General features: G+C 29.4%; 5 protein-coding genes and 1 long non-coding RNA gene across 7 annotated transcripts; 2 read left to right on the plus strand and 4 right to left on the minus strand.

Annotated features, from left to right (window-relative positions):
• Positions 1-42,690: 42,690 nt before the first annotated feature.
• LOC122502238 lies at positions 42,691-166,860 on the minus strand. Its single transcript, XM_043612183.1, has 17 exons — positions 166,354-166,860; positions 106,092-106,243; positions 82,613-82,784; positions 82,398-82,534; positions 66,518-66,618; positions 65,670-65,907; positions 64,378-64,563; positions 64,209-64,311; positions 63,653-63,967; positions 63,129-63,224; positions 62,648-62,765; positions 62,406-62,453; positions 57,572-61,406; positions 50,530-50,716; positions 48,735-48,855; positions 43,594-43,709; positions 42,691-43,351 (listed from the first exon to the last, which is right to left on the minus strand). Exons 1-17 carry the CDS (start codon positions 166,456-166,458, stop codon positions 43,274-43,276), a joined length of 6,108 nt encoding a protein of 2,035 aa, XP_043468118.1. The 5' UTR covers positions 166,459-166,860; the 3' UTR covers positions 42,691-43,273.
• Positions 74,834-76,362, minus strand: LOC122502231. 2 transcript variants are annotated; one of them, XM_043612175.1, is made up of 2 exons: positions 75,810-76,362; positions 74,834-75,729 (listed from the first exon to the last, which is right to left on the minus strand). In XM_043612175.1, exons 1-2 carry the CDS (start codon positions 76,045-76,047, stop codon positions 74,837-74,839), a joined length of 1,131 nt encoding a protein of 376 aa, XP_043468110.1. In that variant the 5' UTR covers positions 76,048-76,362; the 3' UTR covers positions 74,834-74,836. The 2 variants fall into 2 exon arrangements, with proteins under 2 accessions (XP_043468110.1, XP_043468109.1); XM_043612174.1 differs by having other exon boundaries at positions 74,834-75,732; positions 75,810-76,361.
• Positions 166,861-211,715: 44,855 nt separating the features above from the next.
• On the plus strand, positions 211,716-212,570 carry LOC122502239. The gene has a single exon (XM_043612185.1). It carries the CDS (start codon positions 211,716-211,718, stop codon positions 212,568-212,570), a length of 855 nt encoding a protein of 284 aa, XP_043468120.1.
• A 3,211-nt stretch (positions 212,571-215,781) lies between these two features.
• Positions 215,782-216,648, plus strand: LOC122502240. The gene has a single exon (XM_043612186.1). The coding sequence runs from the start codon at positions 215,782-215,784 to the stop codon at positions 216,646-216,648; it is 867 nt and encodes a 288-aa protein (XP_043468121.1).
• A 2,222-nt stretch (positions 216,649-218,870) lies between these two features.
• LOC122502241 lies at positions 218,871-228,517 on the minus strand. The gene is made up of 6 exons (XM_043612187.1): positions 228,508-228,517; positions 227,180-228,106; positions 225,655-225,848; positions 223,677-225,375; positions 219,144-219,416; positions 218,871-219,070 (listed from the first exon to the last, which is right to left on the minus strand). Exons 1-6 carry the CDS (start codon positions 228,515-228,517, stop codon positions 218,994-218,996), a joined length of 3,180 nt encoding a protein of 1,059 aa, XP_043468122.1. The 3' UTR covers positions 218,871-218,993.
• An 84-nt stretch (positions 228,518-228,601) lies between these two features.
• Positions 228,602-229,196, minus strand: LOC122502232. The gene is made up of 2 exons (XR_006301623.1): positions 228,771-229,196; positions 228,602-228,697 (listed from the first exon to the last, which is right to left on the minus strand). It is a non-coding gene; the product is annotated as an uncharacterized LOC122502232 (long non-coding RNA).
• Between the last annotated feature and the right edge of the window lie 59,162 nt (positions 229,197-288,358).

Below are 288,358 nucleotides of genomic sequence, written 5' to 3' on the forward strand. Positions count from 1 at the left end.
CGTACAGGTGCAAAATTACATCACAGTGTACCCTATTTTTCGACATTTTCAAAAATGGTCGACTTTGGTACAAGATTTTACACGGAAGCGATTATTCAAAAAATTCGAAAAAAGGACTATTTATTAAATGAATCTGTCCAAACGAATTTGCTTTATAATTATTAAAAAATCTTAATTATTATTGTATTTATTAACAATAATAGGAGACAATGTTATCTCTGGTTCTAATAGTCTAATTGAAATAAATCAAATTTGAAGTTGTAAATAATTAATCTTTTTATTATCTTAGCTGATTAAGAAAAACGAAATTCTTCTATTAATTACATTTTTCAACATTTATTTGGACAGTTTTTTTTTCTTGAGAACAAGTGTAAAACGGTTGCAAAAACCCAATTTTTTTCGACGAAATCTTAACCCTGTCATAAATAAAAATCTGGCATGCACTGTATAGCCTATGTGAAAAAAATTCTAAGCTTTATTCTGAGTCCACATTTTGGAGAAGTTCGTAGTATTATTTATGACAGGGTTAAGATTTCGTCGAAAAAAATTTGGTTTTTGCAACCGTTTTACACTTGTTCTCAAGAAAAAAAACTGTCCAAATAAATGTTGAAAAATGTAATTAATAGAAGAATTTCGTTTTTCTTAATCAGCTAAAATAATAAAAAGATTAATTATTTACAACTTCCAATTTGATTTATTTCAATTAGACTATTAGAACCAGAGATAACATTGTCTCCTATTATTGTTAATAAATACAATAATACACTGTAAAAAAATCTGGTGTAAAATAACACGAAACTTGTAATTTCACACATCAAAATTATAGGTTGTACGTAGTAAATTTATTTCGTTCCAAAAGTAGTTTTACTATTTTTAATAATTTTACATTATACGACTATGTAATTTAATAGTTTCGTGTAAATTTACTACGTCCGACGTAGGAAAATTTGATCACTATGTCCGACGTGGTATTTTTACATTGCGTGTATTTCTACACTTTGACGTAATATTACGTCGCACGATCTGTACAATTACATGGCGAATGTAATTTTCTTATTCCTTTAAAATTTTCAAAAAATTTTCAAGTATTTATAAATAACTCTAAAAAAGTGTATATAATGTACATTTATAGAAAGTTTATGCTAATTTATAAGTAAATAATAATATTACAAAAAGTTTGGGCTATATTTCATAAATACAAAAAGTTACGACTGAAAATATTATTTCAAAAAATATTTGCAGGTTATGTAGATTACAGTCGGCGTGTAAAATACCACGTCGGACATAGTGACCAAACTTTCCAACGTCGGACATAGTAAATTTACACCAGATTTTTTTACAGTGTAATTAAGATTTTTTAATAATTATAAAGCAAATTCGTTTGGACAGATTCAGTTAATAAATAGTCCTTTTTTCGAATTTTTTGAATAATCGCTTCCGTGTAAAATCTTGTACCAAAGTCGACCATTTTTGAAAATGTCGAAAAATAGGGTACACTGTGATGTAATTTTGCACCTGTACGGTGCAAAAATTTTTTTCCAATATTGGCCTTTCGTATACAAACATATAAGATTCCACGCTTTCCAAAAATATTTCTCATTTTTTTCAAACAATTTTTTTAACAGAGATATTTCAAGTCAAATTCGAACATTTTTCAGGGGCCTATCATTTTCTCGCGGATAGTAGTGTCATTCACAGAAAAATTGTTTCCCCTGACTTACGTGACTAGAGCAACGTAAGAAATTAATATAAGTTACCAGAGTAAATAACGTAACTACAGTAACTTACGTAAGTTACGTAAATAGAATAACTTATGTTATTAACTTATTTATTAACTTATTTATTTAGTTTGATTAATTGCGTAAGTTATTCTAGTTACGTAACTTACGTACGTTTGATTAATTGCGTAACTTACGTAAGTTTGATTAATTGCGTAAGTTATTCTAGTTACGTAAATTATGTAAGTTTGATAATTGCGTAAGTTATTCTAGTTACGTAACTTACTCTGGTTACGTAAGTTACTGCAGTTACGTTATTTACTCTGGTTACGTAACTTACATTAATTACTTACGTTGCTCTAGTTACGTAAGCCAGGGGAACAATTTTTCTGTGATTGACACTAAATCCATGGGTCCTTTCTTAAAAAAGGCATGGAGTGGAAAGGTCGAATGTATCGAAAAGTATCGAAGTAAAGAATGGGCAATGAGAATGTAAAATCTTAATAGAAGGGTGTTTTTAAAATTGTTTGTACATGTGAAGGTGGCGCTGCAGTCGTATGTTATTTAAAAAGAGCGCGAATATATAAATTTTATTTTTGTTAAGAGAAAGTACTTATAATAAATCTTATTTTGCATTGTCAAAAAAACGTCAACATTTCAAATATAAATAAGCAAATTATTAACTGAAAAAATTTGAATATTATTATTAATGAAATAATGGACTTGGACAATAGACATATAAAAACTAGCACCGTAGACGGCCGCTTGCGGCCGTCGGAGGAGCTAGTGTTACGAAAAAAAACACTATTCACCTTTGTGAATTTTTGCGACAAAATGTCCTTTGCGACATTTTTGAAAAAATTGAGTTTTTGGTATCATTGGATTGATAAAAAAAGCTGCATTTAACTGTGTAAAAAAGAATTAAGAAATTTAATTATTTATTGTAAAAAAAGATTGTTTAAAAATGACGAAAATGGAAAAAGTGACGAAATACAGAGTTAAAAGATACATAAAACACTTTGTGGGTTCATATTTCGGTAAACGACGCTGCATACGTCACCAACTTACTGGACAAAATGATACACAAAGTCGCTTATGTATCTTCTTACTCGGTAAAGGAGCCTGAGAGTGAGCTGACTTTACAGACTAAAAGAAGCGACTGTTTTTCGACTGTCTTTATGTATTTTTCTCCTCTGTAAAATGGTCTGACAGTGAGTCGAGTTTACAGAAGAAGAAAAGCGATAATGTTACTACACAGGCTTAGTTCTTTTACATTATGTCGCTTATGTATCTTTTTCCTCTGGACGGCACCGCTCAGCTCGAGCAAGTTTACCGAGAAATAAACATAAGCGACTTTGTGCTTTTATTCGTCTGTATTTATCACTACTAGAAACCCGTATGTCCATTTTACAATAGAAATTGTTTAAAAAATTAATTTTTTCTTACATAATGAGAAGCAGAATATTTTTTTATTAAATATTGATCAAAAATTTTTTTAAAAAAGTTAATTTCAATTATAGTTCCGGAGGCAAAAAGTTTTCTTTGATTTTCTCGGATTGATGGTAATGTCGCTTATGTATCTTTTTCTTTTGGAGGGCAGTACTAACCATTGAGACACAACGAAGGCAATTAAAACGCAAAGATCAAGAAAGAAAAAATGTACAAAAACGAATACCAAATCCTGAATCTTGGAAGGACAACAAAGCTAAGAAAGCTCGCACTAATGGTACTGAAGGAATCGGAAGAAAAAATACTGTCATTAAAGCTAGAGAAATGAAAGAAGGATGTAACAACATGAAATGTTGGAGGAAATGTCATAGTAAGCTCTCAACTGATGAACGAAAAAATGCTTTTGATTTGTTCTGGAAGGCAGACCATAATTATTTTTTTAAAAGTATGACTATACATATTTAAAAAAGAGAACAAACCCGGCCACTATTGCATTTATGGTGGAAGTCAATAACCATGTATTTTGTTTCGAATAAACATAATTGATTTTTTAAATCAATTATTGGGAAAAAGACAATACTCATTGTTACATATAAGTATACTTTTAATTATATAAATTAATAAACATTGATAAATAACATTTTCTAAAATTTTCATTAGATCTAGAAAAAAACCTGTTTGATACTTTTCTCATTTTACATTATATTTTAAAGACTTACCCACTTCAGACAAAAGCGGTTAATTTTTCAAAACTAAGTCGTAAAATTCTTTGCAGTCCAAATTTTTAAAATTAAACGTGTCTGAATTCTCATTGTTGCATATAAGTATACTTTTTATTATATAAATTATAAAACATTGATAAATAATATTTTCTAAAATTTTTATTAAATCTATAAAAAAACTGTTCAATACTTTTCTCATTTTACATTATATTTTAAAGACTTATAATTTTTAAATTATTATATTTGCAAAAACCCGGACAAAACCCGGACATATTAAAAAACCCGGTAGGACAAAAGTAGCCTACTGTAAAAAGAGGACATGTCCGGGAAAACCCGGACGTATGGTCACCCTAGAAATTATAAGCTCCCAAAAAATAATGTCACTGAATTTGTTACCGTATGTCGCAAAATGTTCTTGGATACACTTAGTACGTTAAACTTTTTAATATAAACTTTCCTCCTTTTTCATAATTTTAATTCATTTGTCAGTACTTATTTAGGGTTGCCACAAAAATTTAACTTTGTTTTTCCCTGATTTCCAGACAGAATTTTGACCTATTCCCTGACACTAAAGAATATTCTGATTCACTCTAAAAATGATTGGAAGCTCAAGAAAATGTTCGAATATTTGTGAATTTCTTTAATTATTGTAAAATTGTTCAAAAACAATTATTGTTTTATTTATCATTATTATTTTTCATTAGGAATTAAAATTCTTCAAAACATTCAAATTCAAACCTTCTTGAAATTAAACAACTCATAAAAATATTATTATAAACATGAAGAAGTCAATCACTCCGAGTCTTCGACTGGGAGTAATCGATTTTTAAATAATTTTTTATTAGAAAATTCTACGAGAATTTTGTTATTTAACAAGATAATTGAATTCTTATGCAGAATTACTTTAAAAATTTTTAAAAATAATTGATTTCCGGAGACGATTTAAAAGATATTTATGAAAAACTTGAATAATTGCAACGAATTTTATTATTTTATTGGATTATTGAATGTTTCTCAAATTTGAATTCTCTCGTTAAGTTCCAATAGAATTTTTAAGAATATATAACTGCATTAATCGAGGAATTTATTTAAAATTGTATTAAAAATATTTAAAATTCTGTCGAGAAAATAATTGAATTCCTAAATGAAATTTTATTATTTATAAAAAATAATAGAACACTTTTGCGAAAAAAAGTTAAATTTTATTAAATTTTTTTTAATTATTGAATTCTTGTGAAGAATTTTATAAAAATTTTTTTTTAATAATTGAATTTCAGTAATAATTTTTTAAATATAACAATACCGTCAACCGGGGCTATTTTGTGCACCAAATAGCTTTTTTTTGATTCAAAGATTTATTTAAATTCAGAATTAAGAGAATAAAGAAAATCAACTTTTGATATATGTTGTGGACATCCTTCTGAAGCTTTCCTATAAATTTGGCAAAGAAAAAAATTTTTTTGTCTTAGTTATAGTCATTGAAAGTCGTGCACACAATTACTCCCGGGATGGGGCTATTTTGTGCATCGAACTTTGTTTTCCTATAATGTTGCGTAAACATTTTTTTAATCGTTTCTGCTTCATGAAATCTTTTGTGTATATATTTGAGAGTAAGTTAAAAAAAGAATGACCTAGTAAAATTTCTTTTTGTAAATATATATTATAATACAAAAAATGTAAAATAAAGCACTAAAATTTTTCTAAAATCTGAATTTACTAAAAATTAACAATCTTTCTTTAAATTGTATATTACGCAGATAGTAAATAATATTTTTTTCTTTTTTAATATATATTTTATAATAATATACTAATATAATTATAAAATGATCGTTTAAACACTTATAAATAACTTTAAAACATCATTTCAATAGGAGCTTTTTTAATAGTTTTGAATGATATTTTTAAAAAACTTGAAATAAATATTTTTAAGGTTAAATAGATAACAATTTAATATCTAATATGCTTTTCAAGTTATTTTAGGAGAAACGAGAAAATAGTTTTAAAACTAATTTGAAAAACTTATAAATATTAATTAATGTTTATTTTTTGAGGTTACGTTGTGCACCGGTTGAGCTTTTAATCGTTTTAATGATTTTAATTAACGTATTTACAGTTTTTTGACAGAAAAGTAAGACAAAAATGTATTAAAATGATAAACAGAATCTTCTTTACTTACTAAATAAAACATTTATGAAAAATATTTGATTTTTTTAAGTGCACAAAATAGCCCCATGGAATCCTGGTTTTTCAGTTTTTTCCACTTTTCTCTTAAAATAATGAATAAAAAATTAGCGCATTACGTATGTATCATCACAACACAATTGACAACAAATATCTAACTCAGTTTATGAGACACATTAAAACTCTAGAAGATCTGGTATAATTTTTCCGAACTTTCAAAATTTTTTAAACAAATTTTCCGTTTTTAGGAATTTTTTTCTCTTAATTGACAAAGAATTAAATAATAACATTTAGTGCTCTCTATTGTCATGTAATCAAACTTTCATTTTACAAAATAGCAGATTAAAATAATTCATTTTAATAATTTTTTTCATTAAAAAACTCGCGTGCACAAAATAGCCCCCGGATGCTCAAAATAGCCCCAGTTGACGGTAATTGAAATTTTGCAAAAAAATTTATTTAAATTTTTTGAAAATAATTGAATTTTTGGAGAAAAATTTTGCTATTTACAAAGAGACGCATGCTTATTCCCAAAATCTTTTTTAACTAAATAGTTATTTGATATAAAACTACTTAACTTAAAATTCACATAATATGCACATTATTTGACATAAATTTAATTGCACACAAAAACCATTTAACATAAATATAATTTGTCATAGAATTCATTAAACAGAAATATTATGTTACATAAAACTCAGATAACTTAATTCCCATTTGACATAAAAATTATGTAACATAAATTTCTATTCACATAAAAATCATTTAACATAAATTTCTTTTGACATAAAACTCATTTAACGTAAATTTTATTTGTTATAAAGTTCATTTGACATTAATTTCATTTGACATAAATGTCATTAAACGTAATTCTCATTTGACATAAATATCATTAGACATAAAATTAGCTTGACATAAATTTCATTTGACGTGAATATCATTTAACATAATTATTATTTAACGTAAAATTAAATTTATATAAATTTCATTTAGCATAAATTTTATTTAACATAATTCTTATTTGACATAAAATATACTTGACATAAATTTCATTTGGTATAAATCCCATTTAACATAATTTTCATTTGACATAAAGTTAACTTGATATTAATTTCATTTGACGGATAAGTCATTACACATAATTCTCATTTGACATAAAATTCAGATGTCATAGATTTCATTTTACATAAAGATCATTTGACATAGAAATATAGGCGCGAATTTCAAAATTGGCGAATTACAATGTTGTTGATAATATCTAATTGGTTACTTTTAAAATAGGCGCCGATATTTTTATGTAAAATGTAATTTGTGTAAAATGATTTTATGTCAAATGAGAATTTTGTTGAATGACTTTTATGACAAATGAGAATTGTGTTAAATATCTTTTATGTCAAATGAACTTTATATCAAATGAAAATTATGTTAAATGGGATTTATACCAAATGAAATTTATGTCCAGTAAATTTTATGTCAAATGAGAATTATGTTAAATGGCATTTATGCTAAATGAAATTTATATAAATTTAATTTTACGTTAAATAATAATTATGTTACGTGAATATCAATTCACGTCAAATGAAATTTATGTCAAGCTAATTTTATGTCTAATGATATCGATTCCAGATGACTTCAATCGAGGCTGTCAACAGTTTAAAATAGCTTCGACTTTTTTGGTATTTTTCAATTTTACGTTTAATCATATTCTCAAAGATTATCATATTAATTTTTTTTAAATTAGTTTTTCTAATTATATTTTCATATCACTTATTACTGTGTTACTTTTCATTTTTCAGCAATGCTGTTTCTATTGCTTTTTTAGCTTTTCTAAAATTAAATTACCTAAAAAATGTTTCTCTCTTTCCGATTTTTCTTTAATTATATCATTTGTTTCACATACGCTTCATATTAGTTTGTTTATTGGTTCTACTTATTTTGTAGATTTCTTTAATTTAGACAAAATAAAGACAAAATATTATTATTATTTTTATGTTTGTGAACAATTTTTTAAGTTCATATTATTTTTCTTTTTTTCTGTTTTATTTTTTAGCATTCTTTCATTTTTTTTGGAATCGTATTGATTCATGTTACTTATTTGATTCTTTTTGCGTTGAATTTTTTGAAATTTTATTTTATTTCCTTGTATTTTACATTTATGAAGTTTTTTGTACAAACTCTATGTCTGGGCTTGATTAATGGTATTTTGATTTTGTGTATGTTGTTTCTTTGGTTAAAATTATTATTTTTATACATATTTCATTGCTTAAAGTGGTTAAAAGCTGTAAAAAGTTGTCGTTACTATTATTAATTTTCAATTATAACGGAGACCTTAAATTTGTGCCACGTTAATGCACAATCTTTGCGTGCTTATTTTCTAGAATTTAGAGATTTTTTTAATACTGGTTTTTATGATGTCATTGCTGTTTCTGAAACATGGCTGTCAGTTAATACTTTAGCTAATCTTGTAGAATTGGATGATTATAATTTGTTTCGTAAGGACAGAGAAATACGTAGGGGTGGTGGAGTTTGTTTGTATATACGTAAAACGTTTAGATGCTCTATGGTTGCAATTAGTTCCGAAAACTTATACCCTTCTGCAGAATTTTTATTTCTTAATTTGCAATCTTCATGTGACAATACATTGGTTGGAGTGGTTTACAAACCGCCGAACGCTTCCTTCGGAACCGAATTGGAGAACTTAATTTTTTCTTCTGTTCAGTTTTTTAATAATATTATAATAATGGGTGATTTTAATTGTAATCTTAATGCTACTGCTCCTATCACTAAGTATTTCACCTCAATGATTTATTCTGCTGGTTTGTCGATAGTTCCTCACAATTCTACACATCATTCTAATAATACTAGTTCTAGAATAGACGTAATGATTGTTGACAATTTGGATAAAATATACTCATATAATCAACATTCCCCTACTAAAAATAAAATCAGGAATGGTCAGACAAATGGTCAGGCCGCCTGACCACTTTAATCCAGTTTTCTTACGATTCTGGATGGATCTCGTCAGAAATCTATCACAACTGATCAGGAGGAAGTTTAAAGTGGTCACAAGTTTGCTACTATCCCCTCCTCTTTGTTGACCCCGCCCATAATTGGTGACTATTTGAGACCATTTGTATCTCATTTTTGACCATATTTTTAAGCCACTTCTGTTTTATTTATTTAAACAATATGCAAAAAGTTGCAACAAATTAATTTTAAAAAATATATTTTATTAATTAATATCAGTTTGTTTACATACGGAACAACTTGAAACTAATTCCCGGAATTAAATTAAAATTTGGGCCCTACGGGGATCGAACCCCGACGCATGACCTAACCTAGTGCCTAAACTAACTGCCCTAACGACTGCGACTACCGAACCGACTTACATATTTCTGGATTCAACTGTAAAGAGCAACTGTAAAATAGTAAAATTCAATTACCAATATTATCAATAAATCAGAATAAACTGTTAAATAATTTTTATTAATTAATTATATTTCAATTTAGTCATAATAGGTTATGTGAATTAATAAAAATTAACATTATTAATTGAATCAATAATAAATTAAGTCTTAACTTTACAATTTGGAATGTTTCATAAACTATAATACGAATACAGATTAATAATAATTATTATTATATCTGCATTTAAAATGAATTTAGTATTTAATATTAATTTAATTTAACATTATAATTTATAATAATAATGAATTATTAATGCAATATTGAAATTTTTATAAATTTTAAATTTAAATTATTAATAATCATTATAGTAAGAAATTATTCTATTAATGATTAATAATAATTTAAATATAACTGTATTTCAATTATAATGCAAATACTTCTCATAATAAGTACTGACTGGTATAGTAAATTACTAATATTATGAAACAAAATTTATTATTAATTAACTATATTAAATAACTACAAGTAAATAAATAAATATACATATATATATATATATATTAAATTAATATATTATAAATATACATTAAATAAATATATTAAATAATGTTAAAAGAATGGTCCGAATGTTTTAAATTATTTACCTACTTTTGCTGTATAATTAATTCAATAATTATACCAATTTGAAAAATGAGAACTTTTGTTAAGTTAAAAGAACAATTTTTATAATAGAATAATGTATTCTGAAATGTAAAAAATAAATTTGAAAAATTTTATATGTATATATAAATTTTCATGAGACTTTACCAAAATTAGAAAGATGTACCAAAATTTTTATAGGTTATGTGTTCACACATTTCAGAAATAGTCAAGAATTTCAGAAATGGTCAGGAATTTCAGAAATGGTCACAGCTTCGAAAATGGTGGGAGTAAAGTGGGAGGAGCTTGGAAAGTATTTGGTTAGGAATGGTGAGAAACGTTCGAAAACGTCAGAAGTGGTGAGACTGTTCAGGAATGTTCAGAAATTCTGACCATTCATGACGATTCCTGATTTTATTTTTAGTACCCTACTGAAAAAGAACGACTGTAAATACGAGCGTAAATATGACTGTGAATTCGACCCTAAATACGGGCCTTAGAAAGGTAGTGTAATTGAAACAGCAAATACAGCCGTATTTATGCCCGTATTTAGGGTCGTATTTACGGTCATATATGAATACCATTTTTAAAAAATATATATATATTATGAAACATCATTAATTATTATTAATTTAATATATTAAATATAATATTGCAACTAAAATAAATAATATTTAAGGTAAGTATTGAAATACGATTTATTCTTATAATAAATGCATAACAAACAAATATATAAATGTCACTTTATTTTAATCACAAACACACATATACACATGGTACAATTATTTATTAAAAATTGTAATTTTTATTATTTTCATTATAAGAGAAAAAATACTTGTACGCACAATAAAAACACTTGTACATTTTTCAACAGCTAAATAAAAACCACAAATGACGCGAATCACATGTAAGTAAGCACTGTTGTAAAAAAGGTTGGGTCTATAGGGATGGGTAGTTGCACGTAACTTTAAATATTAATAATAAATGTAATAATAATAATAATAATACTAACAGAAATAATAATAGTATATTTATGAATTAAATGTAATTAAAAAGTTTAATCACTATTTTAAGAACAAACAAATTTAGTATTAATATTTCAAGTTATGTGCAACTACCCATCCCAATAGACCCAACCTTTTTACAACAGTGCTTACTTACATGTGATTCGCGTCATTTGTGGTTTTATTTAGCTGTTGAAAAATGTACAAGTGTTTTTATTGTACCCCTACTAAAAATAAAATCAGGAATGGTCAGACAAATGGTCAGGCCGCCTGACCACTTTAATCCAGTTTTCTTACGATTCTGGATGGATCTCGTCAGAAATCTATCACAACTGATCAGGAGGAAGTTTAAAGTGGTCACAAGTTTGCTACTATCCCCTCCTCTTTGTTGACCCCGCCCATAATTGGTGACTATTTGAGACCATTTGTATCTCATTTTTGACCATATTTTTAAGCCACTTCTGTTTTATTTATTTAAACAATATGCAAAAAGTTGCAACAAATTAATTTTAAAAAATATATTTTATTAATTAATATCAGTTTGTTTACATACGGAACAACTTGAAACTAATTCCCGGAATTAAATTAAAATTTGGACCCTACGGGGATCGAACCCCGACGCATGACCTAACCTAGTGCCTAAACTAACTGCCCTAACGACTGCGACTACCGAACCGACTTACATATTTCTGGATTCAACTGTAAAGAGCAACTGTAAAATAGTAAAATTCAATTACCAATATTATCAATAAATCAGAATAAACTGTTAAATAATTTTTATTAATTAATTATATTTCAATTTAGTCATAATAGGTTATGTGAATTAATAAAAATTAACATTATTAATTGAATCAATAATAAATTAAGTCTTAACTTTACAATTTGGAATGTTTCATAAACTATAATACGAATACAGATTAATAATAATTATTATTATATCTGCATTTAAAATGAATTTAGTATTTAATATTAATTTAATTTAACATTATAATTTATAATAATAATGAATTATTAATGCAATATTGAAATTTTTATAAATTTTAAATTTAAATTATTAATAATCATTATAGTAAGAAATTATTCTATTAATGATTAATAATAATTTAAATATAACTGTATTTCAATTATAATGCAAATACTTCTCATAATAAGTACTGACTGGTATAGTAAATTACTAATAGTATGAAACAAAATTTATTATTAATTAACTATATTAAATAACTACAAGTAAATAAATAAATATACATATATATATATATATATATATATATATATATATATATATATATATATATATATATTAAATTAATATATTATAAATATACATTAAATAAATATATTATATAATTTTAAAAGATTGGTCCGAATGTTTTAAATTATTTACCTACTTTTGCTGTATAATTAATTCAATAATTATACCAATTTGAAAAATGAGAACTTTTGTTAAGTTAAAAGAACAATTTTTATAATAGAATAATGTATTCTGAAATGTAAAAAATAAATTTGAAAGATTTTATATGTATATATAAATTTTCATGAGACTTTACCAAAATTAGAAAGATGTACCAAAATTTTTATAGGTTATGTGTTCACACATTTCAGAAATAGTCAAGAATTTCAGAAATGGTCAGGAATTTCAGAAATGGTCACAGCTTCGAAAATGGTGGGAGTAAAGTGGGAGGAGCTTGGAAAGTATTTGGTTAGGAATGGTGAGAAACGTTCGAAAACGTCAGAAGTGGTGAGACTGTTCAGGAATGTTCAGAAATTCTGACCATTCATGACGATTCCTGATTTTATTTTTAGTAGGGACGTACAAGTATTTTTTCTCTTATAATAAAAATAATAAAAATTACAATTTGTATTAAATAATTGTACCATGTGTATATGTGTGTTTGTGATTAAAATGAAGTGACATTTATATATTTGTTTGTTATGCATTTATTATAAGAATAAATCGTATTTCAATACTTACCCTAAATAATATTTATTTTAGTTGCAATATTATATTTAATATATTAAATTAATAATAATTAATGATGTTTCATTATATATATATATATATATATATATATATATATACCCCCACAGCACCGAAACTTTCCTCAAAAATTTATTAAATATTTACTTGCAATGTTCGGAATATGTAATTGCAATGTTTATTAAAAGTTGTGTAAAATACAATTTTCACTAAACATTTCAGTTAAATATGCCGAATATTACAAGTAAATATTCAATAAATTTTTAGGAAAGTTTCGGTGCTGTGGGGGTATATATATATATATTTTTTAAAAAAATGGAATTCACATATGACCGTAAATACGACCCTAAATACGGGCATAAAAACGGCTGTATTTGCTGTTTCAATTACACTACCCTTCTAAGGCCCGTATTTAGGGTCGTATTCACAGTCATATTTACGCTCGTATTTACAGTCGTTCTTTTTCAGTAGGGTAGGGTCAGTTAGTTTCTTATCCAATTATGATTTGATAGGTGCTACAATTAAATTTGATGGTAATTTGATCAAAATAAATAACAGATCTACTTTTGTTCGTATAGTTTGAATCAAATCCCTGAAACCGATTTCATTTCGCACTTGTCTAACTTTGATTGGAATAGTATATACTCTTCATCTGACATTAATCTTAAAGTTTATAAATTATCTCTTTACTTAACTTCGGCCTTTGATTATTTTGCTCCTCTTCATTCAATTAATATAAAAAAAAGTCTTCTCCTTGGATGTCAGATGAAATAAAAGCGTTGATCAAAGAAAGAAATAGACTTCGTAGAATATCTAAAAGAACTAAAAATATTGCAGATCATTTGAATTTTAGAAAGAGTCGGAATTTGGTTTATACTAAGATTAGAGATGCGTATAACAAATATAATTTTAATTTCATAAAAAATAAGAGTAAATCTGAAAATATTTGGAATATATTAAAAAAACTTAATCTTATACCGCAGAGGACCAGCTCGGAGGCATGCAATTTCCGCTCAAGTGATTATTTATCATTTTTTTGTCACAATTCTCCTCCAGCTCCTGCTTCTACATATACGAATTTCCCAGTTAATTCTGATATTTTTGATGAAAATGAATTTTTCTTTTCAGATATTTCTCCAGAGTTACTTCTTAAAACTATAAATGGTATTAAAACTAATGCAGTGGGTCCTGATTTTATTACTGTTAAAATGTTAAAGCTAGCTCTGCCTATTATATTCCCAATACTTTTGCATATATACAACTTCTCTTTTCAGACAGGTTCTTTTCCTGAAATTTGAAAAACTACACGGAGAAAAAAATGCTGTTGAATCAATGACATATGGGTTTGATTCATTGAATAGTGTCATAACGGGCTGCCTAACGTATATGCTGTTGTTTTGAAAGCACCGATTCTAATGATTCGATAGTATCACTTTCTTTGAAACAAAAGCATATTTCTCAAATTGACAGCATACTATGTTAATTCGAAGGTGAATCCTTTTGAATCAATAAACAAAATTTTTTAATTTAACAGTATATGCTTTTGAGTCAATGACTATAACTTTTAAATTTAAAAGCATCATTTTTATGATTCAAAAATTTGTACTCTTAATTTTTTTAGTTGTTGCTATCGATTGAATAACACCATACTGTTAATTCAATTCTTTTATGTGGTTAAATATATACCAACGATAAATTGAAAAAAGGGAATTTTTGTTCACATGTTTTTTATATACTATAATTAATTCTCACACCTTTAACACAACACTTTTTATACACATCTTTTTTTCAATTTTTCACACTAACATATACATCTTTATTATTTTTTCATTTTTTCCAACGGCTAAACACACACACACATACACATTCAAATACACTTATCTTTTTTAGTCAGAAAAATACGGCTATTCCCAAGCGGTCACCCATCCATTTAGTAACCGCGACCAACGACGCTTAACTTCCGTGATAGACGAGAACCGCCACGCTGCAATGTAATACATCCGCTTCTCAACGTTGGGCACTTACTTTGTGGTTAAATACCGTGCTCGAGATTTTTCGCGTATATAAGGGAATTTATATAGGGAATTTATATTTAACTAGTCATTAATTAATTAAAAGAATTTAAATAATACTTTTTTATATTGGAATCTCAAAAACGACAGGTTTAATAAACATATAAATATATGTGGGTAAGTATTTCAATAAATTTAGTACCTGTCAATGTCTCAAAACATAGTGTTCTTAATTTTATAGCATATGCTATAGGCAGTCCGCAATAGCACCACTCATTGAAACGAAAGCATATGCTTTCGTTTTCAGAGCGCGCTTCTTTAGAGCAAACAATTTTTCATTTGATTTAAATTTACACGCATTTTCTTCAAATTTACCTATTAGATGCTTCAAATGAATAATGTCAAAGAAAACAATAAATTATTCTGTTGCTATATATAGATGAACTATAGAAACAATTTGCACAATATCATTAATTCTACAGTACCGTACTTTTAATTTAAACAGTTTCATTTTTTCATTTTAAGCAATATACTTTTCGATTAATAAATGTGTCATTGAATCAATGACGGGGAATTCAATAGCATGGAGATATTTGATTCAACAGCACTTTTTTTTCAGTGTAGTAATATACGTCCTATCCCTAAGGTTTCGTGCCCTAAAAGAGTTAAAGATTTCAGACCAATCTCTATTATATGTACACTGGCTAAACATTTGGAAAAAATTGCCAATCAACAGTTAACTACATTCTTAATTAATGAAAATTTATTGGAAACTTTGCAATCTGGTTTTCGTTGTAAACATAGTACGAGTACTGCAGCTTTAAAGTTTAGTTCTGATGTTAAGCTTGCAATGGACAAAAATTTTATTACTTTAGTTGTATTTTTCGATTTTTCAAAAGCATTTCCTTCTGTTGACCATGAGTTACTACTACGCAAGCTTCGTTCCTTTAATATTTCGAGATCAGTTTGTGATTGGTTTCGATCGTATTTAAATTTCAGGTTTCAGAGAGTGGTTGATGGTAACAATGAACTATCTGAATGGGAGAGATTGAGGTGTGGTGTGCCCCAAGGTGCATCTCTCTCCTCTTTGCTCTTTAACTTATTTGTTGCAGATTTGGGTGCTGGATTAAAGTTCTGTAAATATCACAAGTATGCCGATGATTTTAAATTTTATTTATCTGGTCCATTGTCGTCATTGTTGGACATGCTTAAAATGGTACAATCTGATATTGATTATGTTGAACAATGGTCAGTTAATAATGGGCTAACTCTCAATTTTGGTAAAACTCAGGCTATGGTGATCTCATCTTCTGGAGGACCTTCTATTAGTTTTTTAGAGACTCTTCTTTCTCTTTTACTTGGAGGTACTCCCATATTGTATAAGGAAACAGTGAAAGATCTCGGTTTGATAGTTGATCGATCACTGTCATGGAGAGAGCACGTATACGGGATTTCACGTAAAGTTTTCATAATATTACAGCAACTAAATCCAAATAGAAATTTTCTTCCAACCTATACGAGATTATTATTGGTTAAATCACTTATTTTTCCTTTTTTTGATTATTGTTGCATTGTTTATGATATCAGCAGTGACTTAAATGATAAATTGAAAAGATCTCTGAATGCGTGTATTCGGTTTGTTTACGATTTACCTAAATTTGAGCATATTTCTCAATACAGAATCAAATCTAGTTTGCTGAATGTAGCAGCTAGAAGACAATTTTTTATGGGCAATCTAATTTATTCTATTTTTAATACTAAAGTTCCACTTTATTTATATAATCTTTTTGAATTTAGGGATCCTAATGAATCATCCCTTGTCAAGCTCAGAAATAAAAAGGCTATTATAAAAATTCCGCCGCATAGAACTTGTAGAGTACAAAAATCTTTTATTATCAGAGGTGCTAGATTGTGGAATAAATTATCATTAAATATTAGAAATGCACCTACTCTACCTTCTTTTAAGAGATTATTTTTTGAGTTTCTTTTTAAAAATAATAATAGTGTTTTTGAGATAACTTATTGGTAATTCTTTTTCTTTGGTTTATATTCATTATATACATAAATTTAACTCGACAACTTTAACCAAAAAAATTACAGATTATTAATCATAGATATATACACATAAAACCATGAAATCGACACGAATTCATTTGTTTTATTTTAAATCGATTACTTTTCAGAAAAATGTTGTAACTAAAAATATTATATTTTCTAAAATAATAGAAAATTACACTTTTTTATTATTCAAATAAAATCTTAAAAGTATTTTCTCTATTTGATTATTAAAAAAAAAACATTTTAAAGATGGAGAACACAATTTTTTAACCCTAAAAAATAAAAAGTCAATTTATTTAAACAAATTATAATTTTTATTTAAAATTTTGATAATTTATCTAAAGAACAATTCCTCAGGTAAACTCTTCGCCAATTTTTATTAGTATCGGTTGATCCGATCGCGAGTAATTAGTTATTTACTAAAACGCTATAAATAACTTTGACCTTTAATAACTTTTGCAAATAGTCGAATTTTAGAAAACAATTTACAGGTCTTTATTATACCCTCGTGGATCATCGAAACATATAAGAATGATATTTTTTAACATTTATGGTTAATTTGAATAGTATTTTGAATATATATTTAGTTAAAAATAATGAGATTTACTTCAAGGCTAGCGCTAATCGAAGCCTTGTTGGCAACGGTTCTCTGAGACTAAATTTCTTTAATCGTGGACCAACAATCGCATGCAATACTTCGAAGTCCTCTGGAGTCATCCTCGTCATTCGGAAAAATTCTTCGTGGTCCTCTTGCATAAAATAAATAAACAAATTATGGTAAGCACCAACTGCACGTCGCACTTGTCTTTGAATATGTGGTTTAACCCACCATCGTCTAAACGATCGTTTCCGATTTTTTAACCGTATATAAATCCTTATAGTATTCATCCATTGCATGGTTAAAAGAATAATTATCATACAAAGATTCATTTTGTATGATATAGCATGATATTGCAAACAAAATTCTATACACGCGCCTGACAGAAATTGGAGGTTATGCGAAAGTAAACAAATTCAAAACAGGCGGAACGAACCAACAAGTATTTTACTTTCAGTGGTTGGCATGATATATAGCATGATATTGCAAACAATATTCTATACACGCGCCTGACAGAAATTGGAGGTTATGCGAAAGTAAACAAATTCAAAACAGGCGGAACGAACCAACAAGTATTTTACTTTCAGTGGTTGCATGCAACCTGCGCACAGTTGCATGCAACCTGCGCGTTGTTGTTCACTAAAACTTCTGTTGTGGACACGGCCTCACACACTAAGATTGGAACGTGTGCAAAATCGTTTCTTGCGTTTTGCTGCAAAGCAATTAAATTTACCTTTTGATTTCTATTTACACGATTATGACACTTTATGAGCACAAATTAACTTACCTAAAATTGAGAATAGATTTTTATATAATGACCTTTTGTTTTTGTTCAAAATTATTAATAATATTATTCAATGTCCGTCTGTTCTTTCAAAAATTAATTTCTCTGAGGCTCCCAATAGGTTATTAAGATATCATTCCCCTTTTGTTGTTAATTTCCATAGAACTAATTATGGATATTATTCAGTTTTCAAAAGACATCATAGAGAGGCAAATGCGTATAATGATAGAATTGATCTTTTTGGTATCTCTTTTTGAGCTTTTAGAGCCTTATTGCGCGGATTGTTATTGTCTATGGACAGCACTACTATCGGCTCAAAAGTATAGGTCCCTGTGTTTGAAAGCTCATAACTCAGGTAAAAAAATTCACACGTTAATAGGATAACTTGGATTTAGAAGAGACACTATTTCTACGTTAGTATACGGAAATGTAAGAAATAAAAATTTTTTTTTCGTTATTTATGGATTTTCGAAAGTAAAAAATACATGGTTTTTTGAAGAATTTTGACAGGGGCCTACTTTGAAAGCTTGTAGCTTATTTAATAAGTATCGCATTGTTATGCTGAATTTTTTCTATGAAGTTTAAACCCTACTAAAACAATATATATAAAAATTTTTGAATTATTGCATTAACTTTTTGTTATTATTTGAAACAAAAATAAAAAGTCATCACCTTTGCAAATAATAATACAGATTTGAGTCAAACTGTAAATTACGTACAATATGGTATTGAAAATAATGCAATAAAAATAAATTGTTTAAAAATTTTTTTAATGAATTATTTAGAAAAAAGTTTCCAGTTTTTTGCTTTATTACCCCATTAAAGCAAGGTGCAGGCAGTCTTGCCGACACCTTTAGTACAGATCACTCGACGAAGGTTTTAAAGTTGTAAATAACTCGCTATAATAGAAAAATCTTTAAAAAAATGTACAGTAGTGGACCGTTTGGGACCGCTGCTATTGAATTTCCTGTCGCTGACAAAAGGGTTCATGACCGCCTGCACCTTGCTTTAACCCCTTAACTGTTTGAGGAAAATACAACATGATTGTCCCAAAATGCCCAGCGGAATCTAATACTTTTTCAAATAGTATAATATATTTAAATTATAACTAATTATTCAATTATTTTCTAAAATATCATTAATGACCCTTATAATATTATAATATTGATGTAAAGAAAAATATCTATCAATTTATAAACAAATTATATTTATTTTGAGTGATAGTGAACACGACCCACCCGTGGGTCGGAAACAGGCAACGGGTTAATGGGGTAATAAAGCAAAAAACTAAAAACTTTTTTCTAAATAAATCATCAAAAAAATTTTTAAACAATTTATTTTTATTGCATTATTTTCAATACCATATTGTGTACGCAATTTACAGTTTGTCTCAAACCTGTATCATTATTTGCAAAGGCGATGACTTTTTATCTTTGTTTCAAATAATAACAAAAAGTTGATGCAATAATTCAAAAATTTTTATATATATTGTTTTAGTAGGGTTTAAACTTCATAGAAGAATTCAGCATAACAATGCGATACTTATTAAATAAGCTACAAGCTTTCAAAGTAGGCTCCTGTCAAAATTCTTCAAAAAACCATGTATTTTTACTTTCGAAAATCCGTAAATAGCGAAAAAAAATTTTTTATTTCTTGCATTTCCGTATACTAACGTAGAAATAGTGTCTCTTCTAAATCCAAGTTGTCCTATTAACGTGTGAATTTTTTTACCTGAGTTATGAGCTTTCAAACACAGGGACCTATACTTTTGAGCCGATAGTAGATAGGTGTGTTGTTGGTGCGCAGCATGCTGTGTGTGAGCGTTTAGGAGTGCGTTTAGGATTAAGTCAATATTATATTCTTTTTTATATATTACTCTTTAAAGGGCCTTTGAGCCCGTATATACAATAAATAAAAATAAAATCAAATTCCGCCAAGTAAAAGTTTTTGTAATTGTCCAAACAATTACTGAAATAAAATTTTACCAAGTAAAATTTATAACTAAAGCTTTTATATTGGTTTATTGTATTAATTTTGCTAATTAGATTTACGAATTACGTCAATGTTTCACAATATATTTTGGATTGTAACAAATAATATAAAATTTAATTTCATGTTTAACATAAGCAAAAAATAAAATCTAATTATTCGTCTTTATAAAAAATTTCTATTTAATGTAATTTTTAAATTACCTTAAATAGAAATTTTTTATAAAGACGAATAATTAGATTTTATTTTTTACTTAATTGAGGTAAGAATTCAGGTCAATTTTCGAAGAACTGCATTCTTCTCAAAATCAAACTATAAATAGGTCTAAGATGAGCAAATGTAAATTCCAAGAAAGTAACACACTTTATCCCCATAATTGTCTATAAACTCTCCCACTTTTTAATAATTTTAGAGTATATAAATCAAACCTTTTTCATCAAAGCTGTCAAATGTTCCGGTGCGGTTTTATAGACTAGTAGTCATTGTAGAGCGACCCTTTAGTTATACAAAATTTATTGTATTCTTTCTTTAATCGGCAATTCAGTCCGCGTTGTACTCGATTATTGTGCAAGTTGCTTTTCTCACACTTAGAAACAAGTTTCTTTCCGTAATAGGTGCAAGTGACGATAAGTAACACTTAGAAGCAGTACTAGCTCTTGAAACAAACGCAAAAACCCTAAAGTTGTGAAAGTTACATAAGTGTAACATAACAAACTTTCTTAGTTTCATTCAATTAAAACAACATCTTGAAAATCAAACTTATACCGACCAGCGCTATAACCTGTATCCTACGAATAATCTGTAATAAAAGTAAGTAACATTTATGTAACAACTTTGTAAACATTACATTTGAATATTGAATAAAATTGTTAAAAGGGAATATTTATTGTGTTGTTAACGCAAAACCCGTAGTTTTGACAAGTACAAACGATTCTACTTGAAAATAAAGATCAAGCTTTACCAACTTGACCATAATCAGCCTACCATTCCTCAAAAATTCTATAACCTAACCTATAAAATTGACTTCTGCTCGGGATGTAACAGCTGATTTGGTGGCAGCGGTTGTTACATCCCGAGCAGAAGGCAATTTTATAGGTTAGGTTATAGAATTTTGGAGGAATGGTAGGCTGATTATGGTCAAGTTGGTAAAGCTTGACCTTTATTTTTAAGTAGGATCGTTTGTACTTGTCAAAACTACGGGTTTTGCGTTAACAACACAATAAATATTCCCTTTTAACAATTTTATTCAATATTCAAATGTAATGTTTACTAAGTTGTTACATAAATGTTACTTACTTTTATTACAGATTAGTCGTAGGATACAGGTTATAGCGCTGGTCGGTATAAGTTTGGTTTTCAAGATGTTGTTTCAATTGAATGAAACTAAGAAAGTTTGTTATGTTACACTTATATGTAACTTTCACAACTTTAGGGTTTTTGCGTTTGTTTCAAGAGCTAGTACTGCTTCTAAGTGTTACTTATCGTCACTTGCACCTATTACGGAAAGAAACTTGTTTCTAAGTGTGAGAAAAGCAACTTGCACAATAATCAAGTACAACGCGGACTGAATTGCCGATTAAAAAAAGAATTAGTGAAAAGCTACAATTAATGAAACTTGACACGCAAAATACGACAGTTAATACATTTAAAATTATTGATTCTAAGTGTCAATTTGCTTTTCTTGCACCTTTTAAGGAAAGAAACTTGCTTCTAAGTGTTTGATTTTGAGAAGAATGCAGTTCTTCGAAAATTGACCTGAATTCTTACCTCAATTATGGAAAAAGTGAAGCTAGAGTTACAAGCAGTGATTCACGCAGCTCGGGTTACAAAAGTAGGTCATAGCAAGCGCGCTCGAGCTTACGTGAGTCACTCTTTGACTTAACGCATTGTTTCCTATTTTTGTCAATTTCTATCTCTGGTTTTGTTTTTTAATCATTATTATAATATGTAGGACGAAGTATAGAATTTCATTTATAACTTCTATCTCAATTATTGTATTTTTACGCCTTTTAACACGGGTATTATGTGTTGAATATAAGATAGTGAAGTTGCATTACAGATATTCCTTTACAATCTAAACAAAATGTATCTGGGATGTAACACACCTATCTGAAATTTTCAAGGATTTTTAAGGACATTTTAAGTTTTCATTTTAATATTTTTTGGAGAAAATTTTTTTGGTACTTTTGGTAAAAAAAATTATTTTAAATTTATTGTTTAAATAAATTAATTAAAACAATTAAATATTTATTTTCCAATAAAATATTATTAATATTCAATAGATTCCCTACAATTTTCATATTAAACATTTTTTTGTAACTATAATAGATTTAGAAATAAAAATTGTTGAAAAAAGTGACTTAAAAGTTTAAATAACAATATCTTGAAAAATAATCAAAATTTTGCAAAACTATTTTTACAACTTATGTATGTCCCCTAAGACAACAAAATGGCAAATTATGAAGAAAATCTGTGCATGGAACGCCCCACGTATTAACCCTTTCAGTCCCATAATTAGGGGAATTGAAAAATATCTACAATAGGTATAGTACCTATGGTTTTCGGAGTCGCTGATTACGAAGCTGGAATCAGAATTTCAAAATTTTGAAAACTCAAAATATCGGAATTCAATATGGCGGACTATAAAATTAATAATTCTTTAATTTGACTTGAAAGTTGTCACTCGGGGGTTTTTGGGGTCCCTGATTACAAATCTGGAGTCAGGTTTTTAAAATTCAAAATGGCGGATGTAATATGTAGGACGAAGAAATAAAAAATCCATCAAATTTGTTTGAAAATTACCGTTTAGGTTTTTTCTAGATCACTGATTACTAATCAGAACACAGAAAAAAACTATACTCAAAATGAGTATCATATGATACTCATTTTGAAGTGCAACAAAAATGATACCCCTTCGACTCATTCTGAGTTTCTGGAGAAAAGACTCAAAATGAGTAAAAAGCGGTATAATTTTGGGTTTATGATAAAATTACAATAACATTGGAATAACTGGGAATAATTCATAAAAATATGAATTAAAATGATTGTTTATAATGAATAAACACTTTGCACTTGTCAAAACATTAATACTTGAAGTCGATTTATCGCATTTATAAGAAATGAAAAACGATTTTTTAGGTTAGACATTTGTGAATTGCCTGACAGGGATGGCAACCATGTAACATAAAACCCCCGAGACAATTTTCAAGCAAATTTCTTGAGTTTAATTTTTAATTTTTGTCCGCCATATTGAATTTTTAAAAACTGACTTTAGATTCGTAATCAGCGACCCCAAAAACCCCCGAGAGACTATTTTCAAGCAAATTTGTTAAATTTTTAATTTTTGTCCGACATATTGGATCCACCATTTTGAATTTGCATATCTGATTTTAGATTAATATTCAGAAAATCTTAAGAACTTAGAAATAAACCATAATTTAAAGTATATGTAACTTATTTAATTTTATTACAGTCAAGTTTAACCAGAAATAATGCGTTGCCGTGTATAAGTTTGTTAATAACAAAAAAAAATGGTAAAGTCATAGGCAAATACTCTGTAATTAATTTAAAAATACCACGTCAAAGTTTGCGATTGTCATGAAAACCCTTACACCTGCTCCCGGGGGTTGGAATTTCAGTTTTAAAAAAAGTGGAGTAGGGTGTCTATTCTTATGTTTTTTGGGTCGCTTAAACCAAAAAAGACTACCAAAAACAAATTCTTCCCTCCCTTGACCCCCTACAACTCCCTTAACAACCCTGGGGTGAGGGGTCGAAATTTGAATTTTCACGAAAAGTCGATTACGGTGTCTAAACCTACGTTTTTTGGGTCGCTGAAACCAAAAAAGACTACCAAAATCAAATCCTTTCCACCTCCGACTCCCTACAACCCCCTGCAATAATTTTTTTCAAATAAAACGAACCGATTTTTGGGAAATTGAAAATTAAATATTAATTATCAAAAATTATTGCAGGGGGTTGTAGGGGGTCGAGGGTGGAAAGGATTTGATTTTGGTAGTCTTTTTTAGTTTCAGCGACCCAAAAAACGTAGGTTTAGACACCGTAATCGACTTTTCGTGAAAATTCGAATTTCGACCCCCCACCTTTCGGGTGTTAAGGGGATTGTAAGGGATTAAGGGAGGGAAGAATTTGTTTTTGGTAGTCTTTTTTGGTTTTAGCGACCCAAAAAACATAGGAATAGACACCCTACTCCACTTCTTTTTAAACTGAAATTCCAACCCCCGGGAGCAGGTGTAAGGGGGTGGTAGCGGGAAAATGGCCGATGAGAAAAATTTTTCATGGTCATATTGGGTTTCAGCGACCCCAAAAACATGGGGATAGGGGGGTGTGACCTCTGGGTTTTGACTTTTTTATTTTTTTGTGTGCCTGTGTGAATTATTGGATGACAACAAATCCTTTTTTGCTGGAAGTACAACTTCAAGGATTCAGTTGTTGCTCCTCCTGAAAAGGTTGATCCTTTACCAATTACGATCAATGACATTCCTACTTTCCAAAAGGCTATGGAGGAATTAGAAGTAGACCTGTGTGGTATTAAAAATCCATAACCGGTTTTCGGTTTTTGAAAAAACCGGTTCTTCAGTCGGTTTTCGGTATTAAAAAAAATACCGATATTTTTTTTAAACCGGTTTTTAAAGAAATACCTGTATTTTTTTTTAAACCGGTATTTTTTTCTAAACCGGTTTTTTTTAAATACCGGTATTTTTTAAAAAACTGTTTTTTTTTAATACCGGTATTTTTAAAAAACCGTTTTTTGAATACGAGTATTTAAAAAATGGTTTTTCAAATACCATTTTATTTAAAAAGAAAACTGGTTTAACAAAATTTGGTTTATTACAAAAATCAGGTTGTTTTTCAAAAACAACATTTTTTAATTGATCTATTAAGTAAAAAAAAATCACTGTATGTCTAATAAAAATAAAAAAGATTAATCTTTCTCAATCATCTGTTTCTATTCTGGCGTTATGTCACTTTTGCGCAGGCATAATGCGCAAGTCGGTTAGATTCGGTATTTCTTGAAAAACCGGTTTAAAAAATAAAACCGGTATTTCTTGAAAAACCGGTTTTAGAAAATAAAACCGGTATTTCTTGAAAAACCGGTTTAAAAAAGAAAACCGGTATTTCTTGAAAAACCGGTTTAAAAAAGAAAATCGGTTTTTCGAGAAAAACCGGTTTAAAAAATAAAACCGGTTAAAAAAACAAAACCTTAAACCGGGAATTCATAACCGGAAACCGGTTTCCAGTAATACGGAAAAAAAACCGGTATACCGGTTTACCGCACAGGCCTAAATTTTTAGGAGTATCAAGTATGATTGATAAGGAGAATAAATCTCATCCACACTACATAGTGGATTACAGAATCCTGTCGAAAAAGCTACTGAAAGGATTGATCACAAAAAGGGCTGAGATCTTCCTTAAAAAGATGGATTCGGAGAAAATAGATCGAAGCACTCAGACATTTGTTTCCGTAACCGGCAAACAACGATCTGCGGTACGTGTGAATTGTAAATCACGGGATCATCATTTTGTAGACTGCAAGCTGCCGATGAGACCAGGAATTTGTTTGATCTGTGGTACGGAGGGATTCGAGACAAAGGACTGTGTATACCCTCATGGAATTGAACAGAATTGGCTTTGAAGAAATGTGTTGGTTGTTCAAATGATCTGAGCATTTATTGTCCTGAATGCCCAGATTGCAAAGTTCGCTAGGCGGGATTGGTCGATTGGCCACGTTTAAGTTACGCTACTTTGACAACTTGGGCAATACCGCTTGATCATCGCTATCTGGTGAACGAGCATGAGGTCGAGGAACTTCGCCGGAGAACCAAGGCAATCTTTGGTAACGAGATCGATTTCCCTAGTATGAGATCATTTATAAGCAGGGAAAATGCCCTATCAACTGTAGAGAGACTAGCGAATCAGGCGGAGCCCTCTAAAAATGAATTATCGGATGAGAAACGGTTGTTGGCGATAAAGTCATTGACAGCAAAATTTGCGAATCTGAGTCTTGATGAGGTGATGGCATTGAGACCAGAATTTTCGGATGGAGTCGTATACAAGGTCATCGTGCCGACTATATACAAGAAGTCAGCGAAATAGATCTGCAGATTTGTCTAATGATTAAGGTTGATCTCGATTAGGGAAGATGATTAAAATTCATAAATAAATGAGTTTTCTAATTGAACTGTCGATCGTCAAGAAACTTCCAAGAATGCTAAATTAACTTTTAACTTAGAATCAAGCATGATACTAATAAAAGTGATTGATGTCTGCAGACATTAATTACTTTTATTTTGTATTGAATATAAAAAATATTATTAATTTAATTCTTTTCAGACTAATTATTTGCTGTTTTCGTTTTGGAAAGCTTATTTTTCTTAAACTAACGTCATCTCTGAAGGGGCAGAATGTGACGAGAAAGTCATTCTGACGTTATTTCAAGTATTAAATTGATCAAATGTCTTTCTATAAAGGTAAGAGTTGTAAGGTCAATAGTTCGCCCCTGCGACCTTGCATCGATAGAAAAGCTAATAATTCGATAAATTGACGCATAACCAAATTTTCAAAAAAAGCACGTTAACATTTGTTCGACCGTTGTTGTGCGTAACTGCTTTTATCCCTATTGAAAATCCCCATATAAGAAACCACATGGGAAACCACATGGGATCCTATGTTGTAACGATCCAAAATCGTTTTCTTACTTTTCTTTAAATATGCCATTCTCTGATTGTTTCCCCAATTCACAACTTATCGCGCTAGGTGTTAGCCTAATAGCTACTGCGACCACCGGTCGTTAAAAGAATTATAAATTCGGGTGTCATCGGACCAAAGACGAATGGTCTTATGGTTACGATGACGATTACGTGAAAATTCTCATCAGAGAGAAGCGTGCCTTCGTACACCGAAGAGATCTACGAGATCTCTTTTTGTAAACGTAGAATAACGCGTGTATGTGTGTGTGTGTGTGCATATTGTGCTTCGACGCATAGTTGTAACGCGCTTTACAGTTAATTAAATATCTTCTTTTTAATTATTTTGGTATTATTGTGTTTATCCCATCATTAGGAATATTATTTATGGGATAACCTTTGCGCTGCATCATTTGGTAAGTTCGCTCAATCTTCTCTATCTCGTCTATTGGTCTCGTCTTCCATTAATGTTGCAATTGCTCATTTAATTAATACTATTGGTAAAGTCTACTTTTGATGTGTGAAGATTTCGTTCATTAACCCTTGTGTCGACTGTCGTGAGCCGAACCCTTATCCTCATTCATTTAATTTTCAAAAATACTCAAGTCTCGCGAAGTTTCGCCAAATTTTTGGCGCGCGAACAGGGACAGGTTTTTTCGTTTTGAAATTATCTGTTCCTTTATTTAAATAATTGTAATTTTATCGTAATTTAACTATTTAAAGTAAACTCACTTCAATACTAAAAATTAAAGTAAAATTTATCAATGCTTTCTTATCGAAGTTTCCATTACAACCGCATAAAAATGGCGCGTTACATGGAATTTTCCATATAGAAAAGCAATTTATTGTGTTTCTGACGTAATAAAATATTGATATGATTGCGCATTAAATTTTCTTTTCAAGATTTTTGACGAAATTTAATCAATTTTTCTACGCCAATATAAACACAAATTTTTGAACGAGATTTGCACAAGTCATATGCGACAAATTTTCAAATATTAAATTATTTTGCGCAACACGCTCTCGCTTCTCTCTCACATTACCGATTTATAAAAAGCGTCAATAATTTTTCAAAAATTTATCATTGTATTCTGTGTAATGATTCTTAAAATTCTTAATATTTTATTTTGATTTGTTAATCACCATAAGGGATTTCTAGGCCTAAATTCTAAAAATTTTCCATTCGAAAATAATATTTCAAATATTGTATATTACTTTTAAAGTGTTCTGTTGAAGCATTATCTCTTATTCAATCGTTCGATGTAAACACAGAGAACCTTTCAAAAACGTAAACACGTACTTTGTTCAATATCAGCTCGCTTAATTTTACAAATATCCAAAATTAAAAACTTTAGAAATTAAAATTATTTCAAAGTTTCTTTTTCTTTAAAATGGAACAAGCACTTGCTCAAGTAATAAATAAATTTAATGAACAAAATGAATTCTTATGGGAATTGAAAAATTCCTTAGAATCAAAAATTTTTGAAATAAATAATTCCAATCGCGAATTAATAGCAGATTTAAAGGAAAATTTTACTCGTAAATTTTCAACCTTGAAAGAAGAAATTGCGCAATTAAAAATGCGAAACTTGGAAAAGGATTCCTCGAGTTGCTCGGTGAACAGCGATAGTCTTAGCCATAACACCGACAAGTTCGTACCCCTCCCTCCCACCCTTTCTTCAGATTCGGTAGCGATAACCACCTCCAATATCCCACTAAGCATAGGGACTGCTACAAACATGCACAAATCGTTTACACAGTCAACCTTAATGGTAAAAACTAAATGCAAAACGGTGAAAAATGTTAAATCAAAGAATAATAAATTGCAAAAAAGCGAAACTGATAAACTTTCAATTTACAAGCGCCAGTGCGCTTCTTTGCAACAAAAAATTGAATTGTTAGAAATACAGAATAATGGCGCGAAATTATCTGAATCTACAACCTGCGCTGATTCAGATAGCATTTTTGAGTCTTTCACTCCCAGTTTGCATTGTCGATCTAGTCAAGATCTTTCTTGCTCTCTCAGTTCTACTTCATCGCAGAAGGGGGGAGAGAGACACCAATCGTCAACGCAAACAAATCGCGAAGATGTCAATAGACAGCACCAAGACTACCGTTCTAAGCGACGAACGCCAAGTAATGGGCGTCGTAATCGTCCACGGTATCCGAGCTGTAAAGAAAGTCGGTATAAAAATAAAAAATCTGTAAATCACGAAAATTACATTTGCCCACAAAATAACAATTTTCAGCGGAATACCTGCACCAGTAAATTAAATCAAACGAAATTTAACAACTGCGCAAATTCTTATCAACAATGGCAACCAAACTATCCTCAACAAAATTATTGTTATCAAAGTTATTCGCCATATGTTCCGTCAAATTATCCGCTAGAATGTCATTCTCCATTTGTACCACAATGTTCGTACACAAATGCGCGTAACGCATCCGGCAAATATAATAACGCTCAGTTATCGAGAAAGGAGCGTAACATAAGAAAATAGTAATTTCTTTTACTATTGACAAGTCCAAAAAGTATTTTGCGAATTTCATGAAGAAACAACGTGCAACGTTGATAAACAATCCGTTTCCACTAGTGTTTCGAAAATTGAAAAAAATATCGCATTACTTTTCTCTCGCATATTTATTAACAATAAATCTTATTCGTATAAGATTATGTTTAATAAATTATATATATTAGTGCTTTAATAAGCAACACAAAGAGATTTACTTCCTTTGTAAGGAAACAACGTGTTTTCATCACAACTCATGATGAATACACTAGTGTTTTCTTAACTCGAAGGAAACAACGTGTTTTCATTACAAGTCATGATGAATACACTAGTGTTTCCTTAACTCGCGAGGACTTTGTCAAATATTAAAAAAAAAAATTAATTAAGAGAGTAAACAAATCTCAATGACAAAAAATATTAACAATCAAGAAAATAATCGACCCATCGATAAGATTCAACGCGCCTCCCAGCTGATTCATCGACACAGTCAGAATCCCTGTGAACAATGCTAGTGTATCGTTAAATATCGGTTGTCAATTATCAAAATAATAAAAAAAAAAAAAATATTGTATAGTACATTCTTAAAAAAAAAGGAAATGTAAATACCGCGCTAAAATTAATAAACGTGCAATTCTTCATGGCAATCGTTCGGACTGAAGGTGTCTTTCTCAAAATACTGTAATTCCTAATCAAACGTTTAGTTAGTAGAGATTTCACGAGTAACTCCAAAATGCGAAATATTGCTTTTGTCGAATCTGAGACGCAACACTTAGACATTAGCAGAATCTCCCCACCATCACCCCTTTGCTTATGGTAGGATCGAGTATACTTTTGCCTAGTTCATTGCCTATAGCAAAGCCGACTGCTTGCTTATCAACAACAGCTGGCGAGTCTTTACGCAAAGTCAAAATCATAGCACGATTATTACACGCGAAAATTTAAAATAAAATGAAACAAAGAATATTATAATATAAAATGACAAATTCTTGTATATTGGTTCAATACTGTATCCGCGCTTATAGTAATGCATCAACTATCCGCATTCAGTAATTTGGACCTCTAGTACAAATATTTTGCTATCATTTATTAAATAAATAAAAGGAAAATTTGATAATAATTAAATCACAATAAATACTAAAAAGAAACTATAAATGATATATTATGTTTCAACGCGAAAATTATTAAAGGCTGATATAAAGCAAAGATACTTAATTTACTTTATTTAAAAAAAAAAATTTATTATTTCAGTTATAAGAGATAACGTTTTTCATTACAATAAAACGCTTAAGAGCGCAACGTATGATTGTGACGTGATTCGACATTTAATTCTCAGCTATAGAGCTAAATTATTATTTTATATTTTAACAAAAAAAAATGTAAATAAGAACTCTAAAAAATTTTACGTTCGCGTTAATGAAATTGTAATTTAAGAAAAACGGAAGATTCCTTCAAAGCAAAAAAAAAAATTGTAGATTAGTTTGCAAGAGACAAAGCGAGAAACAGCTTCTTCTCATCTGTACCAGCGCACGCGTCATGGTTAGCAACTGCTAACAACCATCACCACCGCTTAGAGAATATTAGCTATCTCAGTTGTAATGGCTATAAAATGTTATTTTTGAGATTTCTCAAAGCAAGGACATTATCCATTGGTTATGTTTTCTCCGAACTTAGCTTCTTTAGAAACCTTGGTCATGCGCGTTTTCTCATCACCTGGATCCAAGAGCCTACAAAAAATTTATCCTCTACTTCGCATCACGATATCGCAATTTGAAGAAGATGTCCGACCAGTTACAACACTCGGCCGAAAATCATTGCTATCAGCGAAAGGAAAATTAATTTCTTATATTGATGTTTTTTTATGCAACCCTTGCACGTGCTATCATAGTAAGCACCAGTTTATTATGTGAGACAATCCACAGTTTCTCACACTAGAAAACGAAAATAATTTCCTCAAACACATTCGAGCAAATTATCATTTCAAAGTTGTTATGATGTGTCATCATCGGTGTCATCGACAGTCACCTGTTTTTCTTGATGTTTACAACTTTGTTTTAACTACCAAGATGCCTACCCATTGTGTACCAGAAAGTCAAACCTTCGTACTGCGGGAGCATCAGTCTAACAATACGTGATCATCAGAGAGATGGAGCTAAAGCGCATGATCTGGTTGACAAAAAGCGATTTAAATCCACGGATAAAATTCATCTGTTAAAACGCAATGGACCGTCCCGGACAACAAACCCACAACGACTTCGAATTCTCGTTCTCTCTTGTTTCGACAAATTTTTACATATTATTTATAAATTGTAAGCCAACATCGATCTTTAATTTAGAAAATTTATATACAGCGAAATTGTTTTTCAACATTTTCAAAACAATTATTTGGCGCGTGATTTGAATATTATTGCGAATATTACTTAGAATTATCACTCCAAAATGAGCAATTGCAAATTATTATTGGTTAAAAATTTTTGGTTAATAATTTATAAATTATCAATTTTTATTCTATTTCATGACACAATTAAATAATCATTTATGTTTTCTTATGCATTTAATTTAGCACAACTCTATGATTTGAGACGAGTAATCAAAGATGAGATTATAATTCAAAAACGATTGATCGAGCTTGGACAAACAATCTGTAACAGCAATTTAGAAGGGGGGAATTGTAACGATCCAAAATCGTTTTCTTACTTTTCTTTAAATATGCCATTCTCTGATTGTTTTCCCAATTCACAACTTATCGCGCTAGGTGTTAGCCTAATAGCTACTGCGACCACCGGTCGTTAAAAGAATTATAAATTCGGGTGTCATCGGACCAAAGACGAATGGTCTTATGGTTACGATGACGATTACGTGAAAATTCTCATCAGAGAGAAGCGTGCCTTCGTACACCGAAGAGATCTACGAGATCTCTTTTTGTAAACGTAGAATAACGCGTGTATGTGTGTGTGTGTGTGCATATTGTGCTTCGACGCATAGTTGTAACGCGCTTTACAGTTAATTAAATATCTTCTTTTTAATTATTTTGGTATTATTGTGTTTATCCCATCATTAGGAATATTATTTATGGGATAACCTTTGCGCTGCATCATTTGGTAAGTTCGCTCAATCTTCTCTATCTCGTCTATTGGTCTCGTCTTCCATTAATGTTGCAATTGCTCATTTAATTAATACTATTGGTAAAGTCTACTTTTGATGTGTGAAGATTTCGTTCATTAACCCTTGTGTCGACTGTCGTGAGCCGAACCCTTATCCTCATTCATTTAATTTTCAAAAATACTCAAGTCTCGCGAAGTTTCGCCACAATGTCAAAAACCATGTAAAACCCTACTTCCATGAAGGAAACCACGTGGTTTACCATGTGGTTTCCCATGTCAAACCATATGGGAAATTGAGACAGGATTTTAGTTAGGAATAGACATGGGGAATTTGAACAGTTCATCTATGCATAAAACCATATCAAATCCCACATGTTTTTCCCAGTCAAATCCTAAACCGAATCCCATGTGAAAAACAGTATCATTTATTTATAATTATTTTCCCAAGTCAATCCCCAAGTGAAGAACAGTATCATTTATTTATAATGATTTTCCCATGTCAAATCCTAAACCAAATCCCATGTGAAAAACATTATCCGCCTTATTGAATATCCCTACATGGGAATCCACTTGGAATTTTACAAGGGATTTCACATAGGATTTTATATGGGAATTGACATAGGATTTCATGCAAGATTTCACCTAGGATTTAATGAGATATCACATAGTATTTTATTAAAGATCCAATAAAGAAATTTTCAAAGGATTAAAAATTATTTAATAAAAAATTAAATAATAAATAGTATTCAATTCAATATACTTTTATTCTTAAAATTATCAATATAAAAATTCTATTCGTTTCAAAACTGTAACAACCTGCCCCAAGGTGAAAATTTTTATGTTAATTATGTTTTTTAATAATATGTGTCATTATCAGTAAAATCTAATACGGTTTTGTTAAGGAAGTAGTCTCTTTTAGAAGTCGAAAAAAGCGTTTTTCAGCAATTTTTTTGAAAGGTAAGGAAATAATTGAGGCTCCCAATTCAAGAACCGGTCGGACGCTCGGACGACACGCGCAACTGCCAGTCAGTGAGCAGTGAGCGCCTCTGGGCCACTCACTGCTACCCGACTGGTACTAGCGCGTGTCGTCCGAGCGTCCGACCGGTTCTTGAATTGGGAGCTTCAATTACGGTACACGACATTTTTAGGTGATATTCTACTATATTTCAGCTTTAAAAAACAATTTTTACTATTAAAAAATATTGAAATTCTTCTAAGTTATAACAATTTTTGTAAAGCGTCTTCAGTCTGCACTTGCAAATCGGTGCCGGTGATGGAGGTCGTGCGATGCATCTGAAACAGTCAAACCAAATTTTTTTTAAATTTTTATAAGTTTCTTTTCTATTTGAACTAAAAAATACCGAAAAAGTTATAAAATTCCAAATTTTTTCGAAGTTTGAAAATAAAATTCACTTTTTGAAAAAAAATTCATTTTAAGTTGCAAAAGAAGTAGTTTAAATAATACTTTTGTCTAACTATTATAGTTCAAATCGAAGATAATTTAATACTAAAGCTAGATCACTTTGATTTTTGTCGATCGGACAAATATTTTTTTTGCTATCGACGGCACCGTTTTCTATGACGTGTGAAAATGAAAATTCGAGAAAACGCGCTTTAAAGTTTTCGGTCCAAAAAATATAAGTTTTTGGATACTGACACTAGACCTGTGCGGTATTAAAAATCCATAACCGGTTTTCGGTTTTTGAAAAAACCGGTTCTTCAGTCGGTTTTCGGTATTAAAAAAAATACCGATATTTTTTTTAAACCGGTTTTTTAAGAAATACCAGTATTTTTTTTAAACCGGTATTTTTTTCTAAACCGGTTTTTTTTTAAATACCGGTATTTTTAAAAAACCGTTTTTTGAATACGAGTATTTAAAAAATGGTTTTTCAAATACCATTTTATTTAAAAAGAAAACTGGTTTAAGAAAATTTGGTTTATTGCAAAAATCAGGTTGTTTTTCAAAAACAACATTTTTTAATTGAACTGTTAAGTAAAAAAAATCACTGTATGTCTAATAAAAATAAAAAAGATTAATCTTTCTCAATCATCTGTTTCTATTCTGGCGTTATGTCACTTTTGCGCAGGCATAATGCGCAAGACGGTTAGATTCGGTATTTCTTGAAAAACCGGTTTAAAAAATAAAACCGGTATTTCTTGAAAAACCGGTTTAAAAAAGAAAATCAGTTTTTCGAGAAAAACCGGTTTAAAAAATAAAACCGGTTAAAAAAACAAAACCTTAAACCGGGAATTCATAACCGGAAACCGGTTTCCAGTAATACGGAAAAAAAACCGGTATACCGGTTTACCGCACAGGCCTAAATTCTGACACTAATTAAATGTTAATCAGCTATTCCTGGGCCATACAGCAATCTTTCCTCTTCTTCGAAGAACTCATTTTGGCGGAGGCTTTCTGATAGTCGAGCTGCGCGAGCCTCCTTGCTCGAAAATCTCGGAAATGATGCGCGCCGGTTCTCCCGCGTTATGCGCTCAGCTTCGATGTTGTCTGCAAAATTCTTGCATTGCTGCCCAATGACAATATCGAGGAGCCTGGCGGACAAACCCTAGTCAAGGCCAACGCAAAATAAATACGGATACGGGAACAGGTCATGAGAAACAAAAAGGACACAGGCAGCTGTGTTATATGACAAAATAGCGGCGGTAAATTTCATATTTAAAATCCACTATTTTTTACGAACGGAAAGGTTTTTTGAAAATTTTAAGTCCTAGAACAAAAAACAAAGAAATTTTATAAACTATTATTTAAAACTTTGGAAGTACATATAGATTTTTTAATTGGATGTAAACTTTATTTTTTACAAACAATTTACTGTTTATTTTTTAGCAAAAAATCGATTATTTTACTCAAAAAGTGCGCCATTTTTACAAAAATTGATATAAAAAAATTCCACATATACTTCCAAAGTATATGTATTTGATTGGTATAAGTTTGAGAAAATTTGTCTCTTACATAAAAAGAAAAAAAGCTTGGCTTAATTCAAATAATGAAAAGGGCTTGTTTTACTTCTTTATTTTAATAGCAACAAAATAAAAGACACGTGCAAATACAGTGAGATTTGTAAATTATTAAAATCTCTTTTCATGCTTTGTCTGTGCGTGTCGAAATCAAAAACTTTCTCTATAGAAGCAAGTTTATGAACTTCATTATTGATAAATATTATCTTGTACATATAGTATCACATATTTCTGACATTTATTAACTTTCTCATTCTGCTAACGTCTATTTCTGCCACACCTTATATTATTATCTCCAATATTATTGAATTATTACTTTTCATATAAGTATTTTTTTATCTAATAAACTATTTCAGAATAATTTTACAAAATCTTTTAAAATGGCAAAATTGAACCAAAAAGCTTTATATCGTAACTGTGTACCTTAGAAAAAGCTCGACAATGGCACAAACTTCGGTAACCTTACCTTACAAAACCAAACCTACGGTCAGAAAACCTTCATTGATTAGATTATTTATAGATTGCATTTACAATATTTTTATGCAATATTCGTAAATTCAAGTCAGCTGGACAATTTAAGTAAAATGGGTATTTAATAAACATTAATCAATATTTTAATATTAAAGTCATAAGTCACTTTTAAAAGTGCATATCATTATTCCTCTATCGATTAATCGATATAAAATATCCATATATGTTAAATGTTTATACATGGGTGATTCTCCGCGTAGCGCATGATTTGGTTTATGAAATTTAAAAAAATTTTTTTTTATCGTTATGGTTATTATCAATATATTTTTTTGAAGATAAAGGCTTTAAAAAGAAAAATCCATAGCGGGCCGGAAAAATTATTTATAATTTTTGTTGTAAACAAGTGTAGTAATTAACTAATTCACTGTTTGGACACATTCTGTCAAAAAAAATTTGGCGGTAATTTAAACAATATTATAGCGTAAATCTCATTTAAAAATTATTATTTTGGTAATTTATGGAAATTTTTGGAAATTTATGGAAATTTTCGCGATAATTCATAAAAATATGTAATATTTAAATTATTATTAAAAATTTGGATTTTGGTAATTTATGGAAATTTTCGCGGTAATTTATGGCAATTTGTAAGGGGCCGTCCATAAACCACGTGGACAATTTTTCACCAATTTTTGACCCCCCCGCCCCCCGTTGTGGACAGTCGTGAACATTTGTCAAACCCCCTCCCCCCTATACAATTGTCCACGTGGATATTGCAAATTAAAAAAATAAGTTTTTTTTACTCCTGTATGTTAAAAAATAAAAAAGATTATTTTTGAACATATTTCAAAGCAAGAATGTCAGTAAAGTAAGGGAAATGTCTGGAAAAAATTTTGTCGGGGAAATTAAGAAAATTGTGACTTTTTTCGACTCATTTAAAATAATTGCGACAAAATACCACAATTTTTAGTAAAAAAAAGTACAAGTTATTTTGATTTTTATAATGTGAAAAATAACTATAAATTATAGCTGGACCGGGAAACCGGGAAAACCGGGATTTGACAATGAATTTTGAACTTGACCGGGATTTTGGATTTTTTTTTAAAAACACACATTATTTTGTGAGAAAAAATAAAAATATTTATTTTAAGACTTAGGTATTAACTATATTTCATTAAAAAAGATTGAACGATCTTCTATAAAATCTATTTATATTTTGTCAGAGAATTTTATAAAAAGTACTATAAAAATATTCAATTTCTAGAATTTATAAGAAAATTATGAATTTTGCTGTCCAACGTAACAGATTTAGAAAAAGAAAATATTAAATTTAATTTTAAATTCTTTCTATTTTTAACAATAATTAAACAAAATATAATTTTAATTAAACTTGTCAAAAAAATTTCAATGAGAAAAAATTTCACATCGTATAGAATAGTGAAAAATAAATCAATTTAAAAATTTGTTTGCAATAATATTATAACAAAACAAATAAGAATTATTAAAAATTTGAACTAATTAGAACAAAAGTGATACGAAATTTATAAAAATTAATTTTAGAATAATAAATAATGTATATAAAAATAAATAAAATTTCTTTCTTTAGAAAATAAATTTTTAAAAAATCGTATTTTGCATTAATATCAATTAGTTTTTTTGCAATTATTGATAAGCAAACTTTTCTGTATTTTAAAATGTTAAATTAATATTTATTATAGATTGAATTTTAAAAAATTTCAAATTTAAGTTTTAGAAAAGTTGAATTTTAAAAGATTTTAATTAAAAATTCTGAATAAGTCAGTTTTTAAAAATATTTTTATTCACATTTTTTTCAAATTAGTTATGTTTTTAAATATGTACCTAATATTTAATTGAAAAATTTTTAAATTATTCAAAATTTCATGAAATTGTCTTGTAAACAAGTGGATTTTAGAAATATTTTAGTTATTTCTAGAATATAATTGAATTGAAATTTTGAAAATAATTGTTAATAAGTTACAGTAGCAATTCTTAAAAATTATTCAAATTTAAAGGATTTAAAATTTGAATTTTTTTAAAATTTGAATACCTACTATATGGAAAAATAATGGATAATAATTAAATATTTATTTCAAAAAATCTATTTAAGTTCAAAATTATTTTTAGAGTAAACTAAAATATTTTTAGGTTTTAGGAAAAAGTCAAAGTTTTGTCTAAAAATCAGGAAATTCTTTCAATCTTTCATGGAATAATTTATTTTCAGAGTTATTATTTATGACCGGGAAAATAATTTATGACCGGGAAATGACCGTGAATTTTTTTTTACAAAAAAATGGCCACCCTGTATAGACAAATCTTTTTGAATAGTTGAAATTTTGTAAAATTTAATTGAAAATAATTAATTTATTTTAAGTCTTTCGTTACAATTTTTGTAGAATAAAAAATCTTTAAAGGTAAATTTAAAAATGAAAATTAATGAAAATTAGCTTCTAATTTTTTAAAATTCAATATTCTCAATTACATATTTTCAAAAATTCAAATATATACAAAATAACATTTTAAAATTATTTTTAACATTTTAGAGGAAACAATCATGTTAAAAATTTTTAATTAAAATTTATCAATCAAATTCAAAAATAATTTTAAAATATAACAGAATTTTAGAAGAACTTTCGGAAAATTATTTAAATTAATTGATTCAAAGACGAAGGTTTAGTTGCCCAGTAAAAAAAAGTATTGGAAGAGAGCGAATAGTATTGGCGGTGAGTTTCTGCCAATATGTTTTCGCGTGAAAACCGTATTGGCAGAAACTCACCGACAATACTATTCGCTCTCTTCCAATACTTTTTTTTTACTGGGTGGAAATTGTAGAAAATAATTGAATTCAGGAAGGGTTATAATTGTCATTTTAAAAAATAATTAAAATTATAAATTTTACTCATTTTCCGTAAACATTCATATTTTCCTGTAAAAAGAATTTTGTCAGGGAAATTAATTTTAATATCAGTAAATTGTCAGGGAAATTGATTAACTGAAACTTATGATCATTCTGATTAAGCTTAAGATATCTTTTTTGGAAATATCTTTGATTATGTGTCCACGTTGACATTTGCTTTAACACCCCCCCCTCCCCTTCGTGGACTTTTGATTCACCCCCCCCCCCCCCGCCTCCCACATGTGTCCACGTGGTTTATGGACGGCCCCTAAGGTAATTTAAAGAAATTTTGTCGGTAATTTTTAAAAATATGCAAAGTAGAAATCACAATTGAAAATTTTTAGTTCGGTAATTTATGGAAATTTTTGCGGTAATTTATAAAAATTTTCGTGGTGATTTATGGAAATTTATTTAAGTAATTTATGGTAAACTTTCCTGAGCTATAGGTTTTTTTTATTCCTTATATATGTGGCACCATAACACTACATTTGCACTAGGCTCTTCGTAATACGAAGGTCGGTGGAAATTCTGAGGTCGGTGGAAACTCAGGCTGTTGGGAACTTTTTCAACCGACTTTGGATATTTTAATTTTTTGAAAAAAGTATCATTAATTTTCAATCGGTTTATTTAACCTTTTTTATAAGTAATTGTTTAATTTGTGGTAAAATATTTAAGGGTCGGTGGAGATTATTTTGTGATTCCCTTATCAAATTTCCAACTTAAAATGAGTGAAAAATGAATAAATCAATTGGAACATTGATTCTTTTTCCTGAATTAACTTAAGGAAGTTATTTTTTGTGTTTACAAAAGTAATTTTAAGTTGACATTTGATTTTCATTTAAATAATTTACTGTTTGTTAATAAAATAATGAATAGCATCAAAATTTGCTGTCAAGCATAAACTGAAAAAAAACATATATGAAATGAATTTTTTTTAAAATTTTTTTATTCAACTGTACTAAAGTAGACGATACTAAAATGTCAATAATAATTGTATTTATTATTGCATATTACTAAAATTATTAACTTTTTTTCTAAACTTCCTGTGGGGACAGGTAAAATTTTGACGTTTTTAGCCTTAAAACCGCTTATTTATGAAAAATTATAATATTAGATACAAAAGTAATTATTGGTTTTTGTTTCTAAACATATGTGACGCTCCACGAGAAAAGGGACCTTATGACAAGAGTAAATAAGGTCCCTTTTCTCGTGGAGCGTCACATATATATAACCTTTTCACGTAGGAATTGTAAAAATATATGAAAATTATTTATTATTTTTCCATTACAACATGAAAAAAAACAAGTTCTGCGCTACGCGGAGAATCACCCACGTATATAAAATTATTACTGATTAATCGACACTTAATAACAGTACCTGAATACATGAAAAGAACAAAATAGTCTATTTTTGTTTTTTTTCTCATTAACTGTTAACGAAAAAACTGCATATGGTATATATTTTGATATGTAAATGTTGAACAAAAATTTTAATTTGACATTTTTTAAAACTTTAAAAAATGTTCTGCGACCTTTACATGTTTTTCTTTCATTTTTATAGCTCGTTTTGAGACGCATCTTTTGATCTCTTGCCAAGGTTATTAATATTTTTTAAGAAATTGACGTTCATAAGAAAGTGACATTTTGTAGTTTTGTTGATGTTGAATTAGAATAATGTTTGATAATAATGTTAATTAAATAAAAATGTTCATGATGAAGCAAAACGTTCATGAAATGAAAACAAAACTTTTAGCTTCAAGTTTGTATCAGCTTTTGATATTGGTATCAAACATCAATAAGCAATATGAAAGTATCAATGTTTATTATTGATTAACATATTTATGTCCGCTTAATACTAATACACTGGATACACGATGTCATATATTAATATTAATTCTATATATAAGTATTTATTGAATTAATATTGATATAAATGTGATTCAATATATCTATGTAAATTATTTATCGATTAAGTTTGTAGATATGCTTAAATTTCTTTAAAAAGTATATAGTACTTTATTTATTTTTTTGACTTTTCATGAATGTACAAAGGTTACCGTTATTGCTCGAAAATAACAATTACTGAAATTTTATTAACAGGTTAAAGATGTGCATAACGATAACCCTTGCTAAATTCATTGCTTTTTTATCATATTTACATATAATAGTAATTAAGATGTTTTCTGAAACCAATTGACCGAATATTTATAATATGCAATATCATAGGACTCGTTAGTATCCTAAAAGCATCCATTATTAAGTAATAATTGCATAACCCTTTCTTATAATTTTATAAATAATTTTTTAATATACTTTGGAGAAATGATTTAAAAACACTGCAATGTTAATAATCATTTTGAATGTCAAACATTTAATCCTCATGTGCAGTAGTTTCCTTAATCCTCAATCTCCAAATTTTTTACACGATTTTAATTTTCATTTTTCACATCGAATAAATTAAAGAATTTCACATAATTTCAAGAATCTTATTAGTTTTGAGATCGATTGTAATATTGTTGTAATTTTGAGTGTGAAAATCAAACTGAAGACAAAAATTCTAAATACTGTAGTAAAATAATTTAAATAATTATAATGCCCTTGAATTAAAAGAATTAGTTTTTTCTATCAAAAACTTAAATATTAATAAAATAATAATCTTCAGTCCTGTCGGTTTGACGTTTATTTTAGTAGTGCATTCGAGTCGAGTTTTCTCGGTAAACTCGCTCGACTTCTTGCTCGATCGTCTAATTTTTGAGAAACGATTTTCTCTGTCTGTGTTTTGTTTTATTCGTATAAATTTATTTATTTATGTTAAATTTATAAATTATATATAATTTAAAAAGTATTAAAAATAGCGTTCGAAAAAACATTGAAAATCTCAAAATCTGACATTTTTATTGTGATATTCTTATCTCTTGATGTCTAAAATATAGAAATATTGCTCTTATTTTGGGTGAACGTTTCTCCCAATTAGGCGACTTTGGTTGAGCAAATTTGGGCTTACAGGTGGCAGTTACCTGTTTACTCAATATCGTAGGAGAACATCTCATCCAAATTGGGCGACTCGTTCACCTAATTTGGGTTTGTTGGTGTGAATTGATGTTTTTTTATTATCTCGTGTAAATATAATTAAACGAAAAGAACCTGAGCAAGTACTTCTAATCATTTAACCAAGTCTACTTGTCAATATGAAAAAGGAAAAAATTAAGATAAACTTCTGAATATTTATTTTCAATACTTTCTTCAAAATGAAATACAATTTGGAAAAAGCTTAATTTGTGAACATAAACAAAAGGAAGAAATCATTAAAATGCAAGATTGGATTACGTCTGTATTGAAACATCATTTAGATCGACACCATTCAAAAAAGTATGAGAAGAAACATACCCTCTAAAAAATGAATTTTTCAAAGTAAGCCTAAAAAATATATGGAATAACATTATGAAATAATAGCAAGTAATAAATAAAATAATACCTATAATATTAACGTTATTAATTTATTAGTTATAAATTCTCATATGTCGCCATTGTTATAGAAAAAAAATTAATAAATAAATATTGTTTTTGTTGTTCTCTTATCATATTAATACTTGTTTTGTAACGAGACGAAACGAGAGGATAATAAGAATTTCATGAATTAAAACTCGAACTCGTTTGACATTTCTTGTATCGACTCTCTCGAATGCAACACTAATTTATGTCTAAGAACACAACGATTTTAAGAGGAACATTAACATGTTTCTAAATCGTTTTCCAATAATTCTTAAATTATTTAAATATTATAAAAAGTAATCATACAGTTACTTCTCAGTAATCGCTGACATTAGATTTAACGTTAAAAAGAGCAAAATCTTCAAGACAATCAATTATTATTAAATTACAATTTCATTTATTTTTTATTAATAATTTTAGTATTACTATTATTATCGTTATTAGAGCTTGCTAGTAAAGATATTTACGCTTAAAATATTTATTGCATTATCATAATTAATTTACAGTTTTATTATGGATTTGTTTGTTTTTTTGGTTTCGTTAAAATTATAATTCAATGACTATGCCTATTAATGCGCGTGATTTTTGCAGAATGGACGTCCACCTTTCGCGTAGAAGCTTTGGCCCTCGAGATTTTTCCTGCACATCTAAAAAATGGTAAATTAATTTTATTATTAGATAGTTTTTATAATATTTTACATTTTAGTTTTTTCAAATCTAAAATTTTATTTAGGCAAAAGAGAACTGACACTGGTTGTCAAAGTTTTCTAAATGATTAAATTGTATATTTTTAAAGCTTTCGGAAGTACCTACATTTTTTTAATATAACCAGATAAGAGACTATTTATTTTTGAAATTTTTTTAAAAATTTTAATTGTGGGAAAATTACCGTGCAGTTGAAGCATTGACTGTGATAATTATTATTAAGGGCCTCGACCCAACGGTCTCCTGCTTCCACTGGAAATCCACAGGCATAGCATTTAGTAGTGAATAAATTATTCCAGTCTGAAACAAAATGAAAAAAAAACAAATTGATCAATACCTATATGTTCTAAGTTTCAATATTAAGGTAAACTTGCTTGCACTTTTATAAGTATTATAATATAATATTAAGTTTACTCCTTAAATGTGGAAAATATATATTAATACATTGAATTTGTCAAACAATTAATTTACAAAAAAATCAATCAATAAGGAAGATGACACACTGAACCTTTGTAGCTGTTATACTCATTTTCTTAAGGGGGGTAAGGTCTAAACGGTGAAAAAAGCATGTTTTTAAGAATTTTTTTGGCGATATGCAGAAAGTTAATTTATTTTATCGCTTTGCATATAATATTGCAATATTTGAACAATATTTCTCCAAATTTTAATTAAAAAATATTAAGAATTAAGCGAGATAATGAGATTTTTCTCAGACGTCTAAAAAAAATTGATTTGCGGTGTATACTTTGATTTTTTTGATTTTGATGATTCTGTTGCGAGTTAGAGTGTAATTAAAATTTAGAGAAATATTGTTCAAATGTTGCAATAATATGCAAAGCGATAAAATAATAGTTATTTATGATACAAGTGCGTAAAATCGTTGATTATACGAGTTTGACGTTTGCAGCTCGAGCCGAAGGCGAGTGCTGCTAGTCACACAAGTATATAATCTGATTTACGCACGAGTGCCATACGAAATTTTTTGCAACACTACAACAACTAAACTTGCAGCAATATAGCCAATATAACTAATTTTAACTGCGGTTTTTTTACATTATAGCTAGTTTTGACTACATTTTAACCTTGAGAATATGATTTTAAGTCCTAAAACTATAGCTGAATCAATTTTTAAGCTTAAAAATAGTTTAAATAAAAAAACATTTTTCAATTAATTTGCTTTTTAGTTATGAATAATTTCAGACTTTTTTCTGTGATGTATTGGAACTACATAGATTGTATTTAAATACAAAATACACTTGGAAAAATTTAAAAATACCAAGAAATTTTTAACAAAAATTAAGAATTAAATTGCAAATTAGGTTCGAATTACTTGCAAGTACAATAATCAATTTACTATTTTTTAAAAATAAATAGAAAGGACTGTGTATTAAAATTATACATGAGAGCTACGTATAATAAATAACCCAGGTAGAAATTTGTCAATTATTACTTGTTTCCTTCCAGTAGCTGTAGAGTCAAGAGAGAGTTTTACTTGCCAAGACAATCTGGCCAGTCCTGAATAAGTGACTGGCCAGTTTCACTGGATAAAAACAATTCCTCTTTGTGAACAGTACTTTTGTCAAGTCACTGACCAGAAAATCTGATCATAATCATGATAAGAATTTCTTTACAGACACTGGCCAGTCACAGATTTGAAGAATTATTTAAGATTCCTCCTAGAAAAAGTGGTCCACCACTGATCCGAAAAACTTGCCGAATCCTATTAAAAGAATTATTCTAGATTTTTTCATATCTCTAGCCAGAAAATCTTGACACTATCAAAAAAAGAAACTGCGGACACAGAAACTGACCAGTTACTAAGGAAAAAAACAAAGTACCTGTCCCATAAAAATACATAATCATTTATAATTAGATATTAAAAATAATTTTTATGTTGCATACGGTCAAAAACAGAAAAGTCTAAAGTAATTTTTTTTTAAAGTTACGATCGTTTCACTGTCACATTACCAAAGTTTAAATTTTTATAAATTTTGACAAGATAAGCCGTCAAGTCTCTGACAAGTGACTTAACAGTTTATCTGGTCATGATTTCTGATCATTACTTCTGACAAGTCACTGGCCAGAAATTCTGGTCACAATCGGAATAGAACTTCAGTTCTTAAACTTGTAGTTATGATAAGTTACTATCTAGTCACCGTGGCCGGGCCGCGTGGTAACGCACATGCGTTGTGTCTCCAGGATGTAGGGTTCGTTCCCCCATGCGTGCGAATTTTTCATTCTTAGATTTAAGTGTTATTGGTAAAGTAATTGTTCATTAGTCTTAAATATTTAAATAAACACAAAAATATAAATAAATATGTAATTATAAACAAATAAAAAGAGCCAGGAAAACTTATATTTTATTCTAGATTTTGAGCAGAAAACTGTCCAGTTACTGGTCAGTCACTGGCCAGATAATCTAACCAGTGACTGCTAAAGCAGTGCGTTACATTTCTAATCAATCACTTGCCAGATTTTCTGGTCAATCACTGGCCAGAATCTTGAAAAACTTCCCAGTTACTGGTCATTACAGAGTTGAAATTGCTACCTGGGAAGTTTTAAATAAAATTTTCTGCTTTGTACAGTCAAATATTTTCATTTTAAACTGAAAATATTTTCTCGTTTTGTAGGCGTTTGTGTCACATCTGGTTTGTCTTATTGTTAGGACAGTCAGCTAAGGGTTTCGCCTTGCAAGACTTTCTGTTTTATGACTTTTCAAATACCCGTTTTTTTATTATAGGTTAATTTAGACAGAAAGTTTGTGAAATTTCTCGGATAAAAGGAAATAAGAGAAACTATTTCGGAAATTTTCCATAATTCCTTAGAAATTAGTTATTATGCTCTTCAGCATTCGGCAAAGAACCTAAGTCCGCGTGTAGAAGCCTTCTTGTGTATTTAAACAGTGTTTTCAATGAAAAGTGTGGTTTTTAATTAAAAATAAATATTTGTATAATGTTATTTTTATATAACAGTAGACAATAGTGAATTTTTTTAATTAATTAATCTGTTTATGTGTAATTTTCGTCGATAGCCCACTTCCCGGGATAAATAATTTAATTATAAATGTGGAATATAGTTGAGCGGATAGGAAGAAGAACTCGCCGAGCGCGCGATTGTAAGGGATAGTTCCAGTCAGGTAGCAGTGTGTGGCCCAGAGGCGCTAACTGCTACCTGACTGATATTATCCCTTTCAACCGCACGCTCGGCGAGTTCTTCTTCCCATCCGCTCAGTTAATCTTCTTTAATCTGGTATATAATTATATTATTTTTATTACTGTTTATTATTATTATTTGTAAAATAAATAGTTTTGTAAAAAAACATGTTTTGTGAAATAAAAAGAATATAGGAAAACTAATTAAAAATTAGTTACCAAATACTTTTAAATTGCGGGAGAAAAATTGAGGGCGTGGAACGGATAACTGCCTGTAGCGTATGGCCGAAAGGAACTATACCAGTGAGAGGCCTAGAGGCGCTCACTATTGTCTGACTGGTATAGTCCCTTTCGTCCATGCGCTACAGGCAGTTATCCGTTCCACGCCCACTATTAAGTATCTAACTAAGTTAGAAAATTTCTAATTAAAATAGAAAATATTGACAATAAATTTGAAAAAAATTCTGAATGTGATTAAGGAATAATTCGCTGTAAAATTATAGTAAATACTGTTGTAAATTTACAGTACTTCAGTTAAGTAAAATTACATTATTATTTTGATAGATAATTGTTTCCTGTACTTTTGCTGTAAAATCACAACAGAATTTTCTAACAGTGAACTTATTAATATCACAATAAAGTAAAGTATGATTTCATTGTATGCCGTTTCGGGCCTTTACAATCTCCTCAACATCACTACTAAACCTTTCTAACTCACAAACTCTTTGGGGTCCCTACTTTTGCGGCTGCAGCCAACTTATGTTAGGAGTACTCGCATTCGCCTGGACATTTATCCAGGGGAGAGGAAAACTGCAGAAAACCCACTTCCCGAGTACAACACCGGTTTATTGACGTCGAGTCATGAATGTACATTTGGATAGCCATCACAAATGCACAAACATAACCTCGGCGTCAAACCTCCCGTTTTATATATCTCGATCAGCGAAAAAACCGAGACTGTAGCGATTCACAGAGGGTCACCCATCCAAGCACTAACCGCGCTCAAATGTGCTTAACCTCCGCTCCGTGATCGCAAGCCACGAGATTCCGCCAACCGAGCTATACCATCGGTACATTAATATCACAATATATACATGAAAAATATATAGCGATACATTACCCAAAATAATCAGTTTTGATATTTTTAGAAAAAAAAATTGTAGCTATTTACAAAACATTTTAGAGGAAATCAAACCTGTGAGAGGAAGTTATTTTTTTCATCTTGTAACCACAATACAATTTTCAGAAAAATAAAAAAACTGGGCAAGTGCGAGTTACACTCGCACTAAAATGATGGGTTCCGTACAATAATATTCAGATCATTAAAAATCAACACAAACAAAATTTTTCTGAAAAAAAGTTATTCTAAAATTTGTTTTCAAAAATTTTCTTAAATAAATTTTTTGTGATCAGACTGTAAAAATACACTAGTATAGGGGAGAAAAGGCTACATTGAACCAGCGTCAACAGTGAACCACTTTAATTTTCTGAGAAATGACTGAGTGAAATTTTTTCTTATTCAATATATAAGTTAGTTTTACCGAAACAGACTATGTCCAAAAATTTCCGGCACGTAGGTTTATTATTTATAAGGCTAGGGGGGGGGGGCACGATATTGGCTACGGACGCAGGAGTCTCACCAATTGGGTTCCGTCAGTACACCCACGGTGTACGGAACCCTAAAATTGATGTTAAATAAAATAAATTAAAGTTTTTCATAAATAAAAGATTATGAATGGACACCATTTTTATAATTTTCAAAAGAATTTCAATTTTGTTAAGAAAAAGCATTGAAAACAATACAGTCAGGTCTCGCTAAGTGTCTTCACTGAGAATTTTTTAAGGCCGTCGTCTCAGTGAGTCTCATTGGCGTTTAGCTTTAAAATCACTATTTGTCAAAAAATTTTCAAGTCCTCATAACTTAGCCAAAAAATAATTTTTCACCAAATAAAAGAAGACGCGTTTATTTATTTGTCCTAAAGAACTAAAAAAATCGTATTAAACTTAATTTAGAATTTTCAACGTATTCGCCCAGCATGAATTATTTACTAGTATTATTTTTATTTTTGAACGTCTTTAAAACTTATTTTTATTTTAGAATTCACGAAATTAAAAAATTTTATTTTTTATTTTTAATTATATATTATATATCCATATTTAATTATAATCTTACCGTTTTCACAGTATGGTAAACCTTCTTCAAGAAAGAAGGGACTGTTTCCAAACAACTTGCCACAATGAGAGCAATTGAAACATTCAGGATGGAAATGTTTTCCAACTGCATTCAAGCAATCCTGAAAGCAAGATTAAAGGAATATAAATATATTTTATTTTGCCAATAAATTACAATCAACCTACACATAAAAAGGTTATCAACTTTGTAAATAAGGGGCCATACTTAAATTACGTAACGCTTTTTTTGCAATTTTAGACACCCCCCCTTCCCCATGTAACAAACTTTTACATACATTAGCGCCGTTTTCTTGCTGAGTGTATCAAATATCTTGACCCCCCCCCTACCCCCTGAAGCTTTACGTAATTTAAGTATGGCCTCTAATTGAAAACCTAAACAGACATTAATGATATTGAGAACTGACAAAATGCAAAATTTTAAGTATTGATTGCTTTAAACACAATAATGGTGGTAAAAATTTTTATTAAAAAATAATGGTGGTATATTATGAATCCTTGGACCGTAAATAAACCAAATTTAAATGATTCAAAACTGTATCTGATCCTCCTGCACTATTTTTCATAGTTTGAATGTTCATTTAATGCATTACAATGATAACATTATTTTTTGATGAGTATTAGCCAATTAGCCTAATAGTGCACAGTACATGAAGAGTTCTTAAGTTGTTTTCACTGTGGAGCATCACATAAATTATATGTCAATTTAGTAATTAAAAAAAAACTGCACTAATAACTTGAATTAATTTGAATATCGTAATAAAGCATTTTTTCATTTTAATGAATTAAGTAACATTCAACCCATAAAAATAGTGCAGGAGGATCAGATATGATTTTGTATTATCCAAGTTTTGTTTACTTGAGGTCCAAAGATTCATAATATACCATACAATATTTTTAGTCATCGGGGACGAACTTTTTTTTTCATTTAAGACAGGTGTGTGTGAACGCTCCCTAACTTAGAATGAGTATATGTTCACAACACAAGACAAATGTTTCTATCATATGTAGAAATACTCTATATAACGTTTTGGCAGGTAATAAAGACTTTTTTAATGTTTTGTGTATGAAATTAAACATTTAAACAAAAACAGTACGATATATAATTATTCTATTTACTACTGTTTTGATAAAGACGAATACACATTATAAAACTTCACCATTTTTAATAAACTCACCCATTGAAAAAATTTACATCAGGATAATCAGTTAATCCTATTTCCCTTTTTTATAAAGTTGTTTTTAATATTTATTCAAATAAGTTTAAATAGAGTTTATAAGGATTCATCAGATTCGTTGGTCTGTCTAATAACTATTATTTTAGTTATTAAAATATTATTTCTATAATTAGAACTTTACTTAATAATTACTAACCACCTAGTTATGCTATTTATAACATTATATGTAATACATCTATTATTAATTTTTATTTATTCTTTTTGATTTTGCTATTATAAATTAGGATATTTAAAAATTTACTGGAAAAATTCTAATGTAAGGGAACGTAATGCTACAACAAAAAATAAAAAGCAATTAAAAATTGAAGAAAAGTATATAATTGAAAAAGACCACCAGAATCGATTCAAATGTATTAATTGTGTAGTCCCATGTGAGTGGAAGACATAAAACCAAAAGCACAATTTCATGGTTGCAAGAGCGACAGGTATATAGCAGTATCCTTTCCACTCCTGTAAAATTTTGCTTTCGGTTTTATGCTTTCTATTTACATAGAACTGCAATTTGAAAAAACTCTGGGGCGTAATATAATGCAGACTTACGCCTTTGATTTTGCCTCCACATTTGTCACAAGGTGGTGCAATGTATTTCTCGAAACAGTATTCGCAATAAAGTTGTCCCTTTTCTTCTACAAAGCCTATGTCTTGCAGTCCACGGTTGCATTGAGCATTTCCACAAACGAAATGTTCAGGACACCAAATTTGCCCCAAAGCCGTAATAAATGGTCCCCTGAAAAATAGTGGTAAATTTGTAAGTAAATCAAAAATTAAGATAAGTAACTTTTTCCACAAGCATATTATAAATTCCAGTTCATATTTTCTGATGCAGTATTTCCACTAAAAGAATACGTTTATTCTTACCCTTACAGCAACTAATTTTTCAAAATGATCAACGAAATTTTTAAGGTTATCTATTGTCTTATTAAAAATACACATGTAATTTTACAACTGTAACATACATGTGAATTTGAAACAGGAATTACACAGGTATACAAAATAAAACTTTTTTCTTCTTTTTAGATGTCGGAGAGGTTTCCACTGTATTTTTGAATATTAAAATTAAAAAAAATAGTATATTAAGCATCAAGGGCATAAAGGCAGCCATTTTTTTACGGTGATTTTTGTGACACGAGTGGAGGTCGAGGGCGCCCTCGACCTCCACTCGTGTCACAAAAATCATCGTAAACAAATTGGCTGCCTTTATTCCCATGTTACTTACGATATTTTTTATTCCTAATGTACAAAAGTGTCGATTTCAGATAGCAGACGACAGGGAGAAAAAGTCATTCACTTGTTCGACTTATATGAAAATGGCGGCCGTTTTCTCCCTTGGGCAAAAATAACGCATGGGATCAGCGGTTATGTTTGCACATGGAAGAAAATGGACGCCATTTTCATATGGTCGAACAAATGAGTGACTTTACTCCCTGTCGTCAGCTATCTAAAAGCGCCATTTTTGTGCATGTGGGATAAAAAAAATTTTATTTAAAATGGGGTTAAAACTAATATTTAGGGGTTTTCGGGGACGCTATTTACGAATCTGATGTCAGACCCAATTGGCCTAAAACTTCGAAATATTGCGACATCAAGACCTAAGCATTTCTAATATAAACCGTACTTTAAAAATTTCAATATGGTGGTTTAAAAATAGTGGTGGATGAAATTAAGAATTAAGAAAAATTTTTTTGCCACGCGACATCCAAATATTTTAGAATCGCAGAATACAAATCTGATGTCGGGATTTCAAAATTTAAAATAGGAGATGGCTCTTGTTGGCCGACGAATTTTTCGAAAATTTGTCGAAAATTGTATAATTTACATAAAACTCGTTACTCGGTAATTTTTGGGATTGCTAATTACGAATCCAATGTCCGGTTTCGAAATTCAAAATGACGGATGGAATTTTTTAAATTTATCAGATTTGAAAAAAATTGATTACTTAGGAATTTTTTAAATAGGTGATTACGAATCTGATGTCGGTTTTTAAAAATTCAAAATGGTGGTTCCAATATGAAGAACATATAAAAGTGTGGTAAGCTTATACGTAAATCTTGTGGGAAACATGTATGGTAATGTTTTGGTAAGCTTACATGGTAAGTTTGTTGTAAATCTTAAATGGTAAAGCTGTAGAAGGTTATTATTAAGTGGTAAGGTTGTGGTAAGTTTATTAGGTAAGTTTAGTAGGTAAAAAAAATTTAATAGGTAAGGTCTATGTGACGAACCAACTTTGTCACAATTTATTCTTGTAGGGATAAAACATAAAATACACTAGACAAATGTACCCTAGCATAAGATGTTTATAAATAAAGCCAATTCGAACCTTACTTCGGTTGAATTAACAAAAGGGAAAAAATTAAATATAACGTAAGTCCACATTTGATGTCATTAACTTCCTTGGCATTCGTGTTTCACAATATTTATGAAGACACTCAAAGGATAAAGTGTCCGAGCTCAATGAACTCGGATCACACCATTCTCAAAAATGCAAACACTGCAAAATGCACTGGTCAATGTCCAAGTCTTATTAAAAAATGTCGATTTCCCCACCCGATCTTCAGTGTATGAAACAGATCAAACGGTGGAAATCGAGGAGTTGGTTTTAGACTTTCTTTAGGGAAGTTCGTCAGAAAGGTTATTCAGTTAGAAACCTGAAATAAATAGGTTGTTTGTTTGATAGAAAAGAGATTCCTTATAAGTAGTAAAGTGGAAACTAAAGTTAAAGTTGAGTCAAAGTAGATCAAGATATATGTAAAGTCAAGGCAATTAAGGAAAATTCTGGAAGTTAAAGTGGAGTGTAATATTCTAAACAGAGAGAAAAATATAAGTGGAATTTAAGAAAATATTAAGGATTAAGGGGCACACCTAGTGTGAGTGACTAAAAAAAACGTCGATTTTTAGAAATTTTTTTAAGGGAAATTATTGCATCTAATTTTTTTTAAAGTTTTGTACATGTATATTTGTATAAATAGTGAACATTTTGTAATTTTTGCAAAGAAAAATATCTTTTTTTTAAAGAGTTATTCGCTATATCCAAAAAAACCAGTTTCTCCACTACTGCAGTTATTGCGGCCTTCTGAGTGACTGAAATCAAAAAAACCAAAAAGATTATTAAACTAGAAAATATTTGCCATACTATGAGGCTCCAGATTTTTTTTGGATAAAAAATAAAATTTTGGGATGCCAAAAACTATCGGATTTTTTAGGCGAAATTTATAAGCTTTTTTCAAAACTCCGCCATTTTGTTGCAATTCAATATTTTTTTTCGTCCGAGGGTCATTGTACGGCAAATATCTTCTAGTTTAATAATCTTTTTGGTTTTTTTGATTTAGGTCACTGAGAAGGCCGCAATCACTGCGGCAGTGGGAGAACTTTTTTTTCGGATACTCAGGAGATAGCGAATAACTTTTTAAAAAAAAGATATTTTTCTTTAAAAAAATTACAAAATGTTCACTATTTATACAAATATACATGTACAAAACTTTAAAAAAAAATTAGATGCAATAATTTCCCTAAAAAAAATTCCTAAAAATCACCGTTTTTTTCAGTCACTCGCACTAGGTGTGCCCCTTAAATTGAGGAGCAACCATAGTAAGTCGAATTGTATTTTATGTCATATAAGACTACAACACGCTACACTAAACACATAATTCTTGTAAGATAAATTGCGTCAGAATTGACTCAAAATAAAGTTTGTTATTGTTTGAATAAAGAGTAAAGTAAAATTTGGGAGACGCCTCCTTTTATGCACGGGAAACTTTGAATTAATACAATTATATATTTTGTTCATTAGCATAACTTTTGTTTTAGTTATTTAACAAACCTTTATTTCCTAAATTGACACTCCGCCTTAGAAATAGGGATTCTCACCCCACAGGCTGAATTAATAGTCTGTTAGGAGGGGGGGATCCGTTACCAAACGGGTTTAAGGGTTTCAGATTTTTATCCGTGTAACATCCCTTTAAATTCTTTTATTGTAACGGTTAAATTATTGTTAATAATTAATTCGTTTATTACAATTAGTGGCATTTCTCTTCGGAGGCGTGGGTTCGAATCCCACCGCTGTCACCAATTGTGATAAACGAATTAATTATTGACAATAAATTAATCGTTACAATAAAATAATTTAAAGGAATTTTACACGGATAAAAATCTGAAATCCTTAAACCCGTTTGGTAAAGGATCCCCCTCCTAACAGATATTAATTCAGCTTGTGGGTTGAGAATCCCTATTTCTAAGGCGGAGTGTCAATTTAGGAAATAAAGGATTGTTAAATAAATACAAATTACTATATAACAATATTATATTTATTATATATTATTATTATTATTATTTATTATTATTTATTATTATATTATTATATTATTATTATTATATTATTTATTATTATTTTATTATATTTTTGCTTCCTCATAAAGGAAGCCTTATAGTGATGTCGATTTCCGAATTTTTTAGAACCAATTATTTTTACAAATTTTCAAGTGTAGTATACATAATTCGTCGAGAGGAACAAATGTCCGGATGTATGTGTGTATGTATGTGTGTGTGTGTGTGTGTATGTCACCGATTCTTGTGGACAAATTTTCTCTTACACGTCTTGACGGATTTTCATAAAATTTTGTAGGTGTATTACGGTCACGAATACCAAAAATCAGACAAAAGGATTTTCAAAAATATCTAAAAAAAAATTTTTTTCAACAATTTTTTAATTTTTGAAAAAATTAATTTTTGGATTTTTTGAAATAACTTTTTTCTATATTAAAATTTTTATTAATTCTTGTCAAAATTGCATTCCTGACATAAAAACGAATCGATTCATGTATATAAAGTATATATTTTATCAAAATTTATAGAATTAATAAATATTTTAAATTTTTACAAAAAATTGAAATTTTGTATTTTTTGACATTTTATCTTAACACTTTAAAATAATTATTCTAAAATAAAAAATTAAACAATTGGTATATATTATATTGAGAAAGCTTAATGATCATGAAATGAACAACTTGTTTTATTATATTTTAAGTTAAATCGTGTTACATAAAAATATATTTTCCCCAAATTTATCTATGTCCTTTAAAACGATCTTTATCAATTAGTATTAAATCTTTGTTTACTCAAATATTATCTTTATTTGTATTTTATTTAATATTACTCTTAGTGGAAGTGTATTGTGTGTGTTGTGTTTTTATTACATGTGTTTATTCTTAGTAAGTTCAACTTACTCCGGTTTTTTTATTCCTTTTTTTAGAACCAATTTAATTTCCACTAGTATATCCTTTAATATCACTAAACAGCTTGACTTTGTGTTTCACTTTTTATAAATTCCGACTTTGCCTTCTCTACAAAACAAACGACCTATTTATTCAGGTCTCAAACTAAACGATACTTTTCTATGGTCGTTCCTTTAAAAAAGTCCAAAACCAACTCCTCGATTTCCAGCGTTTGATCTGTTTCGTACACCGAAGATCGGGTGGGGAAATCGACATTTTTTAATAACACTTGGTCATTGACCAGTGCATTTTGCAGTGTTTGCATTTTTGAGAATGGCGTGATCCGAGTTCATTGAGGTCGGACACTTTATCTTTTGAGTGTCTTCATAAATATTGTGAAACACGAATGCCAAGGAAGTTAATGACATTAAATGTGGACTTACGTTATATTTAATTTTTACCCTTTTGTTAATTCAACCGAAGTAAGGTTCGAATTGGCCTTATTTATAAACATCTTATGTTAGGGTACATTTGTCTAGAGTATTTTATGTTTTATCCCCACAAGGATAAATTGTGACGAAGTTGGTTCGTCACAGTCTATGAAAATAAAATAATTTATATTATTAATAATAAATAAATATTAAAGTTTAAAGACTTTTCCCTACTCCATTTTAAAAAGCTAACTTTTCGCACAAAATTTCGAAAACAAATTCGAAAAGATTATGTTTGAACCCACGATCGACTCTCATACAACTAGAATCCTAATCAACTAACCAAGGTTAAATAAAGAACTGAAAAAGAAAAAATTAATGTTGCTCTTAAAGTGGAGACAATAAGGCCACCTACTTTTTAAGGAGGTAAATTTTCTCTCTGATTGTTCCTTATTTAGCTCAGTATCACAGCAAACTTACCACAACCTTACTTCAACCTTACCACATAATAATAAAGTTACCAAAGCTTTACCAATCGAGCTTACAACAAACTTACCGTGTAAGTTTAACAGAAGCTTTATATATAAGCTTTCCAAATGGCGGACTGTTGTGTCTTACCTTTGCGAGTTTACAATATATTGTGCTAGGTTGGCATTGAAATTAAAACATAAACATAAATTTAAAACAGACATTCTCAAGCAGTATCCATGGTCTTTTGTGCAAAATAAGAGGAGTACTACTGCTATATTTGTTTTGATACTACGTATACAACATGAGTATCGTTATTTTTAATTTATATTTAAGGTTTTCTTTCACTAAATCATTTAAGGGGTGACCCCACTTTTATTATGACACCTTTAAAATGAAATTATTAAATGAGGTAATCTTTTTTTCTTGCATCATTTTTAACCTGAAAACATATAAGATGGTCAAAAGTATTTAATTTTAATTTTGGAAGAGGTTAGAATTTTTTTCTTTTGACCTATTGCATATTATTGCAAATCCATGCGAGAAGTTGTTTATAATTGTAAAATAAGTATGGAAAAAAAATTTTCGTTGAAAAATATTAAAAACTGTAACAGAAGATCGATTTTTAATTTACCCACTAGAATCCTCCTAATATCCCCGGGAAGGGGTTGAAATTTCAATTTTCACGAAAAGTCGAATACGGTGTCTATTCTTATGTTTTTTGGGGTGCTAAAACCGAAAAAGACCACCAAAAATAAATTCGCCCCCTTCTTTGCTCCCTAGCACTGCCTTACTACCCATAGAGGCGATTGATATTTTCGGTTTTACCATAATTCATGAGGGGTGTTATTTATCCGAAATTTCATTTGTTCACATTTTTGTTTTTATATTTATAAAATATCCGACATTCTACTTGAACAAAATTTTATTTGTCTGAATATTGAGTTATTTTATTTTTGCAATTATCATTTGATAATTGAATATTTTGTCACTTAATGACTATTTTGTCCGAATTTTTTTATCAAAAATGTCAGTTTATACGAAATTATCTAATACTAAAAACTTCTTTTAGACAAAGTTCATATAGATAAAAATGCTATTTTTTCCCGATATTTTAAAAATACAAACCTTCTTATCTGTATTTTACAATGGCAACACACCGGTATTAAAGCCTGTCCATTCGTTTGTAGATTAGTATTATCTTCAATAGCTGCAAACATCATGCAACAAAACAAATTGTTAGTAAAATCATACATATGTTTCATTAAGGAAACAATACATGAAAAACATTAAGGTCAAAACATAAAATCTAATTTTCAAGCTTTCTATTTATAGTTGTCCAAATAGTAGCTAGTATAATTAAGAACCAAGCATTATGAATGTAAATTGTATTAATAATTTTGCTTATAACAGTTACAAAGTTATGGCAAGTTCACGAGGTCACAGCAATTCCACAACTCAAGACTGGTCCAGTACCTGACGTAGTTATTGCAGCGAGCACATTGTGGGACACGAGATCCACTTCCTCCAGCTTGATTTAGAATTCCCTTTCCGCGTTTAGGAGCACTGCTTCCAGCAAAAGATCCACTCTTATTGCTGCAAATTCCACCGACTCCAGCACCTAAATTCGGTTGGGATGACATTTTTGGTGGGTCTACTAAATTTTGGGGTTTTCCAATTGGGCAACGGGGTGCGGATTGGTAAGAAGACTGAGTTTTGGATTGACACAAGGATTGAGTTTGGATCGACTGGGATTTGATTGTACAGATTTGAGCTTGTGGTTTGTACAACTGAACAGTGGGGGGTTTTATTCTGTTCAGGGTAAGTTGCGTAAGCTGATTGCTTAGATTAGTGCGAGGCTTAGGTTTAGATTCAAAGCTGCTGCAAGCATCAGGCTTCTCAGTTTGTGAAAAAGGACAACTACTGCAGAAACTTGGAGCCTCTTCGTTGGGTAAAGGAATCTGTGGAAAAGGAATATTTTTGTCACATTGACTTTTTAGAATTGACTTCGTACATTGAGAAGCAGACATTCCTGAGACGCTGCATGGTGCCACGCAAAAGGATCCATCCCCGCAAGGAGTTACACAAACTCCTGATCCACTGCATGTACCTGCATCAATGCTACAACCACCGGAACGCACTCCACAGACACCAGAGGGTTGTTTGCAACTTGTATCAGAATTATGTGCAGCCGGAGATACGCAGACTCCTTGTCTGTCCATGGTAGGCGTTACACAGACTCCGGATCTGTCGCATGATGATGATTGCGAACCGTCACAGGAAAGAACAACCACTCCGGTCTTTGAACCGCTTTCAGAAACTGTTCTGCAAGGTACAACAGTGACACCAGTATTTGGACATAATTTAGGAGGAGTTTCGACAATTTCGTGACGAATTCGACGAACTTCGGTTGATGATGATGTCGTGTTACAAGGAGGTAGCACTCTAACTCCTTGTCTTTGAATTCTTTCAGAGACGCTTTCGCGATTAGACGGACAGGGCAGGGAAGGGGAAACACTACTGTTTCGGCTGACACAACATACTGGAGAAGCTGGACTTTCCGTTATTTTTTGAACTTTCCGTTCACGTATATGAGTATGTGTACCTTCTTCGTCTTCTGAATAGCTAACACATTTAGTGCATTGAATATCTTTATGTGTATGTCCTGAGGGGGTATCTTCTTCGTAGTGGTAACAAACACATTCTTGTTCCGTTTTTGGCGCAGGAGATTTAGATCTTGAACATGGAGTTGGAGTTCTGCTGGGATCGAACATGTTACCTTCTACCGGTCCATTTTTCATAGCAACTAAATGTTTCTGATACAGAGGGATAGTATCCGGTTTTTTAAGGCCCGTCATCATTGAGCGATTCCCTGGGGTTCCTGGTCTAGATCTGGAAGGTGATCTTGAAGAATCTCTTAAACGATAGTCCGATGGAGGAATTGGCAAAGGTTGTGGTCCTTGCGGCTTTTTTCGCTCTTGAACTATTTCTTTATTTTCACTGAATAGAAGTTGAGCAGGTGCACAGTAACCGTCATTAGCAGAAGGAGCAGTAGGGGTTTGTGATCGGCGACAGCAAGTTTTGCAAGGATTGACATTTCCACCTAGTGGTGAGTATGCTCTTTCTGGTGCAGTTGTTAAGGCAGACTGAAATGGGGAAACAGGTCTATATGGACAAGGAGCTGGTGGTAATGAAGGTTCGCAATTACACTGAGAAGTTTCTTTGTATGTAACTTGGGAAGTATAAATTTCCTTACTGACATTGTTATCGTTACCAAGTGAACAAAAAGACTGATCTGGTGCTGTAGTTAAAGCTTTCACCATTTCAGATTTCCATTCTTTGGGGATAGTATTTTGAACATTGCAAGATGGAATTGGTCCTGGTCCGCTTTCAGTTTGACTGATAAACTGTACTTGTTTCCTGCAAGATTCTACAGTACTTTGCGATTCTTGCGTCTTCGGACCATACTTGGTACAAAGACGTCGTTCTTGAAGAGTTTGGTGTTTTTCTGGAGCTTGTTGATCTCTCAAACTCTTATGAACTTGTACTTGTTCACGCAAACTTCTTCGTCTTTGTGCCTCTAGATCTTGTTGTTCAAAATTTTTTTGAATGTTGATTTCCTCTCTTAACTCTTTAAAACGTTCCTCCCGACATTGACAGCAGGGTTCATCCTGCTCAAGTTTAACATCTATAATGTGTTCCTTAGGTCGTCCTTCTACATCAATATCAATTATGTGTTCCTTTGGACCTTCTAATTGAATATCAATTATTCGTTCCTTAGGACAGCAAGTATGTTCACAAATAAACTCACGCTCTTCACTGAAGCAAACTCTTTTCTGTCGTTTCTCTCCCTCTTCTTGGCGAGAACGTTCTGCCTCTTGTCTCTGCTGTTCTAGACGTCTCTCTTCATCTTGCCTCCGCTTACGTTCCTGAGCTGCCATTTGTTTCCTTTCTTCTTCTTCGCGTTGTTTTCTTTCCCTCTCTTCTTTTTCATTTCTCTCATATTCCTCTTTTCTCCTTTGTGCTTCTTCCTCATCTCTTTTAGCTTGCTCCATCATTTGTTGCATGTCAATTGTAGATGTCAACATTTCCGTCGATTCCTCTATATTTCGATGACATGAAATATTTTCCACTTCCCGATCGACAGTTGATGATCTTTGACAAGTTTGTTCCCAATGTCTTTTCTCCACTTGAGGCTTAGGTTCTGGCTCTGCACTAGATTTTATTTCTCTATCTGGGGAAACTAATTCCACTGTCTTTTCATAAGTTGTCGTCTTTTTAATATGTAGGTTACCAACATCCTCTTCCTCCATTTCTGTATAAAGATCATGCTCACCATCTATTCCCTTTGGACATACGGCCACATCTGGTGGAACAAGTTTCGATAAATCTCTAATTTCCGAATCTGAATTAATATCCTTTGTTCGAGAATGAGAATTCGGCAAACGGACACATGCGTGCACTTCCACATCTGGTTTTGGAGTCTCAACTCTTTCTTCTGGTTGACAAATTTGCTCTTGATAGTCGCGTCTTTCCTCATAGGTCGTCTGCGTTCCGCTTTCTCCATCGCAAACACATTCCCGTCGACATATTTGACGTCTGCAAACAGTTCGACTACAAACTGGTTTCGGTGGTTCAGGCGGATTAACTGGATATGCCTGTTGGTATAAATTTGCACCTGTAGTGACAGTGGCTGTCCATGGTCGAGGAATAGGCTGAGTGATACGTGTTGGCGTCAAAGATCTTCGAACACCATCAGTTGAACCTTCCCTCGAATCGCAACGTGTTTGTCGACAATCTTTTCGTGCTTCTTTAAATAATTCCACTCGTCGATAAACTGGTCCAGGACAACTAACCTGGTCCATCTTCGTCTCAAACTGACAGAAAACTCTGGACTCCTCAAAATTTTCTGCAAAACTGTTTCTTCTACTCTGATCTCTACTACTATCTTCAATACTTGATCGTCTCTCGTGAAGGTTTTGTTTTGCACGTCGATCAAGTGCAGGATTGGGATCAATATATAAAGGACTCGCAGTCGGATAAGTTATTTCCTCAATTGGCCGTTGTGGCGGCCAGACGTGTGATTTTGGTTTTGGAGTTGGCGGTTTTTCGATAACAAATTGTGTCACCTCCTCAGAGAATTCGTATGAGTCCTCTTCGTAAGCTTCTGTACAGTCTCGAAGGAAATAGATTGGGAACAAGGAAGTTAAATTAACATACACACATGTCATGCATTTTGTAAGCAAGAAAAGAGATGTTAGACGAATTACAAAGAACAAAGAAAAACAGAGAAAATTCGTGTCAGTAGAAGCATGTTAATCGATAATCACTCATGGACACTATATGTATTTTAAAAAGTTTTAGTGGCCATGGGTGATTTGCAGAAAACTATAATTAGCAAAAAAATTTATAAAATTATTTCCAAAAAAATCTTATAACCTAAATTTAAAACTTAGTGGTTTATGATAAATTTCATTATAAGAGGAATTACACTCCTTCGAATTATTTGCATTGTTGAATCAAAAAACTGCAAACTGCATGATTAGAAAAAGTTTAAGCGCGAACAATTTGCGATAATAAATATGCATTGGTAGCTGCAATGTGCCGTGAAGGAAATGAGCATTGAAAGAATTGATAAAAAATGTATGTCGTCTTTTTTATTTTAAATTCAAATATTTATTTTGGTCCTTGCAAAAATGAGTCTGAATAATTTTTAAGAATTACAAATCTAATTCGTATAATTCGGAGAAAACAGTTGAGAGCTACCATGCTCACGCGAAGGAGAGGGAAAAGGGTCTTGGTTTTGGGTTGAAAGATGAAGGAGCTGAAAAAAGAGATTAAGAAATACGAATTATAGAGTGAATTTGTAAGTATGATTGAAAGAAAATGTCACGAATTTCAAATCAAAGAAAATTGAAAATAGTTTATTAGGTCATGTTTAACCTAAAATTCAGAAATTACATGAGAACTTGTTCTAGTAGTGATCTTAAAAGAAATAAATAATGGTATTAGAAATTAATATAAGGTAGATTGATTGGAATTTAAATTCGAAGAAGTTTATTTGAGTCGAGACCATCGCGGCTGGCAGCTCTCAACGTACCAATTGCGAATCGTCACCGACATTTTTGAATTAAGAAATGATAATAAAAAAGGAAAACCAAACCGACTCTAACAGATAAAATAAAAAAGCTAGGAATTAATGTAATCAATCGCACTTGCGATAACAAAAATGAGACTGACGTTTATAGGACAAGTGAAAAAAAGCCAAAGCGATTTGGCACGGTCAATTAGCTCCAATCTATCAGCATACCTTTGAAGGAGGAACTTTTTGGCTTTGGCAAGGTGGTGTATAACCGACCTATTCACAAGAATCGGATTCAAGGTTAAGTTTATTTTAGTTTGAAATATGAATAAAAGTCGTAAAAATACATAATTTTAAAGAATAATAGATGAAGTATTTCGCCATTCTTAAAAGTTTTAAAATACTCAACTTAAACCACTGTCATAAAAAATAAGAGGTTCATAATATTGCTTATATAATACTTGACTCACCAGTCACGTTATGACTCTGTTGTCGTGGAAGAGTGCAACTTGCGGAATTGTACGTTGGTGTGTTAATGCTGGACCCTCCGTAAAGTTTTGCGCCTCCGATGTTGTTAGATGTTGGAGCCTGATGAAAAGATCACTGAATTAGTAATATTTTATGGTATATTAAATTTCGTTCAACTTCGCACATTAAATAAGTCAATTTTCCGCTTAGAAAGTAAAAGGAATAAAATTCTTCTTCGTCTGAATTTGAAAAACATTTGTCTTCTGTTCCAGATTATTTTAATTCACGACTATGATACATTGCACTAGTTTCACAACATTTCAAGCTAAATGCACACAAACTCAATGAGTTTCTTTAAATTGGATGAAGGAAAATCTAGTTGAGATCACACTATTAACTATCTTTTGATAATTGCGTACCGAAGTTGAACTGCGTGTCCGAAGACGGATTAGATGAATGGTATTGATCGAACGAAGACGTTACCTGGACTGGACGTAAGCTAGGCGAATCAACGGTTGTTGTGCCAAGATGGGTGGGCTGCAAAACAGATGATACACAATGGTCACGTGCCACGCATAACTATAATTTCGACAGAGGAATGCAAGCAAAATGTAATTAGTCATGCATTAAACAAATGTTCTTTCTAGGGATTAACAACTGTGATGATTAAAGTTAAACCGATGAATAGTCTGCCTTAAAATGGAAAGAATGAGGAAATTGAATATGATTTAAAAATTCATTTTATAGAAGTACTATGAGTAATGTTAAAAATGTACGACGAGTTTTCTGTTTAGACGAAAACCGTGACTATAAAAGAAATTAAAGGTAGAAGAAGTAAGACAGTAAAACTGTATTTGGGGATTAGAAAATGGAGTATATTTTGAGAATGAAGATAAATATTTCCTGGAAGTTTCTAAATATTAGAAAATGTGCAAATTCTAAAACATTTAATGAGAAAAGAATTCAAGGTTTGACCTTAGTGAAGTTATATCTACTATGTTATTCACCTTGTCCAAGTGGGAATAACTGGACTTCTGAGTATTGTATGAATCATTTTTGAAACTTTTGTCCTCTGAAATGAAAGGGTCAAACTGGAATTCATCGACTTGGTCTGATTTCAGGCGTGCTTTAGAGTTAGTAGGATTACGATTATAGTCGAGCTCGCCGTCGACATTGCAGACCTCATTGACACCAGTCTGGATGGTTATGGTGCTCGTGTAAGTTGTCGATGTTCCATTGCTCTCGTTATGTCCTGAGTAGCCATTACTCTTTGACTCGACTTGGTATGATAGCCTTGGGTCGGAGTTGAGTTGATAGCATGTCTGTAAAAGCGATTAGTAGCGCACAAAACACACAGTGTTAATATTAATAAACAGACTTGATTTCTAGAATCTTTCATTTTTACTTTTTAAATTTTTATCTGAATTCTTTCTGACACTCATGTGGCAAAAATAAAGAATTGAAGCGAGCCTTTCAATATGTTAAAGTTCAATAAAAGTTACAAAGTAGCCATACTTCTACTCTTGTATCAAGATTTAAAAAATCACTTTAAAAAAAACTAACCGGGTAAAGTTGTGGTGATGATCCATGATTGCTGAGAGATGGTGAAAGAGGCCCAATGTTAGAGAGTGCTGCTGATATGGTTCCTGCTGGTGCTTTGTTGACCCTATATGTTACTAATTTAGTAATTTATTATAGTCACTTAAAAATATTAAAAAATTTATTTACTTACGAAGATACAGTGACTGGTGAAAGTCCAGATGGTGCTTGTTGCCTAGCTACCATTTTCGCATGTATATCGCAATAGAGTTTCTCATTAATATTGTAGTACCCAACATTTTTCAGTGATGTGCCGCAAGTTGAACACTTAAAACAGTCCACGTGTAAATTCTTGTCCTTAATTCTGACGAAGACACCTCTGTAAAATAAACAAAATTAAGAAGTGTCCAGTGCTTAAAAAACAAAGAAAGCCATTAATTATTTTTAATTAATGGAAATTTTCGAAACAGTCAACAAAAAATAAATACAGGGTTCCTACAAAAAACTTAATTCAAAATTCCATGCTTCACAGGTCATTTTTTAAATAATTCCAGTTAAATTTTGAATATAATTTTCATGGAATTTAAATTAATTTAAAATTTGAATGCAGTAAAAACTTTATAAAATTTCATGCCTTTTCCAATATTTGAATGAAAAAGGTTCTGTAGGAACCCTGAAATAATATAGATAGAAAGCGATTTAAAACTCCTGTAGCCAAGAACAACGCCTTATACATCGAGAAAAGAATTTCATATAATAAAATTTCTAAGAAACGACAAGGAGGAAGAATGAAGTAAGAAAAACTGTAGTTGACACTTATTATAAGTAAATCGAAACAATTCAGTGTATTTTTCCAGAAAGCAAAATCAAAGATTTTGAGTTTACGAGAAAAAGTGTGAGAAAAATTAGTTTCCAACATCAATAGCCGGAAAATTAAAAACAGGGATTTAGAGCAAAGAAAAATAATTCAAGGATGTATTTACAGACAAGGTTATTATCCATTGTTTATGTTGCTAAAATTGACAGGTGCATCGATAAAAATTTTCGATTCCACTTCCTTTTGGCTGAAGAACAATATCCGTTCTAAGCCAAGAATGCAACATCCTTGAGTCATTTTGGCAATTTAATTGACAGTGTGATTTGAACTAATAATTACACTATTGAATGGATTTAATTTCGATTAAAAATAATGTTCTAAAAGATAATTTTACTGTACTGTAAAATAACTATAAAATTCTCCTAGTTTGTGCAAAATGCAAGAGAATTAGACACATATCTTCAGAATCTTTTTTCTTCAATCTGATGTCCTGTTTATTCAGATAATGATGCGAATACTACTTTTGAAAAATTCATTTAATCGATCATTTTGAAGGAACATCTTGAATTTTTATTGAAAATTTTTAGATGTTATGTGTAATTAAAAGTAACTAAAAATATAGAAGAAATTAAAAGACGATTATTTGTTTCATTTAGCTATATAGTTACACAATCCCATTGTCACAGTTGTAACAAGTAGGTGAATCAGAAGAAGTAAACGAAGAGGATGAATATTCTTGTTGTCGCTCTTTCTTCTGAATTTCTTGAAGTGAAAAGCTTTTGTGGTAATTTAAAATTGTCTGACGCAGACCCAGTGATTGATTTAGAGATGTCGCTGAATTCGGTATAGTTGCTTCTCCGCCAACCGCGTGGCTCGCCGAGGAGTAAATCTTCGTCCGTGAATGAACTAAAGTAACGAAAGAAATGTTGAACTTCGATCTATTATAACTAATATTTAAAACTTGAGAGGAATTTACTAAATTCCCATAAAATATTATCTAATTCCACCTAATTCTCAGAAAAAAGTAATTTTTAGACTTTTCTTGGTCTTCAAATGAAATTAGCTATTATCTCAGTCTATTACTTAAGATAATTTAAAATTTTGTATGTCTTTGTTGATGTTGTAGACGTTGTTCAGAGCCAGGAACTTCACTTGCTTGGCTCACTCAATGATGGACTTACACAATAAGTCTCTCACAGTCGGCACATATGTTCTGTCCTGGAGGCAAACTTGACTGAGGAGTTGTTGGTTGTAGTTTTGTTTCTGGCGCCGTGACTGGTCTTAAACCCGCTATTGCTGGACATGGGGGTGATACTGCTCCGCTTTGTACTGGTAGGTCAACTATATTTTCAAAAGAGGCCATCGACGTGCTTGCGATTACTTACGAAAGAGTTTTCACACCAATTTAGTTAAAGTTTACAAATGTTTAATTATGAAAGACTAGGAGGCTAAATGAAAAAAATAATTAAAATATCCTATAAAATAAAAATTTGTTATTGGAAAATTTGTAACTAACCAGGTTCAGGTGATTTTGGTTCCTTATCCGCCTCTTGGACCATCTTAAAGACTTCACTATTCTCAGCATTATAATTCTTTTCGTTTTTCTTAAAATTGACCCTAGAATGAGATAATGCAGTAAATATTACCTTATATTATTATATTACTTAAGTCTACATTGGTTAATATGTTTTACAATTTTTGTGTTTTTCGATATATTTTTATGCGTTGACTATGACTAAAATCTAGAATTGACTATCATTTCAGAAATTTAAAAACATTAGGTGAAAATAAACAAAAATAAAAATAAGCAAACAAATATTTTGTAATCTAGAGTTTCCATATTTTTTGTTTATGTCCAAGTTGTGAAATTGTAAACAAACAGTAAATATGTTTTGGAAGGTAACAAGTCTGATTGTATAACTTGATATTTGGATTCAGGTATTTCTGAACACATGGTGAGCAAAGATGATTTTTTAATTAATATTAGAATGTTGAATGAATCAGTTAAAATTAAAGTAGCAAAAACCGGACAAATTCTTGAATCAACAATAACTAGAGATATTAGATTTTCATCAATTGTTGATAATGTTAAGAGACAATAAATATTTATTAAAAATGTTTTGTTAGTTCCGGAGTTAAAAAATTTGTTGTCTATTTGAAAATTAGACATGAATGGTTTTAAAAGTCTTTTTGTAGATGGTAAGGGTTTAAGTCTTACGGTAAATAAAATCGTTGCTGTTGCTCATCGAAAATATGACAGAAAGCAAATATCAAATTGTTTTCATCACTTGGAAACGCTGAAATGTGGCATAGATGTTTGGGTATCTCTAAAATCTGTCAAGAATGCATTGAAGGAAAACAGACACAGCAAGCTCATCAGCAGGAAAGAACTAAGACTCATAGTCTTTTGCAAAGAGTACACAGTGATTTAAATAATTAAAAAAAAATAGAACTAAATTAATTAATTAATTAATTAACTAAATTACTTGGTTCAATTAATGTTGAATAGCATTACAGCAATAGAAATGTGCTGACATTTATTGATGACTATACTCATTTTACAGTTGCATATATTTAACTTGTCAAGTCTGAAGTGTTTCGATATTTCAAAATGTATGAACACAGAAAAAAATCGGACTCATTTTTGTTGCAACTCAAAATGAGTCTATGTTAAATGACATAGAACGTGGCGCCATCTGCGAGGTTCATTTTTGATGCAGCTCATAATGAGTCACTTTTACGACTCATTTTGAGTTCAGTTTTTCTCTGTGAAGCTGTGGTAACATCTCATTTCAACTTAAAGATTAGTCGTTTTAGATGTGACAATGGCGGTGAGTATGTCTCAAATGAAATAAAACATCACTTTGAGGAACATGAAATTTAATTCGCACTCACGATTCGGTACACCCCTTAGCAAAACGCTGTTCCTGAGAGCATGAACAGAACGATTATCAAGAAAGCTCGGTGAATGCTGTTAAATTCAAAATTGATCAAAATGTTTTGGTCGGAGTCGGCGCGGTCTCATCAATCGAAGTCCTACTAGTGCGTTGAACAATAAAGTACCACCAGCGGAAATGTGGTATGGAGAGAAGCCTAATTTCGGAAAACTCAAAGTATTTGAATGAAGTAGCATTTTTGCATTTTCCAAAGGAAATAAATTCTGGGAAATTCGATACTCAGACTAAGCAATGTTTTATGCATGGATACTGTCCTAATAGATATCGTCTCTGGTGTTCGGACGTATGGAAAGTGTTAACTGGAAGAGATGTTGTATTTGATGAGTTGCGTTTTTCATTCGAATGATCTGGGAGAGCTTCACTACTTTCTTGAAATCAAAATTCAGAAGAGCAAGGAAGGAATTTTTCTAAATCAGGAAACAAACTACGGTAGTTTTGTTCTCACCGGGGCGGAGTACGTAGCTCTTGTCAGTGCTTAGATGGAATTAGAGTGGTTAAAAACTTGTTTGGTGACTTTAAGATAAAGCCAATTGTGTTCTCAAAGCCAATTGTGATTCATTAGCTTCACAATTGGGAACATCGTATATTAAAGCATATAAACGTTAAATACAATTTTTTGTTAGGGACATATTAACGAAAGGTTTGCCTGCAAGTCAATATTTTTTGACCAGACCACTCTAGTTTTCTTCAGAAATATTCAATAAAAAACAAGCAATAATATTTCTAAAAATTTCTTATTGTTAACTATTTTTCATAAGACCTCAAATACCCTCTAAATAAAAAAACAATGTAATACATTGAAAAATTGCTTATTATTTATCTGTTCTTGATTTCTTTAGTAGAATTTGCTCTTCTTAGCTAAAAAAGTATTTTTATTTGTATTTACATAACTATTCAAAATTCTTTAAACAAATTATAATTGTTAATTTTCAACTATTTTAACACTTATTGAACAATAAGAAAACCATTCTTAAAGTAAATGCTAAATTGCTCAAAATTTTTATGAACAAATATTAATTGTGATACAATTTTGTAAATAACTTATTAAACAAAATATCATAATTTCATATTAATATTCTTAGTAGATATCTAGGCAGCTGCATAAATAAATTAATTTCATTATAAAGGGGAGAGTCTCCAGTTGTGAGACGGGTTTCATTTTTGACCCGTAAATTGTAAACGGGTAAACGAAATTGTAAATAAAATACACCGTTCGAAAGGTAACAGAAATACGCAACTTTTATTAAAAGAAAGTACAGTGTTTCGATGAACTCAAAAAATTTTACGATACATTTTCCGAGCACATCGCTTTTGTCAAAAAAAAAATGTCTCCAGTTGTGAGACACTCATTAAAAATTGCTAAAATTTAATAAGTTTGACATAAAACGTTATGTTTAGTAGAAATAATTAAATATATTAATAATATATATTATTATATACTATATAATAATATTTATTCGCCAAAATATGACTATGAAATAAACACAATTTAATAGCTTCAACAAGAGCATTAAAATTGATTTCTTCTGAATCAATTGACTTTTTTCCACTTGACATGCCCAAAATACTAGACAAAAAATCAAAACAACATTTAAATAGTATGCCTGCAAAGTCGTATTTTTTATGCTGCCCAGATGGGTGTTGACACCGTCTCACAACTGGTGATATGCTGTGTCTCACACCCAGAAATTAGCGCTATTTTGAAAAAGGAAAATTAAATTATTTTCAACCGTAGATTGGAACAATGCAATATTGCATCACAAAATATAAGGAAAACACTAACAGAAAATGCATTACATTTACCTTTTCCAATTAATTAACTTGGAAAAAAAGTACTTTGCATTTATTGAAAAAACGCTTTTTAGTCGATTATCACACACAGTGTTGGTATTTAACAAAAACAGTTTATATATCCGCTTCGGCGTACACGAAAAAGTTGGCTTATATAAAAAGAAATGTTTTTATATAAACCAATCGTCTTTTTAATATTGCATGTTAAAAAAAATTGACTGTCTCACAACTGGAGGTGTCTCACAACTGGAGACTCTCTCCTATAAAAATTTTACCAATTAATATTAAAGGCTAGCTATCGAATATATGTAATGATTTTAATAATTACTTAAACAAAATATTGTTTTTTGTAAACAATTTTCGAAATGTTCTAAGAGATACAACATGCTCTTATAATTTTACAAATTTACATTGTCAAAATAACTAAAAGATTAACTGGTTTTAATTTAATGTGAAATATTTTTTCACAATTGGTTGAATTATTTATATTCAAGGCTTACATAAGCTGAATAATTTATTGAATACTAAAAATATTATCTGTTATTGTTGTTATTTTTTTTCTTTGTTTTGTTTAAATTTCTAATCTTTCAAAGCTGACTTATTGTAACTGGGAAACCTTTTTCGATATTTCTGGACAACCTGAAAACGAATTTTGTACCAAGAATTTAAAAAGAAATAAATATAACTGTATAATAGTTCTCCTTTCTAATAGGGGAGAGTAGGCTACATTGAACCAGGTTTTTTATAAAGTCCAAGAACTGATTAAATTTTACAAATTTTGATCAGGTTTTTGTATAAAAATAAAACTGAAGTACTCCTTTAGTTAATACTCAAATTATTATGATTAAATAATGAAATTTAATTTTTTTCTAACCAGTTACACTTTTCTTATTTTGAAGGATGTGTGTCTACATTGAACCACCTCTAATAAAACACTACAATTTACTTCAAAAATAATATTTCCACTTGCACATTGTAAAAAAATCTTGTTTTCCACTCAAAAAAATAGAAAATTGTTATTTAATTGTTATTACTTGTTAATATAGGAGATTAATATATTTCGATGTCAGGTTAGGTAGCAAAAGTGACAGTTTAAATTTATCTCGTTCACAATTGAGTGCTTGGATACAACAAGGGGACGTACGCTCGGCGAGCCGCTTTAAAGTCAGTTAAAGGTACCGTAAAGTGTAAAAAATGAAAATTCAAAATTTTGAATTTTGAAAACTGCCATCTTATAGGAAATAAAAATGCGCATCTTTTTTTTCTTTGAAATTTCTTTGAATAATTAATATTTTTATATGATAATGGAAAAAATGTGATTAATTTTCAATGTTAAATTTCATTGAATTTTAAAATATAAATCGTTGTATCTCCGACAAAAATGAATGAATTCTTTTGATTTTTGGTATACAAATGCATTTGGACCTATAGAAGACGACAATATCACGAAAATGTTAAAAGCAATTAATTGTTTATTGATTTTTAATTGTTAATACTGACCGGTCAAAAATAATTTTTTCTTATCTTTGGCTGCAAAAAGTATGCGGGGAACTTTAAAATTCAAACAACTTCCAGTGAGACATTTGTTTATTACGATGTGAAGAAGTTTTCTGTAAAATTGCAGAAAGATTAGTTTTATATTTACAGAAATACAATAGTTTTAAGAAAAATGCTCGCGCCGCCAACGATCCCTACCGCACAGATTTTAAGGTTAGTTGCACGGTAAAGTTTTATTTATGTATAAATATATGTGTGTAATATTTGCATTGAATTATTTATTAACTATTACATACTATACAACATAGGTATACACTTTTTTAATAATTTTGTAAAATATTATGTGTATGAATAAAAATATTACAAATAATTCTAGCAATATTTAATTAAATTAAGATTATTTCTGATATTTATTTTTGTTAGTATATCGTTTATTTACAACTCAATTTTTATCGACTCTATAATGTATTAAAACTATTACTCAATATGCTGCAACAACACTTAATGTCCTTTTTAATTACATACTATGTTGAATCTAGTATAATCTAATAATATCTATTAAAATATAATAGTTCAAAATATCACAATTGTCAAAAATTGTTTAAAATAAAAATTTTTCCTAGTTTTTAAACAATAATATTAACATCTAAAAACGTTTTATAAATTTAATAATGTTTAAAATAAAAACATTTCTTTTAACACAGATATTAATCTTAATTTAATTAAATACTGCTAGAATTATTTGTAATATTTATATTCATACACATAATGTTTTACAAAATTATTAAAAAAGTTTATACCTATGTTGTATACATAGTATGTAATAGTTAATAAATAATTCAATGCAAATATTACACATATATATTTATATATAAATAAAACTTTACTGTGCAACTAACCTTAAAATCTGTGCGGTAGGGATCGTTGGCGGCGCGAGCATTTTTCTTAAAACTATTGTATTTCTGTAAATATAAAACTAATCTTTCTGCAATTTTACAGAAAACTTCTTCACATCGTAATAAACAAATGTCTCACTGGAAGTTGTTTGAATTTTAAAGTTCCCCGCATACTTTTTGCAGCCAAAGATAAGAAAAAATTATTTTTGACCGGTCAGTATTAACAATTAAAAATCAATAAACAATTAATTGCTTTTAACATTTTCGTGATATTGTCGTCTTCTATAGGTCCAAATGCATTTGTATACCAAAAATCAAAAGAATTCATTCATTTTTGTCGGAGATACGACGATTTATATTTTAAAATTCAATGAAATTTAACATTGAAAATTAATCACATTTTTTCCATTATCATATAAAAATATTAATTATTCAAAGAAATTTCAAAGAAAAAAAAGATGCGCATTTTTATTTCCTATAAGATGGCAGTTTTCAAAATTCAAAATTTTGAATTTTCATTTTTTACACTTTACGGTACCTTTGACTGACTTTAAAGCGGCTCGCCGAGCGTACGTCTCCTTGTTGTATCCAAGCACTCAATTGTAATGAAAGCATGTCTTCCAGTATTTTTCTTACTAATTAGTAGAGCAGACAACTTAACCACTCTTAAAATTGAAAATTCTTTGCTTTTTCGGGTGGTTTAATCATGTTGCACTCACTGTATACACATGACATTCACAACAAAAATGGTTTATAATAAATTTATGTAAAGTTTAAAATTCTTTATCACATCGAAATATTGAAGTTGACACCCTAAGCGAAATAAATCACAAGTTAACTAATTTTTAAAACTTCCTATTTCAATAAAAAAACTTCATTATAATTCCACAAAATTTTTTGTTTTGTACGTGAAAAACAGTTTTTTTTAGTTTTCCTTTGTAAATAATAAACCTACGTGCCGGAAATTTTTGGACATAGTCTGCTTTGGTAAAACTAACTTATATATTGAATAGGAAAAAATTTTACTCAGTCATTTCTCAGAAAATTGAAGTGGTTCACTGTTGACGCTGGTTCAATGTAGCCTACTCTCCCCTATATAATGCACAGAAGTACAGTTAATATAGTGAATTAATATTAAATATATTATAATTCAGATAAGTAAATACCTGTAGTAAATACTGTTTTTGATCTTCATTTTTAGTAAAATTGCTATTAAAATCTTCTATGAGTTTTACACCACGCTCTGCTACATCATTTACTACTTTCAGACATGCGAAAATTCTACGTCCTTTCAAATAGCTTTCGTGATTTTTCCATAACGAAGGATCTTGATATAAAAAATCTGTGGGAATGTTAAATCTCTGAAACAGCTGTTTTGATCCACTTGTAATTAGATTTTCTGGAAAATCTGACTTAAGAAATAAATCAAGTTCTTTGAATGACAACATTTTCTTTTTTTGAATTTCGATATTACAGTCTTCATCAGTTTCGTTTTCTATGATTTTATTAGCAATGCATTTTCTTTTCTGATTATCAAGTCTGTCATCAAACAAGCACATTGCAGCACATTCTTCGTTTAAATACCACAAATGATTTAAAAATTTCTTTTGTACTTTCTCGGCAATTATTTTGTTATGTTTCTTATACATTTCTAAGCTTTGCAAAAATTTGAAATCAGTCAATGGAGCTTCAATAGCATTTGTTGTACAAAACCATGCTTGAATGTAACATGTAATCACAAAGCAACAAATTTCATTTATCGCTTTTTTTCATGTTTATTTATCTGGAACTGTTCCCTAAATAAAAATATTTTCAAGCAATAAATAGCCTTCGCCATCCATCTTGCTCTGTGATAAGCTCCAGGACATTTAAATCGAATACCATTTGGTGGGATTTCTCCTAAGAAAATGATAACTACCCGGTAAGAAGCGTAGAATAGAAAAGAATTCAATTTTCAGAATATATGCTTGAAAACGAGAATTTTGAATTATTCTGAATACGCGAATTTACCTCGAAGCTCTATTCCTCGGGAACCATCAAAATTTTAGAAAAATCAATTCTTCTCTATTGCTCTCGTCGATCGGGAGATAGAAAAGAATTCAAATTTTCTATTTTTCCTAATGCGCAAAGTTTTATGGTATTGCAAGTTCTTGAAAAAAATATGAAGTTCTATTCTTTTGAATTGACTGCTAACGATTCTAGGTAGTCAATTCAAAAGAATAGAATGTTCGACGAGTAAATCTGAAATATTTATTCTTCTCAAAAGACTGCTTCGAATTTCAGAAGCGCATTAAAATGAATACAACTTTTGACAAACAATTTGGAAAAGCCTAATATTTCCAATTGTCTGTAGGAGCTCCTCTAATTATTGTCTTAAAATAAAACGCAGTGACAGTTATGTTTCGCGTCGTGTGAATTTCATTGTAATTTCAGTGCTAAACTATTAAAATTAAATATTAAAACTAGTGAAAATATGGTTAAAAAACACAAAGTGCTTACGATAAAATATAAAATGCTCTTACTGAAAGGAATTTTAATGTGTTCAATGTTTAACGTCAAATTTTGAAACCTAACCTCACTTTCTTGTGGAATCTTGAGTGGTAGTGAGTCAATTCAGTGGAATAGAAATTTCTACTGATTTGCTGTAGATTCTGATTCTTTTGAATGCGCGTTTCATATTTTTGTGAAGTCAATTCAGAATAATAGATTTTTTTGAAATTTTGGTGGTTCCTGTGGCAAAGGAGAGAACATCTTCTTTAACGTCACGTAATGTTTGACATACATCATTGTCTGAATTCCAAGTAGAATATTTAGTTTTATCGATTTTTGTCCAATTTTTTGAAATTTTTTAAAAATTTGAATGTCTGGGCCAGTCTGAAAAGAAAGTTTTGGTTCTTCGAAAACACTCGCAAGCATGATTTCGTAGATGTGATGTCTATAAGCTAAAAAGAGAATATCTCTATTTAGTTTTTGCTCTAGAAGAACACAAGCACCATTTAAACGACCAGAATTAGAAGCCGTCGTATCAAAAACTAATGCTTGGATTTTATTCTCTAACGACCATTGCATTAATATTTCATAAACAGCACAAGCTACTTCTTCTCCTGTTGCAGAAGATAATTTAGGCACTCCAAGCAATTGTTCTTTATCCTGAGACATTACAATTACAGGAAGGCGGTCTACAGATTCTTTTCCACTTAAATCGGGTAAAATCTTGGAATCCCAGTGAACAACAACAAACTCTGTATTTGAATTCATAAATTCATTCTGTGTTTTGATTGCACTTTCTTTACGAAATTCTTCTCTTTTTCTTTTAATTGATGATCGATTTATAATAAATTCACTCGGATCTAAATCAAGAGCAATTACGCAAGCCATTAAAATGTGAGCAACATCTCTGTCACTAACTTTACACTTGTCGAATGCAGCACAAAGTCTTTCAGTTAAAATATGTCGCGTTCCTCTTTTCGGTTTGAATGAAAGTGAAAAAGTTGATGTTGCATCCGATTCAAGACTCGAATTGCTCTTGTCCAAAAGCTCATCCTCATTTAAATTAATCGATTTCAAAGTAGAAACTATTTCTTGATCTTCTAACAAAGAAAAATTTATATCAAACTCTAATTTGCAAAATCATAAAATTATTAATTTATTTCGTTTATTAACTTACCTGTAAGATCTTCTTCATCTCTTGAAATCTCTTTCTTGTCCTCAACTTCACTTTTTCTTTCTTGGTAATTAAAATTTTTGTTTTCAATGACAAGAGCGGCACTATCACGCTGGTTCATTTGAGAAACTCTCATGTTGTAAAATAAAACACTTAGACAATTTCGCTTTGATGGCAATTTACTACCTATAATTTGATTGTCGATAACTCCAACCAGAAAAACTTCTTCACTTGACATCATGGATCAAAAATGCTAACTCAAATTAACTTCGCTCTACATTTAAATAATAACATAAATTCTTTTAACCACAAAAAACGCAGACTCATTTATACCAAAAGTCATTTAAGAATGAAATAAGTAAGACAATAGAACGTATATGAGATATATTATTAGAACTATATTCATAACGTAGACCTGTTCATAATAAGCAATTTTTTAATATATTACATTGTTTTGCATTTATGGAGTATTTGAGGTTTTATTAAATATAGTAAACAAGAACAATTTTTTAAATAATTAATTACATGTTCTTTCTTGAATATATCTGAAGAAAAGTAAAGTAGTCCGGTCAAAAAATATTGGTGTTCGAATATTTTATAAAAAATTTCCAAAAAAGGGTTTTTTGTAAAATTTGACGTACATTGAGGCACCATTAAATATTTATTAAAATTATAATAAAAAAATACGTATCTCTTTTTTTTATTTACAACAAATTAAATGTATAAGTTAAAACAAGGGACAAGAACTTTTCACTGGTCAATTAATTATTTCTTTCTATATTTATTACAATTGAAAAGTTATTATTTTATTGTAATTCAGTTCTGAAAAGAACTGATTGAAAAAAGCTGCAGGATTTTAAAAGAATTAAACAAATGAGATAAAAAAGTTTTGAAAAGAACTGATTAAACAAAAGCTGAAGGAATTACGTTAAAAGAATTAAACAAATGAGATAAAAAAGTTCTGAAAAAAACTGATTAAAAATAGCTGCAGGAATTGCGTTAAAAGAATTGAACACAAAATTTGTTTATAGGAAAATGCACTTAGGGGAGATTTGTGTATCCCCGGACACTTAAGCTTCTAGGTAAATAATAATTTATTTCCATATTTTTTGGTTGTTAATAAAAATATTTGTATGTCAAACAGAATGCTTCTTTCAATCTGTAGCATAAATTCATTTGTAAAATAAACAAACCTTTGAGGAAAGAAATAAGGAAAATTATGAGTATTAAAATCCCAACCTTCAACAATTTGTCGGGTAGCCCCGAACATGCGTGAAAATATTTTATATTTTAATTATTGGACTTGATAAACTAACATCAAATTATATCTACAACAATGAAAATAGACCATGTAATACACGGAGAGAAAGGAACAGTTGACACATCCAGATACATGGATATCACAGCCATATTATATTGAAAAATACGGGATATCCATAGTTAAGGTTGCTGCATTCATATTCTATGGCTGGCTCTATATTGTTGGAGCAGCAAAAGATCTATGGTTGGGTGATTCATAGTAATGGAAATGGGAAACAAAAAAATTGGAATCACTCAATTAATTAAATTCCATGTCACTTAAGATATTTTATACACATTTTTTGTATTTAATACACATCACTTATTTAATAACCGCATATTAAAGAAATAACCTTGCAACCCTCTAGGACATGGTTTTCTAAGGCTTGCAATTGAGTCCACAGTCAGATCTTGCCAACAATCGATCATGCCTTGTGGTTCGAAAAAAGAAACTCTCAACCGAGTGAAGCAGTTAAACCGCACTGAAAGACTTTGAGTTTCAAAAGTTAGTATGATCATTTCAAACAGGGACAAACAATGTTTTTATGTTACTTAATCGTACACGGAGAAAAAGGAATAGTTGACACATCCAGATACATGGATATCACAGCCATATTATATTGAAAAATACGGGATATCCATAGTTAAGGTTGCTGCATCCATATTCTATGGCTGGCTGTATATTGCTGGAGCAGCAAAACATCTATGGTTGGGTGATCCATAGTAATGGGAATGGGAAACAAAAAATTGGAATCACTCAATTAATTAAATTCAATGTCACTTGAGATATTTTATACACATTTTTGTTAATTAATACACACCACTTATTGAATAACCGCATATTAACGAAATAAATTATTAACCGATGGGGGGAGACACGAACCCTAGACCTAACGCATACTAAACACTAACGCTATCCACTACACTATACACACAACTACAATATTTGAGCTCATAATATTCCTTATATACTCTACACATATTTCATGAAAATGAATTTACATAAAAACTAATAGACAATAACGATAATAAATAATAAACAATTATAACACTATTTATACACAATAAACTCACAACGTGATTATATAGACGTGACAGGAAACCGAAGCGACGGACAAATTGAGACGACCATTTTTAAATGGATGCCATGATAATGAATTGCGCGCAACATGTATCGAAATTTTGAACTAACTATGGATCTCCCAACCAAAGTTTATATGGATGAGACAGCCATATGTGAAAATCCATAGCATGAATTGTAAGCCCAACTATGCCTATGGATGTCACATCCATATTTGATTCAACAATATAATATGGCTCCCTCATCCATTGAATATGGAATGTGCTTCCATTCTGAAAGTTGTCTCTTCCATTGAATTGGATAACACAACAATATTCTGCTCAACAATATTTTTATGGATATCTCTTCCAGACCTTTTTTTTCCGTGTATGAACGTATCAACGTATTAATCAACGTATTAATATGGTTCATACTAAAGATTGGCAAGGAACATATACATACATTATATTAAATTTTGAAACGAAAAGTCTTTCGGTGCGATATTCCGATACATCGATAGAGCTCTAAGTCTTTCGAAACACGGTCTGGGGTATCTAGAACTGTTCATGCGAGAGATCCTTACACGGAAAGAAAAGGTCTGGAAGAGATATCCATAAAAATATTGTTGAGCAGAATATTGTTGTGTTATCCAATTCAATGGAAGAGACAACTTTCAGAATGGAAGCACATTCCATATTCAATGGATGAGGGAGCCATATTATATTGTTGAATCAAATATGGATGTGACATCCATAGGCATGGTTGGGCTTCGGTTTCCTGTCACGTCTATATAATCACGTTGTGAGTTTATTGTGTATAAATAGTGTTATAATTGTTTATTATTTATTATCGTTATTGTCTATTAGTTTTTATGTAAATTCATTTTCATGAAATATGTGTAGAGTATATAAGGAATATTATATGCTCAAATATTGTAGTTGTGTGTATAGTGTAGTGGATAGCGTTAGTGTTTAGTATGCGTTAGGTCTAGGGTTCGTGTCTCCCCCCATCGGTTAATAATTTATTTCGTTAATATGCGGTTATTCAATAAGTGGTGTGTATTAATTAACAAAAATGTGTATAAAATATCTCAAGTGACATTGAATTTAACTAATTGAGTGATTCAAATTTTTCGTTTCCCATTTCCATTACTATGGATCACCCAACCATAGATCTTTTGCTATTCCAACAATATATAGCCAGCCATAGAATATGGACGCAGCAACCTTAACTATGGATATCCTGTATTTTTCAATATAATATAGCTGTGATATCCATGTATCTGGATGTGTCAACTATTCCTTTTTCTCCGTGTACACTGAAAAAAATTCTTAGTAGATTTGACTACTTTTTAACTACTTTCCTTAGTTCAATAAGTCCCCAAAGATAATTTTGAACTTACATTAATTATCAGATATGTAGTTGAATGAAGTGATAATACAGTTGCATTAACTACTTTTCTTAGTTAAATAGGAACCAATGACAGTTTTGCAGTAGAATTAACTGCTGATATGTACACGGAGAAACTTTTAATACCACTAATTCTTAAAACTGGTGAGACATTTTAGTATGTTAGGTTAGATTCAAGGGAAAAACGACATAGGTTATAGAAATTGCTATTGAGACTATCAAAAACACTCATTCAGTATATATTTTACAGTTCTTCATAAGGAAACTAACGAAAATTAGTATGTTGTTTTAGAAAGAAAATAATAATTTTTGCAAAGTTGGGAAAGCCATGAATTAAAAAGAAACACAACAAATTAATTGTCTATAGATACTCATAGAGATGATAGTGATACTTGGATCTGATGGTAGATGGCATTAGTGTATGTCACTGTAACTGTAGGTAAATATATTTAACACGACGTAAGAACCTAACCTATATTATTAACGCACACACGCACACGCAAGTAAAGACACGACGATTGGTCACGGAAACCGAAAGATCGCACGATTCGTTAGAAGTACACAGCTGAATCGTCCTTATATATTAAACGAGTGGAAAAATATGTGCCTTCGAGAGAGAGCATTTTTTAAAATAACTTACTAATCAAATTATGTAAATAAGTAAAAGTCGTGAAAAAAATTATGTTATATTGAGGAACAGTTCTTGAATTTAATTTGGCATGAGGAGACATTCACGTTTATTAATAAAAGGTTTTTTTCTTTCATACACGTGTGAATTTCAACTTCGAAAACATTAGGGTTAGTTCGCGACGTCAGGTGATGGACTCGGTGATGCTCGGGCGAAATCGGTTAAGTCCGCCCGCAGTCCTTCCAAAATTGGTATGTTACGTTAGAATGTCTGTTATATATTCTATCTATATGTGGAAAAAAGGTTAGAATTACCGTATTATTTCACAAACAAAAACTAGCATTTTATTCTTTTCTAAAGAAAAATAAGACTATTTCTAATGCAGATAGTAATTTTTGTACACCGAAGGTTGCTTAATATATAACGAACTTATCATATTTTCGTATTAATGTTGAAATTATTAGCACAACGCACGAAAAATCCTCACATTCTAACGTACTTTTAGAATAAAGATAACCAAATATATTTAATATTAGAAGAAAAAGTTTCTCCGTGTAGTTAAAGTTACTAAGATAACTCAGTAATAAAGTAACTACTGAAAATGGTAAAATAAAATTATTTATAATTTATTATAAATATTATCGAGTTGTATTTTTTTATATTTCCCCCTACCCACTTTTGTTTACCTATACCTTATTTATTTAATGTCTATATACCTAACGGAGAAAAATCTCTAAACGTCGGGAGTTGAACGCTCGACCCAAACATTCGTAAACCGATAACCTAACCACCTAACCACGCTCGCCCGCTTCGATGAGTTGCTTAATACTTATAGGCATTCCAGACACAGTTCAACTGATAACTGTAGTTAATTTTACTACTTAAAGTAGTTGCATTTACAACTTTTCACAGTTGATAATCTTCTATAAAAATCTATAACATAAATTACATGGAAAATAATTCAACTCCTAGAAGAAGTAAAAACTACTACAAAATTAGTCTATCGAACTACTTTAAGTAGTAGAATCTACTACTTTCTGTAGTCATTTCTATAACATACCTGCAGTTACAAAGTTAACTGTAAAATTACATTAATTTAATTAATAATTTTTAAGTACATAAAACAGTTAAAATAAGTATAAAAAGTAGCCAGACTAACTAAAAAAGTAGTTCGTTTTATTACTTTTTACTCTACTAAGGGGATGTAGTTGAAAATGTCTCATGTATTTTTTTCAGTGTAGGATCCAGTTTAGAGTGTATTTCAAGACCTTATGCTCAAGTTGAAGTGGTCGAAGAGCTCCCATCTCAAGTCTAACCGCCCAATTAGGTATGTTCATTGGTAAGGACAGAACTCTTTTTAAAAAAAATCAGTCAGAGAAGTAGGCGCAATGCGCCTACATCATAGGGTTTCGTGGCCTAAAATGACAAAAAAACCGTTGCCATGGCAGCGGTTGTTATGGCAATCTATACTATATCAACGGTTGCCACGACAACGGTTGTTATGTCAATATAACCATTAACATAACAACGGTTGTTATAGCAACCATTAACATAGCAACGGATGCCATGACAACGGTTGTTATGTTGTCTTAAGACATAAGACATAAGACTTAAGACATAAGACTTAATACATAAGACTTAAAACTTAAAACTTAAGAACTACGGACGGACACCGAAGTCTCGCTATAAGGGTTTTGGCCCTTGGCCACGAAACCCTAAAAAGAAGTTTGAACTTTTTATGGGCCATATCGACTTATTAGAAAAAGTTCAAACTTCTTTTCCAAGATTGATCAATTGATTCAAGATTTATTAATTCAATTCATGTAATCTTATTCTTAATTTTACATGTATATTATTTATACCTATACATAAGTTAAAAAATATAATTAGACCAGTTAAAAGTTCTTTTCCCACGTTTTGACCTATACATTTTTTTAGAAATATGCCAGGTAAGACAAAAAGTTTAAACTATGTATGACCACCTCTAGTTTTTACATTTGTTATAAATGAATAATATTTGGTGTTTTCAATGGCATCCAAAAGGACTACTGTTTGTGCAAACTTATGTCCTGATCCCAAGCATTTCAAATTTGAACCCGGATCACTACACGTAGAATGCCACATAAGCATAGTAATTAAGAAAAGAAATTTTTTATAGAAATTATCTGCTAAAATTACTTTTCAAAGAACTCACCCTAAAACACCTCCAGCTAAAACTTCGGCTTGTGCAGAAAGAGTTTCAGCGATAGTTTCTTCGCTATAAATGCCCACGGGACTGTTGTACTGTTTATTGACTATGGACTTTATTGAACCTTCACCAGTACCGTTCAACTAGAATCCGAAGGGAGAAGGTTTTTTGAGATTATTGCTCTTTGTTAAAAATTTTTTGTGTAATACCTCGATACTTACAAAAGGCTTGGGACTGAAATTGTGACCGCTTCCGATAAGTGGTTCATCGATTTTCTTCGATACTAAAGAAGTCTTTGTTACTGGAGAAACGTTAGTTGCTGGTATAGATGGCGTTGGAGAAGGAAGAGTGGAGCCAATGGGTGTAACAGTAGGTTTCCACGTGCTGCCACCTCTTGAAACAAAAATACCATCAATTGTTTTGAAGTTTTCTTTATAACAAAATTATCTTCCACCGAGGTATCTTATACTATCAGTAGAATTAAATACAGTACATCCTTGAAACAGTCCACTTACATGGAGAAAAAACGTGTCTTTGTAGCACGGCAGTGCGATGCTAAAAATCTACCTTAACAAAATTTAGGAATTTTTTAGACTTTGGCTGGAGTCACATAAGGGGCCGTCCATAAACCACGTGGACAATTTTTCACCAATTTTTGACCCCCCCGCCCCCCGTTGTGGACAGTCGTGGACATTTGTCAAACCCCCTCCCCCCTATACAATTGTCCACGTGGATATTGCAAATTAAAAAAATAAGTTTTTTTTACTCCTGTATGTTAAAAAATAAAAAAGATTATTTTTGAACATATTTCAAAGCAAGAATGTCAGTAAAGTAAGGGAAATGTCAGGAAAAAATTTTGTCGGGGAAATTAAGAAAATTGTGACTTTTTTCGACTCATTTAAAATAATTGCGACAAAATACCACAATTTTTAGTAAAAAAAAAGTACAAGTTATTTTGATTTTTATAATGTGAAAAATAACTATAAATTATAGCTGGACCGGGAAACCGGGAAAACCGGGATTTGACAATGAATTTTGAACTTGACCGGGATTTTGGATTTTTTTTTAAAAACACACATTATTTTGTGAGAAAAAATAAAAATATTTATTTCAAGACTTAGGTATTAACTATATTTCATTAAAAAAGATTGAACGATCTTCTATAAAATCTATTTATATTTTGTCAGAGAATTTTATAAAAAGTACTATAAAAATATTCAATTTCTAGAATTTATAAGAAAATTATGAATTTTGCTGTCCAACGTAACAGATTTAGAAAAAGAAAATATTAAATTTAATTTTAAATTCTTTCTATTTCTAACAATAATTAAACAAAATATAATTTTAATTAAACTTGTCAAAAAAATTTCAATGAGAAAAAATTTCACATCGTATAGAATAGTGAAAAATAAATCAATTTAAAAATTTGTTTGCAATAATATTATAACAAAACAAATAAGAATTATTAAAAATTTGAACTAATTAGAACAAAAGTGATACGAAATTTATAAAAATTAATTTTAGAATAATAAATAATGTATATAAAAATAAATAAAATTTCTTTCTTTAGAAAATAAATTTTTAAAAAATCGTATTTTGCATTAATATCAATTAGTTTTTTTTGCAATTATTGATAAGCAAACTTTTCTGTATTTTAGAATGTTAAATTAATAATTATTATAGATTGAATTTTAAAAAATTTCAAATTTAAGTTTTAGAAAAGTTGAATTTTAAAAGATTTTAATTAAAAATTCTGAATAAGTCAGTTTTTAAAAATATTTTTATTCACATTTTTTTCAAATTAGTTATGTTTTTAAATATGTACCTAATATTTAATTGAAAAATTTTTAAATTATTCAAAATTTCATGAAATTGTCTTGTAAACAAGTGGATTTTAGAAATATTTTAGTTATTTCTAGAATATAATTGAATTGAAATTTTGAAAATAATTGTTAATAAGTTACAGTAGCAATTCTTAAAAATTATTCAAATTTAAAGGATTTAAAATTTGAATTTTTTTTAAATTTGAATACCTACTATATGGAAAAATAATGGATAATAATTAAATATTTATTTCAAAAAATCTATTTAAGTTCAAAATTATTTTTAGAGTAAACTAAAATATTTTTAGGTTTTAGGAAAAAGTCAAAGTTTTGTCTAAAAATCAGGAAATTCTTTCAATCTTTCATGGAATAATTTATTTTCAGAGTTATTATTTATGACCGGGAAAATAATTTATGACCAGGAAATGACCGTGAATTTTTTTTTACAAAAAAATGGCCACCCTGTATAAACAAATCTTTTTGAATAGTTGAAATTTTGTAAAATTTAATTGAAAATAATTAATTTATTTTAAGTCTTTCGTTACAATTTTTGTAGAATAAAAAATCTTTAAAGGTAAATTTAAAAATGAAAATTAATGAAAATTAGCTTCTAATTTTTTAAAATTCAATATTCTCAATTACATATTTTCAAAAATTCAAATATATACAAAAAAATAACATTTTAAAATTATTTTTAACATTTTAGAGGAAACAATCATGTTAAAAATTTTTAATTAAAATTTATCAATCAAATTCAAAAATAATTTTAAAATATAACAGAATTTTAGAAGAACTTTCGGAAAATTATTTAAATTAATTGATTTAAAGACGAAGGTTTAGTTGCCCAGTAAAAAAAAGTATTGGAAGAGAGCGAATAGTATTGGCGGTGAGTTTCTGCCAATATGTTTTCGCGTGAAAACCGTATTGGCAGAAACTCACCGACAATACTATTCGCTCTCTTCCAATACTTTTTTTTTACTGGGTGGGAATTGTAGAAAATAATTGAATTCAGGAAGGGTTATAATTGTCATTTTAAAAAATAATTAAAATTATAAATTTTACTCATTTTCCGTAAACATTCATATTTTCCTGTAAAAAGAATTTTGTCAGGGAAATTAATTTTAATATCAGTAAATTGTCAGGGAAATTGATTAACTGAAACTTATGATCATTCTGATTAAGCTTAAGATATCTTTTTTGGAAATATCTTTGATTATATGTCCACGTTGACATTTGCTTTAACACCCCCCCTCCCCTTCGTGGACAAACGTGGACTTTTGATTCACCCCCCCGCCCCCCCAAATGTGTCCACGTGGTTTATGGACGGCCCCTAACAGTGTTTTGTGTTGTATTTTGTAACTAGGTAATAAGCGTAAGAGAGATGGAGATATGAAGCTCCGGATCTTAAAAGGGCACTTTCAGCATTGATTTTAAATAGTAAAAGTGCACTTTTAAGATCCGGAGTCTCATATATCCCAGTAAAAAAAATTCGATACACGGACCGCGGAGTTCGTATACGAGCTCGGTAGCTCGTATGAGAAATATGAGAAAACTCTCATACGAGCCTTTTCCGTAATGAGAAGTGTATAGATGCTTGTATACGAGGTGACTTTTAAAGCTTTTTTCTTAATATAACACTATTTTAAAGTAAATGTAGATAATAAAAATGAATTTTCAAAGTAAAACAAAGCTAAATTTATAAAGGAAATGAAGTTTTAAGAAAAAAAGGATAATTTTGTTCAAAAAATTTATTCACACTGAAAAAAGGTTAGAATTTGATAATTCCTTGTTTCTCTAACTAACCGACATTAGATATTTCTCGTATACGGTAAGCAGATTTTGTATTAAATTTAATTATTTTATATAAGAACATTTATATAATAAATAAATAGTAATATATTATTAATTAGTAATGAAAAAAACTTATTTATTCTACCGCCAATACAAAATCGTGCTTACCGCATCCGAGAAATATCTAATGTCGGTAAGTTAGAGTAACAATTATCAAATTCTAACCTTTTTTCAGTGTGAATAAATTCTTTGAACAAAATTATCCTTTTTTTCTTAAAACTTCATTTCCTTTATAAATTTAGCTTCGTTTTACTTTGAAAATTCATTTCTATTATCTACATTTACTTTAAAATAGTGTTATATTAAGAAAAATGCTTTAAAAGTCACCTCGTATACAAGCATCTATATACACTTCTCATTACGGAAAAGGCTCGTATGAGAGTTTTCTCATATTTCTCATACGAGCTACCGAGCTTGTATACGAACTCCGCGGTCCGTGTATCGAATTTTTTTTACTGGGATGTATGTTCGCTATATTTGCACTTATGACCTAGTTACAAAGCGCAAAACGCTGCCACCCTTAGGTTTCTAATAGTTTTCAAGAGGGATTGTAGCAGGGATTTGTTCTATTTTTTATAAGGTTCGTACAGGTTTTACAATATTTTCTTAAAATGTTTTAACAAGGTTTTACAAGGTATTATGAGAGTCAAAAATTTAAATACATTTAATTTTCGATGTAATATTTTCTACCAGAGTGGTTTCCAATTCTTTTTCTACAAAGTTCTGTAGTAGGTGTCAAAACCATTTTTTTCAATGTACATTTAAAACATAGAAATTATAAATTTATAGTAATATATTACTATAAAAGTTACTGCAGTTAAAATTAAAGGGGGGTAAGGTTAATTGGGTGAAGAGAATGCATATTTTTATGATTTTTTTTGGCGATACAGAGAGAGTTAATTTATTTTATCAATTTTCATACAATATTGCACAAATTGAACAATATTTTTCCAAATTTTCATGGCAAAATATTGAGAATTAACGAATGAATGAGAATCTTATCAGGCTCCTCCAAAAAAGTTGTTTTGCTGTGTACGCTGTAATTCTCAACAAAATCTTTTTAAACAAACAAATTAAAATGTATTTGTTAAATCTGATCCAGGTAACCCTGGAAGATTTTTATTTCTTCTTATTTTTCAATTTCTCGTAATACTTGGAAGTCAAAAGACTTTTTTTAAATAAAAAATTAACTAATTCGTTATTGTAAAATTAGTAATTTTTTAAATAAAAAAAAGCTCCCAGGGATACCTGAAGAATTATGTCAAATAGTATTGTACAAAATTTCAGAACGATTGGTCCAGTAGATTTTGAGTTATGACGTACACGGACTTCAAAAACAACAAGTTTCAGAAAAACGCTTCAAACTTCAAGGATAAGATGGACAATACTTGAAGTTCGATATTATTTTTACACGTTAAAATGCATTTTAAAAAATTTGTCAATGGACATTTCTTATTGCTCAGGCATCGCTCTTTCACATGGTGTTTAGAAAAATATTGCAAATTTAAAAAGAAACAGTTCAAGTAACTTTCACATTAATTAAAAAAATTTTCAATTTTATCAAAAATCCAATTAGAATTAAAGACAAAAGACAAATAATAATTTCTTAAATAATATAAATAAATAAAACAATTATAATAATTTTTGAAAATAAGTAAAATTTAAGAACAAACAAAATTTCCCTTTATTAATTATTTTTACACATTAAAATGAAGAATAAATTAAAAATTACACGTTAATATTAAATTGTATCGAAAGATATCATGTTGACTAGATATGTACGTATAACAATTCTTTGTTAAGGGGGAATCCTACTTAAGGGGTAAGGCCACTGTAAACGCCAAAAAAAAGACCAGTTTTCAAGAATTTTTTTTTGTTGGAAGAAAAGCGAATACAATTATAATAATGTAGTATGTTATTAGTCATATATTGAACTAAAAAAATGTAAATTTTCAACAACAAAAAATACAAAATAGCGGAGTTACGGAAATTTAATAAGATGCTTTTTTTTAAAGAGCTCCGCGGCACGCATCACATAGGGTGCAAAATTTAATCTGGAACAAAATAAAAAAAATTTTCTTTATCTACATGACAATAGCTAAAAAATGACGTAGGGGATTTAACAAATATTGATTTTTGTGAAATTGGCAAGCATTTGAAAAAAAGATTCATTTTTCGACCAAAAAAAACGGCACTAAATTGTTCATAACAAATGTATAAATTAAGTTATTGAAAATCCCGTACGTCATTCTCTTTGAAATGTTATTATAAAGATGTAAGAAAAAATCCGATTAAAAATATTGGAAATTGTTTGAGTTATGCTGCGTGCCGATTTCAAAAAGCGTGTTTTGAGAAATACGCGTTTAAAGTTTTGAGATATATACAACATACCTATGAAAAAATGAAAAATGTTACTTTTAAAAATTTGTTACCATTAATCTGTAATTAAAGCATCACATAGACATCCTTCTGTATTTGTATCATCATTATCTGAGCAGTTTCTGCCCAACAGGTAGCCATCAAACGCAGGTAGTCGTTGCGGAACGGCCCAGCGTGCTCGGTAAAAGAGCTCGAAATTTCAATTAAATCGATTTCAGACACGTATAAAACCTTTTGCACTATATTCTACAAGGTTCAAAGAATTTTTTTCGCTAATAAAAAAAAATTTATGTTTTGAAAATTCTACAGTGGCCTTACCCCTTAACATGGTCAAAAAATCGATGATTTTTTTTGGTTATATCTGCAAGAAATACATCCAAGAATATATACCTAAAGTTTTAAAGTCCAATCTTAAATGTTTTTTAAGTTTTCCATTGATTTTTGGCGAGTGCAAAACATTTACCGTGGGTGTTTGACAAGATTACCGGTAGTTCTCCCGACTGTAGTTTTCCGACAGCTATTCTCCCGACAACTATATTTCCGCGGAAATATAGTTTGTTTTAACATTTGTCGCGACAAATGTTTTTCCCGAAAGCAATTTCCCGACACGTATTTCCCGACAAATAATTTTAAAATAATATCATGTGAAGATAAAGTTTAAGGGGACATTCCAGTTCAAAATGTCAAAAAATATCGATTTTTTTGTTTTTATTTTCGGGGTGTTGGTAATTTGCAACCAAATGCAACAAAGGGGGTGGGGGGGGGTCAAAAAACCTGAAAGTCAGTGTAACGTTATTTATGGATGATCCCTAACCATTTTTAAGCAAATCCGATGATTTTTTAAAAAAAATTCGAAACTTATGAACAAAAACTTTAAATGCATTTTTCTTAAAATGTCTTTTTTTGATCTGGTAAAAGTGATATCTTGAGTTCTTCTAAAGCGATTATAAAAAGTCAAACGGCTTTTGATTTAGCGTCATCATGCCTATAAGTGGAACCTTAAAAACTGGAAAATTTCCAACTCCCTTTTTTTTAAAAGATAAATTCTGAATAAAAACACCTTTTTTTGCATATTTTGGGGAAAAAGTACTCTAAGAAAAGGGGGGGAAGAAAATTCCACTTTTTTGAGGTTCCACACCTAAAGAAATATCTAACGAAGAGAATGTCACTTCGTTTTTGGTTTTATCTGTTTTAGAAAGTTTGGAATCGATCTTACCATCAAAAATGGGCATTTTCGAAAATGGCGTATATCGCCGCCATTTTGAAATAAAAATGAAAAAAAATGTTTTTACAAATTCTTAAATAAATTATTTATTATATGTAAAAGAAATTTTTTAATAAATGTCATAGTTATTTTAATAATATATACTAAAAAATCCTTCTTTTTGCCTGTTTTGAACTGGAATGTCCCCTTAAATTTTTAGAGGAGAGCAAGGCATAAACGAAAGGAAATGCAACATATTCATATGTAGCTGTAAAGATTTCGTCGATTTTTCTTAACCAATTCCAAGATGGTAAACAATTGTGTAAAAATAGTTGGAGCGACCTTTTTAAGAAATAATAAAATTAAATTAATAATTAAATTAAAATTATTAAAAATTAAATTAACTGTAAAATTGAATAAATTAAAGAATTAGGATCAGTTGGGGTAAATAGAAACTGATTTGATAAGTTTCACCAATAACATAAGGATTTTCTTTTAAATCGGAATACTTTTGGTTTTTATGTGTATTGAGTTATTATTTCACAATAATTTTGACACATTCAAATTTTTAAAAACAATGACAATTTATTTGTTTGACTTTTTCCATACCAACCAAAAAAGAATTGTTTTTTGTCGGGAAAAATACTTGTCGTGAAACTAGATTCGGGAAAAAAGGTGTCAGGAAATTGATTTCGTGTAAAGTATGTGTCGGGAAATTGAGTTCGGGAAAACGTTGGGGAACCGTTTGACAATCATATTTAACCTAAAGAAATTAAAAAAAAATGTTTAATAATTTGACAACCAATTAAAATCATTATTTTTTTGTTTTATCTCTCAAAATATTAGAATTTTACCATTTCTTTGGAATTTTTTAGTTCAAATAGAAACTACATAATGTGAACTTTAAAATTCTTTGATTTTATATTTCAAATAAGAATTGCGCTCTCTATCGTGCACAACGTTTTTTAAGGCAAGAAGTGCACCCACCAACAACAATTAATTTGAACTTATCTATTTTTTAATATTTTATGTCAAAATTTTTTTTAACCCTCCTGCGTACCGTGACGAGTATACTCGTCCAAACTAAGTTGTTACCAAATGCGCGAGGACGAGTATACTCGTCCGAATATTTTTTCTCATAACTTTTAAACAAATTAACTTTAACACATGAGACAAAGTGCAACTTACAGTGCAAGGTTCACAGTTAATGATACATACATAATAAAGTTTTCAATTAAAGTATTTGTTAATAAATAAAGTATTAAATATTTGTTATAAACAGTAGAGGATAGGTCACACAATAAAAGTTGCAAATGGGACATTCTCCACAATATTTTCATTAAAATATTTAATTTCGTAAAATAATTTTTTTTGGATTCTGTATCGAAAAAAAATAAATACGTATTTTTTTATTTTCTGACTTGATGAAAATTACGAAAGTTATTAATTTTTGAAATTTAATGTTTTTGAAAACAGTGAATTTTCAAAACCGTTTTTCTCCCTCAATATTTCAAGTTAGAAAATAATATGACCCATGAAATTTGTCGGAAATTTCATGAACTTTTCAAATATGCAATTATTAATAACGAATCTGCAAAAGGAATACCTAAAAACTTGAAATTAAACTTAAAAAGTGTTATTTCTCAAAGATGGACACTTTCGATTTTCAATTTTTGTCTCTCCACTTAATCTTTAAAAAATGAGAAATTTTTTCCTACTTCTGAGAATGTGGTGTAATTTCATTTAATTATTATTTACAATATTCTTAAATCTAAATGCATGCATTTTGCAGTTGCATTATATAAATTAATCTTAGTTTCGTTCAATTTTTATTGAATGTCATTTGTTTTTTTTGTTGATCAATACACTGGTTTACAGTGAAATTGTCAATCGAACAAAACAATTTTTTTTCGAATAGTAGGTGTTTTTTGAGTAAGAAAATCATAGTTTTAATTTTTTTCCCTCGTGCAGTTTTTCTGTAGCTTCAAATTTTGCATTTTCGAGGTGCGACGCCACTTAAACTTACCTGTAGGAAAATTAGCTTGTCAAAATATAATAAATGAGGTATCATTGGAAAGGTTATTAAATTACCTTTCGATACATAGGTCACAGAATAAAGTTCAACAAAAAACGAGAGAGTTACAGTCGATTAAAGATGAAATTTCATGACAATTTTGATGATTTTTAGACATTTGAGTAACTTCTACTATTTTTTTCTACATCAAACAGGAAAGAATGTTTAGGTTTTAATTTTTTTATTGATGGACTATATCATTACACAAATTTTGAGCCCTTGTGGACCTCGATTGGATTAAAAATGACAATTCTACACTAAATTTAGTGCACGAAACTACATTCTTCATTTTTAGTATCCCTTAAACATTTGCAGCAAAAATTGAAGTAATAAAATTTGGTTAAGTGCTAAAGTTACTAAAATCACTAATAAAGGATTTCTGAAATCGTAGATTTCGAATCCAATGTTAGTTTTCTAAATTTCAAAATGGCGGATCCAATATGGCGGACAAGTTTTTAAAAATCGATTGAATTCGTCTTAAATTCGTTACTCGCGGGTTTTCGGGGTCGCTGATTACGAATCTGATGTCGGATTTCGAAAATTTAAAAGGATGGATTCATAATGGTGAACGAGTTTTTTAAAATCTATCGAATTTGCACCTATTGGATCCGCCATTTTTAATTTTTAAAATCTGACATCAGATTCGTAATCAGCGACCCCGAAAACCCCCGAGTAACGAATTTAAGACGAATTTAATCGATTTTTAAAAACGTGACGCCATATTGGATCCGCCATTTTGAAATTTAGAAAACTAACATTGGATTCGAAATCTACGATTTCAGAAATCCTTTATTAGTGATTTTACTAACTTTAGAGCTTAACTAAATTTTATTACTTCAATTTTTGCTGCAAATGTTTAAGGGATACTAAAAATGAAGAATGTAGTTTCGTTCACTAAATTTAGTGTAGAATTGTCATTTTTAATCCAATCGAGGTCCACAAGGGCTCAAAATTTGTGTAATGATATAGTCCATCAATAAAAAAATTAAAACCTAAACATTCTTTCCTGTTTGATGTAGAAAAAAATAGTAGAAGTTACTCAAATGTCTAAAAATCATCAAAATTGTCATGAAATTTCATCTTTAATCGACTGTAACTCTCTCGTTTTTTGTTGAACTTTATTCTGTGACCTATGTATCGAAAGGTAATTTAATAACCTTTCCAATGATACCTCATTTATTATATTTTGACAAGCTAATTTTCCTACAGGTAAGTTTAAGTGGCGTCGCACCTCGAAAATGCAAAATTTGAAGCTACAGAAAAACTGCAGGAGGGAAAAAAATTAAAACTATGATTTTCTTACTTAAAAAACACCTACTATTCGAAAAAAAATTGTTTTGTTCGATTGGCAAAAAAAAGTTTTTAATTTGTAAACCTGTGATATTATTTATTTTCATTGAAGTGCAAAATAATTTGCAAATTGTATAAAATATAATTATTTATTATAAATAAAGTGTTTTATTGAACGCTCTTGCTAACCTTTTAAATTATTAAAAAAATTATCATAAATAATAATAATTTGCAAATAATTTTGACACTTCACTACAAAAAGTAAACAAACGACATTCAAGAGAAATCGAATAAAACTAGTTATATAATCATAGAATGTACCTCAAAAATTCGTGCACTGAGATTAAAAATATTGTAAATAATAATTAAATGAAATAACACCACATTCTCATAAGTAGGAAAAAATTTCTCATTTTTTAAAGATTAAGTGGAGAGACAGAAATTGAAAATCGAAAGTGTCCATCTTTGAGAAATAACACTTTTAAGTTTAATTTCAAGCTTTTAGGTATTCCCTTTGCACATTCGTTATTAATAATTGCATATTTGAAAAGTTCATGAAATTTCCGACAAATTTTATGTGTCATATTATTTTCTAACTTGAAATATTGAGGGAGAAAATCGGTTTTGAAAAGTCACTGTTTTCAAAACCATTAAATTTAAAAAATTAATAACTTGCGTAATTTTTATCAAATCACAAAATAAAAAAATACGTATTTATTTTTTTTCGATACAGAATCAAAAAAAAAATTATTCCAACAAAATAAAATTTTTCAATGAAAATATTGTGGAGAATGCCCCAAATACATACTTATCTAAAAAAAATTGTTTGATTTTAATGAAACTTGGTATTTCAAGGGTTTTTAGGGTTCCTGATTAAGAATCTTAAGCCAGATTAAAAAAATCCAATATCGCGAATGAGTTTTTCAAAAATTCATCCAAAATTCTTGAAAATTTATAATTGGAGGTTTTTCAGGTCGCTGATTACGAATCTAAGGTCAGATTTAAAAATTTAAAATGGCGGATCCAATATGGCGGATGAATTTCTAAAAAGTTGTTTGATTTTAATGAAACTTGGTATCTAGGGGTTTTTGGGGTCGCTGATTAAAAATCTGAAGCCAGATTAAAGAAATCCAAAATGGCGGATCTAACATGGCGGATGGATTTTAATAAATTGTTTGATTTTAATGAAACTTGGTATCTATAGGTTTTCGTGGTCGCTGATTACAAATCTGAGGTCAGATTTTCAAAACTCAAAATGACGGATCCAAAATAACGGACGAATTTTTTAAAAAATTGTTTGATTTTAATTAGAAATATAACATCTAGGAACATGCAGTTTTTTTGTAATTTTGCAATTAATTTATCTGAGCAATATAAGGATATTTTATAAATTTAACAATTCTTTAATTGTTTAAACAAATAATTGTTGTTATGTACAAACTTTTTACAAAAAATATCTAGAAACATGCAGCTTTTTTCTAATTTTGCAATTAACTACGCTGAGTAATACTACATGAAGATTTTTCATAAATTTAACGATTCTTTAATTGTTTAAACAAATAATGTTGTTATTTACTAACTTTTAACAAAATCATCTACAAACATGCAATTTTTTTTCTAATTTTACAATTAACTAAGCTGAGTAATATTACATGAAGATTCCTAATAAATTGAACGATTCTCTAATTGTTTAAACAAATAATGTTGTTATGTACTAACGTTTTACAAAAAACATCTAGAAGCATGTAATTTTTTCTAATTTTGCAATTAACCCTTTAACGCCCAAATGTGCTGTTTTCCGACTTGAATTTTAACTTCGTACAACTATTAAAAGAAAGCAAAAAAAATTTGAAAAGTACCATTTCCTACTATTTTCGGGATCGCTCTTTCGAATGGCGTTGTCAAAATTTCCAAAAAATGAAATTAACCCCCTTTTTTAATGAAATTTTCCAAAAAATGCAAGATTTTTTGATGAAAATTTTTTTTTATTGCAATTTTCATTGTTATATCGGTATCTACATATCGTCTAAGGTATAAAAACCGTATTCCCGATAGCTGTACTTTAAAAATATGCAGTAGCTTTTTTTCTTTTTTTCATTTGTCATTAAAAAATGGCGCCCGAACGCTAAATTTTTTTTTTATTACGCATACAAATTTTTTTTCTAAATTTGCTTAAATTCGCTTAAAATTTGTTACTCGGGGGTTTATGGGGTCGCTTATTACGAATCTGATGTTAGTTTTGAAAAATTCAAAATGGCGGATTCAATATGGCGGACGATTTTTTTAAAAATTTACCAAATTCGCCTTAAACTTGTTACTCGGGAATTTTCAGGGTCGCTGATTACGAATATGATGTTACTTTTTAAAAATCCAAAATGGCGACCAAAAAATAAAAATCATTCAGATTGGCTTAAAAATTGGTACTCGGAAGTTTTTGGGGTAGCTCATTACGAATATGATGTTAGTTTTCAAAAATCGAAAAGGGCGGATCCAAAATGGCGACCGAAAAAATAAAAATCATTCGGATTGGCTTAAAAATTGGTACTCGGGGGTTTTTGGGGTCGCTGATTACGAATATGATGTTAGTTTTTAAAAATCCAAAATTTCGGATCTAATATGTCAGACAAAAAAAATAGAAATCATTCGGATTGGCTTGAAAATTGTTTGGGTCAATTTTGGAATTTACTTATACTCAATTAATAATAATGTCAAACTTGAAACATTACTTTCATAAAACTTAGTTTAATTACTTATTGAACTTTAAAGTGGGGACCTTTTTCATCATTAAACATTGTTTGAGGTTGTCTTCTGTCACGTCCTGAGCTAAGGCAAGGGTAATTTTATTAAGCGAATAATAAAAGGGAGGTAAAGTGCTGATATGATTTTACACATTGAGGGTTAAATTAAAAAAAGTTTTATCTCGGGATACCTTCAGTTACTAAGGACAAATGTTTTTTATTATTTGAATAACTGTTGCATATTAGATCCGAAATTTTGGATTTTTAAAAACTAACATCATATTCGTAATCAGCGACTCCAAAAACCCCTGAGTACCAATTTTTAAGCCAATCCGAATGATTTTTATTTTATTGGTCGACATTTTGGATCCGCCATTTTGGATTTTTAAAAAGTAACATCATATTCGTAATCAGCGACCCTGAAAACCCCCGAGTAACAAGTTTCAGGGAAATTTGGTAAATTTTTAAAAAATCATCCGCCATATTGAATCCACCATTTTGAATTTTTCAAAACTAACATCAGATTCGTAATCAGCGACCTCATAAACCCCCGAGTAACAAATTTCAAGCGAATTTAAGTAAATTTAGGAAAAAAATTGTATGTGTAATAAAAAAAAAATTTAGCGTTCGGGCGCCATTTTTTAATGAAAAATGAAAAAAAGAAAAAAAACTACTGCATATTTTTTGGAAACTTTCATTAAAAGAGGGGGTAAATGTCATTTTTGGAAATTTTGACAACGCCATTCGAAAGAGCGACCCCGAAAATAGTAGGAAATGGTACTTTTGATTTTTTTTAGCTTTCTTTTAATAGTTGTACGAAGTTAAAATTCAAGTCGTAAAACAGCACATTTGGGCGTTAAAGGGTTAACTAAGCTGAATAATATACCTTGAATTTTGCAATTAACAAACATGAATCTTACAATAATACTGATCTTGTTAAATTTTAAAATTTGGAAAAAGCATGTTTCTAATAAGTCTTTGTGCAAGGAGTTAATCAACATTTTTAATTATTTGTTTAAATATGTGTTAAATTGTAATTTTTATAAAACATCATTATGTAGTACTACTCAGCTTAGGAAGTCTAAAAGATGCACGTTGTTACATATAACCACTGATCTCTATATTAACTGGATGGGCGATTGTTGTAGAAAAGTGGCTTCCGGTGTGAAAATAATTGAAACCCTCTACGCCACGCTTTAGATGCCGGTGTAACAGCGTAGAGCGACTTTGATTGTGTGAGTTGCTGTGTGAGTGTACTTTTGATATAGTGTGTGTGTGTATCCAATGTTTTGACATCTCAAGTGCTTTAATAATTTTAATTTAACTTTTGTGATATAAAACACAGACAAGGTGTTAATTTGTTTATATTGTGGAAAAAAAGAAGCAAAGGGTGTTTCTTTTCACATGAAAGTACATATTTAAACAGTAAATACATATTATTGAAGTGTATATTTTTAGGTTATATTTTGTTTCCTTTTTGCGTAGAATATTTTACACACTTTTGCGTGTTGTTAAACACATAATAGTGTAATGCTGAATAATTTTAGTTTCCTTACCAAATTAAAAAAATATTGTTTTTAATCAATTATTATTTAAAAATAAAAATATTATTTAAATAATATTTGAGTTTATATATAATGTTTGAATACTAAAAGTTCTGTTACTATATTAATTAATCAGTTTTTAAAATAAAATAAGTAAATAATAAATTATTTAATTAAGAAAGTAATTGACGGTTAATTAATTATTAAATTTAAAAAATTTGCTAATCATTTAAGTACTTTTCTATACAGCAAAACGTATATCAATCTCACTTTTATATTTAAAAATTTCCGCCATTTGTGTAAAAGTGGGCATCTAAAATGTGGCGTTTCCGGTCTTCTAATATTTTGCAGTTTTAGATACAGTCGCCCATCCAGTTATATATAGAGATCAGTGCATATAACAGAGACGTAGTTTATGAAGGACTCGTAAAATACCAATATATGTATAGAAAATCTAAAAAATTTCTAAATCTGGTGGCCATATTGGCTCTGATCTTCTGTATTTTTAAAATCTGATCTCAGCTTCGTAATTAGTGACCTCAAAAAACCCTAGACACCAAGTTTCATTGAAATTTTTTAATAAAATCAAACAATTTTTTAAAAATTCGTCCTCCATATTGGATCCGCCATTTTGAATTTTTTTAATTTGACCTCAGATTCGTAATCAGCGACCCCAAAAACCCCTAGATACCAAGTTTCACTACAATTAAACAATTTTTTAAAAATTCATACGCCATTTTGAATTTTTTAAATCTGACCTCAGATTTGTAATCAGCGACCTCAAAAACCCCTAGGTACCAAATTGTAGAAAAATCCAACACTGTGAAAAATTTGTGCATTTGGAAACAATTTTAGGGTGAAAATAGGTACGCATGAGGGTCAAAAATAGAGGAGACTAGGTGCAGTTGTTACAATTTTGATAAAATCAGTTACAGTGATTAGAGTTTAACTCTAATTTGTTTGGTCATACGATTAAATCTGTCAAAGTGATTAGAAAAACTCTCAATAAAAGGGCAATCTTGTTACGAGCCTGAATTGCTCTTAAAAGTAGAAGGGATCGTGATGATGTCTCCTTCTTGTGTCCTAATCGTTTTTGCTTTTAGTTGAAATAAATTCCTTAATGTAAACACACGTGTTACAAGTCTATCGTATTATTTCTTCCAACCTGAGAAATTATTTATCAGGTTATGGGCCCAGATTTACTCTGGTTAAAGTGAATGTGCCTATGAGTGGATATTTCTTTTTTTATAAAAAGTGAAGTTTTTTTTTTTTTTTTTTTGAAATTTAAACAATGTATTTCTCGAGTGTGAAAGCGGAAAAATTAAGAGACAAAGAAAATTGGTTACGGTGGCGATTTGTGATAAGGACTCTACTAGAAGAAGATGAAGATTTGTTAAAAGTGTGTGAAGGAAACTTAGTTGCTTCTGTGGCCAATGCGGATAATTTTGATGTGTTAACTGCAAAATACAATAAGGCAGATAAAGCTGCCCGGAAATTATTTGTCACAACTGTGGATAGGAAACCTTTGGATCTCTTGTTAAGCTGCACTTCAGCCAAGGAGATGTGGGCAAAGTTAAACGCCGTATACGACATGAAGTCGGACGAAAACCTATCTATGATTAAAAAACAATTTTTTGATTTTCAATGGGATCAAAATGAGGGAGTTGCGCATAATTTATCCAAACTGTAGCAAATTTCAGTCAAAATGAAGGCACTTGAAAGTGAGATTTCAAATTCTATGATGATGTCACGAATTTTATATTCATTACCAAAACAATTTCAACATTTTCATAGTGCTTGGGACTCAGTGGATGAAACCAAGAAAACTTTAGAAAATCTCACCACGAGGCTAATGGCCGAAGAATTACGAAATCAAAGTCAAGAGAAATCCGATGAAGAGGCAGTAGCGTTATTTTCAAAATCTAAAGGTCATTCATCAAAACAAAACTCATGGAAGAAAGGAAACAATAACAATGCTGATGAAAATAAGAATTTTCGTTGTTACACGTGTGGTAGTAGAAATCATTCAAGGAAAAATTGTCAAGGCTGTTTTATATGTGGTTCCAAAAATCATATAAAACGAAATTGTCCAAAAAATGAGGAAAGGAATTCGAATCGTCAAGGGGAAAGTTCTGGTCAGCAAAATTTGGCAGAAAGACAGGCTTTTGTGGGGACATGCAGTGCAGTTGGGGATGATGACTGGTTGATCGACTCAGGGGCATCAGATCACATGACGAATAGGAAGGAATGATTCAGCCAGTATACAGAGTTCGAGGTTCCAGTAAAAATCAGAGTCGGTAACGGTGATGAAATTTCTTTGAATGGTAAGGGTAATATTGAATTACAATCCTTTGTTAATAATAAATGGTTGCCGGGTACAATGTACGATGTTTTGTATGTTCCTGAATTAAAACAGAATTTATATTCAGTAAAAGTAGCTGCGAAGAAAAATATTGATTTTTCGATAACTGAAGGAGGTCAAAAATGTTTATTTACGCGAGACAAAATGATAATAGCTACGAAGTCTGATATAGGCAGTCTTTATAAAATTAATTTTAAAATACTAACACCGAAAGAATGTAATGTCATGAGTAAAATCGATAATTTACAACTATGGCACGAAAGACTCTGTCATCAAAACAAGAGGCACGTGCAAAATTTTCTAAAGAAGCTAGGTATAACTGTCTCGGTTGATAGTGATTTTTGTGATGGATGTGCTTATGGGAAAAGCCATAGACTCAAGTTTGATGAGAGAGTTATTCGTGCCACGAAACCGCGTGAGATAATTCACTCTGATGTATGCGGCCCGATGCAAATCGAATCCCTGGGTAAAAAGAAATACAGTGTAATATTCAAAGACGAATTTACAGGATATCGCTATATTTATTTTTTAAATAAAAAATCATTGGTTTATGGTAAGCTAAAAATTTTTTGTTTGGAAATTGAAAATCAATTTGGGGAAAATATTAAAGAATTACATACAGATGGGGGAAAAGAATATGAAAATTCGAATGTAAAATCTTTTCTGAAAAGTAAGGGAATAAAGTTTTCTGTCAGTGTGCCATATACACCACAACAAAATGGTATGAGTGAGAGGGAAAATAGAATAATTGTAGAAGCCTCAAGGTCAATGATTTATTCAAAAAGCGATATACCTCTCTTTCTTTGGGCAGAAGCTATGAATACGTCGGTGTATGTAATTAATAGAACAAGGCCGTCAAAAGAAGGAACCAAAACTCCTTACGAGTTGTGGTTTAACAAATCAACTGGTATACACAATTTAAAACTCTTTGGAATAGAGTGTTATGTACACATTCCGCAACAAAAGAGAAAGAAATTTGATAAGAAATCTTTAAAAGGTATTGTTGTAGGTTACATTGAGAGTTGCAAGGGATTCAGAGTTTACATTCCAGAAAAAAGAGACGTAATCTTAAGTCGTTATGTTTTGTCCAAAACAGAAAAATTAGCGCCTAACGAAGTAAATGTTAAAATTAAAAAAGAAAATTTTGAAAAGGAAATGGAAAATAGTAAACAAACGGTCAAAAGTGATGACGAATATGAGAGTGCAACAGAAGATGAAGATTCTGATGAACACTTGCAATCCTCAATTGAACCTGAAATTAGAAAATTAAGAGATAGAAAAAGTTTGAAACAAACTGAGTTTTACGGGTGTCCAATCTCGTTTATTGCAGAAGCTTTACCTTTATCTTATCAGGATGTAATGAATTCTCCAGATAATCATAAATGGATAGAAGCAATGCAAGAAGAGATTGAATCACTCAAGAAAATCAAAGTCTGGACTTTAGTTGAAAATAATAATGATCAATGTCGCTGGGCTTTTAGAATAAAATTAAATGATGATTGTACAAAGAGATATAAAGCTCGATTAGTCATAAAAGGGTATTCGCAAACAAAAGATATTGATTATAAAGAAACGTTCAGTCCAGTAGTACGGTTCGAATCTGTAAGAACACTGTTAAGTGTAGTAGCAAAAAATAATTATTCTCGGTCAGTTTGATATTAAAACTGCTTTTTTACATGGAAACTTAAATGAAATTATCTTTATGAATCAACCGGAAGGATTCAGTGATGGAAGTACAAAAATATGTATACTCTTAAAAAGCTTATACGGGCTGAAGCAAGCACCCAGATGCTGGGCTGAGCATTTCTCAATCTTTCTTAGAGAATTCGGTTTTGAACAAAGTTCAGCAGATCCTTGCTTTTATATGTATAAGAGAGATAATGAAAAATTGTTCTTGGCTATTTACGTTGATGACGGTCTAATTGCTGCAACGAATGAAAATTTGTTAGGTAAATTTTTTAAAAGTTTAAATAAACAATTTGAGTCAACGAGTACAAAGCGAGTAACTTGTTTTCTTGGTATGGAAATTGAAAAGTTAAAAGATGGATCAATCTTTATAAGTCAAGAAAAATATATTAATTTGATATTAGACAAATTTAATTTAATTACAGCTAATTCAGTTTCCACTCCAATTGAACCTGGTTTTGATACGAGTGATTTAGAAAGAGTAGAAACAAATGCGCCTTATCGGGAAGCGGTAGGGAATTTGATTTTTCTACAGGTTGTCAGTAGACCTGACATTGCGTATGCAGTTAATATTGCTGCGAGAATGTTAGATAAGCCAAGCGAAAAATATTGGTCACTTGTAAGAAGAATTATGCGTTATCTTAAAGGAACAGTAGATTTGGGACTTTTATACTGTAAAAATGGTCCATTTGAGACTTACTGTGATGCAGATTATGCAGGAGATAATGAGTCTAGAAAGTCTACCTCGGGTATTGTTTGTAAACATTCAAGTGCGGCAATAACTTGGCAGAGCGAGGATTGCTCTCTGAATGTAAGATAATTTATGAAAACAATAATTTGTACATCGACAATATGAGTGCAATTAAATTGTTAAAAAATCCTGAATTTCATCGAAGAACCAAGCATATTGATGTGAAATACCATTATGTGAGAAATTTGTATCAAGATGGTGTAATTAATGTAATTTATGTTGAAACTAAGGAACAAGTGGCAGACATCTTCACAAAGGCTTTACCACGAGTAACATTTGATTATTTAAAACAAAAATTGGGCCTTGTAAGCAAAAAGGATGTTCATAATATTTTAATAAATAAAAATTGAGTATTTAGATTTTTAGAGGGAATGTCAAAGTGATTAGAAAAACTCTCAATAAAAGGGCAATCTTGTTACGAGCCTAAATTGATTTTAAAAGTAGAAGGGATCGTGATGATGTCTCCTTCTTGTGTCCTAATCGTTTTTGCTTTCAGTTGAAATAAATGCCTTAATGTAAACACACGTGTTACAAGTCTATCGTATTATTTCTTCCAACCTGAGAAATTATTTAACAAAATCAAAGGTATATTATCTAGTTTTAAAAGGCCATAATTGATTTAGCTCTATATCTATTATTCAATTAACTAGAAGCATTTGAGTGACAGCGTGTAAATTGTAACAACTGCACAAAGTGAATGTCGGTTGTTGTTATACCAAGAATCATATATAACATTTCTAAATTGAAGGGCTGGCTGCAATAAGGGGATGAATGCAAGACTTGGAAGGGATACTACCAGTCGGGTATAATTTTTTATGACAACTTTTATTAATTAATGTGGACAACCAAGGCAGTTTGTTAAAGCTTAATCCTCATAGAATTGATACTGAAAAATGTACTTTCTTAAGTATAAAGGTTTATTAATTATTTAAAAAATATCAAGCAGAGAAATATTTACTTTTGGTCTCTAAAAACCAATGTCCCTATTTTTTTACTTAAAAAGCTTGCATATAATTTTTAAACATATTGCAGCAAGTTCGTACATAAAAACTAAACATTTTTTCCTTTGGAACCCTATCTCTATAATTCGCTGTGTCTAAGATATTCCATTTGTAACAATTGCACAGCGTAACAACCACACCTAGTCTCCCCTACTTCAAATATATACAAAAACATCCCAAAAAGCCCGGAGGTCTAAGTTAATTTATTCCTTTTTAAAAAAATTTTTAAATGTGTTATTATTAGGCCTTTTAAAGTAGGATCCCCCTTTAAGTAAATTTGTTTATAATGTCATCAAATGATATTTTTGAACAATAATTATGTACAGCTGTTAATGATGACGTAATTCAGAAGCCATTAGAAAAAAAATATGATTTTTCAACTATAAATAGACGAGCTATTTATTTGTTAACTTAATTTAAATTAAAATTTGTTTAACATTATAAACAAATTTAATACATACTTTATAAAAAAATAACTATATATGGGGCATTCCAGGCCAAATCGGAAATTATTTTGCTTTTGCATCTCAAATTTTTTCTAAACATTTTTTTCCTTTTAGTACTCTTTGACTACCTTGAATTTTTTCAAATTTTTTCATAAAGCGGTTCAGGAGATACAAATTTATGAAAAATGACGTTTTTTACGTAAATTTTTTTTTAAATGCTTATAACTCGGTCAAAAATTGATCAAATTGGACGTATTTATAATGAAAAGTTTTGTTTTCACATGTAGTTTTAAATAAAAATATTTTTAAGATGCAAAAGCAAAATAATTTCCGATTTGGCCTGGAATGCCCCATATATATATATATATAAATTTTTTTATTACAAATAATAATATATACTTATGCTACAAATAATAACAAATTTTAATTAATTAGTTAATAATAATAATTTATTATTGTATTTTTATGATATACCTATTAATTAATAATTGATAATAAATTAATTAAATATTTGATGTTATTGTTGGTGAATAATGTTTTTAAAAATCTTGAAAATTTATGCAAGCTGACAGTGAAAAATTATTTAATTTTTCACCAATCATCGATACGAGTCTTTCTAAGTATCTAAATTCAAAAGATTTTTTGTAATTCATGCAAAAACGCGGCTGCACTCTACACGGAAAGAAAGTTATTATATTATTTATTATATTAGAAGTATTAAACTTTAATAAAAATTATACTGTATTTAGTAAAGTTATATTAAATATCGAAAACTTTTAACAAATTTTAATATAACTTTACTAAATTTTATATAGGTACGTTTTGTTAAAGTTTCACAGTAAAAAGAAAGTCTTATTTTAAAGCAGGAAAGCAGCCTTAAATTAAGATACAGTGAGTTCTCGCGAGTCGTTCAACTCACGAGTCGTTCAAACTCGCCAGTCGTTCAACAGCTGATCAGTGTCCGATTCACGAGTCGTTCAATTTCTAGCATGCGCGCGCCGGTGCTCAGTGCTGTGTAATTTAAACGGACCAAAGTCATTGAATATTGTGTCTTTCGGGGCGATAAATATGTTTCACACATCCCTGAAATCGCCTTGGAGGCGTGGCTTATGCGTTGAACGACTCGTGAGTTTTATGATCTTGAAAATTTTCGAGAATTGAACGACTCGCGAGAACTCACTGTACAACATTTTTGTATCCTTTAACGCATTATAGCAGACAGTGCTGAATTTAAGACCGATCTTAAATTAAGATTTACTGTGTTAGTTTTGTTGATAGCAAAATTTTCCTTTGTCACATTTTGTCCTACACTTGTAAAATACTTTTATAAAATTTAATAATAACATCTTTCCGTGTAGTGAAAATAAACACGAGTTTATAGTGAAAGAACAGTTATATTAAATTTTTGTAACAGTGTTCTTGAACACTGTAGGAACAATGTTACTTCAAAATTCTATAACTAATTTAGAACAAATGTTACATGTCTGTTATAGAACAGATACAGAACAACTGTTCCAGAACAAATTTAGAACAAAGCTCTAGAACTGTTCTATAATAAAATTGTAACACTTATTCTAGAACACTGTTCTTTTTTTGGTCTAGAACAGTTATAGTACGTGCACACTGGGTACTAATGGGAAAATCGTTAGACTCTAGTTTGTCACAACACTTTTATACATGGGATTTTGCAAAGAATATTTCCGTTGCTACATTGCTCTAAAATATTTTTCAACGTTATTTAAAAGCTATATTCCGAAACTATGTTTGCTTAAATATATAACGTCATAAAACTTCGTAAAAAATCAATACAAATTACTCTTATAGAAACCTTGTAGAACTTTCATAATATCCAAATAATAAATTGCACGAAATGTTTGTGTGATCACTTGTTAAATAACTACATTTGTTTAAAATTTACCAAAAAAAATTTTTTTATTGCATTTAAACAATGAAGAACTTGTTTTTTAAATTTATTATTTTGATATTATGAAAGTAGAAAACATTGAAAGTTTATAAGTGTTTTATAATGTTTTCAATAAAACTTTTTTACCAGAGTCCCATTTCAGCGAACGAACCTTGCAAAGTAAGGTTCTCTTGCCGAAATGATAGGGAAATCTCTTCTAACACGTCTTTTAAGTGTAGATGTTACTCGCGTAATAAAAGTATGAATTCATACTTATAAGGTAAAAACAGCGCCCATGTGATAAAGCAGCAATCCACTGCCGTGCTATAAAGCCCCTTTTTTTGTCTGTGTAGAAACAGTGCTTGTACTGGCTATATGTTTATACAAGAAGCCATTTAAACAGAACAGAACACTGTAGAAACATGCAGTCATTAGTGGGTTGAAACGACGAGGGGTTCCGGGAGGCTAAGAGATAGGGAATTTGTGACGGCCAATACAATGAATATTACCTAAATTTACGTTTACATAGAATTGCAAAAAATGCACAATAATCTCGACGACTGACTGCACTGCACTGTTTTAAGAATATACAGTAACCTTTTTACTAGGAAAAAAATTGAATTAATTTTAACTATGCAAAAAAGTCACCTCTGAATAGTCATTTCGAAATTATTTCCGGTCCTGACAATAACATCTTGTGCATCTTTATGCCTGAGGTTAAACATGTCCGTGTTGTTGACCCTAATGACAGCGTCTCCAGCTTTTAAACCTGCAGCCTCAGCAGGTGATCCTCCATTCACCTGAAAAGAATTTTACTTTTTAATTCATCACATTCCATTAAAAATTGAAATTCCTTTTAACTCTTCTCTATCACTATAAAAGGATTCTTCAAGCGCAAATGCTCATAAAAATAACTAGTACTATTTTATGCAAATTCCAATCTCTCCACAAAAAATATCTTTGTTAAACTCTAAATTTAACCACATATGATTAAAGAAGATCACTGTTAATATAATATAACATTATTGTACATGATTTATAAGACTGTTAGAGAATTAAAGGGGCGGGAAAAAAGGGATTATTATAGGGTTATTAGATTAGGATTTACGTTTATTTTATATTTTTTAACGAAGCCAAAAAGGGCTTATGGAACTGGAAACGGAAACCCGGTGCTCTTGGCGGATTGCTTATTATGTTATTGCGATAATTAGAATAAGTTAGATTAAGCGTTGCGATGTAGTTTTAAGGAATTTTTGTATTGATTAGGTTAAGCAGATGATAATGTATTAGGGAGTCTCGAACCCTGCGTGAAGCAGGGAGAGTAAATAAACATTGATTTATAAGACTGTTTAATTTATCTTAATTTTGCGTATTAATAAATTCGTAAAAAAATTAATTATAGGTCGAAATTAATTTTTAGGAAAATTAACATTCATGATGTCATTTAAATCGACTATCTATAGATTATTTGCTGCTGGATTCCCACTTCTGCAGTAGTATCTATTTTTAAAAAACTCACAATTGACACACACTACTGTTTTATCTTTTCAAAGACTCTACAGTCTTTATATTTAAATTACGAATGCAAAAAGCTTCTGATTACAAAATACACATAGCAAAATTTTGTTGAAAATTAACAAAAAATTAAATTGTGATTTAAGGTTAAGTTTAAAATCAATGAGAATATCAAAGCCGTGTCAGTTTTTTATCTCTTTCTTAGATCACTTTTCAAAGCTCAACCAATTTCAAACTGGTCGTTTGATTAAATTAGAATAATTTTTTTAAACATATTTTAAACTCTGTAAAATAACTCTGTACAATTTAAATTTCCTCTTATAAGGAAATATTGAATATCAAACTTGAGCAAAAATTATACCGGAAATATTAACTTGCCATAATCAGGCAATATTATATCAATATTATATTATATTATATTTATTATAATATTATATCAATGTTGTATGCAATATATTAGCCTAATTATTAAAATTTCGTCGGCTTATAGAAATGTATAAACCAATATTGTCTGAACATTGATTAAACATGGTAAGTCAATATATATATATTTGCAGTGTAATTTTCGCTCAAGTTTGATATTTAATATTTCGTCACATGTGGATATTTAAATAACCATACATTCTTCCATGAGCTTCGCCACTCAATATTTCTAACCTCGCTGAGCGACGTCCTGTCGAGTTTCAGAAAATTCTTGGTGCTGTATGGGCAAGTAATCTTCAAGGGTTAAATTACCACGTAAAAATTTAAATAACTTTTACATACTCTCAAGATTGTTTTTTAATGTACTATATAAATTTTATTCTGATTTAATTTTTAAGATTTTGTAAGTGATGAAATAATGGATTGCATTATAAGAAATGAAATAAATAGATCTCCGGGAAAACAGAGTAAAGAACAGATATAAAAAGGAGGAAGTAAACACACATCAATCCTCGAGACATCAAGGCCTCGATTCCCAGCATTCTCCTGGTGACAGCATCGGAAATAATTAATGGACCTCGACCCAATCGAAGACGATCAGACCGCGGGGGTGTGGTCTTCTCTATAAATACATTTCTAAATCATCGACGTTATTTTTCTTGTATTTTAAAACACCAGCAGGTATTTTTCCCATTTCAAAGATATTCTGTGTATTTTTTCATCAGATCTTGAATTTGCGACGATATAAAACTAGGTCGACCGAAAAATGTGATACAGAAAACGGACAATGTTCGCTTGCAAGCAAAGAGGATTTACTCCATCATGTTACGCTCTCTTTCTGCTTTATTTTTGATCGTTCACCTCCCAGAATTAGAAGAAGAAGAAGAAGAAGTAGAAAAAATAGTAAACCAGATTTTCAATAGATTATTTGTTTTTATAGGAAACAGTCACTTTCTCTTTCAAGCACTAAAAATGGAACTAAAATTGTGAAATCTAATGCGTTGATAGAAAATCATGATAAGTGAAACAATTTTTATTCTAAAACCTCTTTAAAAATCCTGTCTATTGTTCTATAATGAATTTGCAATATTGAGTTCACATTAAAACGCCACATAGAATGTCATTACTCTAGAAGGAAATCACGTTTTTGGAAGTTTTTAAAAATTTTGACCAGATAATTCCGACGTGCTACAGTTTTTATAGAGGTCAACTTAAAGCTGAAACTCTGTATTAATTTGTAACAACAAATTGAATTATCTGTCAAACATAATATTTTGACAGTTGTCAAGCGTATAAAAATTGACTCACACTGTCCGGTCCCTAAATATAACTGTTTTAAAAAATGATTGGGTTTACTTAAAATGTTAATCGGGTATTTTTGAGGTCGCTGATTACAAATATGAAATCAGATTTCAAAAATTCAAAAAAGGGAACGCCTTTTTTCAAAATAGATTGATATCATTCGAATGCTGTTACAGTGAGTTCTCGCGAGTCGTTCAACTCACGAGTCGTTCAAACTCGCCAGTCGTTCAACAGCTGATCAGTGTCCGATTCACGAGTCGTTCAATTTCTAGCATGCGCGCGCCGGTGCTCAGTGCTGTGTAATTTAAACGGACCAAAGTCATTGAATATTGTGTCTTTCGGGGCGATAAATATGTTTCACACATCCCTGAAATCGCCTTGGAGGCGTGGCTTATGCGTTGAACGACTCGTGAGTTTTATGATCTTGAAAATTTTCGAGAATTGAACGACTCGCGAGAACTCACTGTACTCTGGGATTTTTGGGGTCGCTGATATCGAATATGAAATCAAATTTTATATTCGTAATCAGGGACCCTAAAAACACCATATTAACAAGTTAGAAGCAAATTCAATTATTTTTTAAATAATTGTATATATGGATAATTTTTTAGCTTGATAACTATCAAACAAATCAAAACAATGAAGTTAAAAATATTCCAAAGTATTAAAGACTATTTAATTATATCCTAATATTTAAAGATCTAAAGATAAATAATTAAGTTACGAGAAAACAAAATGAACATTTTATAAAGCTGTATATCGAACGAAATATTCGATAAAAAAATATTTATCGATTCGAAAAATTTGTTGACAACTACCCGTTAACGGGTATAAATTTGTCACGTATCTGTACCGTAATAATATAGTTTCAACTATTTACTATCTAGTTCCGGTATCGTGAAATGTTATTGTAACTATGTAGAAATGTAACGCTACAGAAATCAAGTTTATAAATAGTTTCACTATATCAGAACAATATGCATAAAGCTATAATACGGGGTCTAGTGTGAATTGCACCTTTAGAAACTTTTTTAATATATCCATATTGAATTACGATAAATATATTTGTTGTAACAATATTATCAAAGTTTATAATTATATAAACTGTTATTAATTTTTTTAAGCCCACTTTATTTATTTGTTATTATTTTAAATTCTAATTTATTATTTCACTTCACATTATTAACAAACGTACATATATCACTTAAACTAAGACGGAAAAATATCACACGCACGGGGGTTTGAACCCTAGACCTTGAAGACGTAAAACGAATACACATACCATACAGTCATGCTGGCTTGGAAGATATGTTACCAAAAGGTAAAAAAAACAAACACAAAAATCGCACTTTTCTAACAGCCATTTCTCCTACAAAATTTAACATTTTTACACTTTCTTTACAAAAATGGAAAATTAGAGTGTCAAAGTTTCCAATGAAATCATTTTTGACTATGAGCAATAAAAAACAATTAGTAAAATATCTAATTAAAATGACCTGTAAATAAGCATTTTTGACGCGTCCCAAAAAATAAACTGTTTGAGTATATCAACCGCACTGACGATGAAGAAGTTCCATGTCAGCGATTGGACCTTCAACATGTGGAAGGGGAAATTTTTCAAACACTTTAATTTTTGGCGACCTGAGACTCTGTTGCTCTCTGCGCAGACCGTACTAAGAATGCATTGACAGCACCATGCAGAAGTGCACATTTTGTTTTAAATGAAACTTAGCTGTTTTCTCATGCTTTTAGCTATGCAAGGTATAGTTACCAAATTCAACACGTTAGTTCACCATTTCCATAAAGAAAATGTGAATTTATATTTATTTACGCAAATGGGATTCTATCTCGTATATAGTTTGACCAAATATTTTTCTACAATTTTGTAATTTTGACAAATTTTTTGGCTCTACATAAAAATTAGTCATAAAATTACCTTGAAAGTATTCTCTCGCACTACATATAAAATTGTAGGGGGTACTGCTGATTAATTATTATGCATTAGAATTATTTCAATCTATTTATTTTTCAAAAGTTATAAAGCGTTGTTACCTTGCTACTCTGTGTTAGTTTTTTCCTCGGTTTTCTATAACTTTTGTCTCTTTTATGATAACGAATAAGACTAGAGCGTTAGAAAACTAATCCGTCGATAAGTAGTTACCTATAGAGATATGTAAACAAGCGACATTTTTATCAAACTCAGCGGAAAGAAACCGGAATTCAAATCAGTAAAAGCAGTTCATACATGTCGGGAGGTTTGACGTCGAGAATGATGTGCACTGTCGATTACACATCAAGCCTGCATCATTTCGGCATAATGGATGCTACTAAGTGTTTCCGAAGGGAAATTTTGGGCTGAATACGAATTCTGGGTCCAAAATGCTCCATCACGTCAAGTTTTTGAGAAAAATGAGGCTGAAACCCCTAAAATCAGCGTATTTGGCACTTTTTGAAAAATTGTGGGGCAAATTCCTGACGTGATAAAAACTTTGCTATTATCAGAAACTAAAGCTTAATTCATGCCCTTTCAAATGAGCTCTTTGCCAACTAATATGCTTCAACTTTTAAAGCAGGGGGTGTGTTTTTGTCCAGGGGTGCGACAACTTTAAAATACAAAATATTGAAATTGTAGAGAATAAAAAAAATGATAATTGAATAAGAAAAAGCCTTGTACTCAAATGGTTGTTTTTAAGCAGAGAGATGTTCTAGATTGTTTTTATGGTTGCTTAGTGTACGAGAATGTTCAATACAACATTCATAATATTTTTCTGCAGATATTTCAGTTTATAAAAAAAATTATTTAAAGGTTGTTTTCAGGGGTAGTGAATCGAGAAAATTTAGTTAGCTACAGGTTGGAGTACACGGCTTATTCTTTTTCAATTATCATTTTTTTTTATCCTCTACAATTCCAATATTTTGTATTTTAAAATTGTCGCACCTCTGGACAAAGCACACTCCCCCTGCTTTAAGGGTTGAAACATATTATAGTCGGCTAAGGGCTCATTTAAAAGTGCATAAATTAAGCTTTAATTTCTGACAATAGCGAAGTTTTTACCACGTCAGGAATTTGCCCCACAATTTTCCTTCGGAAACACCTAGTCGCATCCATTATGCCGAAAAAAAGTTGAATTTTGTAGGCCTGTGTTATTGTCCAATGCACAGAATTAGAACTCGAACGTAGATACCTCTCCTCTGGCGAGAAATCCCATAGACGGGTGGTCCAGGCAAATACGAGTACTCTTAACTTTTAAAGTCGTTCTGCAGAAACGCAAAAATAATTGGTTTATAAGATTGTGTGTTCTGACATTTGGCCAAGCCTAAAATCATTTAAGAAAGAAAAGAGTACGTCACTGATAGATGCTGACGTCCTGTGACGTCATGTTATAATATTAGGTCATGTGGGCGTAACTAGTTGTTACAGTTCGAAGTTTATTGTCGTTTCAAATGTTACAGTTTGGAGACCTGACTGTAAAGGGAAATTCAAAAATTTAAGTAAGTTCATCCAATGGAAGATTATATTATACCTACATAAATGTTTTTTAGCAACAATTTTACTTTTGACGATTTTTATGTTGTTTGCCTAAAAGATTTTAAGGTCAATACACACTGCTAATGTACAATTAGTTTTTAGATTCCTTGTAATTTTTGCGTTTTTTTTAAATTGATGAATGGTCAAAAGTTAAAGAAGCTATTCAAGTTTCTTTTGTCCCGTTGCACATTATTCGTTCCCTATTTTGGTTCCGGATACGCAAAACTTATTTATAACCCACATATTATTCAGACTTTAAATAGGACCGTATATTAGGTCCTTTTAATAATTTTTTTATTAAATAACAGTTAGAAATTGACTACTAGCGCTGTACTGACCACTATTGGTCTTTTTTTATATTGAATTTCACAAATAGGGAACGTTCACAAATGATGTCACGTTTTTGGGGGTAGGGGAGGGGGTCTCTACTAAACGTGACACAATGTATTTTTCACATGTGAAATTGCATGAATTTGTGTGACATGGAGAGCAATTTTATATTCGTCTGCTGGGTGTAAAATCATGATACCTCGGATTATAGCGTTAAAAAACATGACATATCGTCGTTTGGTTTGAAGAACATGACACGTCGAAAACAAAAATTTTTTATTAAAATTTTGGTTGTCACCACTGACCTCGAAATTTAAAATGTGTCAAATCTTTGAAACTTTTATGAAACAAATGATTTCGCTTCATAATATGTCAATTCGAAGAAGAATTAGGTTAAATAATTTTTTATATCAACAGTACACTGAAAAAAAAGTGCTGTTGAATCAAATATCTCCATGCTATTGAATTCCCCGTCATTGATTCAATGACACATTTATTAATCGAAAAGTATATTGCTTAAAATGAAAAAATGAAACTGTTTAAATTAAAAGTACGGTACTGTAGAATTAATGATATTGTGCAAATTGTTTCTATAGTTCATCTATATATAGCAACAGAATAATTTATTGTTTTCTTTGACATTATTCATTTGAAGCATCTAATAGGTAAATTTGAAGAAAATGCGTGTAAATTTAAATCAAATGAAAAATTGTTTGCTCTAAAGAAGCGCGCTCTGAAAACGAAAGCATATGCTTTCGTTTCAATGAGTGGTGCTATTGCGGACTGCCTATAGCATATGCTATAAAATTAAGAACACTATGTTTTGAGACATTGACAGGTACTAAATTTATTGAAATACTTACCCACATATATTTATATGTTTATTAAACCTGTCGTTTTTGAGATTCCAATATAAAAAAGTATTATTTAAATTCTTTTAATTAATTAATGACTAGTTAAATATAAATTCCCTATATAAATTCCCTTATATACGCGAAAAATCTCGAGCACGGTATTTAACCACAAAGTAAGTGCCCAACGTTGAGAAGCGGATGTATTACATTGCAGCGCGGCGGTTCTCGTCTATCACGGAAGTTAAGCGTCGTTGGTCGCGGTTACTAAATGGATGGGTGACCGCTTGGGAATAGCCGTATTTTTCTGACTAAAAAAGATAAGTGTATTTGAATGTGTATGTGTGTGTGTGTTTAGCCGTTGGAAAAAATGAAAAAATAATAAAGATGTATATGTTAGTGTGAAAAATTGAAAAAAAGATGTGTATAAAAAGTGTTGTGTTAAAGGTGTGAGAATTAATTATAGTATATAAAAAACATGTGAACAAAAATTCCCTTTTTTCAATTTATCGTTGGTATATATTTAACCACATAAAAGAATTGAATTAACAGTATGGTGTTATTCAATCGATAGCAACAACTAAAAAAATTAAGAGTACAAATTTTTGAATCATAAAAATGATGCTTTTAAATTTAAAAGTTATAGTCATTGACTCAAAAGCATATACTGTTAAATTAAAAAATTTTGTTTATTGATTCAAAAGGATTCACCTTCGAATTAACATAGTATGCTGTCAATTTGAGAAATATGCTTTTGTTTCAAAGAAAGTGATACTATCGAATCATTAGAATCGGTGCTTTCAAAACAACAGCATATACGTTAGGCAGCCCGTTATGACACTATTCAATGAATCAAACCCATATGTCATTGATTCAATAGCATTTTTTTCTCCGTGTAACAATTCATAAAAATATCAATTCGAGAAATGTAAATTTGCAAAACAACAATTAGCAAAAATAACAATTCACAACAAAAAAATTTCGCAAAAAATAGCAATTAGCAGAAGTATCTAACAATTCCTAAAACTATCAATGCGAAGAAAGCAAGTTTGCAAACATAACAATTTGTAAAATAACAGTTAACAAAAATAAATATTTGTAAAAATGGAAATTTGCAATAATAATTCTTTGCAAAAATGACAATTAACAAAATATCAAATGACGAAAATAACAATTCTATGAATTCCAATTCGCGATGAATCAAACTCTTTAAATTTGAACTTGAAATTCCCGATTCGATTCAAATTAAACCAAGCTTGTTGATTTTTAATTTGAATGACAAGTAGAATGTAGTATTCGAGAATCCAAATTGAATCAAGTAGATACTTAAACTAAATTTTTGTATTTGGAATTGCAAGTTAATACTTGTAATATGAGCGAACTTGGAAATACAAGTAGAAATGGTAAGATTGGAAATCCACGTTAAAACAAGTCGAAACACCAGTAAATCCATGTTCAATTTCTAGTAGTCTCAACTGGTTCTTTAATATAGGGATTTAAAACAAATTTAATATCATAAAATATTTAAAATTATATAAATAAAGTGCAAAATTTTACCTTTATTATTTTAATCTCTTTTAATATATATTTTAAAAATGTAATATAACAAATCATTTTAAATTTCGCAGTCAGTGGTACCATTCCAAATTTGCATAAAAAATTTTTGTTTTTGACGTGTCATATTCTTTAAACCAAATGACGATATGCCATGTTTTTCAAATCAAATCCGAGGTATCATGTTTTTCAACGCTAATCCGAGGTATCATAATTTAACACCCAGCAAGTATGTCCAGTATTGATTATTAAATGGCGATCAAAAGATTTCAAAGTTTACGGATTTTAAATTTTTTCTTTCACCATTTTGGAGTCGACATTTTGAATTTTGACTAAAGATTTGGATTTAGAGACCTCAAAACCTCCCGAATGAGCATTTTCAGCCAAATTCGTAAACATTAAAAATTTTTTTGGTCGCCATTTTGAATTTTTTAATTCTGATCAAAGATTCGGATTCAGCGACCCCAAAAACCTTAGAATATTTATTGATATTCATATTTCATTTATTACAGTGATTTTCGCTTTAGATGCCGCTATAGCGGTCTGACATTGGTGGCACGAATTATTTTTGCCTCTATAGACGTCAAACACAGTAAAGGGGGTTAAAACGTGAGCTGTAAATTATTGTATATTAATAATTACATATCATTATTAATTTTTTTCTAGTAAGTGCATCAACTATTATTAGTATTAATATAAATATTAAACAATATTTTTATCATTTTCTTTACTTCTTTTTAAGAGAACAAGTTATTTATTGAAATTCATTAATGATTTATTATTATTATCATTATTAATTATTTAAAGTAAAAAAGTAGGGGAGAGTGCAGAATAAAGGCGCTATGCGGGGCAAAGACGTTTTTTAAAATATCTTCTTTATTTTCTGTCTATTCCAATTGGTATTAAAAATTTAGTTTCAATGCAATTAGACCAATTGATTAAAAAAGAAAAACCTAAAAATATCAAATATTTTAAGAAATATAACAAAAAAATTGTTTTGCAAAAATGAAATGATAATTTTACTGAACAAACTCTTATTTTTTAAAACATAAGTTTAAGTATTTAATTTTTTAAAACATAACATGTAAATAAATAAAATATTTCTCTACACAACTGGCGTGGTGTTTTAGTTTAATTTTGTATCTAAATATTTGAAATTTAAAGTTAAAAAAAAAGTTTGTTATGTGGGGCAAAGGCAATATTGAAAATAATTTGGTTAAAAACAATTGAATATTCGAATTTTCTATTATTTTATTAATTCACAATATAATGTTAAAATCACTAAAAGTTTTTATTTTTTATTTACTTAGTTTAATTCTTTTAACCCTTTCAGTCCCATAATTAGGGCAATTAAAAAATATCTACAATATGTATAGTACCTATATGGTTTTCGGGGTCGCTGATTACGAATCTGGAATCAGATTTTCAAAATTTTGAAAATTCAAAATGCCGGAGTCAATATGGCGGACGATAAAGTAAAAAATTAATCAAATTTACTTGAAAGTTGTCACTCGGGGATTTTTGGGGTCGCTGATTACGAATCTGGAGTCAGTTTTGTAAAATTCAAAATCGCGGCGGATCCAATATGGCGGAAAAAAATTAAACAAATTTACTTGAAAGTTGTCACTCGGGGGTTTATGGGGTCGCTGATTAAGGATGTGGAGTCAGTTTTTCAAAATTCAAAATGGCGGATCCAATATGGCAAACAAAATTTAAAAATTAAACAAATTTGCTTGAAAATTATCTCTTGGGAGTTATTGGGGTCGCTGATTACGAATCTGAAGTCAGTTTTTCAAAATTCAGAATGGCGGATTCAATATGGCGGACGATAGATTAAAAAATCAAATTTACATGAAAGTAGTCTTTCGGTGGTTTGTGGGGTCGCTGATTACAAATCTGGAGTCAGTTTGTCAAAATTTAAAATGGCGGATCCAATATGTCGGACAAAATTTAAAAATGAAACAAATTTGCTTAAAAGTTGGCATTCGGAGGTTTTTGAAGTCGCTGATTCTTAATCTGAAGTCAGTTTATTAAAATTAAAAATGGAGGATTCAATATGTTAGACGAAGAAATAAAAAATCTATCAAATTTGTTTGAAAATTACCGCTTAGATTTTTTCTAAGTCACTTATTACGAATCTGAAGTCAGTTTTTCTAACATTAAAATAATGGATACAATATGATAGTCAAAAATTAAAAATTGACAATATATGACTGAATGCTGCTTCTTGGAAGTTTACGGGGTGTGTAAATACAAATCTGGAATCATTCTTACAAAATTTTTAAATAGCGAATCTAATGTTACGACTATTACAATAATAATATTAAAAATAGGAGAGAAGTACTGTTTTTTTGTCGTTTGCCATTTCCCCTTTTTTTCTCTTGAATTTCTTTTGTTTTTTTGTCGTTCGTCTTATATGTTTCGTCACTTGTCTTTTGTTAAGACAAATATAAAAATATTTTTAAGAAAACAAAATGAATAAAAGTATTAAAAAATTGGGGCGGTATCAGGGTCAATCTCTAGAAAGGAACAAATTCAGAATTGAAATTTCATTTTAAAAAAAGTTGAAAATTCACTTTTATTATTAGTCCTTTGGCAAAAGGGGGATCCTAATAAGCCTATAAAATACGTGGTTACAATCTTTATCAACATTATTATTAAAAATTAATGTTTTTTAATCAGAATTTTTGTTGAAAATTTCTCGCAGCTAAATGGGTTTCAAAATTGATGAAAATTAATTAAAACTCGTTACTCAGGGGTTTTAGGGGTCGCGATTACGAATCCGATGTCAGTTTCTCAAAATCCAAAATGGTGGATCCAATATGGCAGACACTTTCTTCAAAAATTTAACGGATTTGCTTGAAACTCGTTACTCGGGGGTTTTCGGGGTCGCTGATTATGAATTTCAAGATAGTTTTTGAAAATTGAAAATGGCGGATCCAATATGGTGGACACTTTTTTCAAAAATTCATCGGGTATGCTTGAAACTCGTTATTCGGGAGTTTTCGGGGTTGCTGATTACGAATCCGATGTCAGTTTTTGAAAATTCAAAATCCCGAAATCTCCAGAGCGACAAGTTTTAAGCCAATCTAATTAATTATTCATACTAGATCAGCCATTTGCAATTTTCAAAAACAAACATCAAATTCGAATTCAGCGACCCCAAAAACCCCTGAGGAACGAATTTCTATCGAATAGCATCAATCTTCAAATTATCCACCATATTGGATCCGCCATTTAAAATTTTTTAAAACTGACCCAAAATTCGTAATCAGCGACCCCGAAAACCCCCTAATAACAAGTTTCAAGCAAATCCGATGAATTTTTCAAAAAGTGTCCGCCATGTTGGATCCGCCATTTTGAATTTTTAAAAACTAATAACAGATTCGTAATCAGCGACCCCGAAAACCACCAAGTAATAAATTTTATGCAAATCTGAGCAGTTTTGAAAAAAAAGTCGGCCATATTGGATCCGCCATTTTGAATTTTCAAAAACTGACATGAGATTCGTAATCAGCAACCCCGAAAACCCCCGAGTAACGAGTTTCAAGCAAATCCGATGAATGTTTTAAAAAATTGTCCGCCATGTTGGATCCGCCATTTTGAATTTTTAAAAATTATTATCATATTCGTAATCAGCAACTCTAAAAACCCCCGAGTAACGATTTTCAGGCGAATCCGATGATTAATAAAGTCTGTAATTTACGTGCTGTGTAATGGAAATATACCATGGGTAACGGAGGGGAGTTTTCTTCCATTATACAGCTTCAAAATGTTATGATTCTAATATAAAAAAAATAAATATTATAAATAAATTAATGACAGCATTTGTTTTCTTTGTTTTTAAATAAAACAATGTTTTAAAGATTATTAAAAATTATTATTATTTACGTCCTAAAAACTAAATTTACTGCGGTAACGGAGGGGAGTTTTTATTGTGTCGATGAACACTGACAAACTAAAGATTCTTTTAAAACTAATTGTTTTCATTTTGTTTCATCATTTTATGCAATAACCATAACTATACTGACACTACAAAGAGTTTTGATGTATTTATTTCTATTTTATCGTTTTTGTTTATATTTTATAATTATATTTGTGAGCGGTAACGGAGGGGAGTTTTATTTCTGCACAAAACTAATTTAATTCTAGGTAAAAATAACTAACAAATATTTTACTTTATTTTTCATGATTGAATTAGAAATAAAAAAATAAGTAGATATTACCGGGCAAAAGATTTTTTTGTATTACAGAATTAATGTAATACCTTTTCTATAAATGAAACTTACTTCATGAACGGTAACGGAGGGGAGTTTTTATGCTATATAAACACGTGTATCTTTAAATATTTCAAATTTTCGATTTATTTTTCATAGGATCCGATTAAATCATGATGAATGCTATTATTAGGACGTAAAGATTTTGAAAAATTATTATTATTTATTTTTAAAAATCTAATGTACGTGTCATGTGTCCCGATTGTGAGAATGACCCATCAATTGCCCAAAATTCAACTGTATACAGGAAAACTGACCACTGGAAAACTGCACAAAAGCTTATTTTTAATAAATTTAATAGAAATTAACTTGTGTGCAGTTTTCCAGTGGTCAGTTTAACTGTATGCTGTTTAAATTTGTACAGTTTTTAAGGGGGGAACCTCCTTTATTGCGTCAAAAAAATCGACTTTCTGGAAATAATTTTAATTGATTCTACAACTATTCATGAACCAATTGCCCTTTTGAACCAATTGGGCTTTATGATACATAATTTTAAAGATAATTAAATAATCTTCAATATGACATTTAGTGTTTCTTGAAAAAAAAATTTTTTTCATATTTTTTTGGAATTTTAAAGTCAATTTTTATGCACGAAAAATCACTTTTAACTTAAAAGTGGGTAAAAAAAATCAATTCTCGAAATTTTTTTTAAAAAATCGAAATGTCATATAGAAGGTATTATCCTAAAGTTTAAAAAAAAGATTGGTTTCTTTGTTTTAGAAAAAAATTCTCATTTTCGTACATAAATATAAATTCACATTTTCTTTATGAAAATGGTGAACTAAAGTACTCTATTTGGTAACTACGCCTTGCATAGCTGAAAAAAAAATGAGAAAACAACTAAGTTTCATTCAAAACAAAATGTGCACTTCCACATGGTGCTGTCAATGCATTCTTAGTACGCTCTGCGCTTGCGCAGAGAGCAACAGAGTCTCAGATCGCGTAAAATTCAAGTGTTTGACTATATCAACCGCACGGACGATGAAGAAGTTTTTACCCTTTTTCTTGTAATTTCAAGGAGGAAAGGGAAAAATTTCCCTTTCCACATGTTGAAGGTCCAATCGCTGACATGAGACTTCTTCATCGTCAGTGCGGTTGATATACTCAAGCAGTTTATTTTTCGCAACGCCTCAAAAATGCTATTTTACTTATCATTTTAATTAGTTATTTTACTAATTGCTTTTTATTGCTCATAGCCGAAAATGATTTTTTTGGACACTTTGAAACTCTAATTTTCCATTTTTGTAGAGAAAGTGTAAAAATGTTAATTGTTGTAAGAGAAATGGCTGTTACAAAAGTGCGATTTTTGTGTTTGGTTTGTTTACCTTTTGGTTTGTTTACATTTCACAACTTGGACATACCCTTAACATTAAAAAATTCCATTATTCAGAAGAATTCTACACAAAATCACTATTTTTCTAAATTTATTCAGGAAAATCAGAAAAAAGGCAGAGAATTTTGTCAAAGGTGCTGGAATAATATTTAATTTTAAGAATTCATAAGAAAATTATGAATGTTATTCTTCAGCGTTGAAAAGATTTTATTTATTTCAAACTTTTCCTGTTTTTAACAATAATTAGACTTTACAGATTTAAAATTGATTTTTTTAAAATAATTTAATTATTGAAAAACTGTCGAGAAAAAATTTTTTTTTTATGAATTATTTTGGAATAATTTTTTATTTAAAAATTAAAGAAATAATTGAATTTTATGAAATTTGTATTTAAAATTGTTTTATTAAGTAATATAAATAAGTAGCAACTGTCAAGCCCGCCAAATGAAGTATTTAATTTATTATTATTATTACTCAAAAGAAATAAAATTATCTTTACAAAATTTCAATAAAAAATTCTTCGAAAAATTTATGAAAAATTACAAAAATGTTATCTTTTTAAATTATTGTATATGTAACAGCTAAACAAACGCGCGCTAAAGCGCGCGTGTAGTTTCTCTTAGTATCAATAATTAATAATAATATATAATAATGCACCGTCGATTATTGTCCGGTACACACCATTAGAATTCGACTGTCGATAAACCGGTTGTACTCGGAGAGGTTTTCTACAGTTTCCCTCTCCACTGGCGAGAAAAACCCATTTAGACGGGTGGTCCAGGCAAATGCGAGTACTCCTAACCTCAAAGTCGTTCTGTAGAAACGCAAAATCAAGTTGGTATATAAGAGTGTGTGTTCTGACAGTTGGCCAAGCCTCAAGTCATTTAAGAAAAAAAAAAAAAAAAAAAAAAAAAATACACATTACACTACAAATTACACATTATTTTTTTTTATTGTAGACGCAGCCATAAACAATAAAAACGGGATTACACATGTGTAATCACAAAATAGAATTCAAATATTAAAAAAAAACAAAATTTTGTGTGAAAATTATGATTATAAAATAGAAATTATAAAATTATGTCTACTTTTTCGTTTAGTAAGAAAAATAAATTTTGTTAAAAATTAAAATTTACAAAATTTATCACTGCTTTGCTAACTTTGCATAAAATTATATAAGTGCCTTACTTGTGCCTTCAAAAAATGAATTAATTAAATAATAGAGTTGAAATTATCGATCACCCCGAGTCAGGTTGTTGACTCGGGGTGAAAAAATGAATTAGTTAAAGTTTTTTGAAATGTTACTTCAGTAATTTACGACAAATTCCTGTTACAAATAACAAAAAAACTAAAAAAATTTGTGAGCAAAAATTTTGAATGCTCTGCTAACTTTGCACAAAATTAATTTTTGCACAAAATTCATTTTTAAGCCTCCCAATAATAAATTGAATTTTTGAAAATTTATAACTAATTGCATAAATGCAATTATTTTCAAAAGTAATAAAATTTTTCGCAGAAATTCAATTGTGTTCAAGAATTTTTTAATATTCTCGTCAAAATGTCAATTATTTTTAAAAAATTTAATAAGAAATCTATTATTTACAATATTTTTATAAATTTCTTCGCAATAATTTAATTATTTTTATAAATAATAAAATTTCTTTCAGGATTTCAATTATTTTCATAAATAAAACTTATCGCAGAGTTTAAATTATTTTTAATACAATTTTAATCAAATTCATCGAAAAATGTAATTGTTCTTAAAAATTTTATGAAAAATCGTTAAAAGAAATCAATGATTTAAAAATGTTTTGATAAAATTCTTTATGAGACTTCAATTTTAAGAAATTTTAAATATTAAATAAATTATTCATTTTTGCATTTAAATTATTGAATTATCTAATAAAAATTTATTTCAAAATGAATTTTAGTTAAAGTTTTACATAATAATTGATTATTAAAAGCATTATAGCATGAATTTTAAGAAATAATTAAATTTTAAAATGGTTTCAAATCAAATTCTTTAAAAATTTGTATTTTTCATACTTATAACTAACAATTCTGTAGAATTAATTATATTAAAAAAGTTTAATTGAATTTTATCCTGAAATTATTTGAAGTGTTTATTTTTTAATTCGTATTTAATTGAAGAATTTCTGAATAATTTAAATTTCGTAAAATTGATTTGTAAACAAATGGATTTTAAAATTCTCAAAGAACTTTTTTCAAAAATTATTAAAAATAATTTATTCCTGTGAGAAAATAATAATGATTAAAATTTATTTAGAAAAGAAGTTATTGATGTTTTTATTAAATAATTTCAGAAATTGGTAAATAAATGTAATAGAACATTTTTTGAGTGTCTAATCATTTTTAGAGTGTATCAGAATTTTCTTTAGGGTTAGGGAAGAAGTCAAAATTTTGTCAAGTAATTAAGTTTTTCATATAAAAAAAAATAAAATATTTTGCAAGATTTCTTTTTTAGAAACAAAGGAAATAATGAATAATATAATAACATTAATAATTTTTTTAAATTAATAAAAATATTTTTGAATTATTTGAGAAATAAAAATAATATTATTAAATTAAAAAATTAGTGAAAAAATAATGACGTATAATATTATCTATCAGAATATATCAAAAAAACAAAAGCATGCACAATAGTCTAACTTCAAGTGTGGACAGACTGGACAGACCAGGACAGACTGGACAGAATGGACAGAATGGACAGAATACGACGATTTTAAAAATCGTTTGGAAGTGACACCATGAGTTATCAAAACCTATTCGTATAATTGATATTAATAATCAAAAAAATAATAGAAGTTATTGTTATTATATTTTTTAAGTTTAAAAATATTTAAATCTTCAAAGAAGTAGAGGCTAAACAATTACCGCCGATAGTGTATACAGGATTCTTCACATGATTTTAAATAACTTTTCTTAAACTTTAAAAAGTGCTTAGGTACATTTAAGTAAACAAATTTTTTCTGTAAATAAAAAAATAAAAAACAACACTTAATTTTCGTCATCAGCGGGCTATTTTACAGGGAAAATGAGAATCAAATTTCGTGGATCAAAATTTCTGTAAACTAATGTAATAAGAACATATGGTACAATTAAAAAAGTCTATGCAAAAGCGTTTTTCTGCTCTAATAACTTAAGAATTGAAAAATTTTAACTGTGAGAAGAAAATTTGCCTGCGTTAGTACTCGAACTCTTCGGGGCAACAAAACCTTCGCCGCTTATGCCGCACACTGTAATAAAAAAAAAGAACAGAAATATTTAAAATGAGACGTAAAGTTTTGCTTAGGTAATAAAGTGTTCTAATGGGAGAATTATTGTTATTATTTGAGGAAGAAGAGTTAGAGGTAAACACGTAAAACGGAAGTTTAAAAAGTTAAATTAAATTTGCGGTCGCATAACTGAGTATGAAAACAAGAAAAACTATAATGAAAACGTAAACAATTTGTCTACTTTGGACTCTTTAAATAATAAGAGGACGAGTTATAACTTACAATAAATGAATATTGATGAATTCAGATTTAGAGTTTAATATCAAAAAATGGAATTACATTAGGTAAAACTGTTAACAAATTTAGAATGTTGAATTTTATAGGAGTAATTCAAAGGCACACTTTTTATTGGAATTTCGAAAAACAATGTGCAACCTATACGTGTGAAACATAGAACGGGACGTAAGTCAGGGTTAAGCTTGGTGGGCACACCGTGAAAGCCACCTCTAAAAATAGGTCTGGACCGGTTTAAAAATAACCTTCTACTTTAGCCCTCCTCCGCAACAACGTCCTCTTCCCCTTGACATGCAGGTATGCAAAGATATACGCACTTGTGTGACGGGAATCAAGAGGAAGAAGCCGAAAGGTAGGTAGAATATTCGCTAAGGTGTACGCCGGTTATCAGTGTCAGATGCATTATTCCGCACACTTCACTGGAATGTAACCGAAGTCTAATTTACACTACCAAACTTTTCAATATGAGTAATTCAACTCAACCAAAAAGATTATAGTAGAGGAGTGGGAAATGAAGTAGAAAATTTTTTTGTGCTTTAATTTGAAATAAATCAAAAATACTTTCTTTTTTCAGAAATATTCCATTCATAGAAAGTATACATTAATTTTATATCATGGATGACTATATAGTAATCTAAAAGATATATTATGTATGTTTTTGTTGCCTGCACTTCTTACAGTTTAACACCCAACCTGCACTATGCTGTTCTCTTTGCCGGATGTGACGTAATTTTACCATATATTTCGCTACACTTTCTGCACCTAATCTTGAGGTGGTGTAAAAGTTACACTTAGTGCAGGCAACGAAAACATACCTTATAATATTAGTCCAAATGACTGCGACTGTAGTGGGAATTCATAACATACGGTTTGGCAAAAGCTCTGGTCTAATTGCTAATAGCATCAAAAAATTAAAAAACCCGGCTAAAAATCAACCAATTGCCAATTTTTCGTAAACAAATTAGGTAAAAAAATTAAAATATGATCTGTGTGAACCAGAATTTGTTCAGATTGAGACTAATCTCCTTCTCATTAAGTCACTTATTGAAGAAATTGCTATTGAGACTATCAAAAACACTCATTCAGTATATATTTTACAGTTCTTCATAAAGAAACTAACGAAAATTAGTATGTTGTTTTAGAAAGAAAATAATAATTTTTGCAAAGTTGGGAAAGCTTGGATTTTTTTCAAAAATATCCAAGCGAAATTAATCAATCTTAAATATTGCATAAACTCAATATTCGAATGTTCCCAAAAATATTTTTTTTTAAATTTAATCCGATCGTGATTGGACGACATACTAAGCAATATATGTATAAGATTGTAGATATAATTAAATATCATCAAATTTAAAAAAATCCTTATTTCTTTTTTCTATTTTTAATAACTTCAAGGGGCGAAAGCAAAAGAATTTTGAAATGTTCTTTTCCCTGTGTATTTCAGGGCCACTCTAACCTGACAGAAATTATTCCTCTATGCAAGTTGGTTAACTTCAGGATTGAGAAGGTCCAAAGAACTGAATCATCGACGATGAATCATGTTTCGTATATGTAAAATAATTTTAGAGTCTGGCACTGGTGCAATAAAATGGGTTTTCTTCATGACAATAAACATTGGAATAATCACATTTTTACATTGAAATAAAAAGTAAAATATAATCATTTCGAAATTAAAAATGAGATTTTGCGTTCTTCGAAACAAAAAAATTGTAAAAAATAAAAAAATTATGTTTTTTTAAGTTCTACACTACCGTCGGGAATTATCGGTACGGCTGCACGAGCACGGCCCAAAAACATCTTTAAATCACGATTCTTTTGTAAATACAAATGTCAGAAAATTAACAAATATACCATTCGAAAGATAATTAAATTCTACGATTAATAATACATACATAACTGAAAATTTTAATAATTTATACAAAAATTGCAGCAATTGACAAATTTGACAAAAAAATTTTTAAAATACAATTTTTTTGGAAATTTTTTCAACCCCTGCACATTTTTTAAAAATTGTAGAAAAAATTTGAAACTTCTGTAACTGTGATCATTTAAGTCTCATCTTTAATTTAAGACCAAAAGAGTTCAAAAATCTTAATCGGTTAGCGAGATATCATTATAAACGGCAGAGCATTTTCAGCCAAAAACCGTTCAAAATCGACTAATTCACTGCATTTGTCAAAAAACATGCTCGGATGTTTATAATGATATCTCACGAATCGAATAAGATTTTTAAACTCTTTTGGTCATAAATTAAAGATGAGACTTTAATGATCACACCTATAGAAGTTTCAAATTTTTTCTACAATTTTTAGAAAATGTGCAGGGTTTGAAAAAATGTCCAAAAAAAATTTATTTTTAAAATTTTTTTGTCAAATTTGTTGATTGCTGCAATCTTTGTATAAATTATTAAAATTTTCAGTTGCATATCATTAATCGTAGAATTTAATAATCTTTCGAATGGTATATTTGTTAATTTTTTGACATTTGTATTTACAAAAAAATCCTGATTTAATGATTGGTATGTTTTTGGGGCATGCGCGTGCAGCCGTACCGATAATTCCCGACGGTAGTGTACTTCTACAAAATTCTTGACAAAATTAAATATTAAACAAGACCAAATATTAGCTTGATTTTGGATTTAGTTTTTGGACTTAAATTTAGCTCATTTTTATTTTAAGCCTAAAAATATTATGTTATTTAATCCCTTTCAATTGATCCAATTTCCTTTCTTAAAAAAGACATGGAGTGGAAAGGTCGAATGTATCGAAAAGTATCGAAGTAAAGAATGGGCAATGAGAATGTAAAATCTTAATAGAAGGGTGTTTTTAAAATTGATTGTACATGTGAAGGTGGCGCTGCAGTCGTATATTATTTAAAAAGAGCGCGAATATATAAATTTTATTTTTGTTAAGAGAAAGTACTCAACATAAATCTTATTTTGCATTGTAAAAAAAAACGTCAACATTTCAAATATAAATAAGCAAATTATTAACTGAAAAAATTTGAATATTATTATTAATGAAATAATTAACTTGGACAATGGACATATATAAAAACTAGCACCGTAGACGGCCGCTTGCGGCCGTCGGAGGAACTAGTAAAATATAAATTATTCAGCTATTGTCAAGTTATTAAAATAATTTCAATATTAAAACAATTTTGTTTTATCAAAAAGTAATTTTATTAGAATAAAAATTCGACTTACAATAATTACTTTCAAATGCGTTTTTTAATTTAATTACTTTTAATTGCGAATTTTTTATGTCACATTACAGAAAAACGCAATAAAATAATATGTAATCAAATTTTCCTCTTTTTTTATTTTTTAATACTTCATTTTGAATATTAAAAGACTGACTTGAAATTCGTAATGGGTTACCGTAAAAAACCACAACTAGCAAGTTTCAGTAATATTTATAATAAGTTTTTATTAATTTTCCTTAATTTGCGCATATAAGCTTCAAGAGCACTTTTGGACATTATTTTTTTCGATTGTAGGCTATATAGCCGTCATTAACAGTCAAGGGGTTAAAACTCTTAATCAGGTTATTCCTCTTTCATGCAATGAAATTTCATATATGTATCAAAACGCATACAAATTAAAGGTAAAAATTTATTTAATTTATTTATAACACATGTCAAATCTTTTTACATGCTTGTTCTAAAAACTTTTTGTTAGATTACCTGTAAAATTTCCTATCATTTGCAATACAAATTTACAACAATCAGAATCAGATTTTCTCGCCACTAGATATAATAAACAATGTCTGTTAAATGAAAACAAGAAGTATTTTACGGGAAGGAAGATGCATAGTTTAAGAGTACATGTTCAGGGTCATCAGTAGTTTATTCTCGACGTTACCTCTGATGACGCTTCATCCGGTTGGCACGATTGTTTGCTCCTGAACTTGAAATAGTCAAAAGTTATTACAATATTATCTCGGTAGGAATATTCTAACTCGTGTTATGAGCATCAAACGTGCCCAAGTTCCGATGACACGCTTAAATTCTGAAAGGCTCACCAACACCATTGCAAAATATAACTATAATTATAATAGTCTCTACGGTTAAAATGAGATGTCGCATTCAGACCAGTGAAACGTGCTTTCAAACTTGAAGCGGAACAAATTTAAAAACGCACCACAAGACACAACACATCTTATAGGTAGTCTAACTTTTATAAAAAAATTGTTTAAGGATCCTACGCTCCATACAAAAAGGTTACAATCTGCTTTTCATGAAAACATAAACAATTGAAATACTTCATTCCTTTCCATGCACACACAAGTACAACAAATTAAGTAGAAATTTTCAAACATTAAAATTTAGTTACCAAATAAAATTGAATGATATAAACATAAACATAATTTCTCGTCCAATAAAAGTCATAAGATAATCATAAGATTTTCTTTTACCATCTCCTTTTATCATTTAACTTATTATTATGCGTTTATATTAAGAGAACCAATTTGAAATCATTTATAAAAATTAAAATAAAAATAACTATTAGAGTTAGGGGGTATTAATTAGGTATTAACCTAATGATAGCTGTCAAGTTTATAAAAACGAGAGTTTTTGACAGTTTTTACATTTAATTACTCATATATACTCATATACTTGTACAAAGATATTTTAAGAACACTGTGATAAACCTGAATAGAAATATGTAATATGGACAGTTGACAACTGTCAATCAAGCTGTAAAACTTTTGAAAAGAAAACTTTTACATTAAATTACACTCGAATCTCGGATCTTTTGCATTCAATTCTTTTACACGCTCGATCCTTTTGCAATTTTTCTCCCGTACCTTTTACCTTTTACATTAAATAAATAAATGACTATCAGAAAGTCAAAACATTTATTTCACGATAACTTAGGTTATATAAAGTGAATTATAACAGTTCCTCCATTATGTGATTAAAATTACATTAAAATTTTAATTATTATAAATATTAATATTAAAACTAAAACATAAATACTGCCCCAGGTGAAAAAGTTCCCGGGAGAGTCCCGAGAATTTCTCGGGAGTGACTCCCGGGAATTTCTCGATCTTAATTACCGGAAACTTTTTTACGTGGGTGTCATTAACCCCTTAGCAGTGTAGTCAAAATAAGCTTTTCGTGACACAAATGTGCAAAAAAAAATTTTTTTTTAATACTTTATATTATTATATTTTATGTTTTCGGGGTCGCTGAATCCGAATATTTGATCAAAATTTAAAAATTCAAAATGGCGGCTCCAAAATGTCGGCTTAAAAAATTTAAAAGTTTCCTGATTTGACTAAAAATGCTCACTTGGGGGTTTTTGGGGTCGCTGATTTCGAATATCTGGTTAAAATTTTAAAATTCAAAATGGCGACCGCAAAAATTTTAAAGCTTCCGGATTTGACTAAAAATGCGCATTTGGGAGTTTTTGGAGTCACTGAATTAGAATATTTGGTTAAAATTTTATAATTCTAAATGGCGACTTTAAGATGTCAACTAAAAATTTATAAGTTTACGAATGTGGTTATAAATAGTTATTTGAGTCTTTTGGGGTTTATTTTTTTATATACCTATGTATATAGGGGAGAGTGGGGCAAAATGGGGTACCTTTTTGAAATTGGCTGTTTACAGAGAACCAAACGAATAAATCGATTCAGCTAAACTTCAGAATTCTTCTTTGTACACTTAGTTTTGAGGAAATTATGATAATAGCGGAGAAAAAAATTTTTGAAAGAACTTATATCGTATTTTCTAAGAAAGTGCTAAAATCCCATTTTGCCCCACCCGTGGGGCAAAATGGGGTGGCATCAAATAACTATACAAAACATTGAGTATTTTTTCAAAATTCATTAAATTCTTGTTGTATGAGATTATAAATACAAACAAAAAGTAGGATTCTTTATTACTATGAAAAAACAAGTAATATTTATTAGAATTTAACAAAAAAAAACATGGATATTGCAAAATATCGATATATCGATAATGAAACATCGATAGTATAAATGCCTCGAAGCAAAAATATCGATTCTTCTGCAGGAAACCTTTAAATATGCATAATATAATGTTTTTAAATAGTTTTAATGAAACAGCGTAGCTTCCGGCATGCCCCACACTTAGGTATCCCATTCTGCCCCACACTGCATATTAAAACAAAATGCAATGTTTACAAGTTATTGTAAACAATTAAACAATATATTTTATTGGAAATTACTCTAGAATAAGTACTGAAAAAGATCCCACACTTGCCAAATTAAATGCATTATCCCAAAAAGTTTGGAGAGCACTTTAATTTTGAAAAAAATTCATATTTTTTTTGCTTAAAACTTAAAAGTTGTATAACTTTCACAAAAAAATTTTCTTTGGAGTGTCTTCATAATTAATAACAGTTTCTTATCAACATGAATGATATATGTCGAGGGAAAAAAAATTAAAAGTACCTATCATGGAAAAACAGAGGTACCCCATTTGACCCGCCTACCCCATTTTGCCCCACTCTCCCCTATATATTATATTTTTATATTTATGTATATTTACACAAACTATTTAAAACACCGCTCTTAGTCGAATCCCGAGTCACGAACTATTTAATTTAATTACTATTATTAAATTTTTTAATATAGATTGATTTTGTGTATTTTACAATGTTTTAAAACATCGGACATATTAATTCCTCTGCTTTAAGTTTTAAGAACTAATTTGAGAACTTTAAATTTTTTGGTCGCCATTTTGGAGCCGCCATTTTGAATTTTTGCTTAAATATTTGGATTTAGAGACTTCAAAAACCCCCAAATGAGCATTTTCAGCCAAATTCGTAAACTTAAAAAAAAATTTTGGTCGTTATTTTGAAGCCGCCATTTTAAATTTAAAAATCTTAACCAAATATTCGAATTCAGCGACCCCAAAAATCCCCAAGTACACATTTTTAGTCAAATCCGTAAACTTTTAAATTTTTTTTTGGTCGCCATTTTGAAGCCGCCATTTTGAATTTTAAATTTTTGACTAAATATTTGGATTTAGAGACCTCAAAAACCTCCGAATGAGCATTTTCAGCCAAATTCATAAACTTAAACAAATTTTTGGTTGCCATTTTGAATCCGCCATTTTGAATTTAAAATTTTCAATAACGGATTTGGATTCAGCGACCCCGAAAACCCCCGAGTAGGCATTTTTAGCAAGATTCGTTAACTTTTATATATCTTTTTTATCGATACCGCTATAGCGGTCATATACACTGGGGGCACGAATTATTTTTGCCTCTATAGACGTCAAACACTGTGAAGGGGTTAATTTACATATTTGGTTATACATATTGTATTGTTTTGCGTTACCATGGCATTTGTTTTGGTAAAAGGTATGAGTGGATTTGGTCCCATAAGTGCAAAAGATTGATAAAAAAAAGTTATCATACAAAATGTAAAAAAGTGAACTAATCCTATGTTAAATCCCATTTAAACTTTAACCCTTCGCTTCGGTGGCACGGATTAATATTGATCGATAGGGTTGTTTTTGTGCACAGTTCATTTTTTCACATTCTAAAGCAAATTCAGCCCGTCGACCTAAGAAATTCGATCTTTAGCAAAATAACGGTCACCCTATTTTACATATAATTAAAATTAATTTTTATAAATGTTACATTTTTTATACCACACTTGCTCGATAACCTCATTTTATTGTCGTGTGAAGCGGGTTGTAAGACGAAGTTTACAGGCAAGGTGACGTCAGCGGGTTTTAAATCCTGCAAGATTCTGCAAAAAAAATTTTAATTTTTCAAATGCTAAGGATTACTATTTCCATTTATAAACATTTGTAGTTTATAGGCTCTTGTTTTTAAACAATCCTGTAAGGTATTCGTAAAGGATCTTGTATGTTTTCCTGAATTTAGTTATTTACTTTTTAAACATCCTGCGCAGTAGTTTTCTATGAATTTTTCAAATGCTCATTCCTTTTTTTGTCCGTCTGCCAGGAGAAACTACAAAGGTTCATATTTAGAACATTTTATGGTTTCTGCAAATGATGCTTAGTATCTGAAAAATTAAAAATTTTTCTGTGTAGAATTATGCAAGTGCTCCTGTATAAAAACCTTTGCATGGTTTTTTATAAATGTTCGAGTGTTGGAACTTGCAAAAGAATCCTGCCTGTCACGATCCTATTTCGAATCCACATAGAAAATTTTTTTGAACCGGTGCCGTCTGACCTACATGTAACTCTGCGCTACTCTTACTAAGAGGGTCCTGAAACTCGCATTTACCATATAAAAATCTAGCTCTCTAAAATACTACTTATTTATCTAAAATTTCAAATGACGAATTTGGAACAAGTGATATTGGGGGATTTTCAGGGTACCTGATTAAAAATATAAGTTGCTCCAAGAAGTAGACATATAGATGCTATTTGACCCATTAAGTGCAAGGAAATAAGTGATATGATGAAGTAACGGGGGTCAACACTAGTGCCCCCTTTTTCTGATCTGTTTACTTCAAAATCTAAAAAATAAAATACGTACCGAATCAAAAATGAATATTCCGAAAAGCTATACAAATAATGATTTAAGTTTTTTATAAAAAACAAGTGAATCACAATACCAATAAGAATATTGTAAAAGATTAATAAATTTTTCAATCTCAATCAATCTATTGATACAAATTCTTACTCTGGGAAGTTAATAAAATAATTGTAAAAATATGCCAAATATCTGTATAAAGTCTAGATAACATTTAAGATCAAATAATTTACAAAAACTAAAGAATAGTATTGCAATCGAAAAGACTGATTGCTTTAAAGTGTAAAAAAATGCCAGTAGAGTTCTGAAGTATGTTCTCAGCGTTAACTATAGGGGCGAACGAAACAGTCGGTGGCGTATAGTAATTAATATAATTTGTTGTGATCTAAAACGTTAGATTTAAATGAAAATGGAGACTCAAAATAGTTATTTTCGTATCAAGGGCGCAATCACCTTTGCGCCCATGATGCTAACATAATTTTTTGTCCTAACTGCATGGAAAGTATGTCATTGAGGGCACGAACGATTAAACGCATATATTAGTTAAAAATTAAACTCTATATAAATGTTAACTCTTTAAAGTCTATAATGATACAAGTTTTAATATAGAAATAAGAAAACAATGTATTCTGGAAATATAGTAATTGTCAATTTTTATAACCGAAATGTGAACAAAACCAAATGTGTCATAATTTTTTTTAGAGAATATCGAAAAAAATTGCACATTTTTCTAAACAAAATAAAACAAGTTGAAAATGTTTGCATTTTTATAGTCAACATAAAAAGAAACTCGAAAATATCACATTTTAATGAAGAAAATCGAATAATTAACATGCGGGCGCAAAATACTCTTCCGCCTGCTCGAAGGTAGGGGAAGCGGGCGCAAAATATTTTGCGCCCGCTTCCCCTACTCCTGGGTGGTAATGAGTTACTTTTCGCCCTCTTTAAGTGCCCGAAATGACATACTTTCCGTGCAGGTAGAACAAAAAAAATATTTTATACTGTGTAGTAGGTTGTTCTAATAACTCAAGCCTGCAAAAAAGTTTTCGTTGTCTGAGATCAAGAAGTCAGTTCCCGCAGTATTTGGTACACTGAATTCGAATCTGGCAACAAAAATCTCCTATCACGTCAAGATTTTGAGAAAAGTGGGGATAAATTCCCAAAAATAATGTTTTTCGCAGTTTTTGAAATTTAAAACAAGCGTCAAATTAAAACACGCACTGTCCGTAAATACAACTATTTTCAAAAATGATTGGATTCGTAACGAGTTTCAGGCAATTTGAATCGATTTTTAACAATTTTTTTTAAAAAGAAAATCTGACAACATATTCGTAATCAACGACCCCGAAAAACTCTGAGTAACAAATTTTAAGAGAATCCAATCATTTTTTAAAATAGTTTTATTTACGGACAGTTTCAGTCAATTTGTATGCTTAACAACTGTTAAAAAAATTCTTTTTGACGGTTAATTTAGTTTGTTGTTGGCAATATCGCTATATCTTCGTAAAGTAGAGGGTTCAGGTTTTAATTTGACTCCTACACTGTTAAAAATTTTTGTTCCAAATTTTATACAAAAATGTTTGAAGCAATTATCATATACAATTTTGAAAAACTACAACACACATTTTTAAATTTAATACAAATTTTCTTATTAAATTTTAAAACACATTTCTTTAAAATTTTCAAATTATTCTTTGGAAAATTAATACAAAGTGTTTGAATGAAATTTCAAATAGTTTTGTTTGAAACTTCAAACAGTTTTGTTTGAAATTTCAAACAAATCTGTTTGAAATACCAAAACGATTTAAATATTTAAATGAAAAATCTAAACTGTTTATATTGTGTTTTGATATGTTACAATAAATGTAAATTAATTAAAAAAAAAGTTTTATTGGCATTTTTACGGAAATTCGACACTACGATTTGAACCCTTAGTCGTATATAGTGTTGTCTGTGTATAGTGTGTCTTGTATGGAGCCATCAACCTTGGGAGCTGCGCCTAGACGCGCTCGACCAAGGGAGGCTATGAAAATCTCTTGCAAAGTATCAGTAGTAAGAAACATGTGGACCATTCCCTTTTTTTGACTTCTTCTAAATTTCTAAAGATTCAATATCTTTAAAATTCTTCACCAACCGATTCTTGTATTCTTTACTTTTTTTCTCTTCACGTTTCTGTTAAATTTATGATATGTATTAAGATGTTTAAGAAATATTTAAACAATATTTTATGAACAGCAGACTTTTTATGGGAAAATATTTTTCTATTTAATTTATCAGTTTTTAAATTTTAATCTGTACAAAATATCTAACTATATTAATTAATTATATTATATCATCCAAAATGTTTTATTCTCTTAACAAGTTTTGGCAAATTAAACTAATTAAACTGATTAAAAAAAATTTTAGTTATTTCAACATTTGAAAATGTATTTACTTATAAATAATGTTTTAAACTAATTTAGAGAATTATTAAACACATATGTTTTAAGCAATTTCGTATAAAAACTCAAAAAAATTTTAATTAAGTACTTTTCAATGAAAAAGTTGTAAATTTACTTACAATATTTTAAAACATATGTGTATTGAATTATTTTACCTACACATAAATTTTTCAAACACTTTTTTATGAAAAGGTTGTAAATTTACATATTTTTCAAACTAATGTATTTGAAGTTAATCCATACAAAAGTTTTTGAAAATTTCAAACACTTTTGTTTGAAAATATTGTAAATTTACAAATTTTTCAAACATATGTATTTAAAGTTAATCCATACAAAAATTTTTGAAAATTTCAAACACTTCTGTTTGAAAATATTGTAAATTTACAAATCTTTCAAACACGCGTTTTTGAAATTATTTCATATACAATATTTGTAAATTTTCAATCACTTTTTGTATGAAAGTATTGTAAATTTACAATCTTTTTTAACAGTGTATGACAAGTTTCTAGCATTTCGGATTTAGCCGGTAGAGATTTTCAAAAACTGCGAAAAACATGATCTATGGCAATTTACCCCAGTTTTCTCAAAATCCTGACGTGATGGAAGGTTTTAGTTGCTAGATTCGGATTCAGCGCACTAAATACTGCGGGAAATGACTTCTCGTTCTTAGACAACGGAAATTTTTATTTTTTTGCAGGCTTGTGTAATGAATGTAAAATCTAGAACTCCAATTTTATTCTTTTTTCAAGCAGTGTTGATTAAAAGAAAGAAGACAAAAATTGATAACTAACGTTTATAATATTGCACCTATTCAGTTTAACGGTTTACAATTCCACTACATATAATTTTCTTACTTAAATTTGAAAAACATAGTTTGTCTGCAGTTTAACAGTATAGTCTTTTTAAAAAGAATTTAATTTAAAAATAAGCATGTATGCTCCTCTGACAAATGTAGAATAACTGTTAATCAGATTTTTTTTGTTATGTAATTATGAATCAAATGTAGTTTTTGTCATATATAACTACATTACCCCCCTTTTACCCTATATCATAGAATAGAAGGGGGTAATGTAGTGCAGAGGGCATTGTAGTATGCTGACTCTACACGGAGAGAGAATATATATTAAATTTTGTAAAAATATTTCCAAATTGGGGAAAAAGTGCGACAAAGCGAAATTTTGATATAAAAAATACTAAACTTTAAAAAAACTTATGTGAAATTTAGTATAATTATATCAAATATCAAGAATATTAATTAAATTCTAATATAACTTTAGTAAATTTCACAAAACTTTTTTTAAAGTTTAGTATTTTCTATATCAAAATTTCGCTTTGTTGCACTTTTTCCCCAATTTGAAAATATTTTTACAAAATTTAATATATATATTCTCTCTCCGTGTACCAACGAAACGATTGAATGGAATTATTCGTCGTTGGTTTATTTTTGATTTTTCTTGGCAAAAAATATAAGATTCATTAAAAAAAATATTATGTAAGTGTTTTTTCATGTGAAATTTATTCATAAACATGAATCTAGTATTATTTTTATGCGCATTCGGTTGAGTGCAATATAGATAATACTGAGAATATTATTATTAAACTAGGTTTGTGTTTTTGCATTTTCTTCAACGTAATATAACATAAGAAGGAAACTTAACCTACAATTTTTTAAAAACTACTGTTGATCTTCCGAAATAGAAAGTTGTGCATATGCACACTGAAAAAAAATCCTAATAAATTTGACTACTTTTTAACTACTCTGCTTAGTTCAATAAGTCCCCAAAAATATTTTAAAAAACTTGTATTAACCATCAAAAAGTAGTTAAAAGAATTAAGAATGTAGCTGATGGTGCAATCGGATTTTGTAGTTGTTTTTGTAATTTAACTACATTTCTTAGTTAACAGAATTCTAAATTTTTAACTAGGAGAGAGTAGGCTACATTGAACCAGCGTCAACAGAGAACCACTTCAATTTTCTGAGAAATGACTGAGTGAAATTTTTTCTTATTTAATATATAAGTTAGTTTTACCGAAACAAACTATGTCCAAAAAATTCGGGCACGTAGGTTTATTATTTTTAAAGAAAAACTAAAAAAACTGTTTTTCACGTACAAAACAAAAAATTTTGTGGAAATATAATCAAGTTTCTTTTTTGAAATAGAAAGTTTTAAAAATTAGTAAACTTGTTTACGAAAACTTATTTCGCTTTGGGTGTCAACTTCAATATTCCGATGTGATAAAGAATTTTAACTCTTACATAAATTTATTATAAACAATTTTTGTTGTGAATGTCATGTGAATACAGTGAGTGCGGCATCATTGAACCACCCGAAAAAGCAAAGAATGTTTAATTTTAAGAGTTGTAAAGTTGTCTGCTCTACTAATTAGTAAGAAAAATACTGGAAAACATGCTTTCATCACAATTGTCAACGTGATAAACTTAAACTGTCACTTTTGCTACCTAACCTGACATCGAAATATATTAATCTCCTATATTAACAAATAATAACTATTTAACAATAATTTTCTATCTTTTTGAGTAAAAATTATGATTTTTTACAATGTGTAAGTGGAAATATTATTTTTGAAGTAAATTGTAGTGTTTTATTAGAGGTGGTTCAATGTAGACACAGATCCTTAAAAATAAGAAAAGTGTAACTTGTTAGAAAAAAATTTAATTTAATTATTTAATCATAATAATTTATGTTTGTAACGTGTGTATTAACTAAAGGAGTAGGGAGTATAGTCGAGGTTGGACCACTGTCTAGGTAGGCCATTCGCGTTTTTTTGTCAAGTTCACTAGCGCCACCTACGCGCATGCTTGTCGAAGCTTGTCTTAGTAAAACCTTACTTTTTGTTCAATTGCATTTTCGGAGAATCGAAAATTGTGTTTTCTGTGACATCGGTACAAAAAAAGCTCAAAAAAAGTTTTGTGCATAATGTGAAAAATCATTAATAAAAGATAAAAAAAATTGAATCGTCAAGACAAGCATGCAGAAATTTTCTGGGTCTCATTGTTGAAAGAAAATCAAAGTGAAAAATCGAATCCCGAAACGTATTTCTTTTTGGTTACAACAATTCGGTAATGTTACTTTCTGTCAAGGTCGGCCACTTTGTGTTTAAAATGCGCAAAGATGAGGACGAGCTACTTCATTTGCAAAAACTGCAATTCTGTATAACTCATAATATAATTATCATCTCATTAATATTTTTATTTAATTTTATTAATATTTCAGTGCAAAATTTTTTTTATTTATTTTTTTATATTGTTTATTGTTATTATTTTGTTATTTCATTAAGTTACAAGCTGTAAACAATAAAGAATAAATTTTTTGTAACTCCAAACATGTTATTTTATTTTTTAACGATTAATGCCCTTTGAATTTTAAACATGGCCGACCTTGACTGTAAGGACCAACCTGGACTACAAATTTTTTTTTTTTAATCTTTATAACTTTTTCATTTTAAAACCCATCAATTACATAGTTTTCATTTTAATCAAGAACATTCCAGAAATATCTTCTATAATCATTAAAAAATAATAAAGTAATTTTCAAAATTGTTTTGTAATATCTGAAAAATTATTATAATTCTTTCTCATGTAATAAGAATTTAAAAATATATAAAAATCGTATAATAATAATATTTTTAAATATTAGATTTAAGTTTACATTATAGTGGTGAATTTAGAAGTATGAATTTAAAATTAAAACAAGTATTTTTCGAATCTTTTCTTTATTATGCAATGAGGATCTCGATCGATGTTGTGGTCAAAAATTTATAGTTTCTGATGGAGGCTGCGTGTCGAGGAAAGGCGGTATTTTTATATCAACGGGTGTAAGCTCAGTAGCAATCGCTACCGGGCCTCGGCCTCTATTAATATCCACAAACCAGGGTTCCTTTCCTCTAATATAGCTTCCTCTCTTACCTTTCGAGTAACTTTGTATCGTATCATATTCACTTTAACATAAAAACAATATTTGAAAACTGCTTTTCTCTCTTTTTTATATTTAAACATTTTTGAATAAAATGTTAATAACATTTTTATAATAATAATTAATAACTTATAACATTCTAAATTTTTTTAACTGACTTGGATTATAAATTTACGTTTTAATTCGGTTATTGAAATAATATTAAATATTTTTTAACAAAATTTATAAATAATATTATCTCATATCAAGAATATAATATAATAATATACTTATTTATTTAATAATAATATCGAATATAAACATATAAAATTTAATAATTTTAATAAAATATTAGTTGTTTTGAGCTATTATTACATTACCCAATGTTTTAAAATATAAAGTAGGAAGTTAGGTGCCTTCAACAATAAACTAATCTTTAAATTTTAAATTCCGGAAGAGTCTCCAAAGAGGAAGAGTCAACATAAATCGAAGTTGATTGTATATTTACAAAAGATGAGATTATTGACTCAAATAAAAAATATATATATACGTAAAATATTTTTTACATTATAAAAGTGTAAATTAAGAGCCAATATTTCTTTTAATCGATTGCAATTTTACGTATTTCCTTTATCTTAAAGAGTACAAATATTTTAAAAGAAGTCACTATTGACTTTTAAGCCTAAGTGAATTATTATTCAAACTTCCACGTTCCATTAATAAAATTTGATATGTACTAATAAATATGATATATAATTAGTAATTTAGACTATCACATTAGTAATAATCTCGGGTTATTTAAAATCTAAAAATTATATATTTTCTAGTTTCAAAAAAATCTACTACTAACAAAGGGAAAATTGAAGTGTTCATTTATTTTTATTATTATGTTTATAATCTATGTATAAGTACTAAATCATTTTATTAATAATGTTAGCAACAATAGATTAAGAAAACTTATTGAGTTTTAAATATTAACAAATATTATGTAATGAAAAATATAACTGTTATTTGTTTATTTTAATGTTCGATGAAATGATTTGTATTTATTCAAACACAGTATTTTGCAAGAACTGAAAGATTGTCCTCTTTGCGAAAGAAGCAGGTGTGTAATCGACTCCGCAGGTTCTATCGCGGTCGCCATGCGACCCTGACCAAGAAATATACATGAAGCCCGAGATGAAGCCGGAAGTCGAGGGTTGTATTACGTACAAATGAATCTATCTCCAGGAAATCGTTTATGAAACTCAATAGACGATTAACAGAGTATTATAAAGTTTTTTTTATAAATTTTATGATTCTGAAAAGAGTGTTTTTTAACAACAATTCTGTTTTTAACATTTTATAAATTTTTTAAATATTTACATGTTTTAAAGAGTTTTACATTTCATACTAAAGTATTAACTTTCAATAGAGAAAAAAAAACGATTTATTATATTTAATATTTATAACATAATTATACCAAATAGGGGAGGGTGGGGCAAGACGGGGTAGAGGGTAAGACGGGGTACCGGCCTTATTTAACAAACGAATTAACCAATCGCGATTATATTTTACATAATACTGCATCGAGACGATAGTTTCTTGTTTACAAAACCTAAAAGCCATGAGAACAAATCTTTTATCTGTTTTACTAAAAAAACTGTTTTCGACGATTTTCTTGTCATTTTTTCACTTTTTTTAGGAGGCGTTTATTATATAATAATAACAGTTAATGAACTGTATAAATTTTTTTCTAACTGTCAAGGGTTACAGAAGAAGGGAAGCATATGTTTGTTTTTCTTTGTTGAATCGTAAATTGTAGTAATTAATCGTTTTATTCAATTTCGTAGGTGCGGGCAAGATGGGGTAGGGGAGAGTGAGGCAAGACGGGGTTCACAAATTAAGCAAAAAGAAAGAGAAATAAGAGAAGTTAAGAAAACTACTAAAATCAAGACTGAATAAAATAAGAGTGACCAAAAAGAAAAAAGCTTGTCAGGTTAAATCATCAATTAGCGATGGTAAAGTGGAAAATACACCTTGTCTCTATTGTAATGGTTATTATTTAGACTCAAATGAAGGCTGGCCTGCTTTCTTTGTCTGCGGCCAATGGGCTCACTGCAGTTATGCATGAGGATGAAGATGCAACTTTTACTTGTAAAATTTGTCGACAGAAATAGGTTGTTTTTTGATAGTACCCCATCTTACCCGCCGGTGGGGCAAGATGGGGAGATTTGCAATTTTTTCAATATTATTAATTATAAGCTTTTTTAAGATGGCCTTGTACGCCTTTTTGTACGAAAGACTGATTCCCAAAGATGATAATTAAAAATAATAATAAAGTATATATTCGATAATTTTCGTTTTTTTGCGCTTTAAACCTTAAGTACCCCGTCTTGCCCCACTCTCCCCTAAGCATAAAATTAATCACTTTTGTATTTTAAATGTCATTTATTGTGGAAAACAAAAACAGAATTTGTTTAACCGACAAATAGGAACATTGTCGAGAATTGGTTCCTTCACCTTAAATATATATTTAAAATTTGGAAAAACAAATAGGATTCTGAGCTTTGTGGCAAGATATGTGAGCGATAAAGTTCGACGTTTAAAAATAAGGTAATACCATTAATATTGTCTTCGCTATGTATTCTTTTCTCATTTATGTCAAATGATCTGAATAAAACGTTTTTTCATTCGTTGGTTCTGGTTCACTTGGTACGATGCAACATGATATGCTGTAATTCATATAGAATCTCTAGTCAAAAAGCGGACGTCATGGAAATACTTTTCACACACCTGTTTCTAATCATTCGTGTCATCCACCACATGACATAAAGGAGTTTATCAGGATTAACAGTTTAGTCACACATCCATATAGATATCCATATAGATTATACAGTCAAACATATTTAAGTTTAATTGAAACATATTTTTTTGTTTATTTAAAGAAATATTATATTTAATTCAAACATAAGTTGTGGTAGATTTTAAATTATTTATAATCAACTTTTAAGTTTAAATCAAACATAAAATTTTTAAACGTATATTTTTTGTTTAAATCAAAATAGAAAATATGTTTGGATTAAATATAATTATTCAAACAAATAATATTTTTTAATCAAAGCAGTAGATATTTTCTATATATTGGGATTAAGCTTACAAACTAATTTTAATTAAACAAAATCACTTAAAATTAGTTTTCTATTTAAATGAAGTAGGTATAATGTTTTCTCAGTGTAAAACTAAGATTTCATGAGCAAACTACACATCATAAGTTGCCAGTACGAGTGTCCCGAAATATAGAAATGCAGATTTTGAAAAGAATCAGTAAAAATTTGTTAAAAAATGGTAATGGGAAAATTTGACATTCGCGACCGCGCATTCAATTTTGGGCCACAGCTTAAAAACTTTATTCTTTAGAGAGCACATAGGATTTTTCAAAAATGTAAATTTTCGGAAAAATGGCATGACTTTGATGATTTTTGACATATTTTTTTATGAAATTGTTATTAAAAATACAGTATTTTAACATTTTTTATTTAACTTCACTAAGTTTAATCTTTATTATAGGGTTCAAATTCAAATACCGGTAGACACAAATTTTTAACTTTTTCATATTTTTTAATTTAATAAACATGTATATCTTAAAAAGTACATCATGTATATTAAAATTCAGTACCTGACTGTTCTGTATATTTGCTATAATAACAAAGTATACAAATAAATTTAGATAATACAAATTTTTTCATTGATATTTGTTCAAAATGAGATTATTAAAATTCTACCTTTAAAATTGAGTCTTTCATGACTCAATGAATTTAATCACTTATATTTCCTCAGGTGCAAAACAAAGAAACTCCGATTTTGGTCTTAATATTTAAGTTCGACCTTCTTTTTCATTCTAATTAAATTTTGGTGATGGAGAACAAGCTACTTTTCTGTTTTATTCTGGTTTAAAAAATCTGCTTCCAAAAACGAATTTTTTGGTTAAAATGCAAGTAGATATTTTCAAGACTATTGAGACCTGAAGAGATATATAAGTAATTAAATTGGCTGAAAATCATGAAAGACTTATTAGTATTAAACGTAAAATTCATTAACATTTCATAGTTAAGTTTTAAAATCAATTTTTATCCATTATTTTGAGTATGTTTACATAATAATCTATTTATACAAGTAAATTAGCTCATTTTGAACAAATATCAATTTTGAAATTTGTATTATCTAAATATTATTTCATTTTCTACAATTCTGGGAGGCGACAGCATGGAAATATTTGTTGGCCGTCCTAATAATATTACATATCTAATGAAGGTAAGTTAACAATATGAACTCACATTCTCTGTAGCAACGATCGTGATTCTTGAAACTATTTGAACAAGCCGCAGTTCAAGTGTTTAGTCATATGACACATATAGTAAGTATTCACGTTCTCGAATCGGAAGTATTTGTCACACATATTATGAGTTTATTTACTTTAAGTAGACATGAGTCGGTAGCACTCTTAAGAGCTGGTTATTTATTTTTTTGTCTAATTGCGTTTTTACTTTTAACAAAGAAACGTGTCTCACATGAACAATAATAATACTTTTTAATTTTGTCTTTTTATTTATTTCTTTATTATTTAAATTATATCAATTATTATGCCCATAAGAATGTAGATATATATACGTATTTTTTAACTTTTTATAGGTGGATAAATTTTTAAGTTATAAAATTTCCAAATTTTTTTTTTTTAAAGTATAGGTACACCTATTTTTAATTATCCACAATTCTAAAACTATTGAGTTTACAAATAGAAAAGTTTCTTTTTTCGTCGACTTTTGAATAATGTTGAAGAAAAATAATTTTGGTTAATTTTTATTAGAAAATAATAATTTTTTTAAACAAATTAAAATTTGTGCCAATTTATAATTGTTCTTCTAATTTTTACTTTTTCAATACATGCTGAAAAATAGTAAGGATACTAGGATAGTTTGCAAAAAGTTTTATAGAGAGCTTTGATTAGTTTCAGAAGTTAAAATTTATTTTTAAATCCTGTGTGCAAGTATGCACGCTGCACTGTGAACAGTTGAACAGTACGGTTTTGGGTCTCCACACTGCTATGAAATCTTTCTTCACATCAAAAATTGAATTATTTGACGCCCATGAACTTTCTTTCATATAAATATTGGACTATTTTATATATGGATATTTTTGACACTTTCTCTTCATTTCTTATTCTTAAAACCTCGATTATTTAAACATTTTTAATGATAATACGGATTCTTAACATTATTAATTATATTAGTATAGAAAATTAAAAATTGATGATAGAAAATATAGACTACAAAAATTATTAATTAGTATTATTTATTATTCTCAATTGAGAATTAAGATATGATATATGAAAATTCAATTTCTTAATTGATAATATTTTTTACTGCGCCCAAGGAAACTAAAAAATAATAGAAAAATATTATGACTTCTCGAAAAATTGCAATATACAGAGGATTATTTGAAATTTCTTTTCGCAACAACTAGAGTGATAAACATGTATTTCAAGAATTGTTATCTCTAGCACGTTCGGTTCACGTAATTCATTCTACCATTGATAAAATGACACACGTGTGCTTTTTAGGGCACGATAATGTTCTTTTAGTTGAAGGAATTTTAAAAGTTTATTCCAAAAGTTAAGGGAGTAGACGTAGAGGTTTGATTTATTTAAAAGATAGAAAAGAGAATAATTAAATTCCTAGAAGGTTTGCTTCAAAACGAGAACTTTTTAATTTTTCTGTATAGGCGAACTTACATTCGAGTTATACTCTACCATACGAATATTAAAATTCCAGAGAAATTAATTCCTCTCTATGACTAGTATGAATGAGGTAATAAAAAAGTATTGAGATTTATTTTTTAAGGGGCTAGTACCATATCTTTTTAAAAAAAAATCAATTTTCTAAAAACTGCAGATTCTTGTAGTATATATTATGTAGAAATGCTGTGGAAACTATTATTTTGGTTGAAAGCTTCGATAACATAATATAGAAAAACGGAGTACAATGTAAGAGTTTCGCGCCCCTCATAGTGCGGTTCCAAGTGCTCAAATCGTGGCCAAAAATCGAAACAGTAATCATTTTTAAACAATTTACATTTAAAAAAAATGTCAAAAATTAAAAAAAACTCCGGCATTTTGGTTTTTTTCATCGAAAAAATTTTATCGAGGTTCACACGATAGCGACAACCTTACTTCTCAAGAAACTTATCAATTTTTGTTTTTTAGATTACCTGAACTTGAGATATCGTGTCCGCCAATCACAAATAGGGGTAGTTTCAGGCGGCCATGAGAGTAAGACAATCATTAATAAACAAGGAATAAAATATTCTTTTTAATAGTTTGAAACCTCTTCTTTAACGTGCAAAAGGTTTAAAGTAAATAAAATAAATTCTGTAATAAAAACAATGTTTAATAAAAGTCACTGAGATGTGGTACTATCCCCTGAAAGGTGCAAAGTTTCATGGTTTTCAACATAAAACAAAAATATGGATTTCAATTCTTTTAAATCGACATCATAACATTTTTGGTAGAAAATTTTCTTTTTAATTGACTGTGTATATTTCTAACTAGCCAATTTAAAAGCATAGAATATTTCTAACTAGCCAATTTAACCGACAGATTAGCTCAGTCGGATAGATGCCTCGCATTGGCGGTCGTTTAAGGACCAAGGGTATAAGTATCCTTGGTTCGCGCCCACTTGGCTTGGTATTTTTCCGGCACGTGAGACAATCTGAGCGGGAGGTTTGACGTCGACGTATAATGATGTGCACCGTCGATTATTGTCCGGTACACACCATTAGAACTCGACTGTCGATAAACCGGTTGTACTCAGGAGAGGTTTTCTACAGTTTCCCTCTCCACTGGCGAGAAAACCCATTAGACGGGTGGTCCAGGCAAATGCGAGTACTCCTAATTTTCAAGTCGCTCTGTAGGCGCAAAATTTAGTATTAAGGAAATGTCTATAAAGAAATATTGTAAGAGAAATTTACGAGATGTAAACAAACACTTGTATAGCCAAGATTGTAGGCTTAAGACGGGTGTATAAACAAATAAATAAAATAAAAAATAAATAAATAAATAACTAGCCAATTTAAAAGCATAGAATATTCGACGAGCGAATTTAAAATGTCTATACTTTTCATTTGACAGCGTCAGAGTTTCAAAAACGCATTAAGAAGAATAGAAAATTTGCCAAATGATTTAACAAAAAAAATATTTAAAAAATAATTGCTATAGTGTATTACACACCATTATAAAATCTATTGTGTTGCTTGTATTATTTGTGTTTCGCGTTTCGTGTGTTTTTCATTTTGTAATGTCAAGGCTAAATTGTAGAAATAAAATGTAAATCTCGTGCAAATATGTGTACATCCTCTTAAAAAGGGTGCCTTTGTCAAAAATCAAAAAGTGGTCTTTGTCGATTTTAGTTTAGGAAATAATCGTAGTTTTCAAAAAGTAGTTCAGAGTTTTGATTTTTCTTTTATTGTTGAAAACCAAACTACAAAATGTCCCATGTTAAATTATTCGTTCACGATGACTTTATAGCAATTAAAAGTAAAGGAAATATACCAACTATTTCATGGAAGAAAAATATGTTTTTAGAATCCGTGAACAAGATTTCAAGTTTTAATTGAAATTTGAATTTTGAGAAATTTACCACGTTCAGAGGAAATTCGTATATATTAATTGATTTCATGAGGTGGTTTTGTTGGAGAATATGTTTTTAATTGACGTGTCTACAGTTTACTTACGCTGTAATTTTACGGAGCATATATATATATATACAAATAAGCCTACAGTATTCTTACAGTAAGATATCGAGCTGTGAGAGCAGTTTGAGCCTAAAATCACTATATGATCAGAGTATTAGTCGATGAATGAAACCTCATTTTAATTTTCAATGAAATGTGTCGCTCTCTGACTGACTTTCACCCCCGCTTACGATTAGTGTATGGAAAATCTCGGTGACGCACCCGTAAAACTCAGTGAGATTACTAAGATTTACCGTCACCTGTCACACTCTTTTAACATTCTAAATTAGACACTGTCTTTACGGTTTAAAGTTCTTCCTGTGCACATAAAATCATGCGTAAACAACCCATGTGAATCCATATAAGAAATCATAAGGGATCTTGTTTGGGATCACATGCGTTCTTACAAAGGAATTTTCAATATAGGGTAAAGAAATTCAAATAATCCATTATGACAATGTAAGTTTTAATGGGTTGACATTTTAGTGTTTGAACTTTTCTATTTCCATTAATTTTATCCAAAATTTTTTAGTACGTTTTATTCATTTTAAAATTGTTAGTCGTATGAAATTTCAAAACAAATATTTCTAAAACTAAAATTTTTATCTGTTGCTTGTTTATTTCTATTTAATCATTAGGATATTTTTCAATTTTGATAATAATTGAAGGCTGCGTTGTACAAAGCTGTATCAGAAAAAAGGCACTTCAATATTTGGAGCTAAATATCATTTATTGATATTAATGCAATAATATAATAACAGATTGTTTATAATTATCATAAACTTTGCTCAAGCAAGATTTTCTTACTAATTCAACCGTATTTTGTATTTCCTTAAAATCAAATAGACACATGACACTTTCTCGAATTTCTTTTTTACATATGTGTTTACCTTTCATTAGATATCCGGAAATTTTCCAAAATTGTATTCTTATAAAAACTGGTTTACAAATAGAGACAGACGTACACTAATTTCTTTAAAATTAGTTACACAATCTTTTAAAAAAAGGAATAAATCGTTTCTATTCTTTGTATCAGTTTTTATGCTATGAGGAAAATTGACAGAAAAATTTGTTTTGGAAGTGATTGGTAGTAGCAAGAGCTTGAACAGAGGCCGAGGCTCGATCCGGCGCGAGAGTTTCGCAAAGGCACCTTCTCGAAATAGAACACCCAAATAATTTGCCTCAGATTACCGAAGCGCCTAAGAACTTGACGTCTTTCGCAGTTCGCGTTACTTCCAAATTTAAAAAAAAAACTCAATTCCAGTCATTCTTAATATTTCTTAAGTACACATTTTACAATTGTTTCTATAGTTCTCAATATTAAAATGTAATGCATTAAATTATTTAATTTAAAACAAGCTTTATTTATAAACAAGCTTATTTATACTCTATGTATATTTTAAGTTTCTTTTCTTAAGGGGACATTCCAGTTCAAAACAGGCAAAAAGAAGGCTTTTTTAGTATATATTATTAAAGTAACTGTGACATTTATTTAAAAAATTTCTTTTACATGTAATAAATAATTTATTTAAGAATTTGTAAAAAAAAAATTTTTTCATTTTTATTTCAAAATGGCGGCGATATACGCCATTCTCGAAAATGCCCATTTTCGGTGGTAAGATCGATTCCAAACTTTCTTAAACAGATAAAACCAAAAACGAAGTGACATTCTCTTCGTTAGATATTTCTTTAGGTGTGGAACCTCAAAAAAGTGGAATTTTCTTCATCCCCTTTTTTTTAGAGTACTTTTTCCCCAAAATATGCAAAAAAAGGTGTTTTTATTCAGAATTTCTCTTATAAAAAAGGGAGTTGGAAATTTTCCAGTTTTTGACGTGTCACTTATAGGCATGATGACGCTGAATCAAAAGCCGTTTGATTTTTTAAAATCGCTTCAGAAGAACTCGAGATATCACTCTTACCAGATCAAAAAAGGACATTTTGAGAAAAACGCATTATTTAAAGTTTTGTTCATAAGTTTCGAAATTTTTTTTAAAAAATCATCGGATTTGCTTAAAAATTGTTACTGGGGGGTTTTTGAGGTCGCTAATTACGAATATAGAATCAGATTTTTAAAATTCAAAATGGCGTATCCAATATGGCGGACATTATTTTTTCAAAATCATTGGATTTGCTTTTGTTTGTCTTTTTTAAAAAATGCAAATGAGAAAACATTTAAATCATTCGATTGCTTATCCGCATACAAAAACATCTTTGACATGGCGAAGAATAAGGATGTATAACTTTTGTTTTACTTCGAATTTTGCAATAATATTTTAGGAGAGTATTCTTGACACTATAAGAAATCCGAAAATAAAAACAAAAAAATCGATTTTTTGAGATTTTAAACTGGAATGTTCCCTTAAAAAAGATATTTCAGAGTGTGTTAGTATTAAAAATAATTATTGAAAATAATACAGATTCTAAAATTTTTTTTAACAAATTTCACATATTCGTATTAACACTTTCAGTGTCACTGACGTCTAAAGGCGTCATCCTCATAATGACCAGGAGTGTCACGTGACGCCTTCAACAAAAATTTTATTTCTGTTTTATAGATTCACTTGAAAGTTTTTCAAAATTTAAATTGGCCCGAGTAATAAATTTTGAGCAAATTTGTTCTATTTCAAATATCTTCATTTTTTCTTCACAAGCATGGTCATTATACACGTCATCCACAGTCAAGGGGTTAATGGGGCTGACTCCATTTACACCTTAAATTCAGCCTCAAAAATAGGCTGAAAGTAAAACTTTTTTTTAGTGTGAACATAATCGCATGTAAAAGTTAAAGTTTGAACTTCAATATCTCAAAATTTAGCATCGCAAAGGGTTTTCAAATTTGTACCACATTTAAAGGGCACCCGAAGAGATATTTTCTTAAAATTTAAAGAAATTCTATGGAAAAACAATTTTTTCAAGAGTAGCAGCCAGAGGATTCAAATTTTTTTAGCATCGACAAAGATTTTCTATGGTGAAAAGCACAGAAAATTACTGTAGAGCCTTAAAAATTTCCAAAATTGATGAAGAAATTGTCGTTTATCATCAATTTTTCAAAAATTTAGAAACTGTTAGTACCACACTACCACAGGCCGACAGTATTTACAAGAAACAAAGAATAATTTCAAAATAAATAATTTTTCATCCAAAATGGCCGCCAAAAATTTTCAAAAATTTTAAAAGTCGATAAATTCTTTTAAAAATTCTTACTCGGGGGTTTTTGGGGTCGCTGATAACGATTCTAAAGTCATATTTTTAGAATACATAATTTTAGAATACCTAATCAGATTTTCAAAATAAATAATTTTTTATTTAAAATGGCTGCCAAAAATTTTGAAAATTTTCAAAAGTGGATAAATTCTATTAAAAATTCTTACTCGGAGGTTTTTGGGGTCGCTGATAACGATTCTGAAGTCATATTTTTAGAATACATAATTTTTCATCCAGAATGTTTTAAAATTTTTCAAGTCGATAAATTCTTTTAAAAATTCTTACTCGGGGGTTTTTGGGATTGCTGATCACATTTATGAAGTCAGATTTTCAAAATAAATAATTTTTCATCCAAAATGGCCGCCAACAATTTTGAAAAATTTTAAAAGTCGACAAATTCTTTTGAAAACTCTTACTCGGGGGTTTTTGGGGTCGCTGATCACGATTCTGAAGTCAGATTTTCAAAATAAATAATTTTTCATCCAAAATGGCCGCCAAAAATTTTGAAAAATTTTAAAAGTGGATAAATTCTTTTTATAATTTTTACCATTTAAACTTTGAAAAACTAATAACATATTCGTAATCAGCGACCCCAAAAACCCCTTAGTACCTAGTGTCATGAAAATTTATTCACAAGAAGGTCTTACACATTTTGGGACCATTTTGTTATATTTTAGCTACACACTGAAGGGGTTAATCAAGGACAGACTTATGAGAAATACATGGGCTGAATTTAAGGTGTAAACGGAGTCAGACTTTTTTTTTCCTGTGTTAAAAATAAAAAATGTCAACCACAATATCTCGTTTTTTGACATGGCAAAGAGTTTTGAAATATTTACCACATTTAAATATTTACAAAGAAACATTATCTCAAAATTTGAAGAAAATCTATTGAAAATCAATTTTTTCAATAGTAGCAGCCGGAGATATACCTAAAATTTTTTATTTAAAAATTAATTTTTTTATTAACTTTATTTTTATTTCAAATTACAAATTTTTACCTGAAAAATGTGTAAATTTTATAAAAATCTACAAACAATATTCTCAGATATTCACAATTTTATAAAATTAATATTAAAATTCAAAATGGCGTATCTTTAACAATTTTTGAATTAAAAAAAAAAATTTTAGGGAAAGAAGTCTCTTATATATATATACATATATATTATATTTTTGGTATAGCTATACAGAAAAGAACTATTTTCTTTAAAGAAACATTAAAAATTGCTGCAAAAATGCAATAAAATCTCTTTTTTCCAGAGCTGGGTAAAATGGTTCTTTATTTCTATTTAAAATACAAAATGCCAAATAGATTCATAAAACCTATTTAAAATGTAAAATGGAAAATAGTTGTCTGTTTCTTATTTAAAATGCAAAATGCAAAATATGTATTTGAAATAGGTTAATATAAAATGCAAAATGGTTTTTAAAAAATTTTTATTATAAGATCTAGAGTATCCTGACAGTTCGAAAAATTTTTAATTTTAATATGCTTGTTTGCTTTTAAAAGCAATTCCCACATAGCACAACATTTTTCAGTAAGTTTGCAGCAAGTTCGCGGTGCAAAGTTCGGAGGTTTGCATGGAAAGTTTGCAGCAAAGTTTATGGACGTATAAAAATGTCTGCCCGATTTAAAGTTTGCAATGCAAACTTGCTATAAGTTTTCACGGAAAACTTACAAATAATTTTATAGCAAACTTGAGAATAATTTGCCGCAAACTTTCTAAAAAATCTCAACGTTAACGTATCTCAACTGTCATAGAAAACTAATGCGCAGACATTTAAGTTTAACTTTGCCATGCAAATTTTCAGCAAGTTTGCATTGCAAACTTTAAATCGGGCAGACATTTTTATACATCCATAAACTTTGCTGCAAACTTGACATGCAAACTTCCGAACTTTGCACCGCAAACTTGCTGCAAACTTTCTGAAAAATGTTGTGCTATATGGGTTGCTTTTCAAAAATGTCGTCTCCCATGGACCTTTTTTTGAACGTAAAATCATTCCAGCGTGGCTGAAAAGTCGTTTGACAGGAGCCGATGATGGAAGGATTGTATTGTACTTACAAAAAAGATCTTTGATTTTTGATAACGCATTAAGGGTCTGTCCAGTCCCACGGCGGCGTGAAAAAGGAAAATGAAAAGCGTTTAGCCAATAAAAACATTCGATTCAAAGGAAATAAGAAGATTTCCATTGTAGCATAAGTTCCTATTATCTAACGCTTTCCGCTTTCACGCTGCCATGAGGGTGGACCTTTAATTGAAAGGTTTTAATTCAGCAGTGAAAATTTGCATTACTATTGAATAGTACTGAAAATGGAAATGGAATTTTAAATGGAAAATAGGTTGTAAATCTATTTAAAATAGAAAATGCAAAATGGTTGTTTCATTTCTATTTGAAATATAAAATAGAAAATGCCATTTTTCATTTCAAATAGGTATTTCAAATAGATTCATTTCAAATATTTACCCAGCTCTGCTTTTTTCACATTCAATCAGTTTTTGGGTCCATTAATTATTCACACATGCACTTTATTATTTTTGTATTTGTTTTGTTAGATGAAAGAGAAACTTTTTCAGCCCGGCACTCATTGATATTAAATAATTTTACAAAAATGGCCAGGCTAATGGTCAATTTTTAGTATTTATTCTGACATTTAAGGGGTTAAGGAATTATACCTTTAGATTTCTGAAAACTTAGCTATTTTTTAGAATTTTTTTAGAATCTCTAGAGATTTTATTCATCTAGTTTTTCTGGTTAAATAAATATACTCTTTAACTATATGGAAAACTTTGTTTTATTAAAAAAAAAGATTTATTTATTTGAAACTTAACAATACTTTTAGCCCTGCTTAAAATACCAATGCCAGCCAGACATATTACCTACCCTATTGAAAATCCCCATATGGGAAACCACATGGGATCCTATGTCAAAAACCATGTAAAACCCTACTTCCATGAAGGAAACCACGTGGTTTACCATGTGGTTTCCCATGTCAAACCATATGGGAAATTGAGACAGGATTTTAGTTAGGAATAGACATGGGAAATTTGAACAGTTCATCTATGCATAAAACCATATCAAATCCCACATGTTTTTCCCAGTCAAATCCTAAACCGAATCCCATGTGAAAAACAGTATCATTTATTTATAATTATTTTCCCAAGTCAATCCCCAAGTGAAAAACAGTATCATTTATTTATAATGATTTTCCCATGTCAAATCCTAAACCAAATCCCATGTGAAAAACATTATCCGCCTTATTGAATATCCCTACATGGGAATCCACTTGGAATTTTACAAGGGATTTCACATAGGATTTTATATGGGAATTGACATAGGATTTCATGAAAGATTTCACCTAGGATTTAATGAGATATCACATAGTATTTTATTAAAGATCCAATGAAGAAATTTTCAAAGGATTAAAAATTATTTAATAAAAAATTAAATAATAAATAGTAATAGTGTTACAAGTCATCAAAAAAGTAAAAAAACGATCATTTAAAACACGTCCTCTCTGCTACAGGTTCTCAGCTTTTATATACTTCCAGAATCGTCTCAACAGCGAGAGAAGTCACTTTCGCCACCTAGCGGTGAAAGTATAGGAGCGACAGTAATCTTTAACATTACTAAGGAAACCATGTGGAATACCACGTAATAAAATACTATGTGATATCTCATTAAATCCTAGGTGAAATCTTTCATGAAATCCTATGTCAATTCCCATATAAAATCCTATGTGAAATCCCTTGTAAAATTCCAAGTGGATTCCCATGTAGGGATATTCAATAAGGCGGATAATGTTTTTCACATGGGATTTGGTTTAGGATTTGACATGGGAAAATCATTATAAATAAATGATACTGTTTTTCACTTGGGGATTGACTTGGGAAAATAATTATAAATAAATGATACTGTTTTTCACATGGGATTCGGTTTAGGATTTGACATGGGAAAAACATGTGGGATTTGATATGGTTTTATGCATAGATGAACTGTTCAAATTTCCCATGTCTATTCCTAACTAAAATCCTGTCTCAATTTCCCATATGGTTTGACATGGGAAACCACATGGTAAACCACGTGGTTTCCTTCATGGAAGTAGGGTTTTACATGGTTTTTGACATAGGATCCCATGTGGTTTCCCATGTGGTTTCCCATATGGGGATTTTTAATAGGGTACTAACTATATTAGATATCTTAATATATATTGAGAAACAAATAAATTAATAAAGAATACGAACATTCGACAATTATAGATTAAAAGTAAGTGACAGTTAAGGCACGAAGAAACTTTTCATATCACTATTTTATTAAAATGATTTGATATTTTAGTATGTTGCCCTTTCGTTTTACGGAAAAACGACATCGGTTATAGAATATAATCAAATTTAAAAATTTATCCGACATATTGGATTCAACATTTTTAATTTCTAAAAAGTTACTTCAGATTCCTAATCAGCGACCCTAAAAACCCCCGTGTAACAAGTTTTAAGCGAATATTAGCAAATTTAAATTTTTTCCTCCATATTTGATCCGACATTTTTATTTTTTAAAAATGACTTCAGATTTTGTGAAAATTTGTTGCAGCGAATATTAACCCGAAAATCAGGTTAAAATTTAAACTTTGTTTTTCTTGTGACAATCTGTTCATTTTGTTTGATACAATTTATTTATTTTTAACGCTATATTGTCTTATAAAATATTTTAATTAATAAAAGCTATACGGCAAAAGTAACTACATATCCAATACTGTAAGTTTTCTTAAAGAATGGTCTTTTATTTTGAAACCCATAAAACCATTTTTATATGGAACTTTTAAAACTCAAAACTTAAATTGTAAAATTAAATTCGAATACATGTAACAAATTTTTTTCCTCGCGCCTAGACTGCCGTCCAAAAGAAAAAGATACATAAGCGACATTACCATCAATCCGAGAAAATCAAAGAAAACTTTTTGCCTCCGGAACTATAATTCAAATTAACTTTTTAAAAAAAAATTTTGATCAATATTTAATAAAAAAATATTCTGCTTCTCATTATGTAAAAAAAATTAATTTTTTAAACAATTTCTATTGTAAAATGGACATACGGGTTTCTAGTAGTGATAAATACAGACGAATAAAAGCACAAAGTTGCTTATGTTTTATTTCTCGGTAAACTTACTCGAGCTGAGCGGTGCCGTCCAAAGGAAAAAGATACATAAGCGACTTAATATAAAAGAACTAAGCCTAGTGTCGTAAAATTATCGCTTTTCTTCTGTAAACTCGACTCACTGTCAGACCATTTTACAGAGGAAAAAGATACATAAAGACAGTCGCTTCTTTTAGTCTGTAAAGTCAGCTCACTCTCAGGCTCATTTACCGAGTAAGAAGATACATAAGCGACTTTGTGTATCATTTTGTCCTGTAAGTTAGTGACGTATGCAGCGTCGTTTACCGAAATATGAACCCACAAAGTGCTATATGTATCTTTTAACTCTGTATTTCGTCACTTTTTCCATTTTTGTCATTTTTAAACAATCTTTTTTGCAATAAATAATTAAATTTTTTAATTCTTTTTAACACAGTTAAATGCAGCTTTTCTTTATGAATCCAATGATACCAAAAACTCAATTTTTTCAAAAATGTCGCTTATGTATCTTTTTCTTCTGGACGGCAGTAGAGAGACAAATATGTTATTTTCACTGATCTCTATATATAACTGAATGGGCGACTGTATCTAAAACTGCAAAATATTAGAAGACCGGAAACGCCACATTTTAGATGCCCACTTTTACACAAATGGCTGAAATTTTTAAATATAAAAGTGAGATTGATATAAGTTTTGCTGTATAGAAAAGTACTTAACTGATTAGCAAATTTTTTTAATTTAATAATTAATTAACCGTCAATTACTTTCTTAATTAAATAATTTATTATTCACTTATTTTATTTTAAAAACTGATTAATTAATATAGTACCACATAGCACAATAGTATGAGGTAAGGTTATGTTGAATACTAATAGTAAGGCTCATAAGGTTACACGATTAGGCTGTGGTAGACCTAAGGTGAACTAAAAACTTCCGCCATGGAGGTAAGGTTACATGTTAGGGTGTGGTAAGTATATATGATAAGGCTGTGGTAACCTCACACGTTAAGGTTGATGTAACCTTACACGTTAAGGTTGAGGTAACGTTACATGTTAAGGTTGAGGTAAGGTTATATGTCAAGGTTGAGGTAAGGTAATTAATAAGTTGTAAGGTTAAGGTAAGGTTGTGATAAGTTTACCAGTTATGGAAAATATTGACAAAATAATTAATAATATAATTAATAAATAAATATTAAATTAAAAAGTTAAGTTTGTTACTCTTCTCTATTTTGGAAACCTGACATGAAGCAGAAAATTTTGAAAACAAATTTGGGGGGACTGGGATTCGAACCCGGGATCGACGCGCATAAACCAATCATTCTAACTAACTGAGGTAAGTACAGAACTGTAAGAAGAAAAATCAATTTTGCCTTTAAGGTGAACCAAGAATATGATTAACTCCTTAAAGGCAAAATTAATTTTCTTGCTACCAGTTCTCCACTTAGCTCAGTTAGTTAGGATGTTAGGTTTATGCGCGTCGATCCCGGGTTCGAATCCCAGTCCCCCCAAATTTGTTTTCAAAATTTTCTGCTTCATGTCAGGTTTCCAAAATAAAGAAGAGCAACAAACTTAACTTTCTAATTTAATATTTATTTATTATATTATTAATTATTTTTTCAATATTTTCCATAACTGGTAAACTTATCACAACCTTACCTTAACCTTACCTCAACCTTACAACTTAATAATTACCTTACCTCAACCTTGACATATAACTTTAACTCAACCTTAACGAGTAACGTTACCTCAACCTTAACGTGTGTTTGTATTGATGAAGCTGAACAAGAAAAATTTAATTAATTAAATAAAACTTCTTGCGCATGCATTAAATTAATAAGGCATGGAAATAATTAAAGACACAGAATTAAATAACATTTTGTGTTTATTTAATTTACTGAGAGATGTTCTCAGTTCCGAATCTGGTTACAATCTGAAATTTTAGTTTCTAGTATACATTTTGAAAAAAGGGAAAGATACATTTACTGTAAGAGTAGTAGTGGGTGATTGCAAGAAAAAAGGCTGTCATTGGTAAAGTGACCATACGTCCCGGATTGTGCGGGACTGTCACGGATTTTTCCCCTTTGTCCCGCAAAGGCCAGCGCCCGCAAAACGTCCCGCATTTGACATAAAATGTCCTGCATATCCCGGAAAATAGTTAAGAATATCCTGCATCTACAGATTAGCACAGTAGCGTATATAAGTGTGAGAGAGATAGACTTCGTGATATTTTAAGAAAAATTCGATCGTTAAAAAAATATGTGATTTAATGTTACAAAATAAGCATAATATAAATATGTAAATGTCATAAGATGCGCCTTTGTTTCAATTCCGCTCCAATTGACTCCTACAAATTCCCCGATTCTTTTTTCTTGTGACAAATAACCTTTTTTTTTTACTAAATCATATAAATAAGCGGGCGTCCCGCATTGACACTATTTCCATATGGTCACTTTAGTCATTGGCTACTAACTAGTTGAAGGCGTTTCTAAATTATTCGCACTCGCGTGGGAAGGAAACTAACCTTTTTTTCTGAGACCCTTAATTTACCTGAATTTGAGATTTTCAAGTAAAACTCATAAACCTTAATTGCGTTGACATCTGTTCGGTTTATTGCAAATTGCACTTACGCTTACAATGGAAAAAGGTATATCTTTATTTTCAATATTTAAAGAATTTCTATATTTTATGATGTTGTACGGTTAATCTTAATCTTTTCTCAAAGTGCACGTCTAAGTTGTAAAATGGGTTTTTTTTCTTGACCAAATATAAAATTTAAATAAAGAAAAGCAATCCTCAATATCTAAACAACGTGTAAGGTTACATCAACCTTAACGTGTAAGGTTATCTCAACCTTAACGTGTAAGGTTACCATAGCCTTATCAAATATACTTACCACACTCTAACATGTAACCTTACCTCCATGGCGTAAGTTTTTAGTTCACCTCAGGTCTACCACAGCAATATCGTGTAACCTTATGAGCCTTACGATTAGTACTCAACATAACCTTACCTCATACTATTGTGCTATGTGGGGTAACAGAACATTTAGTATTCAAACATTATATACCCAGTAAACGAAAACTAATTGAAATGAATTAAAAAGAATTCACAAAGAGCTTTCGTGAATCCCGCTTTGTGACAAATACGAATTGGAGCCATGATGCAATTTTCCTGAATTCGTGAAACTGTATTGAACTTCCGAACCTTCTATCCGTACCAATTCACTGGACAAGTTTTGAGCCTTTAATTTTTTTCAATTCGTTAGCACGAATTCAATGCATTCCTTGGCAATTTCTTTCGAATGCGAATTCGTTTGGACAAATTGGTACATATTGAATTAAATTCAATTGAATATACAAAGAGCTTGACTGAATCCCGCTTTGTGACAAATACGAATTGGAGCCTACCAAAAATGTTAATTCGTTTCAATTCATTTGAATTAGTTTTTTTTTACTGGGTAAACTCAAATATTATTGAAATAATATTTTTATTTTCAAATAATAATTGATTAAAAACAATATTTTTTTAATTTGGTAAGGAAACTAAAATTATTCAGCATTACACTATTATGTGTTTAACAATACGCAAAAGTGTGTAAAATATTCTACGCAAAAAGGAAACAAAATATAACCTAAAAATATACACTTCAATAATATGTATTTACTGTTTAAATATGTACTTTCATGTGAAAAGAAACACCCTTTGCTTCTTTTTTTCCACAATATAAACAAATTAACACCTTGTCTGTGTTTTATATCACAAAAGTTAAATTAAAATTATTAAAGCACTTGAGATGTCAAAACATTGGAAACACACACACACTATATCAAAAGCACACTCACACGGCAACTCACACAATCAAAGTCGCTCTACGCTGTTACACCGGCATCTAAAGCGTGGCGTAGAGGGTTTCAATTATTATCACACCGGAAGCCATTTTTCTACAGCAATCGCCCATCCAGTTAAGGGCATGTCCAAGTTGTGAAATGTAAACAAACCAAAAGGTAAACAAACCAAACACAAAAATCGCAATTTTGTAACAGCCATTTCTCCCACAAAAATTAATATTTTTTCACATTCTTTACAAAAATGGAAAATTAGAGTTTCAAAGTGTAGCAATAAAAAGCAATTAGTAAAATAACTAATTAAAATTACCTGTAAAATAGCATTTTTGACGCGTCGCGAAAAATAAACTGTTTGAGTATATCAACCGCACGGATGATGAAGAAGTCTTGTGTCAGCGATTGGACCTTCAACATGTGGAAGGGGAAATTTTTCCCTTTCCTCCTTGAAATTACAAGAGAAAGGGTAAAAACTTCTTCATCGTCCGTGCGGTTGATATAGTCAAACACTTAAATTTTTCGCGACGGGAACTCTGTTGCTCTCTGCGCGTGCGCAGACCATACTAAGAATGCATTGACAACACCTTGTAGAAGTGCACATTTTGTTTTAAATGAAACTTAGTTATTTTCTCATTTTTTTTAGCTATGCTAGGTATAGTTACCAAATTCAATACTTTAGTTTACCATTTCCATAAAGAAAATGTGAATTTATGTTTATTTATGCAAATGAGATGGTCGAAAAAATGCTTCATTATAGACCGAATAGTGAAGCATTTTTTCGACCATCTCATTTGCATAAATAAATATAAATTCACATTTTCTTTATGGAAATGGTAAACTAAAGTATTGAATTTGGTAACTATACCTAGCATAGCTGAAAACATGAGAAAACAACAAACTTACAGTCGAAAACAAAATGTGCATTTTCGCATGGTGATATCATTACGACCTTGGTACGGCCTGCGCACGCGCAGCGAGCAGCAGAGTTTCCGTCGCGAAAAATTAAAGTGTTTGACTATATCAACCGCACGGACGATGAAGAAGTTTTTACCCTTTCTCTTGTAATTTCAAGGAGGAAAGGGAAAAATTTCCCTTTCCACATGTTGAAGGTCCAATCGCTGACATGAGACTTCTTCATCGTCAGTGCGGTTGATATACTCAAGCAGTTTATTTTTCGCGACGCGTCAAAAATGCTATTTTACAGGTAATTTTAATTAGTTATTTTACTAATTGCCTTTTATTGCTCATAGCCAAAAATGATTTTTTTGGACACTTTGAAACTCTAATTTTCCATTTTTGTAAAGAATGTGAAAAAATATTAATTTTTGTGGGAGAAATGGCTATTACAAAAGTGAGATTTTTGTGTTTGGTTTGTTTACCTTTCGGTTTGTTTACATTTCACAACTTGGACATGCCCTTAATATAGAGATCAGTGGTTATTTTTTTCTTTACGCAAAATAAATGAAATATTTGGAAATTAGGATTTATTAAGCCTACTTAATCTCATTGTAATCAGGTTAATGACTTATCTTCACTGTGTTACTCTTGGCATATTTTTAATAGTCAAATTTTAAAATTTTATTAGTTTTAACTATAAAAAACTCACTTTGATGAACACTTAAAAACTTGCCAATTTTTAATTGCAATTTTATATTTAAAAATTAAAATCATTATTATAGTTTTTCACTGGTAATAATTTTTAATTTGTATTTTTTAATCTTCAGAAAACAATTATTTCACCGAAAAAAATGCCTAGGACCCGTATACCAGGAATTGACTAGGTTTCCTAGTTACGAGAGGAGCCAACTATAGAATCCTGGTCAAAGTAATAAGATTCAAGCATAGTTAAAGTGACCAGGAAAATTAGTCGATGTAATCAGGAAAAAATAGTCAAATTGACTAGGAGAATAATATTAGATTTACACTGTGTATCATAATTATTTGAAATTGCTAATCAAATTCTTATTATCAAATAAAAGAGAAAAACTAATTAAAAGAAAAAAGAAAAAAATTAATTATTGTATTTGAACATATTTATATTTGACTTTGTATTTATATTCCTTGGAATTAATTTAAACTTATGAAATAAATATTTGACGCAGGGGGGACGCGAACACCTGAACCTAACGAATACGCACTTTGAAACCCGGAACGATAACCACTACACTAAACACGACTTGGTAATTAAATTTTTTAATAGACACTAGATTTTCGAGTCAAAATACAATACTTAATCAAATGATGTTTTATACATTTCGAGTACACAATTTTATACACTTGTCAAAAACTATTTATTTTTAATTATTTATGACATTCAAATGAAAATAAATTTAAATACACAAATTATTGCAAAGGTAAATTTTCAAACACACTGCGCGATTAAAATAGTAAAAATGTTGTCACCATGTGCGTAAAAATTTTGACGATTTATATTGAAACCTAACCAAAAAAGTCTGAAAGAATTGACTAATATAATTAAATAGTTTACTTTCTAAAACATGGACTATCTATATTTCCAGAGGTTCCGAGAAACCGGCAATTTTGATGTATGTAAGAACTCCATTTTATGTACAAAAAATAGACGCAAGTAATGATAAAAAATCGTTTTACGAAATCACGATAAATGACGCGAAAGATATAGAGGTAAACACTGTCAGAACAGAAGCAGACGCGTGCACATTATGGAAATAGGCAAAATTACTAAAATCCTAGTCAATTTGACTAGGATTTGCAGGGTTGTTTTTGCCAGGCTTGAATTTGTTGAATCAACCTAGCGATCCTAACCATAATGATTAGGAATCCTTATTACTTTCACTAGGTTAAGATTAACTATAGGGTCATAGTTAATAATACCATCGAGATTTTTTTCGGTGTTATACATATTAAAAAATTTTACTTATTCAAAACAATTTTTTTTAATAAACTTCTTGTTTGAAATGTCAATTAAATTTCACCTTTCTGCTTGACGTGCATTACTAGTTCATTTAACTGAATGTTAAATCGGACATTCGGGAATGTGACCGGTAATCGTTCAGTAGCTTAAATCTATTAAATCATGTACGTACTAATAAATAATTATCAACGAAGTAAAGTAAAGTAAGGGGTGTGCTTTTATTTAAGTGCACTGGAAGAAATTTATTACAGGAAGTCGCAAAATGTTAACGTAAACCAGCAGTGAGTTTATGTTTCTCGCTTGATCTAGAAACACACTAGTCGTAGCGTGGGTGGATGTTAACACCGGCCATTTCTTTAGAGGCTTTAAACTATTTTCCCAGAATGTGTCGAATATTACTTTTACATTACATAGAGAAATATTTACTACTCTACTTCACTATGCAAATGATTCTCTCAAGAATTTGATTCCTAAATAAATAATTTTCAATTACGATAAACGACTGCTTGCGCGGACAGAGATAAAACTACCCAGTTAAAAAGTTCTATAGAATATTCAATACACGGAGAGACCGAGATTACTAATTTTTGTATAAAATCACACTAGAATTTACTATTTTCACATTGCAACCACCGGAAATAAGGGGACTTTTTGTATTTTTTACTATTTTATACACTAAGTCACTAATCCGACAAATGTTCACCAAATTAGCAAAGTTTCTTACTATTTCGTCCAATAGTTCCAAACAACTGTAGTAAACTCAGAAGTATTGTGTACGTAAAATTACTATAGTCGTTTGTAAATGCAGAAAGAAAGAGTGAAAGAAAAAATACGGATTTTCGTCGCCGGTTTCCCGTCAATTCTTGACTAATGGAGGTAAACTGGAAGAATTTTTACATACACAGACACACACACACTTATATATTTGTTGGATAAATATTTGAAGACACACACATGTTTATTTCACTTATATGTATAGACGCGGTTAATTAATACACTAATACACAAATGCACGCACGACAACGAATTTCACTGAAAGTATACATCTTTGTTTCCTTATAATATGTTGAATGATGAAAATTTGCAGCACTTACGAGAAAGCAGTTTACTTTTAACAACTTATTATAAGACATAGTTCTTGGGATAGGAATAAATGCAAAATTTATTAATTTATAATGGTCAATTTCTGAGATAACAAAAGACCTACGTTTCACTTTATATTTAATTATTGTAGATAATATCCAAATTTATTTTACATACGCGAAACATAGTCACTGTCAATGATCGGATGGCATCGGCTCATTTACGGAGATTGACGAAGTTAGCAACCAATAGAAATGCAGGCGCCATATGACTGCACTCGCTAGCCACACTTGCTCACCAAAAATTACTACAGTGGATAGTAGGTTTTAGTGGAAAATGTTTTCATTTGTCAGATTTTGTCTAATTAAATTAGAGAAAACTATAATCAATTTTTGCTACATTTACAACTCTTACACAAAATATTAAAACTTGCTATTTCAATGTAGCAAATTTATCTATTTCTTTTGTAAATTTATATCTAATTCTGTAGTACATTATGCTAAAAGTCCCCTTATTTCCGGTCATTGCAACCATTTTTAGTAATTTTTACAAATGTGGGTCTCTCCGTGTAGAATATTCTATAGTGTATTCTTTAGAATATTTTGTAGAATTTATCTAAAATTATTTTTTTTTAATTTCTGCCCGAATTCTATAAAATATTTCTAGTCAAATTCTATAGAATTCGTGCAGAAATAAAAAAAAATATTTCTATAGATAAATTTCATAAAATATTCTATAGAATCATTGTATAGAAATTTTTTGATTGCGGGTATTATTAATTTTTTTTAAAAAAGCACTTGAAAGAAAAATAATAAAAATTAAAAAATACTTGTTTAAGGAAAATATAATTTTGAATTATTTATCGTTTAACCTATTTAGTTTGTTTGTTTGTTATTGGGTATACCCAAAGTATACTTTGTCTATAGACTGATCTTTTTCTAATCATTTTTATTTCAAAAAATAGAGTACGACTTTGTGTTTGAGCCAAAAAACTATAAGAACATTTGAAAATTAGAAAGAAATTTTATTTTTATTTCTTATTGGTGGGACATCATTTCAATAGATAAAAAATGGAACAAAATAAATATAGCTGTTGCTGCCTTTCTGGACTATATATGATCGTTATCCTACGACACGAAATATTATTATGTTTTAAGTTTATTATATCTCAAGTTTTCTGTAGATTAATTTCTTTAAACATCAGTTGTCTAAAAGAAACCGTTTTAAATAAATAAAAGAAATGTTTAATGCTCTTTCGAATGAATTGGACAGTATAAATATTAGTTTGTATTAGAAATTACTTAAAAATTATACTTAATTAATTAAAATCACTTGTTTTTGCAAAAACTTTTTTTAATTTTAATATTACCAAATATTGTATCGATTTGAAAAAAAAATTTCCAAAGAATGTCATAATGTTACTGCTTCTTTCACGATAAAGGAAATTTTTTTAATGATCGTAAAGGGGAAGCAAAATTTTCATGTAATGAAAATTCCACATCTTGTTTTATACAATTGCAGAAGCTAAAATTTCTGTCAAATATGATTTTTTACTTGAATTGTAGAAATTGAACAAGAATGAATAAACCTGTTCATTTAAAACATAGATAATTTCAAATAACAAACAATCCATAGTGAAAAGTCTTATGAGTTACTGGAAAGAACAAATTATTATAGAAGTGGAATGTGAGTAGCTTAATGTGAAGTGTGTAAAGTAAAAACAAGTTATAGGACAGTCTTTAAGACTCCATAAATATTTTTATATTTTTACATATTTCAAAATATTCCGTACATCCCAGAAGAATTTAAAAATGATTTATGCACTTTTGTTACATATTTTACCACATGACTATCTAACTATGTGTTTGATTTGTATAAAGCATTCTCCTTGACTTTGGATTTATTAAGGTTTCACTGTAATAATAATAAAACACCTGAGGTCAAGTTTATGAATCGAGTATGTATAGAAGTAAAAATCATTCGAAGAAGAAGAGATTGGACAGATTTATTTAGAAAAGTTATTTTTGTGACAACATTTTACATGGGTAGAAATTAATTTTTCTATTGCATGTAAAGAAATCACTGAAAAATAGAAACAACTGAAAATGGTTCGTCTCGAGTTACTTCGGCGCCTCCTAGCCAAAACACGTCTAGTCATCTCGCATTGTTTCAACGCGTAGTTGGCAACGATTTCTGCCGATGCACGTGAAACAATTCGGTTTTGAATGTTCTCTTATGTAATTCTAACATCGAAAATGGACACAAAATTTCTGGTATCTATTTTTTCCTCACTTAAAATCTAATCCATAATCTGGAAATTGCATGGGCGCTAAACTTCATACTTTCGTCTACAGTCGATGTATAGATGTTTATTTTAACTTCAATTGCATAATTATATAGTGTATTCTGTAAATAAAGCATGACGTTTGATTGTATACAAACAAACAGCAAATTTTTTTATTTTTTACTGAAAAATATTGGTACGCAATATTTGAAATGTTTTTTAGGACAGATATCCGGTGCATTTAAGTATATGTGCAGTACTATTTTAAGAAGTATATATTTCTCAGAATGTCTTTCAGATATTCCATGTGTTTATTAAAAACTCAGATATCACGTAAGCTGACTGCAAGATTACCAAACAAGCTTATATTAATACTATAGGGGAATGTCTCAAATGTGTCAGTGTAGTACTATTTTAAGAAGCCTGCATTTCTCAGATTGTCCTTCAGATATTCCATGTGTTTATTAAAAAGATACACGGAGAGAGAATATATATTAAATTTTGTAAAAATATTTTCAAATTGGGGAAAAAGTGCGACAAAGCGAAATTTTGATATCAAAAAATACTAAACTTTAAAAAAACTTATATGAAATTTAGTAAAGTTATATTAGAATTTAATTAATATTCTTGATATTTGATATAATTATACTAAATTTCACATAAGTTTTTTTAAAGTTTAGTATTTTTTGATATCAAAATTTCGCTTTGTCGCACTTTTTCCCCAATTTGAAAATATTTTTACAAAATTTAATATATATTCTCTCTCCGTGTAGTAAGTAAGCTAGCGGAAAGATTACCAAACAACCTTTCAAGCTACAGGGGAATGTTTCAAAGTAGGTGATAATTATATTACTTTTATAGTGTTAGACAGAAATTATCAAAAATAAAAGCTTTCATATTTTCAGACAGTTTCATAATTTTGGCAATATTTTCAGTGTCATAAAAACTTTTTAAATTGTTGTTAAATTACTACGAGTAAAATTATAAAGTTATGTTTAAATATTTTAACGTTTAATGCATTTTATATAATATTTAAGACTTTTATTTTTAAATGTTATTTAAAAATAATTTATTTTGAAATGATGAATTTATAAAAAAATGTCTTGTAAAGAATAAAAATTACACTTACCACATAAAATTATTGTTTTCTTTTGAGAAGAGTAAATAATTTTAAAAAAAGTGTAATATAAAGAAAAAGGTCCTTTAATCAGCACTGACCTTCTGGACAATAAGTGGTGTTCCAAAGTCCTTGCCACCTTGAAGTCGAAAGCCCCAAGGCGATCCGTCAAACCGGGATAACTTGACGCTAATCAGCTGAGCCATATTACTTGGGAACAGAAAGTAAGAGTAAACTGACAACGATTAAACTGGTCCCGCCAATCTATTAGATGAGTGACCAAGTCACGTAGTCACGACACGTTGAGTCAATAGCAACACTCTGATTTGAACAAATAAACAAGAAAAAATATGTGAAAAAAACTGACACCAAATTGAAAATTAAAAAAAGTATATTTATATTCCCAGAAAGTAGTTTTCGAGCCAATGGCGAAAGTCGTTTCGCTGTCGGCGTGACTCGAACGTTCTCGAAGAACGCAAAAACCGAAGTAAGGTAAAACCTCGGTTGTTGCTTGTTGGTCCGGTTAGTCGACCAGAAGGCTTTCCATACAATTTAAAGGAGACTAGAGCGCGTGCGTCCAAGACGAAGTGGTGGGACCGGGATGGTAGCACAGCATTTTCAACATTTCAGTGTACATATAGAATTTAACTTCATCCCTTCCTTCCTTTCTTTGTTTCTTCCTTCCTTCTTCTTGTGTCTTCACAACTATCGCACTACTCGCCGTGCGCTACCTCCCCGAGTCGAACTAATAGACGTGTTTTCCTCCTCAAACCTCCTATAAATTGCAGGAGGTAAAACAATTAAAGATGGTTTTATTTACATTAAAACATTGGGAGTGAAAAACACTGCTTTCCTCTTAATTCATTTAGTTATTTCCCAAATCAGATGGTGCAAGGACCCAAATAGCACATTAGAGAATCTACATTGTCCAGTAATGTTATAATTTTCTATATAATGTGGATGCCCCCATGAAGAGGGAAGACTTTGTCGGTTCTAGATTCCGAGATAATCGATATTTACTAATTTTAAAAACAATATCGAATCTTTTTTTATTCTTTTTTCTTAATCTACAGGGTCTCACACGTTGAATTCAAAACCTTTTGATTTTTCATCTTAAGGATGTACTAGATTTAAAATAACTCTCATCTGAATAACTTCCCAGAAGAACCACAGAAATTCAGATTACAATTTTTAATTTCGTTTTTTTAGAAATAAAAATTTTGATGTTTCCTACGATTATTCATAATAAAGTCCCTCAAAATTTTTTTTTATACTTTCTCTTTTTTTGCTTCAAATTACTCAATAAAATATCACTCAACAATTAACTTCGCAAAAAATCCGTTTTATTAATTAAAAAACACATTTTTGGAAAAAGGGCCTCTTTGTTGGTCCGTTGCAGTATTGACTTTATACATTGACGGGCAATTTTGGCAATATTGTCACAATATTGATCACAAATTATGTGCTATTCGGGAAGGTAATCAAGAACTTTTAAGAGGAGCCACGGTGGATTTGAATTAAGTTCAACCCAAAAAATGCTTCCACCTCCGGTTTTTTTCTTGAATTTGTTTCTGGGATGCCTCGTGATAATTTTGAGCCTAAAAAGAACAAAATCACTTGAGCCGTTTTTAAGAAAACTTATTTTTTCTTTTTTTTCTAAATATTAGTTAACTTATTTTTAAGAAAATAAATCAAAGTAAGTATTTTATTAGCTTCCCAGGCGCGAGCTGACAGTGAGTTCAGGCTTTACGAAGCTTGATTGAGGCTTGGTTAGGATTCGTTGAAGCTTGGTGGGACAGCGGAAGCAAGGCTGCTTCAGTCCGGAATACTGCCGTCCAAAAGAAAAAGATACATAAGCGACATTACCATCAATCCGAGAAAATCAAAGAAAACTTTTTGCCTCCGGAACTATAATTTAAATTAACTTTTTAAAAAAAATGTTTGATCAATATTTAATAAAAAAATATTCTGCTTCTCATTATGTAAAAAAAATTAATTTTTTAAACAATTTCTATTGTAAAATGGACATACGGGTTTCTAGTAGTGATAAATACAGACGAATAAAAGCACAAAGTTGCTTATGTTTTATTTCTCGGTAAACTTACTCGAGCTGAGCGGTGCCGTCCAAAGGAAAAAGATACATAAGCGACTTAATATAAAAGAACTAAGCCTAGTGTCGTAAAATTATCGCTTTTCTTCTGTAAACTCGACTCACTGTCAGACCATTTTACAGAGGAAAAAGATACATAAAGACAGTCGCTTCTTTTAGTCTGTAAAGTCAGCTCACTCTCAGGCTCATTTACCGAGTAAGAAGATACATAAGCGACTTTGTGTATCATTTTGTCCTGTAAGTTAGTGACGTATGCAGCGTCGTTTACCGAAATATGAACCCACAAAGTGCTATATGTATCTTTTAACTCTGTATTTCGTCACTTTTTCCATTTTTGTCATTTTTAAACAATCTTTTTTGCAATAAATAATTAAATTTTTTAATTCTTTTTAACACAGTTAAATGCAGCTTTTCTTTATGAATCCAATGATACCAAAAACTCAATTTTTTCAAAAATGTCGCTTATGTATCTTTTTCTTCTGGACGGCAGAATAGTAACATCGATGTAAGCCTGACGCTCAATCTTTGTTGAAGACTGCTGCGTTCAATCTTGAATCAATGCTGCGCCTGCGGAAGCCTAAAGCAGGACTGAACAAAACTGCTTACACGACTGTTCCCAAATTTACACGCTTCTCACGCGTTCATTCAATATAACGTGAATATATTAATTATTATTAATAATAATAAATATATTATTGTTATTACTGTTATTTACAGAGCTGGGTAAATATTTGAAATGAATCTATTTAAAATACCTATTTGAAATGAAAAATGGCATTTTCTATTTTATATTTCAAATAGAAATGAAACAACCATTTTGCATTTTCTATTTTAAATAGATTTACAACCTATTTTCCATTTAAAATTCCATTTCCATTTTCAGTACTATTCAATAGTAATGCAAATTTTCACTGCTGAATTAAAACCTTTCAATTAAAGGTCCACCCCCATGGCAGCGTGAAAGCGGAAAGCGTTAGATAATAGGAACTTATGCTACAATGGAAATCTTCTTATTTCCTTTGAATCGAATGTTTTTATTGGCTAAACGCTTTTCATTTTCCTTTTTCACGCCGCCGTGGGACTGGACAGACCCTTAATGCGTTATCAAAAATCAAAGATCTTTTTTGTAAGTACAATACAATCCTTCCATCATCGGCTCCTGTCAAACGACTTTTCAGCCACGCTGGAATGATTTTACGTTCAAAAAAAGGTCCATGGGAGACGACATTTTTGAAAAGCAACCCATATAGCACAACATTTTTCAGAAAGTTTGCAGCAAGTTTGCGGTGCAAAGTTCGGAAGTTTGCATGTCAAGTTTGCAGCAAAGTTTATGGATGTATAAAAATGTCTGCCCGATTTAAAGTTTGCAATGCAAACTTGCTGAAAATTTGCATGGCAAAGTTAAACTTAAATGTCTGCGCATTAGTTTTCTATGACAGTTGAGATACGTTAACGTTGAGATTTTTTAGAAAGTTTGCGGCAAATTATTCTCAAGTTTGCTATAAAATTATTTGTAAGTTTTCCGTGAAAACTTATAGCAAGTTTGCATTGCAAACTTTAAATCGGGCAGACATTTTTATACGTCCATAAACTTTGCTGCAAACTTTCCATGCAAACCTCCGAACTTTGCACCGCGAACTTGCTGCAAACTTACTGAAAAATGTTGTGCTATGTGGGAATTGCTTTTAAAAGCAAACAAGCATATTAAAATTAAAAAATTTTCGAACTGTCAGGATACTCTAGATCTTATAATAAAAATTTTTTAAAAACCATTTTGCATTTTATATTAACCTATTTCAAATACATATTTTGCATTTTGCATTTTAAATAAGAAACAGACAACTATTTTCCATTTTACATTTTAAATAGGTTTCATGAATCTATTTGGCATTTTGTATTTTAAATAGAAATAAAGAACCATTTTACCCAGCTCTGGTTATTTATATGTATTTACATACTTAATGACAATAAGTTATTATTATTATAATTATATTATTTTCATATAAATATTATTTTACTAACAATAAATGCCATTTAAAATAATAATATTGAAAAATAATTTAGCAAAAAAAGACAATTTAGGATAATTTGTACATTTTTTTAACTTCAATTTTTAACAGACTTTTAATATTATTTATAGTTACATGTTCACAAGTTTTTATTCACAACACTTATTAATTATACAGATTAAATAGTAATTTTATTATTTTATGTAACGCTTATAATGAAAAAATCCGCTCGCATGTGGAATCGAACTCACGTCCCCCCGCCCCAAACGCATTCCGAAAGTCTTTGACGTACCTACTTAAACCGCACGGACACTGAGCCTCGATTCTGTTACTTATAAGGTCAAAATGAAAATTTTAACTAAAAATTTTACACATAATAATCCTGAATTATTTTAATTACCGTAAACTGGGGCTATTAGGAACAAAATTCTGTTTTTGGGTGGAGTTGATGCTATCGGCGCCGTTTATCGATAAATTGTGTTACTTACATACTTTTAAAAAAATTGTTACTGCGGTGACTGGCAATAATTTTCAATGCAATAATTGTGACTATTAATTATTTTGTGAACAGTACCCAGGCGCGAAAGACCAATGCTGACGATGGATTGAAGCTTGATTCAGTCTTGAACGCTGAATCATTGTCACTCAATATTGATTCAGCATTGGACACCAATGTTCGTCCCATGCTCGATTCACGGCTCGGTCAATCTTCGTGAGTGAAGCTTGAATATCTAATCTTAATTCAATTCTGAATCAATCTTGACAGTTTATTTAGTATATAATATTTATATTAATTAATAATAATAATAATTATATATTATTATTATTATTATTATTATTATTATTATTATTATTATTATTATTATTATTATTATTATTATTATAAGAATAATAATAATTATTATTATTATTATATTATTTATTATTATTATTAATTATATAAGATTCATAAAAATAAAGTTAAATTAATATTATTATTTTTTTCTTGCTCAGTGTCAAATTATTGTTTTCAAAGTCCAAGAGTTTCGTTTGTCTGAAAAATTTTCAGTAAAAAAAATGTTCATTAGGGTGTAATAAATATTTATGCCTAGTAGTTTCACACTAGGATTAACTGTTTAGTAAATATGTATTATCAAAACCTATTTTTTGTCAAACGCGTGCGATTAAACACAAATAACCTTGAGACTTTAGCATTGCCAACTTAAGAGTTTAATAACGTATGTGTTGAGTTGGTAATGCTGGAGTTTCAAGGTTATTTGTGTTTAGCTGCGCGTGTTTGCCAAAAAATAGTTTTTTGATAATATTTACTAAACAGTTAATCCTAGTGTAAAATTACTAAGCATAAATATTTATCACTACTTAATGAACATCTTTTTCACTAATAATTTTTCAGATAAACGAAACTCTTAATCTTTGAAAATAATAATTTGACACTGTACAAGAAAAAAAATATATATAATTTAACTTATAAAATTATCATAAAAAATATTTGAATATTAAATAATTTATAAATATTTATATTTAATATTGTTCAGTGCACACGGTAATAAAGAAAGTGAATATTGTATCAAGATTGACCGAGTCTTGAATCGAGCATGGGACGAACATTGGTGTCCCATGCTGAACAAATATTGAGTGACGCGCCGTATATACAGAATATACGGCGCTGGCATTGAAATAGTAGATTAGGCGAGGTGCCTTCCAGCCTTCTGTGGCCGAGCGGTTTAAATGCGTGCGTTTAGGACTTCCGGTATGCGTTAGGGGCGCGGGGTGTGTGAGTTCGATCCCACATGCGAGCGAATATTTTTCATTCTTTGTTTTAAGCGTTATATCTAATAATAAAATTGTGTGTTGTGTTGTGTTGTGAATAAAAAATGTGAATATGTTTGTAAATAATATTAAAAAGTCTGCTGAAAAATCGAGAAAAAAATGTACCGATTAACAGAAAAATTGTTTTCTTTTACTAAAATTATTTTTTTAATATTACTATTTCAAATGACATTTATTGTTAGTAATATATTATTTATATGATAATAATATAATTATTATAATAGTAACTTAATGCCATTAAATTAACAAACGCATATGATATGAATAAAAATAATAACAATAATATTCATTACTATTATAATTATAATTATTACTATTATTATTATTATTATTATTATTATTATTATTATTATATACAATTCATATATCCATATTATATTGAATGAGAGCGAGAGACGCGTAAATTTGGGAACAGTGGAAGCAGCCTTGTTTCAGTCCTGCATTAGGGTTCCGCAGCATTGATTGAACATTGAACGCCAATCTTCAACAAGGACTGGAGCGTCAGGGTGGAGTCCCATGGCAGCGTTTTGCGTTGCGTTGTAATAAGAGAGAATGCAGCAAACGTATATTTGCGTCTTTTTCTCTCCCATTACGACGCAACGCAAAACGCTGTCATGGGACTCCACCCTTTGTCTTAACCCCTTCATTGTTTGGAAAAATATTCATTTTAGTGCCCCAAAATGTCCACCAAAATCTTTTAAATTGTTATATTACTTAAAAATAATAAACAATTATTTATTTATTACTTTTTCTAGTATCATTGATACATATAGTATGTGAATAATGATATAAAAGAATTTATTTTATAATTTAAATAACAAATTTCTATTTTTTGCTAAAACTTTCACGACCCAACGTTGGATCGCAAACAGTCTGGGCCATCTTTTTTCACGACCCAACGTTGGGTCGCAAACAGGCAACGGGTTAAATAAGTGTTACATTATGGCTAGAAGCAACCTTGCTTCCGCCGTCCCACCGAGGCTTGATCAATGTTGACTAAGCCTCAACGAAGCTTTCGTAAAGCCTGAACCCAGCGTCAGTTCTCACCTGGGTAGTAGCTTGTAAGTGACTTAATATGTTTTAGTGAAGTTTCAAACGTGGAAAACATTTTATTGATGAGGTAAGTTTATTTTGCAAGACTTTAAAGTTGAAATCTGTTCCTAATAGCTCCAGTTTACGGTATTAAAAATGAATATTAAATAATTCATAATAAAATTATAATCATTACAAAATTCAACTTATGTACTTTTAAAACATTTTACAATAATTAAAAATATTTAATGGATAATTTAATAAACATCGATAATTGATATTTTTATTATTCAGTAACAAAATTACCCAGGCGCGAGCTGACAGTGAGTTCAGGCTTTACGAAGCTTGATTGAGGGTTGGTCAGTATTGGTCAAAGCTTGGTGGGACAGCGAAAGCAAGGCTGCTTGAGTCCGGAATAGTAACATCGATGTAAACCTGACGCTCAGTCTTTGTTGAAGACTGGCGTTCAATCTTCAATCAATGCTGCGGAAGCCGAAAGCAGGACTGAACAAGACTGCTTCCACTGTTCCCAAATTTACACGCTTCTCACGCGTTCATTCAATATGACGTGAATATATTAATTATTATTATTATTAATAATAAACAGTATTGTTATTAATATATATATGTATTTACATATTTAATGACAATAAGTTATTATTATAATAATTATATTATTTTCATATAAATATTATATTACTAACAATAAATGTCATTTAACATAATAATATTGAAAAATAATTTTAGCAAAAAAAGACAATTTGTGATAATTGGTAAATTTTTTAACTTCATTTTTAACAGACTTTTAATATTATTTACAAACAAGTTCACAAGTTTTTATTCACAACACTTATTAATTATACAGATTAAATAGTAATTTTATTATTTTATGTAACGCTTATAATGAAAAAATCCGCTCGCATGTGGGATCGAACTCACGTCCCCCCGCCCCAGACGCATTCCGGAAGTCCTTGACGCAACCACTTAAACCGCACGGCCACTGAGTCTCGATGAGACCTCGGACTAATGTAATATATTAATGCCAGTGCCGTATACTTTGTTACTTATAAGGGCAAAGTGAAAACTATATGACTAAAAATTTTACACATACTAATCCTGAATTATTTTAATTATTAAAAATGAATATTAAATAATTCATAATAAAATTGTAATCATTACAAAATTCAACTTTTAAAACATTTTACAATTAAAAATATTTAATGGATAATTTAATAAACATCGATAAATTATTGATATTTTTTATTATTCATTAACAAAATTATTAACATTTATTATTAGATATATTAATAATATATTATTTAAATAAATATAATTTGGAATAATAATGAATTATAATGTTAAATATTATAATTATTATTAATTATAATAATATTTATTAATTGAATAATAATTATTTATAATTATAATAATTAATTAAATTAATATTAAAAGTTAACATAATTAATAAAATTATTAAATATGATGCAGTGCCAGGAATATTTATTGCACATTTTAATTATTATTTATTAATTATCTATAATAATTTTAAAAACATTTATAAAAAAAATTTTCCATTTAACTTTTTTTAAATATGAATGTTACAATTAATAATATATTTATACTAAATAAATATAAATATTCATTTATCAATTGATAACTTAATGTTAATTATTATTATTATTTGAAACAATTATTATAATTATAATTATTATAATATTATTTAATTAAGTAAACACGGTAATAAATAAAGATAAACTGAATATTGTGTAAAGATTGATTCAAGCTTGAATCAAGATTAGATGTTCGAGCTTCACTCATAAAGATTGACCGAGTCTTGAATCGAGCATGGGACGAGCATTGGGTCCAATGTTGAACCAATATTGAACTAATATTGATTGACAGTGATGTAAAGACTGCTTCTACTGTGAGTTACCCACACTGAGCGTTCAAGACTCAATCAACCATTAATCTATCGTCAGCATTGGTCTTTCGCGCCTGGGATATTAACATTTATTATTACCTAGGTATATTAATAATATATTATTTAAATAAATATAATTTGGAATAATAATGAATTATAATGTTCAATATAATTATTATTATTAATTATAATAATTAATAAAATAATAATTATAATTAATTAATTAATGAATATTAAAAATTAACATAATTAATAAAATTATTAAATATGATGCAGTGCAGTGTGAGGAATATTTACTGCACATTTTAATTATTATTTATAAATTATCAATAATAATTTTGAAAAATTTTATAAAAAAAATTTCCTATATTTAACTTTTCTTAAATATGAATGTTACAATTAATAATATATATATATTATACTAAATATAAATATTTATTTATCAATTGATAACATAATGTTAATTATTATTATTATTTGAAACAATTATTATAATTATAATTATTATAAAAATATTTAATTAAGTGAACACGGTAATATCCCAGGCGGAAAAGTCGGACGAACGTCGGAGTTTACAACCGGCTGGGATCCGCGCCCGTAGAGACCGCAAGTACCGACGGTCTGTACCGATTCGGATCTGAAAAAGCAACCGGCGCGGTACAGATTATGCTCCGACTGTCGGAACCGTCTTCCCACTATTGTCAGTACTGGCTCGGTACTGGATTTCTTCCGCCGGCGGATCTTATTCTTCTGCGGCGTCGGAAGAATGACGGATATGTTGAGTCTGTACTGGCTCGGTACTGAGGAGGATCCGACTGCGGATCTCGTCATTTATTGTCACATTATAAATTAAATAATTATTACAAGTAATTGCATTATTTTAGAAAATAATTATTAATAAATGAATCTAATCAATATATTAAGTAATTATTTATTGAGACTTTTTTAAAAATTAAATAATTAGAAAAATTCGTTATTAATTAATATTATATATTATTAATTAATATTAATATTGATAATTTATTATTAATTCTCAATAATATTAATGTTAATTAATAATATATAAAATTAATTAATAATATCTTAATAATAATAAATTTATTATTATTGAGATATTAATTAAAATTATTAATATTATTACGTTCAATATTATTATATTGAAAAACAATTATTCAATATATGTATTATATAATAATAAAAATATAACAAGTTTCTTTTTTAACGAAATATTGAAATAGTCCTAAATATACATTCAATAAAGTATTGAAAATATAGCGGTATCATTGACGCGTAGTAATTCTACAAGTTTTATTTCAGCTTGTGACACTTGAGAGTATTTAAGATTTGAGAGTCCCATGCGAGCGTAGCATAGTGGTTAGCGTGCGAGATTTCGGTGCGTAAATATTCGGTTAGGCGTAGGTTCGTACCCCCAAGCGTTAGGATTTTTCAAATGTCTATGTAATAAAAAATTGCGTTTAAGTGTATAAAAAAATGTGTAAAGTGAACTGTCAATGAATTGTCATTAGTATTTATCTTTTGCAATTAATTATTATTTTTTTTATTGATATTTGTTGAAATTATCATTTGGATCCGACCCGGTTGTCAGTCGGTAGAATGCCAGCGCTCAGCTGGCTATTAAATGAAAAATCCGCGGTCGGTAGAGTGCCAGATCCCAGCCGGTTGAATTATACACGGAACGGCTTCTCCCGGCCGGTCAGCGGGCGGTAGAATGCCAGTTCCGAGCCGGTTGCCAGCGCGCTCCTGGCCTAGTCACTATTCGGTAGAATGCCCGTTCACATTCGGTTGGCAGGCGGTTCCGAGCCAGTACAGTTACACCGGCGTCAGTACGGGCTAGGATCCGCGCCGGTTGGAAATTTCCGCCTGGGTAAATATACTGAATATTGTGTAAAGATTGATTCAAGTTTGAATCAAGATTAGATGACAAACTAAAAAAACTTTTGATCAATTATATTTTTAAACTTATGAGCAAAAATTTTTTTAAAATCATCCAATTTTAGGGCTAAAAAAGTTACAAGACCCCTTAAAAAATGTTTTTTTAAATTCTTTCCACGAATTCAATTATTTATATAAATAATTCTTGGAAAGAATTCAATTGTGTCGATAAATAACAAAATTATTCCCAAAATTCAATTTTTTTGAGGTATTTTAATAAAATTCTTTGCAAAATTCAATTATTTTAAAAAATTAACAATATTTATCACAAAAATTAAACTATTTCTAAAAGTAATAAATTTCTTCTTGAAAATTCAATTATTAAAAAAAATTCTAATAAAATCGTTCGCAAGAATTTAATTATTTTCATAAATAATAAAATGCTTTTTAGGAATTCAATTATTTTAGTAAATTGTAATAATTGTAATAAAATTCTTTGCAACTATTCAATTATTTTCATAAAAAATAAAATTCATCGCAGAATTTCAATTATTTTTAATACAATTTTACAGGAATTGATCGAGAAATGTAATTATTCTTAAAAATTGAATTTCAATTCCTCGAGAAAATCAGTTGTTTGAAAAAATGTTTTTTTTAAAAATTCTTTCGAAGAATTCATTTCTTTACAAAAATATTAAAATTTGTCAGAGTAATTAAATTATTTTTAAATATTTTAATAAAATTGTTCGAAAGAAATCAATTAATTTAAATACAATTTTAATTCAATTCTTTTAAAATAATTCAATTATTATTCTTTTAGATGTCAATAAAATTCTGACAAGAATTCAATTATTTACATAAATGATTCTTCGAAAGAATTCAATTATGTCGATAAATAACAAAATTATTTCCGAAAATTCAATTATTTTGAGGCATTTTAATAAAATTCTTTGCAAAATTCAATTATTTTCATAAATAACAATATTCATCACAAGAATTTAATTATTTTTAAAAGAAATAAATTTCTGCTTGGAAATTCAATTCTTTAAAAAAATTCTAATAAAATCGTTTGCAAGAATTCAATTATTTTCATAAATAATAAAATGCTTTTTAAGAATTCAATTATTTTTTAAAAAATTTAATAAAATACCTCACAGACATTCAATTATTGTCAAAAATTTTAATAGAATTCTTTGTTATAAAAATTATTTTTAAAAACTTTTCGTAATTTAATGATTTTTAATATCTACTATTTTCATAAAATTTCCAAACAGAAATCAATAATTTAAAAAATTTAAAGCAGGCGGAACGAACCAACAAGTATTTTACTTTCAGTGGTTGTCAATTGCGCGCAAAGTTGCATGCAACTTGCGCGTTGTTGTTCACTAAATCTTCTGTTGTGGACACGGCCGGGCCTCAAAGTTGTCTCTTCCATTGAATTGGATAACACAACAATATTCTGCTCAACAATATTTTTATGGATATCTCTTCCGAACCTTTTCTTTCCGTACACAAAATACTAGTATACTTTACAATACAAATACTTATTTCAAATTGTGCTACTCTGTAAAAATAGGGGGGCCACTTCAGGGATTTTTACTCAACACATAGTATAAGGGATGGATACCCAGCTTAAAATCCCCGTACAGGATCCTTAAAGGATCCTCTTGGAATCTTGTACAGGATCCCGTATTCGTCCGTACCTTAGCTATCAAAGGTTGCTGTAAAGGTTCCTGCACAGAAACACTTGCAGGATCCTATACAGGAAACTTTTTAATTTTTAAAATTTTTATATGTAAGCAACATTTGTCATACACTGAGAGAAATTTCTGCATAAAATAGTATGAACTGTAGCCATGCTTTTTTCACATCTATATGACATATACGCCATTGGTGAAAACAACATACTCATTTCGTAGGGATAACGCTCTTTTGGTATGATTGCGGAGCGAATTCAGTATGTTTTCATAACAAAAACTCACGACAGAGGGCATGCGAAGCGCGTTGAGTGTTTTAATACTATTTTATGCAGAAATTTATCTCAGTGTACATAGACTTCATATTTCAATATGTTAAGCTCGTATAACAATGTTGGACAGAAAAATGTATTGCACATTCGAAAAACTCATAGAAAACTACTGCGCAGGAGTTAAAAAAAACCGCTGCCAAGTTGTACATTTTTATAATTTTGGTGTTCATTTCATGAACACTTTGCTTCCTCATAGAAATAATAATAATTGAAATATAAGAATTAATTTTTATAAGAGAGTTAAAAATCATTAAATCTTGGTCCAAAAAATATGTTTTTATGTATTCTACAAGATGGTTATAATAGTTTAATAATTACACATAGGTTAATAAACAAAAATGTTGAAAAAATGATATGCGTCTGAAAAAACTCTACAAAACTAAAGAAAAACATTTATAGGTGTCCTAACATTTTTTTTAAGTTATGGCCAAAAAACGTTTTTTTACAAAATGAAAAATGCAAAAAAATATAGTTAAACTTTATGAATCGGGCTGAAAATACTCTCATTTTATGTCCCCCGAAGAGACCTACAATTTAAAAAAAATGAGACCTTTAGCTCTTTCTCGTTCTGAGATATTGAGGCAAATGTAATGTTAGTACACACACACACATCGGGACAATTTTTTAAAATCCGTTTTTTGGACTTCTGAGATAAAATTACATAAAAATTTTTTTATATTTATTTATAACATTTATACGGGCAACGCCCATTCGTGCATAAAGTACTAAAAGATTATGTATAATGAAAAAAAGTTTGTAAATATCTCAAAAAATCACAATAAAAAATTTTGCTAATACAATCCTAATTCCTCTATGAGGAAGCAATATAAATAAATTAATTGAGGAAACCGTGTAGGATCCTTTACACTTAAGTACCTGCAGTTTACAAAACTGTAAAGGTTCCTGTACAAAAACGTTTACAAAGTTTCCTTTACAGGATCCTGCTTATGTTTCTGTGCAGGAACCTTTGATAGCTAAGGTTCCTGCATCGGAATCTGCACAGGAACCTGTCCCAAAACCCCGTACGGGATCCTGTACAGGACCTGCACAGGATCCCAAGAGGATCCTTTAAGGATCCTGTACGGGGATTTTAAGCTGGGTATATAGGCAAATCCATTGAAAAAATCGACCAGTTGGTCGATTTTTACTTATAAAATTGAAAAAATTCTAATTGCAAGCACATTTAAGGTTCATTTTTTTCGCAATTTATTTCAGAACAATTATCTTTTCACGTGATTCATTTTATTTTAATGCCGTGCAAAGTAAAAACCAAAAACGAAAATGAGTTTTTTCAGAAAATATAATTAAAAATGTGTATTTCTTTCTTCTTTTGTTTTCTGTATATATATTTTTGTAATATGTGCAAAAAATGAAGAATAAAATAAGATTAATTATAATTATTTGTGTAAGATAATTAATATTAACATATTTATGATTAATATAATAATTAATTAATAGTAATATTATTTTGGCATTAATTTTTTTTAATTTTATAAGTTGAATTAGGGGAGAGTAGGCTACATTGAACCAGCGTCAACAGTGAACCACTTCAATTTTCTGAGAAATGACTGAGTGAAATTTTTTCTTATTTAATATATAAGTTAGTTTTACTGAAACAAACTATGTCCAAAAATTACGGGCACGTAGGTTTATTATTTATAAAGAAAAACTAAAAAAACTGTTTTTCACTTACAAAACAAAAAATTTTGTGGAAATATAATCAAGTTTCTTTTTTGAAATAGGAAGTTTTAAAAATTAGTAAACTTGTGATTTATTTCGCTTAGGGTATCAACTTCAATATTCCGATGTGATAAAGAATTTTAACTCTTACATAAATTTATTATAAACAATTTTTGTTGTGAATGTCATGTGAATACAGGGAGTGCAGCATCATTAAACCACCCGAAAAAGCAAAGATTTTTCAATTTTAAGAGCTTTAAAGTTGTCTGCTCTACAAATTAGTAAGAAAAATACTGGAAGACATGCTTTCATCACAATTGTGAACGAGATAAACTCAAACTGTCACTTTACCTACCTAACCTGACATCAAAATATATTAATCTCCTATATTAACAAATAATAACTCTTTAACAACAATTTTCTATTTTTTTGAGTGAAAAATAAGATTTTTTACAATGTGTAAGTGGAAATATTATTTTTGAAGTAAATTGTAGTGTTTTATTAGAGGTGGTTCAATGTAGACACAGATCCTTCAAAATAAGAAAAGTGTAACTTGTTAAAAAAAAATTAAATTAATTATTATTTAATCATAATAATTTGTGTTTGTAACGTGTGTATTAACTAAAGGAGTACTTCAGCTTAATTTTGATACAAAAACCTGATCAAAATTTGTAAAATTTAATTAGTTCTTGGACTTTATAAAATACCCGGTTCAATGTAGCCTACCCTCCCCTATCTTAATTTTGACGCAAGTTTAAAGAAATAACAAATGAAAAGACAGTCAATTCTTTACATTGACTGATACATTCATAATGAACTAAATGAATTAATAATAATGAAAAATTGATTGTAATTCACAATTTTTTGACATTATAAATTAGAAATAGAATTTGGCATATTAATAAAAGAATTATATTAACGCTTTTTAATAATCACGAACGTTTTCAATTCATTTCATTCCAATCTGTAGATGTGCTCCTAGAAAAAGGCAAAGTTTAGAGTTGTTCACGGTCAAGTTTCAGGTGATAATTATTTTAATATTTTCTTTGTTTCTACACTGTAAAAACAAGTGTCTCAATGTAAGACGTTTTGTCCCAACTTTTGAAACATTTGAGGTGTTTTACCTCAAAATTACTAAGGTAAAACACCTCAAATGTTTCAAAAGTGGGGACAGAAACGTCTTAGATTTAGACACTGTTTTTACAGTGTAAAGGCACATTATTTTACAATACGAAGATTTATTCGTCTGATGAAGACGAATAAGTACTGTTGTAAGAAATTTTAATTGATCAAACGCCAAAAAAGTTATTATGCAAAGTTTCCAGAAATTGTATTATTTAAAAATAATGAGTAACACTATTTACCTGTACTTCAATTCCTATGTAATTAAGAGCACATCTTTTTTTTAGCCTTCAATACATTCTTAATAGTAAAGTATAATTCACCATCGTTTAGAATTGTTTCGTTGTATGCCAAAAAAGTTATGCCTATAAGAATAGAAAAAAGTACCTTGAGTAACACTCCAAATTTCATGTTTTAAATTAACTTAATCTTTATTATTATTATAAGGGAAGTAGGTTAAAATTTATTTGATTTTCTTAATTCAGTAGATTCTCAGAGCTTTTATAAAGTAGTAAAAATATGAAAATAATTAATACAATACTTATAAATAGAAAAATTTGTCAGTAACATGAAATCGACCGGTTCTGTGGATTTACCCATATATACAATCTGTTTCCTGACTGTATGCAATACATATCAGTGAATATTAGGTCAGCGCCTATTCAATAGGCAACCCTATTTGCAGACACAGAAATTTTATTTCCCAATGATAAAACAGGACCGTCTAATCTATGTTCGAAAAAACGATCAAAAATGGTATTGACACATATAATTGGCATTATGATATCATTAGAAAAATTAAAAATGAACCAGAAAAGATATTCTGCCCACGGTGGGCTTGAACCAACTTTAAATAAAAAGTCTTGCGAAATGGGATTTTTTTGTGGATTTCAACACTGGAGACCTCCCTGAGTATTTTGCAACAAAAATTAAAATAATCCATCGGGCCGTTTTTGAAAAAAGTAATTTTTAGTATTTCAATCGTGAACTCTGTATACAAGCACTTTAAAAAAAGGTACAAAATCAAATTTAATTTCAATTTCATGAGTGTACAATAGTATTTTGGATCACATAATCTGAATTTGATGTTGGATTTAAGAATTTCAAAATGGCGGATCCAATATGGCGACCAAAAAGTTTAAAAATTGTTTAGATCTATTTGAAACTCAATACTTGGGGGTTTTTGGGGTCGCTAAATCTGAATCCAATGTCAGTTTTTAAAAATTAGAAATGGTGGATCCAATATGGTAAACAAAATTTTTAAAATGGCATGTGGATTTAATGGTCTCCATTCTTGAAATATTTTTTAACGGGCAAGCTAAAAAAATTACGTAAGCGGGTAAGCGGGGTCCATGGAACCCGCTTTAAAAACGCTTAAAAAAACGTAGATCTTTGCATATTTTGTTTCCTTTTTATTATATTATGAATTTTAATGCAGTAAATTTAAAATATAAAAATGATGATTAAGATTTTAAATTTAACGAACTGTTAGATTTGCGAAGTATCCTGGGAAATACACACACCGTTCTGAGTGCAAGGCAGGATTAATTTGTGTAGGCGCAAATTTCTTGAAAGAAAAACACTATTTTGTTATTTGTATATAGCACAATTAGTACAATTTTTATCCTTATGCCATTGTAGGGTCCTCTGGACCATGCTTGCCAGTTCGTGCCGGTAAAATGTTTTAACACCAGTGTGACATTATTTACAGTTGGAATATGAAAACTGTAAAAATATTCAGATTATTCGGTTGTACTTTTAGTCTATTTAACAGAATTTCTAGGATGAACTCATTTTTTCATACGGATTCGGAGAAATTTGAAAAATAGATACTTGCATTGTCTAATGGACCCCGCTTTCCCGTCCAAGGATTAATCAAAGCAGTTTTAATTGATTAATTATTACAGTGCTATAATGTGTAAATAAGTGTGCCATAAATAATAGTAAAATATGTCACTTTGAAAACACATTTGTTAAATATGCCTGAAGGCCAATAAATAATAATAATAAATACACAAGCACTCTCTAAATCTGAATCAGCGAAATTTCACTGATTCTCAGCGATAAGTATGCCACTATTTTAAAACAGCGTATATGCGCTAATTAATCAGTGAAGTTTCACTGATTATTTAGTGAAATTTCACTAATTCACAGCGCATATACGCTAATTGAAATAGTGGCATACTTATCGCTGATTCAGATTTAGAGAGCACATTGACAGTTATAACAAATGAGTCAAAAACAACGGTTCTACACAGAAAAGGGCTTAAAAATAGTACTGCACAAACACTCAACGCAGTTACAAAATATGTGACACATTGAATTCCACAAAGAGAAGAGGTACCGGGTTAAAAAACCGGACAGATTTCGGACTAATCCGAAATTTGTCCGAAACAATGCGGTTTATGGTCAGGTTTTTGTCACCCGAAATTCATCCGGAAAAATCCGAACTCTATACGGTTTGTGAACAACTAGTGAATCCGGAGTTGGTCCGATGAAGTTTGAAATTAATCAGTTAATTTTAACTAGTGAATCCGAAATTAGTCTGAAACAGTCAAAAATTAGTCCAGACAATTAAGTGAATGTTAATAAAAAAAATAATTATACAAGTTACATATTAATTATTATTACTTTATGGTACCCACATTCAACATATTTTTTCGATTTACCTATCGCAATTTTATTTACATTAACTTAAAATTTCTAACGCTTGGGGATTCGAACCTACACCTATCTAACATTATAACGCGCACTGAAATCGAATACACTAACCACTATACCACGCTCGCATAGGATTTCAAATTCATAATAGAATTTATGAAGTGCCACGAAAAGAAATGACAAGAAACTAACACATCAGTGTTAATTATAATATTAAAAAAAGATAACTAATAATACTAGTAAATTTGTAAAAACAAATTGACTGCAGAATTAAATATTTTATTTACCATAAGTAAATACCCTGAATAAAAAGTGGGACCGATTTCGGACTAATCCGGAATTTGTCTGCAACAGTACGGTTTATTGTGGAGTTTTTTTTACCATGAATTAAGTTTGAAATCAATACCGTTTTTTATAACTATTGAATCCGTAACTAGTCCGGTTTAGTCCGAAGTTAGTCAGATTATATGCAACTAGTAAATGCAGAAGTAATCCGGTTGGTTTAACCAGTGAATCCGCAACTAATCCGAAACCGTCTGCTTATGGACAGGTTTTTGTCGCTCGGAATTTGTCCGGATAAATGCGGTTTGTGTATTACCAGTGAATCCGGAATTAGTCCGATCTAATCCGAAGTTAGTCTGACATTACGCAACTTGCAAATGTGAAATTATTAAATCCGGAATTAATCTGGTTTTTGTCAGGTTTTTGTCATACGAAATTATAATTATAGTTTGAATTTATCTGCATTTAATACAAATTGTTTTTAATATACAAATTCAATATTATACCAAAATCATTCCTGATTAAGTCTTTGAATTGGATTGAATATGGATTGTTTTGAACTGTCTGTGGATTGTATATATTTACAAATTCTTATAATAATAAGAGTTATTTTCGGACTGTGGTGTTTTGATCAGATATTATTCGGATTGACACTGACTATTACCGGATTCTTTGCATACAGATTTTGGATTGTTCCATACTTGTTTCGGATTCAATCTTTCAACTGGATTACTTTCGGAATATTGCGGGCTGATTTCGTATTCTTTACATATTGATTTCGGATTATTTCGTATTTATTTTAGATGAGTTTTTTGACGGACATAATTTCGGATTGTTGCATAATAATTACGGACTTAATTCATAGACATTTAAGGTTACTCCAAACTGATTTAGGATTCACAATTTCACTCGGATTGATGTTAGATTAACGCAAATCATTTTCGTACAATTATCGGACTAATCCACACTAATATATTCGGATTTAATCCGGATTAGTCAGAAATTTTTATCAGGGATATAATATGATTCGGGTGGCCGTCTATTACCGGTTTCTTAGCATACATATTTCGGATTGTTTCGTATTTGTTTCGGAATATGATTTTACCGCACTTATTCCGAATTGAAGCGGACTAATGTCGGATTCTTTGTGTACAGATTTCGGATTATTTCGTATTTGTTTCGGATTATACCTTATACTTGGATTAAACCAGATTGTTGCAGGCAATTTTTGGATTCTTAGCATACAGATTTCGGATTGTTTCGTACTTCTTTCGGAATAGGATTTTGCCACACTTAATTTCAAATTGTTGCGGACTAATACCGGATTTCTTGCATACAGAGTTCGGATTGCTCCGGAAACTTTGCGGATCCCGTGTAGAAATCACCATGCTATGCCTAAAATGATTATTGGCCCTAGCTTGGACCTAACTTGGCAACCCCTTTTTATATATCCTGGGCTGGTCCTAACTTGGTACTAGCTAGAAGATCCAGTTATGACTTAGAAAAATTTTTAGGAAAATAAAGTGTCAAAATTGATACATGAAAAACATGTAAAAATTGATAAATATTCTCAATTAATATTTATAAAATTAATTGATAATCATATTTGTTTAAACAATTTATTGTTTGACATAAATCAGAAAATTATACAAATACTATAAAATAAAGTTAATTTATTAATTTATTAATTTAACAATTGGTTAAACAAATAATTGTTATTTACTAACTTTTTACACAATCAACCTAGAAACTAGTAGTTTTTTCTAATTTTGCAATAAGTAAATACTCAGATTAGTTAATTGCAAAATTTTAAAAGACTACAAGTGTCTAGACGCTTTATTGTCTTAAGAATTAATAAATAACAACAATTTTTTGTTTAAACAAATGCTGAATTGTTAAAATTATAAATTATCTTCATATTTCACTACTCAAGTGTAATAATCGCGAAGTTAGATAAAAAACTGCAAATTTTTTAGTAATTTGTTACAAAAGTTAATAAAACAGCAAAATTTATTTATTTATTTAAAAACAGATACAGACTGCAATATAATTATCATTAGTAAAATATATTTTTAATTTCGTTCGCTGATTTGAAGTTTCGTTTAAGTTGGTGCTAAACACTAAGAGATATTGCAATTCGAATGAGGGCTGACCCACCCAGGTCCAACCCAGGACCTACCTGGGCTTCCTAGTTTCATTAGCAAAAATTTCTAAGTCCAAGTCTAAAAAATTTTTTGCAACAAAAAATTAATGCTTAAAATGATTTAGAATAATGAAAAACGTGTTTTTAACATAAATTTTTTTGAAATTTTTTTAAAAAGTGGATCACCCGCTTAATTAATTAGGAAAAATTTCCAAGTCCAAAAGACGAATATTTTTTTTAGACCAAGAAATTAATGTTAAAAATGATTGAGAACAATGAAAAACCTGTTTTTAACGAAAATGTATAGATATTTTTTTTCTTGATATAATATAAAAATATTAATTTTTGAATTTTTATATTTGGATATTATTTTATTATTATTGTTGTTGTTAAACTATTTTTTTTTATTTATTATCGTGTATTAGTGTCAATAATTACTATATTGAATCATCAAAAGCAAGTCCACAAGTCACTGACAATAAAAATTTTGATCTCAACTAGTTTCATTAGCATAGTGGTTAGGGCGTTAGTCTCGTAGTCCGTAGGTCGTAGGTTCGATTCCCGCGTGCGTTAGATTTTATTTACTTCTTAGGTTTGCGTTTATTCCGATTTTTCTGCATTGTATTCGTATAAGTATGCAATTTAATGATTATATATACTGTAAAATAATTTAATTAACAAATTTCTAATTTTTTTATAATTTTTAATGTATATATTAGAGGAATATATATTAATCTCTACATATACTAACATTATTTATGAATTCGCTTTTGGTCATTATTTAATTGAAAAAAATAATAATTAATTAAAACTAATACTTATTATTAATAATTTAGGTTATTTCTTTAGCAAATATTATAAACTAATCAAAATTATAATAAAGTATATAAATAAACTGGTCATAACTAGGCTCCCAAGTTAGGACCAGGCTAGAATCGCATCACCAGCCATTGTTGGTCCAACCTACACTGCCAACCTAGGACCAAGCTATTAACAGGGCAAAATAGGTAGGACCTGGCTAGGACCAATTTTCATTTTCCACACGGGATTAAGTATTTTAACTAGATTAAACTCGGATTGTTGCGGACTGATTCCGTATTCTTTACATATTGATATCGGATAATTCTGTACTTATTTTAGAAGAATTCTTCACCGGTTATAAATTTGGATTGTTGCGGACTAATTACGGACTGAATTCGTAGACATTCAGGATTACTCCGGAGTGTTTTCGGATTCAGGTTTTAATATATTAATATTTAATATATTAATTAATATATTAAAACTTTATTAATTTGTATAAAAAAATATAGGGGAGAAATGTCAAGGTTGGGCATAGTTTTTTATTTATTCATTTACGGGCATTGAGTCCCATTCGTACATAAAGTACTAAAAGTATTTAACATAGTTATAAAGATATTGTAAACATTAGGCTGCGTTATTATCATTATTATTAAAGAACAATTTACGTAGATCGCTAACGAAACTAGACAAAGAATTATTAAAGAAATCCAGCTGATCCAATGGTAGTTAGCTACTTTACATATTCTTATCGTAGTTGAGTTATCTCGATAACATGTTCTCGAATAAGGTATTGGGAACGGCCAAACATGTCGTGATGGTCTTATAGGAGCTGAAAAGTTGACTGATGCTAAGATCTGGGAGCAATCAATTATATTATTTATAATTTTAAATAAGAAAAGCAAGTCATTACCCAGATAGCACGCAAGCTTGCTGCAAACTTGCAGCAAACTTGCACTGTAAGTTTTGCATGATTGCAGTGCAAGCTTTCTGCAAGTTTGCAGCAAGCTTGAAATGTCTGGACTGCTGCAAACTTGCACTGCAAGCTTGCAGAAAGTTTGCAAAGCAAGTTTGTAGAAAGCTTTCAGCAAACTTGCTGCAAGCTTGATGCAAAGTTGCAAAATTTTTTTGTATGCATAAAAAATTATGTTTTATTTACCCTTTTTTGCAAATATTTTTAATTTTATTAAATTTAAAAAAGGTACAAAAAGCAGAATTTTTTATGAATATATAAAAAAAATTTGCAACTTTGCAGCAAGATTGCAGCAAGCTTGCTGTGCAAACTTTCCACAAACTTGCTGTGCAAGCTTGCAGTGCAAGTTTGCAGCAGTCCAGACATTTTAAGCTTGCTGCAAACTTGCAGAAAGCTTGCACTGCAATCTTGTAAAACTTGCAGTGCAAGTTTGCAGCAAGCTTGCGTGCTATCTGGGTATATAAAAATCTGGATGATATTAAAGGAATTTTGAAGTGAGATCGAAGGTTGTCATACCCAGGTAGAAAAATTTAATGGAAACCTAGATATATGCCAGCGCCACCACTGGAATTTGCATGGCAGTTTATCTCGCCGACGTCTTCTAGCGCCTTGCATGGCGCGAGCACTTTCTGCTAAAATGCAACATAACCACAAATATAGCTGTTGCATAAAGTGTCAACGTTGTTTGTTTATTTGTTTCGTTTCAAGTACATACATGTTTATTTAATATTGTGGCATTTTAAAACAATAATAGTAAGGAAATGTAAGTATTTATATATTTGTAATTTTTATTAAATTTAAATATAAATTATTAATGTATTATAAATTTCTTGGTCATTCGTTAATTCATATACATATTTATAAAATAATTTTTAGTTTGTGAATGTTTTATTCAACCTCTAAGGAAATTTTTAAAAATATTTTAAGTAATTAATCTAACAATTTATCACCAAGAATAACAATAAATACTTTTGATGAATTAAACATATTAATTTCTCTAAATTCGAATTAGAAAACATAACCTCCAACTGAATTTATGTTTTCTTTCTTTTTAATTGACCTGTCAGAACAGTTTTATTAGTTTTAAATAAGAACTTAACTTTTGCAATTAAATTATAAGTGATTTTTTAATAATAATTTAGACTTTAGGAGATAATTTTCATAAACTAATATGTATATATAATTCCACAAGTTTAACTAGTATGATGTAAAAATTAAATTAGACTTTGCGTTAAACATTTTTTCACTTAAATATCTTTTATATTTAAGTAAGGATTAATGTTTTTTAATTATGCATATTTTGATCTGTTGAGTAAACATTAATTTATTGTTTTAAGATTCATCACAATGGAAAATAAAAAAAGAAAGCGGAATAAAAACACAATTCGCACAAGAAAATATAGAGCTATATCTAACGCTAAAAATCATCGAAGAAGCGATTCTAATTCATCGTCGGACAACGATAATTTTGTCAAGTATTTGTAGAAAGATTTGGTTTAAAGGTATATTACCGAGTTTAAAAAAAAGAGTGTTAACCTCCATAAGAAGGAAAATTAAATATTTATTAATGATTGTTTCTTGTATTTTGAAACCAAAAAAGTGCAATACGACAAATTCTTAAGACAAAATTTTTTGGTGGTTAACATATTTTTCTCAAAAACTCGGTTAACCCATTAAGTCCCATGAAGAAACCAGCCATTATATTAAAAAACTAACAATTGGATTCATAGGCAAATGGAAAAAAAGATATACCAGTTTTTTTGTTTTAAATTTCTAATTGTTTAACAATAATTGTTTAAACAAATAAATAAAAATTTAAAATTTTTTTTAAACTGTTAACGCCAATCGATTCTACGTGAAAAAATAAGAATGTTTTGTATAGGTCATTTTTTCTCCAAGTCGTATTTTGTTTATAAAATTGTTATAAACAAATTAAGCTGGGTAATGGATGTTTCATCCCAAGCATAAGCAAATGGATTTTAAGTAAAACTAACAATTGGATTCATAGGAAAATGGAAGAAATGGTATAATCATCACAAAACATTCTTATTTTTCAAAGTAGAATCGATTGGCGTTAACAGTTTTCAAAAACTTTAAATTTTTATTAATTTGTTTAAACAATTGTTGTTAAACAATTAGAAATTAAAAACAAAAAACAGGTATATCTTTTTTCTCCATTTGCCTACAAATCCAATTGTTAGTTTTACTTAAAATCCATTTGTTTATGCTTGGGATGAAACACCCTTTGTACCCAGCTTAATTTGTTTATAACAATTTTATAAACAAAATACGACTTGGAGAAAAAATGACCTATACAAAACATTCTTATTTTTCACGTAAAATCGATAGGTGTTAACAGTTTTCAAAAATTTTTTAATTTTTATTAATTTGTTTAAACAATTAGAAATTAAAAACAAAAAAACAGGTATATCTTTTTTCTCCATTTGCCTATGAATCCAATTGTTAGTTTTTTAATACAATGACTGGTTTCTTCATGGGACTTAGTGGGTCAAGAAATATCTCTCCGCCTTATGCCACTCGGCTGTGGACGCGTTACGATATTATAACTTTAGATCATATTTGAAGCGCTTAAAGCCAACAGGCGCTGTATACCTATTGGTTACTCTACGTCTTCTTTCTTAAATAGTTCGGGACTTTTTCAGCGCGCAGTCACTGAAGTATTCAGTCGCAGCGTCAAGAACAATTATTTCCAAGCCATTAGAGAAACACCTGAAAATTCTTTAATGAATATTGAACTTTTCTAAAAAAAGTTCTAAAGGCTGTAGCAGTATAAGAATGTAAAAAGTGCCCCCTCTTGGATTGGGTCCATATTTAGGGAATAATTTTGACCTATTATGAGACTTATTTTCACCAAGTTTCAACTCGAAAAAAAATTTTGTTTTTGAGTTATACAATTTTTTTGAAAAATTCAAAAAAATTCAAAAATTTTTTTCCCTCCAAAATGGTTAAACCGATTTTCATGAAAAAATTTTTTTTGTACAATACAATATGAACAGTTAATAAAAAAAATTTTCGACCAAATTCTAACAAAGAAAGTCAGTAAAAAGTCAGGAAAAAAAAATTTTTTTTTAATTTTTTTTTTTAAAAACATTTTTTTTTATTGAAATTTTTTTTGCACCACCGCCATTTTTTTCTATAAAATAATAGTCATTTCAAGAGTAACATATATTTTTTGCAAGATGATTGAAAGGGTACTTCATACTTTAAAAAATAAAAAACCGATTTTTGGCCCCTAAATAGTACAGTTTTCTATATAAACGAAGGGCCAACATTTTTTAAAATTACATTAAAAATTAATTAATACTTAAATTAAATTTCTAAAAAAGGTAATAATATATGCCTGTTTATTGTAAATATTGATTTTTTAGTCAACTTTTCAAAAAAATTTACAAAAAAAAAATTTTTTTTTGAAGTTTTTTCAACTTTGGCATATTTTTTAATAATTGTAGAAAAAATTTGAAATTTACATAGGTTTAAGTTTTATCTTTAACTTAAGACCGAAAGAGTTTTAAAATCTTAATCGGTTTGTGAGATCCCAATATATATAGAAAATATCTACTGCTTTGATTCAAAAATAATATTTGTTTGAATAATTGTGTTTAATTCAAATATATTTTCTGTTTTGGTTTAAACAAAGAATATGTTTAAAAATGTTATGTTTGATCCAAACTTAAATGTTGATTAGAAATAATTTAAAATCAACCATAAATTTTGTTTGAATTGAATATATTATTTCTATAAATGAACCAAAAAATATGTTTGAATTAAACTGAAATTTGTTTGACTGTTTAGCAAAGATATTTTAAGTTTGATTTAAACAAAATTTTTTTGAATCAAATAAATCGTTTTCTCAGTGATTGATATGTTTTTGGGCCGTGCGCGTGCAGCCGTACCGGTAATTCCCGACGGTAGTGTACGTCCATTTACTTTTTTAATTAACCTTGTACATACTAAAAAATCAATATTTTAAATATTGATAAAAAAACAAAAAAAAATAAAAAAAAAAAAATAAATAAAATAAATTATAAATTATTATAAATAAATTATAAATATATATAATATATAAATATTATTATAATATTATAATATTATAATATTATAATATTATAATATTATAATATTATAATATTTATATTATAAATATTTAATTATTATAAATAAATAAATAAAAACAAAAAATAATTTATTTACAATAAACAGGCATATATTATTAACTTTTTTAGAAATTTAATTTAAGTATTAATTAATTTTTAATGTAATTTTAAAAAATGTTGGCCCCTCGTTTATATAGAAAACTGTACTATTTAGGGGCCAAAAATCGGTTTTTTATTTCTTAAAGTATGAAGTACCCTTTCAATCATCTTGCAAAAAATATATGTTACTCTTGAAATGACTATTATTTTATAGAAAAAAATGGCGGTGGTGCAAAAAAAATTTCAATAAAAAAAAATGTTTTTTAAAAAAAAATAAAATAAAATTTTTTTTTACTGACTTTTTACTGACTTTCTTTGTTAGAATTTGGTCGAAAAATTTTTTTTATTAATTGTTCATATTGTATTGTACAAACAAAATTTTTTCATGAAAATCGGTTCAACCATTTTGGAGGGAAAAAAAATTTTTGAATTTTTTTGAATTTTTCAAAAAAATTGTATAACTCAAAAACAAAATTTTTTTTCGAGTTGAAACTTGGTGAAAAGAAGTCTTATAATAGGTCAAAATTATTCCCTAAATATGGACCCAATCCAAGAGGGGGCACTTTTTACATGCTTATACTGTTACGGCCTTTTTTTCCATATCCTGAGTTCTTGAATAAGTTTCGTAATAACTCTTGAAAAAAGTTTTTTCGTGTGTAAATTCACATTTTCTTTATGGAAATAGTGAACTGACGTATTGAATTTGGTAACTATACCTTGCATAGCTGAAAGCATGAGAAAACAACTAAGTTTAATTTAAAACAAAATGTGCACTTCTACATAGTGCTGTCAATGCATTCTTAGAAGGAGTTTACACCGTAAGCCTTAAATTAAAGTGTTTGACTATATCAACCGCACGGACGATGAAGAAGTTTTTACCCTTTCCCTTGTAATTACAAGGAAGAAAAGGAAAAATTTCTCCTTCCACCTGTTAAAGGTCCAATCGCTGACATGAGATGAGACTTCTTCATCGTCAGAGCGGTTGATATACTCAAACAGTTAATTTTTCGCGAATGCTATTTTACTGGTCATTTTAATTAGTTATTTTACTAATTGCTTTTTATTGCTCATAGTCAAAAACGATTTTATTGGAAACTTTGACACTCTAATTTTCTATTTTCGTATAATAATGTTAATTTTTGTGGGAGAATCGGCTGTCGCAAAATTGCGATTTTAGTGCTTGGTTTGTTTACATTTCACAACTTGGACATAGCCACTTTTAGTTCTTGTAAAATAAAAAACGCGTGCCTTTTTAAACTGATGAATGCTTCACTGATTTGGAAAATTCATGATTAAAGGTATTTAAATAAAAAAAATTATAACATAACATAATTTGAAAATAGGAATAATAAGTTCTTATTTTATATTATTGAATTCAAAAAATGGTGATAAATTCACGAATTGTAAACCAATCGCACGCTAGACAAACGCATAAATCTAATAGATTTCAATACTTTATTTTTAAAATTTAATATTTATCTTTTGTACTTTGACAAATGGTATTGACGTTCATATAATTTAAAATTAATAACAATAAATCTGTTTTACCTGCTCCTTATTTGTATAAATTTTCATATAATAACAATAATTAGAAATATATATTCCAGACGCAAGAAATAAAAAAGCAGTCATTAACAATTAATATTAATAATTAATAATATTATTTTTATTATTATAAATATATATATTATTTATTTTTTATATTATATTATTTATATTACTTATTAATATATTATTAATAATTAATATTAAAAAAATTAAGATACTTTATGATGTGTAGAATAAAAATTATATCATGAGAAGTAATTTCGAACTTATTTTATCTGAAATAAATCAAAATCTGTAAAAGGTGTCCAAGAGCGCTTCGAGTGCTTTTTAGCGTAATCGGCTATTTCTTCTTTAATCGTAGCAGCTCAAGAATACTGAAGACAGCTTCAAAATGCTCTAAAGGATGGAAATAAAGGAAATATTAATGTAGAAAGTCACTTAAATATAGTGCAAGTATCATAGATTAACAGTGGTTTCATTTTTCATGTTTTCACATTACAAAAGTTTAAATGCGTTTTTCTCAAAATGTCATTTTTCAAAACAATCGGCAGTCTAGCTAGAACAGTTTTGATCGGATTGACTTCGGCCGAATTTTTTTTATACTTCATTTACTAATTCTTTCGATTACATAGTGGATTTTTTTGTTGGTTTGTTTGTTTTTTTTGACAATAGATATTTAGAAAAAATTTCGCCCAAAAAATCGACTTTGAATTTTTGTTTTAGATTAAGCCCTATTGAAAATCCCCATATGGGAAACCACATGGGAAACCACATGGGATCCTATGTCAAAAACCATGTAAAACCCTACTTCCATGAAAGAAACCACGTGGTTTACCATGTGGTTTCCCATGTCAAACCATATGGGAAATTGAGACAGGATTTTAGTTAGGAATAGACATGGGGAATTTGAACAGTTCATCTATGCATAAAACCATATCAAATCCCACATGTTTTTCCCAGTCAAATCCTAAACCGAATCCCATGTGAAAAACAGTATCATTTATTTATAATTATTTTCCCAAGTCAATCCCCAAGTGAAAAACAGTATCATTTATTTATAATGATTTTCCCATGTCAAATCCTAAACCAAATCCCATGTGAAAAACATTATCCGCCTTATTGAATATCCCTACATGGGAATCCACTTGGGATTTTACAAAGGATTTCACATAGGATTTAATGAGATATCACATAGTATTTTATTAAAGATCCAATGAAGAAATTTTCAAAGGATTAAAAATTATTTAATAAAAAATTAAATAATAAATAGTATTAGTGTTACAAGTCATCAAAAAAGTAAAAAACGATCATTTGAAACACGTCCTCTCTGCTACAGGTTCTCAGCTTTTATATACTTCCAGAATCGTCTCAACAGCGAGAGAAGTCACTTTCGCCACCTAGCGGTGAAAGTATAGGAGCGACAGTAATCTTTAACATTACTAAGGAAACCATGTGGAATACCACGTAGGATTCCATGTGGTTTCCTACGTGGGGATTTACATGGGATTTTACTTAGGAATTTAAGTAGAAATAAATTCCCAAACGAATTCCTAAGTAAAATCCCATGTAAATCCCCACGTAGGAAACCACATGGAATCCTACGTGGTATTCCACATGGTTTCCTTAGTAATGTTAAAGATTACTGTCGCTCCTATACTTTCACCGCTAGGTGGCGAAAGTGACTTCTCTCGCTGTTGAGACGATTCTGGAAGTATATAAAAGCTGAGAACCTGTAGCAGAGAGGACGTGTTTCGAATGATCGTTTTTTACTTTTTTGATGACTTGTAACACTAATACTATTTATTATTTAATTTTTTATTAAATAATTTTTAATCCTTTGAAAATTTCTTCATTGGATCTTTAATAAAATACTATGTGATATCTCATTAAATCCTAGGTGAAATCTTGCATGAAATCCTATGTCAATTCCCATATAAAATCCTATGTGAAATCCCTTGTAAAATTTCAAGTGGATTCCCATGTAGGGATATTCAATAAGGCGGATAATGTTTTTCACATGGGATTTGGTTTAGGATTTGACATGGGAAAATCATTATAAATAAATGATACTGTTTTTCACTTGGGGATTGACTTGGGAAAATAATTATAAATAAATGATACTGTTTTTCACATGGGATTCGGTTTAGGATTTGACTGGGAAAAACATGTGGGATTTGATATGGTTTTATGCATAGATGAACTGTTCAAATTCCCCATGTCTATTCCTAACTAAAATCCTGTCTCAATTTCCCATATGGTTTGACATGGGAAACCACATGGTAAACCACGTGGTTTCCTTCATGGAAGTAGGGTTTTACATGGTTTTTGACATAGGATCCTATGTGGTTTCCCATATGGGGATTTTCAATAGGGAGCAGTCTAACCAGAATCTTGCCCACCGATTTGCCCTGCAGAGAAACGAGACCAACTTTGGCGCCCTCTATAGGCAACAAATTAAAACTTTTTTTAAGTATAAATATATTTTCGTAAACTTAAAAAGTTAACAAATAAAGTACTCAAAACCAAATTTTATTTACTTAATTCCTGTGTCTTAAAAAAATTTATGAAAAACAGGTTCAAAAGACACCTCAAAGGTGTCACTTCCCTTTAACAATTATAATTTTTAATAGAAAAATTACTTTTTAAAAAGGTTGACAGTTTTTTGACAGTTGTCAGCTATAAAATCTATAATCACCATTCCTCTTTATTGATGCCAAAAACCGCTGTCAAAAAATGACAGAAAATGAAATTTTTAAAAACTTGACAGTATTTTGACAGCTGTTAACTGTCCAGTTACTTATTTGACATTAAGGGTTGGTATGACTTTGTCATCTTCAAAAAATCAAAATTTTTTTTATTACGGATTTCGAAAGTAAAATATTTTAAAAAAGTGGTGTAAAAATTTTAGAAAGATTTCAGCACTCAAAATATATTTTTTAGTACTATTTGAGCGCGTACACGGGCTAGTAAGTATACAACACAAATTCTAAACGTGTTTTTCTCAAAACCACATTTTTTCATACTGTGTCATGTTTTTCTCGAAAACTACTGGATCGATTTTCAAAATTTTTTTACGAAATCTTCGTCACATGTGTAGGTATCGCCGGAACTAGAATTATTTAAAAATATTAATTTTTACTAATTTTTTGAAACCAAAGAACTGCCAAAAAAACCTTAATTTTCGAAAGTCTTTGTTTAAATTGCCGCCATTTTATTATTTTTGGATAAAAATTAAAAATTCTAGTTTGGGCGATAAGCGCAGTCCAACAGAATATAAATCAACTTGAATTTTGTGGTTCGGATTTTTCTAACCGGAGAAATCAATTTAATTACGCAGCTGGCATCGGTACTTTTGGCAGGTTTAAAAGTATTGTTAAATTTTAAATAAATAAATAATATTTTTTCAATGAAATAAGGTTTTTTATAAAGTTAAAGAGTGTATAAATTGAACTAAAAAAGATTCAGGTCAATATAATCCATAGGAATCGTATAAAAAAATTCTAAAATATAGCTTCATTTTCAAGCGTGTAAAGTGGTATAAACCCTTAAATTTATATTCAGTGACGCTGATCATTTCCAAAAGAAATTGCAAATTGGACAAGATTTGTGACCTGTAGCCGATTTTGAACAGTAAATTTCAATTTCAGACCACTGTGTGGAGGAACCAAATATGTCGGACAAAAATCAAATTTCATCAGATTCGCATAAAATTTGTTACTCGGAGGTTTTTGGGGTCGCTGATTACGAATCATAAGTCACTTTTTGTAAATAACAAAAAATTGATACAGTATAGCTGAAAAAATCCTCAAATTTCATCCAATTCGCTTAAAACTGGTAAAAATAATAAATTATTTACATTATAGATTAGTATGAAGCTAGAATTTCTTCAAAGTGACTTCAGATTGGTAATGAGCGACCGTATAAGGGGCCATTCATTTATTACGTAAGGACGATTTTACGCAATTTTGACCCCTCCCTTCCCCATGTAAGGATACATAAGATTTATCGAACCCCCCCTCCCCCTTCTTACGTAAGATTTTACCACGAGCTTGCCTAAAAAGCGCCGAATAATGAAATATCGTTAAAAACGGTTTGGGGACACTTTTTTAAAAGTCAAAATTTCATCTGTTTTTCAAAAATCGCCTAAATTTTATTTACAGTCGTTTAAAAGATGTATGGCGACCTTAGGGATCCTGACCCTAATTAATTAAGCATTTTTAATAAACAAATAAATAATAGAATTGTTTATCTTATGGGTAATTCTTTATTTTTATGCAATTTACTAATAAAACCTTTCAACATACATATTTCATTATAAAGTTAAAACAGGACCTTTAAATTATTTAAACAATTGTAACAATAGTTAATTTCGACACAAGTTAGTTTGTAAATTTGAAAACTCTAGGCACGCGAATTAATAGTTACGGTCCTGCGAATTGCGCGCGCATCGCCCCACCAGACGGCGACGACTAGTCCTGTGTTCCCGACGGCCTATAAAAGCTGGAGCGCAGCACAAAAATTCGGAGACGAAGCGGTTTCTACCGCAGTAAAGGGTTATACCCTAAGTGGTCCTACCACGAGCCGAAGGAGTTCTACTCCGAAATGGTTTTACCATAGGCACCAGGAGGCGATAGTCTCAAAGCGGTTTCCACCGCCAACGAATAAAAGTGGCGTTTGTCACGAAACGGTTCTACCGTAATCTCCCGATTTACTAAGCGGTTCCACCGCAAGGTAAAAATGCCGTCCCCGCGTTAAATTTCACGAAGTCGCGAATTAAATAAAACGCGCACCGACCGATAATTACGTTTCCGCCGTTACCGACGTCTTCCGTTTAATTAGATTCCGTTACGTTTTTCACGCGATTTGATTATTTTGTACGTTTAATTAGTTTCTTTATCATTTGTAAATATTTGTAAATACACGTTTTCTATGTTTCTGTAATTGTACTTTTTAATTTTCAATATTTTAATGAACCTTGACCGACGAGCTAATCCCTCACAATTAACAATCATTACACAATTTTAATTAACAAATGCCTCATATTGTTAATTTTTACAAGGAAGTCATCATTTTTTAAACAAGATCATTTTATTATAACCAACTTACATTTAAAAGTAGTAGAATAAAAATATAACATTTTAATAATTGATTATTTAAACAATATTAATTAACAAATGCTAAAAAATATTAATTTCAATATTTAATTTATGAAGAAATCAATCATTGCATTAAAAAATTAAAAATCTAATTAACAGGCAAACTTAAAAAAGAGGTTTTTTGTTTATAATTTCCAATTTTTTAACAATAATTGTTGAAACAAATTAATAAATACATTTTATTTTTAAAAACTGTTGTCGCCAATCGATTCTGTGCAAAAAATTAAGAAATTTTAGTACCTATGGATTATTTTTTTGTCCAAATCGAATTCTGTTCACAAAATTGTTTTAAACAAATTATGCTGCATAAATGGTGTTTCATTCCAAGGATAAAGAAATGTATTTAAAGTAAAATTAACAATTAGATTCATAGGCAAATTGTAAAAATTATATACCTATTTCTTGTTTTTAATTTCCAATTGCTTTTGCTTGGGATGAAACACCATATTTATTCTGAAAAATTTGTTTAAAACAATTTTGTGAACAAAATACGACTTGGACAAAAAAATGACCCAAACTAAAATTCCCTAATTTTTTACACAGAATCGATTCGCGTCAACAGTTTTCAAAAATTGTTAAGTGTTTATTAATTTGTTTAAGCAATTGCAAATTAAAAGCAAAAAACAGGTATTTCTTCTATCCAATATGCCTATGAATCCAATTGTTTGTTGATTTTAATCCTATACGATAAATAATTCTATTATTTATTTTTTATATTAAAAATGCTTAATTAATTAAGCAAATTAATTGATTAAGTGAAGTCTGTGTATAAATTCGCCCCCGGGCGAATGTCGACTTTAAGTATAAAATATTACGTAAGAAAGGCTTTGACCCCCCCTCCCCTAAAAACCCTTACGTAATTAATGAATAGCCCCTAAACCCAAAAAAACAGTGTTAAACGAATCTAATCAAATTAAAAATTTGAACACTATATTGGAAAACTACAGAACTTTGAAAAATTGCAAAAAAAACTTATTTACAAAAAATTAATTTTTCATAATTTCTGAATAAATTTATAGTATAAATAATAAAAGTTCTATAAGTAATTTTAACAAATTTTTCTTCTAAATTCAAAATCGCAAAAAGTGTTGAACTTGGAAAAATGCCAAATTTTGCAAAGTTTAATTTTTTATGTGTTCTACGTAGATTTTTGATATTAATAATTTGTTATATTTTAATTGTAGTAAATATAGCAATCTAAATTAAACAGTTGTTTTTCGCAGTGCGGTGTAAAATATTATATTTTTAATTAGTGAATTCATATTCTTCATATATTTTGGATTAACGTCGTTTTCATCTGTTTGTTTTCACGTGTATTATCAAATTTAGCGTTAATTATTACGAAATGAGTCATATTTATAGACAATGCGATTCACAAAGTATGGGTTTATAGAATTTTCCATTATAGTAAATCGATATCTTTGGAAGCAGTTAGAGAACATTGTCAAATTTCTTTATTAGTGCTGACTGTCTTGAAAAAATTTTTGTGCTGATTTTATTAAAAAGGATTAGAGGATAAGTGAATAGTTGATTAGTGGATTATTAATTGAACAAAACAATAAATTGTAAAACTACTTTCACGCATTGCCGATATTCATTAACAATTACTTAATGGAAGCTGAGTAATTTGAACTCTCTAAATTTGAATCAGCGAAAAGTCGCTGATTCACCAGCCCAGAGTATGCAGCTGATGAAATAGCGCATATACACTGATGAAACAGCGTATATGCACTGATTTTCCAGCGTATATACGCTGTTTCATCAGCTGCATACTCTGGGCTGGTGAATCAGCGACTTTTCGCTGATTCAAATTTAGAGAGAAGTTTCATTGGTTTTGTTATTTAAATTGATCAATCTATCAAACTTTAAATTTTCTTCTAATCAGGTGAGTATTGTATTTAAACAATATTATTTTTGTTTTCAAATTAGTTTTTTTGATAAATGTTTATTTAAGAACGTTCAAATAGTTGTCTTGTAATTTGAATTATTGTCTGGACTAATTTAATTCTATTACCTGTGTTTAGTTTCCTTAAAATAAAATTTTAATTTTAATTTAATTTTATTTATTTATTTTCACCGTCTAACATAATAAACAACTACTTTCTTATATATGTGATTTAGATATTTCAACTTGTCTTATGTTATTGTTTTTTATAATTGGACGTTGAAATTTAAAAAGATGTATGACAAAGAGGCGCTGTCAAAAATCTTATGTTTAGACGAGTATAGAACTTGATGAGAGCGGTAAATTACTTCCACCTTCAAATGTAGTTTACAAAAAAATCTCTGAAGCAATGTCAGAAATCGGATCTAAAATGAATCCAAAGCATGTATACACGACTTTAAAGATCAACCGTAAGTTTCATGGACTTAGTTCTTGAAACTTTTATGATGGTTGATTCTTTATATGCTGAAGGTCATTTTAGTAAGTGGTATCTCATTACAAATACCAAAACTCTTCTCGGAATTCAAAAAGAATTTATTTTTTTCAAAAAAAGTTTTTTTTCAAGTTTTTAAAGTTCTGTAGTTTTTAGTATTTTAAGTTTAGAAAAATATTTTATTGGAATTATGTGCAGAACTCTCATTATTGATACTAGAATTCTGCTCAAAACTCAAAAAGAATTAATTTTTTGCAAAAAAGTTTTTTTTTGTAATTTTTCAAAGTTCTGTAGTTTTTAGTATTTTAAGTTTAGAAAAAAAATTCATTGGGATTATGTGCAGAACTCTTATTACAGATATTAGAACTCTGTTTAGAACTCACAAAGAATATATTTTTTTCAAAAAAGTTTTATTTTGCAAGTTTTCAAAATTCTGTAGTTTTTAGTATTTCAAGTTTAGAAAAAAATTTTATTAGGATTATGTGCAGAACTCTTATTACAGATACCAGAACTCTGCTTAGAACTCACAAAGAATATATGTTTTTCAAAAAAGTTTCATTTTGCAAGTTTTCAAAATTCTGTAGTTTTTAGTATTTCAAGTTTAGAAAAAAGTTTTATTAGGATTATGTGCAGAACTCTTATTACAGATACCAGAACTCTGCTCAGAACTCAAAAAGAATTAATTTTTTGCCAAAAAGTTTTTTGTAATTTTTCAAAGTTCTGTAGTTTTTAGTATTTTACGGAACTATTAATTTTTTTATGGGAGAACTCTAGAACTCTTGATTTGCTATCAAAATACCATGTCAGAACTCTTTTTAGCGAAAATTGTAGTGCTACGCGAAATTAGCACCTAATTTTTTTTATTGTCAATTGCCAGAACTATTGATAAAATTATTATAGAACTACAGAACTATTGCTAAAGAACCCAAAACTCATGTGATTTTTTTAATTTCTTGAAAAAGTGGTGCTAACTTCACATGACTTACTTCTACATTTTTTAACAAAATTTTCAAAAAAGTCTTATCTTCCAAAATTTTTGATTTTTAAAAGTTTAATATCTCCGGTCAATATGGACGAAAAATGTTCAATTAGGGCTCAAAAGATGCGTCTAAAAAAACTCTACAAAATTATGGAAAAACATTTATAGGTGTTCTAACATGTTTTTAAAGTTATGGGCAAAAAATGTTTTTTTGCAAAATTAAAAATCAAAAAAATATTTAGTTAAACTTTATTAATCTATCTCAAAATACTCTCATTTTATGTCCGCAGATGAGATCTACAATTTAATTTCTAAAAAGTGACCTCAGATTCATAATTAGCTACACCAAAAACCCCCGAGTTTTTGAATCTGATATATAAATCTGATCAAATTTGAAAATTTTGAAATAAAGTAATCATTTTGTTTGTTAGAACTTATTTATATATATTGCTATATTATCTTAAACAAAATTTTAATTGAAAAAGGCTATACGGCAAAAGAAACTACACGATTGTACACCAGTTTATCCATTAAATTTTTTCCAGTAACCTTTTTTTTCACTAATTCTTTTTTCCAATAACCTTATTTTCCACTAATTTTTTTTCCAATAACCTTTTTTTCCACAAACATTTTTTTCCACTAATTCTTTTTACCAATCACCATTTTTTTTACTAATTATTTTTTACATTTTTCAAAATTAAAAAATATGGGTTTTTTTCGTCTTGAATTCCACTATTTGAATATATTTTTTCTTTTTAAATTTTTTTATTTTTTATAATTTTTTATATAATTTGTTTATAAAATGTTAATAAACAAATATGTTCTTCACGTCCTCACAAAAAAATTAAAATTGTATTCTATTCCTTAAATGTCTCCGAGTGTAAAACCGTTTCGGAAAAAATGATCCTCAATTAGAAAAAAAAGTTATTAATTAAAAACTGCAGCTGTGTAGAGCTTTATATGACGATAAACTCGCCCCGCCCACATTGGCATTTTTTACAATTTACTGCTTAAAATTGTCTGGAACCTACAAATTTTATCGGATTTTTATAGACTTGGTCTTAAATTAAAGGAGATAAAATTTCTCAAAGATCCCTCTAAACCAATTTTTAAATTTTAAATTGTTTATATTTTTTTTGTTATTCAAAGTTAACAATTTACAATATTTTTAGAAAAAATCATGTTTATTTTTTTTATTTTTTTATTGCAGATGATTGGAATCAATTGAAATTAGTCCAGCATAACCATCAGACAAATAATAATGTATAATACAATTTATTTAAATTGTTGCAAACAATGTTAATTAACAAATAGACATTTTTTTAGAAAAAAAATTTTTTTTGCAGTCAAATTTATGTTTATTTAAGTAATCTATGTCGATTTTGATATAAAATTATTTTGAATTAAATAATTACCATTGTTAACAACCAGACAAATAATAGTGTATAATACAATTTATTTAAACTGTTGCAAATAATGTTAATTAACAAATAGATAACTATTGTTCTTTTTTATAAAAAAAATTTTTTTTTGCAGACAAATTTATGTTTTTTTAGTAATCTATGTCGATTTTAGTAAAAACTGATTTTAAATTAGTAGTATAGCTAGGAGAGTTCTAGGACAGTTGCTCAGTCGGTAATGCAGATTCCTACTCTACCAGTGGTGGGTAGGGGTGTTCTACCTTACCGACCGAGTGTAGTTCCTGCTGCCACCGCTAGATGGCGCTACTTGCGAATTCCAAACCTGCTTGGCGGGAAATTTAAAATTTTATTTTCAAACTTTCAAGTGGCTTAGAAAGGATTCTCTGTTTTACCGACCGATTTTTTTAGTTCTGGCTGCCGCCGCTAGATGGCGCTACCAGCAAATTCAAATCCGTTTAGCGGGTAATTTAAAATTTTATTTTCATAGTTTTAAGTGGGTTAAAAGGGACGCTCTGTTTAACAACAGGGTTCAACGATCAACGATAGATGGCGCCACTAGCAAATTCCAAACCCCTTGGCGGGAAATTTAAAATTTTATTTTTAAAATTTCAAGTGGGTTATAAGGGGTGCTCTGTTTTACCGACTGGGTTCAAGTTCAACCTAATAGATGGCGCCACTTTAATTTTTAAATTTCGCGGGCGTTGCTATCCACCATTTTGCTTTACCGACAGAGTTCAAGGATAAACCAATAGATGGCGCCACTTTAATTTTTAAATTTCGCGGATGTTGCTTTCCACTATTTTGTTTTACCGACAGGGTTCAAGGTCAACCTAATAGATGGCACCACAAAAATTAGTGAAAAGATTTATAATTGATATATAATTTATAAGACTTTTTGAATTTCGCGGGCATTGCTCCCTACTATATTTTTCTTCATAGTTTAAGGTCGACCTTATAGATGGGACCACTAAAATTTAATTTTACAAACGTTGCAAACTACTATCTTGATTTTTAAATTTCCCGGACCTTGCTTAAAAAAAAATAAGTTTAGAGTTCTACAATTAAAACTGATGTAATGTTTACTAATGCAATTAAAATTTATTGAATAAACAATAAGCTGTTTGAATTTAAATTGAATTACACCAGATCGGTAATGCAGATTTTTACTTTATCAGCAGTCGTCAAGGCAGGGATCTGACAAAACATTTTGACTCGATCGATAATGTAGGAATCTGTTTTACCAACCGAGTTAGTTTTAGGTTAGATCGCTAGATGGCGCCATTAAAATTTAATTTTACAGGTATTGCAGTCTACTATTTTTTGTTTTTAAATTTCCCGGGCATTCGTGTCCACCATTTTGTTTTTAGAACATAATAATCCAATAAATGGTGCGTGTTCTTGAGTGTGAAATATAATAATAGTAAGTAAATAAAAATTATATAAATATTTTATACCATTCTAACATCACTTAAGCATGTTTATATTAAATAAATTATTCTTCTATTTTTCTAGAACCTTTTTTCCGAACTCTGCAATAATATTTTTCTCCTGAATTTCTAGTTTACTAATATTATTTTTTCATAACATTACTAAACATAACCTTCAAATCTATTGTATTAAACATAACCTTAAAATCTATTTTATTAAACATAACCTTAAAATGTAAACCTTATTATCTAACGTAATACTAATGAAGGTATTTAATTAAATACAATATTAATAACAGTTCATACATTTATTATATTCAATATACAATATTTACACTTGTTTTATTTTAAATTCAATATGGTTGTATGGGCCACCAATATACTTCAGCCGTAATTGTCCAGAACTAATAGCTTCTTGCATTTGGTCCAAGCATATCGAGTCATCAGTGAACATTGGTACAAATCTTGAAGGTAGGAACGTATTGAACTTTTTATCCACCTCAGCGACGACCTTGACTCCATACCTGGTGTTGACAACCTGGATCTTTGTTATAGGATACTTATGTCCAGGAGTCAGCTCGGAAAGCGGCATCGTAGGTAGGAAAGCATCCATGCGACCAATGGCGTTGATTTTAGTTAGATCCATCTTTTCTTAGAGATAATACTTTGGGAAGTTACAAAACAGAATTACTAAATCGGCTTAGATGCCTCTATTTATACTCAAAAATCACGCAATACCCCCACCACTGCTTCTGCGCATGCGCATTACCCCACCATTACTTCTACGCATGGCATTATCCTCTACTCTTATTATTGAGCCACGCCTATTTTGTGACCTTATAAGACAAGTCTAGACTAGTTTTAACATGTTTAATAGTTTTACACATGTGTAATAAAGATAATAGGATAGGAAAGGGTTAATTAAAGTAAACATTAATAGACATTTAATACATTTATTCATTATATAGGAAATTTTCACAATCATTATAAAAATCTTTCAATGTACAATCATTGTCAACTTCATCATTATTTTCTATATTATTTTGTAGTACATTCGATGGTTGTATCAACCAATTTTGTATATTACATACATTTTTCACAGCACAGTTGCTAAAGCTACGTGTGTGATTTGTACATGTAGATGAACTTTCTACACTTAAACTTTTTAGCGACGGACATTTAAAATCATCTAAATTAAACACATTTAATGTATATTTTTCTAACCATTTTTGTTTTTCTAAACCTTTTACATAAACAGTAGGTGTACCTATTAGTACTTCTTTTATTATAGGTTGTAATTCTTCATAAGATACGTCACCAGCAGCCCAATCGATACCATGATAATTATTTGTAAGCCATCGATTCTCACATTTGTATCTTGCAGGTAATCGGCTTCAGGCATATGGCGGCTCGAAGAGGTAGACCAATGGATGAGCATCTTGTTGAAGTGGTAGAATCGCCAACTCTTTGATGACAAAGTCGTTGTAAGGACTTTTGAAGCATTGAATATCTACGACGTACGCCATGGTATCTGAAATAGAATAATGGCTCAAGCCTTAGAGAGACGCTCTCTTTATAGCCTTTCCCCCACCACTCCAAATACCCCCACTACCGATGTCGTCTATGATTGGTCATTATTTCCACCAGTCACGTTACTTTTTTAACAACGCCGCTGATTGGTGTATACTGTATAATGCGGTCGTGAATTATAAGGCAATATGCAGCTGTATTGGCTGGAAAATTTTCATTTGCTTCAAATTCCAATCGCACATCTACAGATGCTTGTTTTAGAAATTCGTTTTGTTTTGAGCAATCAATAACAGCCAATGGTGCATAATCTTTAAAGTTATTTCTAGTCAATAAAGGTTCAGATTCTTTTCCATAGTAGGATGGTTGAAAATTACAATACATATCATATAGTATGGAAAATTTGTTTTGAGTAAAATTTAAATTTAAATTTCCATAAGTATAGTACTGTGAGTTTAAGAAAAGTTTAACATTGTGAAGATTACAGGCATCAAATAAATTTGCATACCTTCCTTGATCTTCTTTTCGATTTGTTTGAAAACCAAGATTAACATATCGAGGTTTTTCAACTTGTGTTGAAGTTTTTACAGTCCACACATGCTTTTGAGTGGCAGGAATCATAGGATACTCATATAAATCCCATGATCTAAAACTCATTGTTATAAGTGAGTCTTTTTCAATGAATTTCAATAATTCAATTTTTTGGCGATCATTTACCATTAAATATGGAATTAACCATTCAACTTTATTAATTAAAATTTTAAATTCTTCACGCTCAGCTGCTCCAATGTTTACTACAGCATTGAGATCAGTACGAGATCTTGTTAAAATAAGTTCATGTTTTGCATTTACAACAATCTTTCGATAGTCTTCAGCAAAACCAATAATCATACTTAGTGGAATATTTACATCAAAATATCCAGCATCATTTGTTACTCTACTATCATCAACATAAGGTAGATAACCAGCATTTTCCGAGTAAATCATTTGATTAGGTGTTTGAGAAATTAGATTTTTCATTGTGGTTGTAATACCAACATTTTTAGAGCGATCAATTTCAACACCATTTAATTCATAACGAATCTCATTAAACAGGTAGGAAATACCATTGCTAATTAACTTTGTATTAGTTACAAGCGTATTGTTTAACTTAACAATTCTGCCAGTGACGTGTAAAGTACTTTTAGAGGGAAGAATGTACAAGTCTTGATGTTGAACTGCAATTCGAATCTCGTCACTGTTATTAAATGCTGATGTCACGTATGGTTGATGTGCATGAATCTTATAGTGTGCCACAGAATTATCAAATTTAACTGGTCTTAGAATGTTTAAAATTTCTTCCATTTTTGTTACAACAGCAAATAAAAAGTATGTGAAAAATCAATTTTTTCCCTTGTTTTTTTTATAAACTCTTAGACCGAGCTGCTTCAGAAATAGTATGTTCTGAGATGTTAGTCTCTTGCGAACTGATTGAGGAATGAATGACTTCTGACATGGCAACTCTTTTATATAGCTTCCACCAGTTTTTCTATGAAATACAATTCCCATTACGTTGATTTAACGTGTAATCGAATTGTTATAGTTTCACCTCTAAAATTTATTAAATCTCCGTCTTGATTAACGATTCTTACTTGAATATTATGTATTGTCTTCACGGCGATTGGAAGGTAAATGACGTGAGATGGAACTTCCACAATCTTATATCCAGCTGAAACAATTGGAAAAAATTCGTGAATTGTGTGTACCATTTTATTATTTATGTATGCACCAGTAGTAATGTTACATTCAATTCTGATAGCATTTACCTTAAGAATGGCTACTGGTACATCTGACGTATGAGCCTTATTAGCTGTCAATATTCGTGGAGTAAATCCTAATAATTTACCAATTGAATCGTTTTGTTCAAAACTCACTTCAAGGCTGCTTGTTATTTCACTACGTAAAGTATTATTGTTAGGTTTGATTCTTACAATTTCAGATCCATTTTCAATAGAGTTTTGAAAATATTTTTCAATATCTTCAATTTCATAACTTCCAGGGGGAATAGTAATCACTTTATCAACAATATAAAATTTATTTTTACCTTGATCAATATTAGGAATTGAATTGAAGGTTAGTAATTCAACTAAGCCAAGTACATAATTTTTATTAGATAATAATTCTATCGGAAGAAAATATTCTGCCTCTAGGACAGATGAATTGCCTGAGATAGTCAGAGTAAAAGATTCTTCCATGTTGATGACTTTTTATAAACTGATTAGTTGGAATGACTTACAATCACTTATATAGAATATATTTTTTAGTTATTTCAAGCTGTCCACATAAGAATTTTAGACATAATTGACCACAATTAAAGCTATTATAATTTTGATAATTTTGATGATTATACTGTATTAAATTATTGTAACCTAAGTAATTGACAAGTTCATAGGGTGGTTGAAGATTACCAAAACTATCATAGTATACTGCTTTATTATTAACTTTTTTATATGCAACCCAATGAGTTCCAGAACCATCTTTATCATCTAAATTAAAAATGGCTGATTCATTTTTTCGAGGACCTCTTATAGGTAATTCATTTCGCATGAAAACACCTCGAAAATTAGGAATTTTCATTTCTTTAGTATATTTAAGTAAATCTAGATCAGTAAGTGCTCGTTGAGGTAGCTTTAAACTTTTTTTTTCGTACATCGTCTTTTAATACCTTGTCTTTTAACGTATGGTTTCAAATGAAGTCCCAAACCTTGTCGGTATGGTTTTAAATGTAGACCTTTACCAAGTGCAACTGCTTCTAACTCTCTATTGTGACGCTGAGCTTCCTTCAACTGCTCTTTTGCTGCACTTGCATCATTAACAGCTTTTGCTACACCAGCAGCTCCCCCAGTAAGTGCTCCAAGTGCACTTAGCCCAGCAAAAATTGGAATTAATGGTAACAGACCACCAACTTTTGATGACACAGGCAGAATACGAGGTGTTAAAACTTTTTCTCTACCACCTGCATTCCTTACAGCTTTTCGAGCTGTTTCAATAGCTGACTTTATTGTTGATCGAGCATCATTACCAGGAATTATTGATTTTCTTGCAGCATCCACAATTTTCCTAAGATTTACTCGTTTTTTTGATTTTGTCTTCTTCTTTACTCCCATTCCAAATTTTGATTTTGCTTTCATAGCGTTTGTTATTGCGTAAGCTGCAGCTCTTTCACTATATTGTGCGTATGGAGCAAATACACGTTGCCACGCTTTGTCAGCTAATACTCTATCAGCAGCGTTTCTTTCTACAATCGTTTTCTCGATTTTTCGAGTAAGCAATATCGTGCTCTTTACAAGCGGTGTCTAATGGATTAACACCTGGATCACCTCGGTCTAGACGTTTTGCTAACTATGTGCCCGGTCCACAATATTGATAACCCGGCAAATGTAATTCAAATGGCAACTTGTTTATAAGTTTATTAATTAAACCTTTTCCTCGAGAGTGATGATATATAATCATACCTTACTCTGTGAAAGTTAAAATTAGAATGACTTGTGAGTTATATAAGCGCCGTATTTATACCTTTAGCGGCAGTGTAAATCAGGATGCGGTTCAAGGAACAACTTCACAAGCTGCCAGTCGTCAATCTAGACTCGATTGTTGAACAACAAGACAGGAAAGTGAAGCGTCATGGTAACTTGTTATCAGGTAGTATTCGAGCTATTTTTTGTGGACCATCAAATTGTGGAAAGACAAATGTACTACTTTCTTTAATTTTACATCCTAATGGTCTTAGATTTAATAATATTTACTTGTACTCAAAGTCTCTACATCAACCCAAGTATAAATTCTTGGAACAAGTTGTAAGTAATGTTGAAGGAGTAGAGTATTTACCATTTAGTGAGCATGAAGAAGTCATTACTCCTAAAGATGCAAAACGGAATTCAATATTTATATTTGATGATATTGCTTGTGAGAAGCAAGATAATGTAAGGGCATTTTTTTGCATGGGTAGACATGTTGATGTTGATTCTTTTTATCTTTGTCAAACATATGCCCGCATTCCCAAACATTTAGTACGTGATAATGTTAATTTACTAGTTCTTTTTCGTCAAGATGAGAAAAATTTAAGGCATGTTTATGATGATCATGTTAATACTGACATGACATTTAATCAATTTCGAGAACTATGTGCTACATGTTGGAATTCAGACAAGTATGGATTTGTAGTAATTGATAAGGATTCTGATTTAAATGATGGAAGATATAGAAAAGGATTTGATAGCTTTGTAACACTATAAATATAAGATCATCCCTAAAATATTGTTAGTTCAATATAAAACCTTGTAATAATAACATGTTTCATAAAGAAAAAGAATATCTTCATCAAATTGCTAAAGCTAGTGAGGCAATTAGGCGAAAACATCGTATGTTAAAATTAGGAAAAGAAGAAGCTGAAAGTGTGTTGAATGAAACTTTCAAACCGATAATTCAACCCTTACAAAAAATTACCAACTTGACAGACAGTGAACATGAAAATGTCAAGATTGAAAATGTTAAGATTGAAAAGAAAGAGCAGAAGAAGGATGATAGCATAAACTATGAAAGTGAAACTGAAAAATCTCCAGATGATGATAAAATAAGTAATAAATTTCTATACTTATTAAATCATAATAGAAAGCAATGTTTAGATTCAACATACGGCATACGTAAGCTAAGTGATGGATCACTTATGATTGGTGATTCACCAATAACTCTTGAAGATCAGTTTGTAAAAATTGGTGATAAACGATATCTTCAAACACCTGGATTACTTGAACTTTTATTCAAAAGTAAACCTACCAGATCGTTTATAAGTGAAGCTGATGAAAGAAACTATAAAGAGATTCTGATTGCTACTAATGCACACAAAAAGAAGTATAGTTTCTCTGAATCTTTACGTACGGATAAGAGTTATAAGTATTTAAATTTTATATCTCAATTCTTCCCTCGAACACCTACCAAACAGCCATCTGTAAGCGGTAGTTCATTACCTAAATTTATGATTACAAACAGAAATTTTCAACGAGAATATATCTATTGGGATGATCCGAATGAGTTGGTTGACCGTCTTAGACTATTAATGGCTTCTCAAGATGCTGGAAATCCTAGTCACAATAATGAAATCATGTCTATCATTGAGAAACTACGTGAAGCTAAAATTCTATATTAAGATGTGTTTTAGCAAATATCATTCATTTCAACAATGAGCATTGACGTGTTCGGACATCCTCTCAATCAAAGAGGATCAGCAAGACGAGGTCCTCCTGGAGTTGGGTTTAAACTTAATTCTCAAGGTAACTTTGACGTTGAAGGAAGAAAACTCTCTAATCTTGCTAACGCTGAAGAAGAAAACGACGCTGTCAATTTAAAACTTGTACGACATATGATAAAACACGAAGTGCGTTTATTGTATGAAGCTAGTGCCTCACTTAGATCAGAGGTGGACAATAACAACTTATTTCTAAAAGTTCTTGAAGACTCTATTACAGAAAAAATAAAAAATTTTGAAAAAGATATAAATCAAGATTTATCTTATCGAACAGCTGAAATTATTAGTAAATTGGATACTCGCTTAAGTGCTCTCGAGAATGAACAACAAAAAATTAACAGTAGTGAATGAACTTCATACTCAGGCTAGAAAAAATTATCCTCGACGGCGAGTTGAAATGCGTGATATTGATGAGACATGGCAAGCAGATTTAGTAGAAATGATACCTTATTCAAAAATAAATAAAGGTTTCAAGTATTTACTAACAGTTATAGACATATTTTCGAAATATGCTTGGGCTGTTCCAGTAAAAAGTAAAAATGGAAAAGATGTTTCTCATGCAATGCAATCTATATTTGCTAAAAAACGCATACCAAAAAACTTGCATAGTGACAAAGGAAAAAAATTCTATAACTCACAATTTGAAGCATTAATGAAAAAGCATAAAATAAATTTTTATTCAACATACAGTAATATGAAAGCTTCCATTGTTGAACGGTTTAATCGAACACTAAAAAGAAAAATGTGGATGCAATTTAGTTTACGAGGAAATTACAAGTGGTATGATATATTGCCTACTCTTATTTCCAACTATAATGATACAAAACATAGAACAATTGGAATGAAGCCTCAAGATGTTACTTCAGAAGACGTTGAAATTTTAAAAGAAAGGATCTCTAAACTGAGAAAAATTCCTTTAAGACGACCAAAGTATAAAATTGGTGACAAAGTTCGAGTAAGCAAATATAAAAACGTTTTCGAGAAAGGATATACACCCAATTGGACAACAGAAATATTCACCGTGGATCAAGTTATATCAACTCAACCAGTGACTTACAAGCTCAAAGGATTACTAGGATCAACCCATCAGCGGAGGATTTTATGAAGAGGAACTTCTTAAAGTAAAATATTCAGATATTTATCTTGTGGCAAAAATTCTCAAGACACGTGGAAACAAAGTTCTTGTCAAATGGCTTGGCTTTGATAATTCTCACAATACGTGGGAAGATAAAGCAAATGTATAATCTATTATTCGCAAATCGTCCCCAGTAACTTAACGCAAATGTCAATCAACCAGCAAATCAATCAAAGATTAATGTTAGCTTAGAACCTCTCTATAAATCAAAACTACAGCCAACAACAGACCTTTACACTGCCAGTGCCAAATTTAATTAACATTAAATCAATAATGAATCATTAATGAATCAATAATGAATCAATAATGAATCAACAATGAATCAATAATGAATCAATAATGAATCAATAATGAATCAATAATGAATCAACAATCAATCAATAATGAACCAACAATGAATCAATAATAAATCAATAATGAATCAATAATGAATCAACAATGAATCAATAATGAATCAATAATGAATCAATAATGAATCAACTATGAATCAACTATGAATCAATAATGAATCAACTATGAATCAACTATGAATCAATAATGAATCAATAATGAATCAACAATGAATCAATAATGAATCAATAATGAATCATTAATGAATCAACAATGAATCAATAATGAATCAATAATGAATCAACAATGAATCAATAATGAATCAATAATAAATCAATAATGAATCAACAATGAATCAATAATGAATCAATAATGAATCAATAATGAATCAATAATGAATCAATATTAAATCAATATTAAATCAATAATGAATCAATAATGAATCAATATTAAATCAGTTGGCACTGGCATTGTGAAGGTCTGTTGTTGGAAGTAGTTTTTATTTATAAAGAGATTCTTCGCTAACATTAATTTTTGATTGCTTTGCTGGCTGATTGGCATTTGCGTTAAATTACTGGGGGCGATTTGCACATTTAAATTATATTACATTAATATAAGTTTTAATCATGTTATTATGTATATATGGAAGGATTTTTTAAATAAAAACACATGGAAATTGTATATAATTGCATTATTTATTAACAAACATTTTATTTTTTACAATCATGTTTTACAAAATAATTCGTCGATTGTGGGGATCGCATAATGTCCCCACGGTAGAGTGTCGGTACTCCCCGGTAACAAATACCGTTTGTCGTCTTGCGGACTTAAAGCTAGTTTTATTTGTTTTACAGTCTCAAGGTTGTGTAGTCGTGATCTTATATTATACTGTGTTCGAGTTTGAATGTCGAAATCTCGCAGACATTTTACATAATCATCAAAGTGAATCGATTTTTTCACAACGCCGGATTTAATGCCTTTGGCTTTTTTAATAAAGTCTTGACCTTCAACACGTACGCTGTACATCTTACTCCGCAAGTTAACAAATTCGGTAACGATCTTGCCGTTACATTCATCTTTCATTAGACCCATAATCTTTTTGTTGGCTTGCGGAATGCCGTACACGTTGTTTGCGGGATAGTCTGACGTATCAAACTTTTTGATGTCATTTTTCATGTCATTGAAGACATCTTTACATTTAATTTTGTAGATTAGACTGTCTGTATCGGTATACATCAGTTTACAATTGTCGCCGTATTTTTTTAACATATACCCGTAGTGAACATCGTAAATAAGCGTTTTGCACACTTAACCCCACATAGATCGGTTTGTTGAGTAGTACCTCGGTTTTACGCAGTTCAATGGCAACCATACGTGTCATCAGCATTTAATAACAGTGACGAGATTCGAATTGCAGTTCAACATCAAGACTTGTACATTCTTCCCTCTAAAAGTACTTTACACGTCACTGGCAGAATTGTTAAGTTAAACAATACGCTTGTAACTAATACAAAGTTAATTAGCAATGGCATTTCCTACCTGTTTAATGAGATTCGTTATGAATTAAATGGTGTTGAAATTGATCGCTCTAAAAATGTTGGTATTACAACCACAATGAAAAATCTAATTTCTCAAACACCTAATTAAATGATTTACTCAGAAAATGCTGGTTATCTACCTTATGATGATGATAGTAGAGTAACAAATGATGCTGGATATTTTGATGTAAATATTCCACTAAGTATGATTATTGGTTTTGCTGAAGACTATCGAAAGATTGTTGTAAATGCAAAACATGAACTTATTTTAACAAGATCTCGTACTGATCTCAATGCTGTAGTAAACATTGGAGCAGCTGAGCGTGAAGAATTTAAAATTTTAATTAATAAAGTTGAATGGTTGATTCCATATTTAATGGTAAATGATCGCCAAAAAATTGAATTATTGAAATTCATTGAAAAAGACTCACTTATAACAATGAGTTTTAGATCATGGGATTTATATGAGTATCCTATGATTCCTGCCACTCAAAAGCATGTGTGGACTGTAAAAACTTCAACACAAGTTGAAAAACCTCGATATGTTAATCTTGGTTTTCAAACAAATCGAAAAGAAGATCAAGGAAGGTATGCAAATTTATTTGATGCCTGTAATCTTCACAATGTTAAACTTTTCTTAAACTCACAGTACTATCCTTATGGAAATTTAAATTTAAATTTTACTCAAAACAAATTTTCCATACTATATGATATGTATTGTAATTTTCAACCATCCTACTATGGAAAAGAATCTGAACCTTTATTAACTAGAAATAACTTTAAAGATTATGCACCATTGGCTGTTATTGATTGCTCAAAACAAAACGAATTTCTAAAACAAGCATCTGTAGATGTGCGATTGGAATTTGAAGCAAATGAAAATTTTCCAGCCAATACAGCTGCATATTGCCTTATAATTCACGACCGCATTATACAGTATACACCAATCAGCGGCGTTGTTAAAAAAGTAACGTGACTGGTGGAAATAATGACCAATCATAGACGACATCGGTAGTGGGGGTATTTGGAGTGGTGGGGGAAAGGCTATAAAGAGAGCGTCTCTCTAAGGCTTGAGCCATTATTCTATTTCAGATACCATGGCGTACGTCGTAGATATTCAATGCTTCAAAAGTCCTTACAACGACTTTGTCATCAAAGAGTTGGCGATTCTACCACTTCAACAAGATGCTCATCCATTGGTCTACCTCTTCGAGCCGCCATATGCCTGAAGCCGATTACCTGCAAGATACAAATGTGAGAATCGATGGCTTACAAATAATTATCATGGTATCGATTGGGCTGCTGGTGACGTATCTTATGAAGAATTACAACCTATAATAAAAGAAGTACTAATAGGTACACCTACTGTTTATGTAAAAGGTTTAGAAAAACAAAAATGGTTAGAAAAATATACATTAAATGTGTTTAATTTAGATGATTTTAAATGTCCGTCGCTAAAAAGTTTAAGTGTAGAAAGTTCATCTACATGTACAAATCACACACGTAGCTTTAGCAACTGTGCTGTGAAAAATGTATGTAATATACAAAATTGGTTGATACAACCATCGAATGTACTACAAAATAATATAGAAAATAATGATGAAGTTGACAATGATTGTACATTGAAAGATTTTTATAATGATTGTGAAAATTTCCTATATAATGAATAAATGTATTAAATGTCTATTAATGTTTACTTTAATTAACCCTTTCCTATCCTATTATCTTTATTACACATGTGTAAAACTATTAAACATGTTAAAACTAGTCTAGACTTGTCTTATAAGGTCACAAAATAGGCGTGGCTCAATAATAAGAGTAGAGGATAATGCCATGCGTAGAAGTAATGGTGGGGTAATGCGCATGCGCAGAAGCAGTGGTGGGGGTATTGCGTGATTTTTGAGTATAAATAGAGGCATCTAAGCCGATTTAGTAATTCTGTTTTGTAACTTCCCAAAGTATTATCTCTAAGAAAAGATGGATCTAACTAAAATCAACGCCATTGGTCGCATGGATGCTTTCCTACCTACGATGCCGCTTTCCGAGCTGACTCCTGGACATAAGTATCCTATAACAAAGATCCAGGTTGTCAACACCAGGTATGGAGTCAAGGTCGTCGCTGAGGTGGATAAAAAGTTCAATACGTTCCTACCTTCAAGATTTGTACCAATGTTCACTGATGACTCGATATGCTTGGACCAAATGCAAGAAGCTATTAGTTCTGGACAATTACGGCTGAAGTATATTGGTGGCCCATACAACCATATTGAATTTAAAATAAAACAAGTGTAAATATTGTATATTGAATATAATAAATGTATGAACTGTTATTAATATTGTATTTAATTAAATACCTTCATTAGTATTACGTTAGATAATAAGGTTTACATTTTAAGGTTATGTTTAATAAAATAGATTTTAAGGTTATGTTTAATACAATAGATTTGAAGGTTATGTTTAGTAATGTTATGAAAAAATAATATTAGTAAACTAGAAATTCAAGAGAAAAATATTATTGCAGAGTTCGGAAAAAAGGTTCTAGAAAAATAGAAATTAGAAGAATAATTTATTTAATATAAACATGCTAAAGTGATGTTAGAATGGTATAAAATATTTATATAATTTTTATTTACTTACTATTATTATATTTCACACTCAAGAACACGCACCATTTATTGGATTATTATGTTCTAAAAACAAAATGGTGGACACGAATGCCCGGGAAATTTAAAAACAAAAAATAGTAGACTGCAATACCTGTAAAATTAAATTTTAATGGCGCCATCTAGCGATCTAACCTAAAACTAACTCGGTTGGTAAAACAGATTCCTACATTATCGATCGAGTCAAAATGTTTTGTCAGATCCCTACCTTGACGACTGCTGATAAAGTAAAAATCTGCATTACCGATCTGGTGTAATTCAATTTAAATTCAAACAGCTTATTGTTTATTCAATAAATTTTAATTGCATTAGTAAACATTACATCAGTTTTAATTGTAGAACTCTAAACTTACTTTTTTTAAGCAAGGTCCGGGAAATTTAAAAATCAAGATAGTAGTTTGCAACGTTTGTAAAATTAAATTTTAGTGGTCCCATCTATAAGGTTGACCTTAAACTATGTAGAAAAATATAGTAGGGAGCAATGCCCGCGAAATTTAAAAAGTCTTATAAATTATATATCAATTGTTACGTGAAAAGTAACTTACCTCTTAACATTTGTTATCCTCGTTTTAAATAAGAAATTCCGAAGAAATCTTATTTGGGAATGAGGAAAAAGAATCAATGAATAAAAGTTAAGAATTAGTTAAAATGAAATTTATTATAAAATAGTATATAATGATTTCTTGAAGTTCTTTATTTGTATGTTGCCGAGAGAAGACCAGTTCCAATAAACACTTTTAACAAATAGGCGTTTATTAGATATAGAAATTGTATCGAAAGAATATGATGAAAAGATTTAGTTAATTACCTTTATTGCTTCTTTGTGAAGCTGAAAACCCGTTCTCCGCTCGTGCGTCCACAGTCAGTTCAGATGCACCGCCTTTCCAATTTTTACTGCTTGGAGGTTTGACAATGGCTCGGTCACACACGAGATGGGTATTACTTAGACTGGGATAATCGTAGGTAACGAGTATAGATTCGCACTGACTACTGGTACAGAGATGATGTCGATTGCTTTGATTTAAATTAGATACTGACTGGATGCTGACTAGATACTGATTTTTGGATCCAAATTTAGGGCCTTATATACCCAGATCACATCCGTGTATCGACGTAATAGGGTTGTAAAAAGATTGCTCATCGATGGGTGTTTGTCAAGTTTGCTTGGTAACAGGTCTGGTCTAAGGTTACTTAGAGGTCACACACGTGGCATGTGACACCTCCCCTCTTAATTCAATCGCACAATTGAAAATTTGCGATTGAAGCTTCGGCAGAAGATTTGTCTAAAATTCTCGATATCGTAATACATAAGGTTAACTTTCTTTTAAATCGTAGAATCGTAGAAAAAGAATTTCAAGAAAACATTATTCTAGTGTTTATTGTGAACAACAAAATATTTTAGTAAATCGTAGTACAATATGTTTGTTTAACATTATTGAGTAAAATCTTTTTAACATTATTTGTTAATTGAAAAAGTTTTGAGTAAGTCATAGAAAAATTTTGCATAAATCGTAGAACATTTTTGAAAAACTGTGTAAATTGAAGAACAATGATCGTAGAAAAAGAAAAATTTTGTTTAAATCATAGAACAATTTTTGAAAACATTTTGTATAAAAAGAAAAATTTTGTTTAAATCGTAGAAAAAAATTTTTTTGTTTTTTTTTTTGAAAAAATTTTGTATAAATCGTAGAAAAAGAAAAATTTAGTTTAAATCGTAGAACAATTTTTGAAAAATTTTTGTTTAAATCATAGGACAATTTTTGAAAAAATATTTTGTGTAAAATAAAGTTGTTTAGTAATTGTTAATTAAAAATAATTTGTTTAATAATATTTGTTAATTTTTTTTAAATTGTTCGAAGAACATTATTTGTTGTACATTATTCTTTTTTTTATTTTAATTATTCAAAGTACATGATTATTTGTTAATATTTTGCAAAAAGTTTTAAAATTATTCGTGGTCTATTATTTGTCATTGAGTTGTACAATAATATAATTGTTCAATGTACATAGTTTATATTAAATGATTGAACATAATTTTTTTTATATTTTATACATTATTTTTATTAGGAAATCGAAATTTTAGAATATTACGAAATTAGGTCGTAGGAAACTAAGTATTGAAATCAAATCGTTAAATATTATCTGTTAATAACTCATAGAGCATAATTGCTTCACAGTGATTGAGTAAGATTTATTTAATATTAATTGTTCATATATCTTTTGTTAAAATATTTATCAAATTGTAGAAAAGATTTAAAAAAATAGAAGGTTTATATATAATTTTTCCTTCTTTTTTTTATTTCATAAAGTCACTATTATAAGATTATTCGTAAAGAATAGTGAGTTTATGATTTTAATTAATTATCCTTTATGTATATATATTTTTTGTTTTGTTATTTATTTAATATGTACTTATTATTTTTGTTTATCTAATGTTAAATTGAGAATAAATTGTTTTCTTCCCAAACTATATCTTGTAGTATTACCCTTAATTCGATGTAACATTGTCTACAAAATAATGATCTTCTTACTACTTTGTATAATACTTCTTTGCATCTAAAGCAATCTAGGCTTATATTTGCACATGCTATTAAATGATCGTCTTGTCTCATCTCTAATTCATTGTCGAATAGCGGATAACAATCTTCGCAATATATTAACCCTTGTTGTTTGATAAATGTGTTTTTGGTTGTGATTTTTCTACAACATATATGTCGTATTAGTTCGTTATATAGTCTGTCTTGAAAAGCTGATCTAATAGGAGCTAATGTTTCGCTTTCATAAAAAGTTTGGTTTTCTGGAACCATTTTTTTTAATCAATGCTTTTCGAAGAATAGTTTTAAAAAAAAATTTTATATATAAGCAAAAGAAATTTATTTTTTTATAACTTTCTTTAAAAGATTTATTGATATTTTTATTGAATTCTGAATAGCGCTATAATTATTTCTGTTAAAAGTGTTATTAAGGTTATATATGTTATTTCTGAAAATTTTTTTATATTGTTTAAATGTTGTATTTGAAATTTTTGGAAATTCTGGTATATAATTAATTATTAAAGATTTTGTTAGATTATTTGGAATGTTAAGAGAATTTAATAAAAGTGGCTTTTCTTCTAATTTATTACTTTGAATATTTAGTTGTCTTTTATATGTTATTTTATATAAGGGATTTATTTTTAAGAATCTTCTTCTTGTAAGATATAAAGAATATAATTTGACATAATAAATGGATTTGTTTTTACTAAAGGAATTTACTAAATCCATGTATTATGTTTTTCTTTATACAATCGTTTTATCAATTTCAAAATTTATTTAATAATTGCATCTCTTGCTACTTGTAGATAAGAACATCAAAAAATTAAAAACATTTATTCTTGTTATTAAATTTTAGTTTTGCAGCATTATTAAAAAAAAAATTTGTAATTATTTTTATTTCTTTCTGTTTTTATTTGTTTAACTATAGAAATTGTAAATTTAAAAAAAAATTTAGTTTGATAAAAATTTTAATCTTTTATTTACAAAATATCCGTGTGAATCTAGAGGAAGGTATTTTTAATACAGAAAATGACTTTGCAAAGAATTTTTTAAAGAATATTGGATCCCATAATCATTTGGAAATATGAATTAGTTTTAGATATGAGTTTGTATTTCATGTGAATCTGAGAAAAGATAAATTTATCGGTAATTATCATTTTCAAAATACATTCCTCCGAGGTGAGGAAAATGGGTGTTGCTAAATAAGGATTGGGAAAAATAGAAAAAATATATGATTAGTACTCCTGTTGAAAATATATGTTCTGCTTCTCAGATCTGAAACGAGAAAAGATTATATTAGATAATTGTTTTATATTTGTTAAGTTAAGAATTAATTTTTGATTTCTTTAATCTATTAATATGAACTATTAATGGTTTTCCCTTAAAGTTAATTTTTACATTACCTTTTCCTAATATTTCTAAAATTTCATAAGGACCTGAGTATTGGTTTGCTAGTTTTTTAATTTTTCCTCCGTTTAATAAAAATACAAAGTCTCCATTTTTTATTTCTAGGGGATTAATTTTTCTATCATGATAAAATTTCGATTTTTCTTTTGCTGAAATTAAATTTTCCCTTGCTTGTGCTCTCATTTCGTGTAATTGTGTAACAAAGGTAGTTAAATATTCATCGTATGTTTGTAATTTTTCGTTTTGAGAAGGAGATTCGCTAGAGGGTTCACGAGCTAATTTTCCAAAGACAAGTTCGTATGGTGTGCATTTTGTTCCTTCGTGTATGCTAGTATTGTAAGAAAACATTGCTAATTCTAACCAATCGTCCCATTCAGAATTTTTCTCAATAAATTGTTTTAAGTATTCTGCTAAAACATGATGCGAACGTTCGAGTGATCCGTTAGATTGAGGGTGAAAAGCTGTTGTACGAAATTGTTTAATTCTAAAACGTTTTGCTAATCTTTTTAATAAATTGCTCAAAAAGTCTCTTCCCTGGTCTGTTAGTACGCCTTTAGGTGAACCGAATATGCAAATGAATTTTTTCACGAATGCGTCTGCTATTGTAGCAGCTTGATGATTAGGTAAAGGGATTGCAAAAGAGTATTTTGTGAAGTTATCTTGAATTGTTAAAATGTACGTGTTGCCAGATTTAGTTGGAGGGTTAAAAGGTCCTACAATATCCATAGAAATTTTTTCAAAAGCAGTTGTAGGTGTGTCTGTGATAATCATTGGATTTTTAGTTTTCACGCGAACTAATTTCTTTAATTGACATTGTAAACATCCGTTTATGTATTTTTGAATATCTAATTTTAAATTTTCCCAATAATATTTTTGACGAATTTTAGCTAAAGTTTTTGTTACTCCCTTATGGCCTCCGATTGCCGATGAATGATTTTCTTCTAATATCTGTTGTCTAATTTCTTTATTAGGGTATTGCGTAATCCCATTACAAATTATAAATTTTGTTTTAGAGTTTGAAAAAATATCTTGAATTAAAATTTTAATATCTTCCCAAGGAATGTGATTAATTTGAGATGTTTTTGCTATACTAATAGTCCGAATGTTTAATTTATCACTAATTGAAAGTAAAGACTTAAAACATGATTTGATTGTATTTAGAGTATCAGTTAAGTTTTCTTTGACATTTTCTTGAATTGGAAGTGCAAAATAATAATATTTTCCCTTTTTAAATTCTTTTACTAAACCCTTTTGTAAATTATTAAATTTGGGTAGAATTGATTTTTTTGTTAAACTCTTAGATCCATTGTCGAGAGGGGTACCGTTAGTACTTACAAAATATAAATAATTGTCTTTTCGCATTGTTAATTGGTCACGACATTCTATCAAAATTTTATTACTCGTAGATTTTTTTTCTTGAACAGGAGGTGCTTGAGTAATTTCTTCTTTTCTTCTTAGATTACGCCCTTTGTCTTTGTTATTTTCTTCACTTTCAATTTCTTGTATTTTATCTTTTTCTTCAAAAATTTCTTCGTTATCCATGGCGTCTTGAAAGATTTCATTTTCTTCTTCATAAAATTCTTCATCGAGGGATTCTTCGAATATGTCGTCATCTTCTTTTGAACTATCATCTTCTGTGGATGAAAAGTAAGTTTCATTGTCTTCATTTGGTTTTTCTTGAATTACGATTTTGTTTTTCTTCTTCCCTTTTGTCTTTTTAAGTCGTTTATTTCTTCTTAATTCATCGAAGTATTCTGGATCAGTTTCTTCTTCAGCTTCTGAGATTGGCTTCTTGTCTTTCCTCGGCCTTCCTCTTCTTTTGGTACCAACCTTGTCTTCTTGTATGGGAAGTTTATTTTTTAATTTTTTAGGACGACCTCTTGACCTCTTGATAATGGGCTGCAATATTTTTTCTACGTTTTCCGTAAGTTTTTCTTGAATTCCCGTTTCTTCTAATTTTCGTTGTGCTCTAGTGAGAATGGTTTTCCATTGTGTGTTTGTAATGTAATCACTAAGTATTGGGTTAAGAAGAGTAGTTAATAAGAGTAATAATGTAGATGTATTATTACTGTCGTGAATATTTTCACTTGATTTTTTATTATCCCCGAATGTTAAAAATGTATCATCGTCGAGCACCTTTTGATTTCTAAATAATTCTTCTTCGTTAGGAATTGGATTTCTTGAAAGAGCGTCTGCATTCACGTTCATTTTACCTGCCTTGTACACTACTTCATAGTTATATTCTGCTAATTTTAATCTCCAACGCGAAACACGTGAACAAGGATCCTTCGAATTTTGAAACCATACTAATGGTTTATGATCAGTTACTAAAGTAAATTTTCTACCGTATAAATATGGTCGAAAATGAGATACGCAAAAAATAATAGCTAATGCTTCCTTCTCGTAAGTGTCATATTTCTTTTCCGTATCGCTTAAGCTTCGAGATGCATATGCAATAGGTTTGTCTTTTCCTATTTTCCCTTGTGAAAGTATTCCTCCAATCGCGTAACCTGATGCGTCTGTTGTAAGCACGAAGGGTTGGGAAAAATCTGGTCTTTGTAAAAGAGGTTCTTCGCATAAATGTTGTTTTAATGTGTCAAAAGCTAATTGTTGTTTGTCTGACCAAATAAAAGGTGTATCCTTTTTTAAAAGTTGGTTTAGTGGATGTGCAATTTTAGAAAAATTTTTAATAAATCTTCTATAATATCCTGCTAATCCTAAAAATTGTTTAATGTTCTTTGTTGTTTTCGGTATAGGAAAATTTTTAACCGCAATAATTTTCCTTGGATCGGGTCGAACACCATTTTTATCGATAATGTGTCCTAAATACCCTACTTCCGGTCGTAAAAATTCGCATTTGTCTGGTTGTAAATGAAGATTTGCGTTTCTAAGTCGTTCAGCTAAATTATTAAATTTTTTTTCATGTTCTTCGAGTGTGTCAGCGTAAATAACAATGTCATCAAGGTAAACAAAAAGTTCTGTTCCAATTAGTCCAGTTAATGTTAAGTCCATAAGTCTTTGGAATGTCGCGGGTGCTGTTTTTAAACCAAATGGCATTCTATCAAATTCATAATGACCATGAGGTGTTGAAAAAGCTGTCTTGTGTGAGTCATTGGGATTCATTCTTATATGATGAAATCCGGTTGCTAGGTCGAAAACAGAAAAGTATTTTGCGGAAGAAATTGAGTCAAGTATATCATTTATATGAGGTAATGGATATGAGTCACCTATAGTTTTTTCGTTTAATTTTCGAAAATCTAATACCATTCGCCATTTTAAATTTCCGCTTGAGTCAGGTTTTTTAGGTGCGATCCATACCGGTGTGTTATAAGGTGATTGAGAAGGTTTAATTATTTTATTTTTTAAAAGTTCATTTACTTGTTTAGTTATTTCGTCTTTGTGAATTTGAGGAAAACGGTATTGTCTTGAAAATATTGGGCAGTCATCTGTAGTTGGTATTGAATGTCTTAAAATATTAGTTGCTTCTAAAGGTTCTCCAGGCATTTGAAATCTGTCAGCGTTATTTTTTATAAGATTTTCTACATGATCGTATTCGTCTTGGTTTAAATGGTCTAAACGAAGAAGACGTTTTATTTCTTCTATTCTGTCTTCAATTGTTATTTTATTAAAAGTACAACAATTTTCTGATATTAAAAAATTATTTAGTAAATTATAAGTCATGTCATTGTTATCAAATTTTTGAGTTTGTGTGATAGATGTATAAGGGTTGATTTCTTCAAACTCTTCTAATTTGATTGTAGGAATTGAAATAGTTACTGAAGTTTCATTAGTGTTTGCAAATTTTAAAAATGTTTTATTGTCGTAATTTTTTACTACTGCGTCTCCGGCATAAATTCCTGAACCTAAATTCAATCTTGGTATGTAACCTTCATTTTTATTAGTTTCGTCAAGAAAAGCTGTAGTTGTTATTATCGTTCGTGCTGGTATTGTTAAAATTTTTGTGGAAACAAAAGGATAAAGATTATTATCTATCTCTAAACATTTTGAAGTGTAATTAATGTTTACGTTATTGTCTCGAAAAAATTCTGTCCCTAAAACACCGTCTTCGTCTACTGGGACTGCATCTGGGATAATATTAAATATTGTTTGATGACCAAAAATATTTAATTTTATTTGCCCTAAAGTGTAAAGAGGTAAATCATTTATTCCGATTAATTTTAAAATATTTTCTGTGTCAATTGGAATTCTAGGATCAATTGCTTTTAATTTTAATAAATTTCTTCCAGCTCCAGTATCTATCATCATTCGAGCTGGAAATTTTAAACCGTCGGCAGAGATAATAATTGAGGGAATTGTATTTGTTTGCGAATTGTTTAAAGTAATTTGTTCTTTTGAAACGGGTGTTTTTAAATTTATTCTACCCTCAGTCCACCCTTGCTGGGGGTTGAATTCAAGTTTCCCGAAAAATGAGGTTGTAGTTCTTGTGATTTTTGAATATGGTGTGATTGAGATTGTGATTGTTGTTTAGAATATTGTTGTTTGTTGTATGATTCTTCTCTTCTAGGAGGTCTAATTTTACATTCATTAATATAATGACCTGATTTTTTACAATAATTGCAAGTTATATCTTTTTTGAAAAATCTCTGATTATTATTATTATTATAGTTTTTATTATTATAATTATTATTATTATTATAATCGTTATTGTTATTGTATCGTGAAGTTTGAAAGTTTCTAGAAAGTTTATTCATAAAATTGTTAGAGTTATTATTTTTATTTCTGTAAAAATTGTTACCATTGTTAAAGGGATTTCTATTTTTTGAGAAATTTTGATTATTAAAATAGGGTTTTGAAAATCTTTGTGTTTGTCTTGGTGGACTGTATGTTTTATTTTGTTGTTTTGAAAAGAAACAGTTTTCTGTTTTATGATTTCGTCTCTTACAAATTGAACAAGGTAAATCAGAATCTTGTAAGGAGTGTATTTTTATAGCTTTATGATCCTCATTAATTTTGCTTTTTCGAAGATCTGAACTAGCACTTAAATTCCTTTCTATATCAATCGCGTCGTTTACTATCTTTCGGAATGTGGGTTTTTCTTTCATACGAATTTCTATTTCGGGTCTTAATCCGCGCACAAAGCAATGCTTCACGTCTTTTTCTAGATTTTCCTTAAAAACATCGTTAACTGCATTGTTATTACCTAACCTGTGAACATCTTCAATTTTATCGGCAATTTCTTTTATTCGCGCAGCATAAGATGTAATATTTTCCTTTTCCCACATATATATATTTCCTAATTCTCCCTGTAATTGGTACACTGTTTTAACTGGCAAATATACGCGTTTTAATTTATTTATTAATTCGCCTACATTTGCTATTTGAGTTCCGTAAATACATTTTCGCGCATCCCCACTTAATTTTGCCCTTAATAATTTTGCTAAATTATTTCGAGCTACTCCTTCTGGAAGCATATGCTCTGCTTTTAAACACCCTTCAATAAAATGTGAGATTGGAATGTTAGTCCCGTCAAACAAAGGAACTATTTCTAAAGCGTCACGTAAAGATACTTGTTGATTTGTTGGTAGAGCCATTTCGTTATTTTCTGTTAAATTTTCACTATCACTGTTCTCGTCGTGACTGTTTTCGTCGTCACTGTCGTGTGTGCTAATTATGGAATTTTCGAGTCTTTGTTTAAAACTATTTCGTAATGTAGAATTTAAAGAACCGTTATTTTCTAAAATTGTATTGTCACTTTCTTCGTCAGTTTTGAAAGAATTGTTATCAAATAATGAATGACAAATTCCTGAATCTAATTCGGATTTGCAAAAAGGGTTTGGATTTTCGTTAGAGTATCTAGGTGTACCAGTAGCTTAAAGTTTAAAATAGGGAATTCCTGGGTTAAGTTTTAAAGTAGGGTTTTCTTTGATTTTTGATCGAGTTGTATGTTTATCTTGTGTAATATTTTCCTTAGAAGTAGACATTAATTTTTAAAAGAAATGATTTAATCATTGGAATTGATTCTCTCTCGGTTTGTGTTTCAATTTTTTATTAAATTTTAGAATTGTTAAAAATAAGATTTAAAAATTGATTTTAAATGTTTCAAATTTTAATAGAAAATTTTAGAATTGTTAAAAACATGTATATTTTTTATATCTCAAAATAAATTTTTGGAAAAAATAAGAATTAGAAAAATTAATATCATTGATTCTTTATGGCTTTCCCGGCCGATGCACCAAGAAAAGAGGGTATGTTACGTGAAAAGTAACTTACCTCTTAACATTTGTTATCCTCGTTTTAAATAAGAAATTCCGAAGAAATCTTATTTGGGAATGAGGAAAAAGAATCAATGAATAAAAGTTAAGAATTAGTTAAAATGAAATTTATTATAAAATAGTATATAATGATTTCTTGAAGTTCTTTATTTGTATGTTGCCGAGAGAAGACCAGTTCCAATAAACACCTTTAACAAATAGGCGTTTATTAGATATAGAAATTGTATCGAAAGAATATGATGAAAAGATTTAGTTAATTACCTTTATTGCTTCTTTGTGAAGCTGAAAACCCGTTCTCCGCTCGTGCGTCCACAGTCAGTTCAGATGCACCGCCTTTCCAATTTTTACTGCTTGGAGGTTTGACAATGGCTCGGTCACACACGAGATGGGTATTACTTAGACTGGGATAATCGTAGGTAACGAGTATAGATTCGCACTGACTACTGGTACAGAGATGATGTCGATTGCTTTGATTTAAATTAGATACTGACTGGATGCTGACTAGATACTGATTTTTGGATCTAAATTTAGGGCCTTATATACCCAGATCACATCCGTGTATCGACGTAATAGGGTTGTAAAAAGATTGCTCATCGATGGGTGTTTGTCAAGTTTGCTTGGTAACAGGTCTGGTCTAAGGTTACTTAGAGGTCACACACGTGGCATGTGACACAATTATAAATCTTTTCACTAATTTTTGTGGTGCCATCTATTAGGTTGACCTTGAACCCTATCGGTAAAACAAAATAGTGGAAAGCAACATCCGCGAAATTTAAAAATTAAAGTGGCGCCATCTATTGGTTTATCCTTGAACTCTGTCGGTAAAGCAAAATGGTGGATAGCAACGCCCGCGAAATTTAAAAATTAAAGTGGCGCCATCTATTAGGTTGAACTTGAACCCAGTCGGTAAAACAGAGCACCCCTTATAACCCACTTGAAATTTTAAAAATAAAATTTTAAATTTCCCGCTAAGGGGTTTGGAATTTGCTAGTGGCGCCATCTATCGTTGATCGTTGAACCCTGTCGTTAAACAGAGCGTCCCTTTTAACCCACTTAAAACTATGAAAATAAAATTTTAAATTACCCGCTAAACGGATTTGAATTTGCTGGTAGCGCCATCTAGCGGCGGCAGCCAGAACTAAAAAAATCGGTCGGTAAAACAGAGAATCCTTTCTAAGCCACTTGAAAGTTTGAAAATAAAATTTTAAATTTCCCGCCAAGCAGGTTTGGAATTAGCAAGTGGCGCCATCTAGCGGTGGCAGCAAGAACTACACTCGGTCGGTAAGGTAGAACACCCCTACCCACCACTGGTAGAGTAGGAATCTGCATTACCGACTGAGCAACTGTCCTAGAACTCTCCTAGATATACTACTTAAATTTAAAAATTATTATTGTTATTGACAATTATTTTGAACAATAATCAAGTTTTATTAATTAAACATGTCTTATTTCTATGAGAACATGTTTTTTTTAGTTTTTTTGTAAAATGTATGAATATTATAATTATGTTATTAATGTATCACTGAAGAGGACGCCAACGTTGGTGTCGAAACGTCTGGTTTATTTATTCTAATAAAAAAATAAATCATTAATAATTCAGTATATTCCTGTGTTTTTTAAAATATATACTATCTGGATGAAAGCCATTTTGAATAATCAAGTTTCTTTGACATTTGTAAACATTTTAGGCATTTTTTAAACATAAATTGTTTATATAATAGGGGAGAGTAGAGCAAAGGCGCTATGCGGGGCAAAGACGTTTTTTAAAATATCTCCTTTATTTTCTGTCTAATTTAATTGGTATTAAAAATTAAGTTGAAATGCAATCAGACCAATTTATTAAAAAAAGAAAAACCTAAAAATATCAAATATTTTAAGAAATATAACAAACAAATTATTTTGCAAAAATAAAATGATAATTTTACTGAACAAACTTTTATTTTTTAAAACATAAGTTTAAGTATTTAATTTTTAAAAACGTAACATGTAAATAAATTAAATATTTCTCTACACAACTGGCGTTGTGTTTTAGTTTAATTTTGTATTTAAATATTTTTAATTTAAAGTAAAAAAAAAGTTTGTTATGTGGGGCAAAGGCAATATTGAACACAATTTGGTTAAAAATAATTGAATATTCGAAATTTCTACGTATTAATTCACAATATAAGGTTAAAATCACTAAAAGTTTTTATTTTTTATTTAAATAGTTTAATTCTTTTAATAATATGTTGTTAACCTTATGTTTCGTGAATATTAGACTAATAAATATCACTTGTTAATTTTTTAAGGCTTATAAATGCTTTCTTTTAGAAATATAATCGAAAACGTCGCTGCCCCAGCGTGTGGGGCAATGGCATTTTTTGCACTGTTTTTAAATTTCATTAAATAATGTATTTATAATTATAATATACTAAATAACAACTATTAAAATTTCTTGGTAATTAGTTTTGGAATAATGAAAAACAAAGACCGCATAAATTAATTGCTTAATTTAAAAAATATACATCGATAAATGTAAACCTAGCGCCTTTGCCCCACTCTCCCCTATGTACATTCTTTCAAAAACTTTAAAAATGTATTAGCATAAACAATTGAGGGTCCCTATCAAAGAACCGGTTATAAGTTTTTTAAGCTCGAAATCATCGCCCTGTAAATAAAAAATTAAACTGTTTTTAATCCCAATTCTTTGAGAAACATTTGGGTAATCTTTATACCAATACAAAATTTTTTCAAGAAATTAAAATTTCAAATCCTTTTTTTATTTAGAGGTCGAGAATTTTTAATCTCAAAAACTTATAACCGGTTCTTTGATAAGGACCCTCAATTACATTTGTTACAAACAAATTATTTACTTTTTAAACAAATAATTGGCTTATTTCTGCAAAAAGAAAAATTATTTTTCGTATTTTAACGAGTTTAAAGTCATGTAAAGCTCTACTTGATTATTGATAACTAGATTATTGTTCATATAATTGTTAATAACAATGGTAATTATTAAATTCAAAATAATGTTATACCAAAATCGACATAGATTACTTAAATAAACATAAATTTGTCTGCAAAAAAAAATATTTACAAAAAAATGTCTATTTGTTAGTTAACATTGTTTGCAACAATTTAAATAAATTGTATTATACATTATTATTTGTCTGGTGGTCATGCTGAACTAATTTCAATTGATTCCAATCATCTGCAATGAAAAAATAAAAAAAATAAACATGATTTTTTCTAAAAATATTGTAAATTGTTAACTTTGAATAACAAAAAAAAAAATAAACAATTTAAAATTCAAAAATTGGTTTAGAGGGATCTTTTGGAAATTTTATCTTTAATTTAAGACCAAGTCCATGAAAATCCGATAAAATTTGTAGGTTCCAGACAATTTTAAGCAGTAAATTGTAAAAAATGCCAATGTGCGCAGTGGTTTGAAATTGAAAAGTAGGGTTCAAAATAACTTAGAGTCTACAAATCTTAACCGATGTTAGATTTTCTTTTTTCTAAATAATCTTAATTAAATTGCTAAGAGATCGCTCGAGTCCGATTCTTGATTTTCAATTAGCATAATTATTTAAATTTGTATAAACAACTGAAAAAAACGCACTTTTTTACATATTTATTATTATCTCGAAAATATGGGTATTTTTTTTAACGCTAAGTATTTTAACTTATACCTATAGTTCTCTGGATTGTAAAATGGTGTTGTAGACCCATTTTTTAATTGTTATAAACAAATTATATAAACAAATAGACATTTTAGACGATGACTTTCAAAAAACTTAATGAAACTCGTTACTCGGGGGTTTTTGGGGTCGCTGATTACGAATATGACGTCACTTTTTCAAAATTCAAAATAGCGGATGCAATATGGGGGACGAATTTTCTAAAAATCGCTCAGATTCGCCTGAAACTAATTACTCTGAGGTTTTCGTGGTCACTGATTACCAAAATGATGTCACTTTTTCAAAATTCAAAATGTCGGATCCAATATGGCGGACGATTTTTCTAAAAATCGCTCAGATTCGCCTGAAACTCGTTATTTGGGTGTTTTCAGGGTTGCTGATTGAGAATCTTAAATCAGATGTTCAAAATGGAAAATGTCGGGAACAGTCAATCAAATAACTGAAAAATCTCATTAAAGACAATGCAATTTTTGTAGCCCTGAAAAGGGCTGATTGAAAGCTGATTACTTTTTTGTGTTAGAATTCATTATTTATTAATAGAAAGATCTAACAATTTGATAGCTTCTTTATCAAGACTGATCTCATTTAGTTTTTAAAGAAACTAATTTTAATGAGAATCCTCAGATAAAGAGTATAGCACTTACCTTCAAACAGGACATAAATTTTGTACAGTTTCTAGATGTACGGTTTTTCGTACTTATATATTCCTCAAATCATGACAATAGGTATGTTTTCGTTGCCTACACTAAGTGTAACTTTTACACCACCTCAAGAGTAGGTGCAGAAAGTGTAGCGAAATGTATGGTAAAATTGCGTCACATCTGGCAAAGAGAACAGCATAGTACAGGTTAGGTGTTAAAGTGTAAGAAGTGCAGGCAACGAGAACATACCTATTATTAGGAGAGATTCTCGAAACTAAAACATCGACACCTAGCGGTAGCAAAAGAAATTATAATATAAACCGCGCGAATTTTTGAAAATAATTCATTACGAAAAATAAGTAAGAATTGCATATGTCCATCCGTCAATTATTTAGTATTATTATTATTATTCATATTATTAATTTATTAAATAATAATAATAACAATAACAACAATAAAACTAATAGTTAATATTGGCGGATGTCGCAATTACTTATATAAAATAAAACTTTCATCAATAATTTTTTTAAGTTATATTAAATAATTTATTAATTAATAAATAACAGTAAACGAAGGACTTAATTTAATTTTTAAATAATAAACTAGTAAATAAATTAAAGTAATGTATTAAACAATTATTTAATTACTTAAATTTAAATTAATTAAATTTTTTTTTTTGGATTTTAAAATCCGTCAAATGGAACTCGAGAAAAAAATTTGTTAATTAAGCAGTACTAAAAAATTCAATTGTTAATAACTTTTACAAAAAATTTGTTTTGGCTTAATATTTTCAGGGATTTTTCTTAACGATATTAAGAGTCAAAAAAAACTATTTTGGTTCAAAAAGAAAATTTTTTAGTTTTAGGTGATCCGTTTGAGAAATTCTGAACCATAAATAAAATACCCACGAGAGCAAGGCGTAACTTGTAAAAGTGGAAAACGACCTTTGGAAAAAAATTGGTAGTGGAATAAATGGATTGGACAAAAATTGGTGGAGAAAATGGCAGTGGAGAAATTGATTAGTGGAAAAAATGGATTGCAAAAAATGTATTGGAGAAAATGGAGTGGAAAAACTGACTCACTACCAAACTACACATATCTCAAGATGTAATATTTCCAAAAGAATGATCTTTTATTTTTAAACCAATTTTGAGGCGCTCTGCGGTTGCATGTCTATTGCCCTCCCCAAGTGGTCTTTTAGACCACTTGGGTTTTTGCTTTATAAAAAAACAAAAAATCTCTAACAGTTAAGGTACTACTCTAACAGCAACGGATATTGAAAAATATCTGAAGAACATCCTAGTTACTCCCGGAAAGTCGGGTATCCCTAGGATGTTCTTACGATATCTCAGGACATCCCTGGGACATCCTACAGATATAGTAGTTTTCGGATATCTTAAAACATCCGTATGATATGCTGAATAGCTGGATGCTGCTAGGGTAATGTAGTGGTTATACCTTTAATTACCTTAAAAATAAAATTTTTAAAAAATGGTACTAAAGAACATATTTTTAAACAATGTGCAAAAAAATTAGACAGAAACATTTATCCGTTTACTCACAATCCCTGCAAACGATTTAAAAACCAGCGATTTGAGAAAAACGCAGTTAAAGTTTAAGTACGGTTTTTTCAGATTTAGTGCTAAATGATTTTTATTAGAGCTTACCAAATTTTAATTTGTTATCCCAGGTCCATAAAGTAAGCCATAGGCTTCCTCATAAGTCTCTTCCTGTTCCTCGCGAGCCTTTTCATTGTCAAAAACCGTACAACATTGACTTATTTGGTCTTAAATTAAAGGTGAAACTTGAAGGATGACACCTACATAAGTTTTAAATTTTGTCTGCAATTTTTTAAAAATATCCCATAGTTTAATAAATTGTCAAAAAAAACTACCGTAAGAGAGGCTAATTTCGCTCATGTAGGGTAAATTCGCTCAACAGATATGTATTTTTTAAAATTCGATTAGCATACTTTTTATACAGAAATATTTAAGATTTACAATTGTTTGGGTTAATAAAATTAGGTAAACTTTAATTTAAAATTTATTTCCAGCAAATTCATTGGTAACTTTCAATAAAAATTATATTTTAACCACAAGTAAATAATTTTCATATTGAACAAGTAGTATGAAAAAATAGGGAATAAAGCTTTACTTTAAAATTTTTAAGTTGAATCCTTCTGAACATTACATTTCCTTTATCTCCAACATTATTTTCATAAAGCACAAAACTGAAAGCAATAAATAGATTCCGCAAAAAATCAATTTAAAAAAAATTCAAATTTGTAGTGTAAATTCGCTCAGGAAATAAGTCTACAAAAAAGATGTGCGGGCCTGGATATTTTAAGTATCTATGTTAATTATTTTAATTTAAAATTCAATTTTTTTTAAATAGAGTACTCTAATAACTGAAAATTAAACGATTTAAAACGGTTTAAGCACTAAACTGTCAAACTTAACCTTATTTTTTATGGTTATGAGTAGAGGACAGTAGGCTACATTGAACCAGCGTCAACAGTGAACCACTTCAATTTTCTGATAAATGACTGAGTGAAATTTTTTCTTATTTAATATATAAGTTAGTTTTAACGAAACAAACTACAGTCGAACCTAGATAAGCGAGAAACCTCTATAAGCGACAGTTCTTTGCTGGTCCCGTGACTTATACTTCTGTAGGTGAGAAACTGGATAAGGGAGAAAATATTATATTTGGAAATATAATCAAGTTTTTTTTTGAAATAGGAAGTTTTAAAAATTAGTAAACTTGTGATTTATTTCGCTTTGGGTGTCATCTTCAATATTCCGATGTGATAAAGAATTTTAACTCTTACATAAATTTATTATAAACAATTTTTGTTGTGATTGTCATATGTACACAGTGAGTGCGGCATCATTAAACCACCCGAAAAAGCCAAGAATTTTCAATTTTAAAAGTTGTAAAGTTGTCTGCTCTACTAATTAGTAAGAAAAATACTGGAAGACATGCTTTCATGACAATTGTTAACGTGATAAACTGAAACTGTCACTTTTGCTACCTAACCTGACATTGAAATATATTAATCTCCAATATGAACAAATAATAACTATTTAACAATAATTTTCTATTTTTTGAGTAAAAAATAAGATTTTTTACAATGTGTAAGTGGAAATATTATTTTTGAAGTAAATTGTAACATATTTTAATTTCTTTATGCAGTAATAGGAAAGAGAAAGGGTTAGAGATTATATACTTTTAATGCCAATGTTTATTTTCATCGTTTCCCGAAGTTATTTAAAAAAGAATTAAGAAATTGAGTAATATAAAGAATCTCGAAAGTTCATCGTTCCCCTGCATGAATTCATCCCTGTTTTCTCTCTCATTCGCAGCCGCGCGAAGCCAGAATCGAGTTGTCAGAGTTGAATTTCAATGCACCAATCGGTAGAATCACGGCATCACATTTTTAATGATATATCGAAGACGGATTAATTTTTTTAATTTTCGAAGGCTTATTTTAAAGCTGAAATTTGAACGAAGATTTTTGTGTTTTTAAAAAACTTTTATCTAAATTTTTTTAGATTTTTTAAAAAGTTGAAGTCAAGAGACAAAAATAAGAAAATTTGATAATTTTTTTTATTTCTTTCTCACTTTACAACTCAAAAAATAGTTAACGAAATTACTTCAATGACGGCTTATTTTATGCAAAATTTAATCAGCTTTCTAACCGTATTTAAGATTTTTTTGTATCTCCGTATATTTACGAGATATGATTGAAAAAGTGATGGCATGTTTTTTTATAGAGTCGCGTGTAATCGTCCTGATACTCGTGGATGGTAGTGTATATTATTGTTGCATTTCAACACCTTTCCTCAACGATAATATGTATACAAATTATTGAGATTTTAAACCGCATTTCTGTGATAATAGTTGTAGTCGAATTCTGCTTAGTGTTTTTGTAAGCATATCGGCTTTCATCTCTTCTGTGCAACAGCATTCAAAAAGAATTTCCTCCTTGCTTCTCAAGTCCTTGATGAAATAGAATTTGGTATCAATACGTTTCGTTCTGTTACTGAACTTCTTGTCTTGAATCATCTTTAAACAACTTTGATTGTCTTCGTAAATTAGTAGTGTAGGTTTTGTTAACAGAAAATCTTGCACTAATTTTTTGATCCAAAGTGCTTCCTGACATGCTTCTGTTAAAGCGATGTATTCGGCGTAATTAGTGATCTTTCTTTCTCCGTCAAGTCCACCCAATATTAATTCGTAGTTCTTTATTCCTTTCAGGTAGCGAACTCTTTAGTTCCGTCCAATCCGATGATAAAGGTTCCTCATTGTATTGAATGAGAATTGTCACACTTGCAGCAATGTCGGGTCTTGTGTTTATTGCCACGTACAATAATGCTTCGAGAGTTGCTGATATTTTTTACTTGTATCCATTGTAGGTTGATTTTCTCTAGCTTTTAAATACCCTGTATCCAAAGGTATACCTGATGGTTTTGCATCCTCTAGTCCAAATCTTCTTATAATGTTGTCAATGTAGTTTGTTTGTTTCATGCAGAAAAATCCCTCACTGTTCTTTTTTATTTCAATTCCCAGATATTTTTTCAAAAGACCTAGATCGACTAGTTCAAAATTAGTTTTTGAAAAGTTTGCTGTTTCATCTATTTTATTTATGTTTTTTGAAACAATTAGAAAATCATCTACGTGTACAACAATGTAAATTATATCATTTTCAATATTTTTTGTATATAATCATGGATCCGCTTTGCCTTGTGAAAAATTGCAAGTATTCAAAGTGCTATTTAATTTTTCGTTCCATATCTTTGCTAATTGTTTCAAACCGTAAAATCCCTTTTTTAGTTTGCAAGCCAAATTTTGCTGTCGTTTTTCATATCCTTCTGGTTGCTGCATGTAGATAATTTCATTTAAATTTCCATTCAGGAAAGCTGTTTTTGTATCAAAATGCTTTACTGTTAGGTTTTTCTTACCTGCTAGGGCTAGCAGTATTTTTAGGGTTGTTTGTCTTACTATAATCATATAACATAGAATATTATAAGCATTGTATCGAGTCAATAAATAAAAAATTTTGAGTTTGTAAAAAAATTCTTGAGTAAATCGAAAAGAGACAAGGATAGTATGTATCATATTATAGTATTACTCACCAGCAGCGTGACTTCTCTCTCAATTCTCATTTCTCACTTTACTTTATTTTACTTTAACCCATTAAGTCCCATGAAGAAACCAGCCATTGTATTAAAAAACTAACAATTGGATTCATAGGCAAATGGAAAAAAAGATATAGGTACCTGGGACATTCCACGTCAAACCGGATCAGTACGCTACCCAAAATTATATGGGATCGATCACAAAATATAAGGTCTTAAAATGATCGTGTGAATGTCCTCTATCAAAAGCAATATGGCATTTAAAAAAATCCAATATGGCAGAATAAATATTGCGCCTAAACTGATTAAAAATACATTTTTTGTTTGAATCTCGTGTTATTCCGAGAAAAATAGCACACACAAAAAGAATATATGTAACATTGAGTGTCATATTTTTAAAATTCAAAATGGTCGATTCAAAATGGCAGATTCATTTTTAAAAAATTAATAGATTTTGATTAGAGCTGTGAAAATGTCAAAAATTCGATTCTCTCCATAAGAATTAACATGGGTTCGGTTCGGTTCGAATTTCGAACCCATGTAAAATTCGAGTTTTTGCACACCTCTAATTTTGATAAAACTAGATATCTTGGGGTTTTTTGGGTCGTTGATTACGAATCTGATGTCAGATTTTTAAAATTCAAAATGGCAGATTAATTTTTCAAAAATTGATGGATTTTGATAAAAACATATCCATAGGTTTTTGGGGTCGCTTTTTCGAATAGCATGGTCAAAATTTCCAAAAAGTGACGTTTAACCCTTATTTTTTCAAAAATACTCAAAAAATACAAGATTTTGGAAACTAATTTTTTTTCAAATCCAATTTTTTACGTGATATCGATTTTTCCAAGTCATCTAAACACGGAGAAAAAATTTAGGTTATACCAACCGGAGACCCCGGTTAAAACTACTTGACCGACACAGGCGTTAACATAACCTTCATACCTAAGTCAGCATAATTTGACAGCCAGGCAGTTTTGGCTTGGCTGCCTCAAGTAGTGTCAATGGCGGGATCGATATCAGTAGTAAATTGACTGAGGAAAACTAAAGACGCAACTGGAGAGCCAAATCAAAACGACCTGGCTCTCCGGTTATAACTACTTGACTTTATAAAACTAGCATGACGACTCAAAAGAAAGCAGTTACAACTTTTTTTTCTCTCCGTGGTACTTTTTGATTCAAAATGGCGCCTCTGAAAGTAAAATTTTATCCAAAATTTAACACAGGATGGATACAATTTTCAAAAGTTCTTGAAATCTAATATTCGTGGGTTTTCGAAGTCGTTAATTACGAATCTGAAGCCAGATTTAAAAAATTCAAAATGTTGGATCCAATATGGTGGACAACAGAATTAAAAATGCATCGTATTCGCTTAAAATTGGTTACTCGGGGGTTTTCCGGATCGCTGATTACGAATCTGAAATCAGATTTTAAAATTTCAAAATGGCGGATTCAATGTAGAAAACGATAAAATTAAAATTTCATGGTATTGGATACAAAGACGTTATCGTACATTAGAATATTTAACAGGGCATGAGCATTGAGCAGTTCGTCGGCTTGGTAAAAAACTGTACCATTTCAAAAATTTGTTATAAACAATACCATTTGAAAAGTTAACAAACAATTGATTTAAATTATTAGAAATTTTTAGTAAATACGTTAATAAGATGGACAAAAGTACTCTAAAGAAACTTTTTTTTAAAAATGCAAAACCTTATTTTATGTCTAGCAACAGTGTTATCCAATTTGGAAAAAAAGCAAAAAACTCTTCTTTTTGAAATGGTATGTTTTAAAAACATCTACCGAAATGGTACAGTTTATAACGAATTCCTGAAATGATACAGTTTTCCACCAAGCCGACGAGTTGTCAAATTCTTTTGAAATATGCCTATTTTTAGGTACCATTTACTCAGCTCTAAATGATTATTTTTCATCAAACTTTTTTTCTGATGATTTTATATATATATAAAATCATCAGAAAAAAAGTTATATATATATATATATATGACGGGTTCCACGTCAAGTGACCCAGGTCAAAAATTCACATGGAATATTTGAAAAATTTGTAGTTTCTTTAAAACAAAACGAAAATACGTTTTCTATTTTGGGTTTTGCTGCTGTTTTTCAACACTTTCTAATAGTGTGAACAAATGTAGAGAAAAAAAATTGTTTGACCTTGAAAAATTAAATTAAAAAATAAAATTTCATTTTTTTATCAAATGGGCAGCTTTTATTTTTTTAAAAAAAATTTTATCATAAAGGTGAGGTTTTTTCATAAAAAAATGTTTAGGTCAAAACGTGGGACAAGAACTTTTAACTGGTCAAATTAAGCATTTACATCTGCACTGCACCGGCCCACAGTGGAATTTTTTTTACAATTTCCTATTAAAAAATGTCTATAGCTTACAATTTTTAACCGATTTCAGTGTTCTATGTCTTAAATTGAAGGGGAATAAATTCTTAAGACATCCTTCGAGGACAATTTTGGGGATTTTAATTATTTATAATTTTTTTTAATCACAGTTAAAAAATTAATACACTTTTTTAAAAAAGGAAGTTTATTTTATTATTCCGTTAATGCACATGATCTAAATCAATTTAAATTCATCCAATATGACCACCAGATAATTAATAAAGCATAAAATAATTTATTTTAATTGTTATAAACAATATACAGCCCAACAACGCGCAGGGGCGGTAGATTGCAGAAGTAAATGTTTATTTTGACCAGTTAAAAGTTCTTGTCCCACGTTTTGACCTATACATTCTTTTTAGGAAAAAACCTCACCTTTATGATAAAATTTTTTTTAAAAAAATAAAAACTGTCCATTTGATGAAAAAATAAAATTTTATTTTTTAATTTAATTTTTCAAGGTCAAAATTTTTTTTTCTCTACATTTGTTTACACCATTAGAAAGTGTTGAAAAACAGCAGAAAAACCCAAAATAGAAAATGTATTTTCGTTTCGTTTTAAAGAAACTACAAATTTTTCAAATATTCCATGTTAGACCAAAAATTTAAACTTTGACCCCCTCCAGTTTTTATATTTGTTTAAATAAATTAATAATATTTTGTATTTTCAATTGTATCGAATAGGACTACTGTTTGTGCAAACTTTTAACCCGATCCCAAACATTTAAAATTTGGACCTTGGTCACTTGACGTGGAACCCGTCATGTATATATATATATATATATGTGACCTGGTCTATGAAAAGGGACCTTACGTGTCAAAAAATCATTTTTTACTTTTTTGGTGATTTGGATAGGGTTTGAAACGCTCTTTAAGATGGTGAAAACCAAAAAGTCATAAGTTGATTAGAAGTTTAAAAAAAAAAATTTAAAGTCAAAAGAAACAAGAGTAAAAATACGAAAAAACTGATTTTTTGTTATTATACAAATTCAAATAACGAAGACGATAATTTTTTATTATTTAGAAAAGTTGACAGTTTCTTTGACAACTGTCAACAGTTAAAATTCAAATTTGATATCATATTTGTAATCAGCGACCTCAAAAACCTTATTACTGTCTTTTTTACAAAAAACGATTACTTTTTAGAGAAGTTGACAGCTGTCAACTGTCAAACTGTCAATTTAACATCATTTTCGTAATCAGCGGCCTCGAAAATCCTTACAAACAAGTGTCACTTATTTATACTTATTGTTGCTAGTTAGAAAACTTAGATTATTTTTTCTATGTTTGGGGAGTTTTTTATTAATTTATATAAACAATTATTAAAAAAAATTTCATTACTTGTATGTTTTTTATTTTGATACTGTGATCCACGGTGAAAAAAATAAGCCTAAATTGATTAAAAAATATTAATATTTAAAAAAGTTACAAGGGTTTTTCTAAGTTAAACTTTAACTGCTGTTTTCTCGAAAACTTGTTTTCGCACGTAAGGTCCCTTTTCACTGTCCGGGTCACATATGACGGGTTCCACGTCAAGTGACCCAGGTCAAAAATTTACATGGAATATTTGAAAAATTTGTAGTTTCTTTAAAACAAAACGAAAATACGTTTTCTATTTTGGGTTTTTCTGCTGTTTTTCAACACTTTCTAATGGTGTAAACAAATATAGAGAAAAAAATTTTTTTGACCTTGAAAATTAAATTAAAAAATAAAATTTCATTTTTTTATCAAATGGGCAGCTTTTATTTTTTTAAAAAAAATTTTATCATAAAGGTGAGGTTTTTTCCTAAAAAAAATGTTTAGGTCAAAACGTGGGCCAAGAACTTTTAACTGGTCAAAATAAACATTTACTTCTGCAGTGCACCGACCCACAGTGGAATTTTTTTTACAATTTACTATTAAAAAATGTCTACAGCTTACAATTTTTAACCGATTTGAGTGTTCTTTGTCTTAAATTAAAGGGGAATAAATTCTTAAGACATCCTTCGAGGACAATTTTAGGGATTTTAATTATTTATAATTTTTTTTAATCACAGTTAAAAAATTAATACACTTTTTTAAAAAAGGACGTTTATTTTCTTATTTCGTTGCTGCACATGATCTAAATCAATTCCAATTCTTCCAATATGACAACCAGACAATTACTAAAGCATAAAATAATTTATTTCAATTGTTATAAACAATATACAGCCCAACAACGCGCAGGGGCGGTGGATTGCAGAAGTAAATGTTTATTTTGACCAGTTAAAAGTTCTTGTCCCACGTTTTGACCTATACATTTTTTTTAGAAAAAAACCTCACCTTTATGATAATTTTTTTTTTTTTTAAATAAAAACTGTCCATTTGATAAAAAAATGAAATTTTATTTTTTAATTTAATTTTTCAAGGTCAAAAAATGTTTTTTCTTTACATTTGTTTACACCATTAGAAAGTGTTGAAAAACAGCAGAAAAACCCAAAATAGAAAACGTAGTTTCGTTTTATTTTAAAGCAACTACAAATTTTTCAAATACTCCATGTAAGACCAAAAATTTAAACTTTGACCCCCTCCAGTTTTTATATTTGTTTAAATAAATTAATAATATTTGATATTTTTTATTGTATCTAATAGAACTACTGTTTGTGCAAACTTTTTACCTGATCCCAAACATTTCAAATTTGGACCTGGGTCACTTAACGTGGAACCTGTCATATATACAAGGGATTAAAATCAGATAGTTCGATGGAGCAAAATTTTTATTTATGAATTTTCTGTGTTATTTTGAAAAAAATCAAATTTCTTTTTTTAAAATACTTGTACATTAATAAACTGTAATCTGATAGTTAGTTTTTACAAATAAATTAGTTTATTTAAAGTTATTTGATTTTTTAACAGGAAAAATCTAGAAATTGGGTAATTGTTTTTTCAAAATCGCACAGAAAATTGAAATAGTAGGCATATTTCAATGAGATTTTACAACTTCTCATACCTCCTTAGAAAGAAATCAAAATCATGATCTTCCTTAGAGAAAATATCATTGGATTTTGAATTTTTAAAATCTGTCTTTAGATGCGTAATCAGCGACCCTGAAAACCCCAGAGTAACAAATTTGAAGCCAATATATGAAGTTTCAATATTGTCGTTCGCCATATTGCATCCGCCATTTTGAATTTTTAAAATCTGACTTCAGATTCGTAATCAGCGACCCCGAAAACCCCCGAGTATCAGATTTCAAGCGATTTCAAGAACTTTTGAAAATTGTATCCATTAGCCTGGCCGCGATTTGTTACGATAATTTTTAATCTGGTGATATCATTGAGCGCCGGGCAGAAAAAGTTTCCTTTTTACCTAGAGAAACAAATACAAAATACTTAAGTTGATCTATAAATAATTAATAGACCCAAAAACTTAATAATATTATAGAAGGGAGATTTTAACCCTTTGCGTCACAGTGGGTCGCTCAGCGACCCACCTTTTCCTTCTCAGTTTTCAGTATATCTATGGCATATTTATTAATAAATTTAGAGTTTTTTTTCCAGGCATGTTCCTCATACCTAAACAAGTCTAAGAAAACTGTTGATTCACAATTTGTTAATAATAAAAATATTATAAACAAATAAATACCAAAAATTAATGCTTCTTTTTTAGAAAAAAATCATTTTCTACTTATCCTTACTAATTTTTGAGATGATAATTTTTTTTCTTTGCAAATTAGATCCTAAACTATATTTACAATTACTTTTTTGAAATTTTTTTTTAATAATTTTTAATAATAAATAACAATTTTTTGTAATATTTTATGAAATAAAAGTATTTCAGATGAAATTTCAAACCTATTTTCATAAAACTCGTTACTCGGAGGTTTTTGGTGTCGCTGAATACGAATCTAACATCAGATTTTTAAAATTCAAAATGGCGGATCCAAAATGGCGGACGCGAAAATTAAAAATGAACTGAATTTGCTTGAAACTGGTTACTCAGGGGTTTTTGGGGTCTCTGAATACGAATCTGGCATCAGATTTTTAAAATTCAAAATGGCGGATCCAATATGGCGGACGCGAAAATAAAAAATGAACAGAATTTGCTTAGAACTCGTTTTATGGGGGTTTTTGGGGTCGCTGAATACGAATCTGGCATGAGTATTAATAAATTTATTAATAAACTTAGAAAATTCAAAACGTTCGGATAAAATTAAAGAGTAAAATCAAAAGTGAATGAATCCTGGGTCAAACCATTTTATTTTGCCTAATGTATTTTTGATCTTTATAAAAAATTTCAATGTTTCGGGAAAATATTCTTATATGTTTTGGGATTACGAAATGCACAATGATTTGTAAAAAATAATTTCATTTCATATAAAAAAAGATATTATAAATTGAGAGTACATGAAAAAAGGTTACATTGACAGGCATTACAAAATATTTAAAAAAGGAGTAATCTCTTTAAGAAATATATAAAAAGCGATTGATATTTATTTTTAAAGACTTAATTTGTGATTTGAACTTAATAAAAGTATCAAATAATTTATAATAAACTGTAAAATATGTTATTTAAGTTTCTGTATGAAATGTCAAAAATCGATCATATTTAACAATTTTTTTTGACAAAGTAATTTAATTTTCGTAAATCAGAATTATTTAAATAATAAGTATTTTAAATACACTTTATTATTATTTAAATACTTTTTTGATTATCAACTGAGAAATATAAAAAAATTTACCTTAAATATAAACCATTCTTCATTTTATCGGGATTTTGAATGTTTGTAACTTCGTTGGAGAAAACCCGATTTATGCCAAATTTTTGGAGCATGTTGATTAAAGCAATATCTTCCTGCTACTAAAATTTCGCGATGGGTTTTGCACTAGTTTTCAAAAGAAATTGATTTAAAAAAATTGTTTATTTTGAAGGTTACAGACAAGTATTATAACTAACTTGAAGTTGGTTTGCTACTTGCAATAAAAGTCAAATTCAAAATAAAACGATTTTTCTAAAGTCAGTTTAAAACAAACCAACTTCAAGTCAGCTATAATACTTGTCAATAACCTTCAAAATAAACACTTTTTTAAATCAATTTCTTTTGAAAACTAGTGCAAATGTCGGATAAATTTTTTTGAAAATCTGGATTCGCTGGAAATTTGTTACTCGGGGGGTTTTCAGGGTCGCTGATTACGAATCCAAAGTCCGATTTTAAAAATTCAAAATAGCGTATCCAATATGGCGGATAAAATACGATAAAAGAGAATAAAATTGTTAAAAACAAATTAGATTCACTTGAAAATTGTTACTCGGGGGTCTTCAGGGCCGCTGATTACGAATTCAAAGTCAGATATCATATATTCAAAATGGCGGATCCAATATGGCGGCTAAATTTAATAGGGCGAATAAAATTTTTACAAACTAATTGGATTCACTTGAAAATTGTTACTCGGGGGTTTTCAGGGTCGCTAATTGCGAATTTAAAGTCATATTTAGAAAATTCAAAATGTAGGATCTAATATGGCAGATAGCATTTCTAAAAATGGATTAGATTTGCCTGAAATATTTACTTCAATCAAATAATATTTATGGAAGTCAATTAAATGATATTTGAACTAATAATTTTAGTATTTGAAGCAAATACCATTTAATTGACTTTAATAAATATTATTTGATTTAATTAAATATTTAATTGATAAGAAGCAATCCATTTTTAGAAGAAATCCGCCATATTGAATCCTACATTTTAAAATTTTTAAAATAGGTTTAAGATTCGTAATGATCGACCCCATAAACCCGCTAGTAACGAGTTTTAGGCAAATCTAATCCATTTTGAGAAAAGCCATCTGCCATATTGGATCCGCCATTTTGAATTTTCTAAATCTGACTTTGAATTCGTAATGAGCGTTCCTGAAAACCCCCGAGTAACAATTTGCAAGTGAATCTAATAAGTTTTTAACAATTTTATTCGCCCTATTGTATTTTATCCGCCATATTGGTTCTGCCATTTTAAATTTTCAAAATCTCACTTTGGATTCGTAATCAGCGACCCTGAAAACCTCCTGAGTAACAAATTTTCAGCGAATCCACAGATTTTCAAAAAATTTTGTCCGCCATGTTGGATCCGCCATTTTGAATTTTTAAACTCTGACTTTGTTTTCGTGATCATGGACATCAAAAACACTTATCTGTCAAATTTTAAAGAAATCAATCAAGTTTTGCGATTTTGTTCACATGGCTACAATATTGTAAATAAAAATTCACTTTAATCGCCATTTTGTGTCCGCCATTTTGAATTTTTTTTCGGAATACCCCTATCTGATAGGAAATATATTTTTGACGCGTTATTTAGGACTTTTAGATGTGTTCCAATACGAATACCTGTACTGAAATTGAAAAAACTAAAAAAAACCTAAAAATTTCATGATTTTTATTTAAAAAACATATGTAATTTGTTTATTTATAAATTTATAACGTAGAGTGTTTTCAGGACCTTAATTTTTGTCAAATAAAATTGTTTATATTGTGGCCTTGGGTCCAAAATATTTAAAAAAGTTGTTAAAAATCAGCAATTATTACTTTATTTCATCGAATGCATTTTCACTGTGAATACAGCTCATCAGGACTACAGAAAAAATATAAAAAAGTTGTGTAAATAGAAAATACGAATTCAAGAGCAACATTGTGTATGGATTAGACTTACCACATTGTTCAATGATACAAATTTATAAAAATTTTAAAAATTTAAATTAGAAAAGTTTTTTAAAGGCCAACATAACCTCAAAGTCGAGACCTGTCAAAAAATGGAATAAAATTTGTTTGGATTTACTGGATTCTTGTTTGAACAAGATCCATTGAGACTTCCTTCATTCTAGAATAAATAAAAATCCAACAGAACATTCCATTTGATAAATAAACATAAAAATAATAAACAAAATAAATAACACATGTGCTCATCATTAAAAAGGACAGTGATACAATTTCAAAAAAACATAAAATATATACAATAGTAAAGTCTATGACACAACACAAACTTTAGAAGAAAAAAATATAATATAAAAAAAAATATAAAGATTGATTCACAGTGACAGAAATTCCTTCAAATAATATGAAGGTTATTTCATAGATGTATATGTATGCACCGGAATTATTGTCCTTTAGTGTTCGAAATTCTATCACATGTTCCAATAATGTCAAAATACATTATTGATAGATTGTCAATATCAGTTCGAAAATTTACGGAATTTGAGTCCTTTGCGATGTAATACATTTCTAAAAAATTTCTGTTTCTATAAGAACCTTCGACATCTAAGATTTTAACGCTGGTTTGGTCGAAGAAAAATGTATGTTTTAAATTCGTAGAGTGTTTACATAACGCTGTGTTGTTTTTTTTGCGTAGTTGTGAATGTTTATGAGCAGAAACTCTTTTTCTTAGTTCTTGTATTGTCTGGCCAATATATATATGCCGATACAATCATTACAACTTAATTTATATATAACGTTGGTCTTCTCGAATTTTGGAATTTTGTCCTTAGGGGATGGAAGTAAATTGTTATGAAGTTTCATAAGGGTTCAAAAGACTATTGAGATATTTAATTTTTTACATAGGTTTATGGTTGGTTTGAGAACATCAGGAACATATGGAATTACTATAGTGCGTGAAGGTTCGATCAATTTTCTGTCAAAATTTATAAAGTTATTATTACTAGCTACATATACCTCACTCGCTAACGCTCGTTCGGTTGTAATTAAACTTATTTGTTATTACTTATTTCTTTGTTTTTATTTATTTGTGCTAAGTAAATATTTACTGGATATAAATATTTTAATTTATAGTATCAAATATATAGGTATTTGTAGCAAATTCGAATTATTTGAGTCAAATAATTGGATCTAATAAATATTACTTTAAATCAGTTATAGGAAAATTACTTGATTCAATAATGCATAGTTTTTAATTCAAATAAATATTTATTTGCATCAATAAAATATTGTTTTTAAAATAACTAAATACTTATTTGTATCAAATATGCAATTATTCTTCATAATTTATTATGCTAATTCAGACTAATATACTTTTAATTACTTTAAATATAGTCCAAATACTCAATTTATTTGCATCAAAACAAAGCAGTGTTAGATTCAAATAAATCTCAATTTGTATTAACCCTTTAACGCCCAAATGTGCTGATTTTTAACTTCAGTTTCAAGCTCATAATATTGAAAGAACAAAATTATTTAAAATTCTACAAGGACATATCCCTACGTTTTTAGGGTCGCTTTTTCCAATGGCATGGTCAAAAAAAGTGACTGATTACGAATCTGAAGTCAGATTTAAAAAATTCAAAATGGTGGATACAATATGGCGGACAATAAAATTAAAAATGCATAGTATTCGCTTCAAATTTGTTACTTGGGGGTTTTCGGGGTCGCTGATTACGAATCTGAAATCAGATTTTAAACATTCAAAATGACGGATTCAATATAGCTGGATGATAAAATTAAAACTTTATCCTATTGGCTATTTACATATTTTACGTCCGAGTAACAAATTTGAAGCCAATACATGAAGTTTTAATATTGTCGTCCGCCATATTGGATCCGACATTTTGAATTTTTAAAATCTGACTTCAGATTCGTAATCAGCGACCTCGAAAATCCTCAAGTAACAGATTTCAAGCGATTTCAAGAACTTTGGAAAATTGTATCGGTATCACAACTAAAATTGGATTAAAAAAAAATACTTCCCAAAATTTTATATTTTTTGATTATTTTTGAAAATAATAAGGGTTAAACGTCACTTTTTGGAAATTTTGACCATGCCATTCGAAAGAGCGACCCCAAAAACATATGGACATGTCCTTGTAGAATTTTTAATAATTTTTTTCTTTTAATATTATAAGCTTGAAACCGAAGTTAAAAATCAGCACATTTGGGCGTTAAAGGGTTAAAGAAATGAATTTTTTTCCATTTCCATACGTAAAAGAACTTTAAAAATAGGGGAGAGTCTCCAGTTGTGAGACGGGTTTTATTTTTGACCCGTAAATTGTAAACGGGTAAACGAAATTGTAAATAAAATACACCGTTCGAAAGGTAACAGAAATACGCAACTTTTATTAAAAGAAAGTGTAGTGTTTCGATGAACTCAAAAAATGTTACGATACATTTTCCGAGCACATCGCTTTTGTCAAAAAAAAATGTCTCCAGTTGTGAGACACTCATTAAAAATTGCTAAAATTTAATAAGTTTGACATAAAACGTTATGTTTAGTGGAAATAATTAAATATATTAATAATATATATTATTATATACTAAATAATAATATTTATTCGCCAAAATATGACTATCCAATAAACACAATTTAATAGCTTCAACAAGAGCATTAAAATTGATTTCTTCTGAATCAATTGACTTTCTTCCACTTGACATGCTTGCAAAGTCGTATTTTTTATGCTGCCCAGATGGGTGTTGACACCGTCTCACAACTGGTGATATGCTGTGTCTCACATCCAGAAATTGGCGCTATTTTGAAAAAGGAAAATTAAATTATTTTTAACCGTAGATTGGAACAATGCAATATTGCATCACAAAATATAAGAAAAACACTAAAAGAAAATGCATTACATTTACCTTTTCTAATTAATTAACTTGGAAAAAAAGTACTTTGTATTTATTGAAAAAACGCTTTTTAGTCGATTATCACACACAGTGTTGGTATTTAACAAAAACAGTTTATATATCCGCTTCGGCGTACACGAAAAAGTTGGCTCATATAAAAAGAAATGTTTTTATATAAACCAATCGGCTTTTTAATATTGCATGTTAAAAAAATTGACTGTCTCACAACTGGAGACTCTCCCCTATTAAAAAACTATTTAGAAAATTATATCAAGATTCGTGGTAGAGAATTGCCGCTAAGTAAAAATTAAAAACCGTGTATAGGGTAAACCAGACAGTAGTCGGTCACTATTCAATTTTGAATAGCTACACTGAGAAAACTGGAGAGTCAAATTCAGAGGTTCAAAAAGTGTATGTTTCCTTTGCTTATGAAGAGAGTTAAATAGTCCTTCTAAAATAAATTTTGAATTGATAATGGAAATCTACTTGTATATTCTCTCCCATTATATCTGAGGGTTAAAAGTTGCGCAGAAAATGTGTACGATCTGATGCACGCGAAATTATTTTTCTGACATTTTATGTATTTAATTTAGGGGTTAGGTTGCCATATTTATTCATTTCGCGCCGGATAAGGAAGGGATTTCTCAAGATGGTTAATTTGTCCCTCTGTTAGAGAAATAGCACGAATATCTGTCAATGGTGTATTTGAAGATTTAGATTGTTATCCAATAGCTAACTCTCAAATATCAACGATTTGTCCCTCCAGATGTTAAGTACAATACTCCAGTTTTCTCAGTGTATAAAACCGTATGAGATAAAAATATTTTGTTTGTTGATAATCATTTCTAAGGTGATTATAAACAAATCTAAGCTTTTGTAATTGAAAAAAAAATTTTGTACGGTTTTTGAAAGCTTTTTAAATGGCCGATCACTGTCAGATTCTTACTTGTTTATTTACTAATTTTGTTAACGAATAAAAATTTATTTTTTATAAACATGATTGTTTTAATAGTTTTGTGTGATCGTAAGGAACAACATTACATAAAAGAATTCGAAAAAAATATGAAAAGGCACTTTTAAAACATTGTTAATTAAAAAGATTGCCTTAACCCTTTTCGTCACAGTGGGTCGCTCAGTGACCCACCTTTTCCTTCTCAGTTTTCAGTATATCTATGGCATATTTATTAATAAATTTAAAGTTTTTTTTCCGGGCATGTTCCTCATACCTAAACAAGTCTAAGAAAACTGTTGATTCACAATTTGTTAATAATAAAAATATTATAAACAAATAAATAACAAAAAATAATGCTTCTTTTTCAGAAAAAAATCATTTTCTACTTATCCTTACTAATTTTTGAGATGATAATTTTTTTTCTTTGCAAATTAGATTCTAAACTATATTTACAATTACTTTTTTGAAATTTTTTTTTTATAATTTTTAATAATAAATAACAATTTTTTGTAATATTTTATGAAATAAAAGTATTTCAGATGAAATTTCAAACCTATTTTCATAAAACTCGTTACTCGGGGGTTTTTGGTGTCGCTGAATACGAATCTAGCATCAGATTTTTAAAATTCAAAATGGCGGATCCAATATGGCGGACGCGAAAATTAAAAATGAACTGAATTTGCTTTAAACTGGTTACTCAGGGGTTTTTGGGGTCTCTGAATACGAATCTGGCATCAGATTTTTAAAATTCAAAATGGCGGATCCAATATGGCGGACGCGAAAATTGAAAATAAACTGAATTTGCTTGAAACTGGTTACTCAGGGGTTTTTGGGGTCGCTGAATACGAATCTGGCATCAGATTTTCAAAATTCAAAATGGCGGATCCAATATGGCGGACGCGAAAATTAAAAATAAACTGAATTTGCTTGAAACTGGTTACTCAGGGGTTTTTGGGGTCGCTGAATACGAATCTGGCATCAGAGTTTCAAAATTGAAAATGGCGGATCCGATATGGCGGACGCGAAAATAAAAAATGAACAGAATTTGCTTAGAACTCGTTTTATGGGGGTTTTTGGGGTCGCTGAATACGAATCTGGCATGAGTATTAATAAATTTATTAATAAACTTAGAAAATTCAAAACGTTCGGATAAAATTGAAGAGTAAAATCAAAAGTGAATGAATCCTGGGTCAAACCATTTTATTTCGCCTAATGTATTTTTGATCTTTATAAAAAATTTCAATGTTTCGGGAAAATATTCTTATATGTTTTGGGATTACGAAATGCACAATGATTTGTAAAAAATAATTTCATTTCATATAAAAAAAGATATTATAAATTGAGAGTACATGAAAAAAGGTTACATTGACAGGCATTACAAAATATTTAAAAAAGGAGTAATCTCTTTAAGAAATATATAAAAAGCGATTGATATTTATTTTTAAAGACTTAATTTGTGATTTGAACTTAATAAAAGTATTAAATAATTTATAATAAACTGTAAAATATGTTATTTAAGTTTCTGTATGAAATGTCAAAAATCGATCATATTTAACAATTTTTTTTGACAAAGTAATTTAATTTTCGTAAATCAGAATTATTTAAATAATTAAATAATTAAAATAATATTTTAAATACACTTTATTATTATTTAAATACTTTTTTGATTATCAACTGAGAAATATAAAAAAATTTACCTTAAATATAAACCATTCTTCATTTTATCGGGATTTTGAATGTTTGTAACTTCATTGGAGAAAACCCGATTTATGCCAAATTTTTGGAGCATGTTGATTAAAGCAATATCTTCCTGCTACTAAAATTTCGCGATGGGTTTTGCACTAGTTTTCAAAAGAAATTGATTTAAAAAAATTGTTTATTTTGAAGGTTACAGACAAGTATTATAACTAACTTGAAGTTGGTTTGCTACTTGCAATAAAAGTCAAATTCAAAATAAAACGATTTTTTTAAAGTCAGTTTAAAACAAACCAACTTAAAGTCAGCTATAATACTTGTCAATAACCTTCAAAATAAACACTTTTTTAAATCAATTTCTTTTGAAAACTAGTGCAAAACCCATCGCGAAATTTTAGTAGCAGGAAGATATTGCTTCAATTAACATGCTCAAAAAGTTTGGCATAAATCGGGTTTTCTCCAACGAAGTTACAAACATTCAAAATCCCGATAAAATGAAGAATGGTTCATTTTTAAGGTAAATTTTTTTATATTTCTCAGTTGATAATCGAAAAAGTATTTAAATAATAATAAAGTGTATTTAAAATACTTATTATTTAAATAATTCTGATTTACGAAAATTAAATTACTTTGTCAAAAAAAAATTGTTAAATATGATCGATTTTTGACATTTCATATAGAAACTTAAATAACATATTTTACAGTTTATTATAAATTATTTGATACTTTTATTAAGTTCAAATCACAAATTAAGTCTTTAAAAATAAATATCAATCGCTTTTTTTATATTTCTTAAAGAGATTACACCTTTTTTAAATATTTTGTAATGCCTGTCAATGTAACCTTTTTTCATGTACTGTCAATTTATAATATCTTTTTTTATATGAAATGAGATTATTTTTTAAAAATCATTGTGCATTTCGTAATCCCAAAACATATAAGAATATTTTCCCGAAATATTGAAATTTTTTATAAAGATCAAAAATACATTAGGCGAAATAAAATGGTTTGACCCTCCTGAGAATCCACAGTCAGGTAACTCGTTTAACGTAAAATCCTCTTTATAGTATTTCTGTCTATAAAAAAAAGAATTAATTTTTTGATACTGAATATAATGTACCATTTTTGACAATCCGATTGAACAAACTGTAGATATTAGTAAAGATTTGCTAACCGATGAGTAACTGACAATGTCAAACTTAATGCAGGATGTGATGTAAAAAAACACAAACAATAATACTGCTTCTACTCAACAAAATACCTCCTTTTAACGTAAAAGCTATATTAACCTGTTGAGAGAAACGTTAGTAATAGTTTCTCGAATGTCGTTTGTTTGAATGAAGTTGATACTTACCTTTGGAGGGAATCGTTCGTGTTAGTCTGTCGTTTGTCATTTGTTTGTTTGAAGTCAGTACTTACCTGTGGAGATAATCGTTCGTGTAAGTCTGTTGATTGTGATTTGTCCGATTGTAGCCGATACTCACCTGTGGAGGAAATCGTTTGTGTTAATTGTGTCGATTTTTATTTGTTTGATTAAAGTCGGTACTTACCTGTGGAGAGAATCTTTCGTGTAAGTCTGTCGTTTGTCATTTGTTTGTTTGAAGTCGGTACTTACCTGTGGAGATAATCGTTCGTGTAAGTCTGTCGTTTGTCATTTGTTTGTTTGTCCGCCATATTGGATCCGCCATTTTGAATTTTGAAAATCTGATGCCAGATTCGTATTCAGCGACCCCAAAAACCCCCGAGTAACCAGTTTCAATAGATTTCAATGAAATGAAAAATGTATGACTCAAAGGGTTAATGACATTTTGAATTTTAATATTAATTTCATAAAGTTTTGAATATCTCGGACTATTGTTTATGGATTTTTATGAAGTTTACACATTTTTCAGGTAAAAAAGTGTACTTTAAAATAAAAATAATGTTAATAAAAAAATTAGTTTTTAAATAAAAAAATTTTTAAACAATTTTTTTTATTATTTACTCATCTCTGAGAAGTGTTATTAATATATTTGGAATCCTTATGAATTCACCTTTAATATAATAAAACAAAATTGATGAAGACTCATCTGGTTCCGGAGATATTGGAGTTTTTGTAAAAAAGACTAGCTGCAGCAACAAGGTGAGCTTCGAATAAAAACCCAAAAGTTCTTGCCCATCGAATTTTTTTTGGTATCGTTTCAGTAAAGCCATACAATAATTTAAGGACAAAAATTTTCGATTTTTTTTATTTCGGATATTTAAAAAATCTTCATTTGTTAGTGAGTTAGGCAAATTCTACCAAAATTGAGTAGAAATAGACTAAACTTCGATAATATAGAAAAATTTAACTACAAACATGTAAATTTCAAATGGTTCTGCAGATTTTCAGTATAACTGGATACGAATTCTATGTCAGATTTTCAAAATTCAAAATAGCAGATCATCGTATATGGCAGACGATTTGGTAAATCTGACATCATATTCGCATTCAGTTGTGCCGAAAATACACAGAAGTATTTGAAATTTATATCCTGGTTTGTAGTAATATTCTTCTTCATTATTATCAAAGGTTTGTTTGTTTTTACTTAGTTTTCAAAGAATTTGCCAAACTCAGTAAACAGAATGAACGATTACTCAGAGGAAAATGAAAATAATTTAAATTTCAAAAATGTATTTCAAAGAAGAAAAGTAGCGTCTTCAGATGAAATATTGAACATTTGGCATAACAATTATTTTTTTATGTTAAAAAACTGGTCTTTCGCACTTTTAAGTTAAAATACCTTGAAAACCTGACGTGCAGGGTCTACTATGACGCTGGATTCGGAATTATCACGTTGAAACCTTTGGAAAATTATTCTTTGTTTCTTGTAAATACTGTCGGCCTGTGGTAGTGTGTTACAAACAGTTTCTAAATTTTTGAAAAATTGATGATAAACGACAATTTCTTCATCAATTTTGGAAATTTTTAAGGCTCTACAGTAATTTTCTGTGCTTTTTACCATAGAAAATCTTTGTCGATGCTAAAAAAAATTTGAATCCTCCGGCTGCTACTCTTGAAAAAATTGTTTTTCCATAGAATTTCTTTAAATTTTAAGAAAATATCTCTTCGGGTGCCCTTTAAATGTGGTAAAAATTTGAAAACCCTTTGCGATGCTAAATTTTGAGATATTAAAGTTCAAACTTTAACTTTTACATGCGATTATGTTAAAAATAAAAAATGTCAACCACAATATCTCGTTTTTTGACATGGCAGAAAGTTTTGAAATATTTACCACATTTAAATATTGACAAAGAAACATTATCTCAAAATTTGAAGAAAATCTATTGAAAATCAATTTTTTCAAGAGTAGCAGCCGGAGATATACCTAAAATTTTTTATTTAAAAATTAATTTTTTTATTAACTTTATTTTTATTTCAAATTACAAATTTTTACCTGAAAAATGTGTAAATTTTATAAAAGTCTACAAACAATATTCCGAGATATTCAAAATTTTATAAAATTAATATTAAAATTCAAAATGGCGTGTCTTTAACAATTTTTGAATTAAAAAAAAAATTTTAGGGAAAGAAGTCTCTTATATATATACATATATATTATATTTTTGGTATAGCTATACAGAAAAGAACTATTTTCTTTAAAGAAACATTAAAAATTGCTGCAAAATTGCAATAAAATCTCTTTTTTCACATTCAATCAGTTTTTGGGTCCATTAATTATTCACACATGCACTTTATTATTTTTGTATTTGTTTTGTTAGATGAAAGGGAAAATTTTTTAGCCCGGCACTCATTGATATTAAATAATTTTACAAAAATGGCCAGGCCATTTGTATTCTTTTAATATTTTTGAAAAAATTAAGTGTTAAACGTCACTTTTTAGAAATTTTGAACATGACATTCAATGCATATTTGGATGTTTTGTAGACGTGGAGCCTTTGAGATTGGTTTGGTGAGAAATCTTTGTGTCTTTTGATGTGCTGTAGCGTAAGTGTGCCATTCTGCGTCGATGTCAAAATCATTTTTATGGTTCATAAGTTTCATCATTTGGGATTTGTTTTTATAGTGCTGCTTTGCACCGTTTGTGGCATAAGTGATCTTTTTCACTTCTGGATAAATCTTCCGAATTTCAGAAATGATTAATTTTTGCATAATATACACAGCTGATACGTCGTAAGTAAGTTGTGAATTAACACTAAATGTATTGTACATTCATCATTATTGTATTGGAATGCTTGAGCAGCATTTTGTGCCACATTCTCCGAAAAGTCACATTGAAGTAAAGCTTCTCCTATTTCTAGGTTTTCTTTTTTTCAGATAAACATTCAGATTGTACTTTAGAAAGAAAGTGATGGGGTAATAAAACGGTTTGCCCAAATCTGCGATGAATTCTAATGTCAATAAGCACCGTTGTTGTAGAGTGCATCTATGAGTAGATATACAGGGAGGGTTCTATATACAGATTCCTGCACCGACATGTTACCGACACTTTTAGCCCAGACTCAAACCACTTAATCAAGACTCAAACCCTTGGGTGGGGGGTAAGATCTTGATGATTAGGCGGAAATGACGTCATACACATTCCTGCACCGACACTTTTAGCCCAAACTCAAACCATTTGGGGGAGGATGCGATTCAGTCCATGATTCTGAGGCGGATATGACATCACGGGGAGGGTGCGATTCAGACCATGATTCTGAGGCGGATATTACATCACAGGAGGGGGGGGGGTATGATGCTTAACCGGAAATGACATCACAAGGGGGGTAATATTCAGTCCATGATTCTGAGGCGGATTTGACATCAAGGGGGAAGGTGCGATTCAGACCATGATGCTGAGATGGATATGACGTCACACTTCCTAGAATTTTTGCTTGTGTAATTTGATATATACTTATCTAAGGAATTTTTACCATTTACTTGTTGTTTATAATGTCTTTGATTTATTGCTTCCGGTTTGGGATTTATCTAAGGAATTTTTCCCACGTGTAATTTGATACCTATTTATTTCTTGGAATTATTGTCTTTATTTAAGCTATTGTTTTACATGTAACTTGATATCCTGTTTATTAGATTCTTAGAATGCTTTCGATCTTACCGCAATTCTAAGAAAACTATAATTAACTTTAAGGTTAAATAGGTCATATCTTGTGTATATAAAGAGAGCAATTTTTCTAAACGAAATCATTCCTGCAGTTTACGTTGGTTGATGAACATACTATTAGCAAAGCACAGTGAAATTCAAGTGCGATTAAACAAATTAATACAAGAAATTGATAAAGTTAAAAGCTTAATTATAGTCTGATCGGAGTTAATCATTTTAGCAAAAAACTAAAAGTTTCAATTCAAGTGATAAAAATGAATTTCGATAAATTAAACACAGCAATTAAAGTTATAGAAACTGATAAAAGCTCCAGTTATTGTAAAGATTTTGTGAAAATTATGAACGATGCTTTTAAAACATTAGGTAAAAAAACTACAACGGAGGAATTAAATTTTTGGATAAATAATAGTGTAAAGAACATTAGATTGCTAAATAAATTGTTAAGAAATGGATCCGTGTCATGTAGAGAAAAAAGAAAGATTTTGTCAACTATTGGACTACTGAAAGCAAACAGCAGAAAGATTAAGAAATTAAGAAGAACAGGAACGGGCTTATTTAAAAAGGATGAGAGATGGATCAGGTGGGAAGAATTAGAGAATGCTTTTGAGAATCGAATTAGAACAGGTGTTTAAAACATAAAAATATAGACAGTTTTCTAAGTGATGCAAAGAAAGTGATTATTTCTCGATTAAAAAATTCGTTTAAAAAGACGGGAAACATGAAAGTTAATGTTATTCTTGCAGCAAATTTTAGTGCTCTAGAAGAGGGTAGGGAAATTGAAGATATTAAATATTTCAATACTAAAAATTCAAAAATTTTAGAATCAACAAATTTTGACGAATGGTTTGATCATAAAATACGTGAAAAGCTTCTAGTTAAGATTGATGATTTTCAACAAAAAAAGTCAGGTTGGTCTTTAAATGAAATTATAAATTTAAGTGTTAATATAAATAAATATGTCCCTCTTGCGGCTGGATACTCAACTTTTATAAGAATGCCAAAGTTTATAATTGATAAAAGAGCTGTGATTAATGTTAAAAATTTTGATGAATACTGTTTTTTATGGTCTATCATTGCACAACGATATCCAGCTAAAACGAACCAGAATCTTACAAGTTCATATCCTCACTTTAAAGATACTGATTTAAAGTTTGATGATTTTGAATTCCCCATTTCTCTGAACGATATACCAAAATTTGAAAAATTAAACAACCTGAGTATTAATGTTTATGGAATTGATAAAAGTAATAAAAAGAATGAAATTGTTCCACTTTATTTAAGTAAAAACAAATCAAATGAACCTACTTATCACTTGTTAATGATTGAAAATACTGAAATTGATTTAGACGATAATGATGATTTTCAAAATAACAAAGTTTATCATTATGCATTAATCAATAATTTATCTCGTTTAGTAAAATCTCAAATAACAAAAGATCGAAATCGAACCATACTTTGTGATAGATGTTTATGCCATTTTAAATATGAAAAATCATTAAATAATCATAAATTGGATTGTGATAAAATAAACAAGTGTCGAGTAATTTTGCCTAAAGAAGAGGACAAAATTTTAAAATTTAAAAACTATAGAAATAAAGAAAGTGTTCCCTTTGTCGTGTATGCTGACACTGAAAGTCTCTTAGAACCTATAGCATGTACACACACAAACACATCAACGTATCAAAAACATATCCCGACAAGTTTTGCTTTCTATGTACATTGCAATTTCGACGAATCTCTTTCAGAATTTAAATCATATCGAGGTCCAGATTGTGTTGATTGGTTCATGGCTGAATTAAAACAATTGGCTGAAAAAGCAAATACTTATTTTACAAATATTATTCCAATGGAAAATTTAACTATTTTACAACAAATTCAATTTAATACTGCAACAGTTTGTCATATTTGTGAAAAACTTTTTAAAAAAGATGACTTTAAACACCGCGATCATTGTCGTTTCACGGGAAAATATCGTGGTCCGGCACATCAAGGTTCCAATGTAAATTATAAAGATTCACATGTTGTTCCCATAATTTTTCACAACTTGTCAGGATATGATGCACATTTCATTATTAAAGCTTTAGCAACGTCTTTTGAGGGTGAAATAAAACTGTTACCATTAAACAAGGAAAAGTACATTTTATTTTCAAAGTATGTCAAAGGTACAAAAGTAGTATTAAGATTTCTTGATTCATTTAGATTTATGCCAAGTAGTTTAGACAAATTATCCTCCTATCTTGAAAATGATGAGAAAAAAATTACTAAAAAGTATTGTAAAAATATGGACGAGTTTAATTTATTAACAAGAAAAGGAATATTTCCTTACGAATATGTTAGTAGCTGGGAAAAATTAGAAGAAGGTCAATTGCCAGTAAAAGACTTTTTCTACTCTAAATTAAATGACGCTCATATTTCAGACGAAGACTATGAACATGCTTGTAACGTATGGAAAACGTTTAATTTAAAAACAATAGGAGAATACTCTGACTTGTATTTACAGACTGACGTTCTACTACTTACCGACATTTTTGAAAATTTTAGAAAAACTTGTTTTACAACTTATAACTTGGACGCGTTACATTACTATACTGCCCCAGGACTGGCATTTGACGCTATGCTCAAGTACACAGACATAAAACTTGAATTGTTGACAAATGTGGAAATGTTGCTTTTTATTGAAAAAGGTATAAGAGGTGGAGTTTCACAATGCTCAAACAGATACGCGAAAGCTAATAATAGATTTATGGAAAAAGATTTTAATCCCCTAATACCAGAATCTTATATTATGTATTTCGATATAAATAATCAGTATGGTGCTTATTCTATGAGCGAGAGCTTGCCATATACAGATTTTGAATGGTTAGAAAACTATAGTAATGACTTGTTCTTGAATATTCCAGATGATTCTCCTGAAGGATATATTCTTGAAGTAGATTTAGATTATCCAACTCAACTTCATGATTCACATAAAGACTTGCCCTTATGTCCTGAACATTTCATACCTCCTCTCCCAAAATGTACAATTCCTAAATTAATTCCAAATTTATTACCAAAGAAGAACTATACAATTCACTATAGAAATTTAAAGCTATATTTATCTTTGGGAATGAAATTAACTAAAATACATAGAGTTTTAAAATTTAAGCAAAAGCAGTGGTTAAAACCCTACATTGATTTAAATACCGAGCTTAGAAAAAAATCGAGTAATGAATTTGAGAAGAATTTTTACAAACTAATGAACAATTCCGTATTTGGCAAGACAATGGAAAGTGTTAGAAAACACAAAGATGTTAGATTAATAACAAAATGGGAGGGAAGGTATTGCGTGAAAAATTTAATTGCTCAACCAAACTTTCATAGTTGCACCATATTCGATAAAGATATGGTCATTATTGAGATGAATAAAACAAAGGTATACTTTAACAAACCAATTTACATAGGATTCACTATTTTAGACATATCAAAAATAATAACATATGACTTTCATTACAATTACATTAAAGAGACTTTCAGTGATTCTGCAAAATTACTCTACACAGATACTGACAGTCTTGTTTATCATATCACAGTACCAAATTTTTATGATTATATTAAAAGAGATTTACATAAATTCGATACATCCGATTATCCTGAAAACAACATTTATAATATACCTCTTGCAAATAAAAAAATCCTGGGTCTTATGAAAGACGAGAATAACGGTAAAATTGTAGACGAATTTATAGGTTTAAGATCAAAACTATATGCATTCAAGTTATGGGGTGATGGGGAAGCTAAAAAGAAAGCAAAAGGGGTAAAATATTCAACTTTAAAAAAATAGGTTTCGATGATTTTAAGCATACTCTCAATGAAAATGAAAACCTGATCCGATCTCAGCACTTTATACGCAGCAAAGAACGTGAAGTATTTACTGTTAAACAAAATAAAATTGCTCTAAGTTGGCAGGATGATAAAAGAATTTTGATACCAGGGAAAACTGACACCCTTCCTTGGGGTTACCAACAGCATGATCCAATGGAAATAGATGAAATTGATGTATAAAATGTAAATATTTATTTAAAATGTTAGATTCTATTAGTTCTCTACTATTCGCTTTATACAATTTTTACAATAAATTATACTTAAAAAATATTGTAATTTATTATAATAAATGAATGTAATCAAAATAAATGTTGTTGTTTCTTATACCTGAAAATAATAGGGTTAGGTTAGGAATAATAATTACAGTCCAATTGATATTTTGTAATTTTATTGAGGAAAAAATAGAATACACATTTTAAACTAAAATACTTAAATATTACAGTTTTTGCAGAACCAAGTTTTTAAGTTTATAACATTCTGAAGAGCACAAGTAAATGTTTTCTTGTTGATTAAATGTTTTGAACAAGTTTTAATACATGTTTCAATGTTTAACTTTTTTAATGAAGGACAATTTAAATCATTCATGTCGATAATTTAAATACAATATTTTTCATCGATTAAGCTTTTTAACCATTTTTTCTTCTCTAAACCTTTAACATAAATTGTCTTTGCTTCTTTAAACACATTTTCTAAAATTTCTTTTAAATAAACGTACGGTACATCACCAGCATTCCAACGAATACCATGGAAATTATTTTCTATACAACGATTGATACATTTATATTTGTTTGTGACGCAATTCCATGGACAAGGAGGTTGGAAAACCATATTTATTGGTATTGAATCATTATTTACAGAAACTATAGCTAATTCTTTTAAAACAAATTTATTAATTGGCAATTTCAATCCTTGCACATCTATCAAGTACTGCATTTTTAAATCAACTAATCTCATTACGCGTAAAGAATTAAATATATATAAGCTTAAAGTTAAACCATTTTTTTAACAATTCCACTGATTGGTTTATATTCAACGATGCGGTCATGCAAAACTAAGCAATAAGCTGAAGTATTGGCGGGAAAATTTTCTTTTGATTCAAATTCTAGGCGGATATCAACTGGTCCACTTTTTAAAGACTCATTTTGTTTTGAACAATCCACTACAACTAAAGGAGCATATTGTAAAAATTCTTTTTTTGATAAAATTGGTTGAGACTCTTTACTATAATAAGATGCTTGAAAATTTGTAAACATTTCATATAAAGTAGAGTACTGGTTTCTACCAATATTCAGATTCATGTTACCATAAGGATAACATTGTGAATTTAAAAATAATTTTACATCAGATAAATCACAATGATCAAAATAACTAGAGTTTTGAACTGTATTATTTTTTCTGTTTCTCTGAAATCCTAATACAATAAATCTAGGTTTGTCTAATTGACTTGAAGTTTTTATACTCCAAATATGCTTAGGAGTAATTGGTAATAAAGGATATTCATACAATTCCCAAGTTCTAAAACTTATTGAAATAGATAGATCTTTTTCAATATATTTTAATAATTTAAATTTTCGAGCATCTGATAATTTTATGTATGGTAATAACCATTCAATTTTTTCAATAACAATTTTAAACTCTTCTAAAGGTGCTACTTGCAACACTGCGTTAGCATCCGTTCTTGATCTAATTAAAATAAGCTCATGTTTAGCATTAATAATGACTTTTTGGTAATCTTCAGCAAAACCAAAAATCATACTGAGAGGAATACAAACATCAAAATAACCTTGCGCATTTGTTAAGGTTGGTTTATTAGTAAATTATAACCAGCCAACATTTTCAAGAAATTTATTTTGACTAGCATCGAGAGAAATATAATTTTTCATTAAACTTGTAAGACCTACATTTTTATTTTTATCAATTTCTACACCATTAAGTTCATACTTTGCTTCTTCAAATAAATGACATATGCCATTAGAAATTAAATTTGTACGCTCTAGAGCTGTTCCATCAGGTTTTACAAGTTTTCCAGTGATGTATATCGAGCTTTTGCTTGGGAATAAGCAATGATCCTGATTCTGTACCGTGATGCGGATTTCGTCACTATTGTTGTATGTTGATGATGTGTATGGTTGTTGCGCATGAACTTCATAATGAGCAATAGATTCATCAAAAATTACTGGTGAATCAATATTTAAAATTTCCCCTTCTATAGCAAATAATAATACGTTGAAATACAAAGGCACAAATACAAGTAAAAATAAGTTTAAATCTCTTTTTTATTCTCTTCCTTTTTTTACAATCTTTAGACCGAGATTTTTCAGTAGTTGCAGGTTCTGAGGTGTTAATCTCTTCAAGATTCGCCGACGACTGATTTGATTTTGGCATGGTGTTTTAATTTTATAACAAAAACCAATCCTTTTTTTATTTTAAAAACAATACCCATTATTTTAAGGATTTAATATGAAGCCTTATTGTTAAAGTTTCCCCTCGAAAATTAACTAAATTTCCGTCTTGGTCTACAATTCGCAACTGAATATAGTCTATTGTCTTGACAGCGACTGGCAAGTAAATGACGTGATTTGGTACTTCCACTATTTTATATCCTGGTGGAACAATAGGAAAAAATTCATGAATTGTATGCACTTTTTCACCATTAATGTATGCTCCCGTTGTTATATTACATTCTACTCTTAATGAATTTATTTTAATGATTGATACTGGTTGATCAGACTCATGGTATTCTTGAGCTTTTAATTTGCGAGGAGAAAATCCTAACAAACTACCTATAGAATCATTGGGTTTAAAATTAATTTCTTCATCACAATAAACTGTACATTTTAATGTATTATTGTTTGGTTTTATTCTAAAATTAATTCCTTTATTTTTTAAAATTAAATGCAAAACTTGATCAATAACACTAACTTCATAACTTCCTGTCGGTATAATAATTTCTTCATTTCCTACGTAAAATTTATTCTTTCCAACATCTATATTAGGAATAGAATTAAAAGTTAAAAATTCAACCAGACCAAGAGCATAATTTTTAAAATTAGACAACTCTATTGGTGGAAAAAATTGAGATTCTAAAATGGAAGAATTTCCAGACAACGTTAAAATAAGTAAATCGTCCATGATGAGGTCAAATTAATAACTGACATTTAAACCAAGAATATCATTTATTTATATGCAAAGTATACAAATCAGGAATATTCAATTGTTTACATAAAAATTTAAGACATAAATGTCCGCATACATATGTATTATAGTTTTGATATCGTTTATGATTATATTTTATGCTACCAACACCAAAATATTTTACAAGATCCGAAGGTGGTCGAAGATTACCAAAGCTATCAAAATATACGATTTTATCTTTATTCTTTTTATATGCACACCAATGTGTACCAGGACCATTTTTATCATCTAGATTAATAATTGCAAATTCATTTTCTTTAGGACCACGCATAGGTAGTTCATTTCGCATAAAAACTCCTCAAAAATATGGAATTTTTAAACTTTTTGCAAATTTTAGTAAATCTACATCTGTTAGCGCACGGTGAGGTAGCTTCACTTCAAGTTTTTTGACTTGCAACCTTGTCCTAATTTGTAGGGTTTTAGATAAAGACCTAGTCCTGCTTTATATGGTTTTAGAAAGAGCCCTTCTCCTAAGGCAATAGATTCCATTGTTTGATTATGTAGCTTACTTTCCTCTAGTTGACTTTTTGCAGAATTTGCATCATTTACAGCTTTAGCTATGCCAGCTGCTCCCCCTGCTAGCGCCCCTGTTGCACTTAAACCCGCAAACAAAGGAATAAGAGAAGGTAAAATTCCTCCCACTTTAGAAGGTATCAGTAAAACTTGAGGTTTATTAATTTTTCGCCTGCCACCGGCAATTTTAACTGCCAAACGTGCACCTTCAAGTGCTGATTTAATAGTAGACTGTGGATTTGTATCTAATTTCATAGATTTTTTCGCTGCGGTTACAATCTTCCTCAACGTTGATTTTTTATTTTCCCTCTTTTTCTTCATATTTTCTTTTGACTTGATTCCCATGCCCAATTTTGATTTGACCTTCATTGCGTTTGTTATTGCGTAAGCTGCAGCTCTTTCACTATAATTTGCGTCAGGAGCAAACACACGATGCCAAGCTTTATCAGCAAGTACTCTATCAGCTGCGTTTCTCGTTTCTACACTTTCCCTATTTTTCGAATAAGAAATATCGTGCTCTTTACAAGCAGCGTCAAGAGGGTTGATTCCTGGATCACCTCGTGCTAATCTTTTCGCCAATTTTGTTCCTGGACCACAGTATTGATAGCCAGGTATATGAAGTTCGAAAGGTAATTTATTGATAATTTTATTCAAAATACCTCTACCTCGTCTTACTCTTTTCGAAGTTTTCTTTAAACTAATTTGTTTTTTATTTAAACCCATATTTATATTCTTTACGGTAAGAAAACTTTTTCAAGACTAAAGGGGAAATCTATATAACCAATGTATTTATAGTTTTTTGTCATTTGACTACAAACAGTCGACCTTTAATGATCTAGCAAAAAAATTATGACAGTAATAGTCAATTATCACAGTAATAGTCAATTATCCCAGTTGCCTTCAACAGTAAGACCTAACGTAGACCTTGCCCAAAGCATGAAAGAGTTAACCATCGACACAAAATTGCAAACATCTCCTAAGAAATTAGATCCACATAAACGTCATTATTGGACTTGCATGCAAACGTTACAAGCGTCTACAGTGAACTGACATTGAAACTATTAAAACCTTGTATTTATAGTTTTAACCTCAGTTATCGTTGACGACATTGAAATTGTCAAACAAATTCGACCAGTAAAAATTGAAAGAGAGGGAGACCTTCCTTTAGAGTTTGAAGAAGATCAAGAAGTTAAGAGAGAGAATGATTCATTTTTAAGAGATGACTTATCATTTGCAACAGCTGCTGATGTTGATGATAACGGTGATGATGATGATGATGATGATGATGATGATGATGATGATGATGATGATGATGATGATGATGATGTTGATGATAACGGTGATGATGATGATGATGATGATGATGATGATGATGATGATGATGATGATGATGATGATGATGATGATGATGATGATGATGATGATGATGATGATGATGATGATGATGATGATGATGATGATGAGATGATGATGATGATGATGATGATGATGATGATGATGATGATGATGATGATGATGATGATGATGATGATGATGATGATGATGATGATGATGATGATGATGATGATGATGATGATGATGATGATGATGATGATGATGATGATGATGATGATGATGATGATGATGATGATGATGATGATGATGATGATGATGATGATGATGATGATGATGATGATGATGATGATGATGATGATGATGATGATGATGATGATGATGATGATGATGATGATGATGATGATGATGATGATGATGATGATGATGATGATGATGATGATGATGATGATGATGATGATGATGATGATGATGATGATGATGATGATGATGATGATGATGATGATGGAGATAAATCAGAGAAAGATGGTGCTATTTTATATCTTCAAATGTTGGATGAAAAGGGAAAAGATTTAGATCCTTCATATGGAGTTCGTAAATTATCTAAAGGGCAATTAATGATTGGTAATTCAGGAATAAATTTTGAACAAAATAATATTAGTGTAGGTAATAAAACATATCCTGCAACGAAAGGTTTACTTGAGCTTTTATTCAAAAAAGTTCCAGAAGAAGCTATTTTAAGTGTAGTTGATCGAGAAAATTATAAAAATATTGTAATATCAACTAATGCTCATAAAAAATATTACAAAGCAGATGGCGCTGTTAGAGATAAAAAGAGTTTAAAATATCTAAACTATATAGCAGTACATTCTGGTGAAGGTTTAATTCCAGAATATATGACTCAAAAAGAAGATACAAAAATTGATTATGTTTATTGGGATGATCCTAATGAATTGGTTGATCGTTTAAGATTGCTCTTGGCATCTCAAGCAGCTGGAAATCCCAGTCATAATAACGAGATTATATCAATTATTGAAGAGTTGAGAGAAGCTGGAATTGTTTATTAATTAACAGTTGTAGAAATTTTTATCATTTTCATGATGAGTATCGACATATTCGGACGTCAGTTTAAAAGCACAGAAACTTCAAATCGAGGTCCTCCAAGACTTGGTTTTAAGTTGACTGGTGAAGGAGATTTTAATATTGAAAATAAGAAACTTTGTAACGTAGCTGATGCTGAGAGCAACAGTGATGCAGTAAACTTGAATACTGTAAACAAAGTTATTTAATCTAAAGCGAACGCCATCTATGATGTAATCGGTTCTGTGAGAAATGATATAAATGACAATGTTGTAAAGATTTCAGAGATAGAAGATTTGATAAAAAAATATTTTGAAAATCTAAGAATCAGTATTGAAAGAAATATAGAGATGATGTCTACCAGCAAAGAGATTATTTTACAATTAGACAGCAGACTGCGCACACTTGAAGGTAATTAACAATGGAGGATCAAAAACTACAGTTGGTGAAAGAGTTACATAAACCAGCGAGAAAAAATTATAAGCGAAGAAATGTTGACATTCGAGGTATTGACGAGACTTGGCAAGCTGATCTTGTTGAAATGCAACCTTATGCGAGAGAAAATAAAGGTTACAAGTACCTGTTAACCGTCATTGATACATTTTCAAAGTTTGCTTGGGCTGTTCCAGTAAAGTCCAAAAAAGGTGAAGATGTGACTGCGGCAATGAAATCTATTTTATTTAAAAAACGTATACCAAAAAATTTGCAAGTAGATAAAGGAAAAGAGTTTTATAATTCACAGTTTGAAAATCTCATTAAAAGTTATAACATTAACTTGTATTCTACGCATAGTAATTTGAAAGCGTCAATTTGTGAGCGATTTAATCGTACTTTGAAGAATAAAATGTGGATGCAATTCAGTTTACGCGGTAATTACAAATGGATAGACATATTAAGTGATTTAGTAAATGCGTATAATAATAGTAAACATCGGACAATAAGAATGAAACTGAAAGATGTAAATACTGAAAATGAAAATAATTTTTTGTTAAATGTATTTTAAAAAGTTGCAGTAAACAGGAAATATAATAAGAAATTTAAAGTTGGAGATAGAGTACGTATAAGTAAAGTTAAACATGTTTTTGAGAAAGGTTATACACCAAACTAGACTACAGAAATATTTACTATAAGCGATGTAAAAAATACTAATCCAATAACATATATCTTGAAGGATTATCAGGAAAATCTAATAAGTGGATGTTTTTACGAGCAAGAACTTTCTAAAGTTAAATATCCAGATGTATATTTAGTTGAAAAAGTATTGAAAAAACGAGGATCTAATGTATTTGTAAAATTGTTAGGTTTTGATAATTCTCATAACAGTTGGATAAACGAATCTGAATTATAATGTATTTGAGAAAGGTTAAAATAAAAATAAATTGAATTGTATGCATTCTTGTATTTATTTATCCTCTCTTTTACAATAAACGACCATTTATACATTGAATATTTAACATTTGATGAATAGCTTCATTTGATAATTGTTTGCAGTGAAATGTGACAAGTTCCAGCAATAACGTCTCTAAATTTAAAATATTAGTTCTTCCCATAACTTTTTGAAGTATTCTACTGTAATGTTTTTTAATAAAATCCGTGGCATGTTTTGTACACTTTACATTATTTTTAAAGATTAATTCTGCAATAGACTTTACAATTATATCTTTACTATACTGCAAATTGAATTTTGATAGTTCTACATATTTTTGTTTGACACAAGGAATAAGTTCATTAAATATTGCAAATGACGTTTCACTAAATGTAAAAGATTGATCTAAACGCTCAATTAATATTAAACGATATGTAACACTAAAACGTATTGTAAACGTTTCACAATCTAGCACTGATGCATCATAATCTCCATTGAAAAATCGTATGATATGTTTTACTGCATCACACAAAAGGCGCCATTTTTGAAGCTCCAAAGACAATGATACTCGTGGATGGCTGCTTCTTAGTTGAATTTTTGGTATTATATTTCCATTTGTGTCCAGTTCTGCTCCAACGACAACTTATTTTGTAAATGATGGATTGAAGTTGTAAATTTTTGATAATAACATTTCTCGACATGGTAAATATGACATTTTTTTGTCTTCTACTGGTCAACTCCCTTAGGAACAAACTCTATTTGATTGTAAAGTCCTCCACGATTTCTTAAATATACACCACCTCTTACAGCTTTTTCTTTCAGACTGTTGAAAAGATTTGCATCCTCTTCAAATATTTTTAGCATTCTTGGTGGTAGAAAAATGTTAAATTCATTATTTATTTCAGCAATAATTTTCGGACCAAATTTCGTATCAATTTTTCGAATGTCTGTTACTTTATAGAATGCATCGATGGTTAACTCCTTTATTGTTTTGGTGACCAAGACTTTGCTTGCCTTGTTTAATTTATCAAAATTCATTTTTATCACTTAAATTTAAATTTTCAAATTTTTTCACTTAAATATTTAACTGTGACCTTTCTTCAATTAAACTTTTAACTTTATCAATTTTTTGTATTAATTTGTTTAATCGCACTTGAATTTCACTATGCTTTGCTAATAATATGTTCATCAGCCAACTTAAACTGAAGGAATGATTTCGTTTAGAAAAATTGCTCTCTTTATATACACAAGATATGACCTATTTAACCTTGAATTTAATTATAGTTTTCTTAGAATTGCGGTAGGATCAAAAGCATTTTTATGAAAAGTACCGAAAATGTTGACCGGAAGCAATAAATCAAAGATATCATAAACAACAAGTACATGAGAAGAATTCCTTAGATAAGAATCTAATAAACAGGATATCAAATTACATGTAAAACAATAGCTTAAATAAAGACAATAATTACAAGAAATAAATAGGTATCAAATTACACGTAAGAAAAATTCCTTAGATAAATCCCAAACCGGAAACAATAAATCAAAGACATTATAAACAACAAGTAACTGGTAAAAATTCCTTAGATAAGAATATATCAAATTACATAAGCAAAAATTCTAGGAAGTGTGACGTCATATCCATCTCAGCATCATGGTCTGAATCGCACCCTCCCCCTTGATGTCATATCCGCCTCAGAATCATGGACTGAATATTACCCCCCTTGTGATGTCATTTCCGGTAAGCATCATACCCCCCCTCCTGTGATGTAATATCCGCCTCAGAATCATGGTCTGAATCACACCCTCCCCCTGAATCGCACCCTCCCCGTGATGTCATATCCGCCTCAAAATCATGGACTGAATCGCACCCACCCCCAAATGGTTTGAGTCTGGGCTAAAAGTGTCGGTGCAGGAATGTGTATGACGTCATTTCCGCCTAATCATCAAGATCTTACCCCCCACCCAAGGGTTTGAGTCTTGGTTAAGTGGTTTGAGTCTGGGCTAAAAGTGTCGGTAACATGTCGGTACAGGAATCTGTATATAGAACCCTCCCTGTATATCTACTTCTATGTGTTGTTTCCCATGAACTGAACTGGATTTCGGAAATTCCATTTTGTTCTAATGTTTTCTGAATGTACTCTAGAAATTTGTCGACTCCAAGACAATGGTCACAATCAAATAAGTAACATGCTGGTTTACAATTTTCGCACAGCACAAACTTGATACAGTCTTTACAGTCATTGACTTGGTAACTCAAATCTTGTGTAAACTTTATAATTATACTTAAAAATTTTCAGCGAATTTCCTTAGTCCAATAGTAAAATCATGAAACTTTTCTCTAAACTGGGTATGCAAAACTTTTATGTCACAAAATAACAGGCGCTTTTGCATTTTTTGCTTAAGGTTATTAAGTTTAACAGTAACAACATCCTTTTTTTTTGCCTAAATTATTATTTGTCAAACTGTAAAATTTTTGCTTAATTCCATTTACCATTTCTTCTAACTCCTTTTCACGAGACATAAATTGTTTTTTTGGTGGTAATTCATACTCCTCTTCATCATCATTCTCACAATCAATTTCTAAAAATTATCAGCATTCACTTTCTGATAACATAGATTCCTATATTTGTCACAAAATTTTGAATTGGTTTCTAAGTTTGGTAACTTTTCTAAAATTCTTTTTGAAACACTTCTTATTCTTACCAACATGATCAGTATTATTTAAAGGGTTAATGCACCTATCTAAGTGATTCATTATCTTGTAATAAAAGTATTCTGACACAAAAATTTATTACACGACAAATGTAAATGGGTGATTTTCAAATAACTGTCATTTTTGAAAGCAGATTTTGACCCACTAAAAAATAAACTAAATTTGCCTTTTACTACACATTTTAGTTTGTTTTTGTTATTAAAGTTTATGCCTAAAAGAGAACTATAATATCTTACATATTTTTAGAGTGTCAATAAAAAAATGCAAAAATGACATACCACGATCCTGACACGTATACCAGGGACCTGACAAATAAATCAAAACGATAGAAATTCACTCATAAAGTAATCATTTATTAACTAAATTAACATTTAGCTTAATTATTATTAACTAATTCTTTTTTTAATTATCATTTTTAAACAAAAGTTAAAATTTTTATTAACTTAAGAAAATTTTTACTGTAAAAAATCAGATGATAAATTCTTCTTGCTGATTAATTTTTTTTTATTTCTGATACTTCCAGATAACAATCGTGCGTCGCACGTTTCTCGCACCACATGCGATTCGCACTAGTGATAGCATTTTGCGTGCAATTTAGCAGTCACCTGTGATGCAGTCACTGGTGAGAGTAATATGAGTCGCACCCAAGCATCACCGTATGCTTGTCGCACACTGTATCACACGATGCATTCGCACATGAGAGTCATCAGTGATGGGTACATATGTGCGAGTCATATGAGTAGTATATATGAGGATTATCACAAAATATTTTTAAGTCTTATTTAAAAAATCGCTTCGAGTTTTTTATAAGTATTATTAGTTAAAATGTTGATCTTAAAGTCCATATATAAAAATAAAAATTGAAATTTTTCAGACTTAAAAAATTTTGGAAAATAGTTTTTAAATGTTTTAATGTTTAAAAAATAAAAAATTTACTTCAAAATCAAAAAGTCAAAATTTCATAAAGTAGTCAACGACTAAAAAAAGTAATTAAGAATAATTTTTTTCTTTTTCATAAATTATATTTCGACTAAAGTCGTTGCCGACTAATTTAAAAAAAATAATATTTTGCAAGAATGATTTTAAAGGAATTAGGATCACTAAACAAAAATAATTTTTAAAATATTTTTAGTATTTATTGTAAAATAAGCATCTAAAGTATATGAGGTAAAAACTGGCACTTTTTCGTTTATTACAAAATATTATTATATTTTTCGTAATTTTTAATTTTTTTGGAAGAAAGTTATTTACATTTCAAAATCGTGAAAATAAGCAAAGTGCCAATTTTAATTGCTTATTTTTTCACACTTAGAAAAAGGAAGAAAGTGGTAAGAAGAACTAACAGTTAATCGCAGGTACTTTATACTTGATAAAGTTTTATTCAACTTAATAATTTCTCTATCTTGCATTTAATAAATGAAATTTGCAAAATTTATAATCAATTTATAATAATAAACTAAGTCATTCTTAATAGATTCAAATAATTTTTTTTACATTTGCATAGTAAATGGGCAGTTCCATACGAAAAGCAAATGGTGAATCACCGATTTTTCTTAAAGTTTGTAATTTTGTAGTACTTGGTGTACTAAATAACTGTGCCAAACAGTTTTGTAAAAAAAAATTTTTTTTGCAAGATATTTAGATTTGAAAAATCAGAAACTGAAAAAATGACTTTTTTTTAGAATTTTTATTTCGAAAACTATTGATTCTACAAGAAAAAGTCATTTATTAAAAATTGTAGAGAAAATGTCAATTTTTTATAATATTAAAAAAAAAGTTAAGAAAAATTAATTTTTTAATAATTTCTTTAAAAAATAATTTTTTATTGTTAAAAAAAAGCAAAGGACATCATGGAATTTTCTAGAAAAATTATTTTCTTAAAATTTGAACCTTCCTTAATAAGTGGTTAAATTTTTAAAGAAGTGATTTTTGATATTTTTGAGAAAAAATTTTTTGAAGTTTGCGCTACGAGTTTTTGTGCATTGCGCTAACTAAGCAGCGCCTATATCAGTGTATTTTAAAAGATGATATGACCTTTACTGCTCGCTCCTAATACATTTATTAATTATATACGTATATATTATTATTATAAATATATTTTTAACTTTTTTATAAACATTATTTTCCTTTTTTAACCCATTAATGACCATGGGCACAGGAACGCAAATATAAAAAGTAACTATTGGGATCCCGGTATGGGGTCTTATGATAATTTTTGACGTTAAAAATTAAAAAAAATTTTTTTTTAACAATTTGTTATAAAGAAAAAATTTATTTTCATAAAAAACATAGCGCCATTTGATTCGACGCAAAAAACTACTACGAGAACGTATATTACATAATTTAAAAAAAAGACATATTGTTGTCAAAATGTTATAAACAATTAGCCTGCATTTATACTCTATGAGGTAGAAGGATCGTTTTTCAGGTAAAAATTTTGCCTGCATTTATACTCTATGAGGTAGAAGGAGCGTCCTTCAGGTAAAAATTTTGTTTAAAAAATTTTTAACGCCAAAAACTCTCCTAATTAAACTAATTTTGTTTAAAAAAAGTTTTAACTTCAAAAACGATCCTTCTACCTCATACAGTATAAATGCAGGCTAATTGTTTATAACATTTTTACAACAATGTGTCTTTTTTAAAAATTATGTAATATACGTTCTCGTAGTAGTTTTTTGCGTCGAATCGAATGGCGCTATAAGTTTTTTATGAAAATCAATTTTTCTTCATTTGTTTATAACAAATTGTTTAAAAAAATTGTTTTTTTTTAATTTTTAACGTCAAAAATTATTATTAGACCCCATACCGGGATCCCAATAGTTAATTTTTATATCTGCGTTTCTGTGCCCATGGGCATTAATGGGTTAAAAAAAGAGAATAATGTTTATAAAAAAGTTAAAAATATATTTATAATAATAATATATACGTATAAAATTAATAAATGTTTTAGGAGCGAGCAGTAAAGGTCATATCATCTTTTAAAATACACTGATATAGGCGCTGCTTAGTTAGCGCAACGCACAAAAACTCGTTGCGCAAACTTCAAAAAAATTTTCTATAAAACATCAAAAATCACTTCTTTAAAAATTTAACTACCTACTTATTAAGGAAGGTTAAAATTTTTAAAAAATAATTTTTCTAGAAAATTCCATGATATCCTTTGCTTTTTTTTAACAATAAAAAATTATTGTTTAAACAAATTATTGAAAAATTAATTTTTCTAACCTTTTTTTCAATAGGGGAACATAGTCTAGGTCGGCCACCTTTTTGACTTTTGTTTATAACTTTTTTTAAAAAATGAATTTGGACAATTGAAGTATATGGTTGGAAAGTCCTGTTTAATAGGAACATTTTTTCTGTACAAAGTAAATTGACAGGTTTAAAAATGAAAAAGTTATAAAGATTTAAAAAAAAAAAAATTTGTAGTCCAGGTTGGCCATTACAGTCAAGGTCGGCCATGTTTAAAATTCAAAGGGCATTAATCGTTAAAAAATAAAATAACATGTTTGGAGTTACGGAAAATTGATTCTTTATTGTTTACAGTTTGTAACTTAATGAAATAACAAAATAATAACAATAAACAATATAAAAAAATAAATATAAATAAAAAAAAGTTTTGCACTAAAATATTAATAAAATTAAATAAAAATATTAATAAGATGATCAATTATATTATGAGTTATACAGAATTGCAGTTTTTGCAAATGAAGTAGCTCGTCCTCAACTTTGCGCATTTTAAACACATAGTGGCCGACCTTGACAGTAAGTAACATTACCGAATTGTTGTAACCATAAAGAAATACGTTTCGGGATTCGATTTTTTACTTTGTTTTCCTTTCAACCATGAGTCCCACAAATTTTCTGCATACTTGCCTTGACGATTCAATTTGTTTTTTATCTTTTATTAATGGTTTTTCACATTATGCACAAAACTTTTTTTGAGCTTTTTTTGTACCGACGTCACAGAAAACACAATTTTCGATTTTCCGAAAATGTAATTGAACAGAAAGTTAGGTTTCACTAAGACAAGCTTCGACAAAAATGCGCGTAGGTGGCGCTAGTGAACTTGACATAAAAACGCGAGTGGCCTACCTAGACAGTAGGCCAACCTTGACTACATTCCCCTATTATAAAAAATTGACATTTTTTCTACAATTTTGAATAAATGACTTTTTCTTGTAGAATCAATAGTTTTCGAAATAAAAATTCTCAAAAAAAGTCATTTTTTTCAGTTTCCGATTTTTCAAATCTAAATATCTTGCAAAAAAAATTTTTTTTTGCAAAACTGTTTGGCACAGTTATTTAGTACCCCAAGTACTACAAAATTACAAACTTTAAGAAAAATCGGTGATCCACCATTTACTTTTCGTATAGGACTGCCCAAATGAGTTTTCTTTAATATTTTTTAATAAACGAAAAAGTGACAGTTTTTACGACCTCATATATATACTTTAGATGCTTATTTTACAATAAATACTAAAAATATTTCAGGACAAGTAGAAATGTTTTTTCAACATTTTGATTAAAAAAATTCTTTTTATTTTAGGTCAAAATTTCACGAATTTTAACCCTATTAATTTACCTAATCTTTTAAAAATAGTTTCAAGAAAATTTCATGAATCTTTTGTTATCAATCAAAAATAGATTTTCCTAATTCAAACTTGAATCAATTATTATCTTTACACAATATTCAGTTTATTTATTACCGTGTGCACATAATTAAATAATATTAAATGTAAATATATAAATCATTTAGTACTATATTTTTTTAATAAATTTTTAGTAAATTCTTTATATTATTATTTAAAATAAAAATAATTAACATTAAGTTATCAATTATAATAAATAAATATTAATATTTTTTTTATTTATTTAATTATTAATTGTAACACTCATATGTAAAGAAAGATAAATTTAGAAAATTTTTTTTTTATAAATATTTAAAAAATTATTATAGATAATTAAATGATAATTAAATTGTGCAATAAATATTCCTGAAACTGCATCATATTGAATAAATATTTATTATCAATATTATTTAAATAATATATTATTAATAAAAATAAATATCATTTAAAATCAGAAAATATACGGCACTGGCATTGATATAGTAGATCGATTAGGAGAGTTCTCATCCAGCCATCAGTGTCCGTGCGGTTTAAATGCGTTGCGTTATAGGCTTCCGGTATGCGTCGGGGCGGGGGGACCTAAGTTCGATTCCACATGCGAGCGAATATTTTTCATTCTAAGCGTTATATAAAATTACAAAATTATTATTTAATCTGTATAAATTATAAGTGTTGTGAATAAAAACTTGTGAACATGTTTGTAAATAATATTAAAAATCTGTTAAAAAAAGGAACCAAATTAACAAGAATGATCTTTTTTACAAAAATTATTGATATCAAAATAATATAGTTATTAAAATAATACCTTATTGTTATTAAATATATAAATACACATATATGCATAAAAATAATATCAATAATATTTATTATTATAATTATTAATAATTCATATATTTATATTATATTTAATGAACGCGAGAGACACGCGTAATTTTGGGAACAGTGAAAGCAGTCCTGCATTAGGCTTATTATAATTATTATTATTGTAAATGTATTTTAATTGTCATTATAGCTACTCGATGTACTCTCTCGACATGCGAGTCATATGCGACCATCATGACGTGCGATTCATATGCGACGCATATGAGGACGCATCTGTGTGGTCCAGTGATAGCACGAGGTGCGAATTATTTCGCACGCATGCTGGCACAGTGCGCGCACTTTGCTATATGGGATTCTTCTGGTGACCTCTTTCAGGGATTTTTTTGCTTTTTTCGAATAACTTCTAGTAGTCTCCTTCGAATTACTACTATTAGTCTCTGGTTTTCTTTTACGTAATCGTGACTTTTTATTAGAAAGGAAATTCAGTGCTCCTTAGAAGTAATGAGAACAGATATTTCCTGGACTGCATGAAGCACAGCTGAGAAAATTAAAGTGAATCACAGAAGAGTTTTCTTTTTTCCATGAATATTGGTGAACTTTCCTAGTACCAACAAAATTTGGTATTTTATCAGGCAATATCGAATCGATTTCTTTAATAGTTTTTAAATTTCCCTGAGAAAGAAGGATATTTTTATCCTTTCTTTTGAGAGCTGACATCAGAGTCGAAAAGTCAGACATATTTTCACCTCGTTTAACTTCATCATCAGCTATTCTTTTTAATGTCCCTCCAATGGGAACAGCAGGACTCTTGCCATGACCTGCTGCGAAAAAATTGTATGTGATTTTATCTATCTGAGTATAAAATAAAGGTAAATATTGTGAGATTAAGTTAAACATGGTTTTATTTTTATATTGCGTTGTAGGACCATTGCTTATCAAATAATTAGATAATCAATCAAAGGGAACTGTGGTAAATAAAAATTTAAATTTTAAGTCCAAGTCCAAGTTGTGAAATGTAAACAAACCAAACACAAAAATTCCACTTTTGTAACAGCCATTTCTCCTACAAAAATTAACATTTTTACTCTTTCTTTACAAAAATGGAAAATTAGAGTGTCAAAGTTTCCAATGAAATCATTTTCGACTATAAGCAATAAAAAGCAATTAGTAAAATAACTAATTAAAATGACCTGTAAAATAGAATTTTTGACGCGTCGCGAAAAATAAACTGTTTGAGTATATCAACCGCACTGACGATGAAGAAGTCTCATGTCAACATGTGGAAGGGGAAATTTTTCCCTTTACTCCTTGAAATTACAAGGGAAAGGGTAAAAACTTCTTCATCGTCCGTGCGGTTGATATAGTCAAACACTTTAATTTTTGGCGACCTGAGACTCTGTTGCTATCTGCGCATGCGCAGAGCGTACTAAGAATGTATTGACAGCACCATGCGAAAGTGCACATTTTGTTTTAGATTAAAACTTAGTTGTTTTTTAGTTTTTGCAGCTATGCAAGGCGTAGTTACCAAATTCGTTACGTCAGTTCACCATTTTCATATAGAAAATGTGAATTTATATTTATGTACGGAAATGAGACCACGTGCACTTGTTGACAACAGAAGCGTTAAACATCCGACACCGTAAGCGATATGAACGTATCACACCGACAGAGAATAAGAGAAACGAGAAAGAATGTTTAATAACTCCTGTTGACCTCAAGGTATTAGTCATCTTATGTGTGTATTCTATTAATTTCACTATATGAGATTTTAAGATTAAATCAAATCAAAATTGTTATCGTTTAAACAATTATATATTCCTATGACAAGTTCCACAACCAATTATATTAATATTACTATATAATTGTATGTGTGAACATTACTATAGACAAATTCTCCGATAAAGAAAAATTATATTTAACAATATTATGGTAATGTTTATGTACGAATCAATTGTTATGATCATAAATGAGTATGCGTATGGATTGTTAATAACAAAATTTAACTTATATAATACTTTAATAATTCTTCGAATTTGTATTATATAAAAACGACTCTAAAGAGGAATATCCAACGCATAGTGACCTCACTCATCAAAGCAAAGTTCAGTAACCTAGGGCCTGTTCGGTTAAATTTCATTGGTTAACTAAAATAGCTCGGTTCCAGATTGATCTGGAAGGCGACATACATTTTTCTAAACATCTAGATTGGCTACTCATTATATTGCGCCCTTTTTACGCGAGTGGGAACTATTGCATAAAAGCCGGAAAGCCCTCTTCCGAACCGTCATTTTCTTCCGTTCTCTTACCGAAGTAACCAAAGATCTTGTCCCATCAAGCAGATGCCCTTTTTATACATTATCTTGTAATCATACCAAAGACATAGTCTGTTAAATTATTCGTGCCGTCGAATTCCGTATTTAAGAGCATGTCAAAGGTGTAAACAAACCAAAAGGTAAACAAACCAAACACAAAAATCGCACTTTTGTAACAGCCATTTCTCTTACAAAAATTAACATTTTTACACTTTCTCTACAAAAATGGAAAATTAGAGTTTCAAAGTGTCCAAAAAAATCATTTTTGGCTATGAGCAATAAAAAGCAATTAGTAAAATAACTAATTAAAATGACCAGTAAAATATAATTTTTGACGCGTCGCGAAAAATAAACTGCTTGAGTATATCAACCACACTGACGATGAAGAAGTCCCATGTCATGTATGTGGAAGGGTAAATTTTTCCCTTTCCTCCTTGAAATTACAAGAGAAAGGGTAAAAACTTCTTCATCGTCCGTGCGGTTGATATAGTCCAACACTTTAATTTTTCGCGACGTGAACACTGTTGCTCGCTGCGCGTGCGCAGACCGTACCAAGGTCGCAATGACATCACCATGCAAAAAGGCACATTTTGTTTTAGATTAAAACTTAGTTGTTTTCTCATTTTTTTTACCTATGCTAGGTATAGTTACCAAATTCAATACTTTAGTTTACCATTTCCATAAAGAAAATGTAAATTTATGTTTATTTATACAAATAAGATGGTCGAAAAAATGCTTCATTATAGACCGAATAGTGAAGCATTTTTTCGACCATCTCATTTGCATAAATAAATATAAATTCACATTTTCTTTATGGAAATGGTAAACTAAAGTATTGAATTTGATAACTATACCTAGCATAGCTGAAAGCATGAGAAAACAACAAAGTTACAGTTGAAAACAAAATGTGCATTTTCGCATGGTGATATCATTGCGACCTTGGTACGGCCTGCGCACGCGCAGCGACCAACAGAGTTCAGGTCGCGAATAATTAAAGTGTTTGACTATATCAACCGCACGGACGATGAAGAAGTTTTTACCCTTTCTCTTGTAATTTTCATGACTTGTTGGGATTTGGCTGTACTTTTGTAAATTTATTACTTTTATAGTGATAAACAACTCCACCAAATATTTTTTCAAAATTTTGAAAATTACTAAAAATATGGCATTTTCAAAATTATTGTCATTTTTTTTAAAGTGCTATAACTTTGGTTCTAATTAACCGATTTTGGATTTTAAAAAAAGGATTTCTTTGGTTTTAAGTATATTTTTAGTTACAATTAATATAACGAAAAAATTCAAAAATTTTTTTTTTTTTGAAATTTTGAAAAATTAAAAATCTGTTTTTGAAAAAACATCATCTTCGATTGTTTTTTAAATTTTACAAAATGTTAGGGCAAATGTGCTTTACATGTCCTGTAAGTTTCATCTTGGGATCTCAAAGGGATTCGGAGTAAAAAAATAAAACGTAACCACAAATTACGAACATATGGGGCAAAATTCCTCAACTGCCCAGGTAAAACAATGAATTTTCTCTACGCTTTGCTTAAATGTTACTATTATTAGTAGAAGTGTAAATATTAATTTTTTTTGAATTTGATAAAATATTTTTTGAGTTATGGAGTTTCAAAATTTTGATTTTTTTTTAAAATATAGCCAACATATGTCTCCATCTCTCTCACACTCATGGCCTAGTTACAAAACGCAACGCAATACGCTGCCATGGGACTCCACCCTAAGACGCTCATTTATGGTGGTCCCTGCAATTAAAGACATACATTTTATATCCCACCTAATACGTTTTCCCGCATAAGACGCATTCTTAGTGCGGTCCCTACAGAATCGTATTAACCAAGTTCTACTGTATCTCAAAATCGGTGTTTTTTATTTTTTTGTAACCTATCCCAATCGAAAGCTTACCTTTTTTCATATGAGCCATGTAAAAATCAGAGTGAGACCATGGAACTTTTTAAAGAAATTAATTATAAATAATCATTTTCTATGTAAAATAATGATAAATTATTATTTTCCTCAAAAATTCTCATGGTCCCACTCTGATTTCAAAAAAATCAAAATTTTGAAACTCCATAACTCAAAAAATATTTTATTAAATTCAAAAAAAATTAATATTAACACATGTAAAGCACATTTGCCCTAACATTTAGTAAAATTTTGAAAAAAATTGAAGATGATGTTTTTTCAAAAGCGGATTTTTAATTTTTCAAAATTTAAAAAAAAAATTTTTTGAATTTTTTTGTTATATTAATTGTAACTAAAAATATACTTAAAACCAAAGAAATCCTTTTTTTAAAATACAAAATCGGGTAATTAGAACCAAAGTTATAGCACTTTCAAAAAAAAAATTTGAAAATGACATATTTTTGGTAATTTTCAAAATTTTGAAAAAATATTTGGTTGAGTTGTTTATCACTATAAAAGTAATAAATTTACAAAAGTACAGCCAAATCCCAACAAGTCATGAAAATAAGTGTGTTGAACTGACGTGGAATCCACCAATAGCAAAGCTTGCTCAAGGCTTGGGAAGGCTTGGTAATGGCTCAAGCTCGATTTTATGACTCAAAGCTTGATTATGACTCAAAGCTTGATTATGGATCAAGACTTGATTTTGGCTCAAGACTTGATTATGACTCAAGGCTTGATCATAGCTAAAAGCTTGGTTATGGATCAAGGCTTTGTTATGGATTAAGGCTTGATTATGGCTCAAGGCCTTGAGTCATAATCAATCCTTTAGCTATAATCAAGCCTGGATCCATAATCAAGATTTGAGTCATAATTAAACCATGATCTATAACCAAGCCTTGAACTAAAATCAAGACTTGAGCCATAACTAATCCTGGAACCATAATCAAGCTTTTAGTTATGATCAAGCCTTGTTCCATAATCAGCTTTGAATCATTATCAAGTTTTGATCCATAATCGAGCCTTGAACCATTACCTAGCCTTGATCCATGATCAAGATTTGTGTCATAATTGAGCCTTGTGCCATTACCAATCCTCGATCCATAATCAAGATTTGCGTCATGATCAAGTCTTGAGCCAAAATCAAGTCTTGATCTATAATCAAACTTTGAGTCATAATCAAGCTTTGAGTCATAAAATCGAGCTTGAGCCATTACCAAGCCTTCCTAAGCCTTGAGCAAGCTTTGCTATTTTTGACCTATTTTATATGGTTCAACAGCATGTAGCTAAAATACTATTGATTTTTGGGAGTTTTGCCATTAGCATTTTTTGTTCAGGAGATTATCAGCTACAAAAGTACAGAGTTTAAACAAATTTGACCGAATAGGACCACTGCAGATTTTTACAAGTTTCAAATTATTATACTTAGAGCTGTGCAAAATAATTCGAACCGAACTGTTCGAATTTTTTCGCCTAGTTCGAATGTCGAAAATTCGACATTCGAGTTACTACAAAATTCAAACCGAACCGAGTTTCGTTCGGTTTTGGAGCGCTAAAATGTCGAATTCTAAAATTCGACATTTCAGTCGCCCAGTTCGAATGTCGAATATTCGACATTCGACATTTCGGCGCCCCAAAACCGAACAAAACTCGGTTCGATTCGAATTTTGCACAGCACTAATTAAGCTAATAAAAAAAATTTCATTGAAAAACCAACAGAAAAACAAAAAAAATTAATTTTTTTGTCGTAAACAATACTATTGTCCTACAATGTGTAGAAGAGTCTTAGATTATTATAATTAGGTCCATAAATTATATCATGGTTTATCAATATATCATACCACAAAATTATAAATTCGTCCAGTATACCATCTCTGAAAAACGCAGGGTAGCCAACTAGGCCCACGACCAGCTTAGGGCCACTCTTCCCTAATATTATCTCTTATCCTTCTCGGGTAAAAATAATTTTACCTGATTTCTTATGAAATTCTATAGAAACTACATGCGGACATGTTTGAATTTTTTATAGGGTGATGTGGGGTGATGTGAAACATGGCCGATTTCTGATCTACAGTTTGATATTGAACAGGGCCAAGTATTGCCATTTGCTTGTGTCCTCAGTAACTTGTTTTTAATATATAACTCACGAGACAACTCGCAGCTAGGTTTGCTGTGCGTAAGTTGACTTAAATTTCTCGAGCTTGAAATATTTCTCGCGCTTTATATTTGAAGTCGTTTCGTGAAGGGTTTTAATTTATTTTAAAGATAAGAATGTGTTTATTGTTGGTTTTTTAGGTGTTTTTGAATATCTGTTTATATTTTGTGTTTCCATTGCATTGTATTGCGTACAAATCATTTTTCGCAAAATATCATATTTGGGGTGATGTGCAACACTTTTATCTTTTTCATACTTTACGTGCAATAACTTTAATTCACATGATGAATAACAAATTCTGAGTTATTTTCCTTTAATTATATTCCTTATTCAGTTATGAATAAATAAAAAATTAAACAAAAAAATTTTTTTTTTTGGTGAAATCTCCACTTTTTAGAGCTCAACTGTACCTTAGTAATTTTTTTTTGGCAGTTTTTGATTAGTTTGCATTGAAAAAGCCTAAAATTAATAAGCAAAGAGATTTCCATCGATATTTATGCATTACATATACCTGAATTTTACAGGTGTTGCACATCACCCCAACTTTTTTGGAAAATGCAAAAACAGACGTTTTTGAAAAAGCGAAAAATTTGTAGGAAAAATTTAAAATTCTGAAAATCTAATAATGCAGAAATATTCTATTATAATGCCTCTAAGTCATTCAATTTTGAAATATTAAAAAATTTAATTATTTGACATGTTTTTCGTCCAACGAAAAAAAACGTTGCACATCACCCCACATCACCCTATTATTATATCCGTTTTATATTAATTTTCTAAGCTAAACAGATCCATACGCAATTATTTTCTTATTCAAAATTCGCACGAATATACATTAGCCTGGCCATTTTTGTAAAATTATTTAATATCAACACGGAAAAAATTTTGGGTGACGTGCCGTTCCAAGTAGACCGAAAATGTACGAATGCGATACGACTTTAGTTTGGAGGAGCTGCATTTCCAACTTGGGCGTGCTGAACGCCCAAGATGCGGCTATTGCAGTCCCAAGGTTTTGAGTCTCAAATCTTGGGTGTTCAGCGCCACCGACATGGGAACGTAGATTTCCCGAATTGAGAACGTAGCACATCCAAACTATAGTTCCCCCACTTTCCGACGATTGGGATTGCACGGTACTCAACATTTCTTCAGTGAATAAGTGCCGAGCTGAAAAAGTTTCCTTTCATCTAACAAAACAAATACAAAAATAATAAAGTGCATGTGTGAATAATTAATGGACCCAAAAACTGATTGAATGTGAAAAAAGAGATTTTATTGCATTTTTGCAGCAATTTTCAATGTTTCTTTAAAGAAAATAGTTCTTTTCTGTATAGCTATACCAAAAATATAATATATATGTATATATATAAGAGGCTTCTTTCCCTAAAATTTTTTGTTTAATTCAAAAATTGTTAAAGATACCTACGCCATTTTGAATTTTAATATTAATTTTATAAAATTTTGAATATCTCGGAATATTGTTTGTAGATTTTTATAAAATTTACACATTTTTCAGGTAAAAATTTGTAATTTGAAATAAAAATAAAGTTAATAAAAAAATTAATTTTTAAAAATAAAAAATTTTAGGTATATCTCCGGCTGCTACTCTTGAAAAAATTGATTTTCAATAGATATTCTTCAAATTTTGAGATAATGTTTCTTTGTAAATATTTAAATGTGGTAAATATTTCAAAACTCTTTGCCATGTCAAAAAACGAGATATTGTGGTTGACATTTTTTATTTTTAACACAGGAAAAAAAAGTCTGACTCCGTTTACACCTTAAATTCAGCCCATGTATTTCACATAAGTCTGTCCTTGCTTAATGGGGCTGACTCCGTTTACACCTTAAATTCAGCCTCAAAAATAGGCTGAAAGTAAAACTTTTTTTTAGTGTGAACATAATCGCATGTAAAAGTTAAAGTTTGAACTTTAATATCTCAAAATTTAGCATCGCAAAGGGTTTTCAAATTTGTACCACATTTAAAGGGCACCCGAAGAGATATTTTCTTAAAATTTAAAGAAATTCTATGGAAAAACAATTTTTTCAAGAGTAGCATCCAGAGGATTCAAATTTTTTTAGCATCGACAAAGATTTTCTATGGTAGAAAGCACAGAAAATTACTGTAGAGCCTTAAAAATTTCCAAAATTGATGAAGAAATTGTCGTTTATCATCAATTTTTCAAAATTTTAAAAACTGTTTGTACCACACTACCACAGGCCGACAGTATTTACAAGAAACAAAGAATAATTTTCCAAAGGTTTCAACGTGATAATTCCGAATCCAGCGTCATAGTAGACCCTGCACTTCAGGTTTTCGAGGTATTTTAACTTAAAAGTGCGAAAGACCAGTTTTTTAACATCAAAAAATAATTGTTATGCCAAATGTTCAATATTTCATCTGAAGACGCTACTTTTCTTCTTTGAAATACATTTATGAAATTTAAATTATTTTCATTTTCCTCTGAGTAATCGTTCATTCTGTTTACTGAGTTTGGCAAATTCTTTGAAAACTAAGTAAAAACAAACAAACCTTTGATAATAATGAAGAAGAATATTACTACAAACCAGGATATAAATTTCAAATACTTCTGTGTATTTTTGGTACAACTGAATGCGAATATGATGTCAGATTTATCAAATCGTCTGCCATATACGATGATCCGCTATTTAGAATTCGTATCCAGTTATACCGAAAATCTGCAGAACCATTTGAAATTTAGATGTTTGTAGTTAAAATTTTCTATATTATCGAAGTTTAGTTTATTTCTACTCAATTTTGGTAGAATTTGCCTAACTCACTAACAAATGAAGATTTTTTAAATATCCGAAATGAAAAAAATCGAAAATTTTTGTCCTTAAATTATTGTATGGCTTTACTGAAACGATAGAAAAAAATTGGATGGGCAAGAACTTGTTGGTTTTTATTCGAAGCTCACCTTGTTGCTGCAGCTACAGTAAACCCTCGTTAACACGAACTTGAAGGGACCGAAAAATTAGCGGTTCGTGTTAAAATAATTCCTGTTATCGAGGCATTCATAATAAATAACATAAAGTACCATAATTAATAATTTTGCTTTTAGGTCGATATTCGATTGTTTTCTTTCACTCATAGCAATGTAAACACTATTTCTTGTATTATTTGACGGAAATAAGATTTCATACTAATTGATCAAACGATTAATAGAATTATTACATTATCAAAAATATTTTAAGGGATGAAAAAATATTTGAAACAAAGAACTCTAAGTGTGATGGTACCAATTTGTACGCGTTAACCGAGCAATTTTTGTTCGTGTTAAGGGAGAATTCGTGTACGAACAGAGTACGCGTTAACAAGGGTTTACTGTAGTCTTTTTTACAAAAACTCCAATATCTCCGGAACCAGATGAGTCTTCATCAATTTTGTTTTATTAAATTAAAGGTGAATTCATAAGGATTCCAAATATGTTAATAACACTTCTCAGAGATGAGTAAATAATAAAAAAAATTGTTTAAAAATTTTTTTATTTAAAAACTAATTTTTTTATTAACATTATTTTTATTTTAAAGTACACTTTTTTACCTGAAAAATGTGTAAACTTCATAAAAATCTATAAACAATAGTTCGAGATATTCAAAACTTTATGAAATTAATATTAAAATTCAAAATGTCATTAAAATCTCCCTTCTATAATATTATTAAGTTTTTGGGTCTATTAATTATTTATAGATCAACTTAAGTATTTTCGTATTTGTTTCTCTAGGTAAAAAGGAAACTTTTTCTGCCCGGCGCTCAATGATATCACCAGATTAAAAATTATCTTAACAAATCGCGGCTAGGCTAAAATACATCCGAATAATGTTGTATTCGAGAAAGACTTTAATATATGTAAATTACAAAGTACAATATCAAATTTTATTCACTGATAAAACAGAGTGTTTAACCCATTAACGCCCACCAGGACGCAAAATGTACCATGATTTTACGACTCTTATTTTGTATGAAATAATTAGTTAAAAATTTTAGGAAATACCATTTCCGACGTAAAACTTATCGCTCTTTCGGAATATGAAACTAAAATTTGTTTATAATTATCTCAAAAAAATTTATAACAATTTTATTGCAAAAAAACACACTTTTTTAAGAAAAAAAATTTTTCAATTATTATTTTGACATGGAAAACTAAAGAATATGGTCTCCAAAGCACAAAATATCGCGTCCTCGAACTCTCAGCTATAAAAATCCATAATTACTTTTTTTTAAATTCAAGATGGTGGATACAAAAATGGCCATTTTTTCAAAATGCAAAAGGCCGAAAATAAATTTCGGGTAATTTTTTTCAAAAGTTATTAGATTTGCTTGCAAATGGTTACTCGGGGGTTCTTGTGGTCGCTGATTACGAATCTGATGTTACTTTTTTAAAATTCAAAATGGCGGAACCAATATGGCGGACATATTATTTAAAAAATGATTTGAAAATAGTTACTCCGGGTTTTTTGGGGTCGCTGATCACGAATCTGATATCACTTTTTCAAAATGGGTTAGAATTCGTGAAATTTTCACAGAAAATAAAAAGTATTTTTTTAAAATCGAAATGTTCAAAAAACATTTCTATTTGGCCTTAAGAATGGGTCCACCAAAAAACGGGAAAAAAAATTATTTTTTATAAAAGTTATTGCAAAATTAATTTTTTTGCAACTTTTTACAAAATTTGATTTTTCTTAAATGAATGAACCGATTTAAATAAACTAAGCGGGAGTATAAAGGGAATAAAATATACTTTCGTTCAAA

The sequence above is a fragment of the Leptopilina heterotoma genome, unplaced genomic scaffold (genome assembly GCF_015476425.1).
Source record: "Leptopilina heterotoma isolate Lh14 unplaced genomic scaffold, ASM1547642v1 Lhet_223, whole genome shotgun sequence".
Lineage (NCBI taxonomy): Eukaryota > Metazoa > Arthropoda > Insecta > Hymenoptera > Figitidae > Leptopilina > Leptopilina heterotoma.

Coding starts and splice junctions, on each gene's coding strand:
- LOC122502231 (XM_043612174.1), bottom strand. CDS start 76,047: ATGATGTCAAGTGAAGAAGTTTTTCTGGTTGGAGTTATCGACAATCAA. Junction 75,733..75,809: donor AGATGAAGAAGATCTTACAG/GTAAGTTAATAA, acceptor TTTCTTTGTTAG/AAGATCAAGAAATAGTTTCT.
- LOC122502238 (XM_043612183.1), bottom strand. CDS start 166,458: ATGGCTCAGCTGATTAGCGTCAAGTTATCCCGGTTTGACGGATCGCCT. Junction 82,785..106,091: donor TTCGAAATGACTATTCAGAG/GTGACTTTTTTG, acceptor TTTTGTTTCAAG/AGGTGGCAGCACGTGGAAAC. Junction 50,717..57,571: donor CGCTGCAATAACTACGTCAG/GTACTGGACCAG, acceptor ACTATTTTTCAG/GGGACCATTTATTACGGCTT.
- LOC122502239 (XM_043612185.1), top strand. CDS start 211,716: ATGTTTCATAAAGAAAAAGAATATCTTCATCAAATTGCTAAAGCTAGT.
- LOC122502240 (XM_043612186.1), top strand. CDS start 215,782: ATGATTTACTCAGAAAATGCTGGTTATCTACCTTATGATGATGATAGT.
- LOC122502241 (XM_043612187.1), bottom strand. Junction 225,849..227,179: donor TGATTTACCTTGTTCAATTT/GTAAGAGACGAA, acceptor TTCTTCGTTTAG/ACCATTTAAACCAAGACGAA. Junction 219,417..223,676: donor TCAAGAAAAAAAATCTACGA/GTAATAAAATTT, acceptor TGGGTATATAAG/GCCCTAAATTTGGATCCAAA.